Raw genomic sequence first — 213216 nt, forward strand, 5'->3', positions numbered from 1 at the left:
AAGAGTGTGCTGATGGTGACTGCTCCCACGACAAAGGTGTACTTAGATAGACCAAACAGATCCCCCAAGGTGATGCTGAAAATCGTGAAAGTCCTACTCCACAATGGGAACCGAGTCTTAGAGACTTATGCAGTTCTGGACGATGGCTCTGAGCGAAGCATCATCCTGCCATCAGCTGTCCAACATTTGAACCTTACTTCACATCCTGAAACGCTTACCATCAGGACTGTTCACCAGGACGTAGTGCAGCTGCACGGCGCTTCAGTGACTTTTCATGTATCTTCCCCCATCAAACCTGCTGAGAAGCATCACATACGTCAAGCATTCACATCTGACAATCTAGGTTTGTCAGAACACTCTTATCCAGTGTCAATCCTCCAACGGAGGTATAAACACCTCCGCAACTTACCTCTGCCTCCCGTCGACCATGTCCAACCTCTGTTGCTCATCGGATCTGACACGCCTCATCTTCTTGCACCTATAGAGCCGGTGCACTTGGGCCCACCAGGAGGACCCATTGCAGTCCACACCAAACTTGGTTGGTCGCTCCAAGGTCCCACCAGCACAGAGCACATAGCTTCATCCGAACAGCAATGCTTGTTCACTGCAACGGTCACGCCTACCTGTGAGCTCCTAAAGAACGTAGAGCGGCTATGGCAGATCGACACTCTCCCCTTTATGAGTGAGAAGCAAGCAACTCGGTCAAAGCAAGACCAGCAAGCCCTGAACCTTCTTCAGACGTCCACCACCAGGGTCACTGTTGGTGGGATACAAAGATACGCTACGCCATTGCTTCGTCGAGCCAACTCTCCAAACCTTCAGGCTCCTATGGAAGCAGTGTTACCTAGCCTCCGAAGTACAGAGCGGAGACTTGCCAAAGACCCAGAACTAGCCAAGGTATACTGCCAGGAAATCCAGAAGCTCGAGAAGATGGGCTATGTAGCAGTTGTGCCACCAGAGGCAGCTATGTCAACCCCCGAATCCTGGTTCATCCCTCACCATATGGTGCGGCATAACAACAAGAACAGAATAGTCTTTAACTGTTCTTTCCAGTACGATAGGAAGTCCCTCAACAACCTTCTCCTGCCCGGACCTACTTTAGGCCCATCGTTGCTCGGAGTCCTCATTCGGTTCCGGCAGTATCCAGTGGCAGTGAGTGGAGACATAAAGGGTATGTTTCACCAGATACGCTTGTTGCCAACCGACAAACCAGTTCTGCGTTTCATCTGGCGGGGGATGCAGAGGACGGAGGAGCCAAAGATCTATGAATGGCAAGTCCTACCGTTTGGCACTACTTGCAGTCCTTGTTGTGCCATCTACGCCCTGCAGCGGCACGTACAGGAAACCAACAGCGACCTCGCGGACTGTGTCGAGCAGTCATTCTACGTGGATAACTGTCTCCGCAGTACACACTCAAAAGAGGAAGCTAAGGACCTGGTAGACAGGCTGTGCCAGCTACTCCACTCCGGCGGTTTTGAGATACGCCAGTGGGCTAGCAACGTTCCAGCTGTCATTGAGCATCTCCCAACTGATGTACGGTCTGAGAGCAGTGAGCTATGGCTCTCCCAATCCAGTACAGACCTACAGGAGCCAACTCTTGGATTGCGATGGGACTGCCTCCGCGACTCACTGAAGTACAAACACAGACCAGCTGAGAGAACAGAACCCACGTTAAGGACTGTTTACAAGGTACTTGCATGTCAGTACGACCCGTTAGGGTACATTGTTCCATTTACAACAAGAGCCAAGATTCTCGTCCAGGACCTTTGGAAGGAAAGAATCGGTTGGGACGACCCAATTCAACCACAGAGCCTGCGAGACAGATGGTTAACATGGGAACAGGAAATTCCTGACCTGACTCAGATGGAAATCCCAAGATGCTATGCACCAGCCTCCGCAGACTCTCCTACATCTATCCGAGATCTCCATATTTTCTGCGACGCTTCTGAGAGAGCATACGGGTCTGTTGCTTACTTGCGAACAGAGGATGATCAAAAGGAAATTCATGTTGCTTTCATCCTAGCCAGATCCCGTGTGGCACCAAAGAAGCAACTATCCATCCCTCGGTTGGAGCTGAGTGCTGCGCTCACTGGTGCTCAACTAGCTCGTGTTATCCAAACGGAGCTCACCTTACCTATCAGGAAGGTCACACTCTGGTCGGACTCCACAACAGTCCTCCACTGGATTCAGTCAGAATCTTGTAGTTACAAGGTTTTTGTGGGCACTCGTGTGGCCGAGATCCAGAACCTTACTGATGTGAGCAACTGGAGGTACGTGGATAGTGCCAATAACCCCGCTGACGACATCACGCGTGGCAAGACCTTAAAGGAATTGTCCCGACCACATCGTTGGCACCAAGGCCCTGACTTCCTTCGATGTTCTGAGGATCATTGGCCTATCAGTCCATCAGTCTATCCAGAGCCAGAGGATAGTGAACTGAAGAAATCCTCTTTCTGCGCACATGTGACTGTTGACCCCTCTCTTCAGCTTCCTGATGTCAGCTTGTTCTCTACATGGAAGGACCTCATGCAAGCAACAGTGCGATCCCTACACGGGGCGGCTGATCCAGGCTCCGGTTCGTCCGTTGAGGCAGCTGATTACATCAAAGCGGAGAATCTCCATCTAAAGCAAGCCCAGTCTATGTCATTCCCAGAGGAGATTAAGGCTCTCATGTCAGACCGGCCCCTACCATCCCATAGCCGGCTGGGCTCACTATCTCCTGAGTACGATAAGGAGACAGGACTCCTTAGAGTCGGTGGAAGACTCCGAAGAGCTGAACAGCTAGAGACAGACGCAATCCACCCGGTCTTACTAGACCCAAAGCATCCTCTGACTAAGCTCATCATCCAGGACTTCGACGAAACGCTCCTGCACCCTGGACCAGAGAGAGTCCTGGCTGAACTGCGTCGCCGCTTTTGGATTCTGCGTGGTAGGGAAGTGGTCAAGAGGTACCAAAACAACTGTATGCATTGTCAGTCATGGCGAGCCAATCCTTCAGTCCCTAAGATGGCGGATTTGCCACCAGCTCGTCTACGGCTGTATAAGCCACCCTTTTATTCGTCTGGCGTCGACTGCTTCGGACCATTCACGGTGAAGATTGGACGACGAACCGAGAAACGCTGGGGCATAGTCTTCAAGTGCATGACAACCCGGTGCGTGCATTTGGACCTCCTTGACAGCCTCAATGTTGAAGCTTTCTTGATGTCATTGCGTCGTTTCATAGCCAGAAGAGGCAAACCCTTTGAGCTCCTGTCCGACAATGGGACAAACTTTGTTGGTGGAGCTAGAGAGCTACGTGAAGCCTTTGAAGCGATGACTCCTTCTCTAAAGGAACAGCTGGCAGAACAGCAGATCACCTTCTGCTTCAATCCTCCCAGTGCTCCCCACTTTGGTGGAGCATGGGAGAGAGAGGTAAGGTCTGTGAAGACTGCCCTCAAGGTTGTTCTTAAAGACCAGACTGTATCTGAAACTGTGCTCCAGACAGTGCTAGTGGAAGTGGAAGGCATCTTGAATGCTAAGCCTCTTGGTTATGTTTCATCAGACATAGCAGATCCGGATCCCATCACACCTAGCATCCTGCTGATGGGACGCTACGATGCCTCACTCCCTCAAGCAGTTTATGACCTAAGCAACACCCTTGGAAATCGCAGATGGAGACATAGTCAAGTCCTTGTTGACCACTTCTGGTCCAAGTTCATTAGTCACTACTTGCCTACTTTGCAGAAGCGACAGAAGTGGCAGAAGGATGGGAAATGCCTCATGCCAAACCAAGTGGTGCTCATTGTGGATCCCCAACTCCCAAGAGCTTCATGGCCCGTCGGTAAGGTGACGGATACTTATCCTGGAGCTGATGGGCGTATTCGGACCGCTGCTGTGAAGGTCAAGGATCGGACATACATTCGACCAGTAGCTCGCTTGGTCCAACTCCCCAAGCTAGAAGATGAGGAAACCAAGGACTTACTTACCTGAGTGACCTTTCTACCTTGGATTCGACTGTCAATGTTGACAGTCGGGGGCGGCTGTGTTCGAAAGCCCACATTGTTCAAGTGAGATTTATGTGTTATATAGTGTGTTTGCATAGAGAACTTATTTTTCCCACTTTATCGAATGTGTCTCAGTTTTACCGACGTTCCTGAATGCACCACCTGTGTGCATGCTTCTGCTCCGTTAGTGTTCTCCTTTCTTCCATGCGGTCAAGAGCAGACAGTTTTCCTTCACCTCATGCAGCATTAGCTATCCTGATTCCCTGTTTTCCCGCTGTGTGTAAATGAGAAGTGGTGAGTGTGATTATTAGGTTATGTTTAATGATTATTATATTATTGTTTGCACAAATAATATTATGCTAGTGCAGTGTTAAGCTAGTTTACTGTTTCTATGATAGTAAAATGATTGTTTATTTGTTTGTATTATTGTTGCAGACCACAGCAAAATAAATGAAGGATACTACAATCTGACTGCCTCCGTGTTCTCTTACCAAGACACATTATCCCTACCTTGCCGCTCTTATACAACCAGTTTCCTGGAGAACCCATATCTCCTTTTTACATGGGTTAGGGTAGTAAAACATGTTAACGACATGTCTAACTTCAATACAGCAGAGCGAGTTCATGTTAAGGGCAAGGTAAAGACTAACCACATATATGATCTAAACAGCAAGGCAGAAATGTTCAATTATCAAATATGAGATAACCATATATATACAATTATTCCAACATTTCCCTCCTGTTTATCACATATTTGCTCAAATTCTCATATCACTTAGACAACCACTTCAAAAGATTTTCGGTTGTAAGATCATTTTTATGAACACAAATATGTTTACACTCGGAGAGTCTCCTGAGAGAATGTTTTACTCACAGTTTCCATGGTCAGGAAAAAAGTCAGGTACTCCATAGTACGTTGTGTCAGCATCGTCATCCTCACTATCGGTATCCTCCTCAGATGGCTTACCTAATAGTGGATACATTTGTGCTATTTGGTTTCCCAGGGGTGAGATGGCTGTGGTAATGAGACAATTTAACAATGAACGTATGCAAGGAATACAACAACATCCACATAAGGTTAAGATTGCAGCAAACACTGCTATTGAGACCAACACAGAGGATACCAGGTTTCTGTATTTTCCAAACGCATCCATCCAAGAATCCCACAACGTGGTATCTACTCCTGAGTGGTCTTTCATTTTGCCGTTTAGAGTTCGAAGGCCCTCTATAGCCTTGGAGAGGCTGCCATCTGCAGCTGTGTTATTAGGAATGAAAGTGCAGCATCGTTCTCCAAACATTGCACACACTCCTCCTTTCTCAGCCAAGATCATGTCAACCGCTATCCTGTTCTGAAAAGTCATGAGTGACGTTGCAGCTAGTTGACCATGTACCGCCTCGAACCCGGCCTCTGTCCAATTACCCAATTTCTGAACGTTATAGTGGACATAGTTTATTCTATCTACGTTTTTATTAATTGTACACCACCAACAAATTGATGATTCAAACCCAGCAGCCACCTGATCAATCAATTTGTACTCGTCTGGCACCCCTCTTGGCACCCCAATAGCATCAATGTATGTAGGATCATTGTCTGATTGCCATGTCGCTGCTCTTTTCTTTAGATGCCACTGTTTGGGCATTTCGGCAGTTAGATTTTTTGTTAAGTCTTTTGCTGATATGGGATATATAGACACAGGTAACAGTAAAGTTACTAATGCATACAATCCTGTCACATTTACAGGAAATCCGTCAAATATCCTATCATCTCCACACCACCACCATATGTCTCCTCTAGACACAGGCTTGAGATTAGCTGTTGTGATTATGCCTCCAGTGCACACAGATTCAGTGAGATTACCTTGATATTTGCCACTACCGGTTATGTTAACGCATGTGAAATCACCAGGTGCCACCTTTTTAGAGAACACAGGTTTCTTTGCTGTTGTCCTGGCGATGGGAAAAATCGCATCCCAGCCACTGCATGTGGAGTTAGGATTTGTTTTATTCATAACTTCAATTACACACTCTTGTGAAATTATTGCAGGAATAACTTGCAGAATAGGTCTAGGACTCATACACACCACACAGTCTCTTTTAGACATATTTGCAGCCTGCTTCACCATAAGTAACCAATTGTTGCTCTGTCCTGAAACTCCTGTAGTAACCCTAAACCATTCATCCACATGTTTCCTTTCAGCGTCAGAGGCCATATTTGTCGCATCAATCTGTTTCCTGGTGTTATTTACACATATTTGTACAGGATAATATGGGTCTGCACTGGAATGTCTGGCCCACAACAACAATACAAAACATGATGTATCATCAACAATCATATAGGGAACCGTGTAGGGACCATATACTGTTAACTCTAAATTTGCACCATTATGTTTTAAGGTTATTTTATCCTGGAAGTATTTTGCTGATGTTTCTGATCCTGGTGTCCAATATTGATTTTCGTCAGTGATTAAAGTATCCCAGCTGAAATCCGAAATGCTACTAGTTAAGTACCACCAGTGAGAATCCCACCTTTCCCCTGTAGTTAGACTCGGTGGATGGGAACCCCAAAATCCTTTGAGGTTTTTTATAGGAACGGATATAACAGTGCTATTGTTGGGAGCTACAGTTACACGGACGGCATTTTTTCGTGTCCATTTTGCTATCCAAGGAATGCCATCCCACTCGTAATCTGCACTGCGTTTGATCTTTTTGTGTGTTGCATTTTGCTGAGTTAGGCTAAGAGTGTCATTTCTATTTAGTCTTTCCTTCGGTGGTCCGCCTAAATACCACACGAACAGAAATGTTAGAATTAAAAACAGTGTCACTGTCCAACCTAGGATTGCGTTCCTTATCCCATTTGGAGTCATTATGGCTGAAAGTTTCCTCCTCTACTGGGTTCGGTGTCTTAGAAATTCTTCACTGACTTTCAGGTCTATCCAGACTCTACACGTCTGAATCCACCCTATTATCAGTCTTTAGCTCACCTCCCCTATCGGAGTTTTCAACCGAAATGACCTTTTTGCAATGAGTAAGATGAATCCAAGTTGATCTTTCTGCTATTTTTACCGCAGTGGGAGTCGTTATCAGCACCTGATAGGGTCCTTCCCACTTAGGTGAGTGCCAGTGTTTCTTCTTTATACTTTTTATTAGCACCCAGTCTCCTGGTTCCACTAATTGGATCACCTGTTGGGAGACAGAAGGATTTTCATCAGTTAGTTTTTGTTTCTGTTTTTCTAATATTTTTCTCATGTAATCTGCTAGATTAGCTTCCTCATCTGTTTCCCATTGATTTTTAAACTGGGGTATTTTATAGGGTCTTCCAAACAAAGTTTCGTATGGAGTTAACCCTGTGGTGGACGTAATGTTTATATATAGTTTAACTAAGTCTAAACACTGTGTCCATGGCCTTCCTGTTTCTTCAATGCACTTTCTGAGCCTATTTTTGATCGTTCCGTTTGTGCACTCCACTAACCCTGCACTCTGTGGATGATAAGCACAGTGATGTTTTAAGTTGATATGGAACATCGTTCCAACCCTTTTGATGACCTGGTTGACAAAATGAGTTCCATTATCACTATATATTTTTTCAGGAATCCCATACCTTGGTATGATATCTTTGCATAGCGCTTTAGCCACTGTTAGTGCATCAGGGTGTTTTGTGGGAAAAAGTTCAATCCATTTTGAAAAAGCATCCACTATGACTAGACAATACTTTTTTCCTTCACTTTTGTTTAATTCTATGAAGTCCATGTGGATTATTTGAAACGGATATTGGGCTGTAGGGAAACGACCTCTACGTGGTCTTAGGTTTCCTTGAGAGTTATGTTTTGCGCAAGTTAAACATGCTCTACAAAAATTTTTTGAATAAGAGTTAAAGCCATAGGTAGTAAAGTATTGATGTATCTGTCCTACCATCCCTCCTGTTGAGACATGTGTTACACCATGGCTCAATATAGCCGCCCACTTGTATAAGTTTTTTGGTAGGATGGGTTTATTTGCAGGTCATACATATATACCTTTGTTTAGCTTCGCTCCATTTTTTATCCAAGTGTCTATTTCTGACTGTGGACTTTGTTGTTGCATGTCTACCAGAACCTCAGCATCTAGTTTTTTATCTTCCTCCAAGGATAAAACCTCGAACTGTCCTTCCGCAGCTGCTTTTGCGCTCTTATCAGCGAAAGCATTCCCCAGGGAAACTTCATCTGTCCCTGATGTGTGGGCTGCACATTTACATACCGCCAATGTTTTGGGAAGCTGAACTGCCTGTAACAATTCTGTCAACAGGGTGGCGTGTGTGACTGGTTTCCCAGTCGAGGTTACCATGCCCCTGTTCTTCCAATATCGTGCGAAAGTATGTACTGTAGCAAACGCATACTGGCTGTCAGTATAGATTGTAGCATGTTTATCTTTCATTAATTTGCAAGCTTCCGTCAGTGCTATGAGTTCAGCAGCTTGTGCTGAGAGATGTGAAGGCAATTGTTTAGCTTTTAGCACCTTATTTTGAGTCACTACTGCATATCCAGTCAGAGTTTTTCCTAGGTCATTCTTTCTGGATGACCCGTCCACAAATAACACTTCCCCTACCCCTAAAGGTTGATCTTTTAGGTCAGTCCTGCTCTTTGCTGTCTGTTCCGCTAATTCCTGACAGTCATGTTTTACTCCTTCCCCTGGGAGTGGTAATAAAGTTGCAGGATTTAGTGTTGTGCATCTTTCAATGGTGAGATGTGGTTGTGACAGCAACGTGGCCATGCAAGACAAATGTCTTGCAGGTGATAGAAATACCATATTTGTCTGTAACAACAAAGCAGAGACCGCATGTGGCACTTTTAGGATTAGAGGGTGAAACAGTACAATTGTGGAACTTATTTCTACAGCCATTGAGGCTGCTATAACAGCTCTTACACAGTGTGGTAAAGCACATGCCACACTGTCTAGTTTAGATGAAAAATATGCTACAGGTTTTACTTTATCTCCATGTTGTTGAACCAACACGGAGGTCATAAAATGTTCTTTGCAGTCTACCATTTGAATGAAAGGTTTATTGTAGTCTGGCAACGCTAAGGCAGTGCTTGAAACCAATACTCTTTTTATGTCACAGAATGCTTTTTCAGCTTCTTCTGTCCAGTGCAAAGGTGATGTCATTTTTAGATTATCTGCATACATTAATTTTTGCAAAGGTGCTGTTATTTCTGCATAATTAGGCACCCAGCTCCTACAATAATTTGTTAGGCCCAAAAAGGACATCATTTGCTTTTTTGTTCCTGGTTTAGGTGCTTGGAGAATAGCTGTCTTCCTATCCTCTACAATAGTTCTTCCTCCTGCACTTAGATTGTGACCCAGATATTTTACTGTTTCTTTACATAGCTGAAGTTTGTTTTTGCTTACTTTATGGCCCTCTTCTGAGAGATGTTTTAGAAGTGCAAGAGTATCCCTCTTACATGTCTCCATGTCTGGGGAAGCCAATAGCACGTCATCTACATACACCAAAACCTGGCTGCCCCCTGGAGGTTGAAATCTCGCCACACTAGCGCTCATAACCTGTGAGTAGATAGTAGGGCTTTCACAATATCCTTGGGGCAATCTGGTGTATGTGTAGCGTTGACCTCCAAAAGTAAATGCAAACCAAAACTGACTGTCTTTATCAACTGGGACTGAGAAGAATGCGTTACTGATATCTACTACAGTAAATACAGCTGCATCTGGCCTTAGAGAATTTAGCAGGGTATAAGGATCTGGGACACAAGGTGCCCTTTGAATTACTGCATTATTTACTGCTTGTAGATCTTGTACCATCCGCCAACCCACAGATGGTGCTTGTTTCTTTACCGGGAAAATTGGAGTATTACACGGTGAATCATTGCATTTAATTATTACTCCTGCTGTTATTAAGTCTTCTATCACTGGTTTTATACCTTCATATGCATCTGGTTTTAACGGGTACTGTCGTACACAAGGTCTGTATTCTGTTTTTGATCTTATTTGCACAGGAAGGGCTCCTTTTATCAATCCTACGTCAGTAGATCCTTTTGACCACAATTTATCAGGAATCTGAGCTATCCATTGCTCCTCTTTTTCAGTCAGCAATATTTCTCAGTGTTTTGTTGATTGTAAGTGCACACCTCCCTGTACTGTGATTGTCCAGAACAAAGCTTTTCTAGTCAAACCAGTAGATTCACTCCCCCAATTTACAGTTGACGTCTGTATCCAGTCTTTGGCATTCTCTGCCTGTTGCACCATTTTCCCCAAGTCTTTCCAGTCTTGGTCTGTTCTTTTGTACAAAGATATGTGAGGTGGGGTCCACATTTTGAACAAAGTCTTTGTCTCATCAGTCAGTGCTACTGCTGCAACTGAGGTGCTGTCTGCATCTGAGTACATGTAGGTCACAGTGATTTTAGCAGGAGTCATTCTGGTCAGTTTAGCTTCATAGTCTTTGTCTGGTCCAGAGAAACGCCGATAACAAAGCGTCACATGCAGATCATCCTCTGCCATCTGATCTTGTGGTCTTTGTATCGCATTTCTTCCCTCTGCCATCAGTGCAGTCGCGGCCTCATGTGGAGGCCTGTTGGGAATGTCAAGGGAATAGTAGTAGTTCGGCTGACCTATCCCTTGTACAACAAAAACGTCACCACTTTGCAAATCTGCCTTTCTTTTGACTACAATCTGTCCTTGAGGTGTGGGAATCAGAGCTAATCCAAGTAACAACAAGCCGTCACGACCTAGAAGGTTAACTGGACATTCTGGGAACATCAGAATAGATAACTGACAAGATTGTCCAAGTGGGTCCCTCAACCAGACTGGCTCTGATTCTGGTACTTGGGTTAGCTTTCCACTTGCAGAACGCACATTCACACACTGATTGCTTAGTCTGACGTTAGGTAGAAATTCTTTACATGTGGTCCGACACGCCCCAGTGTCACATAGAAATCTGACTGATGTTCCATTTACCATTAACTCTACTTCTGGTCGAACACTATCAAAAGATAGTAAGTCTTGAAAATTAATGAGAACTTCGTCTGCTGTTGTGTCACTTATTTGTACTGGATCAGCTGTCTGGGGCACAGATTCAGTGTTTTCTGGATCTAGTCATGCTGAGAAGGATTTTTTCTCTGGGCAATCTCGAACGAGATGTCCCTCTTTGCCACACCCCCAACAGCCTGACTGACTCCTTCTGTAATCTGCGCGTCCTCCTCCTCTACCTCTCTGTCCTCTACCTCTTCCTCTAAAACCGCGTTTTCCTCTACCACCGTGGTAGAAAAACTCACTCTCTCCCTCTTGATAAAAGGCTCCAATGTCCTTCTTTTTCTTTTCTTTTATAACCCTTTCTGCATGGAGGGCATGAGTAGTGTATTCATCTAAGGTTCCTGCAGTGAACGCTATGTAATGTCTCTCAACCCACCCGCGGATAGCATCTTTGGACCCTGCATGGAGGGCGTTTTTTAGTTGTTGGCGGAAAACACCGTTTGGTTGTCCATCATCCTCCAAACCACTGTGCATTTTGAAGGCTTTTGTCATTCTGACTGTATAGTCTTCAAAAGACTCCTCATCTCTCTGTCTGACTTTCCCTATTTCTGTATAGTTTGCTCTTCGTCTAAACCTGAGAGTGATTCTGTCCTCTAGTGCTCGTAACCTGATTAAAAGCTCAGCGGAATTGTGAGCTAAGGCAGCAGGTGGAACTGCTCCGTCCAACGGACTCCAGTTTCCGCATACGTGATGCCAATCAGCGTTTAAAGCTGCCATCCATACTTGCTGCACTTCCTGTCCATTAAGATGATATGTTCTCCTTATCTGGTCCATTTCCTGGATAAACTGAGTTATATCCTCTTTGTGTGAAACGAGTCCTTCCACTGCTCTTTTAACATCCTTCATGGTCCATGTTCTATACACCAAAATGGTGGGGGGCTGATCCCCCGCAGTATTGGGGTTAGCCACTTGGATCATGGGATAAGCTTCAGCACTATCAGGTGACATGTCAGTGATTGATGGAGTAGATGCAACCGGGGAAAATACCTCTCCCATGGTCTTTGACCATTCATACTGGTTGCCTCCTGCTCTGGTGCTTATTTTACGTGTTTGTGTGTCTGCGTATTGGGGTGGGTTTTCTTTAGGCAGTGTAGGATATATATTTGGTATTGGTCTTGCTTGTCCTGCAGCTTCAGCCTGTTCTTCCTCATTTGCTTCCTTATTTTCCTCTTTTCTCTTAACTGGCCCTGTCTCATCATCTTCCTTCCTCTGATACATGACTTGTTTATCTTCTCCTTTTTTCTCTGCATGTCCCTGCTTTCCTTTTTTCTCTCCCTTTTTCTCTCCTTCCTCTCTTTTTACTGCCATCTTCCTCCACAAGTCTATGTCACTGTATCCTTCCTTCTCCCTTTTCTTGGGATCATTTTTTGTTTTCATGACTATCTCTGTCTCTAGTACGGCTAGTTTTCGGGTGTTTAGTTGACCCTCAAATCCATATTTTGTTATCCATTTATCTAAGTGTTTTATTTTATTTGGATCCTGTTTCTCAACATATTTCCAATCTTTACATGATAACTGTTCTTTTGGAGTTAGTTTGCTACCTCCCTTTCCCATTTTACTTCTTATTTAGTTTATTCCTTTTATTTATTTTAGCTTATTTATTTATTTATTTATCAATATATATATTTATTTCTTTATTTCTTTACTTATTATTCTTTTTCCTTTTTACTGTTATACTTCGCTGCTTGGAATCGTTTAATCTATTAATATATTTATTCCTTTCTTTTTTTTTTTTACTTATTTTTATCTCCCTAGGTACCTTTAATTTAGTTCAGCTTGATTCTCTAAAATTTTATTTCATTTATTTATTTTTTAACCTTATCCTTATCCTTAACTCGAGCTTTTAGTTGTTTCTTGCTTCTTTTAAAAATTTGGATCAGTCCTGTCAACACCTAGGGTGTTCTAAGGACCGATTTATTTCTTCGTCAGCAGGACAGCACTTCAAATCCCTGTTGTGGTAATTCTCACTTCAACTCTTTCGAGTGGAGAATTCTTGCCTTTGCATCCACAAGAGGTTTGCTGTTCACTTCCCACTGCTTTATATGAGATTAAACACCTAGTGGTATTTCAATCTCCATCCGCTTTGTCATTCATTCACAGTTTGTTTTTTCCACGGATCTTTTACGGGACTTCGCTGCCCATTATTGTTACCACGCACGGAATTTCTGTCTATCCGTCGTCAAATATTATTATCACGGACTTTTTCGGACTCCGTCGCCCTTCTTTTACCTGTCAGAGCCTAGGATTCACAGGGTTTTTTACAACGCGCAATGACCCTCAGTCACTCGCTTGTTTTTAACAAAACTGTACTCACCGCTGTTGTCCTTCCCCTCTTGGAATACCGTCAACCATCAGATCCCAGCTGGTGGGCAAACGTCCAGTCCTGGAAAAGGATCTCAAGAGCTCCCACTATGGAGCTCTGCTGTGGCCACAGTCTTTCCTGGAGTTCACCCTCCCGCTGGGAACCTCAGGTCTATTGGTATCCGGCTCGAAGGACCAAGTTAATGTCAGGTTTACACCACCTAAGACATTTAATACTGAAACACAGAAGAGAAAGACAAGGGCGTTATTTCTTACTCGCGAGGAGAACGGACAGAGATTTGCTCAGTTACAATCTCCAAACCCGCTCTGAGCAAACTCCACCGTCTCCTCTCTTTTTATTATCACCCAAAGACTCCAAACACTCCTCCAGCAGCAAGACATACTTTATCTCAAAAGGCCTGAAGGTCATACCAGTACAACATAAAGTATGTCAAAGGTAACATAATACAATGAGTGAAAGGATGTCAAAGGTGAAAGCATGTCAAAGGTAATACAAGGAACAACATAATAAAATGAGTGATCATAATAAACGAACATAATGAATGAATATGATGTATGAATATGATATGGGTGTGATTGTGCTACATGGTATGAATGTTTATTTCATGGTATAGAAGTAGAACAGACTGATCCCAGTCTGTTCTGTACAACGCTCATGTCCGCCTGTGGTCCTCTCCACCATCTGCATCCTGTTAAGACACTACATTCTGAAAACAACTACATACATGGGTTAGGGTAGTAAAACATGTTAACGACATGTCTAACTTCAATACAGCAGAGCGAGTTCATGTTAAGGGCAAGGTAAAGACTAACCACATATATGATCTAAACAGCAAGGCAGAAATGTTCAATTATCAAATATGAGATAACCATATATATACAATTATTCCAACAGATGCAATGTAATTTTCCACCACTCCTACTATATGAGGACCTGAAATTGGATAATGTAGTCATTCCTTTTTTTAATTTTAAATTTACATATCATGTTTAGCTTCTGTGTAGGGTTTGATGAAAACCGATCTAAAACCAGTTTTCGACAAACTGAAAATGGGAACAAGCATATCAGTTTTCTATGAACTCATAACAAGCACATCTATCTCTTAATTTAACTCATCACAATAGATGAATGGATCACTTCTCTCAAACGCTATCATGTTGTGATTTGCTATAAATGGTCATGCAAAATTATGTTCGGAGTCAGACCTTGATTACACCTCTGGTGCAAAAGCTCTGTCCTTTCAGCTAAAATAAAATTTTCTCTGCAAACTCTATTTGTTACTTCTGAATAAAAAACAACTTTTTTCACCAGTTCATTTATTCAGTTCTATTGCTCCAGGAGTTTTTGTGCTGTGTGTTCAGGATAGAGAACTTGGGATGTCATGTAGGCGCTTTCTGTGGACACCTGGGCACTCTGGAGTTAAGGGAAATTAATTTTCTCTGCACAGGAATAATGTAAATCTCCCCTCTGTCGCCAAGTGCTTGCTCTTTGTGGGAACCTTTTGGGTTTCTCTCTATGATCAAGTAAGGTCTCGACCTCAACCTGTAAAGTGCCTTGAGATAATATATATTATGATGAATGGTTTAGCATTTACAAGGAAAAATTAGAGTTTCAGTGGCAAAAAGAGTGGGAAGAAGAACAAAAGGGGTTGACATTATTTCTCTTTGCAGCCATCCTTTAAAAGAAAGCGAATGTTGATAAACTCTTGTAGAAGGGATGATGTTATCTTAACTAGACTGAGACTGGGGCACTGTGATCTAGCTAGCTATTTGAAAGAAATGGGCAAACATTCAGAAGGTCTCTGTCAGTGTGGAAATTTGGAGACAGCCCAACATGTTGTATTGGTATAGAGCAGTCTAGAATTTCTTCATTCAACTTGCCTATATTTAAAAAATATAGGACAAACAGGTATTCCTGGTCTGTGGAGGGCAGCATTACGCTTTTTAGTGTACAACCTGTCGGAAATTCAGAAGAAGAAGAAGAAGAAAAAAAAAAAAAAAAAAAAAAGGAAAAAAAAAGAAGAGAAGAAAAGAAAGTGCGCCGCGGTAGAAAGCTGAGGGACATGACCAGTACAGAAGGTGCTCTTCAGTCAAGCAAGACTCAGCGTCACATTAAGAACTTAACAGGTCAGTTTTTGTTAAGAAAAAATGTTTCTTTACAGTTGACGCCAAGTTAAATGTCCGTTACTGTTAAAGTTTCTAAACGGAAAGAAACAGAACTCATTTTATGTATGGTTTGGCCCGGGGGCATTGTGTTCAGTCGTGTTGTAACAGATCTTTTTCATTGCAAGGTGAAATAGGTTGGTTAATGGTTCTGTTTTTAACATTGGAAAAAATGTGACTGTCACAGAAACGATACTAAACGACATTTTATTTAAAACCGAAGTAGCAGTTTTTTACGAAAAAATTCAGAAAACTCCTTGTCGGAGATTTAAAGCGTGTCATATTGTGTTTCTCACACCATGCTGGTGTTTTTGAGCATTTCACTTCAACCAAACCTGCTCCCAACCATACACGCTGTGTTGCTCCTCTTTTAACCAGAGGCCAGGAGGGTGTGTTATCCTGTTGGGTAGATTTCAACACTGCAGTTTGCTGCTGGATCAACACTCAAAGTGTTGCTTTGACTTTGTCAAATAAAAATATTTTTAAACCCGTTTCTCAAGCTACAAATGGCATATGCTTTTTTTGTTTCATACATGCTAAAATTAGTACATCATTTGTGTACGGAAAAACAATATATTGGAAACAAACATCAATATGGAACTGATAAGATTTAAAATTATGGTTCATGTTGTACAAATGTCATTTCTGGCTACCATCTTCTACCAGCTTGGGAAGCAAGTTAAAAATCTTCCTTTGAGCAGTCAAGTCAGTCAGGGGTGTGTTTTTTCATCCAGATGGTTAAAATACTCTTTGGGGTTTATGGAACTAACTTGAGGTCAACAGGAAGTGTTTGGATTTGATTTCTTGTGCTAACAACTCTCTGGATTTTTCAAATAATGTTGGGAACCATGCAGGTAATCAGATGCTTTGCTCTGTGAGTCCTGGAAATTACATTTATAATTCACAATGCTCAAAGGTGTGTCTATTTCACAGGTATGTGTCCTGTCACATGTAGGATTTTTTGTTTGAAAGGTTTTGTTACTAGCACAGATACAATATCTAAAATCGTTTTTTTGATTGCTCAAATATAGCAAATTTCTGATTGTTAAATACTTGCTAATCTTCAAATTATGTTTTTCATTGAACAAAAGAAGCCAAAATTCTTGAATTTCACATGTTTAAAAACAAGTGATTGAAAAAGAATATTTCCTAAATAAAAAAATTCCAAAGAAGTCAGGACTAAATGATCTTGTGATTTAACAGTTTGTCAATTGATTCACTGATCGACATACAGGAGATCAACAACAATTCTGATCGTGGGTTTTTTTATGTAATAGTACAGATTATTCTAGACAAACTGACCTTAAATAACAAATCCACAGTAAGGCAATTAACAAGCGAAAATACCAAACATTTACTGATAGCTGCATCTCAGTTTAGAGGATTTGCTTGTTTTCTAGTAAGAAGTTGAGCATCTTTGACTTTTAGACTGTTGGTCAGACAAAAGAAGACATTTGAACATCACCTTGGGCTCTTAAAAAATCTCATGAGCATTTTAAATTTTTATGGTACACACTAAATGATTGACTCAATGAAATAATAGTAATTAGTTTTACAGGAACAGTTCAGACTGTGCCAAAACAGAATAGAGTAATTTGAGACATAGCCCTCATAGTTGTCAGTGATGTAAAGTAAAATGATAAATCATTTTGTCTCTGTGTCACCACAACATAGTATTATGCAACACAACTGTGGTTTAGGTGGTATTAGAAAATAAATAAATAAGTAGACATTGAAGAGTGCTTCTGATTCTCTCTCCTTTGTTGACATACATTTTATTGGCCTCTGAGGGAATTCATATCACCAGCTACATTGCTTGTCTTCACTGCAGGAGGCTACAGTTTTAAACTGCATGAAGCACTTGACTTTTCCCTCCTGTTTAACATATTCGGAAAAAACTGCAGCCAGACCTCTTAAGTTGGATAGTAAACAGTGTTTTGTAAACATATCAGTGAACTGTGGTCAAACAGCCTGTGCATGTTTCTCTGGCACATTCCGACAGAGAGAGAGAGAGAGAGAACCAGTCTGTTCAGGTCTCAGCCCTGTCTGAAATGACATCACATAGATATGCATGTGATAGTACAGATTGTTCTAGACAACACTAAAAACAAATCCATGATACAATCTGAAATCTGGCTAGTTCAGGTTGTACATGTAGATATGGAATGCTTGTTCATTTGCCTTGTCTCCTGGCTCCTCAGGTGACCCATACATTGTTCTGGCTGTCTTAATTAACTTATTTTTGTTCAGACGAGCAAGGAGGTTTCCTGGAGGTGTTAGTGAGTATACTGTACATGAGACCGTCTTTTGAGGAAGGATGGCTTCCGTCCCATTCTCATGAACGCGACATCTCATTTACGTGGCATCTCAGTAACGCCTTGAGGGAATTTCTTTAGATTTAGCGACATTCACTTGGATTCCAGGATGAGCTGACTAGATTTTGGTGGTCTAAGGTCAAGGTCACTGTGACCTCACAGAACACAATTTTGGCCCCTTGAATGTGATGTCTCCAGACCACCTTGAGGTAATTTCGTTAGATCTGGCAAAAGATGATTTGTCAAAGAGGCACACTTTTTGCCATAACTCACTTGTACGCTAATTATGACACAATTTAAGACAAATGTCAAATAGGATAAAATGATGAAATTATGACGTTTAATATCCAAAAATTCGCAAAGGTCAACTTGACTGTGACATCATAATGTTCTGCAAAAACACTTCTTGCCATTACTCAATGCTGTAACAGGAAGGGGAGATTGTGACCATATTTCCTGCAATTTGGCTGGTTGCTAAAGGCAAACAACGAGGCAGTGATTCTAGTTTGCTAGATTCTGTTATTTCACCTTTTATCTTAGTGTGTGTGTGTGTGTGTGTGTGTGTGTGTGTGTGTGTGTGTGTGTGTGTGTGTGTGGTAAGGACAGGAGAATTTTGTGAAAGTGAATACTCTTAATCATGTAATAGACAGACTCTGCTCCATGAAGCACACCGCATTTAGCTTCTTTTGGGGTAAGATTGACAGGACATGGGGGGGGGGGGGTGGCTTCAGACCTGAAGCCATTCTAGTTAGGAGATGGGAACAGCTTTCCTTTGTAGCTGCCAGAGAGCACTGAAACCAGGATGCTTAGTGACGGATAGGTTTCTCCACTGTATTTCTGCCTTGCTAATACTCTTCCAACAGAGCCTCTAAAATGACCTATTCATGGCAGAAAAAAAACTGATTGCACTATTTGTAATGTCTTTACATCCACACCATGAGCTGTCGTTTTATGGTTCAGCAATCATGATGTATCGGCATCTCTCCTCTTTTTGCTCTCCTTCTCTTCATTCATCTCTGCACCATTTCCTCTTCAGTATACCCTGGTTCAAACTTATATGCTACAATAGTCCCATAGAAACTTCTTGTGACAACATTATTGCAATGTTTCCCTCACTTAAACTTGGGCTGGGTGCCCATATATGTTAACGGCTACCCAAGTATATTTGGTGACCCATTTTAGCATTTCTTAAAATCTTTATAAAGATCTGTAACTTACTATTTTGCATCGTTGCTTCATTGTAGAGCTGTGCCCACTTCTTGACCCTTGCTCTCGCTCTCTCACACAAACACATTGACAACAGAACCATATGTCATAGTCAGACTTTCCATTGGGAGAACAGGGAGAAATCCCACCGCATCTGTGGGCTAGTGGGATGTCAAAAAAAAATCTATTAAAGGAATAGTTTGGGTTATTTGATGTGGGGTTGTATGAAGTAGTCACGAATAGTCAGTAGATTCAGATCAGCATGATATCAGTTAGGAAAGATGTGCGAGAGAGAGATATGTGTTGCTGTGCACAGGGCCAGCAGAAAAAAGTGTTTTAGACACTTTTAAAACACCCACGAAACAATCCAATATCCATTGAAATGTACATTTCATGTAGAATATTTTCAGCGGTTTATCTTCTTGTGAAAACAGCACTTTGTTATGGCACTAAATTTTTTCAATTGCTGAACACACAAGCGCACCTACAGAGCGCACTGTTTTGACTAATACTATAGATAGAAAAAGAACTGTGCAGAGGGTTAGGGTTAGACCTACCACTCATACTGCCAAAAGTTTAGGGCTTCTAAAGTAATTGGACGGATACACATGAAGTCGAACAGAATCATCATATTTAACATTTCTTGTAAAATCCTTTGCAGTCAAGGACTTGCTGAAGTCTGCGACCCATAGACATCACCAGGTGCTTTCTATCTCCCCTAGGGGTACTTGTGGCCTTCATTGCAGCTGCCATTAGCTTTTGCTTGTTTTGGGATCTCTTTGACTTGAGTCTGGTCTTCAAGTGGAATACATGTTAGGTCTGACTGAGATCAGACGACTTACACGGCCAGTCAAGGATAATCTACCTCGTCACCCTAATGATAAAATTTTGTCCAATGAGTTTTAAAGCTGATGCTTTGATTTGGCTGAATCTGAGTGGACAGAGTGCTCCTGTATTGTTGAAGCATGTTGTTGCTTCAGTCAGCAGTGAAATCATCAATAAATGCAAATGTGCCAGTTCCACTGCCTAAGCCATAACAGAAACTCACCATGTTTGACAGGTGAGGTCATGTTGCTGTTCCTTTTTTTTTTTTTTTAATCCGCAAAGTCATGCCACCAGTACAACCCCGCCAGTAGTGATGGATATCGAAACCCAATATAAATGGGCCCCAGCCCTCAATCAGTTCAAACAAGGTGGACTACAGCTTGTATGGAAAACAGGGCGAAAATGACAATTAAATACCTGCCAACGATGAGGCATTTACAGCATCCAGTTGCGCAAAGAGCATGTTGTAAAAAGAACACTTTTTATTTCTCTGCTGCTTGGACGTAAACCAGGGATGCCATGGTTACGGCCCGATTGAACATCACATCCGGCCCGTGGGTTGATATGGGAGAGCTTTTTTTTTTTCTTTTTTTAAATTTAATGTTTTATTTTTTACAAACACCAAAAATGTGAATTAAATCAGATAATTTCATTAGGTAAAAATGTGTTATGAACGAATAAAATAGGTTACATACTTTATTAATCCTGCGGAGCTGCCTGGTGTGACTTTGAGCATGGAGCCCCCCTCCTCCCCTCGTGCGCGGACGATATAGCCTACCAGTGAAGGAGACAACGCCCATCCCTAAGCTTAAATTGCTTGCACAAAACTTTTGATCAGCACTCAGCATTTGTTTATTGTTGTTGTTCATTAGTGCCACGGGTGCTCAGCTCCGAGGCACTCCTCTACAGCTAGTATAGCTGAGAGGAGTGCCTCGGCGCGGAGCCCTTAGGCATCTATTAATCTTCTGTTTCTGGTTTATTATTCTTCCGCCAAATTTCGGCACGTAACTCGTCCCGCAGCTTTGAGAAAACCCCGGTAATATACACATCAAAACGTGTGTCTTGATCCCGCAAGGGTTGCTATGACTTTTGGTGTTAAAATTCCAATTTTTCCCAAAGTTATTCCCAAAAAACTGGGAATAAATAATGCATTAGAAATGCATTGGAATTTTCTTTAGAAACCCACCTTTTTTTTTTTTTTGACAAAATTGCACCTTTTTTCTGAGTCACCCAGCTCTCTCATACCTGCACGTAGAAATGTGATAGAAATGTGATTGCTGCCGAGTCCGGCAGCAATACCTGTCTCACTCTCATTGACACCTAATGTAATCGTCTTTTTTTTTCCAAAAGAATCTCACTCTGTCTACGCACTGAGCTTCCTCACTTATTTTAAGGAATATCTGAATAAAATAGAGACTGTAGAAACTTCTGGCTTCAGTGTCTGGCACGGTCTTTTCGGTTTATGAAAAGAAGTAACGGTTTTCTCATAATTTGCAGTTGTTTGAAGCCATGTAGAAGCCAAATTCTGGGCAGATTTTCACATTGCTATGGCAACGGCAGCTCCTGACCTGTGTGTGTGTGTGTGTGCGTGCGTGCGCCTAGCAACCAGATAACCAACTCTCCAAGCTCCGCTATCTTTACATTAGCTGCATGTTAGGTCTTAAATTACATTTAGTTAGGTCTTAAATATGTAAGTCCATTTACTGCTTCCTTCGTTGGTTTTTTTTTGTTTTGTTAAAAGAGTGAATGAAGCTGTGACGGTCTCCGCTGAGACAGAGGAGAGGAGAAGCTACTAGCCCTCTCTCGCTGTCACTTCTAGTCGCGTTGCTCTCCTCCCCAGTAATGTTAAATTTAGCACAGAAAAAAACATAATAGTGGTAATTTAAATAGCGGTTCATGGGATTTATTAACCGTCAGGGGTCCCTCTGTCCTTTTTTGGACATTTTCTTCACTTTTCTTTTTTGATTTGCTGATCATTTTGGCTGTGTTACAGCTGAAGGTATGGATTTCTGCAAGAAAGTGTATTTTTTGACATATTTTTAAAATCTAATGTCAGTTACTGTTACAGGTCTATTATACACTGGTAACACATTTTGTACCCTCTGGGGTTCCTCGCGTCCAAAAAAGGACACACAAAGAAAATGCTATAAAATCATCATATATCAATATTTTTTTCTGCTTTTTTTGCATAAATCTCTTAAACCACTTCAGTTCTGCTCAAACCTACCAAATGTTTATTAGTTTTCGGGATTTTAACCCTTTAAATGCCAGTTTGAAGACATGTTGCCTCTTGTTTTATTAAAAAAAACAAGACAGAATATGAGATATTTCCCACATAATACATGATGGAGGGATGTGACATTGTTTTATATCAGAGTCTTTGATATCAAGACATTTCTCAAAACCAGAGTATGATCAGGGTGACTTTTGAACACTGGAAATAAATCATGTACTCATCCCGGCAGTAGCCCCCGTGGCACTCAAAATTTCCCCGGAATTTTCTAGTTTAAACTAGTATGCACAGAGAGCGTGAGGGGGCGGGCGAGAGAGAGAGTGCGAGCGAGCAAGTGTGAGAGCTAGAGTGAGCTCTGCGGTCTTGGCCATTAGTTCATGTTATTTTTATGTAGGTAATATGTTGTCAAATATGTTTGAACTTAAATAAACTAGCCTACCTATACAGTAGTTATGTCTCGTTGTATTACTTTGTCCTGGTATTGATGTGATGCGTGTCATTGAATAATGCGCAAATAGATATTCAAATAGTTTGAATATATGTGTTTTTAGAGGGAATATTCGAACGTCATTTTTGAGCAATTTTGACAGCCCTGGATAGGACAATGTTACATTTTCAGAGTGTACTGTAACTTGCTTTAGGCTTCTATATAATTGTAGGCCTCATTGTGAGGCTATTGTGGTGCCAATGCAATTTCTTTTTGATGTGTAGGCCTTAATGAATAATTTCAAACAGTGATGTTGACTCAGTTCGAAAGTGTAATTCGGCCCGCTGAGGTCTCACTTGAAAAAAATCTGGCCCTCTGACCAATTTCACCCTGGCATCCCTGACGTGAACAAACAAATACTATCCCTCCGCTTTATGGAGTTTACAACCCCTTCCTCCGAGGATATTACCCTCTGCAGTCCTCCTTACACATTTTTGGAGATCACATTTATAAAAAGTAAACCATGATCAGAAGGGATGCATGCAGGGCCCCGGAGCTGAGCAGCAGCAGCCATCAAGGATGGAACAGAAAACAGGAGAGGCTTCAGCTTCTGATTTTTTTTTTTTTTTTTTTTTTTTAAACCTCTATTACTTTTATAAACTGGCATTTAATAAAACTGATAGCAATTAGGACAAAGTAGTCCTCCACTCATTTCCTCTTCTTCTTCTCCTCAGTCCGTCAGCCTCTCTTTCACTCAGACTTCTCTCTCTCTCTCTCTCTCTCTCTCTCTCTCTCTCTCTCTCACTATCTATCTATCTCTATCGGAATTAAGGCAAAATATTACTTGAAAAGAAAAGAGTGATGGACCTGCACTTGTTCATTTGTTGTTCAATTGGGCATTGAACAAGTCCCAGCTAGATTCATTACTTTTTAGTGTCCCTGGGAAACATTTCCACTTGTGTTTTTTTTACAGCGCATGTGTTTGCATATAGATGATGTTTTCTGAGTGAGCAGCGGGTTTGTCTTCTTAAGTTGCAGTGCTTTGAGCTGTCAGGGCCACCGTATAAAACCAATGAAAAATAAAGCAGTATTAGTCTGTTCTTCATATTTATTTTCATTTTGTGACTTTTTAAGAGACGTTAAGAACTGTTAGGGGTATCGTTAAAGTACCAGATCAATAAAGCTACAGCTGCAGCAAATCTCAATATCACTGCACTGCAGAACAGAGAGGTCCAGGAGATCCTTTGTTCCAATGCCATCAGGCTATACAACAACTCAGCCAGAGGAAGTGGACAAATTAAATTTTTATTTTTTATTTATTATTATCAACAATGGGCCAACGGACACATGAATTTCCCCTAGGGGATAAATAAAGTATCAATCTATCGTATGAGCAGCACCATTTTGCCATTGAAATCTAAAAAGCGTAGCACAATTTGAATTGGAAAAAATATTTTATAGGGATGCCCCAATCAGTCCCAATCATGATTGGCCAATTTTCATTAAAACTACATAATTGTTAGGTGGTAATTAATGCTTCTAGTCACCGATCACCTGTGGTTAATACTGTGGTGTCTGCGGCTGAGAAAGCACTGTGTGCTATGTAGTGTGGTCCCCCCCTCCCACCTTGTTCAGTGTGCTAGCACTCAACAGGTGTTTAGTGAATTTTTTTATTTATTTATTTTGAAAATGCAGGAGATAGTAGAGATATCAAATACACGTAGGACTGCATGTTCTGAGGCATAATTAACATGAACGCAACTTGTATCTGACTTGAAATCCTATTATTCTTTAGTTCGGTACTAAGTTAATGTTCTGAGACATATTGGCTTTTATTTATTAGACAATTGTATAGCCTATTGAATAGGCTTAATATTTTTTGAACAAAGTAAAAGCATGTTTTTAAACTGAATAAGGATGACTTTTTGTAGTGCTTTATCGGGTTATGACATAAGCTGTGAGGTATTATTTTGACATTTAATGGCTAGTCTGGATATGCATTACAGATATATGTAATTCAGTTCTTTCTAATCAAAAAGAACATTTCAGATATTCACAATGACATTCTTCTTTGGACAAATTACGTCACTTTTCCCATTCATGTTAATGGGGTTTTTCATTACAGATATCCTTAATTCAGTTGTAGGTAGCCACAATGTCAAATCTGGATATCTGCTACTAAATTATGACCATCCATAATTCCAGTTTGAGATCTCTACACTTTAATCTTGACTAGTTATAATTCCAGTTCAAGATATCTATATTGTCTTTTTTAGATATCTTAAATTATGTTTTAACTAGTGAAAACGTTGTTATAGATATCTTGAACTCAATTGTGACTAATCAGAATTAAATTGTAGATATCTCAAACTGGAATTATGGATAGTCATAATTTTAATTGTAGATATCTATTATCAAGTCATAGATATTCAAATGAATTTTGATTGGAGATATCTTTAACTTTCATTCTGCCTAGTCAAAATGCAATTAAAGATATCTTGAAATAGAGTTATGACTAAGCAAATTGATGTTGCAGATATGTGTAATTATGTCAGAAGTTATGGCAAGTAAGAGGAGGGGCTTGCTGTAGGTGGGAGCCGCTTACAATTGTATGTCTAGAGACGATAAAAATTCAATATGATGGAAATTTCTAGCACAACTCTCAAGTGAACGAAGTTCTTGTTCTGCAACCGTCATTTCTTCTGCTAACACTGTTCAAATTTGCTGGGTGAATATCCTATGGAAAGCCTCTTCCTCTCTTCCTCCTCCTGGAAAGCCTCGCATGAGCAACATCATGCACAACAATTCTGTCGAGTCAAAATGATGTTTGCGATATTATTAGCTTTAATTCTACCTAGTTAAAACTGATGCACAGATATCTGCAATTGTCATAGATGTTTGACGAGTCAAATGTTGTTTTCAGTGACGTCATTGCTGATATCTGTAATTCAATTTTGACTAGTCAAAATGTAATTAGTAACAGTAAATACAGCTGAAATCACAGCTCAGTCTATGTCTTTCATTTATGTGTTTGGTGATTTTGTCAGACGACATCAGAAATATAAAATCAGGATTTGACCAGAGGCGGTCCAGACATAAACTAGGGTTTGACCTTGACCTTGTTTTTTTGTTTAGTTTTTTTGGTTTGTTTTTTAAAAATCAACTTAATTGTAGTGTCGCCGTGCAGTGCATGGATTCACTCAGCCACTCTTTGTCCCCCTCTTGCTTACCTCGTTATTGGTTTGACACAATGTGACGCAATGGAGTATATACAACTATACGTTGTTTAGTCCAAACTACTTGACAATTAAAGAATTTGCAGTGGAGCGCATAATATACAGTAATATTTAATACTAAAGCTGCTGAAAAGAGCTGCAATTGCATTTCTGGCAGTGGCTCCCTGATATTTTGTGACTGTTCAAACAGGTGAATATTGCTTATTTTGAATCCCAGCAAGAGGTTTCCAAATTATCGTCAAAGGGGGAAGGGGAGGGGTAAAATGTTTTATGTGATGATGATGATGATGATGATTATATAATAAAACTTTTAAATTAGAGAACATCTTTATGCTACCTGGCATATGTGCAGGTGTATGTATTGGTATTTCAATGCATATATATGCTGCTACAGGTGAGAACTACACCGAAAGCAACCAATAAATTTCAGTTATGCTCTTTGCAGCGTGTGTACGAATATACACTCGGTTTGCAGTTTCTTAGGTACAGCGAAGTAAAACTAATGCAGTCTAATACAACATTCCTGCAACACATTTCCCTTTCCCCAACAGAAAGTTGGTGCACAGCTTACTGACAGCAGAACTGAACATAGGACTCATAGTTGAAGGATCCACTGTCAGCATTTTAGCGTTTAGCCAGACAAACCGTGCACCTGTTGGTCACGCAAGCCATGTATTAGTCAGTAAAAAATTTTACTTTATATGTAGCAAAGTGAAATATTTGACAGGGGGGTTAAAAGTTTATAGATCATGGATGCAATAAAATAAGATTTGGATGCACCACTTTGCTGGAGCCAGGCTAGACACATGGAATATGTATATAATAAAAAAATTACTTGAAAAGATATGACCTTCAACTAGACAGAAGCTACAGCAGGTTGAGAAATACAAAACCAAGAGGTACTTAATGGCCTAGTTGTCCAGTGGCCCACCAGGGAAACTCCTGGTACTCAAGATAGCCAGTCTGCCCTTGATCACAAGAGTGGGACATAACATGATGCCTTCGACCCTGGCGCTGTCACAGGCATAGGCATTAAAAGTAATAACTCATGTTACTGACCAGATACATAAAATTTGTCAGGTCTGAAAGTGGAGTACAACCACAGGTAGAGAGGACTGCTCATGGAGAGGATCAGAGTCAGAGTGCAAAACAGGACGAGGAGTCAAGACGAGGATATTCAGTTGCCATGTCATTAGGCATTTATTAGTGCAAAGTGGACACTTGTGTGATTTAAACATCACTTTTTATTAATTTTCCCCAAAGACATTTTAAACTACAAATCCTCCTGGAGACCTGGAATATTTAAAGTATGTGTATTTCAGCTATTATAGACCCATTGTTACACTGGGATATTGTTTGTCTTTCTTCACTGGAAAATAATCAGACTATACAGTACATGATAGGAGGAATGATAAACGTGAAAACAAAATGCAGTTTAAAAAGAATCTGAATTTTCTCATTCAGCCGAATATCAGCTGAGACAGCTGCTACAGATTTTAAAAATTCTAGAGACACAAATGGTGTATTTCTAAATGTGACACAAAGGCGGCAAAGGGTTTGTCCTTCAGGTGAAAGATTGACGCCTGCATGTATTCCTGGTAGCCCAAATATGTTCTAATAGTTTTATCATATAATCATCATTATCTCAAAACAACATTTTTTACCCCTCCCCTTTGAAAAATGTAACACAATGAATCATTTACTCATTACTTTGTATGTTGAGAACACTTTTATACAAGTCATTTTACTAAAATGTCTTTTAAATAACTGTACTACTTAAAAGACACTGTTTTCCAGTACTCTTTCCACCCCTGCTGAAAAACGTGACGGATGGCTGCTAGACTGCGATGCTGCTGTTACTGTTCTGTCAGGGAAATGAAGACATATGAAGCAAGCAGACCAAATTGCACCAGTCCAATTTTGTCCATGTATGTCCATCGATGGCACAGAGGAATCCTGCACATGGTATTCTCTATGAATTGGACTTTTTTTTTTTTTTTTAATTCTGCTATAAAAGTTAAATGTTCAGTTTGTTGCCTATCTTAAGTGTAATTTGGCATTCTATACAATGTAATGCTTTTGTTGACATCCTTGATCGTCGTGACTATGGAGTTGGCAGGCCCGTTCAGTCAGGTAGAGAGACTGCTCTACTTTCAGCCCCGCCCAGATACCTGCCGGCTTTGATATGCACTTGTCCGACAAGCACATTGTCAGTGAGGTGTGGCATTGCTCTCAGTGTAGGAAAGTTGGAGCTAGTTTTACTGAGGACAAATTGACACTGAGGGAAGCTGAGTAGGAAAATCTTTATGTAGTGTGATTTATTTTTATTTATTTTTGAGAGAATTTTGAAGGGATTTCTTGTGGACTACTGAAGGAACAGCTTAAGACATCAGGCCAACACAGGTGTGTTTCATTTGTTATTGTGCTACCAAGACTTCAGTTTCAAGGGTGCTGTCCGTGCTTTCATTATATGGTTTTACATGCAAGTGTTAGCTATATTGTCAGTAACTGGCTGTTGTGTACTGTGTATGTATGTATGTATGTATGTATATATATATATATATATATATATATATATATATATATATACATACATACACACACACACACACACACACACACACACACACACACACACACACACACACACACACATATCTCCATTTGTAATAACAGTTGTAGCTCAGGGCTATAGTTCGTTCTAATTCTGGGTTATGATCAGGTGTTTTGATAATTTTTAAAGCATATGGATGCTTCTCCAGACATAGATGATAATCCAGTGATAAATGATCTAATAATCAACAACTAGGAAAGTAAGAACCAAGTTGATGTTTGGTTCAGGGTATAGCTGCTGATGGGGTGCAGGTCTGATTGTCCATCCTGAACTGAAGTGGAAAACATCCCAATTTACCTTGAACACAATATCATGTGATAAAAGCTTCCAGCTCTCAGCAACTTCCACCAGAATCTGGTAGGAGCCTCTCAAAACTTAAGACTGGAATTTAAATAGTGAACACTTCCTTTTACAGCCTGTTGTCACCTTCTGAATGAGAACAGGGAATGGCATCAGTTGAGGAGGGCGGTGTGTTGCTTTTTACATTTTTCTTTTTTCCCCAGAGGAACAGGAAGAGCCACTGGATGTTCAACAGGCTTTCTGTTGACTATTGTTTGATGCTTATTATGCATTTGCATTTTATTATGCATCAGTTGTTTGACAAATATAATTCCTTCACATTTGGTGAGTGCATCCACTATGGAACGATTTATTTGATTTTGAGCTGGTTTGGAAAATATGAGAGTTTTTCCTAATATAGTTAAAGGTTACAATGTATGAGAAGGGTGTAAGAGGTGTTGAGAGGTAAGAATGTAAAACATTTGTGTAAATTGATTTTTTTTTTTTTGTTGTTGTGAAGATTTGAAGCTCTTGGGCCTAAGACACAATGCTTCAGAACACAGGCTGAAAAAGAAATCAGCTATTCCTCATTTCTTGATTCCCTGATTGAAACTTGCCAATCAGAAAAACACATAATGTAACTGTAGCAACATTTACATTACATTTACATTCACTCAAATGGGAAATGCTTTTATCCAAAGCGACTTAAAAGTGAGGCACAACACAGCAAGGTATGCGAAGCACACCCAGGATATATTTGCAAGATTTCTCTTTTCTCTTAACAGGAAAGATCCTGATTTTTATTGCATGTGTTCTATTTTCTTTTTTATACTTTAAATAACTTAAGATAACAAAGTACATTATCAACAAGGTTTCACAATAGTCACAGATTATCTTGGAATTGTTTTACTTTGTTTGAACTTGATTTTGTTTCTGTTAATTTATTACATTTTTCTGTCTTCATGATTGATTTAACACTGTACTGTTGATACTTCTCATTGACCTATGCAGTTCCTTGTACTTTACCATGAGACACATCCTACCCTGAAGTTCCTTCGACTCCATGCAAAGATTTCCTCCTTACGTTACACCGATGGACCCTCAAGTGTGTCCGCCCCCCCTGAGCAGCAGCCAATCAATGCTAAGCGGCCTTGACAAATCCCCAGCCAGCACATTTAAACCTGGCCACTCACGCAACAGCAGCACTGGCTCCTCCAAACAATCAAAGCAGGTAACAAGCCTGACAAGTACAAAATCTGACTGTACCAACTTGTTTTGAGTGTGTGGAAAAAATAACGTTCATGTTGCACCCCTTGCTGCCTGTATTAATCTGTTTACTATATTTAAAGGTATTGTATTTATACCATTTTAGCCACTAACAGATTCACAGTTTTGATTATATTTTGACTTTTTTGTTCATAAAATAGCTTAAAAATTATAATAGCTGTAGCTTTGAAAACAGATGATATTATTGACCTATTTATTGTACCTTTACATTTACCAGTCATTGGAAAAGCATCAGATTTGTAAAAATTATTATATAGTTGGTCAAAATACTTTTGACCTACAATGAATGCTTTTATTTTTTTACAATTAGTATTTTTTAATCTATTTTTTTTTTTTCTTTGCTTGGCACAAATGTTTTTCCATTTCATAGAATTACTTTGTTTCTCAAAACATTTCTACTCTCCGCTACTACAAAATAAACCAAAATTAGTCAAGACTAAGACTGTTGGTGTGAATGTGTTAAGGTGTTTTCTCTCTGTGTCTGACAGGCTCGTGACTGGGAGGTATTGGATGACTTGCAGCATCTGGACATGTGTTCTGTCCCTGGCTCCTCTCTGGACCTCAGTATCCCTGGGATCTGTGAGGGCTACTTGATGAAGAGGAGAAAGTACCCACTCAAAGGCTGGCACAAGGTGAGCACAACACAGATTGAACAGAATCTGAACTTTTCTGCTCCGTTTACACAGGTTTAACATAATGTAATAATATAGCAGAGATGTTCTACCTTCTAACCAGTCTTCATGATGCAACTCCAATGTCCTATGGGTAGTCTTTGTTTTCCTTGTAACACTTAACTATGATTGGTTCGTTTCAGAGATACTTCCTTTTGGAGAAAGGAATTCTAAGATATTCAAAGACGCAGCAAGATGTAAGTCATGAGCAGAAATATAGCTTCGAAGACTAGGCTGGCCCACAGTCCTAACAGATCAAGGTAAATGTGTTTGAATAGATGATGAGAGGAAATGTATAAAACATACTCTGTCATTGTGTTTAAGATTCAGAGAGGGAAGCTCCATGGGTCTCTTGACGTCAGCCTGGCTGTCATGTCCATCAACAAGAAATCCAAACGCATAGACCTGGATGCTGGAGACAACCTCTACCATCTCAAGGTAACTGATACAATGGAGTTCCCATGGTTTTTAGAACCACTGAGTTGTTAACAGGATTATTAAGTGGGAATAAGACACAAATAGTAGTCGATGGCCATTTCCAAAAATGTATTTCACAATCTAGAGGATCTAAATGAAGTTTGAAAACCAAATGTCTGGTCATTCTTTCATCTGAAGTACATAACACTTTCTCCTTGTTCCCCTGTTTTTCAGTTCATATGTATCTTCTAATTTGCTTTCTCTCTCCCTTCCTTCCTGTTAGGCAAAGAGCCACGATATCTTCTACATCTGGCTAACCAAGCTGTGTGCCCATCGTGTTTTTCGGAAAAATGAGGCAATGAGTGTCCATCATGGCGTCCTTCATGCTCTCTCCGCGGGCCAGAGTGCCCTGCCAGCCATGGCCACGCTTGCCCACAAAAACAGAGCAACAGTCAGTAGAGATTTCTGCTCAAACTGAAACAGAAATTTAAATATCTGATGTAGTAAATCAAAGGTTTTCCCCTCAAGGGTGCAGCTCTAGAGCCATCACTAATGACACACACATTTGATATAAAATGCCTTTTTCATCCCTGGTCAGTATCACTAAAATGTTAAGTAATTACAAATCCTTTCCATTTGATATAATTGTATTTATTTTCAGCCAAAATCCAAGAAGAATTAAACTATAATGAAGTTGATGTTGTCAGACACGCATATATAAAATCAGGATTTTGGCAGCAGCAAAGCAGCAGCTTGCAAGTGACTGCTGTTTAACATGTAGTCTTAATAGACCACAAAACTTGTTCGATGTCATGACAACAGAAACAGAAAAATATGTAAATCAGAACAGCTTCATTGTGAATTCAGCTGTATCAAAATACTATATATGTGAGCACAGAGAGGAGGCAAAATGTAAATAGCCTGTGACGCAGTCCAGCCATATACAAGGTTTTGACTTGTGATCCATTTTATTTTCTGTCGATCGATTAATGGACGATTCCAGCATTATTTCCAGTATTATTTCCAGTTTTGTCCACAATAACAGTTGTTTTATAGTTCAAAAGAAAAACTGAAGAAAATGAAAATTTTTCTGTCTTTAACTGTGATGTGTTTCATCCCTCAGCCTACTCACTATGCCAGCTCAACCTCAGTGTACCAACCAGAGATGGAAAGCCCCGCCCCCGCCATCACCTCCCGTCCAGAGGTGACCAGCAAGGTGTCAGCCTGGCTGCAGCAGACCCATGACATTGATGCATCCTCTAATGGTGAGAACCGCCATATTTAAATCCAGAAAATAAACGTGTGTGGGGGTGCATAGTCGCTGTGTGTGTGTGTGTGTGTGTGTGTGTGGGCGCCAGTGCGTGTGTTTTCTCATAAATTCTAAACTGTTACCTTTTGACCTTCTGTCTGCCAGATCTGACTCGCTGTCAGGCAGAGCTGACAGAACTGGCTCAGCTCATCCAGCGACTCCATTGGCTAGAAGGAGGCCTGCCAATCACAAACATGGACCTGGAGATGAGAATCAGCATGCAGGTGAGCGTTCTCGTGACAATTGTAAATGTCTGATTCCTCAAATATTATTTCAGTGGAAAAATAACTGGTTGAGATATTCTGTCTTCTGTTTAACCTAAGCTTTGTCTTCTTATCGCTTTAATTGAACAAGTGAACCAATGTTAATGAAATAACACTTCAGGGGAGAAATTAAGTAGATTGAACATATTGGAGGCATTAAATAGAGATAATCTGTTCATTTTTTACCACTGCTGTATGGGGAAAAAAATAGATTTAGATACTGTCATCTATACTTCAGTATACAAAAACATATTCAGCAATAGAAAACCATCTTTTATAATTTTAAGAGCTATAACTTGTTTATCTCTGTTTTAGAATCTGTCCCTGGAGAAACCCAAGAAGAAGATGGGGAAAGTGTTTGGTCACTCCAGGACTTTGTCCCGTGTAGAAGCCATGGGGGGAATGGTAGGACTGACTTTAAGTACTTTGAAGTTAAGGTTTTTTGACGTGGGTTGTATAAAGTAGTCATATATAGGCGTTGCATTTCCTGCTGTAGAGTCTAATCAGCACACTCCCAGTTAGAATAGCCGACCGGGGGCACTGGCAGAGTGGCAAAGCTATGTGTTGCTGCGCAAGGGGCCATTAGAAAAAACATGTTTAGACACTTTTAAAAACGCCCACTGAAACAATCCAATATCCATTTAAATGTACGCTTCATGTGGAATATTTAACACACCTATGGAGTGCACTGTATTACGCCGCTTTCTGATTCACTCAACTGACCTGCGGCTGCAGCGTAATACAGTGCGCTCCGTAGGTGAGCTTGTGCGTAGGAATACGGTAGTTCAGTGGTTGGAAAAATGTAGCGTCAAAGGAAAGTGCTGTTTTCAGGGAAAGATAAACTGTTGAAAATATTCTACATGAAGCATACATTTAAACGGATATTGTATTGTTTCTTTTTTTTTTAAAAACCAACCGTGATGTTGACTTTCCTAACTGGGAACGCGCTGATTAGAATCTACTGCAGGTAATGTACCGACTATTTATCTCACACAATCCCATGTCAAAAAACCCGAACTATCCCTTTAACCTTGAATGCAGTGTTGTGATTCATCATAATGTTAGTTACGTCCTTTATTCATCAAGATTCAACTTGATGAATAAAAGATGTAACTATCAGTTTGGTATCATACCATCGTCTTATCTGTCTTGTTTTCTCCAGTTCACCTCCAGCCACCTGAGTACCAATGCCTGCTCTGGTATGGAAGGGTCTGTTCAGTCTGTCCCTGACTATGTCTACTCTCAGTTGTCCAACCCTCATGGTACCTCACCTGAGACTAAGAAGCTCCACCAGGACATCTGCACTGTTTCCCAGAGGGGTATGCTGCAATTAGAAACCGAATATAATTACATATTAATAATAATTACTATCGTACCAAATTATACTACTAATTATTTAATATAGCCTACTACTATACAGCATTTAAAAGATCATAGTCTAAAGAGATATAAAATACAATGTCATATCAGATCCAAAATATGCTACAGTTACACGCTGTTGTACAAATGATGCTGTAATACTTCACATTGACTACTTCCATCATGGACCTATCCCTTCATTAGACAGCTGTAATTAGAGGAGTGTAATGCATTATTATATTATGCGGCTGTTATCATTTCACTTTCCTTACGATCATTAACTAATTATTAAAAGAAAACTATACCGTAAACTAAAGTCAAAGCACATTGAGTGACATCTGGGTGCTCCTTCACCTGTCCATTGTAGTCTGGATGTTGTCCGTAGTCGTGCACGTTGTACATACCAAAAGTTTCTACTCCAATATGTTGACACACATTCGGCTTTGGAAGCTGCCAGTGCATTGAATCTTTATTTCCCACTGTTACACACTAATTTGATTTTCTTAGAGGGTAATTGGCAGCACATTAGCAGCAACAACACACACAGAACTGTACCGTAAACTGAAGTGAAAACCACCTGCAAATTGTGATTGTTTTTACAGTTTGTAAGTGATAAATCAAACAGTTGTTACTAGTAGTTCCGTCATTAACTACTTCATCATTATATCACAATAAACTCCCTACAATCAAATCACGCACAGCAAGTTTCCAAACAAGTATTTTAAACATAATATTCAGGCCACATGTATATAATCACACCCACGTTATTTCCTGATCAATAGTGACAACAATGACTTAAAATAAGTGTAAAAACAGAATATCATTTTAACTCATCTCTAACATTTAATAATGGATCTATGTGGAAAGGCAGTTGCACAAAATACAAACTGCCTTCATATTCTTAAAAATAATTTTGAATATTTACAAAACGCTCAATGTCTAACAAAAATAATACATTGTTAAAAAATTAATGCCACTTGCAGAGCAACAATATACTACTGATGTTTGACACACTGAAAGATACCTTGACTGATTTAATCCACATTTCTCCTAGCAGATTTGTCACATTTACACTCCAGCGGAGAATACAGACTAAGAAAAGAAAAATTGTTCCAAGTTCAGCGGAGACTCAGCTTCATCACATCGCAGGTTGTATTAGTTTCAAAACTGTTGAACAAATACAGATGACTGGCGGTTTACATCATACTACCTATCAGAGCGCATATCAAGAGCCGCCACAAGTTAGTTAGCGTTAGCAGTTCCTTGTTGACTCGAAAATGAAGAAAGGTAGTGTGTGGCGTTACAGTCTGCTCGCGGGAAGAGCACCTCATAAATAAATAACAGCGCTGTCCAAACGAATACTCCTTATGAACTCAGCAAAAGTGTGGTTGGTTGTGACACGATTTGTAAACGGAATACAGCATTATGGCTGTAGAGTAGCCGCGAGAAGACAAACAGTTGAAAAAAGCGAAAGAGTAGCGGAAAGATACAAATTTATAACTTCCAGTCGGGACTTTCAAAATAAAACCAGAGCGGATGTAGGATGCAGATCGTGGTTTTGGTCACAGCTTGCGATTCCACATAAAAGGATAGTAAAATTATCTTTTGGCCAGATTGCCCATCCCTACATACACTCCTTTTTGCTTAGGTTTTACATGAAAACATGACTTTATAGAATGACCACGCTATCATCTTGGCTTTTATTTGAAAATATTTACCTTTATCTTCCTGCCACCTGACTAACTTTCTTCATTCTTCCATTCAATGAGGAAAAATGAAAAAAGGAATTTCCAAACACTAAAGTTAATGACTACCGTATTGTAGGTCAGATAATTTTTACTATTGACAATTTCCATCAAAGATGATGGCTCCCGCATACCTTGACTTTTCATGGCCATCAGCAGCATGCTAACGCTGACTAATTTGCAGCTCTGGATATGCGCTCTGATAGGTAGTATGATGCTAACTGCCAGTCATCTGTATCTGTTTAACAGTTTTGAAACAAATGCAACCTGCGTTGTGATGCTGTGCTGGAATGAAGCTGCGTCTCCGCTGAGCTTGGGATATTTTTTTCTTTTAAACCGTTCCGTGGAAGTCTCAATCTCCGCTGGAGTGTAGGACAGTAACATTACAGCTGTGCCCATCGACACACGTGACAAATCTGCTTGGAGAAATATGGATTGAATCAGTCAAGGTAACTTTCAGTGTGTCAAACATCAGTAATATATAGTTGCTCTGCAAGTGGCATACATTTTTAAACAATGTATCATTGTTGTCAGAGGTTGGAGCGTTTTGTAAATATGCAAATTATTTTTTTTAAGAATATAAAGGCAGTTTGTATTTTGTGTAATTGCCTTTCCACATATATCCATTGTTAAATGTTAGAGATGAGTTAAAATGATATTCTGTTCATTACACTTATTTTTTAAGTCATTGAGTGATGACAATGTCTTAAAAATAAGTGTAATAAACAGAATATCATTTTATCTGAAAATAACATGGATATGATTATTTATATATATGTGACCTGAATATTACTGAAACTTGCTCTGTCTGATTTCTTGGTAGGGAATATGTTGTATTATAATAAAAATGAAGGAACTACTCAGTAACAACTGTTTGATTTATCACTTACAAGCTGTAAAAACAACCACAGTTTGATAGTGGTTTTCACTTCAGTTTACAGTAGAGTTCTGTTGTAATGTGCTGCTAATTACCCTCTAAGGAAGTGTTTTTGTGTTTGTTGTGTTGCAGTTCATTCTTCTCTCACATCCATTCACGAGGTTTTATCCTTGGAAAGAGAGAGACTGAGGGAGGCTTGGACTGGTCCGGACCTGAGACAGAACACCTCTCACCAGCTCGCCACACTGTGCAGCACACTGTCTGAAGTAACATACACACACACACACACACACACACACACACACACACACACACACACACACACACACACACACACACACACACACACACACACACACACACACACAAAGCCAAGAGCTGCTGCCAAAAGCATTAATTCTAAATCACAACATGACAAGTCTATCTCTCTTTACCTCTTTGTTCACTTCTTCACCACCACCTCTTACTTTTCCTCCTGGAATCCCAGAGCTAGAACAACATAAAACACAATTTTGCACAAAAATTTAAGTATCGACCTGCAAAATACAATGTAGGCCAAGCCCTCAGTGTCTGTTGGTGAGGGCTGAGTGAAACTGTTGAACAGGTTTGGGCTGTTTCTAGACAAGACGGGCCTAAGTTATCACAGGTGCAACCTGAAGGACAACACCTTAAGTCTTTCATTCCCTCTTTCCACATACACAATGACACAAATAACAGGATCGTTGTCACTCACTGAAACTGAGCAGTTGCATCCGTGGTGGGGCTTGTTTATTCCTGCTGTCAAACTGACGGTGCTCAGTAACCCTTCTTGTTTGGTGTTGCATGAGGTTTTTCTTTGGCTGCCTGCCCTGTTTTCTGTCTGTGCTGCATGTTACTGTACGTTTGAACAAAGGGGACATGAGTTGATGTAACTTCTCATTGTGAGCGATGCACTCAACAGTCAACAAGTCAGTTCATTCCTGCTCTCTTCTCTGCATGGAGAACACATGAGGGGTTGTTGGATGCAGCTTTATCCTCTGACCCTGCTAACAGTCAAGAATAGAGTGACACAATGATCATCACTATGCGTTGTGTGAATGCTATGGAGTCTGCATGATATTCTGATCATGTATTTTTGCTCTTCTGTGCTTCCTCTTCTTGTGTCCTGCATGGCTGTGTATGTGTGTGCATATCCATGCATGTGTATAGCTTGACATACAGTCACGTCTGACCAAAGTCCATTCACTTTCCCTGTCCTCTGACTCTACTGAGGGATCCTTCTGCACTGTCCGTCCGGACCAGGTGTGTACTGTGTTGTGTGTGTGAACGTCAGTTTGACTTTTTGTGTATGACAATTTCATGATCTTGCTGTTGATCTGTTTTGCATGTCTCATCATATGTGTCTCCACATGCCTGTTAGCTACGGATCTGTCTCCACTTCTTACCTTTGTACCTTATTTGTTTCTTTCAAGCAAAGACTTTAGTTTGAACCACCAATCCTTTTCTCCTCTTTGCTGTCCCTTTTCTTCTCTGGTGCCTTGTAGAGGACACCATCTATGGGCCGTCACAGTCATCGTGCGCCATCAGTGGCAGAGTCCATGGCAGAGTATTTTGATGCCAGTGAGGTGATCGTATGCGAGAGCTCGTCAGAGGCCGATCCTTCGGATGAGTCAGGCCTCAGTGACATCACCACCACCAGCACCTCAGAGCCAGAAGAGGGACATAGTGAGTGTTTACCTCGCAGCCGGTTATCTGTAGCAGTCAGACCATCCTGCCCAATCACACTCCAACACTTTCTGACCAACTCGACAGTAGATAAAGTTTAAATGGAATGAATGACTGACTCTGTCCTCTCCTCCTCCTCCAGCCACTGCTACCCTCAACTACAGAGCCAGCCTGAACAGCGCTCCTGACAAACTCAACTCAGTACCCACTGATACTGGTAACACCACCACTAGTGTTGACTCATTCATGTTGTGAATGAGTGCAGTGATGTCTGCTGTGTACTGCATACTATATACTGTGACATGACTTTAAGAACAGGATTCACATAGCTCACAGAACTATACTGAGACTTGGAGCTCTTCATGCACATCATATATAGTGTTATTGACCTGTAGTCTTATGTTGTAATAAATTAATATGAACTATTTTGGGTGATGTCTGCAGATCGGAGTTGCAAACAACACTTATTGTGCACAGACCCACTTTTTTTGATCAGCTTTTTCAGTCTATTTGTGTTCATGTCAGAAATGCTGCTGCCCCAGCAAACTGCAGCAAAAAAGGCATACACAAATGACCAAATGAGCAGTTGACGGCAGATTTTACTTTCAGAACCTATTTATTGGCTGGCCAGTTGAAAATGGCTTTTATCCCTACCATTGAACTTTTACAATATATATCTCAGCCATATACAAAAGAAAAATAAATACCTTTGGTTTGTGAAAAATAAATGTTACTTCAACTCTAACCAGTTGAAAATGTAAAAAGTAAAAAATAAATGCAGTCAGCAGTTAATACATAATGACGTGTAGATATTAGCTTAATGCTGTCAATTAGTCTACCCAAGTTAGCGTCACTGAGTTGGCTAATAATTCTACCTTTTCTCCGGTAATTCGCTGCCTTATTCCTCACGACTACACTTCTTTGACTCTGACCTGGTGCCTGAGGTGATGTCACTTTCAAGGCCGCGCGAGTAATTAACTCCAATAGGATCCCCCAACCAAGTGCACTGATGTCATATTGGACATTAAAGTTTATTGTTAAACTGTAAAATATCCTGCTTTCATTACATACCGTTTTCACAAGTGTGTGTATAGTGTTGGTATATATATATATATATATATATATATATATATATCGGCCAATATATCCATATCAGAATTTTTTTACTCCCTAATATCACCCTCGGCCCCAAAAATCCAATATCGGTCGGGCTCTATTTAATTCCATATCTGGTACACTTTAGAGCCAGGAGTTCTACCTTTGTGTGCATTATTTTCTCTGTCGTCAGACAAAAAACAACAATGTAGAATTAATGTCTTTAATCAATCGACAACCCCCTCCCCCCCCCCAACTAATATACTGCAAAATGCTAGTACATAGCAAATAAAAAAAATATATATATAATAAAATATACTGACATGCTATGAGGACTTGCTGCCAGTGCATCATTTGAATAATAATTATATTTGAAGATGTTTAAGTTTCTTTCAGTTATGCTGTTGGTGTTTCTGTGATCCAGGTCGTCGGACTGCTCTCCCTGCACCAGGAACAGACAACAGCCACATTGGGATCATGACCATCCTGTACAACAACATTGGCAAGGACCTGTCCAGAGTGTCTATGCCAGTCGCTCTGAATGAGCCGGTATCTTTGCTGCAGAGACTCAGTGAAGAGCTGGAGTACTCTGACTTGCTAGACATTGCCAACCACATTGACGATCCATTTGAGAGAATGGTGAGTTTGGTTTACTAAAATCACTAACTAGCTGAAGCTGAGATACAGCTTAGCTCAGTGCTAACCTTAGCATGATTGACATGATATTTATTTTTTAATGTGTATGTTGCTAGGTTTATGTGGCAGCATTCTCCATCTCTGGCTATGCCTGGGCTTCTTGGAGGTATCGCTACAAACCCTTCAACCCTGTTCTAGGAGAAACATATGAGAGTCACAGAGAAGACAGAGACTTCTATTACATTAGCGAGCAGGTAACCAGCAGAAAAAGATATACAAATATGTCAACATCTGGGTTTAGAACAAACTGTAATTCTGTGTTGCATGTTGTGTTTTCAGGTCTGCCATCACCCGCCCATCTCTGCCTGCTATGCTGAATCAGAGAACTTCACTTTCTGGCAAGGTAGGATCAGTGTATTCACTGATTAGTGCTGGATCCAGCTGTACTGTATGAGTACAGTTAAACATAACGCTCCATTTGTTTCTGTTGGTTTGTCTGCTCTCAGATCAGAGATGGAAGAACAAGTTTTGGGGGAAATCAGTGGAGATCATCTCTTCTGGACTGGTCAATGTTACTCTGCCCAAGTGAGCCACTGCTTTTCCTTTAACAACACCAGTCACAAAGTACAACAGATAACAGCCGGTTCTACACCTCTAGTATAACTACTAACATAAAGTTTAAGTACAACAATGTAGTAGTATGCCTGCTCATACAATACTCTAATAAGCTCTACTATATTGTGAACTGTTAAGTGGTGTGGAGGTCACCAGTGTAAGGTTTTTCATATTTTCATATCAATATTCTTTATACATGAAAAAAGCAGGCAGACTTCTGAGGAATTTCACTGATAAAAATCTAGCTCATGTCCAAATTACCAGTCAATTTATTTCTATTGCTAAAGCTAAACTTTTATATTGAGAAACTTTATAGTAGGTGTCAGTTCTTCAACGTTCTAAAACAGTAGCCTACACAGACAAGTTGCGCTGTGCAGCCACTGGCAGCTAGTGTTGTAGAGTGGCGAAGAAGATTTGATTTCTGGTAAGTAGCCTAACGTTAGCTGTTGGCCGATGTCACAGTGGACCACGGTCCAGGTCCAGACCTAGAGGCTGTCCTGTCCCCGACCTATAACCTATAAATTGCTGAGAATTACTTACTTAGTGTTTCTGTTTGAAATGATGCAGCTTTTCTCACCTTATGGCGCTGGTAACATAATGCTACTCAGCCAATCATTGTGACTCAGTGAGTGAGAAACACATACAAATGGTGAGATGAAATGAGAGATGAAGTTAGCGAAATAAGTTGGTGAGCCTCAGCATATGATGGCTCCCAGTAGTAGGCAACGACAGTTTTAAATTCTTTTTATGTATGTTTTCATATATGAAAAGACCCAAAATTAACACTAATTGGATTACTGGATTAATATAAACAAACCACAAAAAAGTGGTTGATCACTGTAACCAAGTGGTTTCTACTGTAATGAAATATTCTATAACAGTCATGTATTTGTTCATGTTTTACAAAGGGTTTAACCTGAGCCATACAACAATGGCAATCATACCACACCCATACAGGGTTAGTAGTATACAGCTGTAAAAAAATGTTGTGACTCATCGGTATCAGCTGATATACAAGTTCAGGCATCTTTATCAGAATCTGTGAGGAAAAATGGTATAACATCTAGATACTTGTATCCATATGTAAGATATGTAAATATCTTTTGTGTAAGGTGAACATTTTGTCCGGTTGACGTAATATTAAGGTATCTTTTTAGTGGAGCTTTTGGAGACTTGTGGCTGTTTTTGGCTTAGTCACTTCTCTCACATTAAAAGCTGTTGCACACGCTACAGACTGGTAGATGAAGTTATAAGGTGAATTTCAGTCTGACGTCTCGTAATAAGACTGACTGACTTTATTTGAATGATAAAATGAAAAAGACAAAAAACAAGAAAGCATCTTCTTCCCTGTGTTTAAGCCCTCACTAATTTCACTGTGATAAATATGGATGCATGTCCAGAGTGTGGAGATGCATCAGAACGCCTCTGAAAACAGGCAACAATACACAAAATGATTCAATGATCCTTATGAGGTCAAACATTATTGCACTGTTTTGTGTGTAGGTATGGTGATCACTATGAGTGGAACAAGGCAGTGACATGTATCCACAATGTACTGAGTCAGCAGCGGTGGTTGGAGCACTATGGTGAGGTGGTCATCAGAAACACAAACAGCAACATTTGCACCTGCAAGATCACCTTTGTCAAGGTGAGGACATAAAGAAAAACACACACACACTGTTGATGTGCTCCCTCCCTTACAAGTCAAAATAATGCAAATGGACTTTTCATCTGTCCCTTTCTCTCCTCTTTACCACTGTTTCCTCCTTATTCTAGTCTCGCTACTGGTCCTCAGATAACAGTAAGAACGAGGTGCAAGGTGTGGTTCTGGACCAGGCTGGAGAGGTGGTCCATCGCTTCGGAGGCCTCTGGCATGAAGGCATCTTCTGTGACACCCTCTCTACACCAAAGTGCATCTGGAAGCCCAGTAAGTGGCATTCCAATTGCCCAAATCTTTTTTTTTTTTTTTTTTTTTTTTAATTATTTTAACATATCTCCACATTGTCCAGTGTTGTAGTTCTTGACATGCACAATGTTTCCTGTTTAGACGTGCAGCCTGATGATCACTTCCAGTTCTACGGCTTTTCACATTATGCCAGAGAACTAAACGAACTGACACCTGACCTGAGGGCCGTTCTTCCTCCTACAGACACACGCTTCAGACCAGACCAGAGGTACAGACAAGAGTTTGATTTATTTAAACTAGTCACAGTGCAATGTAGATCGGGGCAATAAACCCAGAAAGTATCAAAACCGAAATTTAGAACCTCTCATCAATTTATTCTCGTTCATGTTGGTGAGTTCGGTTAATACTTTCTCCAATTTGTTGGTTGCATGGCCCAGAGTGATTGTTAATGAATTAGAATCAAGGTAAACCATAATAAATTGATTTGTCATATCACCCAGCCCCAGCACAGAGCCTGTTCAGAGCTTGTTGATAATGTTCCTGTCAGTCAGTTTAGTTGGGGAGGAACGGGTTCTGTTTACAAATTAACATTCTGTCACGTCACTGATTACATCAGTTTATTTGAGGTTAGGATCTTGACAACTGCTCATCCAAAACACTTCAGAGTGGACACTGCATTTCCTTGTGTCCTCAGAAATACATAAATACACTCGCCAAGTTTGAATCGATTTGGGCGTCGTGTAGCTCAGTGGGTTAAGCAGGCGCCCCATATGTAGAGGCTACAGTCCTCGCTGCAGCTGGCCCCGGTTTGACTCCCACATCGGACAGTCCTTTGCTGCGTGTCATTCCCCCTCTCTCTGCCTCCCCATTTCCTGTCTCTCTACTGTCCTGTCCATTAAAGGCACAAAAAGCCCAAAAAAATAAAAGTTTGAATCGATTTGAAGGAAAAAAAAAGGACAGATTTCTGGAGCTATTAGTTGGATTGATTGTCCTACTGCCCCATCTTTCATGTTGCCCAGTTGTTAAATTCCTGTTCCTCTTCTCTCCATCAGGCTTCTGGAGGAGGGGAAGGTAACAGAGGCAGATAAAAAGAAAGACGAGGTGGAGGAGAAGCAGAGGGAGAGGAGGAAGGAGATGGCCAAGAGAGGAGAGGAGCACATTCCAAGGTTCTTCAGGTGAGAAGTTGTGCTTTTGAGCATTTGTTTAAAGATGACCTGAGACCTCTCAACATGTTAAGAGTCTTATATGAATCTTTCAGAAAGATTTAGGTAAACAAAAAATAAGTAGTAAGTAAAAAATATTTTGATGTTAATTGGAGACACTCCAAATTTTGTTTATTTATACTATATACTATAGTGCGACAGTGAGTATGTAGTTGTATGTTGCACAGAATTAGTATGCATTTGATTTGGGACAGAACTTATCTTTTGGCTAGCCACAGTAATGACAAGAAACATAATAACTCCATACAATGCGCTTCGGTTTGTGAACAGATCATATACATGTGATGTGCTAATTTATTTCAAGATGCTAGACTAACTCTTTCTCCTTGTTTCCAGTTTTTGTGCTAAGCTAACTGGCTTCATACCATATCACTATACAGATATGAGTGAAACTATTCCTTTTAAAATGTTTATTTTTGAAATAAACAATTTTGCAGGAGGTGTAGTGAATGTTTTTCTTTGTGTTCTCAGGAAAGCTGTGGATGAGGCCGGCAGAGAGGTGTGGCTGTACAATGGAACCTACTGGAAGCTCCGCAAAGACCCAGGTTTCTCCAACATACAAAACCTGGAGCTGTATTAAAGTACTGTACCTCACTTCATGCTGAGGCTGGATGAAACCAGCCAGGTGCTAAACACATGCTAACATGATATTGATGAATAATGCTCTCCTCTATTAGTAAAAAGATTTGTTGTACTCATTAGTCCATTAATCTATGCTGTAGAGGAGAGGGACGTTTAAAAGCATACATGAACCTTTTGCTGTGTGTTTGTGCCACATAGAGGTGAAGTGCCCCTGTGGAACAGATAAAGACTGCTCTAGATTAAGCCGAATGGCTTTCCAGCCTTTTCCCTACCCCTAGCAATAATGGAGACATTAGATATAATTATTCATGATTCAGTATCTATCTATTCATGATTCAGTATCTATCTATAACAGCCCTGGAGAAAATTGTGGGTAAAAATCTTCAAGTATTTCTGTCAAGACTGAGACCTCTCTGCATGTAAAGTGTCTTATCTGTATCTTGGGAAAATGTCAGGTTATATCTTATACCTTTGCTAGTTTTAACATGTCTATATAATTATTAGTAGTCGGACTCATTTTTATTACAGTTGTGATGAGTTTGGAAATGAAGTGTCAGAAGCTTGCTTCCTGCAGAGCTAATTCTGATACTTTTGTGGTGTATTATAGGTGAACTGGTGCTGTCCTGCTTCTTTTCTCAGTGGGTCTTAATGTATAAACTCATGTTGATTTGTAAAGTCTGTGTGTATTTTATTTCATGATGTTTAGTTGTGGCACATTGGTGACGCATTGGTTTCTTAAAGTATCCTTACGCTGGACAAATACAGCTGACAGATGAGGACGTTTTTATGCTCTGTTGATGCAGTGAAGTATTTTTATTGATGTTTCAACAATTTATTTTAATGAGGAAAAAAGACTACTGTTTATTCCTGGTCAAATGTTTTTCTTTGGTTTTGTTTCAAATAAAGGGTTCTATAATCAACACTGTTTCTTGTTGAACCTTGGTCCAAATACTTCATGTCCAGAAGGTCAGAGGTAAATGAAAAGTTCAATGCAGTTGTAGTAAAGACCTATTATAAGTGATTTATAATTGTAATGGCACATAAGGACATTTTGCTTATGCGTGACACAGTTTGTGATTTTGTATCTGTGAAAGGTTCGATACAGATACACTTTACACTTTACTGCTAAATTAAGTATTTTATAGGCTACTGTTGTGATGATTAATCTACAACTGAGTGTGACAAAGTGGCGGTCATAAAGTAATGAAATTTTGTTGCCGAACAACGCCACCTGGGGAATTTCACCCCAGGAAATAATCACAAACCTTTATAAAGGGAGGCTAAAGGCTCCACAAGTTCGAAATCACCATGGGGCAAGAGACAGTGTTCACAATACAAACTTTTATTAAACAATGATTACTAAAAAAAAGTCCCATATATGCTGTCTATAGCACTTAATGTTAGATACAGAGGCCAAAGGGGAAGGGGAATGGACAGTGCTGGGTTACCTCGGCAGCCCCAAACCAATGAGGGAGGGGGAAGCTAAGATAACACCCGTGACACTGCACACACACAAACGGAAAACTTAAAGAACCACCACCAGGGATTGGGTCGCCGCCCGGAGCCCACAGCAGAATGATCTGAAAAAAGTTTAATAGCTGATTGTCTTGTGAACATTTTAAAGTTTGAATGAAGTCTGTAGCTGAAAGTATACTGAAGTAGTTGAAACTCAAAGAGGCTGAAGCTTCCAAGGATTTCAACATTCTCTCCATTCATTTCAATGGTAAAAAGAAATCGCAGATAAATATTAATATTTAAAAAAAATATGAATAGTAGAAAAAAGTTGCATACATCAGAACAACCTGAACGTTTTGATAGTTGGATGGTTTTTGTACAAAAAAGTATGAAGGAGTGGTTAGAGACCGTAGAAAGGTGGAGGAAGTCAGAATAACTAGAAAACGCATTTCCTGCTTAAAATGCATGTGAATGCTAAGAGCTGAATGAGATCCCTGAAGCAATGCTGAAGAAGCTGAAGCCATGGCTGAACATTAAAAGCAGAATTTGTAGGCTGGAGTTTGAATGGCATAAAATGGTTGAAAAAGACCTGAATTGTTGATGAAAAGCACGAAACTCGACAGAAATGTACAAAATGTACAAAACAGAAAAATATCTAACTTTACTAAGTTTTCTAAATGTTAAACTGGAGGAGCTGCAGTCCATAAACTGCAAAAGCAGAGAATTGAAACATATTGTTGAAACAGTTGAAAGCCAAATTATTTACTGGAAAAGGTAGAAGTAGGAATAAAATTCCTTAAAAAAGTGAAGAAGTACTGATGATGAAAGATGAACTGCATCCTAAACAGAAACTTAAATTTAAGATATCAATAAGCTGAATAATTGCTTAATATTCGGAAATGTTGTGAACACTTTAAAGTTTGAATGAAGCCTGTAGCTGAAAAAAACGTATTATTTCAAAAGTGAATGAATAATATCAAAAAGTTGAAGGCAAGGATACATCTCCTGAAGAAGCTAAAAGTTTTGATAGTTTAATTGTTTATATAGCACAAAGTATGCAGGAGTAGTTAACGACCGAAGGAAAGTAAAAGGATGATCATTATACCATCAGTGGAGCGGGTTAAATTCAATATGTCTGCTGCTGTATTTACTGTCTGAACTGGTATCTCCCAGTATGATATGTAAACAGCTTTCTGTCTGTGTGTGTGTGTGTGTGTGTTCTCTGTTTGTGTGGGTGTGTCTGTTTGTATCTGTGTGTGTGTTTGAGTGCCTGTCAGTGTGCCTCTCTGCTTGTCTGTATTTATGTGTTTCTGTGTCAGTTAGGATGACAAACTGAAATTAGCCGTCGAGTGCTTCCTGATTACAACTGGACTAAAACATATTTCCAGTGAAAACAGTTTAGAAGTGTGTAAATAATTTTAAGACTTCTGCTGCTTAGCTGTGCAGCAGTGCTATGCTGTGCTGGGAGAGGTTAGGCCCAGTCAGTTAACGTTACCCAGTCCTGTGTTGTTGTAAAGTCCAGTGAGTTGGCAGGCTTCCTGGTGGAGTGATGTCCTGCCTGGGTGTGTTGCTTCCGCTGTTATCTCCTTTGTTCTCCTCACAGAGTTAACTGTTCCATGCTAACTCTGCTTTGACTACCATTGCTTGGAAAATCAGCTGACCTTGTGTTGTAGATGCTAATTCTGAAGAGAACTTGGTTTACTCTCACTTAATCCGAAGCAGGTCGCAGTTGTTGAGGAGAAGAGTGTTTGCAGGCTGCTGTGAGCAGGTGGGCAAGAGAGCTGGTTTCTCAGGTACCAGAGCTGACCTGGGCTGGGGCCTTGTTGCCCTTTGAAGAGCCGATAGGGGAGAGAAGGAGCTGCTCTCCAGAGCAAGCCGAGAAAAGAAGAGAGGGAGAAGAAAGAATGAACAGAGAAGGAGATCTGGTTTTGTTTGGTGACACCCTGGGGGGTCACATGTCACACACTGACTGGTAAGTTAGGTCCCTGCAGGAGGGTCATCCCCAGGTGTGAACAGTGAGGAACCGTGTGGAGGTGAGTTCCTTTGTCTGTGGAGCAAAGAAACATCTGGTCTCTTGAATGAGTCCCAACAGAGTGTATATAAAATGTTTGCAACAGTAAAAGAGGAGAGAGAGAGACAGAGTGTGTAAATTTTTTTTTTCAGTTTATTTCCTGTCCATTCTAACCGATTGTGTGTGTTGTACTCTGTAAAACATGGACAAATGACCACACAGTGATTTGGTGTTTCCTTGACCAGAGCTTTACTAGGAGTCAGTCAAATAAAATACATGACAGCAACTCTGCTGAACTCGAACACATTTGCACATACTGTATTGCATGTTCACATCCCAAATTAATGAACTAAACAAGATAACTGTGCTACAAACGTAAACAATGAAGACGCTTGACGTATCCTATTTATACAAGATGGCGGCAGCCTTGCTTGCCCACCTCCACCTTCAACTACTCCGAAAAACATAGTTTCATCCTACTCAAACATCACACAACTCCCCTCCTGACAGTCAACATGTCCCACAAAAACGGAACAATGTCATTGCTCGTCCCTTCAACCACATACCTGTAAAGCATTGACAAATGACCACACAGTGATTTGGTGTTTCCTTGACCAGAGCTTTACTAGGAGTGAGGAAAACACCGCGAACAATCTCCTGTCTGTGGGCGTAGACCCAACCAATCGATCCCCGATACCGCCAGATCCTGACCCACTCTGCCTTTAAATGAATTATTCCTTTTAACTATGAGCTTTTAAACTCAATTGCACTTTTAACCTCTTCAGAATAATATCATCTTTTTTAACCTATTACACACTCCACTACAAAATTAGATGTCGTCCCGACATCATTACATCTTGAGGGTGATTGTAATGCACTTACAGTCTCTATCTGTCTTTCACAGCCCAAATCTGCTTCATGCCTAATATCCCTGCATAAGTAAGGGTTGGTAAAGTTGGGATGGGTTTGTCCACATTGTCACTGGCTGAGTTTGACTATATAGTCATAACTGATACTGATAAAACACCTCATTTGCTTGTGCTGTGCCATAGTAGGCTGGAGTCCCAAGTTGGTCATAGGTGAACACTTTCGGGGCCCTTCTTTTTCTCCTCGGCCGCTGGTCCCCTGGTCCCTTCTCATCAACACCCTTGCGGTATGTTGAGTGTTGGGAGGGTGGGACCTCCTCTTCCTCAGGCATGTCAGCTGGTCGTTCATCACAGTTATGATCATCATTCTCTTGTGGTTCAAGAGCATCCTGATTTTGGGGCTCATTCACCTCGCATATTCCCTCAAGTTCTGACACAGTGTTAGTCACCTGTGTCTCAGGCTCACGGCTTTCTGGCCAGTCAACATGCAAAGTGTCTCTTTCTCCACCAGGATGTGTTAAGGGCTCAATGAAGAATCCATATTCCTCCTGTTCATCCTCCTCTCCTATGTCTGTGCCTGCAGGGGGGGTTACTGGTGTGTTTTTCTTAACTTTAGACTTCGGCTGGAGGTCCACTTCCAAAGGTGAGTTATCACATGGTAATAACAGGTTGCGATGCAGCACTCTCGATCTTCCCCTCCCCTTCTCAGGTTTAACCTCATATACTGGGATTCCCTCACCCATTTGACGGACTACCACATGCACACCATCTTCCCAGTGGCTGCGGAGTTTCCCAGTGCCCCCTCTGGGTGTCAAATTCCTGACAAGAACACGATCGCCTGAATACAGGATAGAACTTCTTACTTTCCCATCATAGTTTCGCTTGCTCCTCTCTGTCGCTTTTCTTGTGTTCTCTTGTACTATGTCATAGGCTTGCTGTATTTCCTGTTTCCATCTCTCCACATATGTCTTGTGATCTGTGTTCTTACTCTCAGGGGTGTGGCAAAACATAAGGTCAATGGGTAGCCGTGGTGACCTCCCGAACAGTAAGTGGAATGGTGAGAAACCTGTCACTTCAGATCTGGTGCAGTTGTATGCATATGTGAGTTTATTCAGTGATGTCTTCCAGTTTGATTTATCTTTTTCAGTGAGTGTCTTGAGCATTTGTAGGAGTGTGCGCCACCTGACCATTCCCTTGCAGGTGGTAAGGTGTCGCTCTGGAACCTGACACTCCACAGTTCCTCTTTAGCTGGGCAAAAAGTTGGTTCTCGAACTCACCACCTTGATCGCGGTGAATCCGAGCTGGGAGTCCAAACTTTAAGACATAGTCATTGAAAATCCGATCTGCCACCGCCTTCGCTGATTTTGAGGTGGTCGGGTATGCCTGGGCGAAGCGAGTAAAATGATCAACAATGACCAAAATATATTCATACCCACCCGGGCACTTGTCCAGATGAAGAAAGTCAATTGACACAAGTTCAAAAGGCTGTGTGGTGACAATATTGACCAGTGGGGCCCTTGTTTCTCTTGAAGGTGTCTTTTGTTTGAGACAGGTGCATGCTCTGGTGACATAATGTCCAATATCTTTCTGCATATAGGGCCAAAAGAATCTGTCTCTAATCAATGATGTTGTACGATCGATGCCCTGGTGGCCCATCTCATCATGCAACTGTTTCAGGACTGTGGCCTTGTGTTTTTCAGGCAGGACTAACTGAATGTTATTCGCTGTCTGCCGGCGGAGGATGCCGCTCTCATCTAGGTGGAGTTTCTCCCAGCCCTGGAGAAGGCATCTACTCTGATCTGACAGGGCTCTTATTTCTTGTCCTGCTGGTTTTTTGTCTGTGATTTTGAACTGCATTATTGGGCCAATATGCGGATCATCATGCTGTGCTTGCCGGATATCTGCTGTTGAAAGTGGCTCTAAGCTGTCTGTGCAGTCCACAGCACACAACACAGGTGATGTACTCATTGTGCAGGCCCAGGGTGAGAAATCTTGGATATGAATGGCTTGGATTGCTGCCGCCACACAATCAGATGAGAGTTCTTCTGTGCATTGATTCATTATTGTTTCTATGTCAACAGGCATTCTGGACAGACTGTCCGCATCAACATTTTCTCTGCCTGGACGGTACCGGATAGTGAAGTGAAAATCTGCAAGTTCCGCCACCCACCTGAATCCAGTGGCGTTGAGCTTGGCGCTTGAAAGAACATACGTCAGGGGGTTATTGTCACTGAATACGGGGAATGTCGGGGCATAATACAAATAGTCTCTAAATTTTTCTGTGACTGCCCACTTTAATGCCAAGAACTCTAATTTGCCCGAGTGCAGATGGTAATTTTGTTCTGAGGCAGTCAGTGTTCTTGATCCGTAGGCTATCACCCGGAGTTTTCCCTCCTGATGTTGATACAAAATGGCCCCAAGCCCCTGATTTGAGGCATCTGTATGTAAAGTGAACGGCTGGGAGAAGTCTGGGAACCCCAGCACTGGTGCCTCAACTAAACACTCTATAAGCCATACTGCTTGATGTTCATCAGTCCATACAATCTGTGTGTGTGAGGGCACACCTTTGTTTTTCACTTTCACCCGCCTCGTGTTTGTCCTATCGTCTTTTCCGTTGTCACTGTCTGGTGTCCTTTTCAGTAGGTTGTACAGTGGCCCTGCGATCTGAGAGAAATGTTTTATATATTGTCTGTAGTAGCTTAATAGGCCCATTATTGCTCTCAGCTGTCCCACTGTCCCTGGTCTCTTATCTTTCAGTGCCCTCACCGCTTGTGTATCCACTGGGTCAATTTTGCTCCCTTCAGCTGACACAATTCTCCCTAGGCAGCGAACCTCACGCCTGAATATTTCACATTTGCTTGGTTTCAGTTTTATCCCATATTTTCTCAGCTGTTGGAGTACCTGCCTCACGTGATCCACATGACTCTCAAACGACTGACTGTATACTAAAGTGTCGTCCAGATATGGCACACAGATATTGTCCCTTAAATCCACCAGACACTCTTCCATACAGCGTTGAAACGCCGCTGGCGCATTCATCAAACCGAATGGAATTCTTATCCACTCGTAGAGGCCCCACAGGGTCACAAATGCAGTCAAGGGCCTACTTGCTTCCTCCACAAACCCTTGATGGTAAGCCTTACCCTGATCTAGCACTGAAAACCAGCTGTTGCCCCCCAGGCCATCGAGAATGTCCTGCACTCTTGGGATTGGCTGTCGATCAGGATGGGTTTTTCGATTTAACTCCCTATAGTCTATGCAAAGACGCAGGCTCCCGTCTTTTTTCCTCACACAGACAACAGGTGATGCATAGGGAGAGTCTGACTTTTGTACCCACCCCTGGGCGATGAGGTTATGGAGGTAGTCTTTTATTTCCTTGTAGAATGGCTTTGGTACCGAGAGGTAGGTGCGCGCGACTGGATCCACATCCTTTAGCGAAATACTCAGTTGTAGTGTTGGGATTTCCCCGATGTCATCATCAGTTTTGGAGAATGATGCGCACTCCTGATGCAGCATTTTCTGCACCTTTAGCTTTTCTATTTGACTAAGGTGGCTCAAATCAACAGGTGGATCCCACACACTGTCATCAAGTCTCTCACTGCTGACCGTGGTTTCATTTACTGTCACTGTAGGAGAGGGAGTGCATTTTTCAAAGACACTAGCTGGATACACAGCTTGCACTTGATTTAAGGTGCCTATCACAGTTTTCCCTGACAATGTGATATCGTGATCTGTGGGGTTCTGGACCTCAAGCACAATGTAGGGTGGGGCTCCCCTACTCAAGGTTACAAGTGTCTCACAAAAGTCAAGCCCTTCAGCCCACTGAGGGTTTACCTCTGGCTCAAAGAGGAGTGTGACATCCTTTTTTAGGGGGCGTGTCTTTGCTTTGCACTCAACCTGAATGGAGGAGTGCTTTGGGACGTTAACTCGTTCTTTTGCTGTCTTTACCACATATTCACATGCCTGCTCTGCACTGACTACCTCAATGAAAACAGGGACACTAGTTTTCCCCAAACTTGGAAAAGTAGCTTTCAGGATTGCGTGTAGCTGTTCTCTGCTTGTCTCATCTGGATGGTTAACTTCTGTTGTCACAATTTGTTCAATGACATTATAGCCTATAATGGGCTGATGACACCGTCGACCCTTCATAACCAGCAGAAGAATGACAACTTCCTCTGTAACAGCGCCCTCTGGAGCTAGTTTAAAGGTAGCCTCAATCCAGCCCAGGTAAGGCATGTTCTGTCCATTAGCAGCTGCTATTTTTAGATCATCTGGCCCATAATCAGTTCTGACACGTTTCTCAGTTTTTCAGATGGCAAGTGATTTCTTTTCCATTTTTCATTCACAATTGAGACTTGGGAGCCAGTGTCCCACAATGCCTGAGTCCTGCAACCTTGGATGTAACAGTTTATGACACAGCGCTTTCCGACAAGATCAACTAGCTGAGGCTGCTTGTCTTTTTTTTCAATGTAGTTTGAATGTGTTACAGGGTGGGTCTCAGACTTACATTGTTTCCTGTGCTTAGACCAATGTTTTACTTGGCAGACCTTTGAACAGTAAGTGCCCTTCTTACAGGATGAACATACTCTCAGTTTCTGGCGTGTTGCGGTGACACCACAGCGCAAACAGTTCTGTTGGGACTCTTTATTGTGCCTGGTTACTCCCGGTCCCGTGGTGGTAACCCTCTCTCGTTTAAATGGCCTGCTGGTTTTGTCTCTTTGGCCCTACAACCAGCAAGGTAGTGCTCCCCGCTGCCACATCTGTAACAGTTGGTACAGTAGTCAACATTGTTTTGATGACAGCCAACACATTTTCTCTGCCGTGTACGCTGTGAGGGATAATAGTGCCGCTGTGGGGCAAACCGTTGTTGGTACTGTGCTGTATCACCCCTCGCACCTGGCCCTGGGGGAGGCCAGAGGTTTGGTAATGGCTGCTGAAACTGAGGGGCGGGGGCGTACTCTTGCCCTGCCGGTGGGAATGAAGGTTGCGCTGGTACTGGAGGGGGCTGTCGGATTGATTCTTTGATCTGTGCCACTTCAGCACTGAGAATTTTTAACAATGCCATATCTGAGCGTAGTTCTTTAAGTTCATTCAGTACATCTGGTTGTGTTTTGCTTGGGTTGTCTCGGTTTGGCTCTTTATTTTTCTTCTCTGTGATTTGATCATTTGACTGAGTTGAATGCACAGCGGCTGGCCGTTGCTGCGTTACCTGCCTTCTTTTATTCTGTCTCTCAGTCTCATTTGCACAGGCAATGTTCAGTCTCTCAAGAAGCAGTTCGTCGCTACAGGTTTGTTGCTGCAGGTACGGTAGGAGGTCATTTCTAATACTCTCATTCTGCAGGCCTGTGAGAACAGTGTGCAGGAACATGCTCTGCACAAGGACAGGGTCATATCTCAAGCCCGATTCAGCTTCTTGGGAGGCAAAGAGGATCTTTTGTCTCAAGTCAAGGGCCCTAATCACAAAGTTTTGGGTTTTTTTTTTGCTACCCTGCACCTCTGAAGTTAACTGTTTGTACAACTCTGTCGCCCCTTTTTCCTGATAATGGAAGCGAAGAATTCGCCTCAGTGTGGGTAAGGTTAAATCTGGTTTCCCCTCTAGATAACTGCGAAGCTGTAATCCTGGCGCGATGGCCCTGACTACTGCATCAACTATCTCTGCCTCAGGAAACCCCTTCTTTATTCCTCGCTCAATTTCATGTGCCAGACTTGAAAAACTAAGTTTATCCCTCTGTCCTGGCTCTCCAACCTGTCCAGAGATCTTAAACTCTTTGCTCCACTGCAATGGAAAGCGTCCCTGTGGCAGCTGCTGCTGGGTTAGAGCTTGGTCTTGGTTAATGCTGTTCCCACCCACCTGTACTGGTACCTGATCTCCACCTGAACTCTTGTGTACTGATAATTGCAAAGCTAACTTAACTGCCTCTAGTTCCTTTTGTAACCTCTCCTGTTCTGAGAGCTGAACTGCCTGTTCCTGGGACTTATCTGGCTGTGCTCCATTCGACACTGCATCCTTTGGACGACTAGCTTGATCATACTCCTTCACTTCAGCCATTTGGTCCCTCGCCATGAGCAACTCTGCCATGCCCTCATCCTCTAGTTCTTTCTAGAGGATGTCCAGATGTCTCCCAATAAGTGCAATGAGGCAGGAGCGACTTTTATCAGTTATGTCTAGCAAGCTCAACCCCGTTACGTCAAGAACATTGCAAATTTCCAAAAGGACATCTTTAGTTAAAGTGTACAATGATCCTATCACCTCCAGTCTCAAATCCTCTATCTCTGCCATTTTATTTATTTTTTTATGTGAAACCTGTCTCTTGTGTCCTTATCGTGGCTTTAAACACCTTCATAGATAGATGCCACTCTCACCATCCCATCCCAGCGGTGCCTCCAAATGTTGTACTCTGTAAAACATGGACAAATGACCACACAGTGATTTGGTGTTTCCTTGACCAGACACCCTGGGGGGTCACATGTCACACACTGACTGGTAAGTTAGGTCCCTGCAGGAGGGTCATCCCCAGGTGTGAACAGTGAGGAACCGTGTGGAGGTGAGTTCCTTTGTCTGTGGAGCAAAAAAACATCTGGTCTCTTGAATGAGTCCCAACAGAGTGTATATAAAATGTTTGCAACAGTAAAAGAGGAGAGAGAGAGACAGAGTGTGTAAATTTTGTAGCATGCAGGATTTCAGTTTATTTCCTGTCCATTTTAACCGATTGTGTGTGTTGTACTCTGTAAAACATGGACAAATGACCACACAGTGATTTGGTGTTTCCTTGACCAGAGCTTTACTAGGAGTCAGTCAAATAAAATACATGACAACAACTCTGCTGAACTCGAACACATTTGCACATACTGTATTGCATGTTCACATCCCAAATTAATGAACTAAACAAGATAATTGTGCTACAAACGTAAACAATGAAGACGCTTGGCGTATCCTATTTATACAAGATGGCGGCAGCCTTGCTTGCCCACCTCCACCTTCAACTACTCCGAAAAACATAGTTTCATCCTACTCAAACATCACACAACTCCCCTCCTGACAGTCAACATGTCCCACAAAAACTATCGGAACAATGTCATTGCTGGCCCCTTCAACCACATACCTATAAAAGATGGACAAATGACCACACAGTGATTTGGTGTTTCCTTGACCAGAGCTTTACTAGGAGCAAGGAAAACACCGGATTGTGGATTACCTGACAAGATGACCACAGGCTGGGTAACTGTGTCTCAGGGACAATGATGAGCAGCACTGGGGCTCCACAGGGGACTGTTCTGGCTCAGTTCCTGTTCACCCTGTATACAGTGGACTTTAATTACAACTCCTGTCACATCCAGAAATACTTGGATGACACAGCTATTGTGGCGTGTATCAGGAACGGGCAGGAAGATGAGTGCAGGGATCTGATGATGTGAATGGAACGACAAGAACTGCCTCCTTCTGAACACCACCAAGACCAAGGAGATGGTCATGGACTTTTGGAGGCCCACCCTTCAACCAGTCAACATTCAAGGACACTGAGGTGGTGCACTCTTATAAATACCAAGGTGTGCACCTGGGTAAACTGGACTGGTCCCTGAAAACGGATGCTATCTACCGGAAGGGGAAGAGCTGGCTCTTTTTCCCTCAGGAGGCTCAGGTCCTTTGATGATTGCATTGAAATGCTGTACGTTTTATCAGTCAGTGGTGGCCAGTGTACTATTTTATGATGCAATCTGCTGGGGCAGTAGCATGTCCGACAAGCTGGTAAAAAAGGCTGAGTCTGTGCCTTGCAGGTTGGTCTGGACTCACTCATGACTGTTGTGGAGAGACACATGCAATGTAAGATGGAAGTCATCTTGGGCAATACCAACCACCCTCTCCACAACATTCTGGCAGGACAGAGAAGCAGCTACAGGTGCAGCAAATGTCTCATCTAACTGTGCTGCAGAACAGAGAGGTTCAGGAGATCCTTTGTTACCATCAGGCTATACAGCAACTCAGCCAAAGGAAGTGGACTAATCTAATTATTGCTGTTTATTTATTATCAACTGTTATTATTATTGTTATTAGTGCCACGGGTGCTCAGTTCCGAGGCATCTATTAATCTTCTGTTTCGGGTTTATTATTCTTCCGCCAAATTTCGGTGCGTAACTCGTCCCGCAGCTTTGAGAAAACCCCGGTAATATATACATCAAAACGTGCGTCTTGATCCCGCAAGGGGTGCTATGACTTTTGGTGTTAAAATTCAAATTTTTCCCAAAGTTATTCCCAAAAAACTGGGAATAAATAATGCATTAGAAATGCATTGGAATTTTCTTTAGAAACCCACCTTTTTTCGACAAAATTGCACCTTTTTGCTGAGTCACCCAGCTCTCTCATACCTGCACGTAGAAATGTGATTCAAACTGTAAAACGGAGGAAAACTTCTGCTCTCTCAAAAAGATAGGAACTGTTTTTACATAACATGTAAACTTTTCAAACTGTGAGCACTCAAAGGAGGAGTGCAAATCACTTTTTCTTCAAAGTTAGAGTGAAAGCATCAGTTGGCTAGAGTGCGTGAAGCAGTAAAAAATAACCTTTATTTTTATTTTTAACTCGAGCTCACGGCCAAACCGTAAAAAGGAGACAAATAATTCTTTCTGAAAATGTAGACATAGTTGTTGGGATTCATAAAATGTAACTTTGACAGGCAGGGTCTGCACAAAATTTAAACGGGGGTGCCGAGTCCGGCAGCAATACCTGTCTCACTCTCATTGACACCTAATGTAATCGTCTTTTTTTTTCAAAATAATCTCTCTCTGTCTTCGCACTGAGCTTACGCACTCATTTTAAGGAATATCTGAATAAAATAGAGACTGTAGAAACTTCTGGCTTCAGTGTCTGGCACGGTCTTTTCGGTTTATGAAAAGAAGTAACGGTTTTCTCATAATTTGCAGTTGTTTTGAAGCCATGTAGAAGCCAAATTCTGGGCAGATTTTCACATTGCCATGGCAACGGCAGCTCCTGACCTGTGTGTGTGCCTGCGTGCGCCTAGCAACCAGATAACCAACTCTCCAAGCTCTGCTAGCTTTACATTAGCCGCATGTTAGGTCTTAAATTACATTTAGTTAGGTCTTAAATATGTAAGTCCATTTACTGCTTCCTTCGTTGCTTTTTTTTTTTGTTTTGTTAAAAGAGTGAATGAAGTTGTGACGGTCTCCGCTGAGACAGAGGAGAGGAGAAGCTACTAGCCCTCTCTCGCTGTCACTTCTAGTCGCGTTGCTCTCCTCCCCAGTAATGTTAAATTTAGCACAGAAAAAAAGATAATAGTGGTAATTTAAATAGCGGTTCATGGGATTTATTAACCCTCAGGGGTCCCTCTGTCCTTTTTTGGACATTTTCTTTACTTTTCTTTTTTGATTTGCTGATCATTTTGGCTGTGTTACAGCTGAAGGTATGGATTTCTGCAAGAAAGTGTCTTTTTTGACATATTTTTAAAATCTAATGTCAGTTACTGTTACAGGTCTATTATACACTGGTAACACATTTTGTACCCTCTGGGGTTCCTCACGTCCAAAAAAAGGACACACAAAGAAAATGCTATAAAATGATCATATATCAATATTTTTTTCTGCTTTTTTTTGCATAAATCTCTTAAACCACTTCAGTTCTGCTCAAACCTACCAAATGATTATTCGTTTTCAGGATTTTAACCCTTTAAATGCCAGTTTGAAGACATGTTGCCTCGTTTTATTAAAAAAAACAAGACAGAATATGAGATATTTCCCACATAATACATGATTGAGGGATGTGACATTGTTTTATATCAGAGTCTTTTATATCAAGACATTTCTCAAAAACAAGATTATGATTAGGGTGACTTTTGAACACTGGAAATAAATCATGTACTCATCCCGGCAGTAGCCCCCGTGGCACTCAAAATTTCCCTGGAATTTTCTAGTTATTTAAGATAAACACAAAGCTTGTGCTACAGAAAATGGACCCAGTGAATAGCTCCCTAAGCTTAACATGTCCTATGATAACTATTAATTTAGCTGTACAGACTAATGAGCAGTGATAACTAACATGTCTTTGGGGTCATCAGGTGGGAACCTCCTTTCACCAGTGTTTCGTCTAGTTGGTCCCACAACACCTCCAGGAGGCTAGACAGTGATCACTGGCGTCCCAGAGTCACTCCCCTAATGCCAGCCATCACTGCTCCTCACACCCCCATTTTCTTATTTTATTATTATTATCATCAACAATGAGCTAAAGGACACATGAATTTCCACTAGGGATAAAGAAAGTATCTATCTATCTATCTATCTATCTATCTATCTATGTGCTCTCATACTTAAGAGTATTAAGGGTAAGAGTTAATGAGTTTAGTAGCCAATAAGAATCAGCTTGGTTCATTTCTGCCCAGATACTGCGTTAGTAGCAGTTCCTTGTGTGTGCGTGTGTGCCTGTGTGTGCGTGCGTGCGTGCGTGCGTGCGTGCGTGCGTGCGTGTGTGTGTGTTCATTTCTGCACAGATACTCAAAAAGGCTGGGTCTGTGCCTTGCAGATTCGTCTGGACTCACTCATGACTCTTACTCTTATTTCCCCTGTGCAGAAATGAACAAAGCTGATTCTTATTATTACTCATTAACTCTAATTACTCTCAACTATGAGAGTGTGTGTGTGCTAACCTCGTCTCACCTGAGCAGCGAAAGTCTTTTAGTGGGCGGTTCTAACACCGACAACGACAACCGGCTCCTCCTCCTCTTTAATCCTGAGTCGTGAACCAAAACAGATAAACCTCTGTCGCCCTCTGGTGGCTGATTTGGGTAAATGAGTTGAGAGTGGGAATATTCAAACACTGACTCTGCGCATGAAACACACCACAATCTAGAGCTTTAAAGCGACCTTACACAGAAAATTGTTGTAAATTCACAACTTTATTACATCATAGCCTGCTTTTAACCTGCCACGCTATTGATTTAACCTGTATACTACTCTCACATTCAGACCTTAGACTCTAACCCACTTGAAATGAAATAGAACTAACTCTGGATCATATATCATTTTTTATATCACCCAATATTTAGGGACTTGAACTGTCTGTTGGTGCATGAACACATTATCAGCCTTTGGGTTAAGAAATAGTACACACTTGTGTTAACCTTTCAGACTCACTTCCTCACTATAGTATTAAGTTGATATTAACCACACCTTCTTACTACTCCTGATCCAAAGAGTGGACCTCACCTGGTTATGCTTAAGAGTTTTTGTGCATGCTTATGCGCTTTTCACGTCTTTGCATTGCTTTAAGTGGATTGCTGGTTTGGAAATTCTTCTTATTGACAGTTTTCATTAACTCCTCCCTTTTACCTGAACACCACACCACAACGATTGAACAAGTATTATCTAGGAAGCTAATATCTCTAATTTAACTAGATTTAGCCTCACTTGTGACTCTCTGTTTCAGTGTGCTGTCCCTCTGCCTGTGTTTCTCAGTTGGCATTACTACTAGCTTTGATACTACAAGGTGGACTCATCAATTGGAGGTTCCAATTTGGGAGTTATTGTACCTGGATCTGGTTAATCTGGAACTCTACCTATAAGGTGATCACTGCCCCCCAGTGACAACTTAATCGAGTGTTCGTTAGGGGTCGTTAGCTTCCCAATTTTGAGTTGTATCCCTTTGAGAGCCAACTGCCTTGGAGTTACTCACTGCTACTGATTGCTTGCTTTGCAATAAGGCATTACAATGCCACCGCTGAGACTGCAGTATTGTGATAAAAACACCAACCCTTTAGAACTTGAACCAGTAATGCTAAACTTTGTCACTGAGGCCCTAACTAAACCCCTAAAAGATAAGGCGTTAACCAAAACGATTGGCAACCTGGCCATTGTGGTGATAGCCCAACTCGAATACGTAAACGATTTGTTGACACAAGCAGCTGATTAACTCAAAATGCGTGCACAACAGATTTCACAGTTACAAGAAGGGACCAAATTCCTTCAACATCAACTAAACCGAGCCCACCAATCCTCGGATGCAGCTGAAACATTCACTGAAGAGCTCACAGCTCGACTTGATGCGGCCAAAGAAAGAGAACTCGAGTTGAAAAACAGAAATCAAGAGTTAAAACAGTTAATCCAAAACCGTGAACAGGAGTCAACTGAACTTCAAGACCAACTTAACGAGGTAAGTAAAGAATGAGATGAATCACACGATCTCCTTCAACGGGCAATGGAAGAGATAGATGACATAAAGGCCAAGAATCAGACCTATTCAGATCACCTGCAGGATGATCAAAATCAGATTCAACAGCTACAAGAGCACCTACATGAAGTGGAAGACAGGGTCGAGGCATCTCGCCAGCAACAGGAAAGCAAAGAGGCCGAGCTTGCATCAATCAAGAAAGAGCTACAGCATGCCTTTGAAATAAGACGCATGCAGCCAATGGGCCCATTTGAAACATCTCGGGGAAAGGATGATGAACCACCCATGAGGGGAGCTCAAGGTGGCGTCTTGCCTCTCTTCTCACCTCTTGTGTCAAATCCCTTCGACACTGGCAAAACACTTCCAAAGCTGGCCACAACTACTTCCTCCCGGAACCTTGGTTTCCCTCAAGTACCTGCACTTCAGGTGTCTTGGATCAAGACCTTGACAAGATCGCTCGCAACTTGCCGCGTTTTGAACCCACTCCTGGTGGTTCCCAAAACACCAGCAGCTACTTGAAGGACATCGACTTCTACCTGTGAAAGTTCCCAAACACCACGGCCGACGACCAGATATACTTGATCAAAGTGACATCCGGATGTCATGCGAGTAGGTTCATTGAACGACAGACAGACCACGTCAGAAGCAACTATGACCTGCTTTGTCAGGCATTAATGAGGGAATTCTCTGACCCTATCTCACAAACAGGTCTAACAGCTGCTATGACAATCAAACAGGGGAGGCACGAGTCCCCTCATCAATATTACCACCGTCTTCTTTTAGGTTACTTTGGTAACCGAAACGAACCCGGGATGGAGGAAGACTTGAATTTCAAAACTCTCTTCGTTCAAAACCTCCATCCCAGTACTAGCTGTCACTTAGGTGTCATGGCAAACCCATACACTGCAACCATCCAACAGCCATGTGAGCTTGCTGCCCTTGGGTTCACAAAACAAAAGCAATCCTACATGAAATAGTCAGAACCTAACATCATTCTGACCCTCAACACCAATACTCCACCCATGGAGTTAGAAGGGGCTTCCAGTGGGGAGGTACAGGGACCAGCCAACCAGGGCTCCAGTAGCCATCGACCTACAGAAGAGCAAAAAGGGAACCTACCCCCACACAACTACCACAACCGCGAAACCTCAAGACCTCCCTGGTCTGGTAAGGGACAAACCCACCAAAGGTACAAGCCACGCTGTAACTCGGTGGACCACCGCCGAAGCAGGTTCCCACCTAATCAATGGGAAAATTGTAAGGCGCGTGATGACCAGGGACAGCATCGGTTCCGGCCCCAGGGTAGATAACCACAAGACAGGTGACCAGTACAACCCCCTCACCAAGACTCATCTGAAGAAGACCCGAAGCAAGATGGTGACTCAGAAAACTCGCCACGGAAACCCGACAAGACAGAAGGTAGGAACAAAACATCTCGTCCAAGCGAGGAAGAGATGGAGACCATCAGGCACCTCATCCAAAGAATACAACTGAGAAACAAAAAGGCTGATCTCTTATCAATAACCCAAGTAGCCACTGAGGCTGTCCATCAAGACAATTCCCCTGACCAACCTGATGTGGTGGTTGAAGAATTGTACCTTGCCCCTAGCGTACCTGAGTCTACGCCATCACAGGACCACGCTTTCGATCCCAGATGACAACAGTAATGAATCAGCTCAGGAAAGTAAGAAATCAATGCCCCCAAGTGCAGTCTTGGTGGTGCAGCTTGACCCCGAAGACAGGTCCCCTTGTGAAGAAACCTCTGCCATCCAAGTCGAACCACCTGTTCAACAGTTTCTCTGCCACCTTAATGAGAAAGGGTTTGCATGGAAATTCTCCATGTCCCTGACACTTGAAGGAACACTCAAACACGAAGCACTCCTTGACACGGCAGCAGTTTGATGTGATTAACACTTTTCAATAAGTTACAGGGGATTGCTCGCCAATTTAACAAAAAGTTGAAACTCCAACCTTGTCCTCTGGAGGTCCAGCCATGGCTCCCACCGGCACCACATTGACAGCCATGTCAGCAATACAACTGACCATTGGACCCATGACTCTAGTCCATATGTGTCAAACTCAAGGCCCGCGGGCCAAATGTAGCCCGCCACGTCATTTTATGTGGCCCGCGAGAGCTGAAAATGTCCGATTATCTTATAATAAATAAGTCAAAAGGGTGCATTGACCATAAACTACATTTCCCATAATGCATGCCAATCATGTTACCCGTGAAGTGACGGCATCCCGCCACTAGATTGCAGTGTTTCCACATCAGTGCCATTTTCCGAATTAAGAAATACAAACAATGATCCCAAAATGTCCAGGAAGAGAAAAATCGATGCAGATGGAAGGCTGTTTCAAGAGAGATGGGAAGGCGGATATATGTTTGTGCTTCAAGGAGAAAAACCGGTATGTCTTTTGTGTTATGAGGCAGTGGCGGTTGTCAAAGAGTACAATCTACATCGGCATTTTGACACCAAACACGGAGCTAAGTATGCCAAAGTGAGCCTTCAATAAAAAAAAAAACAAATGGTGCAAGAATTAAAAGGCAAATTGCGAATGCAGCAGGATGTGTTCAAGAGAGCCACAACCAAAAACAATGCGGCAGTGAAAGCTAGCATTATTGTGGCTGAAGAAATTGCTCGCGCTGCAAAGTCTTTTTCAGAGGGTGCATTTTTGAAGCAGTGCATGCTGAAGGTCTGTGAGCAGGTGTGTCCCGACCAGATACAGACTTTTAAAAATGTCAGTTTATCAAGAAACACCATTGTGGACCGAGTTAAGGAACTAGCAGGAAACCTGGCAACAGCTGGCCGAAGAGACACTGTGTTGCCTCTAAGGCATTTCTGTTATTAATTTGTAATGTGTGCTTTAAACAATTCATTTATATGTGATGTTGTTAAAAGGAATTACTGTTAAAAGGTTAAAAAGGTCTATTGAGAGGATTTTATTTTGAAGTTCAAGTCACCGATGACGTCATTTCCTTAAAGGTCACCTGTGTTGATTAATTTCCTGTTGATAGTCTTTTTCCTCTCAGACTGAGAGTGAGGCAGACATGCTAAGCGTGTGCTGGAGCTAAATGTAGCCATCCACGGAGAAACATTGTACAGGCAACGCCGTAAGTGTATACATTTAATGTTTGCAGTGTTAAAGAGCATAAATAGTGATGATTGCTAGGGAATATATTCTATTTACAATTTAAAAAGGACATTTTTGGTTATGCTGTTTACACATTTAAAAATCATTTTGCTGGCTATAATTCATTGTGCCTATAAGTATGGTAATTCATGTTTTCAGTTGTTTAAAATACAATATTTGCTGTATTTACAGTTTTCACCAAATGTCATTGAAGACATCCGAGTAAACAGTCATCTCTACAACTACGACTCATGTTTTCATTGGACACGGTTTAACTTGATGTTGAAACAGAGTTGCTACACTCTGAGTGAGAACATTACAGACACGCAGCTACATAGCTTTTTCATTAGCTCTTGATGAAAGCACAGACAATACGGATACAGCACAGCTATCCATTTTTATTAGAGGCGTCAAGTCGGACCTTTCTGTCACTGAGGAGCTGTTGGATGTAGCTGCCATGCATGGGACCACAACAGGACGGGACATTTTTGATGCGGTGGAGAAGTCCGTAAGTAAAAATGCATTGCCCTGGGAAAAGTTGGTGGGATTAACTACAGACAATGTGTGGAGGAAAAGCGGGCTTTGTTGGTTTAATGAAGGAGAAAATGCAATAAAGTAACTGTCACACGCCTCTGATAACGTATCATTGCATTATTCATCAAGAAGCTTTGTGTGGGAAGGTGCTAGGGATGAAAAATATAGTGACCACAGTCATGAAAACAGTGAACTTCATTCGGGCGCATGGCCTAAATCATCGTCAGTTCCAGCTGTTCTTGCAGGAGATGGGCTCGGAGCACAGCGACGTGCCGTACCATACAGAAGTACGGTGGCTGAGTAGGAGCAAAGTCCTCAAACGATTTTTTGAGCTTAGGGAAGATATTGCTCTTTTAATGCAGTGTAAGGAAAAACCCTTGTCTGAACTGTCAGATCCAAACTGGCTGTGTGACTTTGCTATGTTGTGTGACATAACTGAGCATCTCGCCCATCTGAATCAGAAGCTGCAGGGACGCAAACAAGTCATCCGACAGTGTCACAGATGTCCGACATGAACACGGCTTTCCAGCGTAAACTTGATTTATGGATGTACCAAGTGAAACAGGACAATCTTGCCCACTTTCCTGTTTGTCAGAGCATCTCAGCCGCATTTCCTGGTATTTTTCCATGTACTCAGCTAGCTACCAAACTGAGCCGGTAAATGAATGAGTTTGATCGGCGCTTCTCTGACTTTAGAGCACAGCACTCAGGCTTTGCCATCTTTGCCAATCCTTTCACCACCAACGTCTGCACTGCACCCCAACATCTTCAGATGGAGTTAATAGAGCTTCAAAGCAATAGCGGCCTGAGAGCAAAGTTCCAGGATGCTGCAATCCAGGACTTTTACCGTGAATTGCCCCCTGGTTTGATGCCACAGCTTCGACTTCATGCTGCCCGTGTTCTGTCTATGTCTGGGAGCACCTATCTGTCTATCATGAATCTAAACAAGACCAAGCACAGATCACGCATCACTGATGACAACCTCCATGCCGTTCTACGGATTGCCTCAGCACAAGACCTAAAACCAGACATTGACACACTGGCCATGGAAAAAAGGTGTCAGGTATCTTGTCAGAAAACACATAGGTAAGCATTTTAAAACCTAATATAAAAATATAATAAAATGTATTTCAACCGAGAACAAGAATAGTTAAACTGTGTGCAATTTAATGATTGTGCTTGCATTTTGCTTTGTGTTTGTTATTTTCAGAACATGATCAATGGATGAGAATGGTGGAGAGGGGATTCATGTGGTGTGTTAAAGGACAGGCAGCATCTCCTCATCAACTTCACCTTAAAACTTGACCAATACAGTTGTGAACTGAGACAACCCTTGTGTTGTTATTTTGAGTTTATTACATATACTACGTTATATGTGTAGCAATGTATTTAGTGTTTACAGGTTTATGTGTTCATGCAGACAAATGTTCACTGTAATCAAACCATCTCTTATTAATTGGCTGTATCCCCTTGCAAGGCTGTGTGCAGCCATTTGTTTGTGTAAAATGCTACACCTGTCATACATGTTCTTAGCAGCTCACAATTGTTGGTTGGACAGTTATTCTGCCCCTCTCAACTATGACAAAAAAGTTTTGAACAAAGTTAATGTCATAACTTGTTATTTATCCTTATTCACTTGGATAGTTTGATCATTGATTGATGGAGTAATGTGGGGTTCATAAGTTGACAAATTAAAAGGATTTATGTTATAACACAGCAATAAGCAAACATTTCTTTTTACATTTATGCAAATATATATGTAATATATATATAAATCAGATAAACAACGAACATCACGTAACGGTACCGCCATACACCAAAAACGTGTCAGTACGCGCAAATCCGGATAAGCGGGAGACGACGAAGATGAAGACGAAGATTGCTTCAGCAAGCCAAGCCTTCCAAACTGAATCACACACAGGTGTGTATAAGGATTTTTTTTCGTTCTCCTTTTCGACAAATTCTTTTGTCTAGAAGATTTTGAGGGGTTTGTGTCGTTTGGCCAACACCAATTCCTTCCAACTTATCTGGCAAAGTAAATTAAATACTAGCGCTTATCCCGTCGTCAACCTCCGGCCCTCCGGCTACACGATTTACCATGACCGGCTGACCAAATCTCAAGAGTGCCTACGGAAGAAAGTCTGCTGGCAGACTGTGCCGACGCTGACCCACCGAGACATCGGCAGAGCCCGTCACCCCTGGCAACGGTCGTCATCTCTGAGAGAGCCCACTTGGAGCGTGGCGTCCCTGTTGTCTGGCAACATTACTCCGGGGCTCCAGCCAAGATCTCAACAGCGCACCGCAACTCAAAGTAGGCAACTCCATCCTTTGCTCTGAACTGGGTTGATGTCGGAATAATACTAGTTCCGACCTAATAATTTCCTACCGTTAAGAATAAATACTATACACATAGTCAAATTCATTCTCTTCCCCCATCGCCCAAAATTACTGCTTAGCTGGTAGAAATAGGGATTGTTAGTCATAGATTCATGTTCATTATCATTTTTCATTGTACTCCTCCTGTGTTTAGTTAGTCAATAAATATTATCAATGTGACCCAGTGTTTCTTTTTTTGGGGGGCTTTTTTATGCCTTTATTTGATAGTACAGTAGAGAGAAAGGAAATGGGGAGGCTGAGAGAGGGGAATGACATGCAGCAAAGGCCACCCGATGTCAAACTCGAACTTGGACAGGACCCAAATGCATGACTCAAAAAGTTCAACAAAATGATATTTATTAACAAAGTACAAAAGAAAATCACTCTTAAGAGGAAACAACAAAGTAACAAACAATAACGTGACTAAGCACAAAGTATCAAAGTAACAAACTAGAGACAAAAAGAAAATCACTCTGAGAGGAAAAAAGGCAAACGCCAGAAAACCAAAAATCACTCTTATGAGGAAAAAACTAAACCAAGCAACAAGGAACAAGACCAGAGGGAACAATGACATGAAGCGTGGGGCCGGGAGATTCACGGATATGGAACAAGACGAACTGGCACAGGACAAAGGGAAACGCAGACAGATATACATGAGGTAATGGGGAACAGGTGGAAACAATCAGGGCGGGGAAGACAATCAGACCAACGGGAGACACCAGGAGGAAGGGCAAGTTACCTGAAACGAAAGGAGAGTCAAATGTCAAAATAAAACAGGAAGTGATGACAACATAGACACAAGACAGAAAACTAAACACAACCAGACACAGATCATGACACCTGATGCAGGACTCAAACCGGGGCCAACTGCAGCGAGGACTGTAGCCTCTACACATGGGACGCCTGCTTAGACCACTACGCCACATGACGCCCTTGCCCTTTTTTTTCCTTGAAGTCAAGATCGGAGATCACTGTAATTGAGAAATCACAACTTTGGATGTGAGACTGATCAAAAATGAATCATTGTCAATCAAATTGTCCTCCCTGATGACTAGTGCCCCTTTCTTTAACGAGAGCAAATTTTAAATTGTCATATTCACGCTACACATATCTCATGCCTAGTGTCAATGAGCTAATTGAAAGACTTTGCAATGCCCGTTTCATAACCACCCTTGATCTCACAAAGTGGTATTGGCAGGTTCCCTTGTCTGCAGCAGCAAAGGAGAAGACAGCCTTTGCCACTCCCGGGGCCTGTGGCAGTACTTAGTGATGTCCTTTGGGCTGTCTGGAGCTCCCGCCACCTTCCAGCACTTGATGGATGAGGTACTTAAACCTCATAAAGATTATGCCTCTGCCTATTTGGATGATGTTGTCATCCAGATCCCAGACTGGGAGAGCCACTTACCTCAGGTGCAGAAGGTTCTGGAGTCCCTCTGGCAAACAGGCTTGACGGCTAATCCCAAGAAATGTTAAGCCTTCAGTGAAAACTATTTGGGATACACCATTGGATGAAGCCTTGTCAAACCCCAGGAGGCGAAACTCCATTCCATCCAGGACTGGCCAAAACCGTCGACCAAGAAGCAGGTGAGATCCTTTTTGGGTCTTGCAAATTATTACCAATGGTTCATCCCTGATTTTTCCATGTTAGCTGCCCTTCTCACAGAGCTGACGACCAAGAAACCCTTTCAGAAGGTGAAATGGACCCCTGAGGCACAAGAAGCCTTTTGCAACCTGAAAAGGGTGCTGTGTTTCAAATCAGTCCTCACAGCCCCCGACTTCAGAAAGGAGTGTGTAGTCCACACAGATGCTACAGAGGTGGGTCTAGGTGCAGTACCGTCCCAGGGCAATGGAGGTGAGGAACATTAAGTTCTTTATTTGAGTCGGGAACTGCTGCCAAGAGAGAAGAGCTATGCCACAGATGAGAAGAAGTACTTAGCTATAAAATGGGCCCTGGAGACACAAAAATACTACCTGCTTGGAAGGAGGTTCATGCTAGTGACGGATAATTCTCCATTACAATGGATGGCTCAAAAGATGGCTAGAGACAAATAGCAGGGTAACTACGTGGTTCCTAAGCCTCCAGCCTTATAACTTCTCTGTCATTCACAGGCCAGGACAGTGCCATGGAAACACAGATGCCCTATCCTGCCATAATGCCATTGGGTCCTCGTTCCCCATGCCAAGGGCGGCAGGCCTGGGGAGGGGGAAATGTGGCATCACAAGGGGACAGGTAGTAGAGGGACACTACAGGAGCAGCTGCCACATCACAAAATGGCCGCCGGGGCAACGACTACCTCTCCCAGAAAGCAGCTGCTCCATCCTAAAAATGGCTGCCGTGGCACACACTCCAACTCCCAGAGTGCCTCACCGCTCCGACAGGTGCAGGTGCTTAAGCCACCTGATTGCAGCAGGACTGAAAAACGTGGAGCAGAAGAAAGAAGGCAGGGAGGACAGAGCGCACAGGGCTGGAAGGAGTGGGATTGAAGCCACTCCACAAAGGATTGTGAAAGGACCCACCTCTTTAAAGGAAAGTGGACACTTTCCTTTATTGGAAATTCTGTTCAGGATTCACCTTTCTCTCTGTTGGGACCTTTTAAGTTGAGTCACAGGCTTTGATTTTGAGTGGAAGAACGTACCTGAGTTACCTTTCTGTTAACCTGCCTGTTGGAAAATAAAAATTCCCCTTGTTTTGACCCTGATACTTTGCCTGTGTTTTCCAGTTCACCCTACCTAGCCTGCCCTGGTGAACCTTACAAGTGGACATTAAAAGTGATATAGCTGAATCTGAATTGCAGATCAACTTCTGTATGTCTTACTATGGTTGTGGGGACACATTTGGGTATGAAACCATGCGAGTGAGGTTATTTTGGCCAGTTGTGACAGCTTCAAATGGCTTTTTGAGGGACACCTGCAGTGACTGAGATCAGTGTCAGGATAAGTCTCTACGACATGAGTGAAATTGAAAATAACGTCCTTTGTACAGATTAAAACATGAGGAGTGAAGTACATGCACCAAGCAGCAGGCACATTCAAAATTTCTCCAGGAATTTTGTTGTATGAGATACTATTTCGTAATCATGACCTTCAATGATATTAAGTCATAATTATCAGATAGATCATAAATTGTAAGTATAGATTTTTCTCATAATTTCAAATACTCCCTTATTAATATGACAAGAGAGTGAAGTTTCTCTTTATTATGACATATAGTTATGTGATAGTACCTTTAATTGTGACACGTTAAGACTTACCCCATATATTATGAAATATTTTATATTCACAAGAGTTAATATGAAGAAAACAATAAAAAAGCAAGAGTAATAATTTATGGGATACAATCACATAATTATGAGAAGATTTCCCACAATTAAAGAGACCAAATCATAATTACAAGTTATCACAAATTTAGAGTTAGTCATGAGATATGTAATAAAGTTTTAATGCATCTCATAATTTGAGTTATACTGAATGTAAATATATACAAAAAAGAAAAGAAGTGGAGAATGAATAATTTTGAGATGGTAACGTTCTCATATTTATACATTACTGACTCATCATTATAAAATATGTAACAGTTATGAGGGGTATTTTTTTTTCTAGTGGCAGATATGGGCTTCTGTAATGTCTGCCTTTTCAAAATGAAGGTTGTGGTTTAAGCAAGGCACTTTCATTACTACACCAGAAGATGGCAGTATGTGCTGTTTATTCTGTAGTTCCTTTTTTTATTTGACACATTTTTTATCTTTGTAGCATTTCATACTTTGCATCTAATTTATTTTGGAATTCCACCAGCCAATAGATTAGCCCCATTTACTGTCATGATTTATTTAGTTTGGGCTTTTATGCCTTTATTCAATAGCACACAGTAGAGAGACAGGAAATGGGGAGGCAGAGAGAGGGGAATGACATGCAGTAAAGTGCTGTCCGATGCGGGACTCGAACCAGGGCGGACTGCAGTGAGGACTGTAGCATGGGGCGCCTGCTTAGACCACTACGCCACACGACACCCCAGTGTCCTGATTTATTTGCTGTATTCTTTAACTTGGCCTTTTAATCATGGCTTATTCTTTAGCTTGTGTCATATACTTGGAAATTGGAAATCAGACTTCCACAGGTGATTGTTATTTACTAAAATTACTTCTACTAAAACTTTACCTCAGAATTGTTCAGACTTCATTGCAGGTCCAGAAATCTTCAGAAAATCTTCTTTCATTTTCATCCTCCAAAACAACATTAGAGCAGTGCCATCCAGGTGCTTTCATGGGACATGAAAACAACAGGTGCTTTTGACATTGCCTGTGTCGGGCTCAGACCAGCATACATGAGGTTACCAACAGAGCTTTAGCAGCTCCTCTATGTATCAGTGAATCCGAAATACACAGCACTTTTTTTTTTTTAAAGTATATTTTTTTGGGCTTTTATGCCTTTAATGGACAGCACAGTGGAGAGTGACAGGAAACAGGGAGGCAGAGAGAGGGGGAATGACATGCAGCGAAAGGCCGTCCGATGCGGGATTCGAACCGGGGCCAACTGCAGCGAGGACTGTAGCCTCTACACATGGGGCGCCTGCTTAAACCACTACGCTACACGACGCCCCATACACAGCACTTTTGTCTTTTTTTTTGTCTTTCTTTTGTTCAGCACTCAGGTCTATGTACAAATGAAGAGTTTGGTGCTTTGTGAGAGATATTAGGCAATGCATGCCCTTAGTGAACAAAGATGAAAAGATTTACAACTTGGAAATTAAATGTATGTAATAACACTTGAGCCTGGAAGGTAGGAAAACAGACTTTCTCTGTAACTGGAAGGCTGGGTGAGTTTCATAGCATGCCGGCTCATTAAACCATTTCTAGATTAAAACTAAACAGAAATCAATCAAGATGGGTCGGGCAGCCAGTTCCACTGAAAATGGTTGTGAAATGCTTGATTTAAAAAAAAAAAAAAAAGTCAGATCTTGCTGTTCTCCAGGTGGGAGTCGATGTGTTTAATGAGGGCGTCATCAGGATAACCAGTTGGGAAAGTCAGCTGACACAAAGGACAGCTGCGAGCAACACTCTCCTCTGACTCCATCCATAACTGCAGACAGAGGAAAACACAGGTGTGAAATCACAGATCCTCACATTCCCACAATCTAATCAAAAGCCCTTCTCAGACATGGAATACCTTACATAGATGACTTTTACATTAGTGTTACTTGCAGCTTTATTCAGACATTGCAGGAGAGAGCTAAGTGTTTTTGAGTTTTTGCTGACGCAGTCTGAAGCCATCTGGGGTTTTGAACCTCTGACCTTGGTGTCCCCAGAGAAGGTGACTTACTGGTTGCACCACTGGATAACCATGTGGTGCAAACACCTTCACACAAGTTGAGACGTGCAAGACTGGGATTTTTTGTCTGTTTCACTCAAAAACCCTCAAAATGATCAAAATGTTGGTGTGAATGTTTTGGTGTCTTTGAATCCAACACTTAGCAATAAAGAAAATGTTGTGCATACAGTAAAAGTTATAGCAAGATTATATATTATAGCAAGTTTTCCGATCCAAACACCGTTTGAAACACTTGATATCTTCCAATTTTGGTAGCATTTGAATGAAAACTTGTGGAGATACAAATGTTAATTGATTTTACATATTTTTAAAAAGTGACGGATTTTTGAATTGACCATAGGTCATAGGAGAAGCAAAGTTTCATCATGATTCAGTGGATGTGCAGAAAAAATCTCAGCTCCGTTGGACATATGGGTGATTTATATGATTTTTAGAAGTTTGGAGAGTGGAATGATTACAAATTTATATTTTTTATAATGAGTCACGCATACTTTTGTCAATCATGAACAAACTTTATTCATAGACTACATAATGACCATAGAACATAAGAACTGTATTTTATACAAATTCATGCAGCTCATTCTGAGATATAAACTTTTTGCATTTGTAGCATGCCCTAGAGGCAGAATATCCCAAGACACTATAACAATGGTAGGTATTAGGATTTAGGCATTTAGCACAATGCCTAAATCCTAAATACCTAATACCTAAAACCCTGAAAGGAATAGCTAAATCCCATCAGTTCATATATCAATTAAATAGACAAGATACACAATTAGTGTTGATGCTTTTTGGACTTTCTTACACATTTCTGCGTACAGTGGAATGGCATTTGGTGGTCTGGTGTGTATTGTTATTTTTGTTGTGTTTACTTATTCATCCTTTTTGGCTGCTGCAGGAGCTTGTTTCCCCACAAGAACAGGAGGGAATCTTTTTATGTAATCCTCATTGTTTTTTCTACTCACGTTAATGGAGGGCCATGACTGAGCATGCTCTGTGTTCATGTAGGGAGGCAGATGGCAGGAGAGGGTGGCAGGGCCCTCGGGTGCCGAGAAGGAGGGATGGTGGGGCTGTTTCCTTGGAGATTGGAACAAGGGGTGGAGGGGCTGTTCTCTAGGCGATGAGCCAATCCCAATTGCGCCCAGAGTCCGAGGTGGGCTGGCAACCGGCGATAGATATGTACATACATCCTGTAAATGTACACAAAACACACATTTTCAAAATAAATAACCCAGGTATAAAGCTACGAGAAGTGTTACAAACAATATGTCATCACCTCTTCATCATCCGAGGACTGCGGTGGTGTCACCAGTGGGGTGGGCTCAGGTGGAATGTCAAGGTGACAGAAGTGATGCACCTGGATGAGACGAGATACAGGAAAGAGCAGCATGATTACTTCTAGAAATTTTCAAGTTTATAGGATTATAGAATTATGTTTGCCCAATACTTTCTCCTACAGCCCCACAAAGAAAAGAAAATCTACTTTTTAGCAAGTTTGACATATAGGCGGTGACATGCTATTGGCTTATCAGGGATATATAACAGATATAACAGATATGCTATTCCTACCCTACCCTATGAAATTTGTAGATTGCATGTCAATGAAACTTAAATCTACATACTGCATACACACTTAGCTCACAAGTGTCTACAAAGGAGGGGTTTCAGCTTAGTTTTTCAGTCATCTGTCTCGTGTGTTGGACAGAACAGACATACTTGTATTTCAATCAATCCAGCTGTATACACAGGATAATTAATGGATAACATTTTGCTTGCACTATACGTATGTTAAAACGACTAAGTATATTTGTACAAACAAGTATATATTTATCTGTATTATGACTGTAACTCTAGCTATTGTGTAATATCATTACTTCTGCCTAAACACAATCTATGTAGACACACATGGAGCACCAGAGCTGCTGCTTCTGTTCTGCAAACATGCAGAGCACACCACAAGCCTCCTGTGTAGACATGGTGTGAGTCTACATGGCTGTAGACTCACACCATGTCTGCAAGCAGCACTGTAAGGCACAGTGTGCACTGTGCTTTGAGATAAATGCTAACCTCAGCATGCTAACATGTCCACAATGACGATACTAACTGCTGGATAGGTATAATGGTTATCATTTTCACCATCTTAGTTAAGCGTGTTAGAATGCTAACAAATGTTAGCATTCTAACACGCTTAACTAATTCTAACATGCTTAACTAATTAACACACTTAACTAATTAATATATTAACATATGGCTTAAGTCCTGCTTCAGACTGCATCAGCAAAAACTCAATAGCATTAATACATATGGTATTTTAATGCTTTCAAGCTACTTGGACCCTGATAATTGCCTCTAGCAGCTAAACTTATTAACTACGATTTTTATGCTGACATAAGAAAAGAAAAAACATTTTCTTCCTTCATAGCATTTAACTTTTCAAACTCACTGATTTTCTTTAATAGATACTACTGCATTCCATGTACCAATTACTAACTATCACACAGGCATTTAGCTAATTAGCTACAAACACAAAGTACAGCTTGATGGGTTGATGGGAATGTCTTTACTGCTGGTATATGTCATAAACCAAAATATTGGATAAATTAAATTTTTGTTCTGATGATGCCCTTGCAGGAAGTGTTAAAGGTCAGCCTGAATATAGGGTACCAAATAGGGTTGCCACCTGTCCTATACAATACGGGATCATCCTGTATTTGAAAATAAAATACTGCGTCCTGTATTGAATCAATACGGGATGCAATTTGTCCTCAAAGTGCTGTGAATAATGTAATGTCAAGTAAAACCAAACCAGCTGTAGCCTACAAGTGGATTGGAGAAGTTTCTCAATTAGCAATAGACTGACAAGCTGTGTGTGCTGTGAAAAAATGCAGAAGACAGTAGTTCGGCGTTCTGATGGTTTATCTGTTAGAGCGCATGTCATTAAAGCTTAATCCAAACCGCAGTGGATAAAGCTTTAATTGACACGTGGTTGTGGAGGGCCTACAGTTAGGCAGCTGGGTTGTGGTGTAGGCAACCCTAGTACCAAATCTCATGGCAATTAATTCAATTGTTGTCTACATTTATCACTCTCAACCACCATGTCAACCTCATGATTCATCAGCAGTCAGGGAGGGTCCTGGTCCCCTGGAAAACATCATGTCTTGTTCCGGTACCTCAAGAAGGGTGACCGGCTGAGATAAATGACTACAGACTGGTGGCCCTCACATCACACATCATGAAGACCCTGGAGCGGCTGCTTCTCCACCTTCTGAGGTCACAGGTTGAACATGCATTAGACTCCCTACAGTTCGCCTACAAAGAGCATATTGGAGTGGATGATACCATCCTTTACATGCTCCACTGGCCCATTCTTACTTGGATGAGCCAGGTAGTTACATGAAGATTATGTTCTTTGATTTATCAAGTGAATTTATTATTCAACCACCCATCTTAAAAACAAGCTGGAAGGGATGGGGGTGGATACCTGCTTCATGTCCTGGATTGTGGATTACCTGACAAGACCACAGCACGTCAGGCCGGGTAACTGTGTCTCAGGGACAGTGATGACAATGATGAGCACTGGGTCTCCCTATTTTTTCTCAGGCACTATATAATCCTTCATCTTTTGGGGATGTGTTTTCTTAGTAGTTTAATACCAGTGTGAAGTAATTGGTATGTATCACGTAATTTACTATCATAACTTACCAGTTAATTGAAGTAATTTTCCACAATTATATAGAAGTAGTAAAAATGGTGGTAACAATGCAGGCATATAGGTTGTTAACAGTGAGGAGGTCACTGACTTAATGAAACAAAAAAAGCTCTGTGTGTCACCTCAGCAGCCATAGGAAAGCCCAGGTCCAGAGTACAGATATGAGGGTTGCTGCTCAGACTGCTGCCAGTACCCCTCTCTCCTCCCCCTCTCTCCGCTCCAGCTCCATGAGCTGAGGCCGGTCTGACCAGGCCCAACAAGGAGGTACGGAGCTGAGGTTTGCTTTGGCCGTAAATCTGCGTCTCGCCCAGAATTGGCCTTGGCTTGGGGAGGGTGGCTACTGGGTCCCTCATCAGGCGTGTTGGGGGCCTCTGGATGGCTGATGGGTCAGACACCTGGGAAAAGAAGGAGGAGTCAAAGGTCATTGAACAGGTCAAATGAATCCTCTATGCAGAAAAAAATTACACAAATAGGTCCAATCCAATTGGCCCATGAAGTTTCACCAAATGAAGTTGTAGCTTCACCTCAGAGTAACTACGGCGACCCTGGAACTTTGCTCGTAGACGGCTGCTGGTTGGTTGATGACAGTTGGAGCCGTCGCATAGGGACAGAGAAGGAGAGGGGGTGGGGAGAAACTTATCAGGAGAGAATGAGGGGCATTTGGGGGAGGTGGTGGAGAGACGATGAGGAGCTGTGGTAGGACGAGAAACTGGAGGGGTAGAGAGAAAGAGAGAGGATGGTAAGTGGATTTAAGATGAATCTCAGTACTACACCACTGCCACCGCTCAGAAGGAAAGCTAGGAGGGACAGTGTTAAAGAAGCTCAATGGAAGAGCCCTTGTAACCTGGATACTTTGTTAGAGGCTGCCTGGGATTGACAAAAAAACATGCCAATTAGTGATTGCCCAATGGTTTTTTCTTTCTATGTCCCCATCATTTTAGCTTTTCTTGTACTCCAGGTCAGAACATAGTTAGTGCATAATTAAGTACTAATAACTGACTATCGATGAGAAAAATGGAACTAAATCTGCACTTACAAATCAAATAGTGAGTCAGTCTGCTTTCTATATTTTTATAGCAGTGAAAGGTACAGTTATACTACAAAACAGACAATAAGATTTAATATACGCCTTTATTGATCCCTAGTGGAAATTCAGATGTAACAGCAGTATACATGATATGGTAAAAATATGGCACATTGTAAGGAATAGAAGTGTAATATAGTATAACATGAGCTGTAGTAGGAGTACAACAATATACAGTATAGCACAGCAGTATTATATTAATACCCATATAGACACAATAAGGTGTAGTAATTTAACAATAATTATAGAATAATAATATTAAATAGTATTCAGTTTATATTATCTATTTATATTTACTACATTCATATTATATAGTAGTCCAGTTCTGGACTAGGAAAAAATTATTAAAAATAAAAAACACTTTTATCCTACTCCTTCTCAAGCCATTAAAATTTCTTGAGAAATATAAACTTTATAGTGCTTTTTATCCCCAAAAAAAGCAGCTCTTTTGACTACATTGACTTGCGATCAAGCGGCCAATGTGGCCAATGTTGAAAGTGACCAATCAAAGCAGCGGAGACATCGGCCATTGTCCAGTCCTCCAAGGTCTCAAAAGCCAATATGAGCAAGCAGTAGGTCCCCAGGTCCACTCCTAGCTGGCCAGACCCTGTAGTACTCTCTCTCAAATAAAGACATACAAACCGCACAAAAATAACTTTAAAAAACAGAAATGTGAGTGCTCACACAGAGTACTCTCGTGGCTCTGTGTGCTGGCACATGCATGTTTTATGTATATGTCTTTTGAGACTAATTAAATGCCATAACCATCTCTCTCATTCACTTTCAGACATTGTCTTCTTCCACCATCCTTGATTTAAGTGTTGTTGCTGCTCTCTGTTGTAGCGTAACATGTTGTTCCAGCATCACTGAGATGCTGTTACAGTCAAGTGTTTGATGTGTGCACACCAACTACTGTATATCCAGGGGTTTTGTAGGTGCAGTAAACTGACTTGGTTGCAATAGTTGAGTGTTGTGGTAAAACTAATCACAGCAATAAATATTATATTATTCAGAACTCCTTCCAGTTGTTTATTAATTGCCACATTTGTTAATTATTAACCTGTAACACCAACAGTAAAACATATTTGACATTTCTTGTTCAGTTTTCATTTATTTGGTGCACTAATCTACTCCCCCATCGGCACCTTAAATGTAACAATATGAGTTTGTCTGTTGTGTGTTGTCAACCTCATGAAAGTCTATGGTGATACACTAAGTTTAATAAGTGGATATGTGCTGTAAAATCACCCCCACCCTCCACTCAACTCAACACACAGACTTGTTCCACTACCCCTGTGAAGATAGTGGATTGACAAGTTAGGCTAAGGTTAGGGTAAGGGGCAGGGGCCCCTTACCCTAACCTTAACCATCAGAAATAAATGCCTAACTAGGGTTAGGCATATATTTCCATTACCTTAACCTAATTGTAACCTGAACCTTACACGCAAACAGACCTAACCTACCTAACCTACCAGGCTCCTGTGAGATGTGTCGTAGAAGGTCACTCTGTTTTGCAGCCAGACTGCGAACCTGACCCAACTCCTCTGTTAGCTCAGTGTAGGCTAAGGCTAGGTTCACCCTGGAACACACAAAGAGAGTGACTACATAAATAAATGCATGTAAATGACACACTGACAAGTACTATAGAATGCAGTCAAAATATTCTCCTCTTTGAAATAAGACTCACTGTTCATCCCCAGCTTTCTTTATCCATTCCATGTCACAGTGCTCACAGTGTGGGGCCAACTCCTGTGACTGCAGAGAGAGACAGAGCTGTGATCAGGGCAGCAGCAGCTACCAGTTTATCTATTTATTTGTTTTTCTATATATGGTCCTGATGCTACAACTGTTTTTATTGATAGATTTTATCTGTTAGGGCCAAAACTGGTCATTTAGCATGTTTTGGCCCATTGACTGCCAACCAGCAGATCCACCGCCATGACCACTGTGCAACAATCACCGATGACCATGAGATTCAAAGCAGCGGAAAAATATATTTAAAAAGTAGCAAATGAAATCAAACCACCAGTAGAACCACCAGTCTTGGTGTTAATCAACTGTTGTTTATCAGAGCTACAACATTTACCCAAAGTACTACTTCCAGGATCAATAATGAACTTTCATACTGTACATTTGCAGATTGGCAGCTGCTAGTATCAATTCAAATATTGAACTTGGAAAAAGTGAAATTTTACTTTAACAGCTTTGAGCAGCAACTATATGAACAACTTCTCTGTGCTGCATTCACAGTAGCTCTGACATTTGAGGATAGTAAGCTGTCGCAAAGCATTGTCGAATCTCATGAAAAAGGTCTCAAAACTATTCGCAAACAAATGTCAAGGTACGTAACTCGTAAAATACAATGCACTAATAAATGAGAGCGATTTGAATCTGTATCTGCATCTGTGCCTCTAATTTACAACTCGTATATCATCATTTGCACATCACCTTAGGATTTTTCAATTGAAATATATTTGTGCATCTCAACTTTGGTGTGGATCCTTTTGAGACTGTTCTACCTCTGTTCTACCCGTTTTGTGTCACACAAAATCCATAACTGCAGGAGAACCAAGTGCTTTCCAGTAGTGACAGTGATGCAACATTGATAGATACCAACCGCAGTTAAACTAAACAGAAGAAGAAGAATCACACAATCACACGCCTCTCCATGTTGGACCGTGTAACTCTAGCCTTAAACAAACACAAAAAACAAAGTTTTGCTGACAAGCACTATAACGAATACATTTTTCAACCCATTTCAATGAGTCCTTTTTATATTCAAGGGGTTAATGATCTACATGGGGTACAAAAAAGTTTTGTCTCCAGTTCAGAACCTCGATAGTTTTAGTTCTTTCCATAAAGTTTGGTGTGTATCAATATCAGGTTTACATTAACTAAATTATGGGGTGGAATTGTAAATATTTAATTGAAAAACTCAAAGGCTGTACATGAAATGTGCAGAAAGTTTTTACATTGTGGAAATTTCTTTTTTTATTTCTACTGAATGTCCCCATCATTTTAGCTTTTCATTTGCTCCAGGTCAGAAAAAGCCTCCAATTTTTTTTAGTCATCTTGTTGTTATTTTCCAGCATTCAGGCCTACCTGTCTTTGTGCATCCTGTAGCTGGGCTACCTTCTGCTGCAACCTCTGAAGCTCAGCCCTTAGCTCCTTCTCCCTTTGACAGGCTCCCTCGACATGGTGCCGTGCCCCCTCCAGCTCAGCCTCCAGACGCTGCAGCTTCAGGTCTGACAGGGCATCCAGACTGTGGGAGCACTGTAGTGTCGGCCCACAACCCTCTGACAAAACCAAACAGCTTCAGTCTGTTTCACAGTCACTGCTCTACAGTGAGATGAAAGGCGGCTAGAGAAACATCCCCGGATATGGGGATGAGGTCAATGGCACCACATATCCCCAACCCACAATGTTGTCCTTTTTTCAGAGTTTACAACTCAGTTTGAAACATTAAAATGTAATCCAGAGAAAGCATTTTCAACCAAGTGTCCCAAGCTTTTGGCTAGTGATATTAGCTACTGATAAATGGCTAGTAAGCAGCTACCAATACATTATGAGTGGCTTTCAGCTCCTCCTACTTTTATTTCTTGTATTATTCCTCCTCCTACTACTGCCGACACTACTATGGGTCTACTTCTGATACAAACGGAACCCACCTCTGGGTACATCCAGACTAGCTTCGAGTTGTGACTGATGTGTGTCTTTGCTGTGGAGTTCAGCACTGAGTTTCTGAAGGGACGTTTCTCTCTGTCTGAGGGCAGACTCCAAACTGCAGATCCTCTCCACATGCTGCTCTGCTAGAGTCGTCTGACACACACACACACACACACACACACACACACACACACACACACACCCACACACACACCCACACACACGCACACGCACACACATATGTAGAACTAAAACCAAACTGCAGTGGCATAAAATGTCATTGCAATGAAACACTGTTGTGTGTGTGTGTGTGTGTGTGTGTGTGTGTGTGTTCACCATCTTGTCAAGGTCTCTCTGGACATTGCTTTTCTCCATGTGAATCTTCTCATAAGCCTGGATGACTTCCTCCAACCTCTCCTCTCTTTCCTTAGTCTTCTGAAGCTGAAATAGAGAAACAAGAGGAATCTTTCATGGCTTCACTTTGATGGATAATACAACATTATTTCAGCCAGAAATGATAACACACTAATGAACACAGTAACATTAATTTTAAGCAAGACAGGACAAGTCAGACAGGACAAGAAGCATGAGCAGTCAAACAATTAGACCGACTTTAAACTAAACCCAAGTTTAATCAACCTTGATTTTACAGAAAAAAAAGGTAAACACAAAAATTACAACTTTCTGTTGTAAAATCCATTTTTGTTTAAAGACCCACTTCCTGCTTCAGCTTTGATCTTATAGAAATTGTGTGTTTGTTTACATGGTACCAGATCTCATCAATTACTGACAGAAATTATGGAAAAACTACGAAAATAAGAAAAAATTGGATTGAATCACTCTGATCCAGATACAAACTTTTCAAGATTACCAAATCCGGATAATGAGTGCTCTGAATGGGACTGCATATCACACTGAAGGCTACTAGGTATGTAAAAAACAGGTAGAATAGCCAGCATGGGGTCAAAGTGTATTCATTTTTCAAATTTTTTTCATTTTCAAGGGGTCATTTCATTTTCTTTTAAACATTCAGACCTTATCTGACCAACAAAAAATAAATAAAAAAGCAAATATACAGTACATTACCCTGATACATTGTGGATATTTTTTCCATGTGTTTCATATTCAAATTTAAAATGCCTAGTAGTTGAAAAATAAAAAAATACAATTTGGTCAAAGTAATTTGTTCCTCTGCAGACAAATTTCAGTTTCTCATTTATTATGTGCCCTATAGGCATCATCATCTTTCTTTGACAAAGAATGCTTCAAGCCTCTTTTTTGAGCTCCTGTGGCAGTAGCTACTGTCTCTACCAGTGAGGATCTACCGTCTTTCACAGTAACATGGCTGAGATGAGAATGAATGTTTCCTCTGCATTAGGGGGAACTGGCTTGCTTTCCTCTTCAATTGTGGGCTCGCCGTCCCCTGCAACACCCTGAATGTAGAGCTTGTGAGTTTTCCCCTCCAATAATGTAAAGAACCAAATCAGTGTATTCACCTCTCCTAAAGGACTTGTTGCCTGTTTGGGTTTTTTTTGCTTCTGCATGGTCGTTGGTTACTTCTGCCTTCGGATTCTTCCATCTAAATTTTACTTGAGCAATGGCCTGACCCTGTGTCATTCACATTCTGGTTAATTTCAACCCAAATGATTTTTTTCATCTTGCTGGTGTTTGGGTCTGAGCTCTACCTCATGAGCTGGACACCAAATATGTTGGATTTCGGTTGTCCATCAATTGATTGGCTATCATAAATTTAAAAATGTTAATATTAAAAATATTAAATAATAACTTTAAAATTAATTAAAGTTCACAGGGCACCAGCCTAAACTAATAGGCAAAATAGCCAATATGGTTTTAGTCTCAATTTATTACCATTAATCTGGAACTCTGATTAACCATTAGCCTACTAACTATAACCAAATTACCATATATACAGTAAGTTAAAGTTGAAGGATTGGAATTCTACCAACTAGAGGTTGGCAATATTCACGCTTGTGCAACATTAAACACACCAGTAGGCATTTATTTACAATGGAGCAGAGTAAAACACAATGTCTAATCTAGTATATACAGGTGTGTGTATGTGTGTGTTCTTGTAGGGACACAAACAAAGGCAAGATGGCTGATTCAAAGTGGTCACTGTGGCCACATGACCTGAACAAAAAAGACTACACAAGATGGCGGTAAACAAAGAAACTACTCAAAATGGCCACTGAGACCACCTGGTGTGTGTGTGTGTGAGAGGGAAGGTGTGAGTTTCTTTGTTAGCCTAGCTCATGTAATCTAAAGTTACTAGGTTAGAGGGAGGAAGTTAGCTTCATGCAGGTTCTAGAACTGAGACGTACTACTATGTGTGTGAACATATGAGTACTGGATTAACTGTATGACTGACCACAACCTAAGCAACCATTACACTACAAGACATCAATCAACAAGTACATTAACCCTCGTATTATGTTGAAAAAAAATTACATTGATTATGTTGCGGGTCATTTTGACCCGTACTGTGTAAATGCACGCAAAACAGCCAAGAAAACAGGTTAAACTAATAACCAATTTATTTTAGATTATATAAACGTTTAGAAAAGTGACATACAATACATTTTTAATTCCAACACTATATTTAAGAACTATTTTGTTTAAGTTTTTCCCTCTTCACAAACACATTTCTTTTTAACTTTAACTTTAAGATGCGCCATTTTCTCAGATTTTTAACGTTCAACATTTTCAATAAGCCTGTGTATATTCTCATTTGTCCAGGTCTAGGAACATTTTCAATGTTCTCCACTTGATGGGCAGAATGTTACTGTGTGCTTTCTGCAGATGTAATTCTTGCATTTCACACAACAGGTACTTGTTTTACTGTCCTCTCGGGAGGGACAGACCTGGCATCTTTTCCATTTCTTTTCACCTGTGTCCACTGGATGTTGGTTGGGTGACCTGAGCTTGACCTTTTCAATGACAGCTGTTGCTGCTGGGGATCGAGCTGGCCTGGCTCGCGTCTGGATCTTGGGAGTGACAAGTGCTTTGCCGAGTTCTTCCAGGAAAAGCCGACGTTGGTACAATTTGCCGGCATTCCATTGCTGGTTGATTTCAGTCCACAGGACATAGGCATTGTAAGCAGACACGTCCACAATGTTGTAAAAAATCACCAAAGGTCAACGGGCAGTCTTGCGCTGGCAGCTGTATGTTGCTGTGACTTTGTCCAGATTGTCAACTCCTCCTTTGGTGGAGTTATAATCCAGGATCATTTGTGGCTTCATGTCTTCTCTTTTGCTCAGAGATGCATCTGTGTGCATTGTACTCATTACAAGAACATTCTTGTTTCTCTTTGGGCAGTATGAAACAACTGCTGCTTTCTCAGTGAAAGCAAATATTGAGGAATGCAGAGGTCTGCCCTGTATCTTCAGAATTTCACTGGGAAGTTCTGGTTTATTTCTCCTGACTGTTCCCAACATGGTCAGCTTTCTCTTCTGAAGTTCATCTCCAAGGCGGTAGGATGTAAAGAAGTTGTCACAGTTGTCCATGGTTCCACTTCTTTGTTGTGGTGTACAGAGTTTGTAGGCCATTGGCATGATTGATTCAATAGAAAACAAGCTGAAGCACATCAGGTAATTGATGTTTAAGGGTCGTGTGTTGGTAATGACCAATCACACAGCCATCTTATTTAGCCTTTCACAGAGGGCTACTGACATGGCAGGTATGATTCATCGCCACTACCATTTTGGCAGGACAGAAAACAGTAAAAGGGTGAATGTTGAGCGTACAAAACCACTAGAGCAATACACCACTGAGGAACTTTATGCTCAATTTCGGTTTGGGAATGCTGATATTAAGTACACTGCAGACCTTGTCAGGCCAAAACTTCAACATAGAACCAGAAGGAGTCACCACAGGAGTCACTCCTCATTGCTCTGCACTTCTATGCATCTGGGTCTTTCTACCAAGTTGTTGGTGACAGAGTGGACAAATCAATTGTGAATGATGTGGTGAAGGCTGTGTCAATCACTTTTGCCAGCCTTGCCAATCAGTTTAGCAAATCACAATACACACCTAATTGCTTTATTGTTGACTCATCAATCAGGATGTAAGTACCATAAAAAGATACATTTTACAACAACAATGGAAGCAGCAGCAAGAGGAAGAAGTGGGGGAGGGTGAGAGTGAGAGGTAGAGCTGGAGGGGGTGGATGAGGACAAAAAAGGGCACAGTTTTCAGATGAAATCCGGGCAACATTAGTTGACCATGTTATCTACCATGGGTTGCCAATGAGAGAGGCTGGACAGAGGGTCCAGCCCAACATGAGCTGATTTACTGTTACCTCTGTGATCCATACATTTAGGCTTGAGCACAGGTATGTAACTAGAATACCATTCACTCTGCATAATTCAGGATTCCAACAATCATACTGTGTCCATCACTTCTTGGTTGAATTGTTCACAGAACTATTGTAGCTGGTGTCCTCCATTGTCATGCCAACCTTGGTCAATACAACACAGACCACATCCTCATATTTTTGGACAGACAGCTCAACATTGTGATACTGGCTGACCGTATGGATGCACAGCAGCACAGATATGTCACAGTATGGGGCAGTTTCAGTGCATGGTGGAGGAAGGTGTATGACCATCACCCTTATGTGGACATTACTCTTTGGAAATGGAAGACGCATGTGATGACATTGATGTGGGTGCTGTCCAGAGATGGATATGTTTCTTCCCTCGCTGATGTTGATAAGTTGGTGTGGCCAAACCCAGTAAGGTGGTGAGATGCAGCCAAAATATTTTCTTTTTTTTGTCTTTTTTTTCTGTATTTTCCCCATAAATTTCATTTTGTGTTTGTTATATTTGATAGAACTTTTTTGGTTCCTACAACCAGTTTTTTTTTTTTTTTTTTTTTTTTTTACAATTGCTTAGGAAAAAATAAAAAGTTTTGTTTCAGCAATATTTGTGTTTCTGCACATATTTCTGTAGGCTTGAACAATTTCTCTCTCTCAGCAGAATTCTCTTCATTCAGAACTATGATGACAAGACCACCAAAGATGAAAGTGCTTTGGATTGAGCACAACAGAATGTAGTTGTTTGAACAATAATGTGGTAAGTGCAGAAGTGCGGTTTTGAATGCAGGATATCTGAGGTGTTTTAACTTTGGGTGTTTGGTTTTGTGAATTGTGTTTTTGAATCACAGCTCAGTCTTTACGTTTCATTTATGTATTTGTGTTGTTGTGTATGTGTATTTTATCAGACGACGACACAGTTATGAAATCGGAACTTGACCAGAATTAGACCAGAGGTGGTCCAGACATGTACCTAGTCTTGTTTTATGTAGTGTATAATGAATTATCAATGGTGTTTTTATTTTCATTGGCTTTGTCATTGGTCTGTTTGATTATGAGCGCAGATATAACTGTGTTGAGGTGATTTTTTTGGTTTTTAGAAGTCAGAGAGTCAGAGGTTTGGTGAATGTAGTTGGACAGCTGGGTTTTGTGTTTACAGTTTTGACAAAAGCATGGAAGTTTTCAAGAAATGTGTTTTAGCAAACTGTAATACAACTTCTCTGGAACTTATGTTAGATCTACTAGTAGCAGTGGCAATGATAATGTTACTCAAAATGTACCTCCTGAGTGAGAGAGTTGATCCTCTGTTGTAGATTGGTGGTCTCTGATTGGATTCCACTGGTGTCCTTGATGATAGGCTCACAGGAACAACACACTATCCTCTCCTCTCCAAATTCACTGATCATGGGAAACTGGAGGAGGAGAGCAGTGGAGAGGAGGGGAGAGGAAAGGAGGGGGGGGGGGGAGGAGAGGAGAAGAGAGAGATAAGAGGTGAGAGAGGAGAAGAGAAATGAAATGAGAGGGGAGGAGAGAGATGAGAAGAGAGATGAGAGGGGAGGAAGAGGAGACCTTTTTTGACCTTTAACCAACCCTTTATAGGTCCAATTTTTCAGTCAAACTAAACAAACACAAGGATGTAAAGTACATTCACATATATTCTACCCCTATACAGACTCACCCGCCCAACCCTCCACAAGCCACTTGAAAAAACAAAAAATAAATAAATAAATAGGCTAAATAAATAAATAGGTAACAATTTTTTTTATTGTTTTCAGAAACTGTGAGTCACGAGAAACACTATACAGGACATCTCCAACACCCCAAATAGAACTAAAGTCTGCCAAGTGTGATACCATTTCATAACAAACTCTATTCTAAGTCAGCATCTACAGAACCTGTCCCCTTCATTTCATTCCTTCTCATTAGCCAAATGCTCATCTTGGTTTGACCCAGTAAAAAATAATCCAGGTAGATCTGCGCTGTGCTACAGAAAACCTGGGACCAAAAATAAAAAGCCTGTCTTCAAAAACCTGCCCTAATCGATCAAGCCCCCGCTGCAGCAAGGAGAGGAGCAGAGCCAGTCTGGGACAGCTGAGCCAAAGATGATTTCAGTTTCCTCAGCCTGACAAAACACACAATAGCTTCCTGTGCTGTGGTCTATATGTGCCACATGATCGTTTGTAGCCACGGCCCCAAGCACTACCCTCCAATGGAGATCCGCAGTGCGTTTCTCTATGGGAGGTTTGTACAGGGACATCCAGCTACCTCTTGGAAATTACCCTGGTGCCAACACACCAAACCCCCTTGACCCCGGAGTGAAGCATTCTGCTTTGTATGAGTGGGTTATGAAGCAAATGCTCCTCCCCAACCTTACCATACAGCAGAGAACAGTCTCTACTCGCCTTTAAAACAGTTCTGCAGGCACACTTGACCAACTGGTAAAAAATAGGAAGTCTGTGATGTGTCCGCACCTTCCAGATCCAGAAGAAAGAGGTGCTTATCGTAGGCCAGGCTCTTCACTCTGCGAAGAAGCACAAATGCTGATTCAGTCCAGAGCTGCTGCTTATGATAGAGGAGATGCTGCACAGTCTGAAGGCAAAAAGCTGCTTTACGGCTGCAGAGGTCTACCAGTCCCTGGCCCCCCTCTGACACAGGTAAGAACAGCACAGCAGATCTAATCCAGTGAAACCCTCCCCAGAAGAAATTAACCAGCCTATGGTGCCCCTGGAGGTTCTAAAACAGTGTGGCAGTTCCAGAGCATAGAAGCCGCAAGGTTGTTAACAACCAAAGTCCCCTCCTTGTAGGACAACTGGGGTGGACCAACTTCAACTGAGACAACCGGGCACTGATTTTTTCAACTAGACCCTCCCAGTTTTTTTTTCTGAAAATCATCATTTCCCAGAAAGACACCTAGGACCTTCATCCCCTCTCTGCTCCACTGCAGTCCAGCTGGTAAAGTTGGCTGCTCTTTATCTCTCCACTCTCCCAGGTGGAGCTCATTACACTTTGACCTGCTCACCTTTGCAGAAGAAGCTGGCTCATATAATTTTAATTTTTGTTGAAGGACCTGGATGTAATTTTGACCTGTAATGAAAACCATAACATCATCAGCATAAGCTCAAAAAGTAACTGTATGTTTTATGTTTTCTGCCAAGGTTAAACCTGTGAGACCTGGCCTGAGCTAATTTAGGAGAGGCTCAATAGCCAGAGCATACACACATCTCTGTCTGATACCTTTCTGAACAGGGACTAGTCGGTGAAGTTGTCCCCCCACCTTTAACAGAAAAAGTGGCTCCAATACAATAATATAATAACTTCACCCATGAAATAAATTTTCCTCCTAAACCAAAAGCCTCAGTTGTCTTAAACAAATAACAACAGTCCAATATATCAAAAGCTTTTTCCTGATCAAGGGAAAAAGTCCCACATCCAAGTCCTGGAGTTTAGATGAATCAATAATGTCCCTGATTAAGAACAGATTGTCCATTATTGTCTGTTCAGGAACACAGTATGTCTGGCTGATGTTTAGAACCATGTCCATACATTCATTCAGTCTATGTGAGAGACATTTTGCAACAATTTTATAGTCTGTACACAGCAGCGATATCGGTCTCCAGCTCTTCAGGAGGCCAAGATCTCTTAGGTGTCAGGATCTTAGTGTTTTTCTGTCTGGAGCTGGGCAGAGCTGACCTGCACACCTGCCAGCCGTCAGTGATCAAGCCACCTGCCAGCAATAATTCTGGGTCACCCCTGGTTGGTAAAACACAACCCCCTCATTGATTGGGCCAAGGGGAGAATTTCTGAGTGGAGTTCTTTCTGTCTTGCAACCTGTCTGCAATCTGCTTTGTCCCCAGCTAGTGGCAGCCCTCTCTCTCTAGATCCTCCTCCTGATACGCCTGACCTCTCCAAAGTCCCAGAGGTTTACCATGAACTGAGAGAGGTATTCTGTAAGGACAAAGCGCTCTCTCTCCCACCTCACAGACCCTACGACTGTTCCATCGACTTGCTCCCTGGTGCTCCGTTGCCCTCCAGCCGTCTCTACAACGTGTCTAAGCCTGAACATGACGCAATGGAAACATACATCAGAGACTCCCTGGCAGCTGGGATAATTCGGCCTTCTTCTTCTCCGGTGGCTGCTGGGTTTTTCTTTGTGTCCAAGAAAGATGCTAGTCTGAGACCCTGTATTGATTATCGTGGAATAAATAATATAACTATAAAGAATAAATACCCCCTACCTCTGAATGACGCAGCTTTCACCCCCCTGCAAGGAGCCACTGTTTTCTCTAAGCTGGACCTCCGTAACGCCTATCATTTGGTGAGAATTAAGGAGGGGGACGAGTGGAAGACGGCTTTTAACACCCCTTTAGGGCACTTCGAGTATTTAGTAATGCCTTTTGGCCTTACCAACGCCCCAGCTGTATTTCAGGCCCTCATTAATGATGTTCTGAGAGACTTTCTGAATCAATTTGTGTATGTCTATTTGGATGACATTCTCATTTTTTCTCAGTCCCTAGACGAACACCAGGATCACGTCCGTCTTGTTTTGCAAAGGCTGTTGGAGAACAAGTTATTCATCAAGGCGGAGAAGTGTGACTTTCATGCCAAGAAGGTCAGTTTTTTTAGGCCTTATTATTGAGGAGGGACAATGTAGGACTGATCCGAAGAAGGTGAGAGCGGTGGCATGGTGGCCAGTTCCAGAGAACAGGAAGCGGCTTCAGAGGTTTTTGGGGTTTGCAAATTTCTATAGACGATTCATCCGGGATTACAGCCGTGTGGTTGCTCCTCTAACTTGCCTTACCTCCCCTTCTGTACAGTTCTGTTGGACCCCCAAAGCGGACTTGGCCTTCTCCAAGCTGAAACAGCTGTTCACCTCAGCACCCGTTCTGGTCCTTCCAAATCCTGCACTGCAATTCATCGTCGAGGTGGATGCATCGGAGACTGGCGTTGGGGCAGTTTTGTCCCAGAGACGAGAGCCGGACAGTAACCTCCACCCCTGTGCCTATTTTTCCAGACGGTTGACCCCTGCAGAGAGGAACTACAATGTGGGGAATCTGGAGTTGCTGGCAGTGAAAATGGCACTGGAAGAATGGCGACATTGGCTAGAGGGATCCAAACTGCCGTTTGTGGTCTGGACTGACCACAAAAACCTTGCCTACATCCAGTCAGCTAAGCGTCTCAACTCCCGACAGGCCCGCTGGTCCCTCTTCTTCAGCCGTTTTGACTTCACATTAACTTACCGTCCTGGCTCCCGTAACGTTAAGCCTGATGCCCTGTCTCGGCAGTCTAGCGCTGAGGAGACCCCCACGGAACCTGAGAACATCCTGCCAGCCTCCCAGGTGGTGGCTCCCATTACCTGGGGGATTGAGTCCCTGATTCAAGAAGCACAACACACTCAACCGGACCCAGGTGGAGGCCCCCTTAACCGCCTATTCGTCCCTGATTCTGTCCGGTCTTCCGCTCTTCAATGGGTGCATGCCAGTAAATTCTCCTGTCATCCAGGAATCAACCGAACTCTATCCCTCCTCAAGCGCCATTTCTGGTGGCCAACAATGGATAGGGACACCCGAGCCTATGTCCAGGCCTGCTCCGTCTGTGCCCGTGGCAGAGCAGCCCAATCACCCCCTGCTGGCCTGCTCCGTCCACTACCTGTTCCTGGTCGCCCATGGTCCCACATCGCTGTTGACTTTGTCACGGGCCTCCCAGCTTCCCAAGGTAATACTGCTATACTTACTATAGTTGACCGCTTCTCCAAGGCTGCACACTTCATTGCCATCCCCAAACTGCCCTCAGCTAAGGAGACTGCAGAATTACTTACCACCCACGTTTTTCGCCTGCATGGTATTCCTACAGACATTGTTTCTGACGGAGGGCCCCAGTTCACATCACAGGTATGGCAAGCTTTCTGTCGGGGGCCTGGGTGCCACTGTCAGTTTAACCCTTTAACTGCCTGCTCGACCAAATGGTTTAGCACACTTTGACTCACTATATTTCAATGAGACGAGTACCTCACTTAACTCAAGCTGATTGAGCCATCTCTACCACTTGGTAAAGGTATGTTATACTAAAAAAGTCCCCCAGATGTCACTGTGTTTTCCTATAGCATGCCGCTACAACTTCCCTTCAACCAGGAATTGAGAAAGAAGAAAATCGATTAAGATATTTTGACTGTTTTTGGTGAAACTATGAAAGGTAAGAATACTTTTTTGACATATGATAGTGTTACAGGCCTTACTGAACAGAATTATGTTGTTTGAAACCACAAAAACACTGAAATTACATATCTAGTAATTTTTTAAAAACATGCTCAACCAAATGGTTGATTTGTCGCTTTATGGTAAGTGTAGTGAAACTAAACTAATGTAATTAAAATAGACTATTTGTGATAAAATAAAGACTTCTGTTCATCCATTGGTGTAAATATTAAACATTAAGTGTTAGTACATTGTGAATATGTTGAAAGACTTTCCTAAGTCCTAAGTAAGTCATTTTTGTCACTTTCTGAGTTACTTTTTGGCCATCAGGCAAGATGGAGGCTGTGAGGCTAGCCACAATATAAGCAGTGTTCCTGTTGTTCCATTGATAGAGGTTGTTGATTATAATTTCAATTTTTAACTTGTTTTGCAACCACTAGATGGATACTAAAACATTCTACGGTGCAAGACCACAGACTTTTCTCGTTCTTGTACCAGAAAATCCTCAAGAATCTGATGGTGATCTGAGTGAGGATGATGATGACCCGATAGAGGATCCAGATTATCATCCCACACAAGCAGAAGGGACTGGTGACAGTTCTTTTGAATCCCTGGATGAAGAAGAGGCTCCCTCAACAAGCAGTTCTTCTTCACAGCCACCTCGTAAGAAGAGCAGAAAAGGCAAACACACCCTAAAAACAGTTTCCTTGGAGGAGCCAGAGGACACCTCTAACCCAAGTTGCCCCTCAGGCCCAAACAAAAGCACAAGAAGAATCTGGAAGCATGAGGATATCCAGGAATTCCAGGTCCCGGATTCAAGATTTGAACCCCCTGATGCAGTACACACACCTTTCCAGTATTTCAAGATGCTCTTCACTGATTAAATGATTGAACATATTGCTCATCATACAAATCTGTACTCTGCTCAGGAGTTGGGGGATCCAATTAAGAGCAGCCCTGAAGAAATTGAGAATTTCTTGGCAATCCTTGTCTATATGGGTGTTTTCAACTTCCCTTCGCTGGAGGACTACTGGCACCATGAGTCACGTTTCAACGTGATAGCTGATATCATGCCAAGGAAGAGATTCCAGGTGTTACGCCGGTTCATTCATTTTAATGATAATCAGCAGTGTGATGGAAGTCCAGACAGATTCTACAAAATCCGTCCCCTCTTTGAGATGCTTCGTGAGCGGTGTCTCCAGATACCATCCACTTACAAGCACAGTGTGGATGAAGTCATGGTAGCATATAAAGGCACGAGGGCTGGCACACTCCGCAAATATATCGCCAACAAGCCAGACAAGTGGGGCTTTAAGTTATTCTGTCGAGCAAGTTCATCTGGCATTATCCACGACATGCTGCTGTATCAAGGGGTGTCCACGTTCTTCAATGTTGCCCTTAGTGAACAGGAGCAGACGCTACCTCTAGGAGCCAAAGTGGTGACAACGCTGTGTAAAACCATAAAACAGCCTCAGTTGTCTATTGTATTTTGTGACAACTTCTTCACAAGTTTCAGCTTGATCCAACACTTGCACACCTCCCTGAGTGTCAAGTGCATCGGCACTGTACGACCAAACCGCACTGGTGGAGCTCCCTTGGTGGCGGACAAAGACCTGATGAAGAGGGGACGTGGAGCCTGTGATTACAGGTCTGCTGAAGGGGTGATTGCTGTAAAGTGGTTTGACAATAAATGTGTCAACCTTCTGAGCAATGCCTGTGGGATCATGCCTTTTTCAAGTGTCAAACGGTGGAGCAAAGAGTCCAGGGCAAAGATCAATATCCCATGTCCATCACTCATCCCTGCTTATAATGAGCACATGGGAGGAATTGATCTTTCCGACATGCTGGTACACTTGTACAAGACCCCAGCCAAGTCAGGGAGATGGTATATTCCCCTGTTTGGATACATCCTTGACCTGTGCATCGCAAATTCCTGGCTGGTCTACAAGAGGGACTGTGGCCTACTGAACCAAAAACCCATGACTCTCAAAAGGTTCCGCCTGGCAGTTGCCCAAAGCTTGAACCGAGTCAACAAGCTAGCATCCAAAGTGGGACGACCTTCTCTGAGCTCTCAACCACAACAGAAGCAAGGCTACACCCCAAGACCCTCACGACCAAAACCACAACCAGATGTGCGCTACGACAACCTGGGACACTGGCCTCTTCACTGTGACACGCGGGGACGATGCAACCTCTGTCCAAAGGGTGTCTCAAGGTGGAAGTGTGAGAAATGCAATGTTTTCCTGTGTTTGAACACACACCAGAAATGCTTTGTAGCATATCACCAGAGGTAAAGTGGATGTAATGCTCAACAAGCATCAGATGAGGTGTGTTGAGGTGAGAAGGTCAGAAATGTAATGTTCTAATATGTTTGGCATATGTTTGCAATGTTCTTTCAAGATTAAATGGAAACCAGCAACACTAGTTCAATCAATCCACCAGAAATGTGGATCTTGTGTCCCAAAAAACGTTTGTGCAGTTGAAGTATGAAATGCAAATGTTTCCTATGTTTTGCACTGTTTTGTTGCATACCACTGCACCAGAAATAAAGTGTATTCCATGTCATGGATATTTCTTGTTGTGTATTTCTGTATAAATTAGTATTTTATTTGACTTTTTCTACTATTTTTGGTATTTGTATGAAATTCTGAACTTAAACCATCAAGTGACATCTCGACCATTTGGTAGAGATCAATATTTTAAAAACCACAGGGCCTGTGGAAAAAAAAAAAATTGATTGTGGTTATTAGTCACCCAAGGAAATAAGAAATGCAAAATTTTTCCATTGCTTTTTTCTTGGTGGGGTTAACCTCTGGTTATCACCCCCAGACCAACGGACAAACAGAACGGGCAAACCAAGATTTGGAGACCTCTCTTCGCTGTATCACTGCATCCAACCCCTCTGCTTGGACCTCATTCCTCCCATGGATTGAATACGCTCACAATTCCCTTGTCAGCTCTGCCTCAGGTATGTCACCTTTTGAAGCTTCCCTTGGATATCAACCTCCTCTGTTTCCCTCTTTAGAAGAGGAGCTTTCGGTTCCCTCTATCCAGCATCATCTCCGTCGTTGCAAGAACATCTGGAAGAAGACCCAAGCCATTCTCCTCCAAACCTCTGCCAAGAATAAACAAGCAGCTGACCAACACCGTGTCCCAGCTCCCCAATATCACACAGGTGTTGGTCAGTTTGGCTTTCTTCTAGAAATATTCCAATCAAGACTGATTCCCGGAAGCTGTCTCCCCGTTACCTTGGTCCATTCAAGATTGTAAGGATAATCAATCCCTCTGCTGTCCGCCTTGAGCTCCCCAAATCCCTCTGTATCCACCCCACTTTTCATGTTTCCCAGTTAAAGCCTGTCCACAGCAGTGACCTTTGCCCTCCGGCCGTTCCCCCTCCTCCCCCCCGGCTCATTGATGATCATCCGGTGTTTACGGTGCGCAGGCTCCTGGATGTTCGCCGCAGGGGTCGGGGGCTGCAATACTTGGTTGATTGGGAGGGGTATGGACCAGAGGAGCGGTCTTGGATCTCTCGGTCCCTCATTTTGGACCCTGATATGGTGAGGGAGTTTTATAGGGCTCATCCTGCCAAGCCTGGGGGTCGCCAGGGGGCTCCCATTAAGAGGGGGGTGCTGTCAGGATCTTAGTGTTTTTCTGTCTGGAGCTGGGCGGAGCTGACCTGCACACCTGCCAGCCGTCAGTAATCAAGCCACCTGCCAGCAATCTGCAATCAAGTCACCTTCACTCCAGTCTGCATAAAGCCTTGGTCCAGTCCACAGCTCTTCGCCAGATTGTCAGCTAACTCCAAGTGGTATAGTAAATATATCGGCTCAGAGATTCGTCGGTTTCTCGTTCATTAGCTCTCTCGCTAGTTTTATGACTGAGTTCTTGACCGTGTTTTTTTCCCCCCTTGTTTCCAGGTCCTGCTTCTGCCGCCACCCTTCCAAATCCAAGCAGCCCAGCAACCCTTCCAAGCCCCAGCAGCCCAGCCACCCTTCCAAGCCCCAGCAGCCAAGCTACCTTTTTTTTTTTCCTGCACCCATTCAGTGTCTTATCTGCATCGTGGGTCCTGACTTCCATCCACCATGACATTAGGTTTGTTAGGTAGAAATGTCCGGATTGCCCTCGTATAGCTCAGCAGTAAAATCCCAGAGTCCAAACAGTCTTTAAAAATTCGAAACAAGTCTCTTCCCAGCAGAGTCCAAAAATCTTTTGTAGAACTTCAAGAGAAGTCCATCAATCCCAGGAGACCAACCACAGCTGAGCTGCTGCACCACTACAGATATTTCCTCAAAGAAAATGGTGGAATCCAGTGACACTGACTGAGCTCCATCTAGTTGAGGCAGTCCCTCCAGAATTTCAGCCACACAGTCAGAGTCACAGCTGTCAGCACTAAACATGCCAGTGTAGAAGTCTATAGCCAGCTTCCTCATCTCTGATGGATCACTTGTTATAGTCCGATTTGGAAACTTAAGGTGCACCATCTGATTGTGTTCTCTGTCTTTCCTCTCTTACTTAAAGAAAAAATGTGTCAGGGCATCTTATGTCTTTATTGGTAAAAATTCTAATCAAAGCACCCTCACTTTTTCATGTAAGGAGTTTCCTAAAGCTTTCCCCTATTCTTCAAGGTCTTATTATTATTATTATTATTATTATTATTATTATTAATTATCTGTCCCATTAACAGTGACGTGCGGTGAGGTTCATGGCTGGTGAGGCACTGACTTCATCACAGTCAGATTTACAAACATATGAACCCTAAAGAGTATCTTATTCACCATTTGATTGGCAGCAGTTAACGGGTTATGTTTAAAAGCGCATACCAGTATTCTTTACACATACAAACTGTAGAACACAAAAAAGCACATTTAAAAAATCGATTGAAAGTCCAGTTTAGAAAACTGTTTTATTTTAGATATGTAATCCTCCATGTTAAAAGTAAGTCCAGGCAAGAGGAAAAAATAAACGATCGCTGCCGCTGCACTTGACTTGCTAACTGTAGCTTGTTGTCACTTATTCTGCAGCCGAGGAGTCGCAAGAAGGATCCCTGGGATCACTAGCGCCCTCTTCCATGAGGCAGGAGAACTGCGTGCCTCACCCAGTGCGTCTTCGCAGCCGTTTTATGATTGCTCAGCACAAGAAACATGTTACACACATACAGTTGTTGATAAAAAACACTGTACATTATATACCTCAGCTAACTAAACTATGGAAATTTATAATATTATTCATATAGCAAAAGTGTTTGAACATTTTAATAGCGACATACAGAGAGATAGCAATACGGTCTCACTGCACAGCAGGCCAGCAGTTAGCCGAGTCATTGCGCAATCCATGGTGAGGCTCAGCTGGCTGCTGCCTCACCGCAAGTCTCTTCTCAGTATTTGAACGGTAAATGTCAAAATTCAGCGATTTTGAATAAAAATAATCTAAAACTGGTGAAGTTAAATGGAAAATAACTTTATAGTATAATCACTGTATACATATAACAATTTAATTAATTTTTTTTCTTTTTACTTTTTTTTTCTTTCCATGATGGCAGGTGAGGCAGTGCCTCACCTGCCTCCCCTGACTGCACGTCACTGCCCATTAATAACTCTATCTCAATTGTCCCCTTCTCCAACTTTTCAAAGCAGTTTCAGTCTATGGTTGTTGTGTGTGCTGTGTACTGTTAAAAATGACATTTCTTGTTTTCCCCAGCTCCCACCACTGAACTAAGCTGTGAAATTTCCTCAGTCTCCATTGGCACAAAGAAGTCAGAGAAAGACTAACAGAAGGCCTTATCATAGGTCAGTCTTACATTAACATGCCAATAGGGACAGCGTTGAGGGTGTACCCATAAGGTGATGTAACTAAATGATGATCCGAAGAACCAACAGGTGATATTGTTGCTTTAGTTAGCCTGTTATTGGGTTATTAGGTTGTTATTGTTAGAATTGTTATTATTGTTGATTAACATAAATCCTATCTATTCTAGCTGCCCCCACACTGCCTTCAGAGATTTTCACCCAAGTATATTGTCTAGCTACTGGATTTAGTTTCCTCCAAACGTCTGTGAGGTCATTTTCTGCAACCACACTGGACAAAAAGGGAGGCTGATGGTGGGTGAGGCTCTCCTGCATTTCTGTCAGCTGAAACAATGAGTAGTACAATTCCAGTCTCCTCCTACCACTATAACTGAATCACTGTTGAACTGTTCAGTTTATTATTAAGTTTATGAAACAGCACTATGCGACCAGCACCAGAAATGTAAGCATATACATTAATAAATACACAGGTTATGTCTCTGATTGTCGCTTACACTGCTTGGATCCTGCCCTGTTATACTTCACATGCTGAAACATTTGTTAGATGAAGGTTTGGTGAATGGTTACTTCTGCACTAAGGTTAGTATCATGACAAAATCTGTTCCCTCTAAGTCGTTCCCCATTCTCCTTCATTATCTACTGAGCTGTGTATCTCTTGTAAGAGTAGCACATCTAAGTTCTTACTTCTGCTCAGCTCAGTTACCACTGCTTATCTCTACCCCTCCCTCCATTGATGTTTAAAGTTCTTACTCTCAAAACCTCCATGAAGAGCACAGAGAGAAAGAAGACAGAGGACAGTGAAAACACCACCCTTAGTGCTCCACCAATTTCTATTCATATATTTATTTATTTTTATGCATTTAGAGGGACCTTTCCTGGCTTCTCTTTCCTGATTCTAGTCTTTTAAGATAAAAACATTTCTGTTCATAACCAACCATTTTCCTTCCCTTTAAAAAAGAGTTAATGAATCTGTCCACATCAGGAAAGAATTCAGTTATTTCCACAGACTGTCTGTTTCATCACCGTAAGTTTCATCTAGGAAATAGTTGTGAATATGGCTGTTTGTCACACTGTGACACAATTTCAGAGAACTGTGACGGAGAGTCATCATCCAACATCAACATCCACATTGTTGCCTGCTGCAACCTACAACCCACTGCTCACCTGCGCTGCCCGCCATTTGTGGACAATATCGCCACACTTAAAACATTTCATGTTCACTTAAAACATTTCTTTTGTACAAAAGAAAGGTCATTGAATGCCTCCAAAAACTACAACAACATGGAGCTCTTGACCGGCCACAATACCTCCGTCTCTATCCTCAGGACACCATTCCATGCCTATATGGACTCCCCAAGGTCCATAAGGAAGGGGCACCCCTCCGACCCATCGTAAGCAGCATCAATTCAGTAACCTACAATATCGCTAAGCTTGTAGCCAACATCTTAGCCCCCCTGGTTGGGAACACACCACATCATGTTCGAAACTCATTAGACTTTGTAAACAAAATCAAAGGCTTGAAAATGGCACAAGATGAAACCATGGTGTCATACGATGTGACCTCCTTATTCACCTGTATTCCAACAATGCAGGCAGTGGAAACTGTGAGGCATCACTTGAAACAAGATCACACACTACATGACAGAACAAAACTCAAACCAGACCAGATTTGCCAGTTACTGGATTTATGATTCTCACAACCACATATTTCCAGTTTAACGGCAACTTCTACAGACAAAAGCACGGCTGTGCTATGGGCTCACCTGTGTCCCCCATTGTGGCCAAGCTATACATGGAAATGGTAGAGCGAAAGGCCCTCAACTCCTTCAAGGGAACTCCACCAAGCCACTGGTTTAGGTATGTGGATGACACATGGGTAAAGATTAAAACACAAGATCTACAAGCCTTTACCCAACACATCAACTCAGTGGACAAGAACATCAATTTCACAAGAGAGGATGTCAAAGACAATCACCTCCCTTTCCTTGACTGTGATGTCCACCTTGCTGAGGACAGGAGCCTCCACATTTGGGTATACAGGAAGCCCACGTACACAGACCAATACCTACTCTTTGACTCACATCATCCACTGTGTTAAAGTATGATGCTTTCACTCACGAAGCGTACACTTGCTTACTCTTTGACCCTGCTGGGTTGTAAACTTTATTAAAACTTAGGCACGTCAGGCTCAACATACAGCTCGGTCCGGTAACTCCGGTGGTGTCACTTCAAAACATGTCCGTGTGTCACACTGACTAAAGACAAAGGTTCCTAACAATAATTCCTATTGATACATCCCTTCTCTTTTGAGAGTTAGTTCTTTTATCTCAAAATTTGACTTTAGCCAACATACAAAGACTCCAATAACAAAAGTGCTTATTAATTAATTGTAAACAGTTATACATGTTCATCAATTCAAAATTTTCTCTTAACAACTGATGAAAATAGCAGCTACCAAACAAAACTGTAACCATAACTTTCTTTCACAAGCTGTATTATTCAAAACTTAGCTCAGAACTTTAAATGTGCAAATGGTCACATTAATCTCAACATATGTAAACCATAACTTTTGTTGTTGTTTACTTAACCAGAGCATAACATGTAAACAAACATCAACATCTCACTTCCTCTCACAGTTTATCACCATGATAACACACAGTCCTTGTATCGCTGTGGCTGTACCACTGTGCGGCCAGCTCTGGTCGTGACAAGGGTATTTCTGTTATCAGTGTCTCTGGGTGTATGTGCTGCTGTGACAGCGTGAGGGAGCGGAACAGTCTCTGAACGTTCATTTCCCACAGCCTATGGCTGACTGGGGATGCTGATCTCAATGTCAATAGGGTCACTGAAAGTCACTCCCGGTGCACGCCTGAGGTGTCTGCGATTCCTCCTTATGACTCCTCCAGATTGCAACTGAACCTCATAGGACCTCCCATCGACTGGCTTCAGCACCTTGCCTAGTCTCCAGACCGTGTGGGGTGGGAGTGGCTGTATCCTCACACAGTCACCTGTAGTCAGTATGTCCAGGTCTCTAGCTGCTCTGTTGTAGTACGTACTCTGACATTGCTGCTTGTTTTTCAGATTCTGACTGATCCGAACAACTTTTGGTCTTAGCAGGCTTGCTTTCGTTGGCAGCAGTGTTTTGGTACGGCGACTGAGCAGTCGCTGTGCTGGACTGCTCTCCAGGCCTTGCGACGGTGTGTTTCGGTGGTCCAGAAGAGCAAGATAAGGATCCTGCCCAGCTGCCTTGGCTTTGATGAGAAGTCTTTTTGCTGTCTTAACAGCTGATTCGGCCTTGCCGTTGCTCTGTGGGTAGCCAGGTGATGAAGTCAGATGCTGGAATCCCCACTGTTCACTGAATTTTTTGAAGTCCTGGGACGCATATTGTGGTCCATTGTCCGAGATTACTGTATCCGGAATACCTTGGCGGGCGAAATGAGCTTTCAGTTTCCTTATCACTGTCGTAGATTTAGTGTCAGGCAAGTAGTCTATTTCCCAAAAGTTTGAGAAATAATCCACAGTGATGAGATAGTCTTTACTGTCAAACACAAAAAGATCTGTGCCTAACTTTGCCCATGGCCTGCTTGGAACTTCATGAGATATTAGTGTTTCTTTCTGTTGTTTATTGTTCATTGACCTACAGATGTCACACTTGGCAATATACTTTTTGATCTGATCGTTCATGCCCAACCAGTAGACACATTCTCTGGCTCTGCGTAGGCATCCTTCAACACCCAGATGCGATGAGTGTAATCGGCTAGTGATGTCTGATCTCAGAGCGTCTGGAATAATGGCTCTCTCACCCCAGAAGACTATTCCATCTTGGTGAGTTAGTTCATCTTGTAATGCGAAGTAAGGCCTGATTTCATTTGGTACCTGTGCCTTGTCCTTGGGCCATTTCTGGATCATTGTTTTAATGAGAAGCTGCAATGTATTGTCTTTTTCTGTGGCAGACCGAATGTCATGTAGCCTGTCAGATGAGATTGGCAAGTGTTGCACCATGTTGACAGTCTCTACTTCATCTTCCACAGGTGTACTCTCAGGAAGATAGGCTCTGCTGAGCGTGTCAGCTAGCAACATGTCTCTTCCAGGCACATATATAACGTCCACATCATATTTTTGTATGCGCAGCATCATGCCCTGCAGCCTTTTGGGCGCGCTCAGCAGGGGTTTTCGTACTATGGTTTCTAACGGCTTGTGATCGCTCTGGACCGTGACTTTGCGACCATATGTGTAGTGGTGGAATTTCTCCATGCTGAAAACCATGGCTAAAAACTCCTTCTCTATTTGGGCATAACGACCCTCAGTCTGTGTCAGTGCCCTGCTTGCAAAAGCGACTGGTTTTCCCATCTGCAGGAGTGCTGCGCCCAAACCTGTATCCGAAGCGTCGCACCGTACTGTCAGCTCCTCATCCGGGTTATAATACTTAAGTACTGGAACATTCACTATTGTCTCTTTGAGTTTAAGGAAAGCTTCGTCGTGCTCTGCTGTCCATTTCCACTCACTTTCTTTGTGTGTCAAGTCTCTCAGCACTTTGCACTGGTCTGAGAGGTGAGGGCAGAACTTGGTGAGGTAATTAACCATCCCTAGAAGCCTTTGCACTCCTTTTACATCCGTCGGTACCGGCATCTGCTCCACAGCACGCACTTTTTCAGGATCTGCTTTGAGACCATCTGCCGTCAAGCGGTGTCCAATGTATGTGGTCTCCTTTTGTCTCAGTCTGAATTTTTCTGCATTCAGTTTTATGTTCTTTTCCCTGCATCTGTCAAGAAACTGTTTTAGTTTTTCATCGTGATCCCGTTCTGCTTCCTCTTGTGTCTCCCCTTGTCCTGTGATCAGGACGTCGTCTGCAATGATGTACAGACCAGGTACATTGTCCAATGCCTGTGTGAGCTTCCTCTGGAATATTTCAGGGGCCGGACTAATGCCCATCGGCATCCTCAGCCACCTGTAACGTCCGAAGGGAGTAGCGAATGTTGTCAAATAGCTGGATTCCTCCTCGAGCTGTACATGCCAGAATCCACTCTTGACATCACACACTGTGAACACTTTAGCTTTTGATAAGTCTGGTAAAATGTCCTCGATGGTTGGAAGTGGAAAGTGACTGCGCTTTAATGCTTTGTTCAAGGGTTTGGGATCTATACAGACTCTTGGCTTACCATTCTGTTTCTGTACTACCACCATCGCACTGATCCAGTCTGTGCTGCATTCGACAGGAGTAATTATTCCTCTGTGTTGCAGGTCTTTGAGCTCTTCCTTCAGTGGTTTCATCAGGGCGACTGGCACCCGTCTCTTTGGCAACTGCACCGGCTTCACTGTGCTGTCCATCTCCATTTTGTATTTTCCTTCAAGACAGCCGTCTCCAGTAAACACATCAGCATAACTTGCTTTGATTTGCTCCATTGTCCACTGTTCTGTTTTTTCCATTTTTTCCGCTGTGACTATACTGTCTATTGTCATGATATTCTCATGGTGCACTTGAATCAGTCTCATGGCCTCACTGGCACTCCTGCCCAGCAGAGGCACTGCACCGTCCGCATTTACCACTTGAAACTCCAAGCGATATTGTTTGTGATTTCTTGGATTTCTTATTTTGATTTTACATTTCCCCAATGGCCTCAGTTTGCTTTTGTTGTACATAACTAGTACACTGTTAGTGTGTTCTAGCTTGATGTCTGGGTTCAGCAGGTTAATGGGGTTAATGTTGCAGCTAGCACCACAGTCTATTTGGAATTTAACCAAGTCTTTGTCTAGTAGCATGCCAGCATACAGAAGCTGAGTGTCCCCTTTAACTGTGTCCTTCTCTTTTCCATCCTTTACTCTCTCTGCTTCCACATCTTTGCTTGCATCTGTCTCTACTGCATCCACTGTCTCAGTGATACATGTTATATCTTCATATTCATCACTCACATATTCTGTTGCTACAGTACTCACATTTTTCTTCCACCTTTGTTCCGGTTTTGCTTTACATTTTGCTGCGAAGTGGCTCTCTCTGCCACACCTGACGCACTTCTTCCCAAACGCCGGACATTTCTGTTTATTTTTTCATGTGTTTTCCCGCAGAATTTACACTCCACTGTGTTGTTAGTTTTCCTCTGGTACTGCGCTCCTTGAACAGCATGCACCTCCTCTACCATCGGTGCGGTGATGGTTTTCACGTTCTCCTTAGAGAGCTCCGCGGCTCTGCACAGTTGCAAACACGTGTCCAGTGTCAGGTTTTTCTCCCGCAACAGTCTTTCTCTTTGACCCTGCTGGGTTGTAAACTTTATTAAAACTTAGGCACGTCAGGCTCAACATACAGCTCGGTCCGGTAACTCCGGTGGTGTCACTTCAAAACATGTCCGTGTGTCACACTGACTAAAGACAAAGGTTCCTAACAATAATTCCTATTGATACACACTGGAGCACAAAATGGGTGTGATCAGAACCCTGCAACACAGGGCTGACAACATACCAACCTCCACTTGGGCCCGAGCAGAAGAACATAAACATCTAAAGGGAGCTCTGAAAACTTGTGGCTATCCGAGTTGGACTTTTGGCAAAACAACAACACGCTCCAGGAAGAATACCAACACGGAGGATGCTGAGAAAATGAAAGATAAACGCAGAAACATTGTCATTCCATAGGTGTCTGGGGTCTCAGAGAAACTCAGGAGGATTTTTAACAAACATCAAATCCCTGTATGTTTCAAACCCAGTAACACGCTCAGGCAGAAACTGGTACATCCCAAAGACAAAACACCACACAATCAAAAAAGCAACCTGATATATGCGGTCAAATGCAGTGAGGAGTGCAATGACCTATATATTTTTGGGAAACAAAACAACCGTTAAACAAACGTATGGCCCAACACAGAAGGGCAAACTCTTCAGGCCCTGTCTCAGCTGTCTACTCCCACCTAAAGGAAAAGGCACACTCCTTTGAAGACAGCAATGTCGAAATCTTGGACAAGGAGGACAGATGGTTTGAAAGGGGAGTCAAGGAAGCCATCTATGTAAAAGTGGAGAGGCCATCGCTAAACAGGGGAGGGGGTCTGCGACACCATCTATCCCCCATCTACAATGTCGCCCTTTCATCGGTACCCAGGAGAATCAACAACATAACCTCAGACGACTCTCAACGATCGTCATCCACCAGGGGCTCACCTGACCCTAACGACTGTCGTTCACACGGGATAACAACAGGGTCACCTGACTCTAACGACGGTCGTCCACATGAGACCACAACAATGGTCAGGTGAAACCAGTACTTTCACAGGTACTTTGGTGGACCCACCCACAAGAGGTTAAATACCTGGGTCCTACTCCACTTTCTTGGTCAGATTAGTGCGGACTAGAGAGACCAATACATAAGAACTGATGAAGCCGCTTGGATAAGAGGCGAAACGTCTTCCACAGACAAATACAAGTCCAGTTGCCTTCGATTTAATCTGAGAAAGAGATGCTACAGTCTAGCATCTTTACAGCCAAGACTGTTTTAAAACCACTGGAAAACTTTCCAAGGTGGGCCAGTTCTCTTTAAATTCACAAATCAATTAATTAAACTCCTCATACCTTCTCATAAGGGACAAGATGAAAGATAATCCGGAAATCCAAAAATAAACAATCCAAAAGTCCCAAACTCACTCAGTAGCTCCATACACTCCACAGCCGCTTACACACTCACATGCCAAAACTCCCAGCAGAGGAGAGGAGAGGAGAGGTTTTGGTTTTCAAAGTCCCTTTATTAAACCACTTCAAGGAGAAAACCTACATCACTGTCTTATCAGAGCAAAAAAGACAGAAACAAAAAAAAAAACAACAAAACAACCACATGAAGCTTTCTGCAGATCACAAATTAACAATTAGCGCCCCATCCCCTCCCACAGAACACAAAACCCCCGCTAGAGCCCACACACGGTTGAAATCTTCCATATTGTCTGTTACTTTATAGAAGGCATATTCCACCCTCAGTTGAGCCTTCAATAGACCCTTCAGAACCAACACTGTGTCCACACTCCCAGAATCCTGGGCCCTGTTTCTGCGCATCAGCCAAATAGCCAACTTGGCAGAGCCAGACAAAAGAGATTTTCTTTTCGCCGAATACTTTGGGCAAAAAATAAACAGAGCAAATGAAAAAGTCTCCCCAAGACCCTGAAACAACCTTTTTAGTAAAACAAACAAAGATGCCAACCTGTGACACTCCACAAACAAATGTGTGAGGGTTTCAGTCTGTGAACAAAACAAACACTCATCCCTAACCCCAGGATCAATGTGCGCTCTGTATCTGTTCGTAGCTATTGCCCCATGTACAATCCTTCACTGGAGGTCTGGGTGTCCGCTTTTCAACGGGCAGCTTGTACAGGGGCCGCCTGCTGCCTTTCGGGGAAGAGTCCGGGCCAAAGAACTCAGTCCACCTCGACTCCCCAACCCCCGACAGTGACCGAAGATTAAGGACTTTGACACAGGTTTGATAAAGTTCTTTCTTACCTACATCCTGAAACTTGCCCAGATGTGGTGTTGTGAGAGACAGCAGCTTACCTGCTCCTTCCTGCCACTCCCCCACAGCTGGGGAAACAGACAGAGATGGGAAGCTGTACTCGCTGCCCTCACTCCACTGTTCACTCAGAGTTTGGTCCCACAGAAATGCTCTCAGATGTTGTGGCAGAGCAGCGCAGACTTCTTCCACCACCCTGTTAATCAGTTTGATGGAGGTGATTTTTCCTCTCCCCCTCAGGACATCTTCAGATGAAGCGGTCAACGTCATTAGATGGCCCAGTTTGGTGCATTCTCCCTCTCTAAGTCTGACCCGCAAGCTGGCAGACTGAAAGGTTGGAGCTTTTAAGAAGATGTTTGAAACCAAAGGCTCCTCAAATACCCACATACCTGGAGTCTCATTGGTTTCACGTTCAGTCTTTAAAATCTGCCAGGCCTGCAGTAGAGAGCTGGATAAGGAAGTTAGTCCTGTGTAGTCCAGATCCTCTGACTGCATCAGGAAGAGTTGTTTTTCAAAGCCCAAGCAACCGGCTCTCCTCATGAGCAGTTGAGCCATTTCCATCCAGCTCGGACCATAGTTGTACAGAAGTCTTTGTGCTGTCTGCAGTCTGAAAGAGGTGATTTTAGACTGGATGTCTATAAGTCTCTGCCCCCCTTCAGCTACAGACAGATAGAGAGTTGCTGCCTTGACCCAGTGTTTGCCGGACCAGAAAAACTCCAGGATGGCCCTCTGGATGTCCTCTATCAAACCTCTCGGTGGTGTCAAAGCTATAAATCTGTGCCAGAGAGTCGAGGCGGCCAAACTATTTGCAACCAAAACTCTCCCCCTATACGAAAACTAGGGTAGCAACCATTTCCACTTAGACAACCAAGCACACACTTTCTCCTTAACTCCCTCCCAGTTCTTTATTAGTGCCACGGGTGCTCAGCTCCGAGGCATCTATTAATCTTCTGTTTCGGGTTTATTATTCTTCCGCCAAATTTCGGCGCGTAACTCGTCCCGCAGCTTTGAGAAAACCCCGGTAATATATACATCAAAACGTGCGTCTTGATCCCGCAAGGGGTGCTATGACTTTTGGTGTTAAAATTCCAATTTTTCCCAAAGTTATTCCCAAAAAACTGGGAATAAATAATGCATTAGAAATGCATTGGAATTTTCTTTAGAAACCCACCTTTTTTCGACAAAATTGCATCTTTTTGCTGAGTCACCCAGCTCTCTCATACCTGCACGTAGAAATGTGATTCAAACTGTAAAACGGAGGAAAACTTCTGCTCTCTCAAAAAGATAGGAACTGTTTTTACATAACATGTAAACTTTTCAAACTGTGAGCACTCAAAGGAGGAGTGCAAATCACTTTTTCTTCAAAGTTAGAGTGAAAGCGTCAGTTGGCTAGAGTGCGTGAAGCAGTAAAAAATAACCTTTATTTTTATTTTTAACTCGAGCTCGCGGCCAAACTGTAAAAAGGAGACAAATAATTCTTTCTGAAAATGTAGACATAGTTGTTGGGATTCATAAAATGTAACTTTGACAGGCAGGGTCTGCACAAAATTTAAACGGGGGTGCCGAGTCCGGCAGCAATACCTGTCTCACTCTCATTGACACCTAATGTAATCGTCTTTTTTTTTCAAAAGAATCTCTCTCTGTCTTCGCACTGAGCTTACGCACTCATTTTAAGGAATATCTGAATAAAATAGAGACTGTAGAAACTTCTGGCTTCAGTGCCTGGCACGGTCTTTTCGGTTTATGAAAAGAAGTAACAGTTTTCTCATAATTTGCAGTTGTTTTGAAGCCACGTAGAAGCCAAATTCTGGGCAGATTTTCACATTGCCATGGCAACGGCAGCTCCTGACCTGTGTGTGTGCCTGCGTGCGCCTAGCAACCAGATAACCAACTCTCCAAGCTCTGCTAGCTTTACATTAGCCGCATGTTAGGTCTTAAATTACATTTAGTTAGGTCTTAAATATGTAAGTCCATTTACTGCTTCCTTCGTTGCTTTTTTTTTTTGTTTTGTTAAAAGAGTGAATGAAGTTCGGACAGTCTCCGCTGAGACAGAGGAGAGGAGAAGCTACTAGCCCTCTCTCGCTGTCACTTCTAGTCGCGTTGCTCTCCTCCCCAGTAATGTTAAATTTAGCACAGAAAAAAACATAATAGTGGTAATTTAAATAGCGGTTCATGGGATTTATTAACCCTCAGGGGTCCCTCTGTCCTTTTTTGGACATTTTCTTCACTTTTCTTTTGTGATTTGCTGATCATTTTGGCTGTGTTACAGCTGAAGGTATGGATTTCTGCAAGAAAGTGTCTTTTTTGACATATTTTTAAAATCTAATGTCAGTTACTGTTACAGGTCTATTATACACTGGTAACACATTTTGTACCCTCTGTGGGTCCTCGCGTCCAAAAAAGGACACACAAAGAAAATGCTATAAAATCATCATATATCAATATTTTTTTCTGCTTTTTTTGCATAAATCTCTTAAACCACTTCAGTTCTGCTCAAACCTACCAAATGATTATTAGTTTTCAGGATTTTAACCCTTTAAATGCCAGTTTGAAGACATGTTGCCTCTTGTTTTATTAAAAAAAACAAGACAGAATATGAGATATTTCCCACATAATACATGATGGAGGGATGTGACATTGTTTTATATCAGAGTCTTTTATATCAAGACATTTCTCAAAACCAGAATATGATCAGGGTGACTTTTGAACACTGGAAATAAATCATGTACTCATCCCGGCAGTAGCCCCCGTGGCACTCAAAATTTCCCTGGAATTTTCTAGTTTGATTTAAAATCCTCAGTTACCAAAAAAACTCCCCAAACCCTCAGCCCCTCCTTCCCCCATTCAAGTCCTCCAGGCAGACTGGGAATTGCCTGATCCCCCCCATTGACCCAACAACAGTGCCTCACTCTTTGCCCAGTTCATCCGTGCAGATGTTGCCTTCTCATACCAGGATAGGGTGTCCTGCAAACATTGAACATCCCCCTAACTGGACACAAAGAATTTACATCGTCCGCATAAACAGAAAGCGTTGGAGAACACTCAAGGCCACAGGACACGGGCGAAGACAACCTGCTGAGTCGGGCCCTCAACCTGCACAGTAGAGGCTCAAAAGCTAAACTATATAGCTGTCTTACCCCGCGCTGTATAGGGAGTGGCCGACTCAGTCCTCCCCTATCTTTACCAAACACTGTGCATTGTAGTACAGCAGACCAAGCCAAGACACAAACCCATCACCAAAACCAAAAGCCCTGATAAGAATAAGAATGATCCACCCTATCAAATGCTTTCTCTCGATCCAAGGAAATAATCCCAGTGTTTACATTATAACATTTACACACATCAATTACATCTCAAATGAGAAAGTTGTTGTCCATAATTGTCCTGTCTGAAATACAATGGTTCTGATCTGTATGTATGATATTTCCAAGAACTTCCTTGAGTCTGTTTGATAAAGCTCTGGAGAGTATTTTGTAGTCTGTACACAGTAAGACAACTGGCCTCCAGTTCTTTTATAGTGCCAAATTACCTTTTTTTGGCAACAGGGAGAGAATTGCTCTTTGACAGAACACTGGGAGAGATCCTGTTCCGCAACACTCCATCAACACACCATGCAAGTCATGTCCCAGTGTATTCCAGAAACGTTTAAAAAAGTCTGTGGATAATCCATCAATTCCTGGTGCTCGCCCTGATGCCATCTGTTATACAACCATAGTTAATTCCTCAAGTGTCAGTTCACTATTGGGAGCAGCTTTTTCCTCCAGGCTTAGCTGAGGAAGACCCTCCAAGAGCTCCCCACGGCGCTCCATATCACAAGCTTCGGCTGCAAAAAGGTCTGAGTAAAAAGCTGTTGCATAATTCCTCATCTCAGCTGGATTGGTGGTAATTCTACCTCCTGGCAACTTCAGACAACTCATCATTTTCCTTTGTGCCATGATCTCTCCAGATTAAAGAAAAAAGAACTTGGGGCATCCATGTCTTTAAACTGGAGGAAGCGAGGCCGGACAAGGTCTCCCTTCACTCTCTCCTGCAGGAAAGAGCTCAGTTCTAATCTTTTCTCTTGCAAAAGTGAACCAGTAGTGGTATTCGTGTTCGTGCTCCGCCCCGAGGCATCTATTTATATTCTGTTTCGGGTTTATTATTCTTCCGCCAAATTTCGGCGCGTAACTCGTCCCGCAGCTTTGAGAAAACCCCGGTAATATATACATCAAAACGTGCGCCTTGATCCAGAAAGGGGTGCTATGACTTTAGGTGTTAAAATTCCAATTTTTCCCAAAGTTATTCCCAAAAAACTGGGAATAAATAATGCATTATAAATGCATTGGAATTTTCTTTAGAAACCCACCTTTTTTCTACAAAATTGCACCTTTTTTCTGAGTCACCCAGCTCTCTCATACCTGCACGTAGAAATGTGATTCAAACTGTAAAACGGAGGAAAACTTCTGCTCTCTCAAAAAGACGGGAACTGTTTTCACGTAACATGTAAACTTTTCAAACTATGAGCACTCAAAGGAGGAGTGCAAATCACTTTTTCTTCAAAGTTAGAGTGAAAGCATCAGTTGGCTAGAGTGCGTGAAGCAGTAAAAAATAACCTTAATTTTTATTTTTAACTCGAGCTCACGGCCAACCCGTAAAAAGGAGACAAATAATTCTTTCTGAAAATGTAGACATAGTTGTTGGGATTCATAAAATGTAACTTTGACAGGCAGGATCTGCACAAAATTTAAACGGGGGTGCCGAGTCCGGCAGCAATACCTGTCTCACTCTCATTGACACCTAATGTAATCGTCTTTTTTTTCAAAAGAACCTCACTCTGTCTTTGCACTGAGCTTACTCACTCATTTTAAGGAATATCTGAATAAAATAGAGACTGTAAGAAACTTCTGGCTTCAGTGTCTGTCACGTTCTTTTCGGTTTTTGAAAAGAAGTAACGGTTTTCTCATAATTTGCAGTTGTTTGAAGCCAGGTAGAAGCCAAATTCTGGGCAGATTTTCACATTGCCATGGCAACGGCAGCTCCTGACATGTGTGCGTGCGTGCGCCTAGCAACCAGATAACCAACTCTCCAAGTTCCGCTAGCTTTACATTAGCTGCATGTTAGGTCTTAAATTACATTTAGTTAGGTATTAAATATGTAAGTTCATTTACTGCTTCCTTCGTTGCTTTTTTATTTGTTTTGTTAAGAGTGAATGAAGTTGTGACGGTCTCCGCTGAGACAGAGGAGAGGAGAAGCTACTAGCCCTAGCTAGCACAGAAAAAAACATAATAGTGGTAATTTAAATAGCGGTTCAGGGGATTTATTAACCCTCAGGGGTCCCTCTGTCCGTTTTTGGACATTTTCTTCACTTTTCTTTTTTGATTTGCTGATCATTTTGGCTGTGTTACAGCTGAAGGTATGGATTTCTGCAAGAAAGTGTCTTTTATGACATATTTTTAAAATCTAATGTCAGTTACTGTTACAGGTCTATTATACACTGGTAACACATTTTGTACCCTCTGGGGTTCCTCGCATCCAAAAAAGAACACAGAAAGAAAATGCTATAAAATCATATATATCAATATTTTTTCTGATTTTTTTTGCGTACATCTCTTAAACCACTTCAGTTCTGCTCAAACCTACCAAATGTTTATTAGTTTTCAGGATTTTAACCCTTTAAATGCCAGTTTGAAGACATGTTGCCTCTTGTTTTATTAAAAAAAACAAGACAGAATATGAGATATTTCCCACATAATACATGATGGAGGGATGTGACATTGTTTTATATCAAAGTCTTTTATATCAAGACATTTCTCAAAACCAGAATATGATCAGGGTGACTTTTGAACACTGGAAATAAATCATGTACTCATCCCGGCAGTAGCCCCCGTGGCACTCAAAATTTCCCTGGAATTTTCTAGTTTATTGTTAAAATGCCAGCAGGACTTAACCCATTCACCTGGTGAAATGACAAGTTCTGCTGTTACTAAATGATGATCTGTGAAGCCAAGTGGATATATATCACACTGGAGCAATCTGGGACTGAGTTTTTGAAATGTAAAATCTGTCCAGTCTAGCAGCACACACCTGATTATTGCAGACCCTGACCCATGTGTACTGTTGGGATTGTGGATATTTTTCTCTGAAAATGTCTAACAGAATGAGGTGTGATATTACAGTATTAAGAGTCCTGGATGACTATGGGTGGGGTTCTTCTCCTATCCTGTCTACATTAAAGTCTATGGTGCAGTTGAAATCGCCACCAATAATGATTTGTCTTGATGGTGGTTCAATAATTAATTTTTTTTAGAAGAGTGTAAAAACCTACTCTTTCCGTTATTTGGGGTATAGATATTAACAAAACAGAAAACAAAGTTTTCTATTTCTGCCCGAACGATTAAAAAACGACCATTTACCATTTCAGTACAGGATAAAATGGTTGCATTTGCAGATTTTTTTAAAAAGAACGGCTACCTCTGCACTGAAGTTTGTTCTATGGCCACCATAAACCCCAATCTGTCTCATCAGATGTATTTGTGTGTGTTTCTTGTAAGAACAACACATCTATCCCTTTTTGATTTGAGACCTCCGCGATAAGTGCTCTTTTCTGCCTATCCCTCCCACCATTTATGTTTAAAGATCCTCTCTTAAGTCTCTTCATGGAGAGGTCAGAGAAGAGAAACAGACAACTAGAAGCAGTGGAGTGAGAAAAACACCCTGTGAGGCATGATCATTTTTTACTTCTTTGTCTTTTTTGCAGTTTTACCTTTTCTCAGAGTGGTAATGTGCTTCTCGAGACGGAAGCCCTTCTTTTCGTCTAGGAGGTTAAAACCAACTTGTCCTTTCAGTACATTAACAGATCTAGTGAATTTTTCGGTGTCACTGAAATAATCACTCATGTTTATTGATCTTTTGTAAGTTTCATCTAAAAAGAGATTAATTCTCTCCAGTGAATAAAGATCTGTACTCCTTCTAGAGGACTCAGCAATAGACACATTATCTGATTCATAATCATCTTCCATTTCCTCTCCATCACATGAAGCCTGGCTGCTGCACAACCCCTGTCCCTCATTTATAGCCACCTTTTTGCAAGGAGGGCTTGAAGAAACTGCTTCTTCATTATTTCTAACCAACTGTGTTTGTCCATTGACTTCTACAGACTTGGAGCTACGCAGATTTCTTGAAATCACATATTCCTCCTGCTCTACAGACTCTTCAACATTGTTGGTTCAAAATGAAACACTGCTATAGATTGCCACAATCCCGCCGGCCACAGATCTTGAACCGGCCGCGGTCACAGCGCCAGTCGCGGACTCACCAGCCACCGCCCCGGCACCCGCGGTGGCGCCCGCCGGGCAGCCAGACACGGACCCAGAACCGGCTGCTGCCGCGTCAGACGCAACCACGCTAGTCACAGACATGTCCGGCGCCCGCGATGCGGCCCGTAGGCCTACTCCCGACAATCACTCCCTTGTCCTTGTGCGGACACGCTAAACACGCGTGTCCCACATCTCCACATTCAAAACATTTCATCTGTCCTGAACTGGCATACAGCATATAATAACCGTCACAGTGCTTGACTCTTTACCTCCAGAGTAGGGTTGCACGGTATACCGGTACCAGTATAGTACCGCGATACTAGAGTTTTGAAAACGGTACTATACCAGCATTTAAAAACAAACGGTACTTTTATTTCATTTTATTGAATGCAAATGAATGGTAAATTGGAGCCTATCTCTTTAAGCACAGCGAGGCCAGCGAGTGTGACGTATGACTCGCATGTTTAGACTGAGGAGGAGAGAGAAACGACAAGTCGGGTCTTAGACAGACGGAGCGGGTTGAAGAAAATACCGTAGATAGAGATGGCAGCTGCAGAAAATCCCGTACTTGTGGTCAAAATGGGGGCCCGAAGTACGGTGTGGAAATATTTCGGGTTCAAACCGAACGATAAAGGCCAAAAAAGAGCCACTGAACCCAGAAACACCGCAGTGCAAGCGATGCTACAAAGTGTGTCTCGCAAAAGCAGGCAACACTTCAAACCTGTCGAAACATTCAAAGGACAACCATGCGGACTTGTTCCGAGACTTCAGTCAAGAACGACAGGTGATAATGTTGTCCACCAGTTCACTGCACTGTAATGTCAATGAAAGAAGTACAAAGCCCCTCCCAGCCCAGTAGTAAACCTACAGTAGCCTGCATACAGAGAGCTAAAACATGTCCATGGTTAATAAATACATAAAAAAATATATTTTTAAAAATTAAATGACATTCTTTAAATATTTAAATAACCCATTAAGGCAATACATAATATAATGAAATATTTTTTACAAAAAGTATCGAAAAGTATCGAAATACATATTGGTATCGGTATCGAAACAGAAATTTGGTATCGTGACAACCCTACTCCAGAGTCTGTGTGGGTGAGTCTAAAAGCATGAACACCTGTCTCCTCAGAGACTACACACGCTTGAGTTTAGGGTCTTTACACCCCAAAGTGACAGTCTTAAACCCGCTCGCAAATTTCCCGAACCGACGGAGCTCGATCTCCAACAGCTCATTAGATGAACGGCGGAACACCTGAGACAGTGATCCGCGTGGAGGGAACCAACAGCAGGGAAACCTGCACAAATAGATCCCTAATGAACATGCCACTCTCTATCAGCTTGTAAACCAGTGGCTCACTCTTAAGAAACACAACCACAGCTTTGTTCATTTGAGATGCATAAACCAGATTGTCATGTCCTACCTGCTCACCTGCAGCCAGCAGAACCTCCTCAACAGTAACAGTACCATCTGGAGGGACTATCCGCACTCCCTGTCGGATAGACGGAGGAGGCGTCTTGGAGGACGCCATTCCTCCTGAAATACCCGACAGCAGCACCGATAATCACACCAACAACTCGACAGAAAATACTATTACAGCAGCTGACCTGATCATGCAGTTAGAAACAGTGGAAGAATAGTTGAAAACCAGACACAAAAACCAATTCAAACTCTGCGTCACTCGCACGTCCACCACCGCCAGTCATGCTCACATTCACCGGAAATGGAAGGAGAGGAGAGGAGAAGAGGGGAGAGAGGACAGGAGTAGAAAATAATGCATTCACGCCTCAGAAAAGTTTCCATTTTATTGTATCATATTCTAAATTGCATCTGTGTGTGTGTGTGTGTGTGTGTGTGTGTGCGTGAGCGTGTGTGCTGCTCTCCTTTGCTGTTCTCCACCTTGACCTCGTAGTGTTTTAGTTTCCTCTTTATGCTGCTGTTCTCCCTCTCCAGACTGGCCAGCCGGGTCTTAATGTCATGATAGGCAGCGGCTAGTGCCAATCCTGAAGCTGGGTACATGTCCTCTGGCAGCTGATTGGCTGACCAGCTGATCCCGGGTACGCCTACATCATCTCTCAGCCCCTCTCCTCCTCCCAGCAACCCCAGCTCTCCTCTGCCGAATAGATCCATCATCAGTTAGCTGTAGGAGAGGGAAAGAGTTCAAGTTGATCTCTGAAAAATGTAGTAAAAAAAACATGGACTGGACTTAGGTGACAGACAGACAGCTCAGTAAGTCACTTTGCACTCTCCACCTCACATAGTGGGGGACACTAATGGCAATAAATTTGCCAAGCCTCATGTTTTGGCAGAGAAGATAATGTGTGTGTGGTGTGTGTGTGTGTGTGTGTGTACTGCAGCCAGGAGCTCACTGAGCCTGCCAGCCAAAGGTTTGGTATTTCTCATCTGCTGTGTACTCCTGCCCCTGGCCTCTCTCTGGCAGCTTCCATGGTTACAGGGAAAAACTGATCCCCCACAACAAAAAATAGAGAGAACCAAACAGGACAGTGTGCGCAATGCTGAGTTGGCCAAAGTAAAAGAGGATGCTGAGAACAGGGAGAGGAGCTTCACCAGGCAAGACACTTGACAGACTTACTCTCATCAGTCCCATAGTGATGAACATGCAGGCACAGTGTGTGTGTGTGTGTGTGTGTGTGTGTGTGTGTGTGTGTGTGCGTGACAGTATCCCAAACCTCCTCCTCCTCCTCCTCATCACCACCCCAGAATCATCCCCTGTGCTGTAAGGACACAATAACTCATGTTCCTCAAGCCCTGCCCACCCACAACCGTACAGCTATACAGCAGCACCTGCCACTTGTACCCCTCCCCACCCACTGCTGCAGTTGTAGCAATGCCTACTGCCACAATTCCTCCCCTTGCTACATCTGAGCTGAAAGACTGAGAAAAAAAGCTGCACACCCTGTGTAACCCGGCCTCTGTTCATCTTAGATATACATGCAGACCTCTTTCTCACTTAAGCAACAAGTGATCAAGCATGCAAGATGATCAGTAAAGATTTAAGAAAAATATCAAATGAAAAGCACAGCCAAATAGCCCAGTCATATGGATCAGGTACAATGAACTTTTATATCAACATAAAAGTACAATTAAGTACAAAGAACAAAATTATACGCACATGAAACTTGAGGATATTGAGAGTGCCATGTAGAACAACTTCAACAAAGCAACCATAAGTGTTACTCATCCAAAATGATGACGTTTGGACACACAATTTGATTTATTGTCTTGATTTTCCCAGTTACTTGGATAGAATTAACTACATAGATTAAATCTCTCTGACCAAGAGGCCTGTGGTCAAGACAGCATTGAAGATGAACTGCTCAAATACAGAACCTGACATCTGGTACAAAGGGCTCATTTCAGTGACCAGTAACCCTAACCCTAACCCAGTGGGGGGACCCGAGTAAAAGACCTAAGTCAGCACTTGTTTCTGTAAATTATTATGTAGTATTCTAAACAAAACAATTCTAGATTGCTTGTGAACACGCCAGTAAAAATCAAATTGGCTTACTCCCAAAGCACCACACCCCTGATCATGTATATACCTTTCACACTTGTATAAATGATGATAAGATATCAACTGAATAAATTGATGTATTTGGAAAATAGGTGTGCTGTTAAAATTGGCGACAAACTGAATTCTTCACCCAGATAAGAGATGTTTGTCAGGGTCACTTTAATCAATAAAGACTCTGAATTTTTTGAGTGAGAAAAACTTTACTGCTTCACTGTCCTGTATATAACAGGAAAAGTGAAAGGTGAGAGTCTCTTTAGTGATTAGGCCCCAATGTGATGTGTATTGGAGAGAGCAAGAGATGCTGTGATCAATGCAATTAGAGAAAATATAATTATGTTCAAATTAAAATCTAGCTTAAAATATTTGATAGTGTTATCTTGCCCATTGCAAGTTAGTTAGTTATTGTGGGGTCTGTTCAGTCATCACGGCTATGCACATAAACACCCAACATAATCGCTACATGCAGAATTCTGCAGATACATTTTAGACGTACAAAGAAAAACATCAACAAATTCCTCTCGAGAAGAGATGAATGGTGAAGGTAACACACTTTAGCCTGGTAAAGGGAGTTTCCGTACATCATGGGTCCACCAGGAGATCACTCTTCCTTTCTGTCCCACCTCCCACTAGATTTGGCCATCCAGGAATGCTGTCGCCTCCTAACTGCTCATCCCACTTCTGAATCACATTGTTTGTGGGGTCCTCTCAGTGTACCTCTTTAAGCAAAGCTCCATATAGCTCTGCCATGAGTCTCTTGCTGACCTGCGTCTTGATGAGCGGTTGTCTGCTCAGCGCATCTACAACAAGATTCCTGTGGCTTGGGATATACTGGATGCTAAAGTTATATGGTAGCAACTTCAAAACCCACCACTGTTTACAAGCATCCAACTTTGGCTTCGTGAGGATGTAGGTCGGTGGGTTATTATCTGTCCAGACAGTCAATGAGTGTCCTTTCAGCCAATGACTGAATTTATCACATGCAGCGAGCAACTCGCTCTGAAATGGCCTGGACTGGCACTTTGCGCACAAGTCAGGGATTTGCTTGTGAATGTGATGGGACATGCCTTGCTCCTTCCCTCTGGGACTTGAGAAAGCACCGTGCCCAATCATTTCAATGAGGCATCCGTTGAGATGTTGAATAGGGAACTGAATTCAGGATGAGCTAGAACTACAGAGTTCAGCAGAGCAAATTTCAGCTGGGTGAATACGTTACTCTGCTCCTGACTCCAATTGCCTGGGCTGGGTCTCTTGAAGCATGTGGCACATCTTGCGTTACTCTTACCAGTTGCAGCAGAAGTCAGGAAGAAAGTCAGAGAAGATACATCTCACGCCTCAAACTATTTGCTCATGTCTGGCCATCAGTGTTACAGCCCAAGTGAACTTCACAGTTCTGATGATGTCTGGGATCTTGTTGGGTTTACATATTTTTATGAATGCTCTCTGGTAGATCTGAAGGGTGCATAACCCCACTTCTGAGAGCTGTGTCACTGAGACTAAGCTAGCTGTGAGAGGCCAGTAAATGCCTTCAAATTTTAGGGCTGCCTGCTTGTTTTTTGTTTCTACATGTGTTAATTACAAAATGTGACGTGTGAATATGGTGAATATGGAGTTGTTTAAAGGCAACTTTGACGGACTGGATAGCTGGGAAACAAAAGTAAACTAACGAGTAATGTTGTTTTGCTGCTGAGTGATTAGTGAAATAATGTAATTAGTTTTTCAACAAAAATGGCACTCAGTAGAGTGCATAACTCCACAAAGGCCAAACATTTCCTTCCACCAGATATGGATTATTAGCTAGATTTGCCACAAATTGTACCAACTCATAGATCTCAACAAAATAGATTTTTTTACATCAAGATCCAAACATGATTTCCTGAAAAATTGACAAAAATGTTTTGACTTAGAAAAACTGTCACCTGGATCTTTTTAGACATAACACATATTTTGACATTTAGGTCTGTGGACATGTTGGTTAATTTATGCTTAAATTTTGTGAAGATTTCTGCCCAGTGTGTTTGAAGCATTCTTACAGGCAGGTTGTCACAGTGCAGTGACTGAGGGCCAACTCCAGTTCTGAAAGTTATGAAGTTCACAGTTATGAAAAAGAATAGTACAGTAAAGGTGATACAACACTCTCTGTACACTATTACTCCTATGGTCTGTGTGTGTGTGTGTGTGTGTGTATATGTGTGTGTGTGTGGAACCCAAAGACAGCTGCAGTAGCAGAGAGGAACACTTACTGCCCACAGATACTGTATCTCTCTTTCTCTCTCTCTCTCTCTCTCTCTCTCTCACACACACACAAAAACACACACACACACACACAGCCCACATGCTTCCTGTGTCTATCGTCTATCTGTCTCTTGCTCTATATCTCCTCTCAGTTTTCATCCCACTTCACTCAGCTCTATTGACTTTTTTTTGCACACACTCTGTGCCAACCACGGGCTGATCATAGCAGGGCCATATGTTTTTATCACATGGTTGTTTAATTTATTAATGGACTAACTGTCTGCATTGCCCATAATCCCTGGCGGTCAAACACAAAATGCCTTAATGCCTGAAATTAAGCTACAGCTCCCGACACAAAAAAATAAAAAGCTGCCGCCAAGCGTCACAGAGACACAAAGATGTCTGAAACGCCTAGAAAGCAATTTTTATCCCCATTCCGAAGGACCGTTCAGACAAGAAACCACTTTCAACAGCAAAGAACCAAAACAGATCCGGTTGAGTAAAGAGATGTGGTTTGATGCCGAGCTGCAACTTTTCTTTTAGACTGGTGAGTAACATCTAAAGTTGGTCTGTAGCGAAAAGTATCATGAGTGTAAATGACAAACTGTAACTGTACTGATAAACACTTCAAGTGGCATAAATGTATGATTGATATCGACTGACATTTTAGCAACTTAGTAGAAATTTGCCTGTTGTGCGGCTGTTGTCCAGATGCATCAGTAACTTTTCTTTTACAAGTAAGACAAAGAGACTGTTTGATCCAGAGCCAGCGGATCCACTGCCTAATACTGTATTTATTTTAGCATATTCATATCTATCTTTACTAGACCTAACATGTTTGAATATAAAGAACTTGCATGATCTAAACTAATTGTCATCATGTTTGTCTGTATCAGGACCAGAATTCCAGTCCAGTCATTCCCAGTGATGGACCAGCACCTGCCTTTTCTGCTGCATCTGGCCTCATCAATCGTGAACAACCACATTACAGTAACACCTTGGGTTATTATCCCTGCATATAACAGATATTGTCTATACCGTCATCTTTTGCACATCCTGCTCAGCAGGGGTTCTGTCAACACTTTTGTATATAGGTTTTTTCACTGTTTAATTTTTTTATATGTGTATTTATGTATATTTCTCTATTCGACTGTTGCAGTATTTTACCTTTTTATTGTTATTTCCTGTTAATATGTTTATTTTATACTGCACCAAACACCAAGCCAAATGTCCTGTAAGCAAAAACCTACCCGGCAATAAACCTTATTTTCTGATTCTGCTTTTGTGATGATGTCATCATCCCTTCCTCATGTTGACACCCATGTCTCGTGCAGTATCCCCTTGCCTTCATATTTTTACAGGTAAATAAAAACATACTGTTTGTATTACAAGTACTCATAATTTGTTTCAGTGCTATCAACAATTTTAACTATCAACAATAAATGCACATATAAATAATAAATTATAAGGAACATGAGGAAAACAACATGATTAATTGGACAGGGGCGAAGAGGTGAAATAATGCACCCTATGGAGGTGGACACAGGAAGGTCACATAGAGGATCTTATTCTGTCCTCTTCTCTTTCTTCTCTAGGGTGAAAAGGCTTCAAGTCCAGAGTGCTTCATGTTTCCAGCAGTGATTCAGCAGCACTGTTTAGCAACGATGATGCATGTTGATATGCAGACCTGAGATGGATGTCAACATTTATTCTAAAATGTGCTTTGTAACTGAACTGACATTAGTTAGCTACACACAGAATTTTTTCATTCTTATTCTCAAAAGCCAATGGTAAAAATAAAACTGATTAGTGAGCCATTTAATTACTGTATTACAGTACAGGGTCAGATAAACCACAAAGCACCTGCAAGGGAAGACATCTCCCCATCCTACTGTGCTTGTGGACTGTACATTACACTGACTCCAGGACCAACATACAACTCTTCACAACAGGCCTCCTATTTACATACAACTTGATAAGCCAAATGGAAGATGACAAATGGAAAAGGAAAGAGATATTCAGTTTTTTCTTTTTCTTTGTAATATTTAATCGTGGGTTGATTAGTAATATTAAATTTATAGTAATAAAACAATTCATTTGGTGTTTTCTATTTTCCTTTTTCCTTTTTAGGCAAAATAATCCAAAGAGACAAAGAGGACAACTAAGGGTGAGAGATGCAGAGGGATGTGAGAGGGCATTAAAGTAAGGATGATGATAGAGTATGACAAGAGAGAGAGAGAGAGAGAGCAGTGTAAATGGAAACGAGGTTGGGAGGAGAACTTTCTGTCCTGCTACTGTAGTCATGTGATGTTTCTACATGTAAGACACACTCGGACTCTTGTGTTTATTGTGACGGAACTGAATGTATTTATATATATATATATTGTATGAATTTTCTTCTGATCCATGCTCACCATGTATGCCATCATACCGTTTTTTTTTTTTTCAACTTCACAGTGTTTCCTTTCAACTTACATTTTACATCAAGTTTTTATGTTCACATTAAAAATCTCTGGGGGACAATTGATTAAATGCTTTCACTCCTCTTCCTAACATACAGACCAAATCTACATCACTTTGAGAATTTTAGGCAAATTGAAAGTGTTTGTGTTCTTTTTCTTACTTTATATATATCTAGTCAAATATTTGTAGTCACTTTGCTGCTGTAGGTCATCCTCTGTCCTCACCTCCCACGCATGTACACACAAATACCAACTTAAAGAAAGTCCTACAAACCGCTCTACCACCTGCAACTAACAGAGCTAACAAAGTGCTCTGCTACTCTTGGCCCTGTTGGACTTTTTCCAGCTACTGTACTGGAGAATGGAGAATGCTCTCAGTTTTGTATTGCACTATAATTGTTCAACACACTTTGTTAACAGTCCAGTTCTATGTTAACCATTTAATTTAAATCCCTAACTAAACCCTGTCCACAATTTTAATTTCACTCTGAAATATGTCACATTACTGAAGCTATAGACACTGTAACTAACTAACTAACTAAATGTAAAGTTATTATTTCATATTAATATTTTAATATGAATATTTTGTTAATCCGCAATGGCTAGACTGATCTGAACAACTGTCTGGGTGACAACAACATCAAAGGTAAACAGAAATGGATTAACCACTAGTGGGCTCAGGGGCAACTAGTTCCTTCCACAGCTTGTGTATTGTGTTAAGTACCATGTATGTACAGTACACACAGTAGACTACACATGGCTATTTCATTTTATTTCAGCAGAAGCTCCAGATACAAACCAGTGGGTAGGTTTACTGCCTGCCATTACATTTGAGATATAAATACCCAGTGAGGTTTGAAACACAGTCGGTCATTTAACATCTCTTAATGCCGCTCTGATATTGCCAGAATCTTGTAGCCTATTTCATATTATCAAGTTATTTTGTATAAAATTATAGAATATTGGGGAAAAAAAATTATATATCATTATATAGCCTGTATCTTTTCTTGGTGGTGGTGGTGAGTTTATTTGGTAAACCGACAACACCTGAAGGCAACACACTACATCAAGCTTTGCCACTCAAATAGAATGACCTCGTTCTTTATGTTACAGTCAAGAAGCCCCGGTACAAATTGTACTTTAATCCTTGTACAACATTACCATAGCGCCACATGGCGCATCTGTGAGACTGAATAGACTTTCCATCAACCTTAACGAGCTTGGTGATATTTTTCCTCTTTCACATTCTTACTGTGATTTTATTTGTGTGGTATCCTGATAATATTCATTACAGCGTCACTGCAGAGCCTTTTCCCCGACAGCATCCACCGCTGCGCAAACAAACATCCCAGCCTGACCCGCTCAGAAACACTGAAATCTTAACTGGGCTTTCACGCAGATATCTCTCACACACTCACACTCACACACACTCTCTCTCTCTCTCTCTCTCTCTCTCTCTCTCTCACACACACACACACACACAGAACAATACGAAACACATACGACTACGACGCAGGTTTACTTACGTCTCTGTAGAAAAGCCATGAAGATGTTGATGGTGATGAGTAGGGTAGACATGAGTCTGACATCAGCAGTGGGTGCTGCCGAGTTTGTACCTCCCCCTCCTCTCTTCGGAACATAACCAAGAGGAGGAGGGTGAAAGAAAAGCAGCTCACGTTAGATCGGTAGAGGAACATACAGTTTATTTTAACATATATTAAGATACATATTTCATTTTTAAATATTCCCTTTATCAGTGATACAACAATACATTTAGACATTGGAATATGGAATATATGGATTACAAGTGTTTCCCTTCTTATTCTTTTTTTTAAAGCAGGAATTTAGGGTGACTGAAAAGGGCAAATGCGCTGCAACAGCCAAAAACACTTCCAATAGGAGAAGCAAGATGCAAATTCAGAAAGCATGCAGATCGAACACATACAGAAATACAAAACAAATACAACAACAGCAATGTGCTGCAAATGAAAAAACGTGAAGCAGCACGTTTTTTCATTTGCAGCACATTGCTGTTGTTGCCTAAACAAACAAAAAAATTTAACCACTAACATGCTGCAAATACAAAAATGATGCGACAACAAAAACCCCCAAACCCCCAAAAGAAATGCAGCATAAAAAAGCACTGCACATTCAGACACGTGCTCCTGGCCTCTAGGGGGAGTGCCTTGACCATAAGCTTCGACCAGAGAGACGAGACCAAAGGATACCATATACAGACGATAATGCATGACAGGCAGCACCAATGGTATTAAATGGGATACACTTCCTGTCTCCTAAGTGGGTCGTGGTCATGATTGCTTGTTCATGTCAAAACAGCAACACAATACACCACCACCTACAGTATTTGCGCCTGAGTTTGCCGCTCGTTTTTAGATAGATAGATAGATACTTTATTTATCCCCTAGGGGAAATTCATGTAATCATCTATTATATGTATCCATGTATGTTTTATCTGCTATCTTTTTTTTCTACTTTTTATTTAAACATTTTAAACATTTTTACAAAACATTTCCTGACATACGACCAATAAAAATGGGTGATAGACCGCACAGTAGAGTGAGCTGCTACCAAATACAAACAGATAAATAATTAATGAAATTAGTAAATAAGTAGTAAAAAAAGAAAAAAGAAAAGGTGATTAACTAAATAAAATACATACACATATAGAAATAAATAAATAATTAAATGAAAAACAGGTGGCACTCATACCTCCATCATCATCTTACCCAATCATGCATACACATACCTGAAAACACATGTGCACATATATGTGTAATTGGACTAGGCAAGGGGGTGCATAAAAATAACGTTTTAAAGCAAGATATGTCAGTATGACATAGGCTAGAAAAGAATGTGCAAAAGGTAGGGTAAATAAGAATTTACATAATTATAGTATTAAGAATAGTAGGAACATTGACAGTGACAGGTAGAAGAGCAAATATCTATGGTAGCTGAGCAGGATTTTCCAGACAGGAGTTCCCAGCAGCATTCTCACATCTCATCCCATCTATCATACCCCCAGGTATCTTGAAATACAGGACCATCTTTTGTATGAAAGTGTCTATTTTGAGCTGCAGAATGGCCGTCATCCTTTCCATCATATAGACCTTTTTCAGTCTCTGGGTCCATTGACCTATAGTTGGTGGTTTTACCTCTCTCCAGTTCATTGTGATCATTTTCTTTGCTACTAGCAAGAGAATCCTCAATGCATATCGTTGGTCTGCATTGTATATACCTTTGGGTATGGCTTCCAATAAAAACATCATTGGTTCTAGAGCAACATCTATCTCCAAAATAGTATCAATTTCCTTTTTAATATCATCCCGAAATTTATTATTATTAGAGAGTATTAAACATCCTGCCCATATGTCCTTCCATGTAGAGTCTTCAATTATAACGTTCATTTCTAGTTCCCATTTTTCTCTAATGTACTCTGTGTTTTGTGAAGTGCCCGTTGCTAACCTTTTGTATATGTTAGATAGGTGTTTTTTTGTTGGGAATTGTTTCTCTAGAACGTTAATAAAGTATTCTTCTATTTCATTTGGGTTTTTACTGACCATTTCCTTTTCCTTATGGTTTGTGACATAATGACCTGGAGATACCTGTACAGATCCTTTGATGGAAGGTCAAATTGTTCTTGAAGTTGAGAGAATGATTTAAATTCTGTTCCTTTAAAAAGTTGATTAATTGTATGGAGACCTTTGTCGGCCCACCTTCTAAACCCGCTGTCCCACAAGGAAGGTGGGAACTCTACATTTCCTACTATCCACATGGCCCTTGAGATCAACTCTGGTCCCCTAAGTATTTTTTTTACTGTTGTCCAGACTTTTAAGGTGTGTTTTATCCATTCATTCTTTATTTCGATTTTATTAACTAACTTTATATCTATAAATGGGTGTACCGCTAAGGAGACGCCCCTTACAGAATCTTGCTCTATTTTAGTCCATATTGCCTCCCGATCATTTCTTATCCATGCCACTATAGCATTTATTTGTGCAGCCCAGTAATAACTTTTGAGGTTTGGTAAACCTAAACCTCCCATGTCTTTGGGTAGATAGAGGGATTTTAATCTTACCCTCCGTCTCTTCTTTTGCCATATAAATGTTAAGATTAGTTTATCTAACATTTTAAAGGTGGAAACAGGTATTCTAATAGGGAGGGATTGAAACAAAAAGAGAAGTCTCGGTAGTAGGTTCATTTATACCGTCTCTACTCTTCCAAATAGAGACAGGGGCAAAACTTCCCAACGTGTCACATCATTTTTTTATTTGTTTAATTAATTTGTTATAATTTGCCTCAAACAGTTGGGTGGGGTTAGGTGTAATAATTATTCCCAGATATGTAAATCCTTGTTTGGACCAGCGAAAGGAGACATTATTATTCAGTTGTGTAGGCCAGATGCCTGAAATCATCATGGCTTCTGATTTATTTTCGTTAATTTTATATCCAGACACTGACCCATATTCATGTAGAGTATTCATAAGTGCAGGAATGGAAGAAAGTGGATTTTTTACAAAGAGTAAAATATCGTCTGCGTACAGAGCTATCTTATGAATTAAACCTCCGTCATCCGCTATCCCTTGGATTTGTACATTTTGGCGTACCGCCTCTGCCAGAGGCTCAATACTAAGAGCAATTAAGATGGGTGACAATGAGTCCCCTTGTCTCACCCCTCGTTCGATCCTGAAAAAACTAGAACAATGACCATTAACTCTGACTTTGGAGCAGGGCTCTTTATATAATAGGTTTATCCAAGCCACAAATTTCTTCCCAAAGCCCATTTCCATCAGTGTTTGCTTCAAAAATGCCCAGTCCACTGATGGTTGTCTGTCCCTTGCCGCTATTGCCTGCAGGTTCAGGGCTCTCCTTATATTGTTTGTTCCCTGACGTCCTGATATAAATCCCGTCTGGTCTGGTTGTATTAATTTTTTTAATATTTTTGGGGATTCTGGTAGCTATTATAGAGGTCAAAATTTTATAATCTACACAAAGTAAACTTATTGGGCGATAACTAGTGCATAAAAGGGGATCTTTTCCCTCTTTATGTATCACTGATAGTATGGCTTCCGACCATGAGTTTGGGGGGTCTCCTAATTTTAGAACATAATTATATAATTTACACAATATGGGTGTAAGCTCATTCACAAATATTTTATAATACTCTCCAGAGAAACCGTCTGTTCCTGGTGTTTTATTGTTTTTAATTTTGGAATGGTTTCTTTAATTTCACTCTCTGTGATGGGTTTTATTAAGAGTTCTGCTTCTTCACTTGATAGTTTATTCATTTTAAGGGATCTTAAAAACTCTAAAGTTTTCTTTTCTTTAAATTCTAGTTCTTCGACCTTATATAGTTGTTTGTAATATGTGGCAAATGAATCCGATATCTTAGTGGGGTCGGTCTCAACCTGATTGGTTTCAGGGTTCCTAATTTTAGGAACTGCACGGCTAGATTGGGCTTTTCTGAGTTGAAAGGCCAGTAGCCTACTGGCTTTATTCCCCATTTCATAATATTTCCTATTAGTATATCTCAGAGCTCCCTCTGCCTTACATGTCAAAACCTCATTCAGTTGTTGTCTAACTTCCTTTAACATTTTAAAAGTGTCTTTCTTTCCAAATTGTTTGTGTTCTCTTGTTCATTTTTTTATTTCATCTTCCAATCTTTGTTTTTGTTTAGCAAGCCTTTGTTTCTTAATTTTGGATCCTATAGAGATAATCTTCCCTCTCATTGTGGCCTTACTGGCATCCCATACGATTGAAGGGGAGACATTACCGTCATCATTTATGGAAAAATACTCAGTCAGAGCTTCTCTCAATTCTTGCCTAATATTCATATCTGTTAGTAATGACACATTAAGTCTCCAATGTCTAAAGTGATCATCTACTCCTAGGTTAATTTTCATGGTCACAGGGCCGTGGTCTGAGATAGAGATTGGCTCGAGTGTACTTTCTTTTATTCTATACAGTTCAGTTTTTGATATACAAAAAAGATCTATTCTTGAATAGCTCCCATGTACTTGAGACATATAAGTGAAATCTCTCTCATTAGGGTGGAGCTGTCGCCAAATGTCCACTAGACCTAGTTCCTTCATCATATCTAATAAGCCCTTGGACATTTTGGATTGAGGTTTTCTTGTTGCAGGTAACCTGTCCAGTTTTGAATCCAAGGTGCAGTTAAAGTCGCCCCCTACTATTATGATCCCCTCACTTTTGTCAGCTAGTAGGGTTGCTATTTTTTTTAAAAAGAGGGGGCAGTCTTCATTTGGGGCGTACACATTGAGTATAGTTATCTTTTTCCCTCCAATTGTGCCTATCACCATAACATACCGGCCTTCCTCATCTTGAAAAATGTTTTCGTTGTTGTAGTACACAGATTTATTGAATAGTATAGCAACTCCTCTCTGCTTTTTCCTCCCACATGATGCGCTGTACACCTGATTTACCCACTCTCTCTCCAGTTTTAAATGCTCAGTTTGCGACAGGTGTGTTTCCTGAATTAGAGCGACAGAGCAGTGCAGTTTCTTTAATTCCCAGGATTTTTTTCCTTTTGATGGGATTGTTAATTCCTCTTATATTGTAATTTATGAAATTCAACTCAGCCATAGTCTCTGTGTGGTTTTATAATATAGCTCCTTACCTGTTTGAACTTAAATATCATAGTAAGTCTTATCACTAACAAAACGTCTGTAGCATGTGTCAGGAAACATAAAGAACAAAGAACAATATCTAAAACCATAAAATGACCTTTAACTGACCATGAACTATAACTGCGTCAGATCCCCGGTGATATTGGGGCAGAGAGGTGTGACCTACTCTCTCTGTGGAGAAAAGCACACACAGTGCAAGTGAGACCGATATTACATTAAGATGTAAAAAAGGTCAGAGTGAGTGTATTCCACTCATATTCAAGCATAGCCTCCTTCTGGACTATATAACACATAACCTTACTATGTGACAACAATAAAAACTCCAAAAACGAAAACCTAATGACGCTTTTCACTTCAGTCTTCCTCCAGCAGAATGGCCTTAAAATCCGCTGGTGACAGAAGCGTTCTCCTTTTTCTCCTCTCTTGGCTCCTCCATCCATCCTTCAGTTCTTCCTCGATGCGCTCCCTCTCCTCGCAGCGCCCGTCAACCCTCAGCTCCTTCAACAACGTCGCAGCCCCCGTTAGTGATGTAAATGTCTTCTCTCCGGTGTTCAGCTTGATTCACAGTTTTGCAGGGGGCAGACACTTCGCCTGTATGTCTTTCTTTTTAAGTTGTTTAATAACTTCGTGCACCCTCATCCGTTTCTGCTGTAAGTCAGGGGAGTAGTCTTGATCAAAGTAGATCAGTTTGCCTTGAAAGAGGACTGGACCCTGGCTCCATGCCTGCTTTATGATCACATCCTTTACTGCTGCATCCAAAAATCTCACTTTAACCGATCTTGGCGGGGCTGTAGCATCTTTGGGTTTGGCCACGAGGGAGCGGTGTACCCTTTCAATCTTAATGTCCAAGCCTGGTGGTAATTTCAGTTCCTTCTGGAGCAGGTCTCTAATAAATCCAGCCATGTCTTTTCCTTCACTGTCTTCCAGGATCTGAAAGATCCTGATATTGTTTCCTCTCAGTCTGTTTTGCAGCTCATCGCACTTCGCCAAGAGGTCAATGTCACGGTGCAGCAGGTATCTCAGTGCCCTCCGCTGGCGTATCTCTGCATCCTTGGCCGCTCCGCTTCTCTCCTTCAGTTTTCCTATTCGTTCTTCGTGTTCCGCCAGTTGGTCTTTTATGTCTGAAACCACTTGTTCAACGCGACCAAGGGCCAGTTTGGTGTGATTGTGTCCATCTTGGTTTTCCTTGCGAAGTTTTCTCAACTCCTCTAGTACCGATGTATCCGACTGACACATGTTGCTGCTAACGCTAGCCTTGTTTTTGCCAGCGTTAGTTGGGCTCGGTTGATTCAGCGGCTTATTAGCCTCTTTTCCTCGTGGTGGATCGAGTTTGTCCTGTTTCCTTTGTTCGGCGGAGGAACTCATGTTTCATGAATATATATTTAACTTTACAGCGTCGAAATATTGTTGTTGTCTATAATTTTTGTAGCTCGGCTACTATGCTGCAAGCGCATCCATGGCGTCATCAGAAGTCCCCTTATCTGCTATCTTAATATCTGATCAATCCAGTACAAGATCATATCATTATATCTTTCTCAACTGTTTCTGGTCTGGGCCCTCACGTCAAAACTCAAACTTATGGTCAACATGTTTCCCTTAACACTCACCCTAGAGGCCTGGCTCACTTCCATTGCGCTGTCTTTCTGTTGCATTTGTTTTGGAGGTTTGTGTGTTTTTCTTGTTGCATTGTTTCTGTATTTGTAGCGTGTTTGCTGTTAATGTCTTTGTTTTGGCTTCCTGCAGCACGTGTTTTCATTTGCAGCACGTTGCTGTTGTATGTGTTTTTGAAACTGCATCGTTTATGAATTTGCAGCTTTTTTCTCATATTGGAAGTGTTTTGGGGCGTTGCAGCATCAGTAGCCTCGTTAGATAAATTGGATAAGACAAGTTTGTTTCATTTGGCCTCATAGACCAGCTCTCTGTACTAAAACATGAGCTGTAAAATTGCTACACACACTTGATGGCCAGATGGTCATATTATTAAAGTGTATTGTTTTGTATGCCATAATATTACAAATTTTCTTTTGAAATGAAAGACCATTTTAGACCCACTGCAAAAGGGTCTAGAGTCTACCAGAATGAGAGTGGAGCTTTCACTTTTATCTCCAGTCAGAAGCAAGTCATTTGTCACCTGGATATATTGGTGGTGGTGGTGTTGGAGCCACTTGCAATACAATCAGTAACCTTAAATAATACTTTTGAGCTATGGGCATTTCTGGATTTCAAACTAGAATGATCAAGAAGCTGATCTCACTTTGATAGCTGAACATGTGAGGGAGACTTGTAACCTAGTAGCCTTCCAATTACATTCAGCTTTATTGCATTCTCTCTTGAGGGCTCAAGTTTGCTCATTCAGCTATGAGTATGGATTCAGTGTTGTCTTTCTGAACTAGAAAGCAGAGATATGATCAAAGATAAAGAGTCAGATATTGTTGAAAGAATTCGTGAAGTCATCAGGGCTTCACAGAATTTACTGGCAGAATCAGCAGTAATGACATGACAGGACAGTAGCACAGGGCTAACAAGTGGGTGGCGATAATGGAACACAACAAACAACAGCTTTATGATCTGAGCCATAAAAGTCAACAAGATTCACATTGAAAACCACTAGTAAGGACCAGATCAAAGGTATGAACTTTAGAAGTAGTAACACCTTTAACAATCTGATTTAACCTAAAAGCTATTAGATCCAGGAAATCACGGGAAACAGGATTAGAAAGACAGCATTCATGAATAAAATTACCAAGGATGAGAACTTTATTAACAAGACAGAGGAGCTCTTCTTGAATAAAATCATAAAAGTATAAAAATATACAGTGGAACTCGACCAGTAATTAAAACTTAAAACTTCAAAAGACTTCAAAGAACCAAAAAGACACAAAAGAACACTTAAAACTATTTGTATGGATGACTGCAGTGCCAGGGGAGCAGGGGAGGTGAAAATGAGAGAAGTTATCGGGTGTAGCCTCAATTAAGCGGACAGCATAATTTGGAGATACAGTAGCCACAAAAAAGTGCAGGTAATTTGAGGTTATAAAATCCTTGCAATAGATGGTCTTATTGGAAAGGAGTCGAACATTTAATAAACAGGTGGTTGGTGAGTAGGCAGACAGTTGACCTATTGCAATGAGCTCCTATTATGACCACCTCTAGACTGGATGTTCACTTCCAGATAACAGGGATATGGGAAACCGGAGGCCGACAGTGGGAGCTTTCACACGAGCAGGGCCGCAGGAAGTTGTTTTAAGTTTGGGTTGCTGTAAGGAGCACAACATAGGCCTACAACAATACTACTAGAACACAGACCAAAAAAGCAGCAGCAGTAACAACAACAGCAGGTCTATAAAACAGAGTAAAATGCGACTGTACAATAATAATTCACAGTAATGCCATAACATTACAATACACGTCCAAAAGCCCATGCACGGCACAGAAGAAGATATCCAGATATGCACATTTTTTCAACAAAGGTATATAAGTGTGATGTTTGAAGTAATTGACAACTAGATATTAAACTGCTCGGCAGCGGCTTACAATACTGTTCTGTTCTCCCTCAGCGTGTTCTCTGTGAGTCTATGTTGAGATCAACAGTCAACTAAACTCTAAACCATACTATTTCCTCCAAGGAACAGGCGAACATTGTATTTGGCAGGCTTTTATATGGCAAAGTGTGAAACTGAAAATACAAACACAAAACATCAGGTATAAGTTCATTTACAGAAATGCAGGTAAATGATAAACTTAAGTTGGTAAGTATAACTTAATTCCTCTCCTTCAGGTACCAGGACAAGACACTAGTGATGGGAAGTTCGGCTCTTTTCTGAGAGCCGGCTCTTTTGACTCGGCTCCCAAAGAAGAGCCGGCTCTTTCGACTCCAGAACGGCTCTTTATTTACGATCTTTTGTAGCCTATATTTTACCTTAACTTTGCAAAAAAATCATGGTTTATGTGTTGAAAACCCTTTTGTTTTCTGTGTTTTTATGAGAGACCTTATAATTGCCTAATTCTGTGCATTTATTCTGTAACCACTCTTACATTTGTTTATTTCAGTTAAACTTTTTTGTTTGGCTGGGGTCATCAGTTTAGGTAAAAACTGATTTATTTTGCTTTGAGTTGCAGTAGGAGGGGTTATACTTGCACGCATGGGGATGGCAGTAGACGTTGCAGCAGCTGTTGTTTTGGTATGAGACACACCAGGATCAGTAGATGGTGAGCTGGCTTGCCCTCTCTCCTCTAACTGCACTGTAGGATGGACAGTTCTGATATGTCTATGCAGGTTTTTGGTGGAACCTGCTCTTATAGTGACCTTCGTTTTGCAGTGAAGGCACTCTGCTTTGTTGTTCCCAATATCTTTAAACTGCAGCCAGATGCTGCTTCGCTTTCTAGTGTCACTCATAGTTAAACTTCACGACAATGCAAGACGCACACACGCTCCTCAGTCCTCACCGCTCTGTCTCTCTCTTCACTTGCAGTGGAGTCAAGTGGTGTGTCTGACCCGCCCCCCTCTTTGTTTACACATCCTTAATTCTAATGTGAATGCCGCATGCTGGTCGCCATGCTGGCCAATCATAACAAAGCTCTGTCGTAACCAGAGCTGGGACTGAGCACTGAAAGTGAATCCTAAGCAGCGAATGGGCAAAAAACTGGCAGCCGGCTCTCACTCGATGCGAGCCGGCTCTTCTGATTCACTACAAAGCTCCGAGCTGATGCTTGTGCGCATGACCCATCACTACAAGACACAGGTAAACAAAAAGGTAACTACAAATTAGCTCAGGATAAGTATACATATTGTAGGAGCCATTTCTGTGTGAATGTATGCGGATGCCGAATTTGGCCAGTAGGTGTCCTCATTGTATTGGGTGTGTGTGAATTTCTACATGGGTGGGAACCTTCTGGCAGGTGTCAGGTGTTGCTAGACGGAAGGTGCACACAGTTTTTCGACCGCTACGGTATGCTCCGCTCCGCTGCTGTCACGTTTGTTTGTTGTTTAAAGCTGTATGGACTTTATCTGCACTAAGTAATGGATTCTTGTATGGTTAAAAGATCCAGACAGTCAAAAATAAAGAAAACATCAAATGAAGAAGCGAATCCGGAAGCTGTTTGTTTCATTGGACACAAGTGCGGTAGCAGCAAGCGCGTCGATTAGGCTTAGCCCGTCTATGCAGCCCCTCAGTGGCTTTAAGTTTAGGCTTAGCCGCTATATATATATATATATATATATATATATATATATATATAATATATATATATATATATATATATATGTGTGTGTGTGTAACTAAGGTAAGTATTGACTCTAATATGCTGTAGCCATGCCACCATTAGCACAAAACCAGTCTGAATACCTAGCAAAATATGGATCCAAATCATCACAATAGTCACTCGATACAAACTCAAAACACTGTGTAAAATTGCAAAATTTACAGCTGGTTCCATCCAAAGGAAGGTACACAAAGGGATGGCAGTGGATTGTGTAGACCTTATGGAAGCAATATAGCTGACCATGAACTGACACTTCACTTCCTGTCTAATTTCTTCTTCTGTTGATCTGACAGAAAGTACAACATCTACAGCCCTGCACTACTTGAATGAACCACAGGGGGGAGTTTAATTTTCATTGCAGTTACAACACAAATACTATACCATCAAACGTATGCCTCTATTGTAACTAACAGGTCCAAAAGCTCATTGCGCACAACTCACAAGAACATATCCAAATGCACACATTTTTTTTTAAGGTGTGATGTTAAAAGTACGGAAGCCGAGAACAGCCATGACCCTTTTTTATTTTTGCACTATTCTTTTTCTTTTTTTGGGCACTGTTTTCTCATTATAACAACTATTATTTCGTTATCTCGAGATAACAAAGGTCAGGTGTGATGATTGTGTGCTGGACTGGATCGGACCATCCTCATTTCAGCCCACGAGCTGCCACTGGCTGCTTCAGCCAAGGTAACGTTAACGTTAAACATTTATTTAACCGGAAGCAGCCTCTGGTGGAAACAGAGCAGGATCAAGGGATGGTGGTGTCATTATCCAATGATGCAAGAGCTGAATAGTCGCGGGAGCAGGTCATGCTGGTCCTGTACTGGTTATCAAAGCCAGTGGAGGCCAGGACAACATGTTGTACAACCCGGGCCATAGCAACTGCTGAGAACTCCAGGATAAGTTTGAAAACAACACACACAACAATCACATTAGTAGATATATCAGTTCAAAACAACTTAAAATCCATGTCCGATGACTTAAATCCTTTATCCAGTTAACAGAGCTATGTAAAAACAACCAAAATTTAAAAAGTGTAACGTAAAAATGAGACAACTGGATAAAAAGTAAATTACTTCAGTTCCTGAGTGAGCTTCTGGTGGGTGCTTTTTAGGAAAACATACATCTGTGTGAATATACCCTGGACCTTAATGAAGTGGATGATGTTTTTGTGCAGAGGAAGAGGTGTAATGGAAATATGTGAGCTGGTCAACTCGTGAAAAAGAGATCTCAGGACCCACATGTCTTAAGCAGAAGCATTTATTGAAGCATGATGCATCGAGGAGAATAGACATAACACTTTGTGTAATGCAATCCATTTCTGAAGGATTCCTTCCTAGTAAACCACATTTAACCGTAGACTACATCACACTCACTACATGTCCAAATAAGGTTATTCTTCATGGAACCACAACATATCCATGTACTGTATTTGTGATATATGTGAAGATAGAGGAACCAGAATACACAAAAGGAAATCCATTTGTGTCCACGGAGCGTGCCATTCCTGCTTGACGACGTCCCTCTCAGATGTGCATAACCGCCATACTAATTATTTCACTTTAAATACCAGAAAGACTGGCCTGGCCCAATACAACAATGTCTGATTTGTCCAAGCATGGTAAACTATGACTATAAAAATGAGTCTAGTTTCATCAATTGGGATATTGGGACAAAGCCAGTTGATCTGCCATTACTGTATCTATGTCATTTTATCCTGTGCAGGGGTGGAGCCTGTCCCAGGCAGGATCACATGGATAGGTCACCTGTCTATCACAGGGCTGACACAGTCAAATAGTCACAATCACATTTATATCTACAGGCAACTTTTAGGGGACTCATTGATGAAGTATGTTTTCCCTTCAGAATCCAGATTTCCTCTATGTAAAACTATATGTGGAAACTCCAGCAATGTACACAGATGGAGAGCTGATGAGAACATAGAATAAAACATAGGCACACAGCCATATAGGCATGCAGGAGGTAGTGGTGGGAAAGTAGGGAATTTTTGGTCTGTTATGCCAATACCACATGACCATCACGAAATCAGAGCCTGCTCATTGACAGTCACTGAAATCAAATCCCCACACAACATGATTATAAAAAACGCCCTGCCACATGTTCATCAATCATTTTACATCAGTGTCTATATTCAGGCAATGATCTTTCTCTTGTTTTAACACCATATGGAAGTCTCCTCTTAAAAGCCATAAAAAAATCAAATATGAATAAGAATAGATTCTTAAAAAGCAAGAAAAGAGCAAAGTGCTGCCATAGGGCATTATATATCACCTTGTTTCATCTGTACAACCTAAACCAAAGTTTATTACCAGTTACACTGATTTATATTGATGTTTCTCCAACATATGTTATTTCTGGTTATTTCTGGCTGCCTAGATTAGGTAATACAGTTGCAACTTGAGAAAATGGGAAAATTGCTTGTAACATGCAACTGGTGGACTATGTTTTGATTTATATCATTGAGGGTGGGCTAAATAACAGAAACACTTAACTGTATAATGCAATACAGTTCAATGTATTGGATAAGCCTGAAGTTGTTACTTCTGTTACTTAAGTAGTGAACATGTAGTGGAAATCTGTTTCTGTTATTACAGTTTGTCTTCATGTGATGACAGCACACACACACACACGCACACAAGCACACACACACACACACACACACACTTTGTCAGCACACTGCTCAGCCACAGAGATTATTAACTGTCAGTCAGAGGATTTGAAATCTTGTTTACATGTGCAACGTTTTAAATTCTGTTCCTTGACTTCTGAGGATGACGAGTAAAATGAAGTGTGTTCGCTCGATGAAGGCTGCAGTGCTGGCCAACGCGCCCCAACACATCAATCATTCTCTCTTCCCCCCTCCCTACTGTCAATGAAACAGTTCTTGGACTTTGGTGAGTGTCAGTCTGTTTGAAATGTGCCTTCATTTCTTTATTTCTTCATTTTACTGTGTTGATTATATTTGTTTTACATTCAAATGTCAGATGATATACATTTTCTATTCGTTTTTAGGTAAGAAATATTGCATGTACTTGGATTTCACTGTCTGTCCTCATCAAGAAAAACAAGGGCTCAGTTACATGTAGTGACCTCTCATATCTCATTCATGATATTTGTGGAAATAATGTACACAGAAAACATTATAAATGCATTGTGTATAGTTTGTGAAGTGGATGTGCAGGTGATGTAAGAAACCCACCTAGGCCTTATGTTAAAACCTCACATCTATGTAAAAAATTTGGTCAAATAAAATAAGAAAAAAGGAAAAAAAGCTGCATTTTTTTTTGATAAAGGTCAAACACACCATAGAGCGTTGTGGTGCTACAGAGACACACCGGACTACAAATCACATTCATAAGGGAACATGATTGTTTGGTATAAGACTCTTATACTTTTTATAATTTTTCAGTGACAATGAAATGAAAAAATGACCATTCCAACTGAAATCCTGACTCATATCAGAATATCTGCCAAAATAATCACAATGCGATTTTTTTTGTGGCTCCTGGCCAGTCAGTCAGTCAGTCAGTCAGTCATGGACATTCGCGATTATAGGGCTTCCCCTGCTGTTGCCGTCCAGCCAAAAATGGGGAAACGGAGCGAGCAGAGTGAATCAAGAGACAAATTACAGATGGTCTGCTGTGCAGTGGTTATTAGTATCATGGAACTTATGAACTAAGATGTTCACCACTGGATATGGGATGCATTCATAGACTGTAAATAAAGACGGACTTAGCCTCTGTGACACTGCCCACAGATTTCTGAAGAGCAGTTTTGAAGCTGAGAGTGAGCTACTTGGCCTTCACTATCTTGGCAGTGTCTGACTCTGCCTGACTCATCACTAATCTACAAATGGGCAAGGAGGTGGGACGTGTTTGGTCATATTGACATGTGGACATATGTTTACATTAAGGCAGAAAATTCTGAAGGGTTTACTCGGTCATTCTTGTCACTTATATGAATGGTGACACTGTTTCTAAATGACCTCAAAAGTATTTTTGGCATTTCTGTAGTGACAGTCACTATTACTTAGTGCCGATTATGAATGGTAGCGAAACCTGGTATTAAACACCCCTAGGGATAAATTATTAAAGACTGTAGTATAAAGAAGCTGTGACGTAATTGGTTCTGCTCTTGGTACTGGAGAAATTGAAGGTCCCATATAGTATAAAGGTAGATGTCCATGTGTTGTTTAATTATAAAGCAGGTTTAGGTTCTATATTAATACTGTGAAAGTATCAAAACATCAACAATCAAACCTTCCAGTAACCTGCAAACTCTATGTAGAGAGACAGCTGCCAATCAGGAGAGGTTCAGAGCCTCTCTTTGCAGCTCACCGTGCAAGACGTCCACACACACACACGCACGTACACACACACAGACCCTGTTCTTAGTGACAAGCAAGAGAACTAAATATTCAAAACTGTGGTTAAGTCTTATGCAATGTAAGGGTGGATCACGATCAATCTGACGAAACATATTGCAAAAGTTTTCAACCGCCTGGCTCATAGTTCATCTTCTTTTACCTGAAAATGTTTTGTATGTTGCAGCCTGGAGCTACACACAAAATTATACCAACATGGGTTAATGATGAACAGTAACCATTAGCCAGGTGATTGTTATAGGTGCTATTGTTATTCTGAAATTCATTCATTCATTAATTTTAGACTCAATCCGAGCGGGGGTGGGGTAAATCAGTTTATTCCATCTGTTGTACATTTCCATCATTACAAAATCAGTCTATATTAGTGATCTGTTCAGAACAATGCTGTTTTTGTTTCTTTTATTTATTTTATATTTCAATAATCAATTATATTCCATAAAAGTGATTTAAGAAATATTGCTGTTTACGTTAGCTACTACTTTTGAGAAAATAAAGCAATGTTAATTCTGTTCTTAGTCTGTTTTTTTTCTCTTACAAAATGACAAAACATTAACACTGAATAATTACATGAATTCAAAACAGCACTGATGTAAACTCGGTTCATATATTTAACTGCTATTGCTATAAAATTGCCAGAACAAAGGAGCACTCTTTCACTTTAAATATAAATCTGACAGATTGAGGCTTTAAGGTGGCAGTCCTGCAATACCCTTGTTTTTTATTTTTGTCTCCATCTTTGGTGAAAATTGACCGTTCACTCACGAACGAGTTCTAAGGTTCCTTCATTGGATATTGTCTGGACTTCATATATCAGGACATGGCATCAAGACAGAGACTGCATTAAGGCAGTAGTCACAAATAACTGTTGTGTTTGTGCAAATAAACTGACAAACCCCTAAAACAGTTGAATAAAGGGATTCTTGTAGGCATTCATATTTGCACCATGATTTTACCACTTTAACAGGACCACGTTCCAAAGACTAAAAAGACAAAAGAATAAAAAACAAATGGCGACAATCCAATAAACCATGCAATTTTCATGTCTGGTTTCATGACAGTATCTGTTAGTAAATTTACATTTATTCATTTGGCAGATGCTTTTATCCAAAGCAACAAGTGAGGAACAGCACTAAAGCTTCAGTGCAGTAGGGAAGTACTAAATCTATTCAATAAAAGTAAATGTACTTCCACTCATAAATGGATTTCACTGCTCAGACATTTCTACTGGCGTGGTTTAAAGAAAACTACACTGAAAGTACATTAGGAGGGGATTTCTTAATGGCCAGTAGTGATGTGCGGCTCTTATGTCATCTGTACCCACATCAGTGGGTGGTTGCTGGTCTTATAAGGAGGGGAAGCTCATTTTCGGCCTACATCATAAAATGTGTCCGTTTATTTAAATGTAAATTCGCAGAGTGACAGAAGAGAATCGCCAAACATAACACTAGTTGTTTTTAACAAAGACAAAGTCGCTGAGGATCAGTGACATCTCCAGATCAACTCCGAACAACGGAATGAAAAATTAGAAAACTGCTCCGGTGGATGCTTATACTTCAAGATCGCTGATTCGCTAATTTCGCTGTCAATCAAAAAGGGAGCAATCGCCACTGATCCACATATATGTGTGAATCATTCACCCACCACCCATCAAAACCAATAATTTTCCACCATTTAGAGACCCCCGATCACACTATTATTTCTCTGTGGGATAATACATGTGGTGATATGGTTACATATTACACAGAAGAAGGCTGTTTTTAGATAAACAAACATTTGTTTAAAGTAAAAGTTTTTTTAAGTTAAATGAAAATGGCAGCAGGTTTTTCCACAACAGCCTGAAAACAGTCTGACATTTAAATTCTTCTTCCTAAACACAAAAGGTTTAAAAGCTCATAATAACATTTGGCTGCTGCCCAGGATAAATAATAAATCATAATGAGTGCAGCATCCAAACACAGAATCTAATTCGTGTTCAACTGAGTTCAATTAATGATTTCCTCATATATATATATAATATATATATATATATATATATATATATATACACACACACACACACACACACCCGCAATCCATCAGCTGTTAATCAGAATGTTAATTGTTATGACTGGATTAACTGCAGTGCTGCAGATATAACTGTGATAACACACATTACTAATGGCCAGTATGAAAAGGAGGAATGATTAAACCCGTTTCAGTCTCATAATTACTCTGAAAGCAGAGTATCTCTTTAACATGATACGGTACGTCTTTGATGATTATGAAAATATGTGACTATCTTTGACACAGGGTTGTCTCTTTCAAGTTTTCATGTTTTGCATAGATAACATTAGAAAAGTAGAAAAGTGGAGTGTTTGTGTGAGACCCATTTACAAGCATATGTTTAAACCATTTTACCATCTTATCAAGTGATCAGGACATGATGGCATCTGGACAGAATGATAAACCCTCAGGTAAAAAAATTACAGTCTTATCATTATGGTGTGTATGTGAGTGTGCACGTGTGCCTCAAGAATCATCTGGTCAGTTTCCAGGTGATGAAGCTTCCAAGAGCCAGGCCGGCAATGAAGATGATGACAAGCGACACTCTCTGAGAGCTCATGAATGAAATGCTCTGCATGGAAGCCATCGCCAGTTCTGAGAAACTGTTGATCTGTGGACATGAACACACGCACACTCATCAGAATGTCCTTTGTCCTTTCCAAACCAGGAGAAACTGATGGCAATGGTGGTGAAAACAACAACTCCCATGATCCCATGCTATATTACTATGTCACCCAACGCTGTCTTTTGTTGTTGGTTTAGTTGAGAGACTTCTAGCAACAGAAGTTACATACTGTGCCTTTAAAGCACAATTCACTGAAATTTAATAAATTTAATATTAAAATCTAATTTAATAACAATCAATTTCGGCAGCAATTAAAAATGACAGAGCACTTATCTGTGGGTATCTCCCCCTAATGCTCAGGCTTACATTATCCCCACTGCCATATCAGATATCATCAATCACTGACTTCTGTGAATAGCACCTGCATACCATACAGAACTCTCCATTACACTGAAACAAATTAAATAAATATATATCATCTAATCTGCTATATAATCTCTGTATAATCATATTATAAAAAGTAGAGATTAAATGACCAAAAATCTCAGTGCTCTTACAACATTCCAGTGAGCACACATAGAGCAGACATGATAGAGGAAAGTGATCTGAAAGAAAGATGGAATAAGACATACCCATCCTCCATGTTCCCGAATCCAGCTCAGGAGGTTGTTTTTGAAGAAATCCACAGTCCACATCAGGATCTCCCTCACCGACTGAGGGAGATGAGCTTCCACCATCTGAGGGACATACAAACACAAGGTTTATACACTAAGGGAAGATGCTGCTAAACTAGGGATTTCATTTTTAGTTAAATTGTAGAATCATTGGAAATCAGCTACAACATGAAGTGCTTTTCATCCACCTGTTTGTTGCATCTAAAAAATACCTTAATGGAAATGCCAGACATTATAAAATGAAGGCAAACTGAAATGAAAAAATACTGGCTGTTTCAAATGATGCACTGGCAACAAGTGGCAGCAAGTTTTTTTGCAATATATTTGTATATATTAGTATATCAGGGTTTTTCCTGGCCGAAAATTAAGCGGGGTTCATACTAAGGCGTACGACTGGGGGGGTGGGGGTCGTAAAATAAAAATAAATATACATCGGCTTTAATACACTCCTAAAGACTTGGTACTCTCGCCTTGAATTCTCTCTCGCGCTCTGATCCTCTCCTCTCCTCCACCTTCCACTTGTGTCTGAGAACTAGGCCTACTTTCAGTCCTGACACATTAGTCGTATCTCGTCAGTAACATGAATTAACTTTTTTTCCCATATTAGAGGAACTAATTATATCTGCACTCTGCACTGTTTCACCTGTCCTTGCAATTTCTCTTTTTAAAATAATCTGTGATTTGAGACATTTTTGCAAAAAAAAAACAAAAAAAAAAAACACAAAAACCGATGATGTAATGTTAATTTAGAGGAAACTTCTCAAAAAGCTGGATGTGCTTGGATTTAAAAGGGATAATATAATTTTTTTATTATAATATTATTTTAATATTATTATAGATAAAATTCATCTCTAGGCTGCAACTGGTTTGGTTTTACTTGACAATACATTATTCACAGCACTTTGAGGACATAACATGAATGAAAATATGGGACAAATTGTGTCCCTGGCAGAAAATCCATTTGGTAAATTCGGATGGCTATGCTTGATGCATGGATTATGATACAGCGTCACTACATTGTCGTAGTGGGGTACAACCGCAATTACAGTTACTAACGTCAAATCCACAGAGTACCAAGAAAGCAAGTAGGCCTACGAGAATTTTATCGAGAGGCGGAGACGACACAAAATTTGACGGAGGTGGCTGCCTCCTAATTCTCTATGCAGGAAAAACCATGTATATTTTTTAATCGATTGATGTTTTTTATTCTACGTCGTTGTTTCGTCTGACGATGGAGAAAATAATGTACAAGAAGGAAGAACTCCTGGCTGTAAAGTGTAGAACATACTATGTACCAAGAGAGTTCTCTTACATCGTCACCATCATTATTTACATTCAACCACAAGCAGAGCCTGCAGTCGGGTGTGGCGCCATTCATGAGAGTACAGACCCAGCACCCTGATGCATTCATTGCTATATAATAAATAATTTTTAACCATGTCACTGACTCTCACCTGACTGGCTTCACTTAGTATGTTGACTGTCCCACAAGGCCAAATAAGACACTTGATCTGTTGTATTCAAATGTCAAGGAGGCCTACACTGCTTCAGTCCTACCACCACTTGGCAGATCATATCCCAATCTGTTTTTTTAGCCTTCCTACAAGCCCTTTGTACTGAGGGAGGGTGCAACCACCCGCTCATTTAGGAACTGGACCAGTGAGGCCAGTGAGTCTTTAAAAGACTGTTGTGCACAGCTGGCTGAGTCTCTCCAGAGGATCTTCAACTTAAGCCTACAAACAGGGAGGGTCTCGGTCCTGTGGAAAACATAATGTCTTGTTCCAGTACCTAAAGTAGGATATCCGGCTGAGATAAATGACTAAAGACCGATAGCCATCACATCACACATCATGAAGACCCTGGAGCGGCTACTTCTCCACCTTCTGAGGCCACGGGTTGAACATTCACTAGATCCCCTACAGTTTGCCTACAAAGAACATATTGGAGCAGATGATGCCGTCCTTTACATGCTCCACCAGGCACATTCTTACTTGATGAGCCAGGTGGTTACATGAGGATTATGTTCTTTGATTTTTCAAGTGCATTTAACACCATCAAACCCCCCATTCATAAAGACAAGCTAGAATGGATGGGGGTTGGATTGTGGATTACCTGACAACATGACCACAGTACATCAGGCTGGGTAATTGTGTGCCGGGACAGTGATGAGCAGCACTGGGGCTCCACAGGGGACTGTTCTGGCTCCATTCCTGTTCACCCTGTATACGGCAGACTTCAAATACAACTCTGAGTCTTCCCACATCCAGAAATACTTGGATGACACAGGTATTGTGGCGTGTATCAGGAACGGGCAGGAAGAGGTGTACAGGGATCTGACGATGGCCTTTAGTGAACGGAGCGACAAGAACTGCCTCCTTCTGAACACCTCCAAGACCAAGGAGAGGGTCATTGACTTTCAGAGGTCTAGGCCCACCCTTCAGCCAGTCAACATTCAAGGTAAGGACATTGAGGTGGTACACACTTATAAATACCTATGTGTCCACTTGGATAGTAAACTGGACTGGTCCCTGAACATGGATGCAATCTGCCGAAGGGGCAGGAAGAGACCCTGGAAGAGAACAGAGACTTAAAACCCTAGTCCTTTCCCAAACTGTCCACTACTTCCAACTGAAGCTCTTAGTATCAGTATCAGGACCAATCCAGGTAAAGGAGGTTATGTTTTCACCCGTGTTTGTTTGTTTGTTTTCAGCACCTCTGGTAAACATTTGTATGGCTGCCACTAATGACAACTTTTCTATCAATTAATGTATCTAATATTTTACAGATTAATGTATTAATGTAAATGATACATTTTCTCTCAGAAACTGTAATTGACACACTGGGAATGTCATTAAAGAAAGGAAGGGAGGAAGGAAGGTATGTATGTATGCACATGTTTTATCAGTCAGTGGTGGCCAGTGTACTATTTTATGCTGCAGTCTGCTGGGGCAGCATGCAATTTAAGATGGAGACCATCTTGGACAATACCAACCATCTTCTCCACAACATTCCGGCAGGACAGAGAAGCAGCTACAGCAGCAAATATCTCATCTCACTGCGCTGCAGAACACAGAGGCTCAGGAGATCCTTTGTGCCCACTGCGATCAGGCTATACAACAACTCAGCCAAAGGAAGTGGACTAATCTAATTATTATTATTGTTTATTTATCATTAATTGTTTTTATTATTATCATCAACAATGAGCTAATGGCCACACAAATTTCCCCTACGGGATAAATAAAGTATCTATCTATCTATCTATCTATCTATTTATTAGTTGGCATGTGCAGAATTCAGTTCCCTGTCAGTCTCTATCATACTACTCAAAGTAGAGGAGGTTTTTGTACCATGTGGGCAATTGAAAGTGAAAAAGTAAAGGTAGTCTAAGTAACGATATCATTACAGCTGAACAGACCTTCCTCATTGTAAAGTAAGTCACAACACCACCCACATTGTTAAATGGACAGGTGATCCTTGCAAATCATCTTTTAACAAAAACAAATTAAAATCTTGAGAAAACGAGGGTCATAACAAATGCCACTTCAGATCTTCCCATGACCCATTCTGGTCTGATCACCCACCCGGACAGCCAGCCTGCCAGCAACATAGAAGAGCACAGCGATCTTCTCCCAGGTGATCCCATGTTCAATCACTTGGTGTGCCACTTCCATAAATCTGTCCCACTTGGAACCAGAGCATTGTGCCACCCCATCTATTGCACTGCAGTAGAGACATAAATGAAGACAGGGACAGTTTATGTTTAAAAAAGGTGTCATACAAGTTTTTAGTATTCTACCATGATCTCTGAGATAAAGTGGTTGAGAAACTCACTCTTGGAGCTCCGTGTCACCCTGCACTCTGTCACCAATGATGCGGACCATTTTGCTCAGCTGGCTAACCACCTTCTGTTCCTGCTCAGTCTGCACTTCCACAGCCAGTGGAGTGAGGGGTGGGACGTCCTCTGAGGGTACGTCCTTCAGCTCCTCCTCTATGACCCTGGAAGAGAACAGAGACTTAAAACCCTAGTCCTTTCCCAAACTGTCCACTACTTCCAACTGAAGCTCTTAGTATCAGTATCAGGACCAATCCAGGTAAAGGAGGTTATGTTTTCACCCGTGTTTGTTTGTTTGTTTTTAGCACCTCTGGTAAACATTTGTATGGCTGCCACTAATGACAACTTTTCTATCAATTAATGTATCTACTATTTTACAGATTAATGTATTAATGTAAATGATACATTTTCTCTCAGAAACTGTAATTGTATGTATGTATGTATGTATGTATACTCAACAGCCACAAGCCCCTTTTGCTGCCAAAACAGACACATCCTTTATGTCCAGTAAGTTGCACAGTGAGGCCTCCATGGATCAGACTTGTTTGTCCAATACATCCCACAGATGCTTGATTGGATTAAGATCTGGGGAATTTGGAGGCCAAGTCAACACCTTGAACTCGTTATTGTGTTCCTAAAACCATTGTTACAGTGTGGCAGGGCGGATTACCCCGCTGAAAGAGGCCACTGCCATTAGAGAATACCGTTTCCATGAAGGAGAAGACTTGGTCTGCAGCAGTGTTTAGGCAGGTTGTACATGTCAAAGTAACATCCACATGAATGGCAGGACCCAAGCAGAATATTTCCCAAAACATCACACTGCCTGCACCGGCTTGCCTTCTTCCCATAGTGCATCCTTTTGCCATCTTCTGCAGGTTAGCGACGCACACAAACCTGGCTGTCCACAAGCCTGAAAAGGAAAACGCGATTCATCAGACCAGGCCACCTTCTTCCAACAGTCCATGGTCCAGTTCTGGCGCTCACATGCTCATTGCAGGTGCTTTCTGTGGTGGACAGGGGTCAGCGTGGGCACTCTGACCAGTCTGCAGCTATGCAGCCCCATATGCAGCAATCTGCCATGCACTGTGTGTTGTGACTCCTTTCTCTCAGAACCAGCATCAACTTTTTCAGCAATTTGTGCCACAGTAGCTCTTCTGTGGGATTGGACAATACTGGCTATCCTTCACACCCCATGCACATCAATGAGCCTTGGGCGCCCATGACCCTGTTGCCGATTCACCAGTTGTCCTTCCTTAGACCACTTTCGGTAGGTACTAACCACTGCAGACCAGGAAAACCCAACAAGACCTGCAGTTTTGGAGATGCCTTAACCCAGTCATCTAGCCATCACAATTTGCCCCCTGTCAAAGTGGCTCTGATCCTTATGCTGCCCATTTTGCTCTTTCCAACACATCAACTTTGAGGACAAGATGTTCACTTGCTGCCTAATATACCCCCGCCCCCACTGACAGGTGTCATTGTAATAAGATAATTAATGTTATTCACTTCACCTGTCAGTGATCATATTGTTATGGCTGATCGGAGTGAGTGTGTGTGTGTGTGTGTGTACTGAGTATGCAGCCCTGGCTCACCCAGAGAGCAGACAGAGAAGCAGTGCAACCATTGATGATAAAATAGAAAACAAATATATGGCAGTTAATAAATCAATGTATGGGAAACGAAGCGTTGACTTAAAATATTGACATCAACATGTCGATTACGGTGACTCGTCACAGCAGCCATAAACTTTGTCTTACAAAAGATTCACATTATATCTCCTCTATTTCCTTTGTGTGCACTGTGGGACCATCACCATCAACAGTTCACTCAAAAAAATAGTTTCAATAATTTTTCGTTTTGCATGCTGACCTTTCTGACTGTATTTAATTTAGTCATTCAGTATAAACTCACTGACCTGCCCCTGAAACCTGAAAAAAAAATAGAATTACCTCCTTGTGGTTGTCTGCTTCTTCCACTCAGACTAGTTTCAGGTTACATCCCTGTTGATCCAGAGTCATATAAATTATGAACCATTTGTGTGAAATCTAATCCTCGAGTCCCTGTGAATGTTTGTGGCAAATTTAAAGAAGTTCCGTCAAAGCGTTACTGAGATATCATGTCCACAAGAATGGGACGTAATAATAATAATAATAATAATAATAATAATACATTTTATTTAAAGGCGCCTTTCTTAGGGATGGACAACCCAAAAAACAACATACGTCTTAGCATGAATGGCCCACATTTTTTTTAAACCTACAGACATGTTATGCAGAAAATAGTAAAAGGTGATGAAGCTGATTTTAGCTGTTGCCATTTTAAGATGATAAGAAATCAAAAACATTCCAGAGGCTGGCACACCCAGCTTCACAAAGTTCAGTGACTTTTTCCATTTATTTTCTTACCTATATGAGTCGTTATCACTCATACAACATAGCTGATGAGAGGTGTGTTTTACTGGAAAATGGTAAGAGCTGTTAAGGTGAAATGAAAATGAAACTAAACTAAGGCTGCAGAGTTGGGTTAGTTGACTAACTGTTTAGTTTATTATTGTTGTAAGATGATGGGGTTTGATGGGTCTTGGAGCACTGGAAACTTGTGATGATGATTTCTGTACATTTTTAGACTGAATGATTAATGAATTAACTTGAAATGAATCGATAATGAAAATATGCATCGGTTGCAGCCCATAATATTAAGTACAATAAAGACTTGAGTTTTAAAACAATGATGATAGTTTTGGGCTGTTTGATTTTTCATTCATTTATACAATGTCACTGAGTAAAACAATTTAAAAATGACAATTATGGAAACTTACTCCTTGATCAGTGCTTCCCCTATCCTCTCATCTGTGGAGAAATTCAACCAACATCATCGTAAATAAAACACTTTGAAAATGTTGCATTATTGACAGAATTAAAACCAAGGACTCTCTACATTGATGTTGTCACAGTGTATCCTTTACAGTATTTCTTTAATTTGATTTCAACTATGAGTTGAAGAGGGAGCCTTATCAAACTTACCGGACATGCCGTTTCCTCCACACGCCATGGTTTAAAAAAAGAAAAAGAAAAACAACTCTTAAAAAAACTCCCAGAGAAAGTCTCAAAAACTCTGCATCCCGCCTTTGTCAAATAAAACCCAGCGACGGAAGCCAGCAGCTTTTTCCAAATGAAAAAAACCCCACAAATCAATAAACGAGACAAACTAAGAGACACAGACACGAAAAGCGATGCTGAGTGGAGTCTGGTCGCCAGTGAATTGTCCGGAAGTGAAATACGTCCGTGTAGAAACCATGACTCATGTTGCATATATGCCCATGACCGTCGCATGATTTTTCCTCCTGCTTCCTGTCTTATTGACAACAGTTACTGGAACAACGTTATCATATATAATATATGTAGATATATACCTTTAAATAGTGGGGTTATCATTAATACCGGTAAATTGTGATACCTTTAATTAAATAGATACCTAAGAACAAATCGCATGAAAGAGATTGCAACATGGAAGCAAATAGCCTATAGTGGAAAAGATGTGAGAAGATTAAAACGGAATTGGTAAACTTTCATGAAAGGGGAGCTTTCAGCAACTGGAATCTAATTCAGATAGCTAAATATGTGAAGGACAGAGGACAGCAAGGGAGAGCACTCAGAATGCATAAAATAAGTGACAAGACAGCGGTATCTAATGACAGCAAAATAGTAAAATGAGATATAAGGTTATGCAGGTAGACAAAGATAATGAATGAATGAATTAGATCTGAACTTAAAGAGTTAAAATAGATAAAAAATAACAATTATAATTCATGTGTGAAAAGGAATCTGAGTATTTAAGAGGATGTTGGGCAACCACTCCAAGTAAGAAATATGGTGTGAGGATTTCATTTAACATAATTCATTATGAGGAAGCAATAGTGTGGTACTTAATATGTGGTACTTAAGGATTTAAAAACTATTTGATTTTCAAAAACAATTAAATTCAGTTGACAGTTAAGATATATATTGTGTTTTGTATTTTTTTATAGTTCATAGTTTCGTTTGCATCTTGTTTATGCTGTTAAAGTTATTAGTTGACAGATTCCAGATTGATTGTGTATCGATGTATTAGTAATGCCTTAAGGCTCCAGTAGGGGGAAGTTACGCTTCTCTCCCCCACTTAATACATACGAGTGAAGACGAGAGCCGTGTAATGGTTTCATCCCTCTTCCCTTGCTATTTTGCCTATTTTAAAGGCGCAACAATAGCACTGAAGCAAATGGATTAGTTGGTGAAGAATTGATTGATGATCACTGTTTGGTGTGCATTAATAATAGGGAAGGAACACAATATAATAGCACACACAACAGAGCACTTCACCTGACTTTTGTATCAGCAAATGTGTCATGGTTTGCCATGACAGACACTTTCTGTTTGAGTTTGAGTTTGGATTTTGTCACTTCCCTGTTTCCCTGTGTATCTCAATGTTTTTACTTCCTGTCTTGGTCCTGTTTCTCTGTGTGTTGATTGTCTGCCTCGCCCTAATGTGTTTCACCTGTGTTCAATCACCCTTGCCTCCCTTGTGTCTATATAGTCTCTGTGCTCCGGTTTGTTTGTTCATGTCTGGTTTTTCCTAGGTCTGTTCATGTTTCCTGTTCATATCTTCTGTAAGTGTCCTCGGTTTTACCTGCTGTTGGATCCCCTGTATTTCCCTGTGCTTCAGCTTCTGTTCGGTTGATTCCTTGTTTGTAAGTAGGCACCCTTTTGTTATTAAAACATTTTGCACAATTCCCTTGTGTTGGTTGCATTTGGGTACTGCTTACCACAAACCCTGACAAAATGGAGTGTGATCAAAGATACTACAGTAGGGAGTGACCATCACACATGACAATGTCAGACAATGGCCAGTAAATCAGTTCAGTACTTTTTGCAGACAAATCACCAGAGAGGTGAAAACAGAATCTCCCTGATGGAAGTAATAATAATAATAATAATAATGATCAGACTAATAATAACTAGAAAATTCCAGGGAAATTTTGAGTGCCACGGGGGCTACTGCCGGGATGAGTACATGATTTATTTCCAGTGTTCAAAAGTCACCCTGATCATATTCTGGTTTTGAGAAATGTCTTGATATAAAAGACTCTGATATAAACCTTATTGTTACAAACTGGAGAGTTTGCCTGGCCTCCATTCGTTGATCCTCTGGAATCTCTGTGGCATATTAACTCGTCTGTTTGTGAGAGAGAAGAGTCCTTTGTCTCTGTTTCCTATCAATTTGATAGTTTGATGGTGGGAAGTGTAACAAAGTGTCAATTTTGGATCCATACCTCTACATGCCCTTACAATGAACTTCTTTATGGCTTGTGACTGATGCTAGACTAGGTATGTCCGCTACATGTAACATATACATGTGTGATTTACTCCCACCTCTGGCCAGTAGTTACTAAAATTGGCACAAAGATTATCTGTGATAAGGTAAACAAAATTCCTGAATTCCTAAACGTAAATTAGCAAATGCAAACTGGAAAGCTTTCCAAGAGATTAGTGCAAAAGGATGTATGACACTTCAGGAGGAGAAACGGATAGATGTAAACATATTCAACAGTGTTTTACTTTTTGAAATAATCCAGTCTGCTGAGGAATGAAACCTTAAGAGTACAGAAGTTAGATTTACCAAGAATGTACCTGGCAGACCAAATAGCAACTAGAAAATTCCAGGAAAATTTTGAGTGCCACAGGGGTTACTGCCGGGATGAGTACATGATTTATTTCCAGTGTTCAAAAGTCACCCTGATCATATTCTGGTTTTGAGAAATGTCTTGATATAAAAGACTCTGATATAAAACAATGTCTCATCCCTCCATCATGTATTATGTGGGAAATATCTCATATTCTGTGTTGTTAATAAAACAAGAGGCGTTAAAATCCTGAAAACTAATAAACATTTGGTAGGTTATAGCAGAACTAAAGTGGTTTAAGAGATGTATGCAAGAAAAAGCTGAAAAAAATATTGATATATGATGATTTTATAGCATTTTCTTTGTGTCCTTTTTGGACGCGAGGAACCCCAGAGGGTACAAAATGTGTTACCAGTGTATAATAGACCTGTAACAGTAACTGACATTGGATTTTAAAAATATGTCAAAAAAGACACTTTTTTGCAGAAATCCATACCTTCAGCTGTAACACAGCCAAAATGATCAGCAAATCAAAAAAGAAAAGTGAAGAAAATGTCCAAAAAAGGACAGAGGGACCCCTGCGGGTTAATAAATCCCCTGAACCGCTATTTAAATTACCACTATTATGTTTTTCTTTTTGGTGCTAAATTTAACATTACTGGGGAGGAGAGCAACACGACTAGAAGTGACAGCGAGAGAGGGCTAGTAGCTTCTCCTCTCCTCTGTCTCAGCGGAAACCGTCACAACTTCATTCACTCATTTAAAAAAACAAAACAAAAAGCAACGAAGGAAGCAGTAAATGGACTTACATATTTAAGACCTAACTAAATGTAATTTAAGACCTAACATGCGGCTAATGACCTCACACAGGTCAGGAGCTGCTGTTGCCATGGGAATGTGAAAATCTGCCCAGAATTTGGCTTCTACATGGCTTCAAACAATTGCAAATTGTGAGATAACCGTTACTTCTTTTCAAAAACCGAAAAGACCGTGCCAGACACTGAAGCCAGAAGTTTCTTACAGTCTCTATTTTATTCAGATATTCCTTAAAATGAGTGCGTAAGCTCAGTGCGAAGACAGAGTGAGATTCTTTTGAAAAAAAAAGATGATTACATTAGGTGTCAATGAGAGTGAGACAGGTATTGCTGCCGGACTCGGCACCCCCGTTTAAATTTTGTGCAGACCCTGCCTGTCAAAGTTACATTTTATGAATCCCAACTACTATGTCTACATTTTCAGAAAGAATTATTTGTCTCCTTTTTATGGTTTGGCCGTGAGCTCGACTTAAAAATAAAAATAAAGGTTATTTTTTACTGCTCACTCTAGCCAACTGATGCTTTCACTCTTACTTTGAAGAAAAAGTGATTTGCACTCCTCCTTTGAGTGCTCATAGTTTGAAAAGTTTACATGTTATGTAAAAACAGTTCCTGTCTTTTTGAGAGAGCAGAAGTTTTCCTCCGTTTTATAGTTTGAATCACATTTCTACGTGCAGGTATGAGAGAGCTGGGTGACTCAGAAAAAAGGTGAAATTTTGTAGAAACAAGGTGAAATTTTGTGGGTTTTTAAAGAAAATTCCAATGCATTCCTAATGCATTATTTATTCCCAGTATTTGGGAATAACTTTGGGAAAAATTTGAATTTTAACACCAAAAGTCATAGCACCTCTTTCTGGATCAAGACGCACATTTTGATCTCTACCCGTGGCACTAATGAAGGTAGACTTCTAATGTTGTGAGCATCCAGCTCATGTTATAAGCCTAAACTCGTTAGCCCAATTAAGCTAACTTTAGTCAAACCAACCTAACATAAGCCTTCATGAACGTCGTGTGTGGAGCTTGGCAACAACAGATGTCAGCTGTTGCAGTTCACAATAACGTTTTGTTCATATAAAGTTCATATAAAGTTAACAACTGAAGCTGTTGAGATCAGTCTCCTTTCATTTAAAACTCTGTGATAATGTGTGCTCACTGGTTTCTGCTTGTCTAACATGTCCCCGCTGATCCACCTCAAACACAAAGTATCTCCATACACCAGCCTGAGACTGTTTTTATTTCAACAGGTTGTTGCAGATCTGTTGCTGCCACCACACTTGCTGCTGCCATGTGTTGTTGCTATTAGCCATTTCTCAATACCGAGTTCTGTGACAAAAGAAAACTTAAATAAAAGGTCCACAAACTGAACTTCTCAGGAAAAAAACAATCTGGATTGACAGTGAGTGTAGTTAAAGACACACTTTATATCCAATCTGTAATGCATATTAAAAATCTAATAAATTTAATATGAACCACACGGCCTCTGCTCATTTTCATTTCATTTTCATTCAAAAGGAATTTCATCAAAACGCTACACAGACAGCAGAGCCAACACTTTTTCTACCAGGATGACACTGACCACCGGTCAGGAGCTGGGCAATGAGGTACTGAGATGACCGCGAGTCTGTCAGTGCAGGTGAATCCTCACATCTCCGAAAACACCAGAGCAAACAGGCGTTATTTGGGTAAACTAACCACATATTAAGAATATAAATAGTTATTTTCTAAGCTGAAAAATATCAAAACTTATTCTGGGATACTTGGCTGTCTCAAATCCACACAAGTCACGTCCGAATGCATCCTAGATAAAATGGGCCAGAACACATCTGAGCATTTGGACTGTACTTGTCTAGATCCAGACTGGGACTGGACCGAAATTGGAACAGTATTCCTGCTGTGACTTCACAAGACGTTTCACAAGTCTGCAAGAACACAAGTACGGAGAAGAACACAGGTTAAGAAACAGCTTTTTTTTTTTTACTGTACCTCAAGTTAACTACCTGTAAGTAGTTACCTTGCAGTTAAATAATTAGTGCTAGTACATTAGTGCTATTTGTACCTTGATAAATGGACTATATTACCCCTATTTTTGACAGAGTGTGGGGTAACTGCAAGCCTAAATGTGGGGTGCCAACTAAAAACCTACATAGGGGCCATAGATAGAGAAGGGCCCAGTGTGGGCCAGCCATGATGGGCCTGTGTTGGGTAACTACATTCAAACCAAAATGTGGGATGCCAACAGATAATTAACAAAAGGGAGAAGGGCTATGGGGCCTCTAAGGGCTTAACTGCAAAGGGCCTGTACCCACAGATGATGGATATGTGTGGGCTGCCCCTGCCCACAATGCCGACACTAAACCCATAGGGAGCCCAAGGTGGCTTCTTTGCTGGGAAGGAGCAGGGAGGAAACAAAGGAGAAGCGAGGAAAGACTGCAGTGTTTTGGTCTCCTGTACTTCTCTCTTTTGGCCCTTAGATGTCCCTGTGCACCACACTGCAGTATAACAGACCCAAGAATAGATGCAGAAACTGCACTGCACAGAGGGTGTGTGTGTGTGTGTGTGTGTGTGTGTGTGTGTGTGTGTGTGTGTGACAGAGAGAGTGGGCAAGGAAGATGTCCAGCTACAGACTCTCAACGATGCAGTTTTAGGCCCTTGTTCATGTTCTTCCCTCACCATCACTGCTTTGCTTCTCTTGTTAAACATAACACTTTGGGAATTACACTTATTTTTATTCTTTATGAAGGTAAGATGAGAAGATGGACATAAATCCCATGTGTTTTAAGTGCAGAGCTGGATACAGGGTGTGGTTAGACATCTAGCTTGACTCTACTCAAAGGAAAATACCTACCAAAAACGTTAAAACTCACTAATGAAAATGTTGTATCTCACTTGTTTAATCTGTACAAAAAACACCTAACTGGAGAATCAATTTCCAGTTAGCTCTCAACGAGTTAAACAGTTGTAGTACATAATTAATGCATATTTAGTTGCAATTTCTTTTGCCAGTTTACTGTAAATTTAATTAAAATCCGCTCTAAATTTGGGTGGAAACTTGACTAATGCACACAACATACAAAGGCAGACAAAAACAACTTCTCATTTCTAGCCATTCACTATGCTGGCTAAAATGTGAGCTGTCGCTGGTAGATTTTTATCAGCTAGCTAGTTAATAAAGCTAATGTTAGCTTCATGAGTTGTTTGAACAAGATTTTTTTGGTGTGAGCCTCCACCAAAACAACAGAAATGTAACTCCCAGTAATTCCAAGCAGTAGTATTAATCAAATTTAAATGTGTGTCTTCTGAACAGCTTCTGCTCTGCTGGTAACACTCTACACAGGAGGTTCATTGAAAGTAGCACAATGGCAGAGCAGCAGCTGCTGCTTCAGTGTGGTAACCCATGTTTTGGCAGTGTCAAAGCCCAACTCACAATAACTGTAGCTACATACATAAAATTAAGGAAAAAAGACAAAGCATAAAAATACACTTTGGCTGGATCACACCAACAACGTTTAATTTAATCTAAGATTAACTCTAATCAGAGTTTAGTAAAACTAGGTTTAAAATGAGTTAATCCAGGTTTAAAATTAAGCTCTGTTGCAACATTTCGAATTAAACTCTGACACTGAATTTAAACTGAGTTTAATCAATAGGCACAAGTGTGCATTTCAAAATTAAAATTAAATAAATAAATACATAAATAAATATATAAAAAATTTGCATGCTGTCAGGACCTAGTAAGTATAAAAGTGTGGTGGAGGAGGCTGTTACCTGTTTCTGAAACAAAAAGTCACATTCACTCAAAAAATTGAAACGTTGACTTTAATGAAATTGATTTTGTCAACAGGTTCCACGAAATTGTATTAGGTTAGTTAAAAGCAAAATTATTAGGTTCATCTAACATAATTAACGTGTATTACGGTAACACGATTGTGAATTGAGCCAATTTAAAAAAATAACTTTTGATAAACAAGGATGAAAAAGATGGGTCATCCCCACTCTGGTTCATGTTGCCTTGGTTGAGGTCTGGAGCATCTCAAAAGTGGATGATTTTCACTATGCTCTTGTCTTGAATATTACTAATTTGGTCTAAGGTTAACAAACTCATTATCAAAGTCACTGTCCATGTACTGGAGTTTAATGTCCCCCTCTATATCAAAATAACGTCTGATCTCGTTTGAAAGATCCTCCACAGACGTTGGCACCAAGGATAATCCACAGTTTTACTGGTGCAGCCATCATTCAAATGCTTCAGTCTAGAAAAGACAAAAATACAAGTATAAAGCTATTAAATATGTATAAATTAAAAGTATTAAAATTGGAAAGTCAACAATCAGCTTTGATCAAATGTAAAACAAACTGGACACTGAAGCAAACAGGGGCCATATTCACAAAATCTTATCTTACCACTAGGGACCCTCTTAACTGTTATTAGCTCCCAACTAAGTTTCCTTTTCAGACTAGAATAGGCATCATGCATGTCATCTTATCACATTGTTAGAAATACACATGTAATTGTGAACCACAATATCAATTTGTGTAGCATCCATACGATAGGAAAGATGGCCATTGCGAAGAATTTTAACAAATCAATGAATCAAGAAAATTATTATCTTAACCACAGTCAATGTATACAACAGCTGTTTTTTGATAATGTAACATTTTTTACTAAACCCATACGCCTATGTTTTAATTTAGAAGTGTCATGACAGAAACTAAAACAGTGTTAAGAGGCCTGAATCTTTATGGATGCAAATAAGACCCAATTATTCACTTACTTTACACCCCAAATAGGAAACTGGCATTTGCCTTTGGACCTACACTATGACAGCCAGTGTTTCCTGATATATAAATAGTGGCCATTTTATTAGGTACACCTGTACAATCTAATGCAATCAAATACAACAGCACTGCTCTTAAATCTACCTTTGCGCAGCTTATAATGTTCACTTTTTGTTGAGATTCTGAAACAAAAATCACAAACACCTCAGTTTAAAGCAGAACATGAACACATCTCAGACTGAATTCCAAATTTATATTAAAGGCTTCATTGTCTTAAAAATTGTACAGATGTACGTAGTAGACCATCGGATTTGAACAACCTTCTTTTTGGCTAAATATACAGCCATATAGAGCAAGTATAGTAAAATATCACAGCAAGCCTGATATAGTATATCATATCCAGGCCTTTTGAACTGCAAATCATAAATTCACTACAAATGCCACTCAGTGATGTGAGAAACAGGTTAAATGTACTGTAGATTGTTGATTAATGTAGCTATAACTCAAATCAAAATTCACAACTCACAAGGGTGAACTGTAGCAATGCCTTCATAATCTTCACTGACAGCACAACATTGCAGGACCACAATACATATCTTTTCATTAGGTCTATGGCATTAACTATCTGTGTCACACTTGAAAAATAAGCCTAAAGCCCCTTTAGCTAAGAATTGTAAAAAAGAAAACAAACAAAAAAAAACTTTGTGTAGCACATTGAAGAAAAAATAATACAAAATGCTTAGTTTGCAGTTAACACCCTTGCAAATAATGTTATGGCCAGTCATGTGCTCAAAAATAAATAGGTTGAAGAACAGCTTTAAGTTCTTTCCTTTACCTGCAAAAGGTGGGAGGGCGCAGCCTTATTCACCTAAAACGCATATGTCTGCTCTGTGACATGGCACTCTTTTTTCGTTTATGTTAGCATATAGCTTACACAACTTTACAGCAGTTCATTCATGTTCATTAACACTAAAAACGTAACGTATCGGCTGAATAGATGACAACTCTTATTATAAGACGTGAGCGGAATTTGAGCTGGTAACGTTTCCTCAAGTCTACAGCCATTTGTCGGTGCTTTATTTCAGTTCTATAACATTACTCTTAGTCCGCTAGCCCAATAGCCCAAAATATATGGTTTTTTTTAAATTACCTGTTTATACTCACATGCAAATACATAGCATTTCCTGTAACTGCTTCACAATAAAAGCCTCAGGCTAGTTCGCCGATGTTAAGCTTTTAATATGAAGCAGCAGCAGGAAACTGGTGGATTTGTGTCAGCAATAACTTCACCAACTTTGAAACGGCTGTCAGGGATCAGTCACCGGTAAAATAAGACTAATATCTGAAAGTACAGACAGGAACACGGGAATAAAACAAATTAAACCACAGACACTCGGTTACGAAAGCATCCTATTCAGAGCTTAACCCATGCATGTACAACGCAGCTTTCTCTGTGATCACAAACACAAACTCAGGTTTTGAACAGCCTTTAAACAGGGTTGCTATCGCCTGCAATGAGTAACGTTTATAGACTGAATATAAAGTTATACAATGATATTTACATACCGACTATGGTACAGGTTCACAGTTGTAACATATGCTCAGGGATTGGCGGGGCTCGGCGGGATAAAAGTAGACCGACCTGGGTCATGCAGCTAGCTAACATGTCCGAGACCCACCTGCTCTGTAAAATTACACAAGCACGCCTAAATAAAGAACACGTCTTGTATCACAAACCAAAAATACAATAATGCTCAACATGAAAATTGTACAAAAAATATGTATGGGTGAGAAGAAATATCATTCTACCTTTTCCAACTCACAAAACGAAAACAAACAGCAACTTTTCTGCCAAAATTAACTGAAGGAAGATCTGGAGTTCAAGTTGCCTCACGCATGTGCAGTGTGACTCACCTTAAGCTTATTCTTCTTTGGGGCTTTATGGCAGCTGGCGTGTTATTACTGCCACCCTATGGATGTAAGAAGTATGCAATCCTAATTCACTCAATTGTATATGTTTTGTAATGAAACAACACATTAATATTTTGTAAAGATAACAAGAGACAAAATTACATGGAACTTATTAGAATTTTTTTTTTAAACTTAACAAAGACATGTATTTTAAGTAAACTGAACATTAAATAATAATATAAAGTGCACAACCCACCTATTTCATTGTTTTGAGTGTTGTTGTTAGGTAGCTAAAAAATAGTTTGCTGAACAGTAGGCTACTTGTGATGGCTCGGCAGAGGAGCTCAAATTTTTCCTCCTTTGAGAAAAACTTGTTGGCTGAATTAATGGAACAGTATGGCCAAAACAGAAAAAAAACGGACAACAGCACTGCTAAAAAGAAAGAGACTGCTTGGCAGGAACTGGCTGATTGTTTCAACAGTTCAAATGCAGTGAAAGAAAAAAAAGAGAGAGAAGTCGCTCAGCTTAGAGCTTGTTGGAAAAACATCAAGAAAAAAGCATAAAAAGGTGCGGCAAGTGTGAGATGGGAAATGTTCATCACAGAAGTCGAGCCTCCACTGCACAAAAATGATCCGCTGACAGAGAAAGTTTACAGCCTCATCCTTCAACAGATGGAGCCACTACAAAATCCTTATGACGATGAAAGTGTATTGGACCAGCTCACTTCAGACTCACCCAGAGAAGATGGTAAATAATGCTGATCATGGTTAATTGACCCCAATCAATAATCTGTAATTATTAGACCTGTCTCACTTCTGGTCTGTCCGCGGATCTCATATTATTATTTTATTAATTTTCATTTTTTGCCATTTTTCGGTTTATGTTTTCATAGATATTGTTATAACACTGCAGTCAGTGGAGTCGGAGGAGCATATGTAAGTCAGTGCTGCTTCCTCTTCTTTATCATCATCTTCATCATCATCTGATCCCCAAGTGAACAGCAACAGGATAAACAAGCGACCCTACATGACACACCAAGATATTTTGGTTCTAGAGAAGGAGAAGATTGAAATGGAAATAGAAAACGCCAAATTACAGAAATAAGTATTAAAGCTTCAGAAGGAAGTGTTGCTATTGAAAAAAGATGCTTGGCAGTGATAGTTTCACAGCTGATGATACCTTTTAATGAATAGGCTACAATAATTTTAATAACATGTTTGCATTCCCTGTACTATTTCAAAAAGAAAGTGAATAACTTTTCTTACAATGTTATCGAAGTTTTCTCTGTGCTTCACAATTTGAACAAGACATTTGTTGACAGGCTCTACATATTAGTTGATTATTATTAGTTAAAGCACTATTCAGAGTAACATTTTTTTCCTTTCACAAGACACAAACAGTAATAAAAATTTTAAGGTGGGAAAATACTTTTTTTTCCCACGTCAACAATTATTTATAACAAAATGTATATATACACATTAATTATTCAGAGAAGTGGTTTTCTATCAGAGTTTGCCTCACAGATTTCCCACTTGGATTGGCGTTGTGCTACTGGTCATTCTCTCTGCCCTCTTGTGGGCCCTCATTAGCTTCCAGGTGTAGCTCATCTCCATGCCTATTTCCGAAGTTGTAAAGTCCTGCCACTGCTACATTGATGGTGAAGCATCACAGCATCACTCCTCTGGCTGCAATTTGACAAGAGTTGCATCTTCTCTCTGTTGGTGTTTGAGGGGTCAGAATTAGGGTCATCAGCTATGATATGGATAACCATTATCCCCAAGATGATAGCCCTACTATGTTTGGTTCTCAAGTAAGGCACAAAGCTGACTGTCGTACCCTGGCCAACGTGCCACAATGTTGGTTATCTCAGATTTTTCATCACACACCACGAGCACATCAAGCAGTAACCCTTACGGTTTCAGAAGAGCTCTCCGTTCACACCTCCAGGGTTCTGTATTGGGATGTGAGTGCAATCAATAGCACCTAGCACCCGTGGAAATCCAGCTCGCCTGTAGAAACCAGCAGCCATTTCCCCTGTTGGAGAGAATCGGATGTACTGGTTCTTTAGAGAGGCAATGGCCCGAGACACTGTGCTGCCAAAAGTCTAGTTGTGTAAGCTGAACAGGTTTCCATCCACCCTCTGGAAGCAACCAGTAGTGTAGTATCTCAGGGCCATCAGGAGTTGGAGCATCGGTGGTACAGCTGCGTTACTGTCACTGCGATGTTTAACAGTTGGCCCAATCCTCCTGTTCAGCTCCAAACGAGTTTCCTTTGTGAACGGGTATCTTGACAAAAATTCATCTTCATCATAAAACTCAAGTGGGTTGAGTCTGTCTCTCAGTTTTCTTTGAGGAACTGGATTTAGGTTAATCCATCTCAAAAACGCAACCATTGTAAAAGTTAAACTTCCTCAACTGATGGTTTAAAGTTAACCCTAGATCACAGTTTAAATTAAAGTTTTGGTGCAACAGAATTAAATTCAATCTTAGTTTAAAGTAAAAACTAAACTGATTTTAAAGAGATGGGGCATACTCCACTCTCTTCTCAATCTTACCAACTATGCTTTACAACTCTCCAACCAAAATGACCAATTACCACCTCCAATGAATGGCACCCAGGAGGCATCCTAACCACATTAAATATACTAGCAGGTATCTTCAAAAGCATTTTTTTTAAAACATAAAAAAAGTGAAAACACACAATACCTAATCTAAGGTATGGTTCTGTACAGAGGTGTGAGTGTCAGTGGGAAAACAGACTAAATGAAATGGTTGCCTCAAAATGATGCCTGGGTCTTCTGCCTGACTCTGGCCATATACTTCCACATCTGAGCAGATTCCGGCTGATAATGATAGCTGGAATATTATTTCTGTGTGTGCCAGAGTTGGTCCATGTATGGAAGTAAAATCTGGCAATCATAGTGTATATTGGCCAGATTCAAGCTGTGGAGCCAGGTGTATACTGGGCTAAAAGAAACACATGCATGTGGCTGAAGTATGGGTCGGATTCATTTTGCTTTCTGTATACACTGAAAAAGTTAAACAGTCCTGTGCTTAGCCATGCAATATTATGCTAGGCTAAGCTGTTTTGTTCTCCTGACTGGGTTTGCCAGTCAATGCTAACCCTGCTTCGTGGCTCCTGTTGCTTGTACAATCAGATGAAAATATGTCTTTTCTGTTTGTTCCTTGCTGAACAGGTGGTTGGATAAAGTTCTTATTGGCCTTTAATGTTTTATTGCACTTACAGTTAAGTTCAGTGATAGTTGTTGTTGGGTCTGAACTCTACATCATGAGCTGGACACCAAATATGTTGGATTTCGGTTGTCTATCAATTTATTGGCTATTATAAATTAAGAAAATATTAATATTAAAAATATCAATAGTAAATAATAACTTTAAAATTAATTAAAGTCCTCGGGGCACCAGCCTAAACTAATCGGCAAAATAGCCAATATGGTTTTAGTCTCAATTTATTACCATTAATCTGGAACTCTGATTAACAATCAGCTTACTAACTATAACCAAATTACCACATCAACAGTAAGTTAAAGTTGAAGGATTGGAATTCTACAAAGTAGAGGTTGGCAATATTCACACTTGTGCAACATTAAACACACCAGTAGTTATACTTAAAGGCATTTATTTACAATGGAGCAGAGTAAAACACAATGTCTAATCTAGTATATACAGGTGTGTGTGTGTGTGTGTGTGTGTAGGGGTATGTGTGTGTGTTTGTGGGGACACAAACAAAGGCAAGATGGCCAATTCACAGTGGTCACTGTGACCACATGACCTGAACAAAGAAGACTACACAAGATGGCGGTAAACAAAGAAACTACTCAAAATGGCCGCTGAGACCATCTAGTGTGTTTGAGAGGGAAGGTGTGAGTTTCTATGTTAGCCTAGCTCATGTAATCTAAAGGTACTGGGTTAGAGGGAGGTGGTTAGCTTCATGCAGGTTCTAGAACTGAGACATACTACTATGTGTGTGAACATACGAGTACCACAACCAAACAAACATTACAACAACAAGACATCAATCAACAAGTACATTTACAAAGTTAAGACTTCTGCTGCTTAGCTATGCTGTGCTGTGCTATGCTGTGCTGGGAAAGGTTAGGCCCAGTCAGTTAACGTTACCCAGTCCTTGGAACAAACAAAGAGGTCCTTTCCAGTGTTGGTGTAAAGTCCAGTGAGTTGGGAGGTTTCCTGGTGGAGTAAAGTCCTGTCTGGCTGTGTTGCTTTGCTGTTATCTCTTTTGTTCTCCTCACAGAGTTAGCTGTTCCACGCTAACTCTGCTATGACTCCTGTTGCTTGGAAAATCAGCTAGCCTTGTGTCGTAGCTGCTGATTCTGAAGAGAACTTGGTTTACTCTGAGTTAATTCGAAAGCAGGTCGCTGCTGTTGAGGAGAAGAGAGTTTGCAGGCTGCTGTGAGCAGGCGGGCGAGAGAGCTGGTTTCTCAGGTAGCAGAGCTGACCTGGGCTGGGGCCTTGTTGCCCTTTGAAGAGCTGAGAGGAGAGAGCAGGAGCTGCTCTCCAGAGCCAGCCAAGAAGAGAAGAGAGAGAGAAGAGGGCCAGAGGGCTGGTTTTGTTTGGTGACACCCTTGGGGGTCACATGTCACACGCTGACCCACACTGGCTGGCCAGTAAGGTCCGTGGGGGGAAGGGTCGTCCCCAGGTGTGAACAGTGAGGAACTGTGGACTGTGAGTTCCTTTGTCCAGTGGAGCAAAGAAACATCTGGTCTCTTGAATGATGAGTCCCAACATTGTTGTCAAGTCCTGTAATCTTCAGTTATCTTTACTTTACCTGGTTCTGTGACCGGCGCAGCCTCTGCCATGCTGTTTGCTCCGTGTGTGTGTGTGTGTGTGTGTGTGTGTGTGTATGTGTAGAGTTGCTCTCATACCTGACATAAAAGGCTAAGAGGTTTAGGAGTCTAATTAGCCAATCAGAATCACCTTTGTCCATTTCTTGTTTGTAAAAATGTTTAAGTATATTGTAGGTCATTGATTTGCAGTGAAACTGAGAGAAAATATTGCCCTGAAACAATGGCACATAAGAACCATTATTTTATATGAAATTCGGAATCAGCGAAATAAGGACTCATCATATATTACAGAAGAATCAGCCAATATTGTGCCAATGGAGACTTCAACAGATGTGGACTGAGGATAGGAGATGAGGATTAAGCGCATTCTTGCGGGAGGAGGGCTAGGATCTACATTAAATAAACGTGACTGTTTAGGCAACGATTTGGAGTATTTAAAACACCACGATCCGATAAGCAATCACATAGAATTTCTGTTATGGTTGAACGCTTTTCACCCAGGGGAAGGGCCAGGACTATTATAAATCACCTGTGTTTAGCGATAGCATAGAGAGCAGTGGCTGGAATTTAAGTTACTGATTTTATGTAAAGAAAAAAGATACTTACATATCTTAAACAAACATATCTTTGTTAGGGATTTGTGCATGGACAAAACATCAAGTTGTAACGAGCATAATACTTCATCAATCATGGCTATAGATCCCCTGTCAGAGGAATAAGGGCTGACTGAAGCCTGGAGATTGCTACATCCAAATGAGAAGGAATATACATTTTCAACCTCATCAGACATACTCCAGAATTGACTATTTTCTTATTTCCTGGTCCTAATGATGAGTGCCTTAATTGGAAATATAGTTCTGTCAGACCATGCACCTGTAGATGTAGTCATTGTCTCTACAGTGAGTGAGAGATGTTACAGTGGCAGTTTAATGACTCAATGCTAAATCAGGAAGATTCATGCACACTCATTAAATCAGCAATCCAAGAATTTTGGGTTCACAATGAGGGCTAAATTGTTGAATGGTATAATTTGGGATGCATTTAAAGCTTATTTGAGAGGATGTCTCATTCAACATAGTTCATAGAAAAAAGGAAGCTGCTGAGAGATTGTTAAAATTAGACCAAGATATTAAAGAGCTAGAAAGACAATATATAGAAAGCAGAAATCCGAACACATGGAACCGGTTGTAGGAACTTAAATGTGAACTCATTGACATATTAAATAGGAAAACTACATTTGCACTATTCTGTTCGAGGCAGAAATACTAGAAACAAGGTGAAAATGCAGGGAAAGTGTTGGCACACAGAGTAAAACAACATCAAATGCAGAATTTGATTCCCTGTATATTTACTAAGGACATTGAACATTTTTTTTTTTATCACTTGATCTACCAACATTAGCAGAAGCCCAGAGGCTGTAACAAGAAAAGAATATATCTCTTGATGAAGTGTGGCCAAGTCAAGGCCGACCCAGCGAAGAGCCATGCGTGGCCGAATGGCCCACCCCTAGCAATTGGAAGGAACTACAGCGCTTCCTGGGGTTTGCCAACTTCTATCGCTGGTTAATTAAAGACTAGGTCGCATCACCCCTCACCAAACTCACCTCTGTCAAGATACCTTTTAGTTGTTTTTTTGATGCTGAAAAAGCCTTCTCCACGTGGAAATCTTTATTCACTTCAGCTCCAGTCCTGGTCCAACCCGACTCCAGTAAACAGTTCATCGTGGAAGTCGATGCTTCTGACACTGGTGTCCGGACAGTCTTATCACAGTTTTCCGGTCCAGAAAAAAAACTTCACCCTGTGCCTTTTTCTCCCGCCATCTCTCATCCGCAGAGCATTACTGAGACGTGGGAAATCGTGAGCTGCTGGCTGTCAAGCTCGCTCTGGAGGAGTGGAGACACTGGCTGGAGGGGTCGGAGAAACCATTTGTGGTATGGACCGACCACAAGAATCTAGCTTACATTCAGTCAGCCAAAAGGTTCAATTCCCGGCAGGCTAGATGGGCAATATTTTTCAGCAGATTCAAATTCATCTAGCTGTGTTTCCCCTCCCTGCACTCAGAGGTTGCCATGGTGACAATGCTGACCTCTGTCTGGCTGCCTACATTTCTTTATCTCTGAAAAAGGTAGCACCCTGAAAACACTGTGTAAGGTAATTCACCAATCAGAATGAGCTCCAAAGGTAATCCACCAATTAGAATATATGAAATGTGGAGGCAGTTAGATTGCAACCTGAAATTAACAGCCAAATGTTTCCTAAATAAAATTGTGTCTATCTACCTGCCTGCCTCTCTGTCTGTCTGTGTCTGTGTGTCCGTTTTTGTATATGTGTGTCCATTTTTGTATATGTGTGTCCGTGTGTGTGTGTGTCTCCGGTTTGTTTGTGTTTATGTGTATGTCTATGTGTCTGTGTGTGTGTCTATTTATCTGCCTGTCTTTGTACCTGTCTGTCTCTCTGCCTTTCTTTCTGTCTTTGTACATCTCTGTTTCTCTGTATTTATGTCAGTTAGAATTACAAACTGAAATTAACTTCCGAATGCTTCCTGATTACAAATGGAATGAAACATACTGTATTTCCAGTGAAAACAGTTTAGAGGTGTGTAAATCATTTTCTGTATTTAGTGTTGGAGCAGTTTGTAGTGGAATTTTGATAAACACCACAGATATCAGAGGAGCCTCTAATCAGGTAATTTTACCTAGCTGTGTATCCCCTCCCTGCACTCAGAGGTTGCCATGGTGACAATGCTCTCTGTCTGTCTTTCTGCCTAACTTTCTCTATCTCTGGAAAAGGTAGCAATAAATAAAACACTGGTTAAAGGTAATCCACCAATCACAATGAGCTCTAAAGGTAATCCACTAATTAGAATATATGTAATGTGGAGTCAGTTAGAATTAAACTGTGTCTATCTACCTGTCTATCTGCCTGCCTGTCTGTCTATCTTTCTATGTGTGTGTGTGTGTATAAGAGAGAGTCTGGCTGTTGAAGACACAGAGCTCAAAGAAATCTATGGGAGGAAGAGGTCAGTGTACCTCTCAAACTCCTGCCATTTAATACAAACGGTACATAATATCAGCAAAATTATCACATGGTCAGCGCCACATGACTCTCCTGAACACCTCTATGTGATTTATGTGTTTCTAGAGCTAAAAATGTGGAAATAGAAGCGAGTTACAAAGAAGGGTCAGTTTTGGTTATCTCCTGAAATCCTCTCCTGAATTTGTATTGCAGTCTAGGGGACAGTTAGAGTGTACTCCCATCAGATTGAGGCTGACAGTTTAAATTCAGTTAGTGTCTGTGCTAAGGTAGTCACTTGATATAAAATAGGACAATAAGTGGCTATGTGGAGTTACACAGATTTTTTTCAGACAAATTTTAGAGCCTCTCCCAGTCTAGCGACGATGTCATCCACTCTAGCCCTGAACATTCCATGCAATACACACCCATTATAAACTCAAAAATGATCTGAAGAAAGCATGAAACTAAAACTGTGATAATTTCATCAAAAGGTTGAATACAAGTTTAATAGCTGAATGTCTTGTGAAGTATGCTTAAATAGTTGGAGCTCAAAGAGGCTGAAGCTTTCAAGGATTTGAAAAGTCTCTCCATTCATTTGAATGACAAAAAAATGGCAGAAAAGCCTATTTTGCAAATTATAGTAGATAGATAGATACATGCTTTATTGATCCCCTAGGGGAAATTAATGAATAGTTGAATAGTACAATAATGCCTCAGCGTTCACACTAATTACTCTCCTCAGTGCAAGCATTCCTGACAGACCGATGTGTTGAGACATGACATGTTGAGAATTACTTGAATCTTGATACTATTAATAATTATTAAGTACTTGAGTCTTTATCACTACATTGTATTATTATTGTTTTTGTATTCTTATTCTTAGTGATCTCAGTATTCCTAGTATCGTTTGGTCATGCATTATGTAGATGCACAGTAGTTAATTCAAAGAAATAGTTAATTTATCACTACTTTAACTTATTTTTTATTTATTTTTAACTATTCCATTTCTTCAATAAAATTGTTAATGGTTTTTAATGTTGTCTGTCATCAATGTGTAACACTCACCTTTACTGATTAATGCTATTTTTTAAAAGAATTATTACAACAATATTGAATAATTCAACTTTTTATTAAACACACAACAATGTTATAAAAATAAATAGGGTTAAATACAAACAGGAATAAACATGTTTAATAATACAGCTTCAGCTCAAAAAATTGGAATATCAGTTAATTTTTTTCATTTAAGGTAAACACAAGAAACTTGTGCTACAGAAAATGGACCAGACTCAGTGAATAGCTCCCTAAGCTTAACATGTCCTATGATAACTATTAATTTAGCTATACAGACTAATGAGCAGTGATAACTAACATGTCTTTGGGGTCATCAGGTGGGAACCTCTTTTCACCAGTGTTTCGTCTAGTTGGTCCCACGACACCTCCAGGAGGCTAGACAGTGATCACTGGCGTCCCAGAGTCACTCCCTGAAAGCCAGCCATCACTGCTCCTCACACCACGACTATTTTCTTTATCTTGCCTATGCTAATTTAATTCAAAAAGTGAAACTTTCATATATTCTTGATTCATTACATGTACAGTGAAATATTTCAAGCCTAGCCAAAAATCTAGTATAAAATTTGAATAATTCCTATGATCAATCAAAAAAGGATTTTTAACACAGAAATGTTCAATTTTTGAAAAGTTTATTTATGCACTCAATACTTGATTTGGGCTCCTTAAGCATGAATTACTGCATCAATGTGGCATGGCATGGAGGCGATCAGCCTATGGCACTGCTGAGGCGCTATATAAGCCCAGGTTGCTTTGACACTCCCTTGATTCACCAACCACCAAAACATAGTTCCTATACTGTCTGTGCACTATTTTTCAAATTATGCGCTGGCAACAAGTGGCAGCAAGTCTGCGTAGCTCGTAGTTTTTTGCAATATATTTGCATATATTAGTATATTTTTTGTCGATTGATGTTTTTTATTCTATGTCGTTGTTTTGTCTGACGATGGAGAAAATAATGTAGACAAAGGAAGAACTCCTGAGCTGACAAGGTGGGTCTCTTGGTGGAGAAGGAACAGGCTGAGTGCCAACCAGCCACAGGTAGACGAGGAACAGAAAACAGGCAGGCAATACTCGTAGTCGTGGACAGAAGGCTGGTGGATTCACTGGGGCTGAGACGTGAGGCGAAGGTCGGAGGCAAGTCGGGTCGATACCAGGTAAGCAGTCTGGGAACAAGTGCTGGAGAGTCAGGCATCAGATCAAAGACAATCTGTCAAAGTGTGAGTGGAGTGAAGCTGCATATCTACTGGCATGATTGGAGATGGTGAGGAGGTGAGAGCAGAAGGTGAAAGCAGTTAGGCTGATGAGGGGTGTGGCTGAGCAGCAGAGCAGGAGAGGGGCAGAGCAGACTGTGACAGACCCTTACCATAATAGAATGGTTGAATGTACCACGGACTATATTAACTTCTGTATTGACACTGTAATACCAGCAAGGACTGTACACTGTTTTACAAACAACAAACCCTGCATCACCAGTAACATCAAAACCCTCCTCAACCAGAAAAAGGAGGCCTTCAGGGATGGAGACAGGGAGAAGCTCAGGTGTTTGCAAGATTAAAGCAGGCGAAGGAGGACTACAAAAAGAAAGTAGAGAGGACGCTGCAGCACAACAACACCAGAGAGGTATTGAAGTGGATGAGGACCATCACTGGCTATAAAAAGAAGAACAGCCAGGCAACATCAGGTGATGTGGACAAGGCCAATGAGTTCAACTTGTTCTACAACAGATTTGACACAGCCTCATCTGTTCTCTCTCCCACTGTTCAGCTGCAGCTTCGCCTACGGCATCTCCTTCACAACCTTATACTGCAGCTGCAACTCCCTCCACCCTGGGGTCAAGTCTCCTGTCCTTTACAGCGGAGGTGGTGAGGTCGGAGCTCAAGAGGCTACGTCCTGGAAAGGCAACAGGCCCGGATGGTGTGTGTCCGAGGCTGTTGAAGGACTGTGCAGCCCAGCTGACTGAGCCTTTCCAGAGGATCTTTGACTTAAGCCTACAAACAGAGAGGGACCGGGTCCTGTGGAAAACATAATGTCTTGTAAAGTAGGATGACCGGCTGAGATAAATTACTACAGACCAGTGGCCCTCACATCACACATCATGAAGACACTGGCCACTTGTGTCCACTTGCATTTCAACCTGTGGGGCCTTCTGAGGAACAGGAAGAGGAGTACAGGGATCTGATGATGGCCTTCAGTGAATGGAGCGACAAGAACTGCCTCCTTCTGAACACCTCCAAGGACAAAGGAGATGGTCATCGACTTGCGGAGGTCTAGGCCCACTCTTCAGCCAGTCAACATTCGAGGTAAGGACATTGAGGTGGTGCGCACTTTTAAATACCTAGGTGTGCACCTGGACAGTAAATTGGACTGGTCCCTGAACACAATTGCCATCTACTGGAAGGGGCAGAGCCGCTACAGCAGCTGAAGGAAGTTTGTTATAGAATGTGACCAGTAAGGAAGGAATAAAGTTTTTTTTTAAAAAATGGTCTGAAAAATCCCTGGAAATAATGGTGTCAGAAGAACATGTCCTGGGAAGGCTTATGTTGGGGAAAGTTATGGGATGTTTGGAAATCTGACACTATTAACATGTCCTTCCATGCCCAGTTTGGGGAATTCCAGGGAAGGCTGGACACCATTGTTTCCAGGGCGATGATAGGTTCTTTTTAGAAAAATAGGTGGAGTCCACCAGAGAAGGAGGGATGATTTAGTATATAAGATGGTGCTCAGGCAATCCGTTTTCAGTTCAATGTCCATAGCTAGCTTGGGTTTATATCTTGTGAAAGAATAAACTCTATGGCATTGAACTCTGACCATCTCCAGTGAATTTTTTTAACTTTTTGGGACTCCAGTAGCTGTGCAGCAGCTGGACTTCTGACCTCCAGCAAAGTGTCAAAGAAACTGTCAAAGAACACTACAGCTTTGTCCACATTTCATCAAGTGACATCTGTTTTCAAATCAGTTTTCACTGTCATAGCTATAGTGCATAAGTATTTGGCAATATTTACTTTAGGTCATAAATAAAAGTAGGGCATTGTAATATCAAATTTGCACATTCATTTTGGCATCTAAAGTAATTTTTTGAGAGGGTTGGCTAGTGCATTGAGTGCAGCAGTTATGGACAATTTTTCCCACATTCTTTTGTGGCTGACCGACACAAGTACACAAAAAATAAATTCAAGAATATTTTTGTAATATCTAATATAGTCTGAACAAGTAAGCTAAAATATGACTGCTGGAACCAATATTGTGAAGAGCACCCTCCATGTATGTAAAACAAACAAGCTACACATGAAAAGATGCATTTTTATGAATATGAATAGCAGTTGTCTAAGCAGTTACATCTTCATAACACCTTCTTAAAAACTGCATAAAGTTGCACTCACTGCTGTGTGAGGAACTGATAAAATGATGGAAGTACAGCGGGGTGGTGGTCTCATCAATCCCGGTTTTAAAGGTGTGGAAGTTGAAGAGTCTTTCTAACAACTAAAAAAACTTAAAACACAAATCCCTTTCACAGCCATTAGCCACATAAGATAAATACTATCAAAATATGTCTACTCACAACTACAATGCAATGCAATATCGCCTAACATATAGGCTACACAGATTACATACAAAATATTATGTGTAAACATAAAGTTAGCTACACTGTCTACAAGCATTGCTGATGTTGCTTACACTCGCAGCATTGTCCAATATTAGCTTTGGCTAATACATAAAAGCCACCAGATTGATTGCTACAGCAGCTGAGACCAGCTCAAGATGGTTGTAGCTTACAAGAGCTCATAGTCACCCTTCTACAGGTGAAAGTGAGTCAGTCTTCACTGCCCCACTCAGACGAGGCATACAAGCTAAGGGTCGAAAACCTGCTAGGCTCTGACCAACCTGCCAAGTAATACCATCAAGAGGAAGAACTTGTCATCCTACCATGATTTGTAGCTCCTGCAGTTTCTGCTTTAGTAGTCTGATGTTTATTTCACCTATACTTTGTGACTATGGGGAAAGGCCCATTGTTGGTGGGGTTGACCCACAGACATCCATGAATGAATGGACTACAGCTCGGAAAGACAGCAAATTATAGTGTTTGGCCTAGCACCCCGAAACACTGCACAAGCAAGCTACAAGTACAAAACAGAGAGAATACCCCCAGGCAGAATGCAATGATTGGAGTTTTTACAGCCCTGCCACTGTCATAGAGGATGGATTTTTTTTTCAGTTTTATTGTCAGAGTTTCATTTATTAATTTCTATTGTGTTGAGAGAATTTAAAGAAAGGGTTCCTCTGTAACCTCTCCCAGTCATTAACATTAACATTGACATTGGACATTCGACAACGGACATTGCTGGCCATGTAGAAATAAAGCAAGATAGGATATCACTATTTGTTGGTTATCACAGACTGTGACACTAAATACAGTATCTTGAAGTTTCATTCCATTGAGAACTGTAAAAACAGTGGTTTTCTCCCTAATTCATGTTTATGCCTCCATACCAGCAACAGCTAGGACAGGAGGCATTATGTTTTGTCTGTCTAGCTGTCTGTCCATATGTCCCATTCTTGTGAACGCAATATCTCAGTAACACCTTTTCTTCTTTGGCACTGTCATATGACCAAATAATTTTGTTTACTCACCTTTATCTAATGGGAGTTTATTGAAGTTCAATTTATAAAGAAAATCATATCATAAATTAAAGGGGACATATTATGCAAAATGCACTTTTCCATGGTTTTCTATCAGTAGTATGTGTCCCTGGCATGTCTACGAACCCCTCAAACATGAGAAAAGTCCATCCTCTCCGCCTATTGCTTTCTCCACCTTTCAGGAAATGTGTGCTCAGACAGGAGAATTGGAGATTTTCCCTTAATGTCGTCAAGAAGGGCGATGCCACCTCCCCCCGGGTGGGTGACACTCCCCGAGCTAGGTGTGTGTTCCGCCCACTGAGTCCGTCTTGCAGACGCTATCGTTACTTCCCTCGCGAACACTAGTTTTCGGTAGAACAATGTCGAAGGTACGAGCGAAACACAGTAGTTGCTTTGTTGTTGGCTGCACAAACCAACACAGAAGTCTTTTTTTAACCCCTACGCCCGATGATCTGAAGACCCAGTGGATTCGTTTTTTTTTGATGGAAATGTTCCCGCTCCAACTCCGAAAGTGTTGTACATGTGTGCTAACCATTTCACCTCGGACTGCTTTCTCAACGAGGGCCAGTACAATGCAGGATTTGCTACAAGTCTCAAGATAAAGCTTAGATCAGTACCGACTGTCCATGACCCAACTTTGAACTTGGGAGCTGTAAGTTTTACCATTTTATGTTGCTTTACTGTTAGTTCACGAGAGCCTGTTGCGTGTGTTGTTAGCATGGCAGCTAATGTGGCTAACGTTTAGCATCGTCAACACGCAGCCGGGTATAGCTGGGTACAGATTGTATGTAATTCTTCTGCTTGGTATCGCCGTGTTACATTGATTAGAGCCACTCTGTTAAATGTATTATACTTCAAAAGTGTTTTAGCTGTCTGTAAAGTCAAGCCAGCAAAATTCGGACTAAAAATAGGCTCTGTAGTGATTAGCATAGGTGTCCGGGCTTGTTTATTAGTGCTGTGAAAGTTATTATTGAGAGTCATGCCTTATGATGGCCGTTTTAATGTTTATATCATGTTTACAGATACAGTGCCTGTAGGGAATATCTAGATAAGCGCAGAGTTAAGGGGATATGTCCAAGGGTATAATCTATAATACAATAATTTTTTGCATTTGCACATATAGTGAGCTATTTGCAGTATTTACAAGCTATTGACAACCCAATTTACACATAATTGAGTGCATTTGTTGTTATCATTTTTGCACTGCTTGCAGCTGTTGCCATAACTACACATTCGAGGAGATGTTGGTGTAACCTCTGTTTCCTCTGTTCAGGCCAGCACATCAAGTGCATCTATACAGCTTCCTGTAACAAGGGATGTTGCATGCCAGACTGGCCCACTGTAGGCACACAGTTATCCTTGAGGACTCTTCAGCCTCACATCAGAAGTACAGGTCTGTAGCCATTTGAAGTGCATCTACTTTTGATAAACCTAACAGTCATTTATCAGTCTTGGAATGCTTTGCAGGTAAATGAAGCTGTGGTTACTTAGAACTTGTGAGAGTGTGTAGGCTAAGGTTTCTGTCATCACCTGGCTACCATGTACTACAATGAAAATGCTGACCGACCACAAGCCCAAACAAAAGACGGTGAACCACTGTTCAAGGTCCAATTTCCAAAGGTGTGTTATATTATTTTATTTTTCAACCAAAAAATGTTTTGTACACATTGTATTAAGTATTGCACGTATAATGTTATGACAGTTCCATCAACAACAAAATACAGTAAAGAAAATGTCAGGAGGTAGTTAGAAACAGACTTTCAGTCATTGTTTCTAAAAAAAAAAACAACAAAAAAAGTGAAAAATGTAAACAAAATCTTACAGGGAATGTGGTGGACCTCATATTTGAAAAAGTCTTTGTGACCTGGGACCATACACAGAAGCTGTTTTGGCCATCCCCATCCCAGAGGACCTCACTGCACAGTTCGAGCGGCCTGAGAAGGAAGAGGTCATATGCAGCTGTGTGTCCCGGTTCTATCCTGGGGCAGTCTAAAACCCACGTACTGGCCTGTGGCGTCAGGAAACTCAGCATGGATGCATAGGACCACGCAGGCTGGAATGACGACCGAGATTCTGCGACCAAGGAAGCCCCAGCACCAGCTCACAAAGCTCCTATAGGCTAGATACCTGTACTGACTAAAACAACTGGACAGGGCATTTAGCCTTGCAAACATATATCTATGTTGTGTCTCACAATTTTTTTTATGGATCCAGTGAATCCTATAGTTTTTTTTTATTATCACTGATTATAACTCCCTCATTTGATGTAAATAAATGCTTGATTGTTACTAAAGAAATGACTCCTCTGAATTCATATATTATATGCACACTATCTGCTGATAGAACTTTACAAATCAAAGAGCAGCTAAATTAATTTATTTGAGGGTGTGTTACTCTATTTGTGGTGTGTTATTACCATTGTAAAATTATGTGCACTGTAGTAAAACAAGACTGCCTAACATCTTTTATTCAGATTGAAACTATGTTTTTACAAAGAAGCAAAACGTACTGGTGTATTCCTCTCAACCATAAAGGACCATAGTCAGTGCGGTACATGTTGCAGGCATTCTGGAGGGAGTACACATTGAGGCAGAGCGGCTCCAACCCAGGACGGTCTACCATACATGGTAAATCTTCCTCGATCTCCCCTCGCCGTCTGGTAACCTACAATGAATTGCAAATGGTAAATGCTATGGTTTATTATTAATGTAATGTAATCAAAACAAATTACTGATTAGTTTGTCCAGTGAGAATGCTACCTGTGGTATCTCCTAGCAGCAGATATTCTCAGCTTCTGTGGGCATGGTTGCACAGCAGTGGCGATTGCTCTAAGACTGCAAGGGAAGCTCAGCTTCCCCTAAAATGTCAACAAAATAATTGGTCAAATATGTTCTGTTGTGTGAACATTTCATTGACTAAATATGCGCTAGAACACGTTCATCTTTTGTTCAGAATCAGCTACTTATCACAGGTAACCGACACGACTTCTTCTCATTCATCCCCACAGCGCCACAGAGCTTTACACAGTGTAGACGCCGAGCGTCTACTGACTTCAACGGGGAAGTATAGAGTGGGTTGTTCCACTGCTGCGAAACTAGACGGTCATTGGATAAATGCTGGGCTTTGTCCCGCCCATCGGACGCTCAGCGTCTCTGGGGGTCTATGGGACAGTGGGCTGGCCCGGACGCTCGGCTTCTGCATGATGATTGGATGATCTGTCTGAGGCTGAGTCCCTTTTTGATTGACAGCGAAATGAGCAAATCAGCGATCTTGAAGTATATGCATTCACCAGAGCATTTTTCAAGTTTTTCATTCCGTTGTTCGGGGTTGATCTGGAGACGTTACTGATCCTCAGCGACTTTCTCTTTGTTAAAAATGACTAGCGTTGTGTTTGGCGACTCTCTTCTGTAACTCTGCGAATTTACATATAAATAAACGGACACATTTTATGATGTAGGTCGAAAATGAGCTTCCCCTCCTTATAAGACCAGCAGCCGCCACTGTTGCACAGTTTCCACAGGAGCACCTATTGTATTGAGAAAAATGGTAACATTCACCAAAATATAAAGCTTATGAAATTCAAACACTGACAGACAGTGGAGCTAAGGTGGGTAAGAAGTAAGCTTGGCTACATATCAAGCGTATATAACGCATATAATTTATAACAGTTCACTTATTGCATATAATGTGGAGCTTGACAACAGTGTAGTGTAGAAAACTGCACAGTTTAGTCTTTGACCAAAGATTACTGTTGCTGTCAGACATGTTTAAAAATAAATTTACTACATAGAGGAAGATGTCATGATGAGCATCTCTGCTCAAAACATGGAGAAAAATAATTTACTTTGTCAGCATCTATTAAAATATCTGACTAGTACTGACATTGAACACCTGTAGCAGTCCACATACAACAAACATTTTCAGACTGTAAAAGTATATCTAAGGAGGCATGACAGATAACTACATTACACAATTCACAATAGTGCTCATTTACCAAAAGAGCTCCAGTAATGACGAGACAGTAACAGTTAGCATTAGCTACTTAGCTACATGTTAGTAACTGTGTGCCAACACACATCAACAAACTGAAAATGTAATGTCAAAATACACAAAATTGGTTACCAACCATTCAGAAACGTCCTGCTGCAGTTGTAGAGTTTGAACTTCTTCAGCAGCCTCTCCCTCTGGGTCAGATTCTCGTGTCGTGTGGTTGAACCAAATCGCTACCGACGGCAGGTTGCCGGTCACGGTCATCGCAAACATTAGAGCATGGTGCCAGAAGCCCGAACGGCATCCCCTTCCGAAGAGGGGCGTGGTCAGGCACAGCTCATTTGCATTTAAAGCTACAGACACTGAAACAGCCTGTTCTGAACAGGGCTGAAAAAGAGGGGTTTACAGGTATGCTGAAATATAGGATCGGAGTGGATTTTTTAGCAAGAAGCTTCAAAGGCATGCTTTGGGGACCTCTGAGACTTATTCAAACTTGTTGAAAAGGAGCATAATATGTCCCCTTTAAGTATTAATATTAAATAATAACTTTAAAACAAATTAAAGTCTTCGAGGGTAGTAATAATTTGAGACTGATTAATTTAGGATGGTGCTAAACTAATCAGTCTATTACTATTATTCTACTAATATTAATGTGGAAATCTGATTTATAATTAATTTAATAACTATAACAAAATTACCACATCAACAGTAAGTTAAAGTTAAAGGATCGGAATTTTACAGAGTTTAGCAATAGTCACACTTGTGCAACATTAAACACACCAGTAGTTATACTTAGACATTTATTTACAATGAAGCAGAGTAACAACACAATGTCTAATCTAGCATATACACATATGTGTGTGCATGTGTGTGTGTGTGTGTGTGTGTCTGTGGGGACACAGACAAAGGCAAGATGACCAATTCAAAGTGGTCGCTGTGACCACATGACCTGAACAAAAGACTACACAAGATGGCGGTAAACAAAGAAACTACTCAAAATGGCCGCTGAGACCACCTAGTGTGTGGGGGAGGCAAAAATTACAGCTACAAGACATTAATCAACATGTACATTAACAAAGTTAAGACTTCAGCTGCTTAGCTGTGTTGTGCTATGCTGTGCTAGGAGAGGTTAGGCCCAGTCATTTACAAAAGAAAAGAAAAAGGTCCTTTCCAGTGTTGCTGTTAAGTCCAGTGAGTTGGGTGGCTTCCTGGTTTAGTAAAGTCCTGCTTGGCTGTGAGAGTTAGCTGTGCCATGCTAACTCTGCTGTGACTCCTGTTGCTTGGAAAAGGCTGGCTGACCTTGTGTTGTAGCTGCTGATTCTGAAGAGAACTTAGTTAACTCTCCGTTAATCCTAAGCAGGTCGCTGCTGTTGAGGAGAAGAGTGTTGCAGTCTGCTGTGAGCAGGCCAGCGAGAGAGCTGTTGTCTCAGGTAGCAGGGCTGACCAGGGCTGGGGCCTTGTTGCCCCTTGAAGAGAAGAGAGCAAACAAAGCAGGAGATCCGGTTTTGTTTGGTGACACCCTTGGGGTCACATCACACACACTGACCATCACTGACTGTTCAGTGAGGTCCCAGTTGGAGGGCCGTCCCAAGGTGTGAACAGTGAGAAACTGTAGGGGAGTGAGTTTCTTTGACTGTGGAGCATAGAAACATCTGGTCTCTTGAATGAGTCCCAACAATTTGATATTGATACTGTGTTGAGATTGATACTGTGTTTACTGATGCTGTAAATATTTACTAAGACCTAGTAGTACTAAGAGTGAAGCAGAAACAGTAATATAGTGCATTTAAAGGTGAAAGGTTATCACTAAATAAATGTTCAAGACAAGTTTAACTAAGTGTGACTGTTTGTTTGATTAATTATCACTTGTGGTGATTTAAGTTGAAATAAGGCTAAAACAGTAATAAATAGGTATAAATAGTGTTAACAGCTGCAAGTTATTTAAAGTTATATCAAAATAAGTTAACTAAGCCTAGGCCACATTAATCCTAACTTATATTACTGTAAGTGAGGTAATTGTTTAGCTAAAAGCAATATTAGATTTAAACTAACTTAAAGTAAAGCAAGTAAAATGTTGGAGTTTGAGTTTTCAGAGAGGGTGATGAAGACATGCAGCAGTACTGCACAAACATGCAACCACAAGTGAACGAAGGCACAGGAGCTGATAACCACCAATCCTCACAAGAGCCAGGCAGAGAGGCCAAAGAGTCCGTAGGTTAACAGAAAAGGGCCAAGAACTGCATGATGAGCAAGTAAGAAGACTTGCACACCATTTCAGTGTGTGCTATGAGGAGTGGAAGGCTATCATTAAAGACACCAAACAAGCGCTGAATGGACAATGCTCACACAAACTGCTGGATGAACTCATCACTCAGGTAAGCATTACCTAAGAGAATCTGAATGCTGTTTATGAGGAGCTAAGGAGCAATGACATTCCTGATCAAGCGTTATGGACTTTTACAACCCTGCATGTGCTCTAGGGCAGTGCATATTGAAATGCTTGATGACCTTGACCACAGATAGTTTTATCAATGCTCTGCGCTCATTTATCGCCATTCATGAAACTGTGCGCCAGTTAAGGTGTGATCGTGGGACCAACTTTGTCGGTGCAAGGTATGAGTTTGTTGAAGCATTGAAAGAGATGGATCAGGAAGAACTCAAGGAACTGGGACGTGAGTTCATCATGAACACCCCAGTTTCAAGTTACACAGGCTTTGTGTTGGAAAGACAAATTCGCACCATCAGAAGTGTCTTGACGGGGGGAGTCACGTGACGCATGCTGGAGAATGGCTGCCTAAAGTTTCGGCTGCTCATTTTGCTCTGTGCTGTAGCAGTTTAATTTACTTTTCAGAGATCATACATCAAGTTTGACTGTGGTTGCATCTATTCAATGGCTCCAACGGGCAACAGAAGTGAGAAAAAAGTAAATATATCTGCTAAATCAACTGCAACAAACACTGTTAACTCCGGGGCTAATGAAGCGAAGCTAGCTTCCGACCAGGTGTGACTGGACACTAGCCATCATGATAGCATGGCTGCAGACATAGCAAAAATCTATAACTTATTTCAGAAAATATCGGATGAACATGATAAGAAATTAGACGAGATAAGAGCAACAACGGCTTCTACCGAGGGGAAGATCAGTGAGCTTACCGGACGCCTATCTAACGTGGGACACTGACAAAGCGTGGAAAGCCAACCAACCGGCAACTAGTAGTGAAGTTGAAGTGCTTCGACAGAAGCTAGATGACTTGGAGAATCGCAGTCGAAGGAATAACCCCCGCATTACCGGTTTCCCCGAGGGATGTGAAGAACGTGATCCAATTGGGTTTTTAACCAAAGTGCTCCCCGAGGTCCTGGGAGGGGAGTTCAGCGATGGGCTTGAGATAGAGCGGGCACACAGATCCGCAGCCCAGCCCAGACCCGATGGAAAGCCTCCTCGCCCTTTCATCGTGTGCTTTTTGAGGCATACAGATAAAGAGAAGATCAGAAATGCGGCCCGGGACAAAGGGAAAGTGATATGGAAGGATTACCATATTATGTTTTTCCCGAACTGTTCTAAGCTTGTTGAGGAGAAACGTCGGCGTTTTAACGAGTGCAAGAAAATGCTTCACGAGCGACACATAAAGTTCTCCCTGACTTTTCCCGCAACTCTTGTTTTCTACACCAAGGCTGGAGGACGGGCGCGGTTTGACGATCATGCAAAGGCACTGGCTCATATTAAAGGATTATAGGAGAATGATTGTACAGCGCACTCACTACAAAGCTGCAACACATTTCTTTTTATGCAGAAGGCTGGACTTTTCAGTTTCTTGTGAGAGCTAGACTTTTGATTTTTCGAAGCAACAAGTGAACTGAATGGCTACGTCTGGACAATACTACACCTGTCTGAGATATGAGATATTCATTCGGATGCATTCTGAATAATGACTTTGATTGGCATTGACGTTTCCTTCTTATCTGGGACATTACAACATCGGACTTGGGTCCTCTTGCTTCATGCTTCTTTTGCCGAGAATCAGGTATGGTGTGAGTCTTACCTAAATTCGGCTAAAACATACCTCTAATTCTTTGACTAAAACCGCAGGTGTAATATGTTTGGCTTTGACAATGTGAATTTGGGGAGGGAATGTGTGCCTGCCTTAGTTGATTTGCAGCACCTTTTGTATTTCGATTGTGATTTAAGATCAACACTTATTTGAATCTATGCCCTGCTAAGTGACACTTTGAATACCTAACTATAACTCTTTATCATTCAGAAGGTGTATGCTGTAACTTTTATCTTAGGTCTAACGTAGACCAATTTAGTCACTCGTTTATGCACTTGTTGAATTACTTTAATCACTTTCAGCAGGAGAATGCATTTGAGTAGCTTTGATTTGGTGTACGGTTTACCACGGTTCTTCACACACGTTGGTGACAGGTGGATCTCTTTTCATGATTCAGATTACCCGAGCACAGAGTAGTTGAGGCCCTAATGATGGGTAATCTCTTCACATTTGCGGTTACAGACCAAAAGGTCATTTTAGTTTTTCCTGTTCTTGGCAGTACCTGGTGTTGGTACTGTAGTTGTTCAGTTTGGTTGTCATTCTTTGTTTTTCATCTTAATGTACACTGTAGTGTCCTCGTTCATTTCAAAGGTAGTTTTCTGCTATATTTTGCACTGACAGGTTATTATGGCTTCAGACATTAGACACTCATATAGCAGCAGAGGTCTGGGCCTCATCACACTCAACACTAAGGGATTAAATCACCCAGCCAAAAGAAGAAAATGTATGTCTTTTTTGAAATCTAAGAATTGCGATGTAGCATTCCTACAAGAGACGCATATGAAAGATCAAGAACACAGGAGGCTGGGTACTGGATGGGTGGGTAAGGTGTATGCATCATCAGGGACAGGTAACAGTAGGGGAGTAGCAATCTTAGTGAACAGACACCTGCCATTTAAGTGCATTAAAAAATATGCTGACACTTTAGGGAGATTTATCTCAGTTTTAGCGTAAATTCAGGGACAGACAGTGATTCTAGCCTGTGTGTACGCACCTTGTGTATATGACCCAGACTTCTTTCCCAGTGTAGAGAATGCATTATATGAACTGGGTACCTTTAACCAGGTTATGGACCCTATACTGGACCGTAAACCCCCACATCTTCGAACTCGCAAGTCAGTCAATGCTTTGAAAGAACTGTGTGATGGTCTGGGAATTATTGACATCTGGCGACTACTGAATCCTACCGTGAACGATTTCACATTTTATTCACGCCCACATAATGTATTTTCTAGAATTGATTACTTCTTTGTATCACATAGATCATGTACTGTTTCATGTACTATAGGAAGCATTTTAGTGTCTGACCATGCCCACGTTACCCTAACAATTACCCCCTTCAATAGAATTCACAGAACTCCGAGGTGGAGACTTAATTCTAGTTTATTATTAGATTCCACTTTTAAAGAGTCATTTAGAGAGAAGATTAACTACTTTATAGAGGATAACTCCCCAACCTCCCCATCAGCTGGAATACTATGGGAAGCTCTTAAAGCATTCCTTAGGGGGCACATTATACAATATGCATCCATGAAGAAAAGAGCTGCCAAAAACTTACAAACTGCCCTAGAAGGTAAAATTAAAGAGGCAGAAGCCAATTTTAAGTCGAATATGTCCTCTTCTAATTTGATGTTACTTTCTAGGTTGAAATACGAATACATTTCAATTGAGTCTAAAAAAGTGGAATTTGCACTTTTTAGAGCTCGGCAAAAACAATTTGAAGAAGGGGATAAGGCTGGCAAAATGCTATGTAGATACATAAAAATTAAGGAGTTTGCACATATTATACCAGCGATTAGAGACTCCAACGATCAGCTGCATACTGACACTGTCGCTATTAACAATACGTTTAAATCATTTTATATGAACTTATACTCATCTGAGCTTGTGTAAGGAAATGAGGAAATTCATTCTTTTTTGGCAAATCTAAACCTTCCCTCCATTTCCGAGGATCAACAAAAATCATTAGATGGCCCTATCACAATTGGGGAAATTACTGAAGTTATTCAAAAGTTACCTAACGGCAAGGCCCCGGGTTTAGACGGTTTCACAGTCGAATTTTTTAAAGCTTATGTTAAAGAGCTGTCACCTCTCTTGCTAGACATGTATGGGGAGTCTTTGAAATCGGGTTCTCTGCCTCCCACAAGTGGATGAAGCATTGATCACACTGATCCTAAAGCAGGATAAGGATGCTACAGACTGTAAAAGCTATAGACCAATGTCACTAATTGGACAAGACAGAAAGATTTTGGCAAAAATTTTGGCAAATAGATTAGACAAAATTATAAATCAGCTCATTCACCCAGACCAGGTGCGATTCATCTGCTCACGGAGGTTTTCAGACAATATAAGACGCTTCATTAATGTCATGTGGGCTACTCAAAACCTAAATGTCCCTATCGCTAGAGAGGGAGATCGCAGAGAAGGCATTCGATAGGGTGGAATGGCCCTTCTTGATTGGCACTCTGCAGGCTTTTGGCTTTGGTGAGGGATTCATCTCCTGGGTTAGGTTGCTGTATTCAAACCCACAGGCGGCGGTCTTGACAAATGGTATGATATCTGCTGAGTTCGAATTACACAGAGGAACAAGACAAGGTTGTCCTCTATCTCCCCTCCTCTTCGCGCTAGTTTTAGAGCCCCTAGCGCAAGCTATTCGCCAGAATCCCTTGTTCCCCGGTGTTCAGATTGGTCAGGTATCGCATAAATTGATGTTATATGCAGATGATATTATAATGTTTGTAACACAACCTGACTGCTCCATTCCTACACTTCTAGAGTTAGTGGAATCTTTTTCCAGGGTGTCGGGGTATAAAATAAATTGGACGAAATCAGAGGCCCTCCCCTTGACATGTTACTGCCCTAAAAATAACTTTTGTCCAGGAAATTTTCAATGGCCTGCTAAAGGCATCACTTATCTAGGTATTTTTTTTCCACCTAGCCTCCGCTCCTTAGTGCAGGCAAACTTTGAACCCTGTCTTAAGAGGCTTAAGGCGGATATTCACAGATGGACCCCCCTCTATCTCTCTCTATGGGGGAAGGCAAGTGCAATAAAAATGATTAGTGTCCCTAAATTCCAATATTTACTTCAAGCCCTCCCGCTAGATATCCCACATGGATATTTCAAACAATTTGACAAACTATGTAAGAAATTTTAATGGGGGGACCGCCGTCCCAGGCTTAACATAAAGAAGCTACAGAGACCAGTTGATAGAGGGGGCCTAGGCTTCCCAAATTTGTTATTATATCATTATGCCTTTAGCCTCAGACACTTGGCCCACTGGTCACTCCCACCGGAGAGGGCACCACCCTGGTTTTCGATTGAGAACTCTCTTTTTGACTCTCTACCCCCTCTTTCGTTGATTTCGGCCCAGCTTTCTCCAAAAGCTAAAACCCACCCCATTATTGTACATTTGCAGTGGATTTGGAAAAGAATTTCTGTAGCCCACAAGTCAGATCCTTACTTGTTCCCTTCAACATGGTTATAGCTTAACCCAAAGCTTACTATTGATAAAAAGCCTTTTTACTGGAAAATATGGGCTGAAAAAGGTATTATGAAATTAAAAGATATGTATGAGGGACCAGTACTTAAATCTTTTACTATGTTGAGAGAGCAATATGATATACCACAGAATCAAATCTGGCGATACCTCCAAATTAGACATTTACTAAATCAGGCTGTTCCAAACCCACAGGAGACTCTGTCAAAGCCCGACACCCTTAGAGAAATACTCACTGTCTTCGGTAAGGGCAGAGAGGCCTCGATATACTACCGTGCGCTGCTGGACAGACTAGATGAACAGACAAACGATCTCAAGCAGATATGGGAGACTGACCTTAATCAGTCATTTACTGAGGAGGAATGGACGGCCATCTTACAAAACTTGAAGAAATCCTCTCACGAAATTAGAACTAGATCAGTACAATTCCAAATTTTAAATAGGGTCTACTGGACCCCGGCAAACCTGCACAGGGTGGGCTTAAGAGAAGAGAATACATGTTGGAGGTGTGGAGAGGCCTCAAGCACCCTTATCCATATGCTATGGTCCTTCCCCAAAGCTCAGAGATGGTGGAAAGCAATTCAAGGGAACATTAATCTGGCCATGGGTCAGGACATCCCATTTGTACATAGCCTATATGCACTGGGGGACCCTGCTCCACTGCGGGGGATCCCAGAACCTCAAACTAGGTGGATCCACACGGCCATTATGTTGGGCCGAAAGACTCTTATTAGGGAGTGGAAATCAGCAGATCTTCCTCCATCCAACCTATGGTTCACTCAATTAAGCATAGTAGCAGCCTATGAAGAACTGACATATAGGATGGTCAACCGACCAGACCTATATCATGGGGTAAATATATAGCGCTTATTAGAGGACCTTGATGCTCAAGCGGGTAGTCGGTTGCTGTGTCTGATGGTGATGCCTGGACTTTCATGGACGAGGGGTTGTTGGTCACAATATGAGTGACTTGGCGGAGCTTGACTTATCCTAGTGTGGCGATGCAGGCTCACAGCCTCAGGGGCCTATTGTTGATTTTTCGATCTGTAAACAGTGGAAGACTACAACCTTCAATACAGTGTACACAATTTCCTTTTTAAATTTATTTATGTCCTTATTTATTTACTTCTTAATATATATTTATTTATATTTTATTTATTTTTGCTTTTCTGTTATGTCTGGGTTTGTATGATTCTTTTTTGTTTGTTGTAATTATCATGTTCTGGACTGACATCAGTCTTGATGTTGTGACATGAAAATGTGAAAACTAATAAAAATTTTGGTCATAAAAAAAAGAAGTGTCTTGACCTCCATTCTTGAACAGTCAACCAAACAATTTGACTGCTCCTCTCTACCAACGTTGCTATATGAAGTCATGACAGTTGTAAACAGTGACACCGAATCACATCCTGACCATGAAGTCCATGATTATCTCTATATCCTCCTGGAAAGTTTGTCAAGGAAGGTCTTTACCTCCGCAAGAGATGGCTTCAAGTTCAACTCTTAGCCAACAACTTCTGGACACAATGGAAGAAGGAGTACCTCCCAAATCTCCAATATAGACAGAGGTGAACCAAGGACTACAGCAACACAAATCTCAATCGGTCATGGTTATCGAAGTGTACCCAGGAAAGGATGGAAGAGTGAGAGGACTCAAGTTGCTCATCAGTGACTCAACCCTGGATGGAAAGGGGAAGTACATCTCCAAACCTGTTCACCTGGAGAAGCCCATTCATAAGACAGCTGTTGGAAGCAGACTGAAGACTCTAGTACAGGGATGCCAGGGTGAAATTGGTCAGAGGGCCAGATTTTTTTCAAGTGAGACCTCAGCGGGCCGAATTACACTTTGGAACTGAAAAGACCAGATACTGACTCAACATCACTGTTTGAAATTATTCATTAAGGCCTACACATCAAAAAGAAATTGCATTGGCACCACAATAGCCTCACAATGAGGCCTACAATTACATAGAAGCCTAAAGCAAGTTACAGTACACTCTGAAAATGTAACATTGTCCTATCCATGCTAGGGCTGTCAAAATTGCTCAAAAATGACGTTCGAATATTCCCTCTAGAAAACACATATATTCAAACTATTTGAATATCTATTTGCGCATTATTCAATGACACGCATCACATCAATACCAGGACAAACTAATACAACAAGACATAACTACTGTATAGGTAGGCTAGTTTATTTAAGTTTAAACATATTTGACAACATATTACCTACATAAAAATAACATGAGCCAAGACCGCAGAGCTCACTCTAGCTCTCACACCTGCTCGCTCGCACTCTCTCTCTCTCTCTCTCTCTCTCACCTGCCCCCTCACGCTCTCTGTGCATACTAGTTTAAATGAACAACAACAATAAACAAATGCTGAGTGCTGATTAAAGGTTTTGTGCAAGCAATTTAAGCTTAGGGATGGGCGATGTCTCCTTCACTGGTAGGCTATATCGTCCGGAGGGGGGCTCACTGCGCTGTTTGTCTCCCGCTCTAATGTTTTATACACTGTATGTTTGTCTGTCTAAGATGTTATAAGAAATCACTTATGATTTGGTGGGAGTGTAACTGCGTCACATTGTCACATTGCTGCTCCTGTGTTCTGCACGGCAGTCAATTAAAAGGACTCATCTTGCAATCAAAGCACCGGAGAAGCATTACGGATCAGCTGTAGCTAAAGTGAATAATGACTATATGAAGAGATATGATTTACATGAAGAACAGACAGATGAACTGATGGAGCACTTCAACCAGATGCTGAAAACAAATGATTTGGATCTGACTGGATCAGTGGCTTCCATACCTCCTTTTTGCCCACCAGGAAGGATCCCAGGCCTCCACTGGTTTCTCCATTTTTGAGCTTCTCTGGTCATGAGACGAGGGACTCTCTGAGCTTATTAAGGGACACCTAGCAGGGGGATCGGGGAGAGGGAAGAGCCTGTTAAAGTAAAATTATGTTATCTAGATGTGAGCTGGCTCAGACTTATATGGTGGAGGCGCAGCAACACCTGAAGACCAGGTTTGAATGTGTTTAATCCTATTTGAAATTGGTTGAATGTGGTTGATCCAATCATCACATGCAGGACATGCAGAGTTATGGGCCAAATATTGACACTTTATTACTCTTCCCACCACCAAACTATCAAATTGATAGGAAACAGAGAGAAAGAACCCTTCTCTCACAAACAAACCATGCTCTCAGCATGTCAGAGAGTTACACCACCAGACCATGGGATCAAAGTGTCAGCTCTAGAGGATCAACGAATGGACACTAGGCAAACTGGAAACCATAGGCAAATCTCAAGTTTGTAACAATTAGACTCTGCCTATTGATATTTGTTTGTTTCTTATATAGGAAAATTAACACCAAAAGTACTGATTATCACTAAGGTGTGAATCCTGGCCTCTCTGTGCCATGCAGGAATACATACACACTTACCTTGCTTCCTCTGTCCCTCCCTAGATAAGAGTCATAAACTATGACCCACATTCCAATCCTTAATAGTGACCAGCAAAACATTTTTCACAGACACAGATCTGAGGAAGAATATATAATTAAATATCTAACTGTTCTGTAACTCATGAGATATTTATATGTAATAGGTCATCCCAAACTTCTATTCTATAGAATGGTTGAAATGTAACATGTAGAATTTAGTTCAGACTACCCGCCCTTTTTGGAGTCCTTGGGACGGGTGCTGGAAAGTGCCCCGAAAGGGGACTCCATTGTCCTATTGGGAGACTTCAATGCTCACGTGGGCAATGACAGCGTGACCTGGAAGGGCGTGGTGGGGAGGAACGGCCTGCCCGATCTGAACCCAAGCGGCGTTCAGTTATTGGACTTCTGTGCTAGTAGTCGTATCATCAGACCTGCGGCCGCATGTTTTGGACACTCGGGTAAAGAGAGGAGCAGAGTTGTCAACCGACCACCACCTGGTGATGAGTTGGATCAGATGGCGGGGGAAGACGCCGCGCAGACCTGGCAGGCCCAAACGGGTTGTGAGGGTCTGCTGGGAAAACCTGGCGGAAGAACCCGTCAAGATGATTTTCAACGCACACCTCCGGCAGAGTTTCGACCACGTCCCGAGGGCAGTGGGGGACATTGAGTCCGAATGTGCCTTGTTCCGCCCTGCTATTGTTGAGGCGGCTGTTGCAAGCTGCGGCTGCAAGGTAGCTGGGGCCAGTCGTGGCGGTAACCCCGGTGCCCGCTGGTGGACACCGGCGGTGGGGGAAGCCGTCAGGCTGAAGAAGGAGGCCTACAGGGCGTGGTTGGCCTGTGGGTCTCAGGAATCAGCTGACTGGTACCGGCGGGCCAAGGGGAGTGCAGCTGCAGCAGTTGCGGAGGCAAAAACTCGGACGTGGGAGGAGTTCGGTGAGACAATAAAGGAAGACTATCGATCGGCTCCAAAAAGGTTCTGGCAAACCGTCCGACGCCTCAGGGGGGGAAGGCGGCAACTTGCTCACACACACTGTTTACAGTGGGAGCGGGGAGCTGCTGACGTCAACTGAGGATATAGTGGGACGGTGGAAGGAATACTTTGAGGAGCTCCTCAATCCCACCAACACGTATTCCGTAAAGGAAACAGAGCCAAGAGACCTGGGGATGGATGATCTAATCTCTGGGGCAGAAGTCGCCGACGTAGCGAAACAACTGCGCGGTGGCAGAGCCCCGGGGGTTGATGAGATCCGCCCTGGGTATCTCAAGGCTCTGGATGTTGTAGGGCTGTCTTGGTTGACACGCCTCTGCAACATTGCGTGGACATCGGGGGCAGTGCCTTTGGAGTGGCAAACCGGGGTGGTGGTCCCCATCTTTAAGAAGGGAGACCAGAGGGTGTGTTCCAACTACCGTGGAATTACACTCCTCAGCCTCCCTGGTAAGGTCTATGTCAGGGTACTGGAAAAGAGGGTCCGATCGATAGTTGAACCTCAGATCGAGGAGGAGCAATGTGGTTTTCGTCCTGGGCGTGGAACTGTGGACCAGCTCTTTACCCTCGCTAGGGTGCTGGAGGGAGCATGGGAGTTTGCCAATCCAGTCCACTTGTGTTTTGTGGATTTGGAGAAGGCTTACGACCGTGTTCCCAGGGGCACCCTGTGGGGGGCACTCCGGGAGTATGGGGTGGATGGCCCCTTGTTAGTGGCCATTATATCCCTGTACCAAAGGAGTGTGAGTCTGGTTCGCGTAGCCGGCAGTAAGTCGGACCTGGGTGGTGGACGGGTTTGGTTTCGGTGGCGGGAGGATCTCATCTCTGCTTTTTGCGGATGATGTGGTCCTCCTAGCTTCATCGAACGCCGACCTTCAGCTCTCGCTGGGGCGGTTCGCGGCCGAGTGTGAAACGGCTGGGATGAAAATCAGCACCTCCAAGTCTAAGTCCATGGTTCTCAGCCGGAAACGGGTGGATTGCCCGCTTCAGGTCGGGGGGGAGGCTTTGCCTCAGGTGGAGGAGTTTAAGTATCTCGGGATCTTGTTCACGAGTGAGGGTAGGATGGAGTGGGAGATCGACAGGTGGATTGGGGCGGCGTCAGCAGTGATGCAGGCGCTGAATCGGTCCGTTGTGGGGAAGAGGGAGCTAAGCCAGAAGGCGAAGCTCTCAATTTTCCGGTCGATCTACGTTCCGATCCTCACCTATGGTCATGAGCTTTGGGCAATGACCGAAAGAACGAGATCGCGAGTACAAGCGGCCGAAATGAGTTTCCTCCGCAGGGTGGCCGGGCTCAGCCTTAGAGATAGGGTGAGGAGCTCGGTCATCCGGGAGGGACTCGGAGTAGAGCCGCTGCTCCTCCATGTCGAGAGGAGCCAGTTGAGGTGGTTCGGGCATCTAGTGAGGATGCCTCCTGGACGCCTCCCTGGGGAGGTGTTCCGGGCATGTCCCACCGGGAGGAGACCTCGAGGTCGACCAAGGACACGCTGGAGGGATTATATCTCTCGGCTGGCCTTGGAACGCCTCGGGATTCTCCCGGAGGAACTGGTGGAAGTGGCTGGGGAGAGGGCCGTCTGGACCTCTCTGTTGAGGCTGCTGCCCCCGCGACCCGGATCCGGATAAGCGGGAGACGACGAGACGAGACGAGACTCTTTCATGTGACCATACTGTCAGCATCCTTCACACATGGTAACACACACTACATGACATCCAGAATGTCCATATTATTACTATTACAGTCAGAACTGTGTAATCAACATATATAGACTATTAGCTTTAGGAAATGTTTATTATGATGTTTGATCAGTTAACCACTTGTATTATGATTAATTCCAGGTTTGAAGGATGCAATATGAAATCCACACTTATATTATTCCTGTCTGTCGTTATTAGTGCCATTAGGTTTATATGTTGTTTTATTTATGTTTTATGGTCATGGTGGAAGACAGAACAGACAGTGAACTCTAGAAACTCTTTTCCATGTTGAAACACAGGAGAAGATGGGTAACGCCCCTGAAACGTGTGCCAGCCTCCAGGGGATAAAACAATTGTGATCAATTTACACATTGCTGTGTAGTCAAGGCTCTAAGTCCGGCCCTGTAGTTCAAGCTCTTAGCAACAGCTCAGCCCGGCTCTGTAGCTATGTAGCTCCAAACTCTTAGCTCTGAGCTGCTAGCCACAAACTCATGGCTCTTAGCTTGGTTTTGTCCGCATCCTTTATCCTTTCTTTGCCACATGCTCCGAGTAAAATTCTGTCTACATGTGCGATCTTTCTTTTTTTATTAGCCAAGCAAAGTCCAGACCAACTGAATCAAAACAACAGAAGTGCCTCGGAGTAATGTTGTAACTTTGTAGTTATTATCACGTTTTTCTTTTTGAAGATTTTTGACAATTTTAGAGTCATGTGGTCAACGACAATCTCCTCTAAGGTTATCCAACCAAATTGAAGCACATTAAAGTTTATTTTGCATCAACTTGTAAGAGATGCCAGCAGATAACACCGGCAGAATCCATCACCGTGATAAAGGAACATTACCTCCAGGAGAATCCACCTAGATCCTGCATCTCCAGGATTACCAAGGCAACTTCAGCCACCTGGGTTCCAGCCAAGGGTCTCCAGCTACAGCACAACTTACAGTAGGCTTGTCTTAACATTCTGCTGTTGACTGGGTTGATGTTGGAATATAGTAATATTTAATCATCAAATCTCATTCTCATCTCATCAAATGTAGTGATCATTAGCTGTATAGCCATAGTGTATAGGCATAACATATTCTCTCCTACCATTGCCAACTCATCACACTGTTCATTTCAATATTATTTTCATCTTTATGATTATTACATGTTGCATTTACTCTGCAGATATTATTCAGTTAATTAACTTCTTTATTTACACTCAGTTGTCCTGTTGTGTTCTTTTGTAGTAGTATAGACTGGAGATCCATTGAATTGAGACATCATGGCTTCTGATATAAGATTGATAACATTAATCAATGAAGTAATTCAGTGTTGTCCTCCCAGAGGATTGGTGCCCTCTTGCTACGAGAGAAATTTTTAAATTGTGGTAGACAGGGAGAACAAGATGGAGATAAAAAGGCTTCTGCAAGGACAGTAAGAGAACACAGACGAGGAAAAATCTAGAGACTGGGTAGGAGAGAGAATGAGGGCCAGGGTTTTCTCCTGATCTTCACATGTAATCACATTCTCACACAGGGCATGATCAGAAAGAGAAGGAGAAAAAAGAGTCTCCCAATGCAGAGGGGATGAGGGCTGAGTGACTGGGAAAAAAGCAGGAGGAAGGTGAGCGTAGACAGAGGAGAGAGAAAGTGGGGGAAGGGCGGGAAGGGAAATAGAGCGAAGTAGAGAAAAAAGCAGGGGACTGCTTTCACTGCAGCAGGAACAAATCACCGTACTGCAATGTCAGTACAAGTAAATAAATGTAAAAATATATATTTATACAATATAGCCTGAAGGTTACTGAAGCATGTGCTCCTTCAAAAGTCAAAAATATGAAAAAAGCCTAAACTAAAAACATGATGTTTTATCAGTGATGTTTACTTTAGAAAAAGACCGAGGTTGAATCAAAAACTCCACTCTCTTTTGGACATTAAGAGAGAGTCAAAACAAATAACAAAGATATACAAACTGATTTCTTAGCAACAATTTATTTTTATTTTAGTTAGACTTCAACATTATCATTTCTCTTTTCATTCATTAGATGTCTGACAAAGCAGTTATAATTGCAACACAAGTGTAATCTGCTGCTCAATAAGCCAAAGCAATTGCTGCTCATCCAAGACCAGTAATGTAGCTGAGATACAGCTACCTAAACTGGCTGTGCTATACTTAAAAGGTCCTTGCTATGCGCCAAAGGCACAAAATTAATATCGGTACACTGGCTTCTCATGCCAAGGAGCATGAACTGCTCTACAGTGTCTGTTTTGCCACAGCACACCTATGATCAGTGACACACCACTGCTCCTGTCTGGTAACTGGTTAGTAACCTAAACAAGGAAAAGAATCCCTATGCCTGGCTGCCGAAAAGTCAAGGTGAATAGAAGATTTTTAACTGCCTCAGCCACGTTCTTTGTGGTGCAGAAGGACTTCGCAGTCATGGACGTACTTGAGCAGCACTGAGCAGTTTAGAGGATGTTAAGCTAATCCTTGTGGACTGTCCTGCACTTGCTTTGTTCAGCCATTCTCTACCCTGTGATATTCACAGATGGAAGTGATTATGGACTTGCTGCTGTCTTTGCACAGAGAAGCCTGTGAAACAGAGTGGAAATATTATTCTCCTAAAAATGGAGAAAATACCTGTGGGACGCTGCTTTACTCTTCGTACAGACCACCATGCATTAATAACACTGCTCACCACAATAGGTCAGGCTGTAATGTGTGTTGCCTGTACCATATGCTTGTTCTGTTTTGGTTACAAAATGATCTATCAACAAAGATCCTAGAACCACACAGCTGATTGTCTCTCACCCCCTCCTTTGCCCGCATCTCCTGACTCCACCCTAATCATAGAACCTGAGATGGTGGCTACCTGGAGCACCCTCCCACTGGCTGACTTTGCCTGCCCTGCTTACCCTGAACTGTCAGCCCTATGCTCACAAATGGAAAGTGGTTGGGTTTCCTCCATTAAATCAGTGAGTAGTGCACTGACTCCATATTACAAGATCAGAGATGAGCTCTCAGTCAAGGATAACTACATCCTCAGAGGCTAATCGCACCACTTTCCCTATGGCACACATTGATCACACTTGCACACAAGAGTCACCAAGGCATTATATGGACTAGGCAGCACCTGCGAGGTCTCTTCTGGTGTCCAAAAGATGACTCACAAGTACAGTCTTTCATAGCTTCATGTATACTCTAGTCTACTCCAGTCTAATGACAAAATGGCACTTGACACAGCTGTTCAAGCCTGCAGGTATGCCATGACACTGATAGGCTACTATTCCAAATGGCTTGAGCTTGCAGACAGTGAGAATAAGGAAGCCTTATAATGTCCCTAAAGCCCATTTCAGATTCTATTCCTCAGCAACTCTGAGAAAGAGAATAGGCCTCTCACCTCGCCTATCTTCCCTCTGTGCTGGGACAAGACATGACTAGACTGCTACACAATCATGCCAGTCACCTCCCTTTTCACAAACAGCCAGCTGTTAAATACAAGCTCAAGTGGCATAAGGACTATGTTACGCCACAACTTACATTATCGTGAGAAATGTTAAATGTTTATCCTGACCAGATACAGTCAAAATAGTTAACAAGGTTTGAAGTATTACTAGTTATGCACTAGACATATTACTGAAGGTAAGTAAGGAGTAATTCCTCTTTTAAATGTGGACCATTCACAAATGTACAATATGTAGAAACAATTGGGATTATCCCGTAGCTGTACACTTTAATGATCCACCAATGGTCCACCATGACATCTCCACACTACGTTTCTGCAGGATTGAACATGTCACTTTACCCCCAAGGGGGTGACTGGACTATACTCTTCAAACATTGATTCCTAAGGGACTTAATGATGAACTTCTCTTTAATTAGTGCCACGGGTGCTCAGCTCCGAGGCACTCCTCTACAGCTAGAATAGCTGAGAGGAGTGCCTATTGCATCAATAGAGTGCATCTATTAATCTTCTGTTTCGGGTTTATTATTCTTCCGCCAAATTTCGGCGCGTAACTCGTCCCGCAGCTTTGAGAAAACCCCGGTAATATATACATCAAAACGTGCGTCTTGATCCCGCAAGGGGTGCTATGACTTTTGGTGTTAAAATTCCAATTTTCCCCAAAGTTATTCCCAAAAAACTGGGAATAAATAATGCATTAGAAATGCATTGGAATTTTCTTAAGAAACCCACCTTTTTTCAACAAAATTGCACCTTTTTGCTGAGTCACCCAGCTCTCTCATACCTGCACGTAGAAATGTGATTCAAACTGTAAAACGGAGGAAAACTTCTGCTCTCTCAAAAAGATAGGAACTGTTTTTACATAACATGTAAACTTTTCAAACTGTGAGCACTCAAAGGAGGAGTGCAAATCACTTTTTCTTCAAAGTTAGAGTGAAAGCGTCAGTTGGCTAGAGTGCGTGAAGCAGTAAAAAATAACCTTTATTTTTATTTTTAACTCGAGCTCGCGGCCAAACCGTAAAAAGGAGACAAATAATTCTTTCTGAAAATGTAGACATAGTTGTTGGGATTCATAAAATGTAACTTTGACAGGCAGGGTCTGCACAAAATTTAAACGGGGGTGCCGAGTCCGGCAGCAATACCTGTCTCACTCTCATTGACACCTAATGTAATCGTCTTTTTTTTTCAAAAGAATCTCTCTCTGTCTTCGCACTGAGCTTACGCACTCATTTTAAGGAATATCTGAATAAAATAGAGACTGTAGAAACTTCTGGCTTCAGTGTCTGTCACGGTCTTTTCGGTTTATGAAAAGAAGTAACGGTTTTCTCATAATTTGCAGTTGTTTTGAAGCCATGTAGAAGCCAAATTCTGGGCAGATTTTCACATTGCCATGGCAACGGCAGCTCCTGACCTGTGTGCGTGCGTGCATGCGCCTAGCAACCAGATAACCAACTCTCCAAGCTCTGCTAGCTTTACATTAGCTGCATGTTAGGTCTTAAATTACATTTAGTTAGGTCTTAAATATGTAAGTCCATTTACTGCTTCCTTCGTTGCTTTTTGTTTTGTTTTGTTAAAAGAGTGAATGAAGTTGTGACGGTCTCCGCTGAGACAGAGGAGAGGAGAAGCTACTAGCCCTCTCTCGCTGTCACTTCTAGTCGCGTTGCTCTCCTCCCCAGTAATGTTAAATTTAGCACAGAAAAAAACATAATAGTGGTAATTTAAATAGCGGTTCATGGGATTTATTAACCCTCAGGGGTCCCTCTGTCCTTTTTTGGACATTTTCTTTACTTTTCTTTTTTGATTTGCTGATCATTTTGGCTGTGTTACAGCTGAAGGTATGGATTTCTGCAAGAAAGTGTCTTTTTTGACATATTTTTAAAATCTAATGTCAGTTACTGTTACAGGTCTATTATACACTGGTAACACATTTTGTACCCTCTGGGGTTCCTCGCTTCCAAAAAAGGACACACAAAGAAAATGCTATAAAATCATCATGTATCAATATTTTTTTCTGCTTTTTTTGCATAAATCTCTTAAAGCACTTCAGTTCTGCTCAAACCTACCAAATGTTTATTAGTTTTCAGGATTTTAACCCTTTAAATGCCAGTTTGAAGACATGTTGCCTCTTGTTTTATTAAAAAAAACAAGACAGAATATGAGATATTTCCCACATAATACATGATGGAGGGATGTGACATTGTTTTATATCAGAGTCTTTTATATCAAGACATTTCTCAAAACCAGAATATGATCAGGGTGACTTTTGAACACTGGAAATAAATCATGTACTCATCCGGGCAGTAGCCCCCGTGGCACTCAAAATTTCCCTGGAATTTTCTAGTTCATCTTCATCTTCCGTATATTGAAATTTCGGCCCGTAGCTAGTCCAGCAGCTTTGAGAAAACCCAGACAATCTATATATCAATGGATGCGGCTCGATCAGGAATGGTGTGGTATGACTTTTCTTAGCAATTTGAGTTACATTGGCGACGTAAATAGTGATAAAAGGTGAAATGACCAAAACCCAGCCCTCTTTGGAACTCTACTGCTGCATCATACTTCAACGTAGAAAAATGGTTGAAACGTTACATGAGTCACAAGACTTGAGACTCTTTTGGGTTCAATTGGTATTTTCTATTATGACTATGACTATTATGGTTTACACAAAAATCGCAGTTTATGTCTTGTGTCATTTTTACACTGTTCTACATTTTATAATGGGTGTGTATAGCACGGAATGTTCAGAGCTGGTGTGTGGATGACATCATCGCTAGAGTGGGAGAAGCTCCTCTGAAAAAATTCTGTTTAACTCATCCTCACGGCCACATATTTCATGCTTCACACATTATGGGTTCCTCGGTAGTAGACAAATTTGTGCTGTTTAGTAGATAGTGTCTACCTAAGAACAGAGTTACAGAATTTGAATAGTGAGCTTCAAAATGATGGGACTACCCTCCAACTCTCCCATTGACTGAAATACAAATTTAGGAGAAAAGCAGAAGTGACCCTTTTTTTGTAACTTGCTCCAGTGTCCACATTTTTGGCTCTAGAAACACCAAAGCCACATAATCTGTGCTCAAAGGTCTTGTGCCACTCATAGTCCGCTCATGGTTCTGATAGGAGTTATCATTCTCTTCATAAAGTGCAGTAGTTTTAGAGGCTCACCGAGCCAAAATCTTACTCAGCAATATCACCTCTGTGTCTTCCAGCTAGATACAGCTGTTGGACATGGCTCGTTTGGAGACTTTTTGATCTTTGTTATGTTAATAAAGACAGCCACACACACACACACGCACACACATTACTAATGCAGTATCTGGGGAGAAATGGAAAAACCTGGTTCTTATTGGCTAATTAGACTCATTAACTCTTACTGTTATTACTCTCAAGTATCAGAGCATGTATAAAGCAAATCAGCACTGTGTATGTGTGTGTCTTCATGTCTTTCTGATTGTGAGGAATATTTTGTTAAGAACCCATTTTTGTACACATGTACACATACATTGACAGACACACAAACCATCTCACCACCTTTCATTTTGGCATAAAAGTTTGCACTGTACTTCAGTTATTATGAGCTGCTTTTTCAAACATTTTAGCATTTTGCTGAGGTGATCTTTTCAATAGGACTTGTAGTTTTCCCTCCGATATCCCATATTCAAACAAAAGTTTCATCTTAAAAGCAGTTGTCTGCCTAGGGAGACAGAGGGGATTGTGTGTGCTTGTTTCCCTTCTCCCCCTGGTGGCCACAGTCACCAATGACAATCAGTGCCTCAGCAGGTGCAAAGCTGATTCTGATTGGCTAATTACACTCATCAATTCTTAGCCTTTTAACTCATATATGAGAGCATGTCTAAGATAAATCAACATGGTGTATTTGCATGTACTTGTGTGTGTATTGATGTGTGATTCTTTGCGTGTGTGTGCGTGCGTGCCTTTCTATAATTGTGAGGACAATTTTGGTTAAAAAACAATTATTGTGAGGTCTGGCTGTATAAGTACTTAACTGTATAAGTGTCTCAACCTGGTAACAAACTTTTTGGAGTCTCTATGGTAGACAGCTCTACAGCCACACACAACAATATACACACAAACCCACTGACACATCTTACCTTTTTGATATTCACCTTCAAAATAAGAGTCTTTAAGAATTTACTGGAGGTTCTGTTGGGCAGCTCTACCGCTACACACACACACACACATATATATATATATTGACAGAAACACCATTCCCATCATTTGGATTAACCTTCAAAATAAAAGTCTCAACATGGTAAGAGGGAATTATTAGCTCTGTTGTACAAAACCTTATGTAATTTATACTGCCAAACACCAAAGCACAGACACTTTCAAAATAAGAGTCTCAAAGAGGTAAGAGTTAAGGTAGGTCATTAAAGTTCAATCTTAGAAGTTATCGTCTATATGGGGATTTAATGTTGATAGCTTTATTACAGATCAACATCTGTTAGGCATGTATATATGTGTATACATGTCTTGCTGTGGTTGTGGGGACAAATTTGGGTTTGAAACCATCAGTATGAGGTTATTTTTGGCCAGTCGTGACAGCTTCAAAAGGCTGTTTGAGGGACACCTGTTACGGGCCAGGTAGGTGGACTCAATAGGCAGAGACAGGAGGCAGATGGCGGTTACAAGGAGTTTTATTGCAAGGGAAGGTGCGGGGCAGATGAAGGGACAGATGATGAGGCGGATGATGGCTGGAGGAGTGTGGCAGGCAGGTGAGCTGAGCCGGGCAGGGGATCTGGAAGCTGGAGGCCAGGTGGGAGTGCAGGTGATCCTGGGCAGAAGAGAAACAGGTTAGAATGGGTCTTACGGCAGACTAAATGGAAACAACTAGGATACGTTTTCCAGGAGCTAGAGAAGGAACTAACTCTGTAGCTGAGTCTACAATCCAGCGCTGACTGACTGACGCAGGGACCTTAAGTAGGCTGAGGCAGCAGACAGCAATCAGCGACACCTGGGCACTCCAGCACAGCCGACCGGCATCAGTAATTAGCAACCTGCACAGAGAGAGGGAGAGGACTAGGAGGCAGAGGGCATGACAACACCTGCAGTGACTGAGGTCAGTGTCTGGATAAGTCTCTACAACATGAATGAAACTGCAAGAAACATCCTTTGTACAGATTAAAACATGAGGAGTAAAGTACACGCACCAAGCAGCAGGCACATTCAAAATTTCTCCTGGAATTTTTCTAGTTATTATTATTAATGCAGGAACCTGTGGACAACATATTTCTGTGATGGGTTCTGTCGATAACTGATGCATGTACGATGAACACTTTTGTATGGACACTTTTATATGGATATTTATGAAGCATGTTTTCATTTGTTCACTTTTTAAATTTTACTTCCACTTCATGTGGGATGAGAGGATTGGCTTCTAACTCAGCCACTCCTGTTTAAGATGGCTCCATGATGTCAGAGAACCATTTGCCTGATTAAGGTCTAAGACCGAAACATCTATATTAAATTGTTTGCTGCTAGGATGTCTTTGTTTGCCATGTTTAAGCCTGCTCCTTCGCATCTGCCTCAATGAATATGTGTGAAGTTTCCTCCTGCTTTGATACACAACTTATTGGATTTTACTTATTGTGGTTTGCTTTTTCTGCTCGCTCTTATTTTCTGTGGGAATGTAAAAGTTTACTGAGAGAGGAGAGGTTGTGTTCCATCATATGTATTGTTACTACTACTGGGTGGCGTTGTCATGAAGCAGGCACTGGTTAGGACACTGTGTATATAGAAAAAGTCAAGATGATGACTATTGAGTACACATTGCTGTACCGCTCATGAGTTGAGGTTTTTTCTGTCATACTGTTGCCTGCTGAAGTAAAGGGTATTTGATGTTCCTTAATGAATGTGCCACACTACACATAGCACAGCTTACTGGAATGTTTAACTTTATCAATGTATTGATTTGGTTAATGCATCCACTGAGCTCATTATGATTTCTGTTCATAGTAAGTTTGTTTTACTCAAGTGGCAACATTCCATGAACTGCCATTTTAAAGAGTTTGGCTATATGGACATCGCCATCTTGGTTTTTTGGAGCCAGAAGAAACTATATTTGGATATTTAGATATTTGGAGGGTGTAGCTGGGATGAGTGAGGGGTGGATCTGATTTGTGTCCCCGAGGACACTAAGCACACCCACCTACACCGGCAACATGACCGCAACAGGCTCCTGGCTGCACCGTGCGAAAACGCTGCTAACACCATTAGCTTTCACAATTTGTGGTAAACTTTATAGCTAACTATTAAAGTAGTCTTAGAAGCTAACATGGGGTGTACCCCAGGTACACATGTCCGTGTTCTGCAATTATCACGTACATGAGAAGTAACTTGTAATTTTATTGTAGCTGAAGTGGGTGTGTGTAAGCTAATGTTAAACTTTGAAACTACAGTGTAAAACGTATTCTAACATTGCGTTTCAAATTGGTTCTGCAGAACATGAACAGACTTCAGAAAAGCTACTCCCTAAAACTGTGAGTCTGCTACATGTTAATTGTGTCACACCTGAACAGAGATGATGATTAACAGCTCCTGGACTTTTTGCACCTCACCTCCATCACTGCTGAAAACCCACCTGTTCATTGAGGCCTATGGCCTCTAGCTGCCTCATCTCCTACAATCTCTGCCATCCCTTGTCATGGTTTGCCATGGCACCTTTTGTTAGTTTTGTTTGGACTTTCTCACTTTATGTTTTATTTTGTAATTGGTTTCCTTGTGTATCTCAGTGTTTTTGCTTCCAGTCTTGGTCCTGTTTCTGTGTGGTGATTGTCTGCCCTACCCTAATGTGTTTCACCTGTGTTCAATCACCCTTGCCTCCCTTGTTTATATAGTCTTTGTGCTCCCCTTTGACTGTGTCGGTTCATCTGTTGTCTCTCTGTTGAGCACTGGGTTTGTCCTTAGTCTGTTCATGTCTCCTGTTGTCATCCCCTGTGCTTCTCATGTTTTGGCCTGCTGTTCCTTGTATAACTCTCGTGCTTACTTTTGGTTATTGTAATCGTTTCTTTCCATCAGTGTTGTGTGAAAGCTTTAAGTTTACTAAACCTGTCTGCACCGTCTCCCAAGTGTTGGCTGCATTTTGGGTCCTACTTACCCCTCAAACCCTGACAACCCCTCATAACCGTGACAGAACGAACCGACCAAGGAAATGGACCCAGCGGCCTACGCCAGCCTCATGGCTTTTTTGAGGGTGCCTCAATCCTGTCAGCAAGGACCTTCGTTGGTCTTCAGGCCCCTTTGCACGCTGGCTGATCCCCTTTCTGACTCTGACCTTGACGACCCTGACGAGTCCCCTTTCAAGGGAACTCATCTGGCTGTTTTCACTGGGTTTCGTGGAGGGCACAGGGGGCGAGGTAATCATGGCTCCCATTGCCATGGGGAGGCTCGGCCTCGGCCCCAGCCCCAGATTCCTTGCTTCCGGCCCAGGCCAAGCTCCAAGGTCCCCAGCTTCCAGCCCAAGCTCCAAGGTCCCCAGCTTCCAGCCCAAGCCCCAGCTACCCCAATGTCCAGAGCCTCTACTCCCCTGTGGGCAGGAGCCCTTGCCAACTACCCTGGCTGACGCATCAGCTGTTCCGGCGTCGGGGGTTCCAGTTAGAGTTTCATCGGCTCCTGCCCCAATTCCCGGGTCAACCATCCTGGCTGGCGCATCAGCTGTCTCAGCGTTAGTGGTCCCGGTCGATTCCTCCCTGGCTCCTGAATTGGATGGGCTGGACAAAGTCTCCCCTGCTCCTTGTGTCCTGTCGGCGGCCCAGCTGACTCCTGACTCTGGTTCCCAGTCAGTGGTCCGGCCGATCCCTGCTCCTCGTTTCCTGTCGGCGGTCCAGCCGATCCCTGCTCCTCGTTTCCTGTCGGCAGTCTGGCTGAATCCTGTCCCTCCGGTGGTGTCGGTGGCCCCTACTCCATGTTCTCCAGCGGCGTCGACGACTGTTCCTGTCCCTCCTGTGGTGTCAATGGCCGCTGTTTCGTGTTCTCCAGCGGCATCGACGACGGTTCCTGGTGTGATGTCACCGCCTCTCCTGGTTCCTGGCGTGACGTCACCACCTCTCCTGGTTCCTGATGTGACGTCACCGCCTCTCCTGGTTCCTGGTGTGACGTCACCACCTTCTCCCCTGGCTCCACCCGTGGCGTCACCTCTGCTCGTGGTTCCTGCCGGGGCGCCGCCCCCATTGATTCTTGCCCTGACTCAGCCCACGTGGCTCTTGGTGTCGTTGACTCCTGCCGGGGCGCCGCCTCCGGTGGTCTCTGCCTCCGTGCTGCCTCCGGTGGCCCCTGACTCTGTGCTGCCTCCAGTGGTCTCTGACTCTGTGCCGCCTCCGGTGGTCCCTGACTCTGGTACCCAGTCGGCTCCTGGTCACCCTCCAAAGGGGCAAGGACATCCTCCGGCTCGACCTCCGGAGAGACCCCGTCTTTGCCGCCGGCCTCCAGAACGGCTCCGTCCATTTGCCTGACCTCCGGGTCGCCCCACTGAACTGCCCAGCCTGTCCATAAGGCCTCCGAGCCGTCCACCTGAGTTGCCCTGTTTTGCCCCTGAGCATCAGAGGATGCTGTCCTGCTCTGCCCCTGTGGTCCCAGGCTCTCTCCATGGCCTGGTTGCCTTCCCTCCTGTCCACTGGCCCCTGGATCCCTCCTCCGGCACCCCTCCTCCCGCCTGAGTTAGTGTTTCTGTTTAAGGGTCGTCTCATGTTTTGGCCTGCTGTTCCATGTATAACCCTCGTTCTTCGGTTTCCTTTTCAGTTGGTTTGCCAGTTTTTGCCTGTTTGGATTTTGAGTTTTTGTAAGTAGTTACTTTTGGTTATTGTAATCGTTTCTTTCCACCAGTGTTGTGTGAAAGCTTTAAGTTTAATAAACCTGTCTGCACCGTCTCCCAAGTGTTGGCTGCATTTTGGGTCCTACTTACCCCTCAAACCCTGACAACCCCTCATAACCGTGACATCCCTATTATGTCTTGTCTTGTTTTCATTTATTTGTTCTTTCTTTACCTGTCCAGGGTGTACCCCGCCTCTCGCCCGAAAAGATGCTGGGATAGGCTCCAGCGACCCTACTAGAGGATGAGCGGAAGAAAATGGATGGATGGATGTGTGGCCCTTTATGACTTGACTTAAAAAAAGATAAAATGCAACAATGTAATAAATTAAGATAAAAGTGACAACGCCACCCTTTGCTTTAAAAGAGGTAAGGGTCCTCTCAATAAATAACTAAAAACGGATAAAAGGATCGCTACAAAGTTAAAAGAGCAAGGTCATTAAAATGCAGTGGGTGTTCTGTTACAGTTTTTCTTTTAATAAATAATTAGGAACCGGAACAACAATTAGCCTAGCCAGGCAACAGAATAACCAATTATAGTGTACCACAAATAACCACGATTAAAATGAAACAAAATAAAGCAATGTATATAACACAGGGAGAGGTGTAGGGGGAACAGGAGTAGCCACGCCTGGGCCGATCATCCGACGCGCCGCTTTCTTCCTCCACGGGCCCTGCGGGGGAGAAGAGCGGCCAGATAACTTGTTCTCTGCCACAAATTACACACGGTCTCCGTTCGTGCCGTTCACAGTGCCTGTTCGTTGTCGTACTCACCGCGAAGGAGGAGATTTTACTCTCCTCCACTGCAGTTGTTACACACACGGCACTGACGGCTTCCTGCTGGGGTCGAACGATCTGGTCTGCTCGGCCTTTATCCCTTTCCGTTCCCCGCGGCTGATCTCCTCCGCTGTGTCTGCGTCTGTTGATGTCTCGATGCAACTAACTCCTAGAAAACGCTGTTTACCTGCTCTTATGCCAACCCATTGTCTATGGAGTTACTCTCCTCTGATTGGCTGAGAGCCGAGCTGTCCAATTAACCAGGTGAATTGTCTTTACGCTGATTTGACCCACTTCTAATGTCTCAGTCCAGGGGGCGCAGTGGCAGAAATGTCATAAAAGAAACACACATCAATAAGGAACACACAAAACACTATTAATAAAATATCAATGAAATAACTCATGCAATAAACAAATCATGCAACAAACAAATAACTCAAAATAGTCAGCCCATAAGGAAATCAAGAATCAAATCCAAAATGAAAAACAAACACATTTCTGCCCTCTGACAGATGGATGGATCTAAAATGACAGGAGAGTTAATGATGAGACAAGAAACAAAACTAGGTGAAAACAACAGCCCTTTGCTTGTATTAGCTGGCTATTCGGCAGTTTTAGAACTGAGTCAGCCCAGTGATGCTGATGAGACAGGGCTAGGAGGAGGGAGCATGGAAAACACAGCTACAGGTGTGCACACTGGTACTGCACAATGTTATGAGTGCAAAGGACAGGATGCAGTTTCAAGGGGATAGTTGTAATATTGCAGAAAATTACTGGAAAAATATTATGATACAACATGTAGTAATCTCTGATCAGATATGCTATAATATGTGTGGGCATTCTTATTGTATAATGTAATAACAATAGCCCCCCACACTAATGAAAACATAATTGTGAATATTGTATTCCATTTTTGCTAATACATCCCCTAAATCCAAAACACTGGTCCTTTAACATCTCAGTGTGAAATTTGACTTTTGTAAGAAAATGGAGGATATTAGATATATCTGGTAGATGGAAACATGCTTATGGAAACACATAGGCCTATTTCGGAACCAATATGATGAAAATTAAAGCCATCAGGGGAACAAACCCCCTTTAAAAGCTCATTAAATGTATTATTATCAGCTACAGGTAGTCACTGTTATTCTCTTTTGATCCCTGTTTTTGTGGTATATCTTTGTTTAAATTTATGCCAAATCATGCTATTGAAACTGCTGAACTACAGCAGTACCTGTTTCCAATGTACCCATGGAGGTACAGACAATTACCACTGCATTACTTTGATACTGAAGAATACTTAAAAACCTAATGATTCTCACGTAAGTTCTGAAATCTCTTTTTTTCTATAATTTCTAAGTGGCGTCAGAGATAATGTTGTCCTCCATGAGTGTGAGCCACACTGAATGATATTATACTGTATGTGTTTCATGACTGTGTGTTCAATTTGACTGAGTTATAACTCTGAGGAGTATGATTTTTTTTTTAAATTAAATTTACCTCATGCAGTAGCTTTGCTTCCCCTTCACCTCTGCAGTGCTGCCCTGAGGACATATTTGTCTTTTGTCTTTGTCCTGATTATTGTCCATCTAGATTTAGGTTTAAGTTGGGTTAGGTCAGGCGTTTCAGTCGTGATGGTAAAGGGCTAGGGAATACATTATGTCAATGACGGGTCCCCACAAATGCAGTTAGAGGATGGATGTGTGTCCGTGTGTGTGTATGTGTGTGTGCACTTGTTCCTGTGACGTCAGAGTGGACCCTATACGGCAGAGCACAGTGCTGCAGACTGTTCTCAATAGACCAACACAGCACATTAGCTCTGCACTAGAGAGAGAGAGGGAGGACAAGCGATGGAGATGATAAGGAGAAGTGGAGAAAGAAATGGAGAGAATACACTGAGAGAAAAAGAGGGAGAGAGAGGAAATGGGAGAGCACTAATGATCTGATGGTCTGCAGTCTTTTCTCCCCATTTTGTGGAGCTCAGCAATACTCGTTCTGCTCCCCCCCCCCCGTCCTTCTCTCTCTCCCTCTTTCTCCGTTGCTGGTGGTGGAGGGACAATCTTGGAAAGGAAAAGAGAGAGAGAGAATGTGCGGTGGGCGTGAAACACTCTATCATATCCCTCCTGCTTTGCTCTAATTGAGCCAAGTGTTTTAGTAGATTGAAAGACAGTGTGGAGAAAGGGAGTGATGCAGCAGACAGACAGAGAGAGAGAGAGATAGAAAAGAGAGAGAGAGGACAAATGAGAGCTTTAGTAAAGGAGACTCATTTTCATTCAGGACGCCATACCGAACCTTAAATACAGTGTTGAGGCACTGGCACTAGCATTTAATTTCTTTTGAAATCTTTCACCAGTCGGGAACCCTTGGGGCCTTCTACACCTTCAGGGATGGCCAGATGTGTCAACATATTCAATGTTCTATTTCAACTCTTTAAAAAAAATAAAATAATTACTCTCTTTCAATTCTAATTTTGGCTTTAGCTGGAGTTACTGTCCCTAAACCATGAAAATAATAGTTATACAATCAGATTTTTTTTTGTTGCTTAGTATGAGGAAATGTTAGCTGGCTCACTCATTGGTTAAGACTGAAGGCCTGAAGTCCCCATAGCTACATTTTTTTGTTCAGAATGTGGCGGGTGAATTAACAAATCACGTTTTGATTCATAGTGGGTGGAAAAAATCACAGCCCCAGGCCTTCCTGAAAGCTCAAGGCGAGGTATCTCACAGGGTCGACCTTTTTCTGCCCAGGGGTTTAAGCTAGCAGATCAGCTACTTCAATTACTTAGCAACACACAAGTCACAGCACAGATGACACAAGTGATAGGACAAAAACAAGAATCCAGAACTTGAAAAATTAGTTTTCATGTTGAAATAAGTGAAGAAGAAGAAGAAGAAGAAGAAGAAGAAGAAGAAGAAGTTGTCCAACAGTTGGCAATGGACCTCACATGACAATTCTCACAACCTGGAATATTTTAATGAAAAACACTTTTGGTTCTTTTGACTGGAACCTTACGGACTTCAGGAATAATGAAGAATAGATGATAGACAATCAGATTTCACAACCTCTTCAAAGGTAGGGGAATGTTTCTCCATCTTGCTAGTTTACAATGATGGGAAATCCGAATGAATTATACTTTTGTATTCAGGGGACCTGGAAAATGAACTGAGTGGTTGAATTGTGGAGAATCTATCTGAGCTAGTCATATCTTTATGTGTGTTGTTCTGTTGTTTTGCAAAAGCTTCAAACTGGTTGCTGGTGACTAAGATGAAAAGTGTGAGCTGTTAGCCACCGTGCAGACCTGGGGATGAGACACCAAAGAGCCCCATCAGAGCCTCTGTGTTAGATGCTTCTGATGGTGATTGTGTGTTTTTAAAATTGTTTCAGGGCTGCAGCTCACACTCAGCCTTGGCCGAATCTACCATTTGGCAATCAAAATAAACACCTTACAATGAAAAAATGTGAGTAGCTGTGGAGTTTCTGTGACATTAGCAGAGACGTCCTCTGCACTACAGAGTTAGTTAACAAACAACAACTGATTTTTAAATTCTATGTTTTCAGGTGGATGAATCTCTGCCCATATGGGTGGGCCGCACCTGATAACTGTTAGGTTGTATCAGCAAGTGTATGGGAAAGATTATTACAACTAGTAAAAAATGAATGGCAGCAGTAATCAAAAGCCTAGTGTGGCATCAGGTATCAGTAGCTTTTCCAGAAAGCTATAAGTTGGTTTTAACAGCTACATGGATTCCGACAGAGGATGTCAAGCTAGATGATAGGGATGATAGTGTAGATGTGTTGCTCTCAACTAGCTAAGATGACCTCAGGTAGCTACTGGAGAAGAAGCAGACAAAGATGAGGATGACAGCGACCGTCAGAGCAAGGGAATGTTGGGGCTCACTACATTCAAGATGGTGCAGATCACTTGTTCTTTTGTTCCACAGACAAACTCACTTCCCCACAATTCCACACTATTCACACCTGGGGATGACCCTCTCCTGAGGACCTTACTGACTGGTGTGTGACATGTGACCACCCAGGGTGTCACCAGACAAAACCAGATGCCCTTCTTTGTTATTTCTCTTCTTCCCGTGGGATCCCCAGGAACAACATCTCTTCTCTTCTTGGCTTGCTCAGGAGCAGCAGCTCTTCTCTCTGGACTTCTTCAAGGAGCAATAAGGCTCCCAGCCAAAGTCAGCACTGCTACCTGAGGCAACAGCACCCTCTCTCACTCTTTTCAACAACAGCGAGGCGAGTTGACAAGTTCATTTCAGTGGCTACGACACATAGTCTGCCAGCTGATTTTCAAAGCAACCAGCCACAGCAGAGATAGATAGATAGATGGATACTTTATTTATCCCCTAGGGGAAATTCATGTGTCCAATAGCTCATTAGTAATAATAATAATAATAATAATAATAATAGTTGATAATAAATAATAAACAAAAATAATTAAATTACAGCTGCAAGCATCGTTGAGCGAGCCCTCGCACTCCTGTGTACCTCTAGGGTTGGGGGCTCGCAGTAGGCCGTTTAAAGCAGCCATGCATTGCAGCGACCCCATTTCGACAATATGTGTTGGAGTTACAGCAACCTCCTCTTTCATGGCGAATCATCGAATTCACCATGTCACCACCGGCAGGTCCTCCAACGAAAACATTTGGACTTTAGGACTGCAAAGGTCTTGAGATTACACTGACCAAATATGATGTACAGCCGATTAATTCTCTAGGAGGAGTTTGTTAAAGTATGACACCTGGAAATGAGGAAAAAAGCACCAAAATTGCACACTAAATTCAAAATGGCAGACCTTGGGTTGGGTTTAGGATATGGCTCCAAAGGCTTTTTTGTAGATATCCATTTGTTACAAATGTCTACCAATTTTCATACATTTAGGTGACACAGGGCTATGCGGGGCTACTTCATTGAAATTTTAAAGGGGGCGTCCGTGAGCCATTTTGCCACTCCCTATCTCAAGACCCATGTACATGGCTTCAGGCTTGGATTTTTATCAAACATATGAAGTTTGTACAAGATGTGCTGGAGTTTTAACAACTTCCCGTTTCATGACTAAACATCGTAACGGTCAGGCAAAAAAGTTTAACAGTTTTCATTATAAAGCATCATCATGTTCTTAAGCATTTCCTACCTAAGATTTAGGTGGGTGTGGTCAAGCCTCTAGTAGGAGTACATCCAATTGTAAAACAGGACATTTCCTGTCACCATAAGGTGGCGCTATGACTATAACAGAATTTTGACATAAAGATGCCTTCAGGCTGGTACTCTTATGAAACTTTTAAAGTTTGGGGAATTTTGGACAATGTGTTGGAGTTATAATGAATTAACACGCCACCACGGGCAGGCTGATCAACAGAAACTTAAAAGCTTTGCAATTTAGCATCACAAAGGTCTTTAGATGAGACTGACCAAATATGATGTCGATCTGATCAAGTTCCCTAGGACATAGATGTCAAACTCAAGGCCTGTGGGCCAGTAAAATTGTATAATTTGAGTCAAATATAAGATAGCCCCCAAAAGAAATGGCCAAATGATAGGTGGACTCTGAAAACAGGAGATTTCAAGACAGGTGGGAGTATCCGTTCACGTGGCCTAAAGTTCTCCGGCACTGTGATGGAATTCTGGTGTGGGGCGTTTTAGATTCGAAAATGGATAATTATATGTCTATGGAAAATATTCTTGCATTTTCTTTCATGTAATTAAGAAAACTCATAGTAAATTTAATCTGTAAATATTGACCCCATTTGGCCCTCAACTTGGACCCAGTTCTTAATTTTGGCCCCCTCTGTGATTGAGTTTGACACACCTGTCCTAAGAGGCTTTTGAGCATGTTTAGGCCCTCAAAAAGGCAATTTACTTTTATGAAGAAAGAGAATAATAAAGAGTACACTTTCAATGGGGTCCTCACACCGTTCAGTACTTGGGTCGTAATAAACAGAGCAGTTTCAATTAGTCCACTTCCTTTGGCTGTGGTGTTACATGCCTGATGGCAGGGGAGACAAGGATCCCCCGCTTTAATCTCCTCTTCAGCTCATGTTGCACTCACCTGAGCTTCTCCCTGTCTCCATCCCTGAAGGCCTCCTTTTTCTGGTTGAGGAGGGTTTTGATGTTACTGGTGATGCAGGGTTTGTTGTTTAGAAAGCAGTGTACAGTCCTTGCTGGTATTACACTGTCCATACAGAACAGTGATATATTCAACCATTCTATCAAGGTCAGTGTCCTTGCTGTTATCATTTTCCTGTGACTCCAACAGTACATTCCAATCTATACAATCAAAACAGAAAGGCTGAAGAAAAACCAGATTATGATCTGATCTGCAAAGTGGTGGTAGAGCTGAAGCAGTGTAAACCTCCTTGACGTTTGCAACAGATCAAGTGTCTTATTTTTCCTTGTGGGATATCAGCATACTGAGTGAAGCCAGTCGGGTAAGAGGTGAGAGTGACATTGTTAAAATCCCCTGATATCGCAATGAATGCATCAGGGTGCAGGGTCTGTATTCCAGCAACAGTCTTGTGAATGACGTCAGATTCCACTACAGGCTCCGCTTGTGGTTGAATGAAACAACAATGGCGACGATGTGAGATCTTCTCCTTCATTGTGATATGACCGGGGTTGCACCATCTATTCTATACTATCTACAAGCAGAACCAGTCCTCCACCTTTATTCTTTTGACTTGCTCTGGTGTCTCTGTCCACTTGTACTGCAGTGAAGTCAGGTAATTCACAGTAAAGGGAGCGTGGAACAGCTAACTCTGTAAGAAGAACAAAGAAGAAATCAGCGGCCAAACAGGACTTCACTCATCAGGAAGCAACACGAACTCACTGGACTTTACAAGAACACTGGAAAGGACCTTTCTCTTTATTCAAAGGACTGGGTGATGTTGACTGAGACTAATTCAACCTAGCACAGCATAGCACAGTATGGCTAAGCACATGACTCTTAACCTATGTCAATGTACATGTTTGTTGTAATGTCTGCTTAGGTTGTGGTTAGTCACACTGTTAATTTGTTACATGTATGTTCACACACATGTACATCTGTAGCATGTCTCAGTTCTAGGGTGTGCAGGCAGCTAACCTACTCCTTCTAACTTGGCACCTTTAGACTACATGAACTAGGCTAACGAAGAAACTCACCCTCTCCCTCCCCCACACACCATGGGCTCAGTGGCCATTTTGAGTAGTTTCTTTGTTTACCACCATCTTGTGGTAGTCTTCACTTTTAAGGCCATGTGGTCATAGCGACCATTTTGAATCAGCCATTTTGCCTTTTTTGTTCCCACAGACATACCCCCCCACACACAGGCGCGCGCACACACACACACACACACACACACACACACACACACACACACACACACACACCAGTATATACTTATAATATATTTAGACACTGTGTGATTTACTTTGTTACATTGTAAATATATATCTTTAAAGGTGTAATGTGTAATATCGTGCTACTTCATCCACCTCCATCGGGGGGCAGAATTTCACGATTTATTGTTGATAGTGAAGATTGTTGATAGCACTGAAACAAATCATGAGTAATATAAACAGTATGTTTTTATTTACCTATAAAAATATGAAGGCAAGGGGATACTGCATGACACATTGGTGTCAGGCTGTAGCAGTATGAGGAAGGGATGATGACATCATCACAAAGGCAGAAATAAGGTTTATTGCCAGGTAGGTTTTTACTTACAAGATATTTGGCTTGGTGTTTGGTGGAGTATACAATACATATATTAACAGGAAATAACAATAAAAAGGTAAAATACTACAACAGTCAAAAAGATAAATATACATAGATACACGTATTAAAAAATAAAACTATGAAAAAATCTCTGTTCAGAAATGTAGACAAAACCCCTGCTGAGTAGGATGTGCAAAAGATCACAGTATAGACAATATCTGTTCTGTGCAGGAATAATACTCCAAGGTTACTGTTATGTTGTTGTTGATGGTTGATGAAGCCAGACGAAGGAAAAGGCAGGTGCTGGTCCATCACTTGGGATGACTGTACTGGAGGACTGGGGTTAACCCAAACATGTTAGGTCTATTGTGTGTGTATAATAAATAGTAAGGATATATATGGATATTCTAAAATAAATACGGTATTAGGCAGTGGATCCTGAACCCACTGGCTCTGGATCAAGCAGTCTCTTTGTCTTATTCGGAAAAGAAACGTTACTGATGCATCTAGCTGGACAACAGCCGCAGGAACAGGCTAAACTCTAATAAATCGCTAAAACGCCAGTCGACATCATCAATCATATATTTATGCCACTTCAAGTGTTTATCAGTACGGTTTGTAATTTGCAGTCATGATACTTTTTTGCTACAGACCAACATTAAATGTTACTCACCAGTCTAAAAGAAAAGTTGCAGCTCGGCATCAAACTCACCCGGAGCTGTCTCCAGCGGCGGAAACACTCAGCAGGAGATAAAGATTGCTTTCTAGCCGCTTGAGCCATTTCTCATTTCTGTGATGTTAGTTGGGAGTTTTTTTTTTTTTCTTGTCAGGAGCTGTAGCGTAACTTCAAGCTCTGGAGGAAGCTCTTCTTTTTCATGGGACTGAGGGCAGACTAGACGCTACACTAACTCACACAGAATCTAGTGTCATAAAGTTGTATTACAACACAGCCCAGGATGCAGCTAGTTGGTTAGCATTCTCATTTCAGTAGATATCTCTGAAATAATATATATAGATGGAGGTTTTGGTCGGGGCATCATCACTGTGGCTCCTTCACATACTATTGATGGTGATAGTTCATTTTTTGAACATTTCAAACTAAAATTCTGGCAAGCTCTGGCCAGATCTTACACATTACACCTACAAGTATAACTACTGGTGTGTTTAATGTTGAAGAAGTGTGAATATTGCCAACCTCCATCAGTAGAACTTTGATCAACCTTTACATAGTGTTGATATGGTAATTTTGGTTATAGTTATTAAGTTAATTACTAATCAGAGATCCAGATTAATAGTAACAATATGAGACTGTACAAATATTGGCTATGCTTGTCTGATTCAGACTGGTGACTGGTGGTAATGACACTTCAAGCTCATTTGCAGCAGCAGGTCCCTTCATTGGTGAAGACCCTGCATTATGGGGGTCGATTACAGCATCTGGGAGCAAATTTCTGATGAAAGGGGTTTCAGCCTTTCAGAATCAGGCCACCAAGTACCCAGCATCATGGAAGGGGAACAAGACTGATAGCAAGACATGCTCTCTCTCTAACGATGCACTGGCCAGACACCTTTACAATAGTGAAACTGTACCATGGGAATGGATTATATATTCACCATCCACCAGAGCCTGTAAAGTTTCATCAGCACATTGCAACACATGTTTTGCGAGGTTTAGTGACTGGAAACATCCTAAAAGAATAACAGAACACAACATGAGTGTTGAGCACAGAAAGCTCATGCTTTCACTTATGCATCGCACTAAACATCTGGGCACTGTGGACGCTTCTCTTGGGAGACAGATTGAGACAAAAGTTAATTACTAGAAGGGTGTACTGAGGTGTGTCGTTGCGGTTGTTAAATTTTTGAGTGAAAGGGGGCTTCCTTTCCGGGGAATGATGAACTTCTGGGACATTGTGCTGCACAAGCAGAGCATTGTGCTATACAAGCAAAAGAGGGACTTGGACTGTTTGCCTTTTGGAATCGCTGCATACTTATATTGCATCACTACAAGGCCAATTTGCTGACTTTGATCTGCCCCTGCGGTCAAGCGTGTGACACAGACCTACTAGTACAAGACTCACCATGTGAGTGAAAGCAGAGCCTTTGATGATGAAACTGTGGTCAATGAAGACGTTCTCACTGGGAGTAAAAAATTCCAAATTGAAACATTAAAATTAAAATTATTTGACATGGACTGTGATGACACTGGCCAATGCACTGTCCTCGTTGTATCCAAATGACTTGGATAATAATTAGTAGTTGATCGATATTGATTTTTCAGGACAGATTCTGATACCGATTATTAAGGAGACCGATATTTGAATTTGATATGCCAACGCAAAACTACTGCTACATAAGGACACTCCCCTTGACCTCCAGGTTTTTCTATTATTTTGTCCACCCCATTTATATCACTAAAAGTAGGCTAAATAAGACATACCTCTCTGTATAATTAATACATATCAACAGCTCCACACACTACATCCTCCACAAGATTCTAAAACAATTTTGATAAAAAACTAGATAAAATCATTATAGCGTTCATAAAGGAGGATTTCTTTACTTTTTTCCATTCAGAATCTCATTTTAAGAAAAATCTTGAAAAGTGATCAACACATTTTTCTGAGCATCACGCTACAAAATGACTATTTCAATTGACACAGTTTGAGCCATTGGTCCTGCCTTGTTGCAAGATCATTTTAATTTAAAAACATCATGATTAATGTTTATATAATGTCCTGTTAATAGTTTTTCTCCTACTCAATTTATTATTTGTTTTTAAATAAAACTGAATAATTAGTTAATTGGACACTATTTAGGACTCATTGGGAAATAATGCTAGTGGCCAAGGCAGCCCTTTTCTATTAGTAGAAAGGGTTCTGACCCGCCTGCAGTTTGGAATGGTCCTAATTGATTGCTGTGCATTTACATACTGAGTTTGAATAGTGAAAAGTGTGGAGTGTTCTTTTGACAGTATGCTAAATTACTCTTAAATGGTGGTTGCCAAGATTTGCCTTACTCACTGGTAATGTGTTGCTGGGTTGTTGATTGCCTGCCTGTGTCCTCTGCAGGGATTTTCTTCTTTATGGTGTCCACTAGTTTGAAATATTTGTATCATCAATAAAGGCTTGTATATTTCCATACCAGGTTAACAAAGGTAGTGGCAACATTACCTGAAAGACTTTAAAAAGTTTAGGCTTATTACATTATTATGCACATACTTTTGTGTACTTTAATTCTGTTTTTCCTGGTTTGGGCCCCTCATTTCCAATTAAGAGAAATTTTAATGCTACAGTCTAAATCCCTGGTCAGACTGGATTTATTTTTCCAGGGGAGATGATTTTAACATTACATGAGCTGGTTAGTGATTTAAATTCTGTGCAGAGTATGTAGAGGGTAATTTTTCACCCTCACCCTGGAAATAATTTCAGCTGCATTTACCTGATGTTTTTCATGAACTTTGCTGCTCATGCTGTAATTTAAATTCTCTCTGCAGTGGTGAGTTAAATTACTAAGTAGCACAATTAATATTTTATTCCCCACCTCTCCAATGGAGACATATATGTGTGTCATGCAGGTTTCCATGCTTTAGGCCATGTAGTTTGCTGTTGTCTCTTCACTGAGCATTTGCAGTGAAAAAGCAGTGTATCTCCCTCTCTGCTTCTGAGCTCCGT

General features: G+C 41.5%; 3 protein-coding genes and 1 long non-coding RNA gene across 10 annotated transcripts; 2 read left to right on the plus strand and 2 right to left on the minus strand.

The window, feature by feature from the left end:
* Positions 1-15315: 15315 nt before the first annotated feature.
* On the plus strand, positions 15316-45229 carry LOC130184958 (oxysterol-binding protein-related protein 7-like). 5 transcript variants are annotated; one of them, XM_056401090.1, is made up of 23 exons: positions 15316-15449; positions 29632-29851; positions 30396-30539; positions 30722-30775; positions 30903-31016; positions 31279-31446; positions 32119-32260; positions 32410-32528; positions 32883-32972; positions 33730-33886; positions 36681-36814; positions 37737-37829; positions 38072-38252; positions 38395-38469; positions 39772-39986; positions 40100-40237; positions 40323-40386; positions 40490-40568; positions 42102-42246; positions 42375-42525; positions 42646-42772; positions 43557-43679; positions 44199-45229. In XM_056401090.1, exons 2-23 carry the CDS (start codon positions 29684-29686, stop codon positions 44305-44307), a joined length of 2790 nt encoding a protein of 929 aa, XP_056257065.1. In that variant the 5' UTR covers positions 15316-15449; positions 29632-29683; the 3' UTR covers positions 44308-45229. The 5 variants fall into 5 exon arrangements, with proteins under 5 accessions (XP_056257065.1, XP_056257068.1, XP_056257070.1 ...); XM_056401093.1 differs by having other exon boundaries at positions 37800-37829; XM_056401091.1 differs by lacking the exon at positions 15316-15449 and adding an exon at positions 27955-28130.
* An 18605-nt stretch (positions 45230-63834) lies between these two features.
* LOC130184959 (uncharacterized) lies at positions 63835-68189 on the plus strand. Its single transcript, XR_008830078.1, has 3 exons — positions 63835-63928; positions 64141-65568; positions 65693-68189. It is a non-coding gene; the product is annotated as an uncharacterized LOC130184959 (long non-coding RNA).
* A 3272-nt stretch (positions 68190-71461) lies between these two features.
* Positions 71462-122608, minus strand: LOC130185213 (TANK-binding kinase 1-binding protein 1-like). 3 transcript variants are annotated; one of them, XM_056401556.1, is made up of 13 exons: positions 122501-122608; positions 114645-114885; positions 86256-86387; positions 80979-81083; positions 80645-80795; positions 80079-80272; positions 78664-78731; positions 78449-78555; positions 76417-76601; positions 76015-76287; positions 73460-73540; positions 73149-73373; positions 71462-71934 (listed from the first exon to the last, which is right to left on the minus strand). In XM_056401556.1, the coding sequence occupies exons 2-13, from the start codon at positions 114876-114878 to the stop codon at positions 71806-71808; spliced, it is 1884 nt and encodes a 627-aa protein (XP_056257531.1). In that variant the 5' UTR covers positions 114879-114885; positions 122501-122608; the 3' UTR covers positions 71462-71805. The 3 variants fall into 3 exon arrangements, with proteins under 3 accessions (XP_056257531.1, XP_056257529.1, XP_056257532.1); XM_056401554.1 differs by having other exon boundaries at positions 78440-78555; XM_056401557.1 differs by lacking the exon at positions 122501-122608 and adding an exon at positions 87447-87496 and having other exon boundaries at positions 78440-78555; positions 114645-114783.
* Positions 122609-137605: 14997 nt separating this feature from the next.
* On the minus strand, positions 137606-147676 carry LOC130185717 (apoptosis regulator BAX-like). The gene is made up of 6 exons (XM_056402326.1): positions 147447-147676; positions 147242-147272; positions 144423-144587; positions 144173-144311; positions 140550-140654; positions 137606-139962 (listed from the first exon to the last, which is right to left on the minus strand). Exons 1-6 carry the CDS (start codon positions 147472-147474, stop codon positions 139825-139827), a joined length of 606 nt encoding a protein of 201 aa, XP_056258301.1. The 5' UTR covers positions 147475-147676; the 3' UTR covers positions 137606-139824.
* Between the last annotated feature and the right edge of the window lie 65540 nt (positions 147677-213216).

This window comes from Seriola aureovittata, chromosome 17 (genome assembly GCF_021018895.1).
Source record: "Seriola aureovittata isolate HTS-2021-v1 ecotype China chromosome 17, ASM2101889v1, whole genome shotgun sequence".
Lineage (NCBI taxonomy): Eukaryota > Metazoa > Chordata > Actinopteri > Carangiformes > Carangidae > Seriola > Seriola aureovittata.

Coding starts and splice junctions, on each gene's coding strand:
- LOC130184958 (XM_056401090.1), top strand. CDS start 29,684: ATGCAAAGATTTCCTCCTTACGTTACACCGATGGACCCTCAAGTGTGT. Junction 37,830..38,071: donor GCACTGTCCGTCCGGACCAG/GTGTGTACTGTG, acceptor GGTGCCTTGTAG/AGGACACCATCTATGGGCCG. Junction 40,387..40,489: donor GAACTTCACTTTCTGGCAAG/GTAGGATCAGTG, acceptor GTCTGCTCTCAG/ATCAGAGATGGAAGAACAAG.
- LOC130185213 (XM_056401554.1), bottom strand. CDS start 114,878: ATGATGGATCTATTCGGCAGAGGAGAGCTGGGGTTGCTGGGAGGAGGA. Junction 86,388..114,644: donor TAAAACACTACGAGGTCAAG/GTGGAGAACAGC, acceptor CTCCTCCTCCAG/TTTCCCATGATCAGTGAATT. Junction 76,288..76,416: donor GTCGCCGTAGTTACTCTGAG/GTGAAGCTACAA, acceptor TTCTTTTCCCAG/GTGTCTGACCCATCAGCCAT.
- LOC130185717 (XM_056402326.1), bottom strand. CDS start 147,474: ATGGCGTGTGGAGGAAACGGCATGTCCG. Junction 147,273..147,446: donor TGGAGGAAACGGCATGTCCG/GTAAGTTTGATA, acceptor ATTTCTCCACAG/ATGAGAGGATAGGGGAAGCA. Junction 144,588..147,241: donor GGGGAAGCACTGATCAAGGA/GTAAGTTTCCAT, acceptor GTTCTCTTCCAG/GGTCATAGAGGAGGAGCTGA.